The sequence below is a fragment of the Cervus elaphus genome, chromosome 12 (assembly GCF_910594005.1).
Source record: "Cervus elaphus chromosome 12, mCerEla1.1, whole genome shotgun sequence".
NCBI lineage: Eukaryota > Metazoa > Chordata > Mammalia > Artiodactyla > Cervidae > Cervus > Cervus elaphus.
Genome location: NC_057826.1, coordinates 55,090,088 through 55,378,445, shown reverse-complemented (window position 1 = coordinate 55,378,445; position 288,358 = coordinate 55,090,088). Strand labels below are relative to the sequence as shown.

The window sequence follows — 288,358 nt, the reverse complement described above, 5'->3', positions numbered from 1 at the left end:
AGAGACTACAGGTTCCATAATGCAGCTCGCCGTCTTCCAAAGAAAACGCCCATGTGTCCCAGCACACAACGCGCCTCACGTGCCTCCAAGAAACTTTTTTTCCTCTTGCCCCGCCGAAACCGAGCAAAGCATACTGGGGCTTGTAGTCCTTGCGCCTCCTTTCCCTAGGTCCTCCGCGACAATCCGTCAGGTCCCGCCTATTATCTGCTCCCCTGGACACTTAGGCTTCTCTAGCAGCAGTAGCAGTGGCCCATGTGAAGACCAGGAAGTTGATAACTCGCGAAGCTCGCTACTGAGAGACGGTGGCTCGGATGGGACAGTCGCCAGGGATGGCGGAACGTAAGGATGGAGCGGGTGTCCGGACTGCTCTCCTGGACGCTGAGCAGATTCCTGTGGCTCTCGGGTCTCTCTGAGCGGGGAGCTGCCCGGCAGCCCCGGATCATGGAAGAGAAAGCGCTAGAAGTTTATGGTAATTAATTTTGTCCAGGGCACCATTTGGTTGTGAACGTGGAGGCGGGGGTAACGAGGGCCTCACCTGAGGGTTTGGAGTGTAAACTCGGGTGTTTTGCTATATATCTCCTCGGCAAGAGTAGGAAGCTTTTTGTCCTGAGTCTTAAATCACGCGGGCATGTGGGTCTTCCTTAAGACGTAGGCTCTTGCTAAATCCCGAGCAAGCCGAGTCTGGGTTATTTCCCTTGTGTGCCCCATGTTCTAGTGGCCATCTCAAGACTTCTGGGCAGAGGCGTTTAACATGCTTGATTAGGAAGCAGAACTGGCCTAATTGCCGCACTTGAGCCTCCTTCCTTCTTATCCCTAACCCTGGACACACACTCCTCTTTCCACCATTGAGGATACTTGCCTGGCCCAAGGTCACAGCCAGTCTCTTCTGCAGAGGCAGTAGGCAAGAGGTCCCAGGAGCCCGGCCGTGAACTTAGAGTTCTTTAAGACACCCACGCGTGGAGTGCGAAAGAATACACATGTACATATAACACACATAGTTTTTATGTGTATATTGAACATAGAATATTCTCAGTTCAACCCCTGGAACCATCTTCATTGTACAGATGAGGAAACAGAGGTTTAGGGAGGTTAAACAACTACCCGGAGGCCACTCTGCCCATAAGGAAGCAGCAAAAACCAAAGCTCCTCTGTTTCCTAACTTGGTGCACTTTTCACCACTTCACGATTGCTTTATGACTTGCTTTTTTGCACTTATTAGTATTGTTTTTGAAACTACAAAGACTGGATCTAACTAATGCTTAGAGATTCTTGCTAACCCTAACCCAGGGTAAAAGTCTAACCACAAGAATGCAAATAATGCAGGTAAGGATTATAGACCAGTAGAAGAAGCCAGGGATGTTAAAGAACTTTGGCACTACTCTGGTTTACCTCTTGCTAGGTTAGGACTTAACCCTAGTCAGGTGACCGGTATGAGTGGAATGATTTCCCCAAAGCAGTCAGACAGATTCCTGTCCTGTCGGGTCTCCATCTCCAGCATCTAGGGCAACAGGGCACTGGGGCTACAACTTTGGAAGAGGGAGATTTCTTGTCCTCACGCTTACCTTGAAGGGGGCCTTTATACACAAAAATAGAATTTTTAAAAATTACGTGCAGTACAAGTACCTGTATGAGAGATCCAGGCAGAGAGGAAAGCGTGAGTAATCTCTGACTAGGGGATCTGGAAGGACTTTAAAGAGAAGGGGTCACTTGAATTGGGCCTTGAAACATTAGGATCTGGGCCTGTAAAGGGTACACGGCTTACTAAGCAGAGGGAAGAAGCAAGATTATAGAGGTAAGAAAATAACTTGTTTAGGGGATGGCAGGCAGGGCTACAGGATAGGGTTTGTGGTTAAAGGTGGAGGTGTGGTCAACATTATTTTACAGAGCAGGTTGGAATTGGATCCTGAAGGTTTAAACATAAATGAAAAATTTAATATCAGTGCAAAGCCAGTAGAAGAATTTTAGTCAAGGGAGTAATATGAGGAGAGCAACATTGCTTTCTTTCTAAAAAAAAATAATCCAGATCACTGGAACAGTAGAGAAGTTGAATAACGGGTGAGATTTAATTTCAGAGTCATTTAACATAGAAACAATATAATACAGCTTGTGTATGTGAGCCTTACAGGGAAAAAGGCCTTGGATGAGGGGGAACTACCTCCTTTTAAGAAAACTTGTTTCCCTGAGCCCCACGTTTCACAAGTCTTGCAAAGTTTCTTTTTCCTGCCTCCATTCTCAAATTCTGTTTCTAATCAAATGATAAGCTCAGGAGTTGCTGGGGAGAAAGTAGAGCTTGATTGATTTGTTTTTCCCAGCAGGATTTCTGATTATAAGAGTGCTGTAAATAGTAGAAGGAAACCTCAGGCCTGAGAGCATCAAGCTTGTCCTTTGTGAACTGCTGCCTTTTTCTACCTCACTATTTCTTATTCTCCTTTTTCATCTTCTTCTACAACCTCAGAGTAAGAAGGAAGCCTTTTCCTCTGCAGTGCCAACCTAGCCTCCCACATCTTTGATCTCATTCATTCCTGTTTATTTTACCAGCCTCCTTCTTAAAATTCAGTGTCCCTTCCTCTATTTGGATTGTAAAAATGTACTTGTTTCCCTTATCCTTGTCACTGTTCTAGCTTTTTTAAAACCCACTGCCTTTTGCCCTTTCCTTCTTCCCTTTCAAAGTCCTGGGATTATGTTTTCAGTTCTTTCTCACGTCCCCTTTTGCGAGCTGGCCTCTACCTTCACCTCTACTGAAAGTGCTTTCTTGCAGGTGACCTCCTGACTAATAAATCAGAGACCTGGTTTAGCTCTCATTAACCTGAAGTTTTCAGCAGCATTTGATGTTAATAACCATCCCCTCTTTCCTTCTTTACTGCTTTTTGCTTTGCTTCCTTCTGATCCCCAAATTAGGTGCTTCCTACAGATCTATCCTTGGGTCTCTTTCCTTTTACGTTTGTGGTTCTCCAACCTGGCTGCACATAAGAATAACCTGAGGGATTTTTTTTTAAGTCTCAGTGGCCAAGTCCTCCTATGAATCAGTTAAATCAGAATCCTGGGGAGGGCTCAGACACCAGATTTTGTTTTGTTTTGTTTGTTTTTGAAGCATTCCTAGTGATTCCCTTGTTTGGCAAAGGTTAAAAACCATGGTTATGCTCACTGTTGTTTGTGAATCCCATGTGTTCAGCAGCCACTCTAGCTTTGGTTCTCTTAAAACTTATGCTACAATTCAGTGTTGCTGGAATGTTCATTGGTTTGCCCCTTAAGCACCTCAAAATGATTACATGTGAGATTTTATCCACTTGTCTTAGTTCCCACCCAAATTTCTTCCTTTTTTTCTCTCTTCCTTTTTTTTTTTTTCTCATTCTATCTTGGTTCTTCCAGGCAGTTAGATTTACAATCTGAGTCATCTTCCTTTTCTCTCTTTCCTTGTCTTCTATGTCCAAACAATTGTCGGAGTCTGCCTTTGAAATTACTGCAATGTCTATCTTCTTTCTGTGACTATGGTCATGTCCCTGTTTTAGGCTTGGCTTTTTCATCCGGTATCCCTGGCTCTGCTCTTTAGTGTGAGTCTACCAACTGGTGAATGAGTTACCAGCTGACAGTGTAACGCTGGTTACACTGTAACAGGCCCTTGTTCAGAGCCTCTTGAATAGATATTCTATTGCCTGTAGCTGACTTTAAAAGACCCTTAATGGGCTGGCCTAAACTCTTAACTTCTTCACTTAATGCTGAGTTCCTGGCGAACTGAACTTGTTCGTTTGGAAATGCTCCAAAATGTTACACATTTTTAAAAATAATTCAGATTGCACTTCCATATCCTGAAACTAAATTATTTCTTCCTCTTGAGCTTGTGTAACACTTTTCTATTTGCATATTCTCTCTGCAGAATTAGATCCAAGAAACTGGACATGAGGTACTAATAATCCACGAAAATGATTTTCTCAAAAGGAAGTTTCTGTCAGAAATCTGGGGAGTGGCTGTAGTATTTGCTCAAACAAATAGAAGTCAGTGTTTGGATTAAGCCTGGCAAAATCAATTGTATTTAGAATATCCGTGTTTTAACATAAGACCTTGTTTCTGATGATTCTTTAGATTTGATTCGAACCATCCGGGACCCAGAGAAGCCCAATACTTTAGAAGAACTGGAAGTGGTAACGGAAAGTTGTGTGGAGGTTCAAGAGATAAATGAAGATGACTATTTGGTTATTATAAGGTTCACGCCAACAGTACCTCATTGCTCTTTGGCGACTCTTATTGGTAAGGTTTTAGATAAAGATATTTATACGTTGATAGTGAATTTTTCTAGCTGATACTGACCCACAGTAACAATTAGCATCATGGATCATACTTTATGGTTTACAAAATGTTTTCGGTAGTTCTCACAATCAACATATGAGTCAGTATTAGGTTTATTTTACAGATGAGGAACCTGAGGCTGAGGGAGTTTAAGGGCCTTGCTCAGCGTCATATAGCCAGGAAATGATGAAGTTGAGGCTCAACCCTAGGTCTCCTGACTTGAAGTGTGTTTTTTCTTTAGCTACACCATGCTGCTTCTCTACAATTAATGGAGGCTGGGTATGGGCCATCTTCTCTCCTCAGATCTGGAGATTGGAATGGGTCTTGTCAGACGAGCACTGTGCCCTCAGCATCTTCTCCTTTTAGGTGCTCTCTTGGCTTCTGTGTAGCATGGGCGGAGGTCCTGGTGGGAGGGTGTTTTTTCAGGTGCTTTTCTTTTTGAGAGGTTGCATTCCCAATACTTGAATTAGTTAGCAGTGAGATATACAGTCAATATCTTTGAATGTATATTTTGTGAAAAAAAGACGAAGTTTATTTCAAACCAAATCTTGATCAGTGGGGAACCAGTTAAATAATCAGTGATGGTGTTTATCAACAATGAAATACTATGAAGTTATCAAAAAAATGAAGAAACTCTCCATATACTAATATGGAAAGATCTCTATGACATACTGTTAGGAAATAAAAGCAAGTATAACATTCCTACATTTGTGTAAAAAAAAGGTAAAAATATATATTTACATTTGGTTGCATATCATAAAGAAGACATAAAAGAATAGCTGAGATGGGGTGGGCATTAGTGATGGTGAGAACTGGTCAGATAGGGGATAGGGTCGGTGGGAGACTTTATACCTTTTTGTTTTTTTAAGTTTTTGAACACTGAGACTGTATTATCTATTTGAAAATAGACAAATTTATAAAAAGGCTTGGAAAGGTAAATATTTTATTATTGTTCCCACTATTGTTGTGTGTTCTGTCTTTTCTCTTCTCACTTGTTGTACCTGGGATCCCTCAATTAGTGGTTTCCAGCATATGGGCCACATCTTGAGGGACTAGAAGGTCTGTGAATCTGTAGATGCTATTGTGGGTATAAAACTCCAACACTAGAAAAAGCATTGTTGAATGTGTATTTTTTTTGCCATTGGACAATTTCTGAATCAACAGATACCGGTAACAGATTTCAGAAAGTAATATTTATATTGTTTCTTAAATTATGAAACACAATTATAACAAATTTGTTGGTAATAATTTTGAAATTCCACAAGTGCATAAAGAAGAAAATCTCAAAAAGTTAGCATTTGAAAGTGTGCTCCAGGCTAAAATTCCAACTCTGTTAGTTCTTTCACTTTGTGGCTTTGGGCAAGTTACATAACCCTTCTGGGCCTATCTCCTTATCTGTAAAAATAGTGATAATGAGGGTAACTGGAATCTGGTAGACTACAGTCCATAGGGTCGCAAAGAGTCAGAACTGAAGTGACTTAGTGCACGCATGCACACGCGCATGCACACACACACTGAGTTGTAGGGGTTAAGTAATAGAAAGCATGAAATAGATGAGAAATGTTTTTTAGTTCTCCTTAAATATTATTCTTTAGTTATATGGTTATATAGGAACATGGTAATCACATTGATATATCAGTTTTGTAACCATACGGACTACTTCTAGCCTCCACAATTATAAATAAACTATAATGAAAAACTTTACACATAAATATTTTTATTTATCTCTAATTATTGGTTCAGGATAAATTCCTGTAAGTGGAATTATTGGGTCATACGGTCGAAATATTTTTAAGCCTCTGGGTAAACATTAGTAAGTCCTTATTAAATAGTTCATACTAGGAGTTCCCTGGCAGTCCAGGAAGTTAGGACTCTGCGCTCTCACTGAAGATGGCACGCTGCAGAGGGTTTGGAACCGTTTACCTCAGATTGGGACTTGAACCATGTGCCAGGACTCATGGCCAGAACCCACGGTCTTCCAGCTGAGATCACACTCCTGGTTTCAGGACCTAAAAAAAGCTCAGGTTCTTGATGTCTCATTGCAGAAAGAATTCATTAAGAGACAAAGTGATAGGTAAGAAGTGGATTTATTTAGAGAGAAACACACTCAACAGACAGAGTGTGGGCCATTTCAGAAAGCAAGAGCAGCTGTGGTAGAAACACTCCACAGACAACAGTGTGGGCCAATGCAGAGGGTAACTGTGGCCTTGAAATGTGGTGTGGCTAGTTTTTATGGGCTGGGTAATTTCATAGGCTAATGAGTGGGAGGATTACTCCAACTATTTTGGGGAAAGAGTGGAAATTTCTAGGAATTAGGCCACTGCCCACTTTTTGGTCATTTATATGTCAGCCTTGGAGCTGTCATGGCGCCTCTGGGTGTGTATCTTCAGTATACAGGGTCACGGGTCTAGTCGAAGTTGACTTGTCTGCCATCTTGGACCCATTTAATTCTAATTAATAAACTAATTGTGTGCTTGGGCTATGTCATTCTTTCAAAGGTTGTGCTCTGCCCGCTTCCCTCCTGTTTCAGGTTCTGTCCCTAGTCAGGGAACTAAGATCCCACAATCTGGGCTGTGTGGCCAAAAAAAGAAAAGAAAAGAAAATTCATTGTCTTTGACCTAAGAAGTAAGGAACTAGTTTCCTAGGAGAAGGTAGTAGCAGGTACAAAACACATAGGGTAAATTTATAATAATAAATCTTGAAAGAAACTATAGTATCTATTAATAAGGATATGATATAAAATAATCCAATTTCTTAATTTCTATTGAAAATGAATGTAATCAAGGAATTAAAGTATCTGTGTGAGAAGTGTATGAAAAAGCTTGAATGATAAGTTGAATTTTTATTATGATTGCAGTTATTTTAAAATAAATGTATGTGGATAAAGATTGAGAGAGCACATGAAATAAAAGTAACTGTAAAGATGTCAAGATTAGTTTATGGTTGATATTTCAGTTCTGTACACTTCTTGAAAAGAGTTTTGTCACTTTTTTGGCCCTTTTGATATGGGTTTCAGTTGAGACCCTTGGCTTTTTGGAGGGTTGCCTAGTAATGTATCATGGTAACTGTGTTCAAGCAACATGATTGGAAAACTCACAAAGAGAGTCATCTTTCTGTCTGATGCATTAGAAGGCTTTTCCTATGAGCAGGTAATACTGTTGCAAGAAAGAGTGGGTCTTGAGAGGATGGTCACATCCCAGGTCACATCTGAGTCCCTGGGACAGCCACCAAGTATGGGTTCTTAGCTTCATGCAGCAAAGAATTCAAGAGTGAGCAAGCCATTAATAAAGTGAAAGAAGGCTCATTCAAGGAGGAAACACACTCCATGGACAGAGTGTGGGCCACCTCCAGAATGCAAGAGAGGCACCAAGGGTGTAGGGGTAGTCAGTTTTTATAGATGTGGGTAATTTCATAGGCTCGTGAATGGGAGGAGTAGTCCAGCTATTTTGGGGGAACCGTTGAGGATTTCTGTGAATTGGGCCACCACCCACTACTTGACCTTTATGGTTGGCCTTGGAGCTGTCAGAATGCCTGTGGGTGTGTCATATAGCTTGCTGATGGGTTATAATGAGTCAATACTAAAGCTCAAGGTCTGGTGGAAATCAACTTGTCCACCATCTTGTATCTGTTTGGTTCTAATCAGTTTATGTCGCGTCCTCAGGCTAAGTCATTCTTTTAAAGGTTGTGCCTTGCCCTCTTCCTGTCTAGTACTAAACAGAGAAAGACACCTGAGTAAGAGTTCCACTCTGACTACTTAGGTTGTCTCCTACTCAGTTACCCTGGTATGTAATTCCAAAGACAAGGAAGATGCAAAGAGGGTGAGTAGGTATGATCTTGGGTGGCCTCAGTCTGCAGCAGCTTACAGTGGGGCTTCAGTTCCTGGTCAGAGATTGAAGCCAGTGAAAGCACTGAATTCTAGTCACTGAACCAGTGGTCAGTGACAAGGCCCAAAGCTTTGCAGAGAAGAATTCCCACAAAGACAGAAAGTAGTGAAACAAGTGAAGTGTTTATTAGGGAAAAAAGAATACAGTATGTGTGGACAGACACACGGGCAGACTCAGAGTCATGCCCTAGTGGTAGTTTGAATACTTTTATGGGGCATTTCTTCCAGGTTTCCTTTGACCAGTCATCTTGCTTGCCAGGTTCTGAGTCAATATTTGGTATGTCTCAGGGTCCTGTCATTTGTGCATGTACATCTTTTAACCAGGATGGATTCTAGCAAAGAGGCCTTTGAGTAGTTGCATCACTTACTGTGAGGTGATGCCCCCTCTCTTCTGACCTCCAAGGAGCCTTTCTGTCATATGTAGTCAGGGAAGTCTCCTTTAAGAATGAGGAATATGTGGTCTTTTATCTCTTAGCTTCCCTGATAACTCAGTTGGTAAAGAATCTGCCTGCAATGCAGGAGATCCCAGTTCGATTCCTGGGTCGGGAAGATACCCTGAAGAAGGGACAGGCTACCCACTCCGGTATTCTTGGGCTTTCCTTGTGACTCAGTTGGTAAAGAATTGCCTGCAGTGTGGGAGACCTGGGTTCGATCCCTGGGTTGGGAAGATCCCCTGGAGAAGGGAAAGGCTACCCACTCCAGTATTCTGGCCTGGAGAATTCCATGGACTATATAGTCCATGGGGTCGCAAAGAGTCATGGACAGGACTGAGTGACTTGACTTTCACTTTCTTATCACTTAACTGGGCAGAGCCCAGCCTCCTCCCCTCCATTGTCCTGCTATTTTTGTCTTGAGAGTTTCAGAACAAACTCCAGCTATTTGCTCCCAGGGCCCATCTGTCTCCTGCCTCAGGTTAGGGCAGAAAAACCACTTGATAATCTTTCACAAGAAGGCAGGAGATGAAGGCCATAGGATTTGGAATCTAAATCTAACTTCTAGCTCCTTCCACTTGTTAGCTATGTGATGTTGAACAAATCACTTATCTTAGTTCCTGACTGTAAAATGAAAATGATAAAACAGTAATAGCTAACATTTATTGGATACTTAATTATGTGTCAACTACTGTTTTAAGCATAAAAATATAGTTACTCCTTATATGTAATAACCTTATACTTAGTGGTGCTATTATAATACTTAATGAAAACAGATAATGAAACTGAAATTCAGAGAGGTTAAGTAACTTGCCTGGTGTCACATAGCTAGTGTATAATGGAGCCAGTTTTGAACCCAGAGTATCTATTTCAGTATTCTCTACTGCCTATCTTGAGAATTCTGATATTCAAGAAAGTGCTTTGTGAATTGTAAAACAGTTAATTGTTTTTGGGTAAAATACCTACCTGAAACCATTCATCTCAGATTGGGACTTGACTGAGACTCCAGCCCAGCCAAAATCCTGCCTGGGACTTGAAGCCACATGGCCAGAACTCTAACCTAACCAAAACCCAGTTTGGAACTAGAACCCAAGTGGCCAGGACTTGAACCCAGCCAAAATCCATGGTCTTCCAATTGAGATCACATACCTGGTTTCAATACCTAATGAAATGCAGGTTCTTGATGTCTCATCACAGAAAGAATTCAATAAGAGACAAAGTTATAGGTAGGAAATGGATTTATTTAGAGAGAAACATACTCCACAAACAGTGTGGGCCATCTCAGAAGGCAAGAGTGGCCTTGGGAGAAACATATGCCACAGACAAGAATGTGTGCTGTTGTGGAGGGTGAGTGTGGCCTTGAATCTGGTGTAGTTAGCTTTTATAGATAGGGTAAGATTGCTGGGAGAAATATCAATAACCTCAGGTAGGCAGATGACACCAGCTTAATGGCAGAAAGCAAAGAGGAACTAAAGAGCCTCTTGATGAAGGTGAAAGAGGAGAGCGAAAAACCTGCCTTAAAATTTAGCATTCAAAAAACTAAGATCATGGCATCCAGTCCCATCACTTCATGGCAAATAGATGAGGAAAAAATGGAAATAGTGACAGACTTTATTTTCTTGGGCTCCAAAATCATTGTGGATAGTGATTGTAGCCGTGAAATTAAAAGACACTTGCTCCCTTGGAAGAAAAGCTTTGACAAACCTAGACAGCATATTAAAAAGCAGAGATATCACTTTGCCAACAAAAGTCCGTATAGTCAAAGCTATGGTTTTTCCAATAGTCATGTGTAGATGTGAGAGCTGGACCATAAGGGAGGCTGAGCACCAAAGAAGTGATGCTTTCGATCTGTGGTGCTAGAGAAGTTGAGGGTCCTTTAACAAGGAGATCAAACCAGTCAACCCTAAAGGAAATCAACCCTGAATATTCATTGGAAGGACTGATGCTGATGCTGAAGCTGAAGCTCCAATACTTTGGCCATGTGACACAAAGAGTTGACTCATTGGAAAAGACCCTCATGCTGGGAAAGATTGAGGGCAGAAGGGAGTGACAGAGGATGAGATGGTTGGATGGCATCACTGACTCAATGGACATGAGTTTGAGCAAACTAAGGGAGATAGTGAAGGACAATGAAGCCTGCATGCTACAGTCCATGGGGTCCCAAAGAGTCAGATATGACTTAGCAATTGGACAACAGCAGCAACAAAAGTTTATGTTGTGTCCTTGGGCTGTATCATTCTTTCAGAGGTTGTGCCCTGCTACCTTCCCTCCTGTTCTAGTTACTAGAACATATGAGGATGCTCAAGTAACAGGGACACAAGGTAGGAGCAGAGTGAGGTGAACCCTCTAGACAAACTTTAAGGCAGATAGATACTCTAAAGGGAGACCCTTCTTAAGGAAATTATATATTTTCTTTAGAGTTCCCTAATATCTGTTATGGAATTACTATGTTGTAGGCTCTAAGGAAGACACAGGCTCATTGTAGCTCATCTAATCTTTTTTCCTTTCCTGGAATTTTTATAATGATTCTGTTAGAAAACCTGATGGTACTTAGAAAATCAAAAACAAATTAATTTAATACCTCCCCAAGATGATTTGGTGTTTTGTTATTGTTTATTTTTAGTTGACCCAAATATTAAGAAAATGTTCTTTATAACAAGCCCTTATATGTTATTTGAGAGAGGAAATAAATTGCTCCAAATAAAAACCTGCAAAGCCAGGAAACTAGAAATTCATTCTGATTCTTATTTTTAGAAAACTCACTACTGAAATACTTTCTCTTCATAAAAAGAGCAGTTTGATTTGTCTTCTCTGTCTAGGGGTTTGCATGTATGCATGCTAAGTCACTTCAGTTGTTTCCAACTCTGCGACCCTATGGACTGTAGCCCTCTTGGCTCCTCTGTCCATGGGATGCTCCAGGCAAGAAAACAGTAGTCGGTTGCCATGCCCTCCTTCAGGGGATCTTCCCGACCTAGGAATCAAACCCCAGTCTCTTACGTCTTCTGCATTGGCAGGTGCATTCTTTACCACTAGTTCCACCAGGGAAACCCATCTAGGGATGTAGATTTAGTTAAAATTGTATTCCTTATTTTGTGGTGGGGAAGAAGTGAAACATTGGCACTGAGGCTCTGTTCCAAGGTGACTTAATTTCTCTTAGAAGACTCAACTAGAAGAAAAAAAATTATTGAAATACAGCTTGGTATTGGGGCAATAAACTGAACTTCAGAGGAGTTTGTTTGGAGCAAACAACTGTATTTGTATCTTGCAGGCATAGAGGATTCTAAATTTGAGAGTGCTTTAAAAAGTGGCTCTTACTTAGTTTTAAGTTTTTGCGTGGCCTGACCTGTTATAAGCATTCCAAAGTTTAATGAATCAGTTGATCTTTGATTGAAGGCGAATTGATGTAGCAGAAAGGATCTGGATTTTGCAGTGGTTTGGGTTCTAATCCCAGCTCGGTCACTATACTAGCTTTTTGATCTTCAGCAAGTTAAATTGTGACCTTGGTTTCATAATTTGTAGAATGGGGTTGATAATAACCTGGCTCAGTGGATTATCATGAGGAATTTTTAAGGTTGTGCTTATATGTTAAAGATGCTAGCTAAAGGCACCAGCCTCAAAGGAGGCCTACAATGGATTGAGTCTAAGCTGTTTTCAGCTACTGTTTTGTATGGAGATGCCTACACATAGCTGCATCCTTTTTCAAAAACCAATAAGAGAAATAATTGATGCATTTTTTTTCCCCCTCCACAGGGCTGTGCTTAAGAGTAAAACTTCAGCAGTGTTTACCGTTTAAACATAAGGTAAGGAATGTATTTTTTGTTGTTGTTTTATAACAGCATTGTTGAGATTTGATGCACATATCATACAACCACTATTTAAAGTGTAGAATTTAATGGTTTTTGGTATATTCACAGAATTGTGCAGCCATCACTACCATTACTTTAGAACATTTTCATTATCCCAGTAAAAACCCCATATCAACTCATATCAATTAGCAGTCACTGCCCATTTTTCCCAAACCTTCTCCCATCCCTCGAAGTGGAATGTTAGTCACTCAGTCGTGTCTGACTCTTTGTGACCCCATGGACTGTAGCTCCCCAGTCTCCTCTGTCCATGGAATTCTCTAAGCAAGAATACTGGAGTGGATTGCCATTCCCTTCTCCAGGGCATCTTTCCGACCCAGGGGTTGAACTCGGGTCTCCTGCATTGCAGATTCTTTACCATCTGAGCTACCTGGGAAGCCTATTCCTAGGCAACCACTAATGTACTTTTGTCTGTATAGATCTGACTATTCTGGATGTTTCATTTAAATGGAATCATACAATTTGTGAGCATCAGGATCTTTTCCAATGAGTCAGTTCTTTGCATCAGGTGACCAAAGTATCAGAGCTTCAGCTTCAGCATCAGTCCTTCCAATGAATATTCAGAACTGTTCCTTTAGGATTGACTGGTTGGATCCCCTTTCATGCCAAGGGACTGTCAAGAGTCTTCTCCAGCACCACAGTTCAAAAGCATCAATTCTTCGGCGCTCAGCTTTCTTTATGGTCCAACTCTCACATCCATACATGACCACTGGAAAGACCATAGCTTTGACTAGACAGACATTTGTCAGTAAAGTAATGTCTGTGCTTTTTAATATGCTGTCTAGGTTTGTCATAACTTTTTTTCCAAGGAGCCGATGTCTTTTTAAGTTCACGGCTGCAGTCACCATCTGCAGTGATTTTGGAGCCCAAGAAAATAAAATCTGTGACTGTTTCCATTGTTTCTTCATCTGTTTGCCATGGAGTGATGGGACTGGATGCCATGATCTTAGTTTTTTGAATGTTGAATTTTCAGGCAGGTTTTTTGCTCTCCTGTTTCACCTTCATCAAGAGGCTCTTTAGTTCCTCTTCACTTTCTGCCATTAGGCTGGTGTCATCTGCTTATCTGAGGTTATTGATATTTCTCCCAGCAATCTTGATTCCGGCTTATGCTTCATCCAGCCTGGCATTTCACAAATTTCCTTAAATTACCAAAGTAAATGAGTATATGGGGTCTCCCAGGTAGCTCAGTTGTAAAGAATGCGCCTGCCAGTGCAGGAGATGTGGGTTTGATCCTTGGGTCAGGAAGAACTCCTGGAGAAGGAAATGGCAACCCACTCCAGCCTTCTTGCCTGGGAAGTCCCTTGGACAGAGGGGCCTGGTGGGCTATGACTCTACAGTCTATGGCGTCGTAAAAGTCAAACATAACTTAGTGACTAAACAGCAACACCAACAAATGAGTATAGATTGATTTTATATCACCTCCTTTGTTGTTCACAATAAGACTTACTGTTAATGACATTGACGGGATTTATATGGTGTTTTGTATTTTAAAGAAAACTGATCAAGATGGTCTCTAAGGTCTCTTATAGCCATAATAGGTTATGATTTTTCCCCATCACGAAAAACATTTGTCTCAGTAGTGAGTAAGTATATGAGAATTAGATCAGGTGCTCCAATGTTCCCTGAAGAGTAGACAAATCTTTATCATATAGCATGATTTAGTTACCACAATATTTGCAATAATTTTGTGGGTTTGTCTTAAAAACTCTGGTTCTTGGAGGTTAGCTCATTTGAGCAAGTGAGTGCAGCGGGACCCAGAGGGATAGCTTAACCAGTGGTGTACTTGAAAATAAATTTATCAAGATAATAGTAAATGAGAAAATGATGATACTGAGAACTATATATCATGAACCCATTTTTATAAAATATGCAATAAAAATAAATTTCCAGCCTTGGTGGGTATGTGTGTTGTGAAGAATTACGTGGGTATAGAGAAAAATATGGAAGAAAGTACGCAAGATTAAAGTGACTTTCTTTTGGGGTGGGGCAGGGAGTAAGTTTAGATACCGATTTGGGAGGAAAAGGCAGAGTACAGGGGAGAGATTTTGGAGCAAAACATGTATGAGATCTCATCTGTGTAAAATCGTAGGTTTGTGTTTATAAAAAAATAATGAGAATACCCCCTGTAGACTCTCCCCATGTGACCAAAAAAAAAAAATCCTTGTAACTTAAGCCTTCATTTTAGCAAAGAGTGTGAAGATGTGTCCCAAGTCTTTGATGTTGGAAACAGGACTGGACTTTCATCCCTAGGCTCTGGAGTTCATTGTATATTCCACCTCACTCATCTAAATGTTTTGCTTTCAATGTATTTTTTTCCTAGTTGGAAATCTACATTTCTGAAGGAACCCACTCAACAGAGGAAGATAGTAAGTAAATTTTGAACCATTATTAGAAAACAGCTTTATATAGTACTTTATCTTGGATATTAGGTTCTTCCACCAGCCAAGCATCTACTGGGTCATTTGCAAGAGTACAAAATCAGCTACTAGCTTTTCCTTGAGAAGAAAGTAATTTTTTCAGTGGAATGCTGGGTGAACTAGAATTAAGCCCTGTGGATATTGACTGGTTTAGTCCAGGGGCCACACATCTGTAAAGAATGTGCAGCTCTGGCAACCTTGACGTACAGACTGAGGAGAGCTTGCCTCTTTTCTTTGGTGGCAGGAGAGCGAGCTGTATGTTTGAAGCTGAATTCAAAGGTCCAGAGAATAAAGCGTTAGGGAATCTCGGGGTAGGGGTTGTCTTTGTGAGTTTGGATTAATGTATTATATTGAATTTTTTTTTTTTTTTTTTTTGGCCATATTCTGTGGCATGTGGGATCTTAGTTCCTCGACCAGGGGTCGAACTACAGCGCCCCCTGCAGTGCAAGCATGGAGTCTTCCTGGGTGAATGTATTAAAATGGGAGTAAAGAACCACCCCCCCCTTTTTTTTTTGAGAAGCTTTTTTTATATAAAGACTCTCTGGCCTACAGAGAGAAACAAGGTGGCAACCACTTAAAAACAGCAGAGATGGAATTCAGGAAAAGCAAAACTGAAATTACAGGAAATTTTTTTTTCTCTCTAAGTCTTCCTTTCAAAACTTACTAATATTTAGCCAATATCTGCATTAAAGTTTTCAAGGGGTTGAATTCTGTTTTAACAAACTAATAAAAATATTGTCTGTTGCTGTATATGGACAGAGTTATGCTAACTTGTGTGTGTGTGTTTTGTAGTCAACAAGCAGATAAATGACAAAGAGCGAGTGGCGGCTGCCATGGAGAACCCCAGCTTACGCGAAATCGTGGAACAGTGTGTCCTGGAACCTGACTGATAGCTGTTTTAGAGCCACTGAAGTATAATCATTTGATATATTTGTTTAAAGTCTTTGTAAAATGTAAAAAATTCATGTTTAATACATAGGTGATTTGTACCTCAGAGCATTTTTTTAAATGATGATTTCCAAGCAAGATTGAATTATAAGGTAGTACCTAGTTTGTTCAATGTCTTAACATTCTCAGGATTTGTAACCCTTAAATAATCAGACAAAGATATTTTCTAGTTACTGTGTGTAAGATGAGTTGCTATTTTTCTGATGCCCATTCTGATGCTTTTCATGTCAAAATATTTACTGTGCCCAAGTGTACTCAATTTAAACCATTACTCTGTAAAATAAATAAAACAGATGATTCTTGTACACACATTAGAATGTTTTTATTTAATTGTAAATTTTAGTGTAAACACTCAAAGATACTTCCAAACCTTTATTTTCTGATTATTATGTAGAATCAGAGATAGGAGAGCTAAAGCTTCCCTGGTGGTCTCGTGGTTAAGAATTCCTCTGCCAACACAGGGACACAGGTTCGATCCCTGGTCTGAGAAGATTCCACATGCCATGGACCAACTAAGCCAGTGTTCTGCAACTACTGAAGCCCACACTCTTAGAGCTAGTGCTCCATAACAGGAGAAGCCAGGGCAATGAGAAGCCTGCAGACTGCAGTGAAGAGTAGCCCCTGCTCGCGGCCACTCGAGAAAGCCCATGTGCAGCGATAAAGACCCAGCACAGCCATAAATGAATGAATGAATCAGTTAATATTTTAAAAATTTATTTCAAAAAAAAAAAAGAACCAAAAAGAGCCCTTAAGATCAGGCCTGGGCCCTGCTTTCCTTCAAGAAGAATTCTGGATACATTTATAAATAAGAAACAAATGGGAAGAGGGCCAGAACTGCTGGAGGTTTCAAGCCTGAAGCAAGCTCAAGTTAGCAAAGAGCTGATGCCATTTTTTTTTTAAATAACATTATTTGGCTTTTGTTTTTTAAGACTTTTTTTCTTAATGTGGACATGTTTAAAGTCTTTATTGAATTTGTTGCAGTATTGCTTCTGTGTTATGTTCTGGCTCTTCGGTTACAAAGCATGTGGGACCTTAGCCCGCTGACCAGTGAGCGAACCTGCACCCCCTGTGTTGGAAGCTGCTGCTGTTAAGTCGCTTCAGTCGTGTCTGACTCTGTGCAACCCCATGGACTGCAGCCTCCCAGGCTCCTCCGTCCATGGGATTTTCCAGGCAAGCATACTGGAGTGGGTTACCACTTCCTCCTCCAGAAGATCTTCCCGACCCAGGGATTGAAGCCTTGTCTCCTGCATCAGTGGGCAGAATCTTTACCACTGAGCCTCCAGGGAAGACGTCAAAGGATTAATGGGGGTGGGGGACAAAAATAAAACCAGTTCTGACACAACATCCTTTACAGAAATCCTGTTGAAACAATCTTGGCTTCTGCTGAGGCTCTGCACTGTGGGACGGTCACAGCAGAGCTTTATCCCCACGATGTTGAGATGATTAAAAGTTGCTGCTGTCAGAGAAACCACTGACATTGTGGCATCAGTGCACCAGATTTCTGGAAATTTCACTTGATTCTTGATCTTTTGCTGTGAAAGTTCTCACTGGCTCCTCTCTTTCTTCCAGATCTTTAAAAATCTGTCACCCAGCATACATAAATATTAGTAATATTGCTGATTTTTAGGCATTATTGTAATCACTTCTTTCTAAATTACAAAGCCAGAGACTTCCCTGTTGGTCCAGTGATTAAGACTCTGCACTTCCACTGCAAGGGGTGCAGGTTCAATTCCTGGTCAGGGAACTAGCTCCCACATGCCTCAGGGTACAGTCAAATAAATAAATAAATTACAAATCCACCAGGAAAGGTCCTTAGGACCAACGCTAAGTTTCCAGTTTCATGGTATTCTGGGATCCAAGGCAAGAGCTAATAGTACCTAGTGTATACCCTGTCCCATGTTCTGCCACCGCTTGCATACATGTGCACACAAACATGCTTCTTGACCAGCTGTCAGCTTCTGAAAGAAGTGACAAGCTTCTGAGTGGGCTCTGGGGCTCACGGACCAGAGTCAAATACATATTGATACCCAAGTACTGACCAAGTACTTGATGGTCTGGGAACCCCAGGAAGCCTTATCTAGGGCTTCCAGAGTAGGGCTCTTTCTGTCTTCTTTTAATGAGACCCTGATACATAAAACTGTCATTGTCAGTTTCAGGTGGCTGGGGCTGATTGAAATCAGACGTCCCTAGTGTATGCTCTCACCAATTCATGCGCTTACTCAGGGGTGCTCTCATCCGCAGATATTTAGTGAGCACTTTTTAAGTTTCAGGCACTGTCCTAAATGCTAAGGATTCAGAGATGGATCAGCCACTGTCTGTCCTCCTAGAGTTCGTACTATTGACTCCTGCCTTTGATCCCTCTCCCTTGCAGGCAGTGAGTGATGCCAACTGTCTTGTCTAGTGTCTGACCTTGTCCTAGCTAGGTAGATATGGAGGCTGGTCAACCAGAACCAAAGACAAGATCATCCCCCTAAGGAACTGCCTGACAAGGAAACCACTGATGATACAGCCAGAAGTGAGTCTCTGCTGCAGGCACCCCCATCCTGCTGCCCTGCTGCACTTCAAAGTGAGCTGTAACTCTCTGCTACTGTCAGAATGTGATCTTTTTTATCTGTGCTATTTTGCGTGACTCACTCCAACTACAGTGTCCGAGATGGGGTCTCTAGTGGTCCCAAGTCCCATGTCTAAGCCCTGGCTGCCAGGGAGGTGAGAGAATGGAGCACATGACCTGTATGAGGAGTCTGGCTATCTCCAGCAAGACTTGCATGGTAGGAATTGCCCAACTACATCAAGAAGATTAATTCAGTCCAATAACTAATGTCCACTTCAGTTCAGTTGCTCAGTCATGTCCAACTCTTTGCGACCCCATGAACTGCAGCACACCAGGCCTCCCTATCCATCACCAACTGCTGGAGTCTACCCAAACCCATTCCATTGAGTTGGTGATGCCATCCAACCATCCCATCCTCTGTTGTCCCCTTCTCCTCCTGCCCTCAAACCTTCCCAGCATGAGGGTCTTTGCAAATGAGTCAGCTCTTTGCATCAGGTAGCCAAAGTATTGGAGTTTCAAGTTCAACATCAGTCCTTCCAGTGAACACCCAGGACTAATCTGTTGGCTCTCCTTGCAGTCCAAGAGACTCTCAAGAGTCGTCTCCAACACCACAGTTCAAAAGCATCAATTATTCGGCACTCAGCTTTCTTTATAGTTCAACTCTCACATCCATACATGACCACTGGAAAAACCATAGCCTTGACTAGACGGACCTTTGTTCACAAAGTAATGTCTCTGCTTTTTAATATGTTGTCTATGTTGGTCATAACTTTCCTTCCAAGGAGTAAGCGTCTTTTAACTTCATGGCTGCAGTCACCATCTGCAGTGATTTTGGAGCCCAGAAAAATAAAGTCAGCCACTGTTTCCATTGTTTCCCCATCTATTTGCCATGAAGTGATGGGACCAGATGCCATGATCTTAGTTTTCTGAATGTTGAGCTTTAAGCCGAGTTTTTCACTCTCCTGTTTCACTTTCATCAAGAGGCTCTTTAGTTCTTCTTCACTTTCTGCCATAAGGGTGGTGTCATCTGCACATCTGAGGTTATTGATATTTCTCCCAGCAATCTTGATTCCAGCTTGTCCTTCCTCCAGCCCAGCATTTTTCATGATGTACTCTGCATATAACTTACAAAAGCAGGGTGACAACATACAGCCTTTATGTAGTCCTTTTCCTATTTGGAACCATGTTGTTGGAACATGTTGGAACATGTTGTTCCATGTCCAATTCTAAGTGTTGCTTCCTGACCAGCAAACAGGTTTCTCAAGGGGCAGGTCAGGTATTCTGGTATTTCCATCTCCTTCAGAATTTTCCACAGTTTACTGTGATCCACACAAAGGCTTTGGCATAGTCATTAAAGCAGAAATAGATGTTTTTCTGATTCAATGATCCAGCAGATGTTGGCAATTTGATCTCTGGTTCCTCTGCCTTTTCTAAAACCAGCTTGAACATCTGGTGTTGTACCCAGATTGCGGAATCCCACCAAACACCACAGGAGCCACGGATCGATGCAAAAGCAGTGAGGAACTTTATTACAAGCTCGAGCAGGGACTCTCTTCACACAATGGTGAAGGAGCCCCCCCGTGAAAGAGGCGAATCATTTTTATACTGTATAGCAGGGGAAGCGGGAAGGGAAGCTTAAGGGGATTGGTTAATTCTTCAACTAAGGGTGTCTTGTTAGCTACTGATTGGTGGGTTAGAGTAACGGGTGAGGGACTTTCCTGTCCTCCCCTGATTGGCTCGTTGAGTTTCTTTCTCTTTAAATTTTGTTTTCTCTCCTCGGGAGGGGGTTTTACTCAAAATGGCAGTGCTATCCTAAAATGGAGTCGTTTGGGTTTCACATTTCCCCCTCTTCTAGTTTCTAGGGAAGGCCCAACCATGGGTCTTCTACAGAGTCAACTATATCATCTGTGGAGACAGTCGAATATTGAGATCTGACTAACATTAGGTGGACAGTATTAAATCTATCTTTATAAGGGGGTCTGTAGGTGGAGACATGTCGGCTATGGGAGGAGTGTGTGGAGTAGGCCCAGTATCCCGACTTTGGTTCTGGGAGGGAGGTTTTGGGGTTACCACCTGGGAGGAAGGTTTCGGGGCTATCACCTGGTTTGGTCCCAAAGCTACCTTAGGGGTCAAGTAGAGTGGTCCCATCTTTAATTTAAGTTCAAATCGGACTCCATTGTCAAACCCAGTCTTATAAAGATGTAGGCCCCAGGCTCAGCGTACATCCCACCTGGTAAACTTTTTCCCTTTATCTGTGAACTTAATCTGTAATGGAAAACATTGTCCAGGTTTAGACGATATTCCCTGAGACCTGCATTTTGGGGTGTTCTGGGGTAATTCTATCTGAATGAGGTCATTGCCAGGATTGATGGGCCAAGGGACCGTTCCGAGGTTTCGCATCCCCAAGCGGCGCAATAAAAAAAGTCAACTCCCCCACATTTTTCAATTTGGTTCCGATCCCTTCCTCCCCCTGGGCAGACATAGACAGGCACTTGTTCTAAATACTGTGGGCCCTTACCCTCACAGTTACGGGTGAATAAGCCGTAGGAGCCATGAGCAAAAAAGTTGGTCAGTTGGCTGGGACCATGGAAGCCGTTATTGTCGGCCGCCAGGACGCACAAATCAAAGGTCAATATGGGCCACCATGTCCCTTTGGGGGCTACGTTGGAACTCGAATTAAGTATTTCTCCAGTCTCAGGATTGTAGACTATCCAGGTCATGTTAACCGGATGATGAGGATTGGCTGAGGCAATCCCCTGGAAGTCTGCCCAGAGTACAAAGTACCTTAAGAGGGAGATGCTTCTTTGGGGCGTTTCCAGAGTTTTAGCTTGAGTGGATTGTCCGGATGTTTGGAGACTCTCCATTGTGGCAGAACCTCGTGGAGGTCGGTGAAAGGATCAGCAGGCCTCACATGCGAGAAGTGGACCCATGTTGAAATACCATCTACCTTGAGGGCCGTTGGTGTGACTAGGATGACAGAGTAGGGTCCTTTCCAGCGTGGTTCGAGGGTGCCTGAGTGGTGTCTCCGCACATAGACCCAATCTCCTGGCTGAAAACGATGCGGTTCAGGCGGTGGCTTGGTGAGGTATATGGCTTCTAGCCGTTTCCAAATGTCCTTGTGCACCCGTTGGAGGAGTCGGAGGGAGGAAAATAGAGCATCAACAGGCAAGTCAGCTATTAAGTCAGTCTTTAAACTAGGTACAATAGGGGGAGGTCTCCCGAACATAATTTCAAAGGGGGTTAACCCGAACATGTAAGGTGAGTTCCGCACCCGGAACAAGGCAAAGGGGAGGAGCGCCACCCAGTCCCCGCCAGTCTCTAGGGTTAATTTGGTCAAGGTCTCTTTTAAAGTTCTGTTCATTCTTTCTACTTGCCCTGAACTCTGGGGTCGATAGGCACAATGTAATTTCCAATTTGTCCCCAGAACCGCCGCCAGTCCCTGACTTACCTTGGAGACAAAGGCGGGACCGTTATCGGAACCTACCTGTGCAGGGAATCCGAACCGCGGCAGGATCTCCTCTAAGAGTTTTTTTGTTACTACCTGGGCTGTCTCCTTTTTTGTTGGGTAGGCCTCTACCCATCCAGAAAAGGTATCTATGAAGACTAGCAGGTATCTATATCTGTATTTTCCCGGTTTTACCTCAGTAAAGTCTACTTCCCAGTAGGCTCCAGGGCGTGTTCCCCTTTCTCTGGCTCCTTTAGTTGCTCCTGAAGTCTTGGTTGGGTTTGTTAGCTGGCAAGCCTTACAGTCTGAAGCAATTTTTTCTATTTTCGCCCGGTAGTCTTTGATGACAATCTTTGCATTTCTGACAAGATCCTGCATTTTTTTCGCCCCTAAATGGGTTGCATTATGAATTTTCCAGAGCAGTTCTGTCCCCAGTTTTTCAGGTAGGATAGGCGCTGACTTAGCGTCTTTCCACCAACCATTTTTAAATTGTGTCATAGGTAAGGAGTTAATCCATTTTATATCTGCTTCACTGTATTCGGGGTTATCGGGTAGAGTCATGGTCCCTGGATCAGGGAGTCGAACTGCCAAAACCGGGGTAACAGATGCTAGAGCAGCTTCCTTGGCTGAAAGATCAGCCAGTCGATTGCCCCTTGCCACGGAGGAGTCGCCTCTTTGGTGGCCTGGGCAGTGGACTATGGCCAGTTTCTTGGGCAGCCAAAGGGCTTGTAGAAGCTCAAGAATTGTCTCTTTATTTTTTATAGTCTTTCCTTCGGCCGTCAGGAGTCCTCTCTCTCTATAGATGGCCCCGTGTATGTGCGCTGTGGCAAAGGCGTATCTGCTGTCTGTATAAACGGTCAGTTTTTTTTCTCTACCTCTTTTGAGTGCTTCAGTCAATGCTATAAGTTCGGCTTTTTGGGCCGAAGTCCCATGGGCCAAAGGGGCAGCCCATATGACTTCTGTTTCAGTGGTCACGGCCGCACCCGCATACCTTTGTCCATTTTGTACGAAGCTGCTCCCATCCGTGTACCAAGTCAGCTCAGCATCCGGAAGGGGGACGTCTTTCAGATCAGCTCGGATCCCACATACCTGAGCCAGGATGTCAGCACAGTCATGTAGTGGAGCGTCCAGGTCTGGATCCGGCAGGAGTGTGGCTGGGTTCAAAGTAGCTGGCGGCTGAAAAATGATCTTGGTAGGGTTTAGTAGTAGTCCCTGGTAATGGGTCAGTCTAGCGTTACTGATCCATCGATCTGGAGGTTGTCTCAATATACCCTCTATGGCATGTGGGGTTGTTATTTGCAGTTCTTGTCCCAGGGTTAATTTGCCAGCGTCTTTTACTAACAAGGCCACAGCAGCCACCATACGCAAGCAGGGGGGCCATCCACTAGCCACTGGGTCCAGTTTTTTTGAAAGATATGCCACTGGTCTTTTCCAAGGTCCCAGTTTCTGGAGTAACACGCCTTTGGCTACCCCTCTGTTCTCATCTACATAGAGAAGGAAGGGCTTAGTGACGTCAGGTAGACCTAGGGCAGGGGCTGACAGGAGGGCTGCCTTAATGTCCTGGAAGGCTTTATCCATTTCCTCTGTCCAGGCAAATGGTATAGTCTCTTTTGTTGCCTGGTATAGTGGTTTTGCCATTTCAGCAAAACCTGGGATCCATAATCTACAGAATCCAGCGGACCCCAGAAATTCTCTAATTCCGCGTTGACTCTGGGGCTTAGGGATCTTTAACACAGTCTCTTTTCTAGCTTTGGACAGCCACCGCTGTCCTTCTTTTAATATGTATCCTAGGTAATGAACCTCTTGTCTGCCAATTTGTGCTTTCTTTGCAGACGCCCGATATCCCAGCTCACCTAAAGTATACAGCAAGTCTCTGGTTGCCTCCAGACAGGTTTGTTGGGATTCTGCGGCCAACAAAAGGTCGTCCACATACTGTAGCAAGGTAACCTGTGGGTGTTGGATACGGTAGTCACCCAGGTCCTCATGTAATGCTTCGTCGAAGATAGTGGGCGAGTTCTTGAATCCTTGTGGTAGTCTCGTCCAAGTTAGTTGCCCATGAATGCCTTCCTCTGGATCTGACCATTCGAAGGCAAAAATATTCTGGCTTTTGGGTGCCAGGGGGAGGCTAAAAAAAGCATCTTTTAAGTCCAGTACCGTATACCACTGGTGTTTGGGGTTCAAAGAGCTCAAAAGAGTATAGGGGTTTGGTACTGTGGGATGGATGTCCATCACCCGTTGGTTAACTTGTCTTAAATCCTGCACTGGCCTGTAGTCATTGGACCCCGGCTTTCTGACTGGGAGAAGGGGGGTATTCCAGTTGGATTGGCATGGGCGTAAGATGCCCTGAGCCAACAGCCTGCGTATGTGAGGGCGAATACCCCTTTGTGCCTCTTGTGGCATCTGATATTGCTTGACTCTGACGGCCTCTGCTCCTGGTTTTAATTCAATATAGATTGGGGGCCGATGTTTGGCTAAGCCTGGACCTCCGGTTTCTGCCCAGGCTTGTGGGTATTCATTAAGCCACTGTTGCATATCAGCCTCAGGGGCTACTTCGGAAGGGCCTTGGTGTAATCTGTATTCATCTTCTATTTGCATGGTTAGAACTTGTACCGGCCTACCGGCCGGGTCAGTAACATTCACCCCCTCAGGTGAGAAATGGATCTGGGCTCCTATTTTGGTTAGCAAGTCTCGGCCAAGCAGTGGGTAGGGGCAGTCTGGTATGACCATGAAAGAGTGGGATACCCGGCCCGTACTCAGATCTAGGTTTCTTCGGGTAGTCCATGAATATTTTTTCATACCAGTGGCCCCCTGCACCCATGAAGTCTTTGAAGAGAGTTTTCCCCGTGGGTCAAGCAGGACAGAATGTTCGGCCCCAGTGTCCACTAAAAACTCAATTGGGGTCCCCTCCACTTTTAAGGTTACCCTGGGCTCGGGGAGGGGTTCCGGGCCCCGTCTCCCCTAGTCTCTCAGGTCCTCCAGAGCCAAAACGTTGGTTCCTTGTTTGAACTTTTTAGGGCAATCCTTAACCCAATGTCCTTCTTTTTTACAATATGCACACTGGTTCCGTCCTAACTTTGGTTTTCCCTGGAGGTTAGGTTTCGGCTTACCTTCTGCCAGTTGTTTCAATCTCTTCTCTCGTTCGTTCGGCTGGGCGCTGGTGGCGGCCAGGAGAATGCGAGCTATATTTCTGGTCTGCCGGTCGGCGGCTCTAGTCTGCTTCTCTTCAGGTGTCTCTCGGTTATTATAAACTTTCTCTGCTACTGCCATCAGATCTTGAATAGATTTTTCACCTAATCTATCTATCTTCTGTAACTTCTTCCTTATATCTGGGGCTGACTGATTAATAAAATGCATCATTAAGGCTGACCTAGTATTCTCCGCCTCAGGGTCCATGGGAGTGTACTGACGGAATGCGTCCATCAGTCTCTCCAGGAACGCCGCAGGACTCTCTTCTCTCCCTTGCTGTACATTACCTACCTTAGCCAAATTAGTGGGCCTGCGAGCGGCCGCTTTGAGACCCCCCAACAGAGTCTGGCGGTAGACCCGGAGCCGCTCCTTACCTTCCGCCGTGTTATAGTCCCACTGTGGCCTAGACAAAGGGAAGGAGGAGTCAATCGTCGCAGGGTTAGCCGTGGGTTGCCCATTATCTCCTGGCACCAGTTTCCGTGCCTCTAGCTGGATCCTTTCTCTTTCTTCTGTGGTGAATAATATCTGGAGTAGCTGCTGACAATCGTCCCACGTAGGTTGATGAGTAAACAGAACAGTTTCTAACAAATTAATAAGCTCTTTAGGTCTCTCTGAAAATGGGGCGTTCTGGGTCCTCCAATTGTATAAATCACTAGTAGAAAAGGGCCAATATTGAAGGGGCTGAACTCCATCAGCATCAGGGGGACCCAGAGCCCTGAGAGGAAGAACAGCTGCTGAAGAGGAGTCGGCAGGCCACCTGGGGGAGGCGGCCCTACGTTGTCGGGTGTTCGTTGCAGGTCCTCCCTCATTGGCTTCTGGAGAAGGTTGGGGAAGTGGGGGTTCGGGCTGAATAGGAGGGGGGAGAGAATATGGTGGAGGTGTGAGAAGGAGATCAAGAAGAGCCGAATCTTCCTGCAAAACAGGGGCAGAGGGGGCAGCCGGAGGCTTTTTCTTTTCTTCAGCCACTAGGATCTCCGTGGCTGCTTCTGCCTGTGGAGGTAAAAAGGGTTGGATCCAAAGGGGTGGGGTGACTATTACATCTTCCCAAACCAGGATATATGGGATCTGGTCTGGATGTCTGCTTCGAGGTCTGAGGATGATTTCTCGGACTCTCCGGACAGTCCTTAAGTCGAAAGTCCCTTCAGGAGGCCAGCCTACGTTAAAGCTGGGCCATTCAGCACTGCAAAAGATAACCATCCGAGATTTTTTAATTTCTGCACTCAGATTATGAGCTCGAGCTCTAACTTCTGTGAAATGGTCAGTTATTAAGGCAAGCGGAGAGCATCCAGATTGCGTCTGTCCCATCGTCAGTCAGTCACACAATGATCAAACAAGACGACACACCAGACAAATAACAGAGCGCACAATTCCGAGAACAAAAGGTACAGAGTATATCAGATGTATATATATATATATATATGACTACTGAGTGGGAGCTGGAAGAAGTCTCTTCCTGCTTCCTGCTAGAGACTCAATCGGTGCCTCCGCCTAGGTTTAAGTCCAGCTACAGAGCGGGGCCCCTTACAGGTACAGGTGCAGCTGCTGCTACTGCTTACCGGCCGTTTGTCCTCCGAAGCGCGGGTCCTGGAGAGTCTGGGGGATCCCGGACGAGCCCCCAAAATGTTGTACCCGGATCACGGAATCCCACCAAACACCACAGGAGCCGCGGGTCGATGCAAAAGCAGTGAGGAACTTTATTACAAGCTCGAGCAGGGACTCTCTTCACACAATGGCGAAGGAGTCCCCTGTGAAAGAGGTGAATCATTTTTATACTGTATAGCAGGGGAAGCGGGAAGGGAAGCTTAAGGGGATTGGTTAATTCTTCAACTAAGGGTGTCTTGTTAGCTACTGATTGGTGGGTTAGAGTAAGGGGGGAGGGACTTTCCTGTCCTCCCCTGATTGGCTCGTTGAGTTTCTTTCTCTTTAAATTTCGTTTTCTCTCCTCAGGAGGGGGTTTTACTCAAAATGGCGGTGCTATCCTAAAATGGAGTCGTTTGGGTTTCACATTTCACACTGGAAGTTCACGGTTCACGTATTGCTGAAGCCTGGCTTGTCCACTATATTAATATTATATCTAAGTGAATTTGTGCTTTATCCACCATAACAGCATCTACATTCAAGTGTAAAATAGAGGTCCATAAATTCACAAGATGAGTTATCCAGTCCCATCTCTGGCAAAGTCAACAAATTTTTTCAAAAAAGGGCCAGATAGTAAATTTTTAGGTGTTGCCTCTCTGTTGCAAGTATTCAACGCTGCTCTTCTAGCACAAAAGCAGCCAGGACTATGTAAATGAATGAATGTAGCTGTGTTCCAATAAATTTTATCTGTAGACACATTTGAAGTTCTTTTCATTTTCATGTCATGAAATATTCTTTTGATTTTTTTAACCATTTAAAAATATTTTTAAAAAATCAGCTGATTTCTCAACAGAAAGTCTACGAGCCAGAAAAGAATGGCATGGTATATTCCAAGTGATGAAAGGGAAGAACCTACAACCAAGAATACTCTACCCAGCAAGACTCTCGTTCAGATTTGATGGAGAAATCAAAAGCTTTCCAGACAAGCAAAAGTTAAGAGAATTCAGCACCACTAAGCCAGTTTTACAACAAATGCTAAAGGAACTTTTCTTTAGGCAGGAAACACAAGAAAAGGAAAAGATCTACAAAAATAAACCCTAAAAATAAAAAATCCCTAGCTTGTGTGTTGCGCAAAAGAAAGCATTGAACTGGATTTGGCCTGTGGGCCATTTGTCAACCCGTGATTTATAAGGATGACTCAATCTTTTTGGAAGGGCTCAGACGTTTTTAAGAATCTTATAAAACATATGGAATAGACCCTTTCCCTAGAGGGAAAAGGCACACACTGAAAACTCTGTAGATGGCTCCAGAGCTTTCAAGAATTTGCTAAGTAGTCAATAACCCTGGTCTCTAATTCATGCTTGCTGAGCCCTTGGGCTTCCCATTCCTTTAAGACCTCAGAGCCACAGCCAGTCATGACTGGGAGTCATTATCTACCTAGACTGTAACAACCAAGCTTTCTCAGCTCCACCTGAAGTGACTGCTATGTGACCTAAACTGCAGACGTCTCCAACAGGATACAATTAGCAGTAATTGGGGGGGGGGGGGGTGGGGGTACTCTCTGTTAGGAAGGGGAAGGATTGCTGTAACAGTGGCCTTACCTTCATGGCCCAGTTGGTGACCCTCCTGTGTTAAATACAACCACAGAAAACAAGCCAGTGAACTATAAGGAGTGAACCTCATCACTGACGCAGAACTGCTAGAAACACTATATTTTAAGTTGCAGGTGGGTGCTGAGTGTGTTATGTTACTGTTTTTTCTTAAATTTTTATTTGTTTATTTTGGCTCTACTGGGTCTTCGTTGCTGTGAGGGCTTTCCTCTAGTTGCAGAGAGCAGAGGTTACTCTCTAGTTGTCGTAAGTGGGCTTCTCGTTGCACTGGTTTCTCTTCTCTTCTCGAGAATGTGCTCTAGGGCACAGGCGTAATAGTATGGTGCAGCGGACTTACTTGCTCCGAGGCATGTAGAATCTTCCTGGATCAGGGATCAAACTGGTGTCTCCTGGGTTGGCAGGCAGATTCTTCACTGCTGAGCCACTAGGGAAGCCCTGTTATTTTATTTTTTACATCTAAATATATGGAATATTTTGTAAATAAAATTTTTAAAAACCCACTGGATCTCGCCTGGGCCAGTGGTTGCCTTCGATTCAGGTTGGGCGGCCTATAGAGGTGAACTCAGTCCTTGTGTGAACTTGTTTGGGAGAGATGAGCTAGGGGAAGGGGGAAGGTAGCAGCTACAGTTCTATGATGTTCTCTCTGAGGGTTATTAGTATCACCCAGACCTTTGATCCTCACAATGGAGGTGGATCAGGGCACAAACCCTGCTATCAACAAGATGTTCTAATCTTGAACTTAGCCACTGTGTGTCCTTGGCCAAGGAACCTAATCCCTGTCCTTTAGTTACCTCATGTATGAAATGAGGATGATAAAAGTACCTATTTCATAGGACTGTTATGAGGATTAAGAGGGAATGCTTGTAAGTGCTGAGCACAACGCCTGGAACACAGTAAATGCTTTATTGTTTGTTTTAGTCGCTAAGTCGTGTCCGACTCTTTGTGACCCCATGGCTCCTCTGTCTAGGGGATTTCCAGGCAAGAATACTGGACTGGGTTGCCGTTTCCTTCTCCAGGGGATCTTCCTGACCCAGGGATTGAACTCTCGTCCCTTGTTGTCTCCTGCATTGGCAGGTGGATTCTTTACCACGGAGCCACCAAGGAAGCCCAAATGCTTTATTAGTGTTTGTTAAATAAAAATAGATAGGAGGGGAAATTCCTGGCAGTCCACTGTTTAAAACTTGGCGCTTTCGCTGCCGTGGCCCGAATTCAATCCCTGGTTGGGGAACGAAGATTCCGCAAGCCGCTAAAAACAACAGCAACAAAAGCCTGAGGAGAGGGCCCCTTGGTTCTAAGTTCCTTGATTGAGACGCGAGTTCTCCTCCCTGGCTGGGTGCTATTACTTGAGAACCACCAGAGGGCAGCAGAGCAGAGGCTTCTAGGTTTCCAGCTGACGGTTCAACAGGACTTGAAGAGCCCTGATCGGCGGCCCTGGGTGTTCTCCGCCTTCACCGGGATCTGCCTAGGGGCCCCCTACAGCCCACTCGCTCTCTGACTGGGCTGCTCCATACTGCGGGCATGGCGGTCTGCGCCTTTGTTCTGACAAGGGTGATCATCACAGAAGTCTTCCTCGGATGTGGAATTACTTTGCCAAAGGTTATAAGTAATTTTGAGGCTTTTGACACACATTAGCTGCTGAGTTGCCTTTCTTGTACTAACTGACACCCATCAAGAATGGGAGTTTTGTGTCCCTGCCTTGCACTAATTAATACTGTCCTGGTTATTATTATTTTATTTTTATATTTTCCCTTGCTACTTATTTTTTATTGGAATATATTGATAGTTGATTAACAATGTTGCCTTAGTTTTTGCTGTAAAAATCTTTGTCCAACGTAGAGGATTTTAAAATGTGACGTTTTATTTGCATTTGTTTGCTAAGATTAAATGTTAAAAAGATTTCTATTGAGATTTTTAAGAAATCATCTGTTTATAGCTTTTAGTTTTCTAAGATGTTCATTTAAAAAATCTCTTTATACAATATGGATATGAGCAGTTTCTGTCACACATACAAGTGTTTCCCAGTTTTTTGGTTGCATGGACACATTTAACGATTATTTATTTTGTTTTTGAATAAATGATACCTTAAAGTGGTTCAAACATCAAAAAGCATTGAAAGATCAGTGAAAAGATCCCTTCCCAACAATCTGCCAAGTTCTCACCCTTTCCAATAGGTTTCATGGGTAATAATTTCTTCCTTTTTGATCCAGAGAATTTTTATGCCTGTAAAATCCCAGATATATCCCTTTGTACAAATGTTAGCATATATCATGCCAGATTCCATTGTTTTATAACTTCCTGTATTATTATTTTTTTACTGAATATATTTTGATGTATTCCCATAGCAATCTACAAAGAGCTTCCTCATGTTTTGTACAGTGTTATAGTGTTCTATGTATATATCATATTGTCTTTAACAAGCCTCCTATTGATGGACATTTAGGTTTTTCCACTATTTCGCTCTTACAAACACTGCTACAATGAACAACCTTATACATACCTTTTATTACACATGGACAAGTGGATCTCTAGGATAAATCTCTGAAAATAAGTTTGCTGGGTAAGGGATCTAAGTGTTTATAACTAAATGGATGCTGACCAATTGCCCTCAATAGAGATTGTGCTGATCTACATTCCTACCACCGATGTACTAATGTGCCTACGGCATCATCAAACTTTTAGATTTTTGTTAAACTAATATGTGAACACTTTTACCTCAGTGAAGTTTTAGTGAGTATTTCTCTCATTATGAGTGAGTTTGAGCATCTTTTTTATATGAGTAGAGACAGACATTTGTGTTTCCTTTTCTGTGAACTATTTTTGTTCATATCATTTGTCCATTTTGCTGATTAGTCTTTTCCTTAATGACTTGTAGGAAGTCTCTACATATTAGAGAGAAAGTAACCCTTTGTGATGTGTTACAAGCTTTTTTGTTTTAGTTTGCCACTTATTTTTTACTTCTCTCTCTTTTTAGTGCCATGAAGAGTTTTTCATATTTTTGCATACTTGCATTTATCAACCGTTAATTTTTGTATCCTGAATTTTTTGGTCATAATTAGGAAGGTCTTCTCTCCAAGGCTATAAAACATTTTTCCTATGGTTCTCTTTAATATTTTAACATTTCAACCTTTGAGCCATTTGGAATATATGCTGGTTTATAATCAGGAATAAAGCCAGCTCAGTTCTATTTTTGTCAACTCAGTTTTTATCCAGATGACTCATTATTGTCTTAATATTAGTTGTTGAATCTTATCCATGACCATTATTTTCAAATCTTATTTATGAATGATTACAGGGTTATTTTTTGTAATGACAAAGTACAACTTAATGTTTAACAATATGTAAAGTATAAAATAATTTATATTACATTCATTTAATGGAATCTCAGTGTTTTCAAGGCTCTTCAATTACATGTTAGAATTCTCAAGATAAATTAAGAAAAGCAAAATCAAAACAATAAATGCCAAGTGATCCCAATTAAAAGCAAGACTACTGTCTTGGCCAACAGGTACAAAAGAGTATCTGTCTTATAAAAACAGATGGAAGGAAATACATTAAAATTTAAGAGTAGTTATCTCTGCCTTCCAAAAAAGTTTATTTGGAATGAAGACGTTTCTTTTGAATAATATGACAACCCCTGACAAGTGCTACTGAAAACATATACATGCAAAAAAACCTTACAGCATACGTGTCCTTTGTAAAATCATCTTATTTACTTATTTTAAAAAATACTTATTTTTATTTTATTTCTTTGGCTGCACCGAGTCTTAGTTGCAGCATGCGAGGTTTTAGTTGCATCATGTGGAATCTGGTTCCCTGACCAGGGATAGAACCCAGGCCACCTACATTAGGAACACAGAGATTTAGCTACTGGACCGCCAGGGAAGTCCCTAACACCATTTTAAAAATACATATATTTAAAGGTGGTAGATAAATAAAATGTATTTTTCCCCTTGGGAAAATGTCCTTTGATTCTATCCAAACTCCTAAGACTTGTACTGTGGCACCCTGTTCACATTCTTAGATGTCAAGAATGTGTTTTCTATGTCCTTTCTTCTTAGATGTTTCCTTTCTCTCCCTCAGCTCAGGGGACAATGTTTTCTTGTTATTCCAGGCTCATCTTGGTCATAATGAAAGGATTTAGCTTTACCAAAGGCCTGGGTCTTTGGCATTTCCTATGATCATTTCTTTGATCATAGAAGCAATGTGGAAACATAGCAAAACCAAAAAGAAAGGTAAAAAAAATATAAAATGCAAAATGGAAACTAGAGGTCTCCTTTTCCACCCACTCCAGTGTTATTCCTCAATGAAAACCACTTTGAACAATTTTTAGTTTTAGTTGTTCTGCAAATTATCATAATAAATATTATGTTTTACTTTTTTTAGAATGTATTTATTTTTGGTTGTGGTGGGTCGTCGCTGCTGTGGTGGTGCAGGGGCTTCTCACTGCGGTGCTCCCCTTGTTGTGGAGCACCGGCTCTGGAGCACCGGCTCAGTAGTTGTGGTTCACAGGGCTGAGTTGCTCCGGGGCATATGGATCTTCCTGGACCAGGCATAGAACCTGTGTCCCCTGCTTGACAGGTGGATTTTTATCCACTGGACCACCAAGGAAGTCCTTTCTCCAGCTTTAAATTTCGAAAAATTTCAGACTTACAGAGAAGTTGCAAGAATTCACCCAGATCTTTCAATTGTTAATAGTTTTTTCTCACTCTACATATATACATACTCTTTTTGCTGAACCATTTGAGGAACAGTTATAGGCATGATGCCATTTCTCCCCAATATACTACAACATGCATGACTGAAGAGGAAGGACATTCTCCTCCATAACCACAATACAGTCCTCTCACTCAGAAAACACTGAATTGATTTGTTGTTCTTCAGTCACTCATTCATGTCCGATTCTTTGCGACCCCATGGACTACAGCATGCCAGGCTTCCCTGTCCTTCACTATCTTCCAGAACTTGCTCAGATTCATGTCCATTCAATCGGTGATACCATCCAACCATCTCATCCTCTCTTGCCCCCTGCTCTTCCTGCCTTCAGTCTTTCCAGGAGGAGATGACTATGTAATAAAATGTCCATATCCAAATTTCTGCAATTGTCCAATAATGTCCCTTTAACTTTTTAAAAATCCAGGATCCAATCACTCGTCACATATTGATCTGAGTTGCTGTGTATTCAGCTTATGTAATGTAGAATAGTCTGGGTTTTCTTTCATGACGCTGGTTTTTCAAAGAGCTATGCTGCTGTTTATAATAGCCAGGACATGGAAGCAACCTAGATGTGCATCAGCAGACAAATGGATAAGGAAGCTATGGTACATATACACAATGGAATATTACTCAGCCATTAAAAAGAATACATTTGAATCAGTTCTAATGAGATGGATGAAACTGGAGCCCATTATACAGAGTGAGGTAAGCCAGAAAGATAAACACCAATACAGTATACCAACTGTATAAAAAGATGGTAATGATAACCCTATATGCAAAACAGAAAAAGAGACGCAGATGTATAGAACAGACATGTGGACTCTGTGGGAGAAGGTGAAGGTGGGATGTTCTGAGAGACTAGCATTGAAACTAGTATACTATCAAGTGTGAAACAGATCGCCAGTCCAGGTTGGATGCATGAGACAAGTGCTCAGGGCTGGTGCACTGGGAAGACCCAGAGGGATGGGATGGGGAGGGAGGCGGGAGAGGGGATTGGGATGGGGAACACATGTACATCCATGGCTGATTCATGTCAATGTATGGCAAAAACCACTACAACACTGTAAAGTAATTAGCCTCCAACTAATAAAAATAAATGGAAAAAAAAAGGAATTAAAAAATAAAATAAAATAAAACCTTTGCCCATTTTTAAAAAAACAAAACAAACAAACAAAGAAAAACAAAGACGTGTGCTGTTTTGCAGAATGTTTCTCCATCTGATTTGTCTGATACTTTCCTCATGATTAGTTTCAGCTTCTATATTTTTGGAAGGAGTACTACATAGATGCTACACAGTACTATATAGATGCTACATAGACCTTTCTCAGTGCCACATATCAGTGGGCACATGAGGTCAGTTTGTCCTATTATTATTATTATTATTAGCTGTGTGGCATGTGGAATCCTAATCCCTTGACCAGGGATTGAACCCATGACCCCTGAGTTGGAGGCAAAGAGCCTTAACCACTGGAGCACCAGGGAACTCCTAGTGCTGTTATTATTGATGCTAAATGTGGACATTTTATTAAGGTGCTATCTGCCAGATTCCTGCATTGTCAAAGTACCTTTTCCCCTCTGTCATTAATGAGGAGTAATCTGTGGGGTGATACTTAGAAACCCTGTAAGCATCCTGTTTTCTAACAGTCTTTCACTCAATGGTTGTAATATCCAATGATGAATCCTGCTTTAATCACTCATTACATGTGGTGGTAAAGCACTGGCTTTTCTAATTCCATTATTTCTTCTACACTTATAAGTTGGCATTTTTCTATGAGAAATAGCTTTCCTTTCTTTCCTTCGCCTTGCTTTAATTTTTATTTTTAAATATCAGATTAGGGACTTCCCTGTTGGTCCAGTGGGCTTCCCTGGTAGCTCAGTTGGTAAAGAATCAGCCTGCAGTGCAGGAGACCCCGGTTCGATTCCTGGGTTGGGAAGATCCCAGGAGAAGGGAAAGGTTATCCACTTATTCTGGCCCAGAGAATTCCATGGACTGTATAGTCCATGGGGTTGCAAAGAGTTGGACAAGAATGGGCGACTTTCACTTTCACTTGTTGGTCCAGTGGCTAAGACTCCATGCTCCCAATATAGGGACACAGGTTCAATCCCTGGTAGGGAAGTAGATCATGTATGCTGCAACTAAAGATTCCACAGGCCACAACTAAGACCTGGCACAGCCAAATACATAAGTAAAATTAAAAAAAAAATAGGTTTATGGAATGTAAAATTACACATCAATAAAGTTGCTTTTTAAAAAGTTATCAGATTAGAACACATGCATAGCATATTCATGCTATGATATTCAGTATGCTATCATCTATTCCCATCATTATTTATTTCAACATCCAAATTATTCCAAATCTGGCCAGTAAGAGACTCTTCCATCTGGTTCCCTTTTTCTCCATACAGTAATTCCCATCCATTTTGGAGCACTTTCTTACTTTCCAGCACAAGATGTTCTAGGTTCATCTTGTCTTCTCCCTGCCCAGACCCCAGTATCAGTCATTTCCCTTAGGAGTCTTCCATTATAAACATCGTATAAACTACAGCAAATTCCCTTCCTTCTACCTTAACTCCCCTTGCCACTTCCCAAATTTGATAGGTATTTACTTTTTGTGTTGTCAAGATGTATACCATTACATTTTGATCTGCACTTATAGTTAAACTAATTCATTCTTTTTTTTTAAGCATTAATTTTCTTAAATTTTTTATTTTCTATTGGGGGATAGTAGATTAACAGTGTTGTGACAGTTTTAGGTGAACAGCGAAGGGACTCAGCCAGACTTATACATGTATCCATTCTCCCCCAAACTCTTCTCCCATCTAGCCTGCTACATAACATTGAGCAGATTTCCTCATGCTCCATGGTAGGTCCTTCTCGGCTATCCATTTTAAACATAGCAATGTGTCCATGTCCATCCCAGACTCCCCAAGTATCCTTTCCCCCCATCTCTCTTCCCCGACAACCATAAATTCGTTCTCCAAGTCTGTGAGTCTCTTTCTGTTTTGTAAGTAATAAACTATTTCCTTCTTTGCTTATAGGTTACTTCAAAATTTAAAACCAATAATATGTAATTATTTAAAACCAATAATATTGAAATAATATGTAAAACCAATAACATGTGTAATTCCTATTGGAAACAATTATGCATTCGATCTCACATTTTTGTGTAGATTTGAGTCTTTTAGCGGGGCTTGTTAAAGATTCCCATTCCTCAGCCCCATCCCCGGAGTTCTGAATCAATACACTTAAGGGGTCTGATGAATCTAAGACATTCTGAAGAAACAGGATTGGGTGCATAAAGAAGGAAATATAATCCTATATCACTGAAATTTGGCTACTTGATTGAGAAGTCTTGGTCAGCCCCTAAAGAATTAGGAATTATTTTCTTTCCAGCTGTATTCCATTTTTCTGGATCATACACATCCCAGGCTATAGCTTGGATCCCGTATCATGCTGTTTTTGGATACTTTAAACATTTCTACACTTTCTAGAGTAATTTTTTCACATCGGATACATGTAGTAAAATTTCTAAGCCATTTTGCAAGAATAGCTTCATTTTACTCTCATACTTAGTGGACAGTTTGGTTTGATAAGTGGGAAGTTTGCTGTTGTTCGGATTGATGTTCTTCTTGAGACAAGGTGTTTTTCATCCTCTGGATTCTTTTAGGATTTTAACCACTGCTGAAGCCCAGATCCCACTCCCAAGGGTCTGCTGTAATTGGTGTGGGGTGCAGCCTGAGTGTTAGGATTTTCAAACTCTCCTGGGGTGATTCTGATGTGCTTTCAGGGCTGAGAACTCCTTTAATGTAATGTGCCAGTAATTCACATTAACTGTACATCTCTCTGTCTGAGAGTAAGTGCTAGGCACTTGGGTACCCTTGGGAGACAATAGGAAACAAGACAGTTATGGTCCCTTACCTTGTGGCATTCACATTCTAGTAATTCAATTTAACAGACTTTGCTGGGTTGGGGATATCAGGAAGTGTATGGGTACAAATATGAACAAGGCGCTGTCCTTGCCCTTGAGGAGAAGAGAAGTGGACACTCATTACAAGTAAAATAGAGGAAAGGGAATGTCAATTGGCTAGAAACCAAGAGTGGTAGGGTTCACGGGAGGAGCCATCTAGAGGTGAGATCAGGGAAGTTTCCATGAAAGATATGATACATGAGAGGGCCCTTGAAGAATGGATAGGATTTTGTGGGATGGAATGAAGCAGTGATGATGGAAAGCCTTAAACAAAAACATGGAGGCAGGAACAGCCAATAAGCCAAGCTGGCAAGAGAGCAGATGTGCACTCTTGGGAAGAGGGAAGAGGATGTGTGTACGCAGTGAGAAAACGCAGGTCAGAGCCTTCAATGCCAGGGGAGGCATCTGGATCCATGCAGGAACTGAGGCTGAGTGCATAATTCTCAGCTGTTAATACCTGGACCTCCTCTTGACTTCATTCTGGAGTAGGCGTCCTTGCTGCCGCCACCCTCAAGGTCTCCCTTCCCTGCCACTGTTGCCTTGGTCCCATGTTCAGTGTTCAGTCGCTGCCCTCCGCGTCTGATGAAGTCACTCCACCCCAAGCACAAAATGCATTTCCAGATGGTACCTCCCTAGGCAATGCGTTTGGCGGGTATAGAGGAAAGAGCACCAAACAGAATCAGGAGGGGGCCTGGCTCTAATCCTAGCTCTGTCTCTTACCAGCTGTGTGACCTTGCGCAAGTCACTTCTCTTCTCTGAGCCTCAGTTTCCTCATCTGAAAAATGATCAGGCTGGATGGAATGATTGATAGTGACCCTTGCTGCTGCAGCATTTTTTGACTAGCTTTTGACTAGCACTTTTTGACTGCTGTGTGTCAATCCAAGAATGTTCACTTTGCCTTGGACAAGGACATTGCTGCCACAAAAGAGATATTAAGCATGAACTCGGAGGGGGAAGGGATGGCAAGGTGACATGTAGGTGCTTGGGCAACACAGCTGAGCCCAGCCTTGCATTCATCATAGTGCAGGGTCTGGCCATGTGAATAAAGACCCTTCCAGATGATTCCAGCCCCCAGCCATTCAAGTCACTCCCACCCACTCAAGTCTCCTTAGTTGAAACACCAGACATCCTAGAGCAGAGATAAGCCATATATACTGTGCATTGTCAGTGCTTCTAACCCTCAAAACATGAGTTGAACAAAACTGCTTCATGCCACAAGGCTGGGGTGGTTTGTTACACAGCAATAGATAACAGGAAATGGGGGAGGAGGTGTTTGAAGGGTGGTCTGAGGATGAAGGTTTCACCTTATGCTGGAGAAACTTTACTAGTGGGTATCCTCCTGAGTCCATTGACTTGGAGAGCCACCTCTGGTCTTGGATATTACTCAACTCAAGGTAGCCTGGTGCTCTTGGTAGTGATGGCTCAAAGCCTGTGCTGTCCTGGAAGGTTGTCAAGTTTATGGACAGGGAAGCCCGGGCATCTTTCTAGAGGCCGTCACAAATGCGGAGGTACCAGTCAGTTGGGGGGTGGGGGAGGGTTGGTTCATCTGTACATCTCAGCACCCCAGTATCTAGGAAGGCTAAACTAGAGACAGGGAGTTGCTCATGTGAGTAGAGCTCCTGTGTGTGTGTGTGTCTGTGTGTGTCTGTGTGTGTGTGTGTGTGTGTGTGTGTGCGCTCAGTCATTAAATAGTGTCAGGCTCTTTTCAACCCCATGGACTGTAGCTTGCCAGGCTCCTCTGTCCATGGGATTTCCCAGCAAGAATACTGGTGTGGGTTGCCATTTCCTCCTCCAGGGGATCTTCCCAACCCAGGGATCCAACCTGAGGCTCCTAAATCTCCCGCATTGGCAGGCGGGTTCTTTACTGCTGAGCCACTGGGGAAGCCCCAGAGAGATCCTCTAGGTGCATCTTATACACTCTGTCTCATTTCAGCCCCACAGTAGTTCTGTTAGATGCTGTAAGAAGGGGTGTTTGCCTACTTTGCTGATGAAGAACAAGGTCAGGGACTTCCCTGGCAGTCCAGTGGTTAAGACTTCCCACTTCCACTGCAGGGGGTGGGAGTTCCATCCCTGGTGGGTGAACCTGCATGGCCAAAAAAAAAAAAAAAAAAAGAAAGGAAAAGGAAAAGAACTACACATTAATTAAAAAAAAAAAAAAAAGAATAAGTTCAAGTGCCATGACCAAGACTGGGAATGGCAGAGCTTTGAACCAAATAAAAGACTGAATCTATAACTCTGTCCTCTGGGACTACCTTGAGGAGCTGCCTGGATGGCCTAGGAGCGAGGTTCTGGGAAGGGGCCTTCATTACTTTAAACAGCCTCTTGTCTTGAAATAAGACCACTGAACTTCATTTACATTTTGTTTCCATTTCCTTCCACCACCCCTTCCATTCTCATTCCTTTTTCCTCCCGGGATTTTCGGCAGGAGGAAGAGAGGAACACTCCACTCCCCGGTCTTTCACTCGGGAAGGCAGGAGGGTGATGCGGGGCTTCACTCACCAACGTGCCAGGCAGGGCTGCGGGCACTGAGGCCAGGCCGCTTCCAAGTGGGGGTGGGGGTGAGCGGACGGGGAGGTGAGGAGGGAAGTGTCCCCCCACCCCCATCACGGCCCCCAGCCCACTGTGAACCGTGGCTGGTAAGGTTTCCGCTCTGGCTGGGAGGAAGGAAGAGGTCTGCTCCCTGGTGGGACTTCTCTCACGGTGCGTGCGTGGAAGCGGTGGACAAGGAAATACCGCTTTCTGAGTGATCTCGCCAGGCTATATCGACTGTATCAGCTCATGTACACCAACTTCCAGGTTAGGAGGTTAGCTGACTTGTTCAAAGCCACAAAGCATGTAAGCGGAGGAGTCCGTGAAAACGCCAGGTCTTGCGACTGGCTCTCGCCCCCTCTCCGGGAACCTCGGCTTTTGGAGGTGCTGGATCCGACCTGGCCAGGAGGCTTGCAGCCCTCACCCCAGGGTGCCCCGAGGGGACTCCCGGCAGGGGGCGCTCAGAGCCGGGTCTCGGGGCTCCGGGCGCGCGTCCAGCCGGCGCCTGGGACGGGGCCCGCCGCTCCGCCTCCTCGGTGTCTCTGAGGGCGGGCGATCAGGGAGCGGAGCAGATCAGAGAGCAGCGCGCCCCGCCGGGCCCCCGGTGCCCACCGCGCTCCCACGGCCGCCGCCGCCGCGCAGCCTCCCGCCGTGAGTAGCGCCCGTCTGCGGGCTCCACGGGCGGGATGGGGTGATCGGTCCGGGGCTGGGCAGGAGGAGACAAATTGCTCCGGGGCGTTAGCCGCCTATTCCCTGTCGCCGCCCCCGCCCCCCCCCTCCCCCCCCGGGTATGGCCAGCCTTGGCCTTGGGCGCTCTGGCCGGTCCTCGACCTCCGGGACCTGACTGCTGGCCCCTAAGGCTGCCTGTGAAGTCTGGCCTTTTGACCAGAAAGATCGGGTGGGAGAGCGGGTAGACCGGGCGCCTGGGGGCGGGGGGGAGGGGGGGGCGGGGGAGATGGGAGAGAGACTTCCATCATGTTAGGACTCCTTGACGGGGGAGAGCACCCCAGATTTCCGGGAGGAGAGGGGATCTGGGCTTCTCAGCATCCTACACTTCACTTACCGCCTTCTCTTTGTGCGAGCAGCTGATGCGAGGAGGCTGCTCCATCCGTATCCAGTCAGCTTTCTCAGTGGCAGAAGGAAGCTGTGGTCCCCGACGTCTGGAGCCTGGGATGGGGCATGGTTAGGGTGGGCAGGGGGCCAGCCAGTAGGTCTGCAGCAGGTTGGGGTTTTGACCCCAGCGTATTGTCAGCAGTTGACCTGACTCCGGGCTAGGCATTGTGGATGGCTCATGGCATGTGTGGATCGGGCTGATCCTCACTGTAACTCTGCAAGGTGGAGGCTAGTCTTCTCACTTTGGGGAGGAGAGGGAGCCCAGAGGGGTGAGCAGGAGGCCATAGAGGTGGTAGGTTAGGAGGGCGCGCTGGAAGAGAGGATGCCTAACTGCTGCCTCACTGGCAGGTGGGAAGGTCCTAGGGGCAGGTGAAGAGAGCACATGCCCTTGTATTTGAGAATCCAGTGGGGGTGGCCCCTGGGTGGGGGGCAGCTGGAGGTTGCTGCTGTGTTTTCTGACATTGTGTTTCTCAACTGCTTTGTGTATGGCATTCCTTGGGAGAGTCCTGGAGACGGAGCGACGCTGGCACGTTGGCCTCTTCACTATTGCTTCCGGAGTCCTGTTCTTCCCCAAACCACCCATCTCCTGAGATGTGTTTTTAGCTTCTGAAGTGGTTCCATTCAGCAGCCTTGAGAGAGGCTTGAGCAGGGGCACAGGGGTGTGTGGATGTGAGTGGGTGTGGGACAAGTTTCCCACTGGCAGGAAGGAGACCTGAACTGACCCTGACCCACTCCCTGTTCAGTTCAGTTCAGTCGCTCAGTCATGTCTGACTCTTTGCGACCCCAAGGACTGCAGCACGCCAGGCTTCCCTGTCCATCACCAACTCCCGAAGCTTGCTCAAGCTCATGTCCATCGAGTCGGTGATGCCATCCAACCATCTCATCCTCTCTCGTCTCCTTCTCCTCCTGCCTTCAGTCTTTCCCAGCATCAGGGTCTTTTCCAATGAGTCAGTGCTTCACATCAGGTGGCCAAAGTATTGGAGTTTTAGCTTCAGCATCAGTCCTTCCAGTGAATATTCAGGACTGATTTCCTTTAGGATGGACTGGTTGGATCTCCTTGCAGTCCAAGGGACTCTCAAGTGTGCGCAGGAGTGTGTGGATGTGAGTGGGTGTGGGACAAGTTTCCTACTGGCAGGATGGAGACCTGAACTGACCCTGATACCCTCCCTGAGGGCTCCCCAGTTGTTAGATGTGGGAATGAGCAAGCAGGCTGCCCAGCAGAGCTGGACCTTCACCAGGAAGATAGGTTTCTCATGTCCATTAGGCAGGCGGCTGAGCTTCTCTGAGTCCAAGCTTCCTCATCAGAGATTGGGGTGTGTCACAGCCTCCAATGCGCAGAGGTGCGCTGTGATGTCGGACGCCCCTCCCCTCTGTTGACAGCTTCCTCAGAGCCTGATTGTGATGATTCTTCATGGGAGGGGGTGTAAGGGGACAATCGTGCTTCCATTTTACTTGCGCTGGGTGAGGATCTCTGAGAGTTCAGCAGGGTGGGCTGGGTCCCCTGTGGGAGGGGGAAGGTTGTAAGTAAGCTTAGTAAGGTTGAAATTTCCTTCTGAGATAATCCTTCAGCCTTGGAGGCCCTCTCCTAGGTTGTTCCTCAGGAGGCCACTGGCCTCCCAACCTTGGAGCCACTGTTGGAGGGTTGAGGTGCTGGTGACAAAAGCCAGGGGAAGAGCAGCTGGCATGGGCTGTGTGACTTTTAGCAAGTCCTTTCTCCTGTCTGGACCTCAGTTTCCTCTTCTTGCAAAACAAGTGGGTTTGACCAGACAGCAGTGGGTTTCAAACTCCTCCCACCCCCGAATTCTTCCACAGAACCCTCAAGTATAGTGTAGATAAAGTGGAACTTCTCTAACTTCCCTTCCTCATGCAAGTGGCTCCTGAGTGGAGACTAAAAGTCCTTGAGGTTCCTCAAGGTCCCTTTTTGTGAGGTTCTAGAAAGTCTGTGATATGCAGATGACATCACCCTTATGGCAGAAAGCAAAGAAGAACTAAAGAGCCTCTTGATGAAAGTGAAAGAGGAGAGTGAAAAAGTTGGCTTAAAGCTCAACATACAGAAAACTGAGATCGTGGCATCCGGTCCCATCACTTGATGGCAAATGGATGGGGACACAGTGGAAACAGTGGCAGACTTTATTTTGGGGGCTCCAAAATCACTGCAGATAGTGACTGCAACCATGAAATTAAAAGACGCTTGCTCTTTGGAAGAAAATCTATGACCAACCTAGACAGCATATTAAAAAGCAGAGACATTACTTTGTCAACAAAGGTCCGTCTAGTCAAGGCTATGGTTTTTCCAGTGGTCATGTATGGATGTGAGAGTCGGACTATAAAGAAAGCTGAGCACCAAAGAATTGATGTTTTTGAACTGTGGAGTTGGAGAAGACTCTTGAGAGTCCCTTGGACTGCAAGGAGATCCAACCAGTCCATCCTAAAGGAGATCAGTCCTGAGTGTTCATTGGAAGGACTGATGTTGAAGCTGAAACTCCAATACTTTGGCCACCTGATGTGAAGAGCTGACTCATTGGAAAAGACCCTGATGCTGGGAAAGATTGAAGGCAGGAGGAGACGGAGATGAGAGAGGACGAGACGGCTGGATGGCATCACCGACTCAATGGAGATGAGTTTGGGTAAACTCCAGGAGTTGGTGATGGACAGGGAAGCCTGGCGTGCTGCAGTCCATGGGGTCGCAAAGAGTCGGACACGACTGAGCGACTGAACTGAACTGAATTGAGGAAGTCTGTCTTAACTTTCAGAAATGTTGGAGTGCCTGGAGCCAGTGGCCTGGGCTTCTAGCCAAATGGTGTATCCGTGCCCTCTGCTGTGTGGTTTCATCTTTTGCGGGTCAGAAATGTCCCTGTGCTTCTGGGTCCTAGGTGGTGACTAATTCCACCTGAAAATGTCTCTCCTTTAGTGTCATGTCTCTAAACTGGTAATATGCAAATTCATCTTGGGGAGCAATGGTAGGAAGGGGCTTTAAGTTAATAGCTGTTTTTACCTGATGAGCTTTCTGAGCAGCAGTCTTGAGAAGGACAGCTGGGACACTGCATTTAAATCAAACATGTTGGAGTACGTGCTGTGTACCAGCTCCCACAAGGGGGTAGAGGTGAGAATGTCACAACTCTTGCCCTCATGAAGCTCCAATAGGCAGGAGGGAAGGAATTCATATTTGTTGGAACCATCCAGGGACTATTAAAACCACTTTAGGGAGGGGGGATCGGGATGGGGAATACTTGTAAATCCATGGCTGATTCATGTCAATGTATGACAAAAACCACTACAATATTGTAATTAGCCTCCAACTAATAAAAATAAATGAAAAAAAAGAGCACTTTACATATGTTATCTCATTTGTCCCATAAAGCAGATATTAGACTCATTTTTAATTATTTAAAATTTTTATTGCACACAAAATAAGGGTACGTATATACATCAAGAAACAGCATTGGCAGCACTCAAAAAACTCCTTGTGTCCCCTTCCAGGCACAATCTCTGACCCAGGCGTGACCACTATTCTAACTTCTAGCACCATGGTTTTGTTTTACCTAAAAGAGAATCACACCGTCTGTGGTCTTTTGTGTCTGTTTTCTTTCCTTCAACACTGTGTTTGTGAGTTTCATCCATATTGTTGCAGGCAACAGTAGTTTATTTATTCTTATTGTTATATAATAATTTCATTGTATGGGTATAACTCTATCCATTCTTCACTTGATAGCTATTTGGGTTGTTTGCAATTTTTAGATATTACTAATAGAGCAGCTGTGAATGTTCTAATGTGGACCATTTTGGAAACCATCTACATGCATTTCTCTTAAGGATGTCCATAGATACTGCCCAAGAGTTTTCCAAAGTAGTTGTCCTAGTGAATACTCTCCTAAGCAGTGTTTGAGAGTTCTCCAAATATTCACTAACACTAGGCATTGTCTGGACTCATTCTCTTTCTTTTCTTTTTTTAAAAAAATATTGATTTGGCTGTGTCGGGTCTTAGTTGTGGCACTCAAGATCTTTAGTTGTGGCATGCAGACTCTTAGTTGCAGCATATGGGATCTAGTTCCCTGATTAGGGATGGAACCCAGGTCCCCAGCATTGGGAGTGTAGAGTCTTAGCCACCGGACCACCAGGGAAGTCTCTAGACTCATTTTCTATGTAAGTAATTTGAAGCTCAGAAAAGTTGTACCGTGCTGTGTGTGCTAGTAGGCGGCAGAGCTGGGATTCAAACCCAGGCCTGTATGCCTGTGCAGTCTGTGCTTTCTCCCTTTGGGTTACACATTGACATAGATTATGATATGAACCAGACCATGGTAAACTCTAACCCTAAAAATCTGTAAAGAGGCCTCTGTGAGAATTTAAAGAGAAGAAGAATTTTTCATCTGTTTTGTAAGGAAAAGAGTCATGGAGGCTCATAGAGATGGTAACATTTGAGCCTGGCTTTGCAGGAAGGGAAGAGTTTTACTTGGAGGGCTCTCCAGGTGCCCTCCCCCCATCCATCCCTTCTGCCATGAAAAGGGCCCAACTTGAGCTGGGGTGTAGCAGGGGTGAAAGTTTTGGAGGACTGGGAAAAGTCTACTTGGGGCTATAGTAGAGGATTTGTGGGGGAGGGGCCTATGCCGAAATGGTGAGTTGGGGCCAAACTGGTGGGCCTAGTTTGAGCTTAGTTGGCTCCCAAGGCCCCCATTTCGGGTCACCCAGGATGTGAGCACAGGGCAGGGGCTCATGGTGGAGCTGGGGAGGCGGGACAGTTTCAAATCCAGCTCAGCTCCTGATAGCAAATGCAGCTGGCCTCTAGCCAAGGAGGATCTTGGCTGTTCTTGGGACCACTCTCAGGGTATCTGCCAACATAATTTTTTTGAAGTTTTCTGCTTTCATCTAGCTGTGGGAAATTAGTAGCTACTCCTACCTCCACCCCCAGGATCTGGCTCAAATGGTTTGTTTGGAAGTGTTTTTGCAGCAAAAAGAAGCTGAGAGATAGCAGTCCTGCCACCCTCTGCCTAGTCTTAGGAACCTTGCCAGGACGGGGGTGGGGGTGAGGGGAGCCGAGCTTTTGATCTGGTCAAGCCAAACTTGCCAGAATCCCAGTTCCTTTTCCTCAGAAGGGAACAGAATTGGTCTCAGTGGCTTTGGGAAGCAGAAACACAATAACCTGGGGATGAGTCAAACAACAACAAAACTGCTTATTTGCCCAGCAGTTTATGTCTTTATCACAGTGGATCCTCACCTGCATGTGTGAAGTAGGTGATACAGATGCTTTCACCCCAGGTTACAGAGAAGGGGGACTGAGTCCCAGACAGGGAGCCAGACTGCTATGGGTCTTGTGACTGATACACACTCAGACTAGCCGAGGACTGGGGATCCTGCTCCTTTCAAGATTCTTGGCAGGCCCTGGCTGAGCAGAGTGAAGACCAAGACATTAGGAGGCTCTGTGATGGACAGGCAGGAGGAGATTGGCAGGTGACCCTGAGAGTAAGATGTGGGAGCCAGGCCAGTTCCACCTGGAGGTCTTCAGGGATATGTGTGCCTCGGTGGAAGGGAGAGAGGCAGGTGGCATCTTGGTACCAGAACTCTGGTTTGTAGGGGACAGAGGAGAGACTGAAATATAGGTATCACCTGAGAGTTAGGACAGCTCCAGCCACTTGGCACTGATGAGACGTGCCCTTATGTAATGGTGCCTCCACCCAGCGTGGTGAAAACAGTATTTTGGGGCTCACAGGGCCTGGGCGTGGTTGGTATCTGGTTGGCAGAAAAAAAGCTGCCAGTGCCAGACAAAATGAACTCTGAGAGCCCTTTGCTAATGACTCTTGCTAATGACTCCCCAGGTAGCTGTTTTTAAAATTTATTCTTATTTTTATTGGAGTATAATTGCTTTACAATGTTGTGGTAGTTTCTACTGTACGGCAAAGTGAATCAACTATATGTATACATAAATCTCGTCTTTTTTGGATTTCCTTCTCATTTAGATCACCACAGAGCATTGAGTGGAGTTCCCTGTGCTATACAGTCGGTTTTCGTTAATTATTTATTTTACATATACTATCAATAATGTATATATGTCAATCCCAATCTCCCAATTAATCCCATCCCCCGCTTCCAGTTGGTATCCATGTATTTGTTGTCTACTTCTGTGCCTCTGTTTCTGCTTTGTAAATAAGATAGTCTACCATTTTTTTTCAGATTCCACACACATATATGTGTTAATAGACAAAATGTGTTTTTCTGACTTCCTTCACTCTGTATGACGGTCTCTGTGTCCATCTACATCTCTAAAAATGACCCAGTTCCATTTCTTCTTATGGCTGGGTAATATTCCATTGTGTATATGTATTCATGGGTAGCTGGTTTTATCTTTATGTTGTGCTTACTGTATCCTGGGCCCTGCCCTTAGGGTGCTATCCAGCGTGGCACGTGGCTGTCCCAGGACTAGCGGGCTCCCTGGGGCAGGAGGACCCCAGGGGAGGATGCAGACGGCCTCTTCTGTGGAGTGGTGATGCTCTGCGTGGCTCAGCGTTGTCCTGAGGTTCTCACTAAGGTGCACTGGACAGGCTGAGTTAGCGCCGCATTACAGACAAGGAAACAGGCCTCCCGCTGACAGGAGATGAAGTCACACAGCTAGTTGTGGGCAGAATTGCAGCTAGAACCTCAGGTTTCTGACTCCTGGTGCCTATTGTTATTTGTCACACCTCCTCCCCAATCTTTCCCTTAGGGCGATGAGTGAACTGCAAATCAGTTCAGACTTGAAATTGGGTGGCACAGCCCCTGAGGGAGTTGAGGTCATGATAATCCCTTACCTTTCTACTGCGGTTTGTAGTTTATAAAATAATATCCTGATTTGCAGTGGTTTTTACAGTATTAACCCCTTTTACAGATGAGGAAGTTAAGACTGTGCAGTTTAAATGACTTAGGCAAAAGTGGGACTTGAACCTGAAACTTTTTTTAAATTATTTTTTTAGCTTTATTGAATTATAATTGACATATAACATTCTAAGATATTTAAAATGTACATCATGGTGATCTGATACACTTATATATAGTGAGAGTATTCCCTTCATCTAGATAATTAACAAGTTTATCACCTCGCGCACATTTATCCTTTTTTTTTTTTTGGTGAGAAAATTTGTTTTCCTCTTTCAGGAAGTTTCACTTATTCTGACTCAAAACTGGGCTCTTTTTTTCCTACATCACAGATACCTCTTTTCTTAGTAGACCTGAATTTCGTGAGAACAAATTGCCCAATTTGCCCATGGCTCTGTTTTCTCTGAACATGTTCAGAGCAGATCTGTCTCCTTAACAAACTTGGATTAATATAAATCAAGTAAGAATCATACATCATTGATCACAGGTCCTGAGGAAAGGCTCGATCAAGCCTGTTCTTGAGGAATGAGGGCTGTGAGTTACCCTTTGATTTTTAGCCATTTACGTTGGGGCTTAGAGTCAGACTGGTACCAATGGACACATCTGTCCTAACCTCTGGATTTCTCCTGTTTCAGGGCTATACGCTCCAGGCCTCGATGAAGAGCCCAAACATGGAGACGTTCAAGCAGCAGAAGGTGGAGGACTTTTATGACATCGGGGAGGAGCTGGGGAGGTAAGTGGCTGTGAGAGTTGTACTGATCGGTAGATCTTATAGGTCACAGGCTTGTCACAGGGCTTGTGGAAATCTTTACAAACGATCCAGAGGGTGATTCCTTGTCCTGCGCACCTCTGCAAGTAATCTTCTCTCTGGATATAAAGACTTGCAGCAGAAGGGACTAGAATTATTGAGTTCCAAGTTTTCAGCATAACCCGACTGACAGTTATGGCGAATCTAAGTGACTCTTGTTTTATCTGTTGCTTTGCTCCCAAAGCCCTCCCCAGGCTCTGGCCTGAGATCTGACCCGTTGGTTCTTTTCTGAAACCCACTTGGGATTCTCCACGGCTCTCTGGGTTTTGTTCTGTAAACTCAGAGCCTGAATAGAAGGTGAAATCATCTTCCTGAAAAAAGCTTTGCATCGAGTGACAAGCCATGCAAGCCTGGTCGTGAAGCTTCGTCGGATCTGAGTTATTGGGTGCATTTTCAGGTTTGCTAAACCCACAAAACGGACAGGGATAAGCTCAGATCTGAAAGTAATTACTGTCTGGAGAGAAATGAAGATTTTCTGAAGCTCTTTCCTTGTCTCTCATTTATACAAAGCTAGTATCCGGGTGGTGTTTTAATGATTACAGAATACCAGTCTTGGAGTTTGGGTCTCTTAACAATTCATGAAATGGGAATAATTTTTACTCTTGTTTTTCATGAGGAAACTGTGTTCTAAAGAGTTTAAGAAAGTTGCTGGAAGTTGCTCAGCCAGCAAGGGGTATGGCCAAGGTCTGTCCAGTCCAGTCTGTACCTGCATACCCGTCATGTTCTCTGATGCACATGGTTCTTGCACACTCACATGTGCTCATAGTACACCCAGCCCCATCCCTCCACACACCCAGCAGAGTAAAAACCGGGGGGTTCAGGGCCTTCACTGAATCCGTGGTGTGAACAGGAGCCTTTCCCTTTAAAAAGCTCTTGTGTCAGGACTCATTCTTTGACTTCCTTTTATCTTTCTTTCTTTATTTTTTGTAAATATATGTATATATTTACTTCCTTTTATGTTAAGCATTAGGATCACATTGAATTTATGTTAGTGTTTTACCACAATTTAAAAAAAAAATTTGGCCATACCGTGTGGCCTTTGAGATCTTAGTTCCCCAACCAGGGATCAAACCCACACCCCCTGCAGTGGAAGCACAGAGTCTTAACCCCTGGACCACCAGGGAAGTCCACTACAGCTTTGAATATTACATCTTAATGTATTATACAGGTTTGCTCATGTCATTAAATATCTTAATGCAATTTTACATTCCCTTGTACATGCATGCCTCAATTATTCAGCCTTTTCCCCTACTTTAAAAAATAGGCAGTTTCCATTTTTAAAAATTTTCATTACTAAAGTTGCAATGAACATCTCTTAGCAGAAATTTCTGATCCTGTTTTTGATTGTTTCCTTAAGATGGATAACTAGAAACTGGGTCACTGGGTACTTTTATTTTTGAAGAAAAACTACAAAAAGGCTACCAGAGGAGCCTTAGTCAGGGAAGAATAGAAAGTGCAGTTACAGGAGTTCCCTGGTGGTCCAGTGGTTAGGACTTGGCACTTTCACTGTCGGGCCTGGGTTCAGCTCCTGGTAGGGGAACTAAGATCTAAGATCCAGCAAGACACGCGGCGTGGCCAAAAAAGAAAAAAGAAAGTGCACTTCAAGTTCAGGAAGTGCTTGTCCTGGCTGACTGCCTAGGTCAGGGAGCAAGTGTCTACAGAGACCCCCGAAGGGGAGATTCCTCAGCATTCTGTCTGAACCGCTGCCCCTGGCAGTCCAGAATCTGGGAAGGGCTGGGGAGAGGCTGAAGGGCGGTCACCTGGACTCTGCCTCTGAGTGGGAAGCGAGGTTCTCTTTGACTTGGGTGCTTCTCCTGACTTGTGATGTCAGGGAGAAAGTGACCCCTCAGCAACAGACCCTGGAAGGCCCTTCCAGTGTCTTCTTTTTTTTTTTTTTTTTCTTTTTTTTTTTTTCAGTGTCTTCTTAAATTTAATTTTCAAAACTTTTGGGCATGCCACAAGGCATGTAGGATCTTAGTTCCCTGAGCAGGGATCGAACCCTCACCCCCTATGTTGGAAACTGAAAGACTTAACCACTGGACCACGAGGGAAGTCACCTTGTTGTTCAGTCGCCCGGTTGTGTCCAACTCTTTGTAACCCTATGGACTGCAGCACACCAGGCTTCCCTGTCCTTCACCATCTCCTGGGAGTTGTTCAAATTCATGTCCATTGAGTCAGTGATGCCATCCAACCATCTCATCCTCTATTCCTTCTCCTCCTATCTTCAGTCTTTCCCAGCATCAGTGTCTTTTCCAGTCAGTTGGCTCTTCACATCAGGTGGCCCAAGTATTGGAGCTTCAGCTTCGGCATCAGTCCTTCCGATGAGTATTCAGAATTGATCTCCTTTAGGATTCACTGGTTTGATCTGCTTGCAGTCCAAGCAACTCTCAAGAATCTTCTCCAACACCACTATTTGAAAGCATCAGTTCTTCAGTACTCAGCCTTCTTTATGGTCCAACTCTCATATCCATACATGACTACTGGAAAGCCATGACTATACAGACCTTTATTGGCAAAGTGATGTCTCTGCTTTTTAATATGCAGACCTTTTAATGTGATGTCTCTGCATATTAAGCTGTCTAGGTTTGTCGTAAGTTTTCACCCCCCTACATTGGAAGCTCAAAGACTTAAACCACTGGACCACTGGGGGAGTCCTCTACAGTGGCTTTTGATTCGATGGCCTTGTGTTGGCCACATCCTGTGTGTGGGTGCTCCAGGTACAGAGATGAGCATGCCACAGGGAGTCTTTGGCCCTGGAGCTCCAGCCTGGCCGTGGCTGTGGGCACAACAAGGGCAGTGTTGACTGGGATTATCTCGGGTGGGCTGAGAACTGAGAAGTCAGGATGGGTTGTTGGTGTTGGGCTCTGAAGAAGGAAGTAGCAGCAGTTTCCTGTGGAATTCATCTATCATTCCTTCTTAGTTCTGTCTCTCCCCGACTCTGTACATCAGAGATATTAGAACTGGAAGAGACCTCATGTTTCTGGGCTACTACAACAGGGTGTGAAGGCCACATGTACCTCACAGCCTGGGGAGCCTTGGAGGACCACTGCCCCCTACCCGACACACAACCTGAAACTTTCCTTAGACGCTAGCTGGACACAGGGCAAGTGAAAGACAGCAGAGGCCTAAGGCATTTTTCATGGCTTGCTGTCCTAGGATTTGTGGTCTAGAGGTCAGGTGAGATGGAAGGCCTGTAGAGGTCTTTCTTCCAAGCCCCTCATCTGACCGTTGAGGAAACGAGGCTCAGAGAGAGGAAGGATGTTGCCTGGGGCCGTAAACAGGCTGGAACTAGAGCTGCTTAGAGGGGTAGCCCTATCTGTCTTTCTTCCCCTCTTCTTCACGGGCTCACTGTGTGCCAGGCATTGTCTGAAGCAGTGACGAAATAGCCATTCCTGTCCCCCAGTGGCTTATGTTCCGTTGGTGGAGGAAGACACTGAACACATGATGGAGGGGTTGCAAAAGGACACATTGCTCCAGAGTGCATGGTGGGCTGTGAAAGGACAGAGTGGGCCACACTGAGAATGGGGAGCATAGTTGGGACTGGGTGGTCAGGGGAGGCTGCTCTGAGGAAGTGGCAGAGGATAAGTGTGCAGGCAGGGAAAACAGCCTGGACACAGGCCCTGAGGTGGGGAGAGCCTGGGCCCTGAGTTTCTGGCCGGAGGCCTGTGTGGCCATGGAACATGAGCTGGGACCGGCAGTGCTAGCTGAGGTTGGATATGCAATTAGAGGCCAGTCTGCAAGCTTCCTGCCAACATGGACAGTTTGAGGTTTGTGTGCTTCCTAGCTGTGCAACCTTAGAACAACTTCCTTGATCTCTCTGACCCTGAGTTTTTTGGGTTTTGTTTTTTTTACCCATAAGATAGAAATAGTAACAGTAGCTACCTCATGAATATAGGGGTGAAATGGGATGCTGAGTCTGCAGGGTTCCTCACAGAGCTGAGTACTAGGTGTTGAATGAACACCTAGTAGGGCTTCTGCCTTTGAACTTAAACTGCCTTTAAGTTTGAATGTCAAGACGCCGTCTCCCACCTCTGGACCCCCTGGGAGGACAGTGGGGGTCTCCCAGGAGGAATAGTAGTAGGGGTTGTTCTTACATTTGGGAGGAGCAGTGTGTAAACCTTCTTCAGCTCTCTGCCCTTGCCTAGACTCAGGGCTGTTTCACTGATTTTTGTTGTTCAGTTGCTCAGTTGTGTCTGACTGTTTGTAACCTCATGGACTGCAGCATGCCAGGCCTCCCTGTCCTTCACCATCTCCTGGAGTTTGGCCAAGTTCATGTCCATTGCATCAGTGATGCCATCCAGCCATCTCATCTTCTGATGCCCTCATCTCCCTCTGCCCTCAATCTTTCCAATCATCAGGGACTTTTCCAATGAGTCGTCCATTTGCATCAGATGACCAAAAAATGGAGCTTCAGCTTCAGCTTCAGCATTAGTCCTTCCAGTGAATATTCAGGTTAGCTCCTCATTAAGTCCTTACTATGCAAAAATGAAAATGAGTGAGAGTTGCTTTTCATTTTTTACCTGTAATGACAGGTGGAGCTCATAATCATCATGTTGAATGAAGGAAGGCAGACCCAGAAGAGTCATACTATATCATCCCATTGGTGTCAAGTTCAAGACAGGAAGAATGAATCCCTGGTGCTAGAGATCAGAATAGTGGTTATTCTTGAGGGACTAGTGGCTGAAAGGGGACATGGGAGGGACTTCTGTGGGGAGGCTATTGTTGTGTTTCTTGATCCGGGTGCCTATTTCACTGATGTGTTCATTTCATGCATATAGTTAGGCCATATTTGTATATGTACATTTTCCCATATGTATATGTATCTGAACTGAAGCCTTGTTTTAACAAGGAATCTTTAACTGCACTCCCTGCCCTTGTCTGGCCCCTGAAGTGCATGTTTCTGATGTCTCTGGAAGGTTAGTCTGGGTGTATATCAGCCACGAAACCCATAGCTCTCTGGTACCCTGTCTGGAACTCAGTCCCCCTCGTCTGTAACCTGGGGTGAAAGCATCTGTATCACCTACTTCACACATGCAGGTGAGGATCCACTGTGATAAAGACATAAACTGCTGGGCAAATAAGAAGGATGACTATTGCTATTGTTGTTTGACTCATCCCCAGGTCATTGTGTTTCTGCTTCCCACAGCCACTGAGACCAATTCTGTTCCCTTCTGAGGAAAAGGAACTGGGATTCTGGCAAGTTTGGCTTGACCAGATCAGAAGCTCGGTTCCCCTTACCCCACTCCCATCCTGGCAAAGTTCCTGAGACTAGGCAGCGGTAGGCCCTTATCTTAAAAAGAAGACAACATCTGTGAGAAAAGCTGAAGAATCCAGCTTTGGATCTGGATCTGGCCTGAGAGTCCTGGGCATGGCTGGGGCCTGTCTGGCCCTGCACACCTCACTTGATTTTCTGGCTCACATTCTGGCACCAGCCTACTGGGGATGCTGGAGGTGGCTGGCTGTTTCTGGGAGCAGTTGGAGAAATGCTGGCCTGCAGTTTCCGGTCTCTCCCAGCCTGGGTAGCCACTGTAGGGTAGAGCGGGGCTCATGAAGAGAAACCCATCTAACTCCTCGTCAGATAGATGAGGCTAAGACTAGAAAGGGGAAGTGGCTTGTCCAAGGTCACATGGTGAACGGGTGATAGACTGTTAGGGTCCTTTAGTAGACCAGAACCTGGCGGTCCAGAGTAGACAATAAGAAAGCGAAAGATGGAAAGAGGCTAATAGTCCCTGGGTTACACAGCCAGCCTTTGCGCTCCAGGGAATCAGCCAGAAATAGAGAGATAGAGAGAGAGAGAAGGACACAGGGACCCAAGTCTCTGGTGGAGCAAGGGTGCTTTATTGAATTCTGTAAGAGTATATATACCATAATACAAGGTAGCCTCTTCAGATAAAGATCAAGAGACCAGACTTCACAAGTTACCAAGGAAACAAGGAGCAATAGAGGCCATAAGGCCAAAAGGCGATCCATATCAAAGTGAAGTGAAGTGAAGGGATTCAGTCGAGTCCGACTCTTTTGTGACGCCATGGACTGTAGACCAACAGGCTCCTCCGTCCATGGGATTTTCCAGGCAAGAGTACTGGAGTGGGTTGCCATTTCCTTCTCCAGAATATCAAAAGAGGGTCATAAATAATCCCTCTCACCAAATGGAAAAGCTAATGAAGGAAATCCTATGCAAGCATCCTATCTCTAAGATCTCAGTCCTGTGAGCGGCTTGCCTGCTCCTCTCACCCCTGACAGGGACTAATAAGGAACAGAGGGCTCAAGGGAGAGAGAAAACAGCACACAGGAATCCTCCTGTTAAACATTCCCTGACAATAGACGAGGGTGGAAACTGGTGATCTGACTCCTCTACAGCTCTGGCCACCACACTATAAGGACCCACAAAACACGAACTTATTTTTTCTTTAATTTGAATGCTTTTGGGAAGTGGGGGCATTATTTGGTAGGATAGTCTTTTTTGTTTGACCTTGGGGACAGGTAGCAGAGTCAGAAGGGAAGGTATTTGGGAAGGATTAATGTTCCCTGGGAAAGGGCGCTGCTGGACAGGGCCAGTGATGACTACTGTGTGTCTAGTGGTACAAGATAATTTAATGTAAGCAGCATAAAATGATCAGTGGTTTCTTCTTTTCTATGTTGATATTACTTTTCTTGCTTTATTGCACTGAGTTGGCCAAAAAGTTCTTTTGGGTTCTTCATAAGATGTTACAGAAAAACCCAGATGAGCTTTTTTGGCCAACCCAATATTACTGCATGAACATAAAATCATAAAATGTTACTGTTGAACTGAACCTCAACAAGAATTTAATCCAGATCTCCATTTTATAAACAAGGAAAGTGAGACCCAGAGAGGGGAGGTGATTTGTCCAAAGTCACAGAGCCAGAAATGCAGGAGGTGAAAGAAGATTTTCAGTCCCACTGTGCTAGTTTAAGTAAAACAGAGGAAAACGTCTGTATATGTACATAAATTCAACCTTTATCTACAGCCCTCACCTCTCTCAGGGCGCCTACCTGCTCAGTACCCCACTCATCCCATCATCCCCTCCCTGGCTCCCCTGGTGAAGAGAGCGGCCAGAGCCCTGATATGTACAGGAGGCTCATGTGTGCCAGGCATGCTGCCAGGCATTTAGCCTGCAGGGTCCCCTTTTATAGGGACAGGAGCCTTTGGCTACGTAAGGAGCCACTCCTCCGAAGCCTCATCCTTTGTCAACAGGCTGAGGAATTCCCTGGGAAAGCTGCGTGCTGGACTTGAGTCTCCTGATGAGATCCTCTATGGTTAAGATCACCCACCTCACATGCATCTTAGCTAGGGCATCTTCTTTTAGGAGACAAAGAAAAACCTCCAGGAAATACGTGGAGCTCAGGTATACCCAGGCTGGGTTCTCAAGCGCAATCTAGCTATAAAACTATAAAAAAAAAAAAAATTAGGTATTTGGATTTACCTGTCTCTGTCTTTGGGAAAAGGGTTTCCAAGATGAACTCAGAGGCAAAGGGGCTTTTATTATTTCCTCTTTTTTTTTTACAAAAGATTTCTTTTTCTTGATGTGTACTGTTTTTAAAAATCCTTATTGAATTTGTTACAATGCTGCTTCTTTGTTATGTTTTGGCTTTTTTGGCCACAACACCTGTGGGATCTTAGTTCCCTGACCAGGGATCGAAACTTCACCCCACTCATTGAAAGGTGAAGTCTTAAATTAACCATTGTACCCCTGGGGAAGTCCCTATTATATCTTTTCAAATTTAAAGAATTTATTGTAGAAGTGATGCATGGCATATGTCATAAAGTTGTGAAAAGTTAGAGTAAACCTCCATCTGCCCTCCCTCCACGTCTCACATCTGCAGGTAGACTTTGATGGTTATTGTCCTCTGTTGTCTTTCTGAACTTTAAGTAAGGCAAGTGTATATTGACCCGGATGGGGTCATACGACCAGAACAATCTACAACTTGCTTTTCTCAATGAAATACATTGAGTATCTTTTTATAACAGTGTATATAGATCTATGAGATTTATTTTGGGTGAAAGCTTTTTTTAAAAACAATAAAACATTTAAGGAGACTGGTTTAAGCCCATACAAAATTAGCAGCCTTAACCAGTAACTATTTTTATTTCTGGGTCTTACCTTCTAATCTGTCCCTGGCTATTTCTCACGCCCACACATCCTCTCCTCTCTTGTGTCTGCTTGAGGCCCAGAGTTAACATTCCCCCAAGTGCTAAGCTCCTGGGGGCGGGTTGCAGAGACCAAGGGGAGCCGGAGCAGCGCAGGCCCCGGGGTCCCAGAGAGGAGATTAGGCCTATCTGTCACGTGTTTGAACTGAGCTGTCAGCTCCGAAGGCCGGGCCACACCTGCTCTCCTATTCTGAGCGCCCCGACAGTACCGTGCGGAGGCCAGAAGGCCCCACATCTTCTGTGACGTCTCTCTGATCTCGGTCTTCCCTCACTCTTGGAGGGAAAATTAAACTTTTCCTTCAAGGTCAAGATCAGATGGTGTCTCAAATACTGTTTGATTCTACTTATACGAGATAGCTGTAAAAGTCAGATTCAAAGGATCAGAAAGTACTGTGCTACAGCATGAAGTATATATGCCGTGGTGCGCTTAGTCATGCGGTCGTGTCTGACTCTTTGCGATAAACATATTCTTTTCAGGTTCTTTCCACTGTAGGTTATTATAAGGTATTGAATCTAGCTCTCTGTGCTATGCAATAGGACCTTGTTGTTTATCTATGTTATATATAGTAGTGGATACATGTTGTTGTATTTAACCCTCATAGTACCTTGTAAGGTAGTTCCTATTCCCATTTGACAGATGAAGAAGTTCAGCCTCCAAAATGTTAGGTAATTGGCTCAAGAAATACAGACGAGCTACTTCATCAAGGAGAAGCCAAGTGGCAAATTCCACTTCATGCAGCACAGCAAATCTGAGAGGAAGTCAGAAATAAAAGCCAGAAATTTCTCTGGCTGGAGCCCTGTCTAAAGTCCTGGCATGGGGTTCTGGTGCCTCTGATCACACACATGCTTAGATTTCCTTCTGCTAGGAAAGTGAAAGAGACCAACCTAAGTTAAGAGTCTAATGCCCTCATGTCAGTTTCTGTGCCAAGTACTTCTCATCTTCCAGAACAATATGAACTGGATCACACTCCCACTTTACAGATGTGAAAACTGAGGCTCAGAGAACTTTTACAGTGGCAACTGGTCACTCATGCCAAAAAACTTTCTTAGAGCTCACACTGAGCGTGCTGTGTTGGGCCCAGGAAACTTTCAGCTTGGTTAGTGGCAAGGAAATCTTTTAGGCCATAACAAGCCAGTGGTTTCCAAAAGATGAGTGAGTGTGTGTGGATGAGTATGTGCACATCTGTACTGTAGGTCATTGTCATAGTCCAAAGATTCTCCCCAGATACCCATTGTGTGCTGGGCACTGTGATGGGTAGTGGAGACTTAGGGCTCAGTCCATGCCCCATAAGAGATTAGGGGGCACAGGGAAAAGCTAATGAAATGGGAGTTACCTGGTGGTCCAGTGGCTAACACTCCACATTGCCAATGCAGGGGGCTCAGATTCGATCCCTCGTCAGGGAACTAGATCCCATGTGCTGCAACTGAAAGATTCCACATGCTGCAACTAAAGATCCCATGGGCGTGCATGTGTGCTCGGTCACTTCAGTCATGCCTGACTCTGTGTGACCCTATGGACAGTGTCCCACCAGGCTCCTCTGTCCATGCGACTCTCCAGGCAAGAATACTAGAGTGGGTTGCCATCTTCTCCTCAAGGGGATCTTCCCAGCCCAGGGATTGAACCTGCATCTCATGCATCTCCTGCATTGCAGGCAGGTTCTTTACAGCTGAGCCACCCTGGAAGCCCAAAGATTCCACATGCCATAACTAAGACCTGGTGCAGCCAAATAAATAAATATTAAAAAAGAAATTAAAAAGCAAAACGAAAGGTTGGAACAGACTATGAGCTGTTCCCCAACAGGGAACCCAAGAGGGACCCCAACCTTGTGCCAAGTGTTCAGTGGAGGAAGCTGTCACCTTAAGTGGGGCGGCTCTGCATGGTCTCATTCTGGAGATGACGCGTAACCACCTCGAGGTCAGGGCTCTGCCAAGTACTGAGAGGCAGCAGGTCCAGGCTTGGGCAGGAAGGCACGTGGAGAGGGTTGAAGGGCTGCAGCTGCCAGGAGGATAGGCAACTGCAGGGGCCCTGGATGACAGGGGCCCTGGAGGAGAGGGAGGTGCCTTTATCACTCATTGTCAGGCAAACAAAGCACAAAGCCACTCAAACAAAGTGGCTGCACTGCTTGGGCTTCACTCAGAAGCCAGCACGTGGAGGGGTGCGCTCACTGAGCTGGTTTGCATGGGAAGCTGTGAGAGCTGGAGGGAGGTTCTGGGTGGAGATACTGAAGCCATCATATACCTGTCATCTACAGGATGTGCTTTCCTTTCTGCTTATTTATCGTCAGAATGTACATCTTGTGTTGCGTTGTTTTTTGACTCCACACTGATTTATAGATACCTTTCCATGTATCCAGAGTCCATATAGCCTAAAAATTTCTTTGTTTTGAAATAATTTCAACCCTGATAGAAACATTTGCAGAATAACAGAACTCCCATATATCCTTTATCCACACACCAGCTTTTAACATTTTGTTACCTCCTCTCTCGCCCTCTCCTTTCTCCCCCTACTCTCTACTCCTCATCCTGTTCCTTTCCCCTCATTCTCCTTCCTTCCTGCCTCCTTTCCTTCTTCCCTTCTTCCTTTTTGTCTGTCTACCTACCCGCCTGTTGTTTCTGAGCCATTTGAGAATTGAATGCAGGCATTATACCTCTTTACCTTTTATCCTTCATTATGCATCTCCAAAGGATATGGGCCTTCTCTTTCATGACCATATTACAGCTTTCAAGTTCAGAACATTTCACTCTAATATAATGTTTTTCTCTAAACAATCATCCTTGTTCCAATTTTGTCAGTTTTTCCATTTAGAGCAGTTTTTCTCCCTGTAGAATAAGATCCAGTGGCAATCATGTATTGCATCTCCTTGTCATATCACTGTAGCCGTCAGTTTTTCCATTTAGAGCAGTTTTTCTCCCTGTAGAATAAGATCCAGCGGCAATCATGTATTGCATCTCCTTGTCATATCACTGTAGCCTCTTTAATCTGGAACAGTTCCTCAGTTTTGCTTTGACTTTTATGACAAGATAATTTTGAAGAATACTGACCCTTTAGAACAAATAGATACAGCCCACATGTTTTCACTAACTTCATATTAATCTGCTATATAAACATTCCCCATTTACTTAACTCACCCTATTGTTTCTCATAACTAAAAATAAGTGTTTCTATGAATGTATTTGTTGAATTTCCTCTCTCTGCATCATTTCTGCCAAGCCCATTCCCAGGGGTACAATACCAGGTCAAAGGTTGTGACTGATTGATAGTGGTAAAAACTAGAAATACTGAACCTGTTTACTAGGTCACCAGCATATTTCCTTCTGGCTTTGCCAGTACTCTTTCATTGTTTCGGGATATTTTTGGTAGCTTAAGGGTTTTGTGAAGATACTTAATGTTTTCACTGTGGAGGAATTTAAAGTGGTTGAAGTCTTCTGTGCTTTTCCCTTCATGCCAGATCTTGTTCTCTTTGCTACTTTAACTTTTTTCATGGTGTTTCTATTTCATTTTCATAGATAATTTAATGTTCTGATAGCAACACAAGGTGGGCAAGGCAAATGTAATCATTCCTATTTTAAAAGTGACGAAAATAGGCCCCGTCAGGGCTAGAGACAGAAGTCTCCCCTGGAGGCCGATGGTGTTGCCTTCCTTCTCCCAGAAGTAGAGGGGATTCAAGGTGTTTGGGGGGCCCCAGAACTCCAGCAAAGGGTGTCTCTTCTTTGTCTCCACATTTATTTATTTGTTTACTTACTTATTTAGCTAGCTAGCTAACTAGCTGCACCAGGTCTTAGTTGCAGCATGTGGAATCTTTCAGTTGCACCATGTGGGATCAAGTTCCCTGAGCAGGGATCGAACCTGGGCCCCCTGCATTGGGAGCATGAAGTCTTAGCTGCTGGACCACCAGGGAAGTCCCTGTCTCTACTTTTAGAAGCCGGCTGCAATGATTCTGTAAGAAAGCTTTCTGAGAGTTGCTGTTGGGAGAGGCAGTGCTTGGGGAGAGGTGTGTTTTGAGGGCAAAGGAGAGAGTTTGGTTTCCCTGTACTCTCTGTTGCTGGGGAGATCAAGTTGAGGGGTAAGAGCCAAGGCCGGTGGTAGGAGTTAGGGCCTCAGATAACCATCAGGTCAGTAATGCCCCAGGGCTCTGGTAGTGCAGGTGAGAGGTCATGTGAGGGCCTCCCACAGATAAGTTGCAGCAGCCTTGGGAGTCTCTCTTGTGGAGATTCCTCCAGCCCCCAGAGCAGTCTTCAGCCAGGCGTTAGAGCCCAGCTGTACCCTGAAGGGTTCCTACCTTGTGTAGTCCAGGGGGTGAATGGCTAGGACAGCCCTACAGTCCAATCCAGTTTGCCACCTATTTTGAGGGGCCCTGATGCTAAGAATGGGTTTTACAGATGAGCAGTTCCAATAAATTTGTTGTTTGAATGCTAACATTGGACCCCAATTAAACAAAATGTTATCCACCCTCCCCACCAATTTTCATTCTTCTCATTGGAAGACCTATGTAGAAAACAAAACAAAATAGTATAAACTCAATTCTTACCATATTTTGAGCTTGATTAATTTAAATTTTACGGAAATTTCATTTTGTCCTTTGTTATATAATATCCTTGATTTTCACTCTTGGCCCTCAATGCCTAAAATATTTATAGTCAGGCCCCTTGTGGGAAAAGTATGTCTGCTCCTGACCTATTCCAGTGTTGCTTACTTTTTAAGCAGCAAAACTTTTAAAAAGTGGCTTCTTCTTCTGGGGTGGAGGACAGAATAGAAACACATCAAAGTGAAGGTGCAGTTACCAGAGAGGAGGAAGAAGAGGTGAACAGAGGTCCGCCTGCCTTCCTTCCCTGCCCTCTGTCTCACAGCCTGAGAGGAGCCTCCCAGAAGCCCGGTTTCAGAACCACTGTCCACATCCAGGAGTGCTGTTCTGTCCTGTCTGCAGGAGGTGCTGGGGCGGAAGCAGGGAAGAGAGCCCCGGGTACTGGGGACCGCGCATCCGCTCTAGAGCAGGTCCTGCTCTGCTCATGGGACATTACCTAATTTAATCCTCTTGCAGCCTTACAGGGCGGTAGGTGTTTCTCCCATTTTGCAGATGAGGAAACTGAAGGTTGGAGAACCTAACTAACCTGCCGAGGGAAGCGTCAGATCTGGGATTCAAACCCATGACTTCTGACTTCTGGTTCAGTGCTCTCTGTGAGGCACCAAGTTGCCTAGGGTTTTCTTTTTGCCTGTGACTCTCGGGTCCCCTGCAGAGAACAGGGGAGGAGGTGGATACTGTTGTTTCGCGCTTCTGCTGGTTTACAGTGGAATCTGCTGAGAGCCCAGTGGTCACTGCTTCATCCATGTCCATGGCTGGCCCTGCTTCCCCGCCCAACCCCATCCCCTGCTGCCAGCATCTAAGCCTCAAAACCGTATTCTTGAAACCTGAGGTGCTGGCCCCTGGTGGCCTGGCCACAGGGCCCAGAGGGTGATGAATTATGCTCCCCTCTCGGGGGTGAGGCTCATTTGTCAGCCTGGGCACAGGGCCTGCCAACTAAAGAGGAGAACTTGGCTGCTGAGGGTTTGCAGTCTGGTTCTAGGAGGAATTGCTCCTACCTGTTATTTGTTTATTTATTTTTATTTATTTGACTGCCCTGGGTTCTTAGTTGTGGCATGCAGCCTGTGGGATCTAATTTTCTGACCAGGGATCGAACCCAGGCCCTGTGCATTGGGAGCATGGAGTCTTAGCCACTGGACCACCAGGGAAGTCACTCCTACTGGTCTTTTGGAGGAGACAGGGCAGGGGCAAGAAGTGTGGCTGAGAGGCAGCGGAGGGCCCCAGTAGGAGGACAGGCTTGGAGCAGGAGGCTGATGAGCCCTAGCCCCCGGGCCCAGGTGTGAGCCTGGCTCTGCTGCTGTGGCCCGCTGGACCTCGGGCAGCTTCACTCTGCTGGGCTCCATTCTTTGTCCTGAGATGGTCCCTGTTTCACGGGGTTGTTTTCCAGCCTCCTGGGATCTTCTCTTTTACTGTCCAAATAAGAATAATGAGCATTCCATTCCAGGGCAACAGGAAATCCTGTTTCTGACCCAGCATTTCTGGGTTTCTCCAGGGAGTGCCCACACCCTCCTTGATGCCTCAGAACCTTGGACTCATGGACCTCTTCCTCCTTCAAGACAAACCAGCACTTCCTCTGTGACCCTCTCAGGCATGGACTCAGGTCCGTTTCCAAGGGCCTGCCTTGTCCCTGAGGCTGGTTGCCGGGTAAACCGAGTTTCATGGAAGGTGTGGGGGTAGTGAGAGGCATTTCTGCACAGAGAAGGAAACACCTTAAAAGAGGGGTAACAGTCACCTCTGCTCCTCTGACTCCTGACCTCTGCCACGGTGCTGGGGTCTTCCAGGACCTCAGCCCCAAATCTGCTACTGTCCTTTATACTTACCCCTTAAAAGAGACCCCCTATTCTTTCACATGTAGGAAGTTTAGATTCTTGTTACAACCTCTCCCTGAAAGGGCCCTGGGCATCTCTTTTCTAGAATCAAAGACCCTTTAAAGTTCTTCCCATACAAAAAACCATCTCTGACCAAACCCCTCCCCATGATGGAGTCTTTTGTCTTCCTTATTATGGATAACAGTTCTGAGCAGCTTTCAGAATGACACTTTTCCTGTTCCCTGGCAGAGATATAAGGGGCATATCCTGACATGTGGGAAGTACGCAGCAAATGGTTGCAGATATGGGCAGGATGATGCTAGAAGTCCAGTGGTCTTGTTTTGAAGAGCTCATAGGGAGGAGCTGGGTCAGGCAGCTTCTCCTCTGTTACATCATTTGATCATGAGCCTCCACGTTGGGGTAGGTGGGCAGGTGGGCAGGTCACTGTCCGCATTTTACAGAAAAGGAAACAGAGGCACAAAGACCCAGCCCCTCCTCTTGAGAGCAGGGAGGCCAGTTGGAGTGGAGGTAAGGCTGTGTGTGCACAGGGCCTTGTAAACACAGGTCTAGGTAGCAATCTTGAAAAGATTTTGTAAAGAGATTGTAGAACACACCTTTGGACTCAGCTAAGTCAGCAGTGTTTCCAGAGTTTGCGATTATGAACTTCTTTCTGATGTCTCAGCTGAGCCCTGATGAAAGAGCCTTCCTGGGGTCCACACATGTCTCTGAGATTTCAGCTCCCTGCTGGTCAGGAAGCATGCTGAGGCCCTGGCCAAGCCGGTTTGGCTCCACCCTCCCCTCCAACCCCAATGCCCCTGGTTCTCTGTGCTGTTACCTTCCAGGAGGGCCTGTGGTTGGACCATCTCCAGGGCAGCTGAACCACCCCCCTCCAATGCACAGTCAAAAATTTGTTTCTTGGGGGACTTCCTTGGAAGTCAGTGATTAAAACTCAGACTTCCAATGCAGGGGGTGTGGATTTGATCCCTGGTTGAGGAACTATGATCCCACATGCCGTGCAGTAGCATGCCCCCTCCACCACCCCCAACCCCCAAAGAAAATTTAAAAAAAAAATTGTCTCTCAGACTCCGAACTTAAACCTGGGTACAATCCCAGTTTTACTATTCACTGCCTGTGTGACCTTGGGCAAGTGGCTTTACCTCTCTGAGCCTTGGTTCTCTCATCTCTCAAGTAGAGAACATACCACCTGCCTTATCACCCAGAATTTGAACTTCGATCTCTCCTGACTCTAGAGGATTGAATGAGATTATGACTGAAGTATGTAGCACCATCATTGTCATCTTGGGCAGTACGTCTGAATCACAGAGGAGGTTTAAAACAAGCACACATGTGTACATGCCAGGGATTCAGATCTAGAAGGTCTGGGGTGGGGCTCTGTCAATCCATATTTCTTGAACTGTCCCAATTTGTGTAGACCATACACCTGGATCCAAGATCACTTCTTTCAACTTACTTACAAAACAGAAAAAGACTCACAGACTAGAAAACGAACTTATGGTGTCTGGAGGGGAAGGGATCGTTAGGGAGTTTGGGAAGGTCATGTACATGCTGCCATACCCAAAATGGATAACAAACAAGGACCTACTGTGTAGAACAGGGAACTCTGCTCAATGTTATGTGGCAGCCTGGATGAAAGAGGGGTTTGGGGAAGAATGGATTCGTCTATATAGATGGCTGAGTCCCTTCACTATTCACCTGAAACTATCACAACATTGTTAATTGTCTATGTGAAAAGTGAAAGTTAAAGTTGCTCAGTCGTGTCCAACTCTTTGCGACACCATGGACTAAACAGTCCATGGAATTTTCCAGGCCAGAATACTAGAGTGGGTAGCCATTTCCTTCTCCAGGGGATCTTCCCAACCCAGGGATCAAACCCAGGTCTCCCGCATTACAGGCAGATTCTTTATCAGCTGAACCACCAGGGAAGCCCATTAATTGGCTTTTTCCCAATACAAAATTAAAAGTTTAAAGTTTGAAGAAAATAAAAGATCATTTCTTTGAGAATGGTACTTGAGGAACATAGTAAGCTATGGAGATGACGGGGTAAAAAGCTCTGTCTGCCTGGACCAGTGGTATATCAGCTGAAAGCCAATTGAAGGACCCCTGTCTGAGGCTTGATATAGGTTGTGGAGGGAATGGAAGATGCAGTGGTTCCACAAGCTAATTCCCCTCTGGCTTCTAGGTTCACTTTCTGTTGCAGTGACCACCTTTTGGCATGCCTTCCCTGTGTCATCTGTATCTCACCCGTATATGGAGCCCTGCTTCACTTCCACCCATGCCCAAGTTCTGCTTCCTTCCAGAAACCTATCCTGACTGCTACAGGCATGTGGACAGCAGGCAAGGTTGGGTGCGCTTGTTCTATATTCCTACAGTATGTTATGGATTCTCTAGTTGCCATTATTTGCCTGTGAGTGTGCTTCCATCCTCTTTGGCACCACCCCTTAATCAAAAGCTACCGTAAGGCCACTTGCAGTCCAGTGAACTTTCTGATCATAGGCTCTGGAGGTCATTCTGTTTCATCTCGTAGTGTCTTACCCAGGGATAGGCATATAGTAGGTGCCCAGTAAATGTTCGAATGAGTTCTAGTTTCACCTGGCTCCCAGGGTCTCTATTCTGGTTTCGCACTGTGACATTAATCAAATTTCTCTTCTTCTCTAGCCCCCTAGTCCCATTTCCACCCCTCCTCAATTAGAAAATGCCATGTTTCTATGAAATACCCATTAAAACATCTCTTGGGTAGAAGGTGCTTTGATGGGCACAGGGAAGGGTGGAGGGGGAGTGAGTGCAAAGATATAGGTTATACTTTCTAGGAACTTATAGAGAGGTTGTGGAGGCACACAAACAAACAAAACAGCCTATGAGAATATCTTCCTTGGCAGCAATTCAAGAGCTGTCAGAACACAGTGCAGTGAGAAGAACTTGCAGACAATCCACATGATACTGATTCGGAACGTGGCTGCCTCCGTGGGCTGGGACAGCCAGGAAAGATTTCGGGAGGTGGGAGCTTAGTGAAGAATGGGTGGGATTTGAATAGGCTGAGCAGTGAGTGTGGACTCGAGCCACCCAGAATAGACAGGAAAATGAAAGTTGTGTTTGTGGAGGTGGGTCCCCCAGAAACTGGATGACAGGTTCTGATAGGGAAGCAGTGGGCAAGCCCAGAGTAACAAGCAGGGGATGGACAAAAGTCTAAGCTGACCATTAAAGTTTTACTAATCATTGGTATTGGTCACAGTGCGAGGAGATGGTGTTTGTCTCTAATGTGTTTAGTTTCCATTTTTGTCGCCACCTTAGTTTCCTCCTTGCAAGGTAAGAGCTTTGAGGCCAGTGTCTAAGCCACATCTTTCCTGTAGTTGTCTGATACAGAGTCAGGGATAAGTGGCTGAAAGATGAAACTGAAGGGTGTGGCTGACTTCGTCCATTACTGCCCCGTACATAATTGTTCTGAAGTAGAAAGTTTTCTGGAGGTTCATTCTGTATTCTGAGCCAGGCTGAGAGCCACCTTTAAACAGAGGGCAAGGTTTATCCTTCTTAGTGTTCCCACCACCTCTAGCCTAGAGCTGGATCCATAGCAGACACTCAACAAACACAGGGGCTGGTGTAACCATAGACTGTACTCAGCCAGCACTGAGCCCTCGAGGGCTTGAGTTTGTGTTTCCAAGCCCAGAAGAAGGTAGAAATGCAGCGGCATTATTTTCATCACAGCCCTGTTCATAGGACCTTCTTTGTTTTCTTGCCTGGGGGGGGCGGGGGAGGGGAATAGGGCAAGTGTGCAGAGCTGGTTGACATCCCAGCAGCTGTACAGAAAGCGCGTTTGTTCTCCCCTCTCGTGTGCTAGAGTCGCTGCACATTACAGCGTCCTCCTGCCCTGGTGTTAGCCTGTGGCTTCTGTCCTGCTGCTGCCTCTCCGGGAAGTGTCTGAGCCTGGTCCTGCGACCCCCAGCAGGGTATCTAGGCCCAGAGAGAGCAGATGCCAGCGTTTCCCCTTGGGAGCAGCAACCGATCTCAGCTGAGGAGCTGCTGTGGACGTTCCAAGTTGTGGTTGTTTCTTTCTCGGGACTGAGGATGAGAGAAACGCAAGGATCCATCTGTGACATCTGAGCCATCAGCCATGGTCTTAGAGCAAAGCACTGGATTCAAGCCCCACTTTAGCCACCGCTTTGCTGTTTGACTTTGGATGAGCTACTTACCCTCTCTGGGCCATGCAGCGTTTTGGTGGTGCAAGTGGAATGTGAATACAGATCTCCTTGCTCCCAGGACTTCCTCTTTCTGTTACTCCACAGAAACACTCCAAGCATTTGATATCACACTTTTGCTTTCGACTTCTTCCTGTTAGTGTCTGAGGTGTTCTTAAGAACAGGGACTTCCTTCAGAGGCCTGCTGTCAGCAATCTACCCCCAAACCATAGTTCTCCTACATTTCCTTCCTATAGTTAATTTCTTTTAAGCCTCAGACTTCTTTGAGGCTACCTGACAAGTCTCTATTTTTAAAGCATAGTTGATATATAATGTTGTGTTAGCTTTTCTGTACAGCAAAGTGATTCAGTTGTACACACACATGTGGTAGTGGTTTAGATATTTACTTGTGTCCAACTCTTTGCAACCCTGTGTAGTGTAGCCTGCCAGGCTCCTCTATGCATGGGGTTTTCTAGGCAATAATACTGGACTGGGTTGCCGTTTCCTTCTCTGGGTTCCCAAACCAGGGATCGAACCTGGATCTCCAGTATTGTAGGCAGTCCCCTGCATTGCAGGCGGGTTCTTTACCAACTGAGCCTCCAGGGAAGCCCGCCCCCACCCCCCATATATATATATGTATTCTTTTCCATTATGGTTTATTGAAAGTGAACGTTCTCAACTGTGTCTGACCCTTTGCAGCGCCGTGGGCTGTAGCCCGCCAGGCTCCACTGTCCATGGAATCCATGGTGGTTCAGACAGTAAAGAATCTGCCTGCAATGCAGGAGACCCGGGTTTTATCTCTGGGTTGGAATGATCCCCTGGAGAAAAGAATGGCTATCCACTCCAGTATTCTTGCCTGGAGAATTCCATTCTGTTGGACAATCTTTGTGATTTATTACAAGGCAAGGTATTGAATACAGTTCCCTGTGTTATACAGTAGGACCTGACCTTGTTGTTTAGTATGTCTCTTGATAACTGCTAAGAGATCCTTCCAGAAAATGTGGGCCAATGAAACTGCTTTGGTGAAACAAGTAATACCTTCCCAAGACTGGGCACCATAAAATGTTGTCATATGAACAGATGAATGAATGAATGAATTCCAGCAAATGGCAAGAGAATTGATGCTGCCATAGGATCACCTGAATCATCTTTGTAAGAGACCAGGTCAGTCCTGGGAAGACTCCCCTGTGAAAGACCATCTTAGAGCAGCACTGGCCCAATTTCCGGTCCTGATGAAATGGGTTCTGTCCCCCACTGCCACTGCAGCTCTTTCTCCATGTTGATGCATTTGATGAGACCGTGCAAAGAGAGCTGGTATAGGAGTGAAGGCATCCTGGGTTTGGTTCTAAAGCTGTAAGTGATTAGGCAAATCCTTTCCCTCCCCAGGGCATCTCAGTTTCCCCATCTCTAATGTTTAAGTGCCTTCCAGCACTAGCCTCCTGTGACTTTATGAGTAAGTGAGGCATCCTTGCTGGGTCAGAGGCCACCTGCTCAACAGGGAAGGAGTCACTCACCAAGTGCCATGGCCCTGGACACAGTAAAGCCTGTGGTGCCACTGAGGCTGCTGCTGCAGAGATTAGACAGGGACGCTTGGCATTGAGGCCGTACCCAGGACCTGTTTTAGCAACACAGCTAGTAAATATTGACTCTGTGGCACAAAAATGGAAAGCAGAGATGACAGTGTTAACTCACTCCAAGGGTAGAAGTTCAACAAGCACTGATAAGACAAGATGCATTTACACAATGTGTGGGTGTATCACTGACAAATAAGTTGTTTAGGGGTGGGGAGAGCCAACAACAGGAGGAGGGAGGTTTCGCGGCTGATTCACAGCTGCTGTCCCTGCTTACTCACGGTTCATTTTTAAATGAATGGATGCATACATTCTTGAAGCATACAGAAAAAAGACTGGAAGGAAATACATCAAAACATGCACTGTGACGTTCTCTAGAGATGGTGAAATTGCCAATAATTTGATTTTTTTTGGTATGCGTTTTTTTCCCTTCCTGTTTTTCACACTGTCCAGATGATCACATTGCTTTTATAATCAGAAAAAGACAGTGTCTTAGAGGAATAAAATGCCCTTCTTTGAAGAGTCAGAAGTCACTTTCAGAATCATCTAAGTACCTCAGATCTTTGTGTTTTGCCTGCTGGCTGTTGTATGGTAACGTAGCTGTCAAAAAACGAGAGAAGTCCATATGAGAGAAGTTTATCTTCAGAATAAACCCTGATCTAAGTGTGTTTACTTATTGATTGTACCCATGAAAGTGAAATGTGGTGGGAAAAAATTCCAATCACTTGAGAGAGCAGGATTTTTTTTTTTTCTGTGTCAACAAACACTTACTGCTCTGAGCACTTTCTGTTGGTCAGTCCTATACTCTGCAGTGACCAGGCCTGCCTTGGCCCAGATCTGGGCAGGTCTGAGAATAGGGCAGTCTGGTAAGTGGTTCCAGTCGTTCTTATAAGGTCGCAGGAGCCGGGTATGGAGGAGGGCCCAGGCCTTAGAATTTGGAGGGCACAGGTGGAGTGCCATTATGACAGTAATTATCACTGATTAAGCACCAACTCTACCCCAGGAACCGTCCGCATGTTATTACCAATCCTTACAAAACTTTGTGTGCTAGGCATTAGCTACCTCTTAGGGATGAGGAAAGCAGGGAGGTGAGAGGTGACACCCACAACTTCAGAGCAGACTTCCCTAGTGGTCCGGTGGTTAAGAACCTGCCTGCCAATGCAGGGAACATGGGTTTGATCCCTGGTCTGGGAAGATCCTACATGCTATGAGGGAACTAAGTCCATGAGCCACAACTACTGAGTCTGTGCTCTAGAGCCTGTGAGCCACAACTACTGAGTCCATGTGCTGCAACTACTGAAGCCTGTGCGCCCTAGAACCCGTGCTCTGCAATAAGAGAAGACACTGCAGTGAGAAGCCCACACACCACGGCTAGAGAGTAGCCTCCCTCCACTTGTTGCAACTGGAGAAGGCCCCCGTGCAGCAACAAAGACTCAGTGCAGCCAAAAATAAATAAATGAATAAACTTATTAAAAAACAAACAAACAAAAACTTCAGAGCCCAGCAGACTGTTTTCACACCCACATCTGCCTGGCTGTGAAGCATGTGCTCTTCCCACCCTGCCAGGCTGCCTCTCAAGCAGTTTAGGGTTTTACACTGGAGAACAGACACCTGCAAAGAGAGCCTGAACTAACAGCAAGGTGCATGCAGTCTCCATTCAGGACTGAGGGTCTTTGGAGGAGGAGGCAACCCCAAGTGGAGAGGATTAGCCAGTAACTACATGGAGCTTCCCTGGTGGCTCAGTCAGTAAAGAGTCTGCCTGCAATGCAGGAGACCTGGGTTCGACCCCTGGGTTGGGAAGATCCCCTGGAGAAGGAAATGGCAACCCACTCCCATATTCTTGCCTGGGAAATCTCATGGACAGAGGAGCCTGGTGGGCTGCAGTTCATGGGGCTGCAAGAGTTGGATAAGCCTGAGCAAGATTGAGTGACTAAACCTACCTAATAACTACATGTAGGATCCTGATGTGAGTCCTGTCCCCAGGTGTGGGTGCACCTGCCCTCCTCGCCCTGGGGCGAGCCAGTGGGGGCACTGGGGCCACAGGAACCATGGGACAGTTGAGCTTTTTTTGAGGGTCCTTCTGACCAGTCCAATGATCCCTTCATCCTCATCATTGCTTGTGTGATGGCAGAGGTCATTTGTTGGGGGAGGCAGTTAGAGTTGGGGGCTGCAGTATCAGAACCTCTGGGGGAGGAGAAACTGGTCTGTTGGCCTCCTTTGTCCCTGATTAATTAAAACAACCAGTAGAAGGGTATCGTGGGGGTTTGACTTTGTAGCTGGCTTGGTAGAGCTAATTTCTGAGTCTGAGCAATCAGTCTTTGGACTCAGAGAGGTCCTCAGAGTCCTTGGGACTGGCCAGAAGCCTCACTTCTTCACCCACCTCTCTTGGTAATCTCTCTACCTTCAAACTAACTGGAGAATGTTTTGTCTACCACCTTTACCCAGGAAGGCCTGCTTTCCGACAGTGAATCCCTCAGAGTTGGAGTTCATTGGTTAAAACTGTTTTCCACTTATTTTGGGCTCCTCAGGTGGCTCAGTGGTAAAGAATCCTCCTGCCACACGGGAGGCACAGGAGACATGTGTTCGATCCCTGGTGGAGATCTCCTGGAGGAGGAAATGGCAACTCGCTCCAGTATTCTTGTCTGGAAAACCCCATGGAGAGAGGAGACTGGCGGGCTACAGTTCATGGAGTGCAGATTCGGGCGCGACTGAGTTACTGAGTACACGCACACTCACACTTATTTTATTTTCTTAGGAGAAAGGATATGTGATTTTTGGGGGAGGGGCTGAATTGTGGTGGTATGCCGTGTTTTTAAAAAACTGGGTTTTCAGCCCAAGCAGCTGAGTTGAATGAAGGCTAGCAGCACCCGTAATAGAATGGCTTATTTTGTGGTTCTCCAGAGTTGTGGCTAGAATATATTTGGTTTCCTGGCAAAGCCATATAGGATTTTTAAATTTGATGGAGAAGGCTTCAGAGTTACCAAAATTGAAAGGAGCAGAGGCATCTGTATTCTCCTGGCTCAAGAGTCTGGGTTCCTCTGAGGCTCACACTAATGTGTCTGTTTTTTGTTTTGGGGGGGCATGCTGGGTCTTTGTTTCTGCATGTGGGCTTTCTCTGGTTGTGGTGGCTGGGGGCTCCTCTCTAGCTGCGGTGCACAGGCTTCTCATTGTGGTTTCTCTTGTTGCAGAGCATGGGCTCTAGGCACAGGGTCTTCAGTAGTCGTGGCCCATGGGCTCTGGAGCGCTGGCTCAGTAGTTGTGGCTAACAGGCTTAACCGCCTTGTGGCATGTGAATCTGCCTGAATCAGGGATCAAACCTGTGTCTGCACTGGCAGGAGGATTCTTAACTACTGGAACACCTGGGAAGTCCAGTGTCTGTTTTTTGACATAAAGTGATAATCGTAATAATCACCTTCATTTGTATAGGACTTTACAGTTTATGAAGCACATTCACATACATTATCTCATTCTATTCTTGTGGCTACATTTCTAGATAGGCAGGAGCAATTAACCCTATTTTACAGAAGAGAAAAAAGAGGCTCAGAGAGGTTCAGTGACCTGGTCGCACATCTAGGAAGAGGCAGCATCAGAAGTTGAGCCCAGGTTTTCTGACTCCAGAGCAGGAAAGGCAGGGAGATTTGCACCCAGTTTATGATGCGGACCTGTCACACTGCTGGAATGCAGGCTTTCTGGGCACAGGGAGATGTGAGCATCCCAAGACTGTCCTGGGCCCAGCAGAGCCCACCTCGCAGAAGATGGGACAGCCTTTGAGGTGCAGTTTGGGGTTTTGTATGGGCTGTGCCTCTGTGGCCTTCTGTGGCTGCTGTTTCTATTTGGTTTTTACAATTGCCTGTGAGGCAGCAGGGTGGGTGCATCCTGTGAGCCCCATTAGATGAGAAAATTGACATTTCAAGAGGTTGGGTGACTCACTCAATACCATTTATTCTTTATATACAAAACAAGGATGAATTGCATGCCTATGGGAGGCACATAGAGGGCTGAGATCATGGCTAGTGACTGGCGAGTGAGGAATATGGAGGTGAGGTAAGTGAGGGAGGTGAGTAAGGAGTAAGGTGAGTAAGAAGAGGGACCACAGCAGGTACTCAGTAACTCTCTGCTGAGTGAGGGCCCTGGAGGACAGCCCCCCGGTTGCTGATCTCTTTGTGTCCTACCCCAGCAGTAAGGACAGGGTAGGCTCAGGCCAGTGTTCCAGAAAAACGTTGTTATTCATCTAAAGAATGATGATAATTGCTCCCGTTTATCGTGCTCCTGTTGTGTAGCACATCATAGACCAGGCGTTTTACCTGTGCTATTTCGTATTTATTTGGCTGCCGTGGGTTTAGTTGGAGCACGTGGGAGGTCTTTGTTTCATCATGTGGTCTCTTTCGTTGGGGCACACAGGCTTCTTTAGTTGTGGCACTAGAGCTCAGCTGCCTTGGGGCATGTGGGATCTTAGGTCTCCGAGCAGGGATCATACCTGTTTCCCCTGCATTGGAAGGTGGATTCTTAACCACTGGACCACCAGGGATGTCCCTACCTGTGCTGTTTCTAACTGTCCTCGTTACCCCATTTTACAGATGAGAAAACTGAGGCTCAGAGAGTCCTAATCACTAGGTACCCCAAATCATCCTAGGATTAAAAGTCGGATCTGTTTGACGCCAAAGCTAGCGTCCTTCCCCTGAACTACTCTATGTCTCGATGCAAATGAGCTCTGAGAAACTTGCTGGAGAAGAAGTGTGCTTGTCTCTTTTGGGGAGCTCATGGATAACGAAAGAAGGTCAAGTGTGGAGGGACCTTAGGTGGGTGGACAGGGCCACAGCTCTGGATAGAGAGTCTTTAACAGGTGATGAGGCCTGCTGGTGGGAGCCCTGCCTGATGATCAAGCAGATGGGGTGAGCTGGGTGGGGCCTTGTATTCATGGCTCCTCCATCCTGCGGATTTGACATCCTCAGAAGCCAGGGGTTGCCTTGTCCCCCTCAGATACCCTCCCGGGAAAGTGCCACTAACACAGGTTTTGTGACCCCTGTTACACAAAGATGAGTGACATTTCCCAGGACTCCTGAAACCCCCAACCTGCTTCTCTGCCCCCCTTCCCTGCTGTATTAATTTCCTGGGGCTGCCATAATAAATCATCTCAAACTAGGTGATTAAATCAACAGACATATATTCTGTCACAGATGTGGAGACCGAAAGTCTGAAATCAAGGTATTGATAGAGTTCATTCTTTCTGGAGGCTCTGAGAGAGGCTGGGTTTCATGCCTCTCACCTAGACTTTGATTCCAGTTTTCCTTGGCATTCCCAGGTTGTAGCTGCGTCACTCCAGGCTCTGCCTTGGCCTTCACATCCTGTCCTCCATGTGAGTCTCTAAGTGTCCTCCTCTTCGGTCGAATCTCCCTCTGCCTCTTCCTTTCTTTCTGCGCTGGGTCTTCACTGCTGCGTGCGGGCTTTCTCGAGTTGGCAGAGAGCAGGGGCTGCTCTCTAGTTGTGGTGTGTGGGCTTCTCATTGTGGTGGGCTTCTCTTGTTGCGAAGTGTGGGCTCTAGAGAGTGGGGCCCACTAGTTGTGGCGTGCATGTGGGATCTTCCTGGACCAGGGATCAAACCTGTGTCCCCTGCATTGGCAGGCAGATTCTTAACCATCGGACCACCAGGGAAGTCCTGTTTTATTCTTATAAGGACAACTGTGACTGGATTTAGGGCCCTAACAGGTAATCCAGGGTGATCTCATCTCAAGATCCTTAAGTCCATGACATCCCCAGAGATCCCTTTTCCACATAGGTTACGTTCACAGGTTCTGGGGATTAGGACACAGACATATCTTTTTTTGAGGGGCCACTATTTTACCTACCACATCTGCCACCCCTTGTACCTCCTGGAGCTGCCTGAGACCTCTGAAGTCAGTGCGCTCACTGCAGGCTGGGCCCTGTGCCAATGCGGCCACCTCCCCTCCTCAAGGAGCCCCCTGAGCCTATGGTCAAGTGGGTCTTGGCCCCCCAGAGACCAGCAGTGGGATGGCTTGTAGAAGGAGCTCCCAGAGCCCTGGGGTAGCTACTTTGAACTTCAGAGCAGTAATTCCCACCTGGAACATGCTGTCCTTGTCCTGCATGGCACAGGCAGGAGAGAGGGTGTCCTTGGCCGGGCAGGGCCCGTGGGTCAGCCAGGCTGTCTGTCTCTGGCCAGACTGCAGCTGGCACGGGTCCCTGACCACACAGGGCCCTCTCCTGCCACCTCACCGCTCTGCAGAGACCTGCTCTGCTCTTCTGCCCACATCGCCCCCATCCTTCCCTGAGGATGCCTCCTTTCTCCATGCCCTTTTTCTTGTCTGCTGACTTATCTCTCCTCTCTCAAAGGTGGCACATCTTGTTTCTATTTAATGATATTGACTTTTCTGAGGGATCATATCTGTGTTTTCAGTTAGATGTCAGCTCCCCTGTGGTACCTTGCCCATAGTCTTTGGTAGACACCATTGGCTGCTCATCTGACATAGGAGAGTGTTTGGGGCTCCTGGACTTGGCCAGGACCTGAGTCTCCTTCAGAGACCCCAGAGCTGTTGGGATGCTCACACATGTGGAACCTGAAAGGGACCTTCGAGAATATCTAGTAATCCAACACGGGTTTTCCAGAAGAACAAATGAAAACCCAGGAATGGGTGATATGTTCCTTTTATTAAAAAAAAAAAATACTATTTTTTACTGTGTTGAGTCTTACCTGGGACAGGATCTTCATTGTGGTGGATGGGCCTCTCCCTTGTTGAGGCCCCCAAGTCCCCAGCTCCTAGTTGTGGTGTGCAGGCTTAGTTACCCCTCAGCTTATGGGAATCTTAGTTCCCCGACCAGGGATTGAACCTGTGTCCCCTGCATTGGAAAGTGGAATCTTAACCACTGGACCACCAGGGAAGTCCTGGTTGATTTGTTCCTAAATTACTGTGTGGCTTTGGATAAATCAGTCACTTCCTGGGTTCTCATTTCTTTGGAAACCAGGGTGTTGGGCTGTTAGATACTCTCAGAGCTCCCTTTCAGGCTGAACGTTGGGTGATTGCAGGAAGGTTCTCCCTGTGCTTGAGGGAGGGTTGGAGAAACCCACGCCTCCCCCTCCACCCCCAGCACCTTCCTGCCATTATCAGACAGGACCTTTCAGAGACCTGTGGGCTGTTGGGACAGTCACCCTGGTGGTTGGATGCTCTGGGCTGGGAGAAGGCCATCTGGGAGCCCTTGGTTAGAGGAAAATAGAGTCAATGAACACTTAACCCGAGTCACTGCAGCCCTGGGGAGGATGCAGGCGCCAAGCCTCCAGCTCAGAATCCTGGCTGGAAGGTGTTTCTTCTTTCTGGCCAAACTGCCAGCCACACCCAGAGAAGGTTGGGATTTGCTAAATGCGATGACTAATTCGTCCTGAGGCAGGAGATCCCTATCCATTCACTGTGGCATCATGATTTATTCATGTGAGGCTAGAACACCTACGGGGACTGGACCTTTGTTTCCTGTGGCTTCCATGTCACATGCAGCCAACTGTATTTTTCCAGAATGGATCATTTCTCAACTCTAGCTTGCTTTCCCAGTCAGTGCCAGGAAGCTTATAACTCTGGTCACTTAAGAGCCCCCTCCTTCCTGGGCCTGCAGTTTTTTGGAAAGAACACTTGGTTTTTGACCGCACTGCGAGGCATGTGGGATCTTAATTCCTTTCTGAAAAGTCGCTCAGTTATGTCCGACTCTTTGTGACCCCATGGACTGTACGTCCAGGCTCCTCCATCCTTGGAATTTTCTAGGCAAGAGTACTGGAGTGGGTTGCCATTTCCTTCTCCAGGGGATCTTCCCGACCCAGGGATCGAACCCAGGTCTCCCGCATTATGGATGGACCATAATGAATTTAACCAGTGCCATTAAGGTTGTGTGTCTTCCCTGATGGTTTAACAGGTAAAGAACCTGCCTGCAATACAAGAGATGCAGGTTCGATCTCTGGGTCAGGAAGATCCCCAGGAGGAGGGCATGGCAATCCACTCCAGTTATTCTTGCCAGGAAAATTGCATGGACAGAGGAGCCTGGCGGGCTGCGGTTCATGGGTTGCAAAGAGTTAGAGACGACTGAAGTGGCTGAGCACAGTACACCACACAGCTGTGAGGCTGTTGGGGCTTCCCTGCTGGCTCAGTGGTGAAGAATCCACGTGCAGTGCAGGAGATGCGTGTTTGAACCCTGGGCCAGAGAGATCCCCTAGAGAAGGAAATGGCAACCCACTCCAGCATTCTTGCCTAGGAAGTCCCATGGGGGCTCCAGTCTATGGGATCTCAAGAGTAGAACAGGACTTAGTGACTAAACCACCACCACCATCGAGGTTGTAACTTCAATGTTCATCCTTATATATATGTCTTCATACCTCATTTACTCACCTTCTATCTGCCAAGTATGATTCTAGACAGAGGATTTTGTAGTAAAAAAAGAAAAACTCTAGTGCCACACTCATACCAGTATGATCGTTAGGTAAATTCTAGAAAGTGGAATTGTTGGCAGATTGATTTATCACATATACTGAATGCATGTAATGCATGTAAACCATGTGAAATATTTTGTTGAATGTTTGTTAAGTCAGTGGCTGCCTGAAACTTCCTTCCCTCTCCTGTGGCACCTGGCCATATTATCAGTACCCTCTCCCTGGCCTCCCAGGGGTGAAAGGGCCATTTACTGAGACTTCAGGAGGGTCATGACAGCAGTGCTGGGTGGTGACAGTAACATGCGTTGCTGCCACTTTTCTTTCTTGTTTTTTGTAACTGAGGTATAGTCGATTTACAGTATTATATTAGTCTTAGGTTTATAATGTAGTGATTCAATGTTTTTTAGATTATACTCAATTTAAAGTTACTATGAAATATTGACTATATTCCCTGTACTGTACAATATGTTCTTATAGCTTATTTTTTTATACATAGTAATTTGTACCTCTTAATTCCCTTTTCCTATTTTATTTCTCCATCCTTCCCTCTCCTAAGTGGAAATCACTAGTTGGTTCTCTTGTCTATGTCTGTGAGTCTCTTTCTGTTTTGTTATATTCACCCATTTGTTTTATTTTTTAGATTCCACATGCAAGTGATAACATAAATATTTGTCTTTCTCTGTCTGACTTATTTCACTAAGCATAATACCCTCCAAGTCCATCCATGTTTTTGCAAATGGCAAATTCCTTTTTTTTTTTTTTTGTATTATTGAGGTATAGTTGATTTACAAGGTTATGTTAGTTTCTGGTGTATAGCAAAATGATTCAGTTATATATATGTAAGTATATAATTTTTTTTCAATTTTTTCTCCATTATAGATTGTTATAGGATATTGAATATATTTCCCTGTGCTATAAGGGTCTTCTTTTTTTTTTTTAGGCTCTTCTTGTTCATCTGTTTTATATATAGTAATTTGTTAATCCAGAACTCTTAATTTATCCCTTCCTTCTTCCCCTCTGGTAACCATAATTTGTTCTCTATGTCTAAGTCTGTTCCTGTTTTGTTAATAAGTTCTTTTGTATTATTTTTAAAAATTTCATATATAAGTGATATCATATGATACTTGTATTTCTCTATCTGACTTACTTCAATCAATATAATTAATTAATATAATACAATTAATATAAATTATGTGATATAATTAATTTAATAAATTATAATTAATTAAAAATAACCTCCAGGTCCACCTGTGTTGCTGCAAATGGCATTATTTCATTCTTTTTTATAGCTGAGTAATATTCCATTGTGTGTGTGTGTGTATATATGTATACATATATGTTTTTTTTATCTATTCATCTGTCCACAGACATACAGGTTGCTTCCACAAACTGGCTGTTACAAATAGTGTTGCTATGAACTTTGGGATACATGTATCTTTTTGAATTAGTGTTTTTGTTTTCATTGTATATATACCTAGGAGTAGAATTGCTGGATTGGTACCTCTGCTTTTAGTTTTCTGAGGACCCTCCAGTGGCTGCACCAGTTTATGTTCCCATCACCAGTATATGAGCATTATGTTTTCTCCACATCCTCATCAATGTTTGTTATTTATAGGCTTTTTGATGCCAGCCATTCTGACAGGTGTGAGATGACAACTCACTGTCGCTTTGATTTTCATTTCTCTGATGATTAGCAATGTTGAGCATTTTTTCATGTGCCTGTTGGCATCTGTATATCTTCTTTTGAAAAATGTCTATTCAGGTCTTTTGCCCATTTTTAATAGGGTTTTTTTTATATTGAGTTATACGAGCTGTTTATGTATTTTGGATATTAACTCCTTATCAGTCATCGTTTGCGAGTATTTTCTCCCATTCTGTAGGTTGTCTTTTTCATTTTGTTGCTGGTTTCCTTGCTGTGAAAAAGGCTGACACCTTTAAGTTCCTTGTGGGACAGTTTTGCCATGTGTCCTTCCAACTGTGTAAGGAAGTCAGAGTGGCTGGTTTGTACTTTATGGAAGGAACTGGGGCACAGACAGGTTATTGTTGTTCAGTCACTCAGTCATGTCTGACCTTTTGCGGCCCCATGGACTGCAGCAGGCCAGGCTTCCTTGTCCTTCACCATCTCCTGGAACTTGCTCAAACTCATGTCCATTGAGTCGTTGGTGCCATCCAACCATCTTGTCCTCTGCCGACCCCTTATCCTCCTGCCTTCAATCTTTCCCAGCATCAGGGTCTTTTCCAGTTAGTTGGTTCTTCGCATCAGGTGACCAAAACATTGGAGCTTCAGCATCAGTCCTTCCAGTGAATATTCAGGGTTGATTTCCTTAGGATTGACTGGTTTGATCTCACTGCTGTCCAAGGGAATTTCAGAGTCTTGAGTTAAAAATTATGCCCATAGGCATTCCTTAAAGATTGAAGGAACTTTCTGGTATAACAAGATAATTCTCTTGTGTGTTTATGCTGTGTGTATCATCAATAGTGTCTGATTCTTTGTGACTCCATGGATTGTAGCCTGCCAGGCTCCTCTGTCCATGGAATTTTTCAGGCAAGAATACTGCATTGGTTTGCCATTTCCTTCTCCAAGGGATCTTCCCAACCCAGGGATTGAACACGCATCTTCTGTGTCTCCCAAATTGGCAGGCGGATTCTTTACCGCTGAGCCACCTGGGAAATCCACAAATTCTTGTACCCAGGCCTCAACTGTGTCATGCTTAGAACCAGCCTCTATACCACTCGGAAAACACATTTGTCATCACTAACCATGCTGTATTTCAGATTTTCAGACCTAAGCACCAGTATGTCTTGAGCTTCAGAGATGTGTCTGTCTCACCGTGGGAGTGGTGGGTCACCCTGATGAAGTGTAAGACATTGCCCTGCCCTAAGAAGATTAATCTAGTTTGAGGGTGGGGAAAACAAACACAGGAAAGAAAAGGGTACAAAGAGATAATTATCCCCTTGTGTACTCAACTTTGGAAGCTGACACATTCAGATCCCTGAGGGTTGGCATGGTCAGGGAAGGCTTCTGGGAGGAGTTAGAACTTGAACTTAACCAGAGATAGGATTTGAGTAGGCAGAATGTATCTCCGAATAGGCAAACAGGAGAAGCCCTGAGGTGGGAATGAGTGTGTTGGGCTGATCCTGCTGGGAAGCCAGAGTATCCATACAAGGGCTTTGGGACCTGGCCAAGGTGCTCAGGCTCAATGGGAAGGGAAAACAGGTCTTGAGCAGAAGAGAATGTGATGACTTAAGTGTTTCAGGAAGAGGGGAATGTGTGGGGTGGACTGGGATTGTAGATAGAGGACTGTGAGCACGAATGCTGAGCAGGAGGTTGTGCTAAAAGTTGCTGCCGCTGTTTATGTCACTTCAGTGACGTCTGACTCTGTGTGACCCAATGGACTGCAGCCTACCAGGCTGCTCTGTCCATGGGATTCTTTAGGCAAGAGTACTACAGTGGGTTGCCATGCCCTCCTCCGGGGTATCTTCCCAACCCAGGGATCAAACCCGGCTGTCCTGCATTGCAGGCAGATTCTTTGCTGCTGAGCCACCAGGAAAGCCCAAGGGTAAGGTGCATTCATCTGTAAAAGTCTAGCTTTTACACCAAGGGTACTAAGGGCATTCATCTGTAAAAGTCTAGCTCTGCAGGGTGGTGGGCCTGAGGAGTCTAGTCCGTTTCATTCAGAACACATACACTGCAGTTCTACTGTGTGTCCATCATGTGCCTGGGGAGACAAAGATGGGTGATTGTGGGCTCTGTTGGAGGATCTCATGGTCTAGTGAGGAAGAGAAATATACAAAGAGAGAATTTCGATAAGACTCGCTGAATGTCTTAGGACAGAGGGGTGCACCAGAGATGGGAACAGAGGAGGGCCTTGTGTCCAGGACACAAAGAACATTTCAAAGGAAAGACCAGTAGTGACTAAATAATTTCTGGCTGACTTGCCTGTGCTTTGACAGAGAGGAAGTCTCACATTTGCAGACTGAGAAAAGGTTCCTGCCCTTTCTTCCGCATTGACTGTCAAGTTCTTGGTGATCCTGTAGCCCAGTGCATGTGCCATGGGAACTGCTGACCCCTGAGTTCACTCCTGGTTGGATAATCACAGTTCTCGATGAAAGCTTACAGTCTATCTAAGAAAGAAAAGGAAAATTTTATTCAAGTCAAATTGTGGGCTATAATCTAGGAAGAACACTCCAGAAAACTCCAAGAACTCTTCTGCCCATGAGGAATCAAAACACAGTTATGTAAGTTTTGTGAAACAGAGGGCATTACATTAAGTGACATATTATTGACAGTTGACACAATCCAGATCTATGTGTCATGTGGCCCCTTCTAAGGTCAAGAAGGAATGTTATCTTTTAAGGAGTTGTTGCTGGGAGAATGTTGCTTGTCATGGTTGAGTTGATATTTCTGCCTGTGAGGGAGGTTTGGTGATGTATAATGTGGATTCACAATGAGCAGCAGAGGGGGAGAGGGGGCAAAAGGGCAGAGAAAATTTTTTATGTTTAAATTTTCTTTGTCTTGCCATAACATGCGAACTTTGTTTCACATGGTGTTCTGCTCTACTGGTTGAGGGTATCCATGTGAGTATTTATTTTCTCTCTCCTGCTTTTCTACTGTTAAATCAACACAGGAAGTTTTAAAAAGGAAATATTCACTTAACTATTCATCATCCCAGCACATTTTTGCATCTGTATTCTCTACTACTTTTTGGCCACACAAGTATGTTTAACCAAAACGAGAATAGTTATCAAACTGTTCATACCATCTGTGCATGTTCCTGTAACATTATTTTATAAACATGTCCCACCTGATGCTCCTATTTATCATCTTGATGTTTATGTCATCTTCCATTGTCTGCGGAACAGCTAATTACCACCCATTTCCTTCGTGGAAGATTTTTAGTTTGTTTCCAGATTTTCCTTGTCTATGGAGCTGCACTCTTTCTTTTGAGGACTCTCCACTGGCTACATTCCCAAAGAACCCTGCACTCGGGTTCAGCTAATCTGATTTAAAATTCCAGATCTGTATCTCATTAGCTCTGTGGCTTTAGCTATCTGAGCCTCAACTTTCTGGTCTGTGATAATACTGATCATGCAGGGTGTTGAGATATGACCCAGGGCCAATAAAGGACCTTTCATGAAGGACCTGCACTTTCAGGCACAGCTGATATCACCCAGTAGAAGCGTGTATTTTATGGTTCTCTTTTTATCTCTCTCTATATAGAGAGAATTTGTAGACCGTACAATTCACTTATTTAGTATATGTGCTGCCAAAGTGAACACGCAATTCACTCATTTATAGTGTACAATTCAGTGGCTTTTACTATATTCCCAGAATTGTGCATCATCACCAGTTTAAGAACATTTCATTACCCTCAAAAAGAAACTTCATGCCCATTAACAAATTAATAGCCATTCCCCATTTTCCCCAATCCCTCCCAACACTAGGCAACCACTAATCTACAGATTTTGTCTCTATGTATTTGCCTATTCTGGTCGTCTTTTGTAAATGGAATTGTGCAATACGTGCTGTTTTATGACTGGCTTTTTTTTCTTTTCTTTGTTAGTGCAGCTTTTATTTCAGTAGACCAAACTCTTACTAAGTATGTATTTTATATGTTCTTTTCACTGGTTCAGGCATCATATAGACATAATGAAATAGTTCCTATTTGAAACTATTTGAGGGTCTCTTAGTTATATGAGGAAGATAGTTATCCAAAAGCAGCAATAAAATACTATGTGATAAGAACTGCAGCAGAGGCAGAACAACTTCTGATCGCTAGCTGAGGTCATCGGGCGCCCAGAGAGGCAGCCCATTGTCTTTGAAAGGAGGGCTGTATAGTTGGAGAAGTCCTGAGACTACAGGAAGAATAAAACTGAAATCCAGAGGCAGGAGACTTAAGCCCAAAACCTGAGAACACCAGAAAACTCCTGACTACATGGAACTTTAAGTAATAAGTGACTGTCCAAAAGCCTTCATACCTACACTGAAACCAACCACCACCCAAGAGCCAATAAGTTTTAGAGCAAGACATACCACGCAAATTCTCCAGCAACGCAGGAACATAGCCCTGAACATCAACATACAGGCTGCCCAAGGTCACACCTAACACATAGACCCATCTCAAAACTCATTACTGGGCACTCCATTGCTCTCCAAAGAGAAGAAATCAAGTTCCACGCACCAGAACACTGACGCAAGCTTCCCTAACCAGGAAACCTTGACAAGCCAATCGTCTAACCCCACCCACTGGGTAAATCCTCCACAATAAAAAGGAACCACAGACCTCCAGAATACAGAAAGCCCACTCCAGATACAGCAATCTAAACAAGATGAAAAGGCAAAGAAATACCCAACAGGTAAAGGAACATGAAAAATGCCCACCAAGTCAAACAAAAGAGGAGGAGATAGGGAATCTACCTGAAAAAGAATTTAGAATAATGATAATAAAAATGATCCAAAATCTTGAAAACAAAATGGAGTTACAGATAAATAGCCTGGAAACAAAGATTGAAAAGATACAAGAAATGTTTAATAAAGACCTAGAAGAAATAAAAAAGAGTCAATTAAAAATGAATAATGCAATGAATGAGATCAAAAACACTTTGGAGGGAACCAAGAGTAGAATAATGGAGGCAGAAGATAGGATAAGTGAGGTAGAAGATAAAATGGTGGAAATAAATGAAGCAGAGAGGAAAAAAGAAAAAAGAATCAAAAGAAATGAGGACAACCTCAGGGACCTCTGGGACACTGTGAAACGCCCCAACATTCGAATCATAGGAGTCCTAGAAGAAGAAGACAAAAAGAAAGGCCATGAGAAAATACTCGAGGAGATAATAGCTGAAAACTTCCCTAAAATGGGGAAGGAAATAGCCACCCAAGTCCAAGAAACCCAGAGAGTCCCAAACAGGATAAACCCAAGGCGAAACACCCCAAGACACATATTAATCAAATTAACAAAGATCAAACACAAAGAACAAATATTAAAAGCAGCAAGGGAAAAACAACAAATAACACACAAAGGGATTCCCATAAGGATAACAGCTGATCTATCAATAGAAACCCTCCAGGCCAGAAGGGAATGGCAGGATGTACTGAAAGTAATGAAAGAGAATAACCTACAACCTAGATTACTGTATCCAGCAAGGATCTCATTCAGATATGAAGGAGAATTTAAAAGCTTTACAGATAAACAAAAGCTGAGAGAATTCAGCACCACCAAACCAGCTCTTCAACAAATGCTAAAGGATCTTCTCTAGACAGGAAATGCAGAAAGGTTGTATAAATGTGAACCCAAAACAACAAAGTAAATGGCAACGGGACCACACCTATCAATAATTACCCTAAATGTAAATGGGCTGAATGCCCCAACCAAAAGACAAAGATTGGCTGAATGGATACAAAAACAAGACCCCTATATATGCTGTCTATAAGAGACCCACCTCAAAACAAGAGACACATACAGACTAAAAGTGAAGGGCTGGAAAAAAATATTTCATGCAAACGGAGACCGAAAGAAAGCAGGAGTCGCAATACTCATATCAGATAAAATAGACTTTCAAATAAAGGAAGTGAAAAGAGACAAAGAAGGACACTACATAATGATCAAAGGATCAATCGAAGAAGAAGATATAACAATTATAAATATATATGCACCCAACATAGGAGCAGCGCAATATGTACGGCAAACACTAACGAGTATGAAAGAGGAAATTAATAGTAACACAATAATAGTGGGAGACTTTAATACCCCACTCACAACCATGGATAGATCAACTAAACAGAAAATTAACAAGAAAACACAAACCTTAAATGACACAATGGACCAGCTAGACCTAATTGATATCTATAGGACATTTCACCCCAAAACAATCAACTTCACCTTTTTCTCAAGTGCACACGGAACCTTCTCCAGAATAGATCACATCCTGGGCCATAAATCTGGTCTTGGAAAATTCAAAAAAATTGAAATCATTCCAGTCATCTTTTCTGACCACAGTGCAGTAAGATTAGATCTCAATTACAGGAAAAAAATTGTTAAAAATTCAAACATATGGAGGCTAAATAACACGCTTCTGAATAACCAACAAATCATAGAAGAAATCAAAAAAGAAATCAAAATATGTATAGAAATGAATGAAAAGGAAAACACAACAACCCAAAACCTATGGGACACTGTAAAAGCAGTGCTAAGGGGAAGGTTCATAGCATTACAGGCTTACATCAAGAAACAAGAAAAAAACCAAATAAATAACCTAACTCTACACCTAAAGCAATTAGAGAAGGAAGAAATGAAGAACCCCAGGGTTAGCAGAAGGAAAGAAATCTTAAAAATCAGGGCAGAAATAAATGCAAAAGAAACTAAAGAGACCATAGCAAAAATCAACAAAGCTAAAAGCTGGTTTTTTGAAAAAATAAACAAAATTGACAAACCATTAGCAAGACTCATTAAGAAACAAAGAGAGAAGAACCAAATTAACAAAATTAGAAATGAAAATGGAGAGATCACAACAGACAACACTGAAATACAAAGGATCATAAGAGACTACTACCAGCAGCTCTATGCCAATAAAATGGACAACTTGGATGAAATGGACAAATTCTTAGAAAAGTATAACTTTCCAAAACTGAACCAGGAAGAAATAGAAGATCTTAATAGACCCATCACAAGCAAGGAAATCGAAACTGTAATCAAAAATCTTCCAGCAAACAAAAGCCCAGGACCAGATGGCTTCACAGCTGAATTCTACCAAAAATTTAGAGAAGAGCTAACACCTATCTTTCTCAAACTCTTCCAGAAAATTGCAGATGAAGGTAAGCTTCCAAACTCATTCTATGAGGCCACCATCACCCTAATTCCAAAACCAGACAAAGATGCCACAAAAAAAGAAAACTACAGGCCAATATCACTGATGAACATAGATGCAAAAATCCTTAACAAAATTCTAGCAAACAGAATCCAACAACGTATTAAAAAAATCATACACCATGACCAAGTGGGCTTTATCCCAGGAATGCAAGGATTCTTTAATATCCGCAAATCAATCAATGTAATACACCACATTAACAAATTGAAAGATAAAAACCATATGATTATCTCAATAGATGCAGAGAAAGCCTTTGACAAAATTCAACACTCATTTATGATTAAAACTCTCCAAAAAGCAGGAATAGAAGGAACATACCTTAACATAATAAAAGCTATATATGACAAACCCACAGCAAGCATTACCCTCAATGGTGAAAAATTGAAAGCATTTCCCCTGAAATCAGGAACAAGACAAGGGTGCCCACTCTCACCACTACTATTCAACATAGTGTTGGAAGTTTTGGCCACAGCAATCAGAGCAGAAAAAGAAGTAAAAGGAATCCAGATAGGAAAAGAAGAAGTGAAACTCTCACTGTTTGCAGATGACATGATCCTCTACATAGAAAACCCTAAAGACTCTACCAGAAAATTACTAGAGCTAATCAATGAATATAGTAAAGTTGCAGGATATAAAATTAACACATAGAAATCCCTTGCATTCCTATATACTAACAATGAAAAAACAGAAAGAGAAATTAAGGAAACAATACCATTCACCATTGCAACAAAAAGAATAAAATACTTAGGAGTATATCTACCTAAAGAAACAAAAGACCTATACATAGAAAACTATAAAACACTGATGAAAGAAATCAAAGAGGACACAAACAGATGGAGAAACATACCGTGTTCATAGATTGGAAGAATCAATATTGTCAAAATGGCTATTCTACCCAAAGCAATCTATAGATTCAATGCAATCCCTATCAAGCTACCAACGCTATTTTTCACAGAACTAGAACAAATAATTTCACAATTTGTATGGAAATACAAAAACCCTCAAATAGCCAAAGTAATCTTGAGAAAGAAGAATGGAACTGGAGGAATCAACCTGCCTGCCTTCAGACTCTACTACAAAGCCACAGTCATCAAGACAGTGTGGTACTGGCACAAAGACAGAAATATAGATCAATGGAACAGAATAGAAAGCCCAGAGATAAATCCACGAACCTATGGACACCTTATCTTTGACAAAGGAGGCAAGGATATACAGTGGAAAAAAGACAACCTCTTCAACAAGTGGTGCTGGGAAAACTGGTCAACCACTTGTAAAAGAATGAAACTAGAACACTTTCTAACACCATACACAAAAATAAACTCAAAATGGATTAAAGATCTAAATGTAAGACCAGAAACTATAAAACTCCTGGAGGAGAACATAGGCAAAACACTCTCCGACATAAATCACAGCAAGATCCTCTATGACCCACCTCCCAGAATATTGGAAATAAAAGCAAAACTAAACAAATGGGACCTAATGAAACTTAAAAGCTTTTGCACTACAAAGGAAACTATAAGTAAGGTGAAAAGACAGCCCTCAGATTGGGAGAAAATAATAGCAAATGAAGCAACAGACAAAGGATTAATCTCAAAAATATACAAGCAACTCCTGAAGCTCAATTCCAGAAAAATAAATGACCCAATCAAAAAATGGGCCAAAGAACTAAACAGACATTTCTCCAAAGAAGACATACAGATGGCTAACAAACACATGAAAAGATGCTCAACATCACTCATTATTAGAGAAATGCAAATCAAAACCACTATGAGGTACCATTACACGCCAGTCAGGATGGCTGCTATCCAAAAGTCTACAAGCAATAAATGCTGGAGAGGGTGTGGAGAAAAGGGAACCCTCTTACACTGTTGGTGGGAATGCAAACTAGTGCAGCCGCTATGGAAAACAGTGTGGAGATTTCTTAAAAAACTGGAAATAGAACTGCTATATGACCCAGCACTCCCACTTCTGGGCATACACACTGAGGAAACCAGATCTGAAAGAGACACGTGCACCCCAATGTTCATCGCAGCACTGTTTATAATAGCCAGGACATGGAAGCAACCTAGATGCCCATCAGCAGATGAATGGATAAGGAAGCTGTGGTACATATACACCATGGAATATTACTCAGCCATTAAAAAGAATTCATTTGAACCAGTCCTAATGAGATGGATGAAACTGGAGCCCCTTATACAGAGTGAAGTAAGCCAGAAAGATAAAGATCATTACAGCATACTAACACATATATATGGAATTTAGAAAGATGGTAATGATAACCCTATATGCAAAACATAAAAAGAGACACAGAAGTACAGAACAGACTTTTGAACTCTGTGGGAGAATGTGAGGGTGGGATATTTCAAAAGAACAGCATGTATACTATCTATGGTGAAACAGATCGCCAGCCCAGGTGGGATGCATGAGACAAGTGCTCCGGCCTGGTGCACTGGGAGGACCCAGAGGAATCGGGTGGAGAGGGAGGTGGGAGCGGGGATCGGGATGGGGAATACGTGTAGATCCATGGCTGATTCATGTCAATGTATGACAAAACCCACTGAAATGATGTGAAGTGATTAGCCTCCAACTAAAAAAAAAAAAAAGAACTGCAGCAGAAGTATAACCAAATGGAAGAAGAGCAAAGAGAAAGGAAGAAAACTGAATTTACCAATTTACCTTAGAACTCTGACATTATAAGGAACAAGTTTTTTATATATATATACACATATATAAACTCATTGGGAAAGACCCTGATGATGGGAAAAACTGAGTGCAAGAGGAGAAGGGGGCAACAGAGGATGAGATAGTTGGATGGCATCACTGACTCAGTGGACATGAGTTTGAGGAAACTTAGGGAAATAGTGATGGACAGAGAAGCCTGGGTTACTGCAGTTCATGGAGTCATAAAGAGTTGGACACGACTTAGTGACTCAACAACATCAACAATATGCATGCTGCTGCTGCTGCTGCTAAGTCGCTTCAGTCTTGTCCGACTCTGTGTGACCCCATAGATGGCAGCCCACCAGGCTCCCCCATCCCTGGGATTCCCCAGGTAAGAACACTGGAGTGGGTTGCCATTTCCTTCTCCAGTTCATGAAAGGGAAAAGAATAAGTGAAGCCGCTCAGTCGTGTCCGACTCTTAGCGACCCCATGGACTGCAGCCCACCAGGCTCCTCCGTCCATGGGATTTTCCAGGCAAGAGAACTGGAGTGGGTTGCCAGTGCCTTCTCCGAACAATATGCATACATGCATATATGTGTGTGTGTGTGTTGTGTGTGTGTGTGTGTGTGTGTGTGTATAGGCTTCCCTGGTGGCTCAGTGGTAAAGAAGCTGCCTGCCAATGCAGGAATGGCTGGCTTCTTTCACTTAGCATGTTTTCAAGGCTCCACATTGTAACATGTATCAACACTTCATTCCTTTGAGTTGCCAAATAATATTCCATTGTATGGATATAGGACCTTTTGTTTATTCATGCATCTGTTGATGGGTATTTAGGTTGTATGGTTCTTGATATGCAGTGCCAACTTTTTGTTGTTCAGTCACTAAGTCGTGTCCGACCCTGCTACCTTGTGGACTGTAGCATGCCAGGCTTCCCTGTCCTTCAGCATCTCCCAGAGTTGGCTCAAACTCATGTTCGTTGAGTTGGTTATACCATCCAACCATCTCATCCTCTGTCGCCCCCTTCTTCTCCTGCCTTCCATCTTTTCCAGCATCAGCATCTTTTCCAATGGGTCAGCTCTTTGTTTCAGATGGCCAAAGTATTGGAGCTTCAGCCTCAGCATGCAGTGTTAATTGGCATCTATCAAATACTGTTGCATGCTGCAAACTGTTGATGTGCCAAAAAATTGGTACCTTTTTCATCATAGCAGTCAAACTGTAGAAATTAGGTAACTACTGGGACAGCCATTGGAGAGCTGTCCCCATGAGTTATGAGGAATTCCGGGCCAAGTGAGCACACACCCTCTAGGAAGGTACCTTTGCCGTCTTTCCTAGAGCTTTCTTCAGGGCTGGGAGGTCAGAGGAGGCAACCCCTTCAGAAGGCAGAGAAGGCTTCCTGGAGGAAGGACCCTTCAAGGATAGAATGTCTGACTGCAGCTAGGAGGAGGTGGACATTTTGGGCAGGTGTGAGCAGGTTACTGGTTGCCATGATAGGAGAGTGGAGGCAAGATTTAGGGGGCCTGGAAACTGCAGGGGCCAGATTATAGGCTGAGGGGATCTTATACCTTCCATCATTTGGGGGGGTATATGAGAGGGTTGTGTGCTGACAAGCATGGTGAAGTGAGGATGGCCTGCCGCTGACTCGAAGCTTGCCTCCTTCCCTGTAGCTGGCAGAGGGTTTTCTGAGTGAGGTTCAAGCTTCCCTGCCTGTTCAGTGGCTTCCTGGAGCGGGGCTACCCACAGGTAGCCTGTGGGCGGGAGGGAAGAGCAGTCTCCACTTCCTTCTTGGCTCCCTGTGAGATGGATGTAATCTGGACTTGGCTTTCTCCTCTCCCAGCTGCCATGTAGGCGCCAAGGCTGAGCTGTCTGAAACATGAGGCAGGGTGGAGAGGGGTGAGAACAGGCTGCCTGTCAGGAGTCTTGTCTGGCCCTGGCTCTGTTACTGCTCAGGGCAGCGGCCTCAGTGTGGGCCATTCCCTTTGCTGGCCCCTGCTTTCCCCGTCTGTGAAGGCAGGGTGACGGTGATACGTTCCCTTTACTTCCACCATCCCATGAGTCCTGCAGAATTTTATTGTGTACTGGGGGGTCTCCAACAGCTTTCCTTGGTGGGCTCCGTCCTGCTTTGCAGGGGGTGGGTCGCGGCTTCTCTGGAGGGTCTTGATATAGCTGCGGGGACTGCACGTCTTTAGGTGCTGGGGGAGTGGGGAATGATGGTGCCAGGGACTGACAGATACTGTATAGACCAGGATGTAACAGGAGGAGGGAATGTTCTGGTGTCTTTCTGCCATCTGACCAGCCAGCCTGGAGGGCTGTGGCCTCTGATGGCAAGGGCCGATTCTCTGACTCTGGTCTGTTTGGGGTAAATCGGCAAAAGCTACATATGTCAGATTCGGTGGCGGCCCCTCTATGGCAGCAGAGGGGTCAGGGCTGGCCCAGGGAAGCTGGGGCCAAGAGGGGTGGGCAGGGACCACTCAGTGTGGGTTGATCCTGAAGCTGTCATGGGCATGAGGGGGTGCCAGGAGATGGCACGAGCAGAGAGATGCTGGGCAGGCTGGTCCTGCCTGCATGACTGACGTTTACGTGGGATGGATCTGGTTCTACTCCTGCATCCAGTGCTTCACTTCCCTCTTTTGTGGGCAAGATAGTTTCTTTTTTTTTTTTTCTCTTCCTGCCCCCACCTTGGCCATCTGTCTCCCAGTGATTTCTATTGGCTTCAAGCATGAGAGACTCTGGTCTAAGCCCATTCCCATTTTGGAAGGTTGTTCCCACCTTCTGGGTTGTTCCAGGCTTCCCTTTATCCATCTTCTCCAGCACCTGTGCATCTTTCCTGACCTACACGTGGTATTCCTGGACCAGCAGCTGGGATTTAAGGCAAGGGAAGATTATGTTTCTCTTCTTGTTTCCAATATCTGTGGTGACTGTATTTACTAACTCCCTGATCAAAACACATGGCCTCACACATAGAGCCTGAGTGTAGAACAAAATGTTCACTATTGCTGCTAGGCGGGATGATTTTCCATGAGCTGCCTGGATACCTGCCTTACTGATAGCCTCCTGGCTTCTGCAGTACCACAGGTAGGAAGATCCCTTAGGGGTAGGTATTGGACCTACTCAGAAGATGTGCTTGTCCCATTAAAGGCAAAAGCTTTCACCCTTGTTGTTGTTATTCAGTCACTAAGTCATGTCTGACTCTTTGTGACCCCATGGACTGTGGCATGCCAGGCTTCCCTGTTCTTCAATGTCTCCCAGAGTTTGCTCAAACTCATGTCCATTGAGTGGGTGATGCCATCCCACCATCTCCTCCTCTGTTGTCCCCTTCTCCTCTTGCCCTCAATGTTTCCTAACATTAGGGTCTTTTCCAATGAGTCAGCTCTTCGCATCAGGTCACCGAAGTATTGGAGCTTCAGTTTCATCATCAGTCCTTCCAGTGACTATTTAGGGTTAATTTCTTTTAGGGTTGACTGGTTGGATCTCCTTGCAGTCCAAGGGACTCTCAAGAGTCTTCTCCAGCACCACAGTTTGAAAGCGTCAGTTCTTTGGTGCTCAGCCTTCCTTATGGTCCAACTCTCACATCCATACATGACTACTGGAAAAGCTATAGCTTTGACTCTATGGACCTTTGTCAACAAAGTGATGTCTCTGCTTCTTAATATGCTGTCTAGGTTTGTCATAGCTTTCCTTCCAAGTAGCAAGTGTCTTTATTTCAAGGCTGCAGTCACCATCCACAGTGATTTTGGAGCCCAAGAAAGTAAAATCTGTCACTGTTTCAACTTTTCCCCCAACTATTTGCTATGAAATGATAGAACTGGATTCTATGATCTTAGATTTTTAAGTGTTGAGTTTTAAGCCGGCTTTTTCATTTGCACTAATCTTAAGTGCTGGCTTTGGGTCAGAGCAGGACAGCAGATAGACCAGCTGAGCAACTGCTTTGGGCTTAGTTTTCTGGCCTGGGGGCGGGGCTTTGCTAGTCACCTTCCTTACTTATGTAAGTTCTGGAGGATTAGGTAAGAGTGTTTTGAAGAGCTCATCTAAAAGGAGCTTTGGGAGGAGACCGACTTAATGTTTCAAATGAGGAAAGAAAGAGAAGCCATCACTAATTTGGGCCCTAAAGCCAGAAATCTGTGTCTGCAGGGAGGGAGGGTGCAAGTCCCAGAGTCATGGGATCCTTGGGTCATATCTCTGGCTGACTCAGGAGGCGGTTATGCATGTGCTCAGTGCATGTGTGTGTGTGTGTGTGTGTCCCAGGCCTGTGAGAAAGTCCATTGCCAAACCAGCCATCAGATTCTAGTGAGGTCTGGCAGATGTGGCATGCATATATGGCAATAACAGCTTGCAAAGTCTGTTTCCTGCTGAGGAGATCAAAATCCTCAATACTCTCCTGGTCTAAACAAAGCTGTCCCATCCAGGCAAAGGTATCAACATGAGGCAGGTCATGTTTGATGATGATGATTTTAAAAAAGAAAAGAACCCCCTATTGAATTAATGAATCTAGGCATTGATCATCAGAAGCTGTTAATATCACTGAGAGAGAGACAGCCAGACACAAGCTCCTGATGGAAGCACATAATATCACCTGGGGAGTTTTGCCAGAAACTCAAACTTGAATCTGATTTTGCATCTCCATCCAACTACAGATTTACAGGATATATAGGGGACAAGGAAATGGCAACCCACTCCAGTATTCCTGCCTGGAGAATCCTGTGGACAGAGGAGCCTGGTGGGCTGCTGTCCATGCTGTCCATAGAGTCGGACATGACTGAAGTGACTTAGTATGCATGCATAGGGGACAACAGAGCATGCTAAACAACACCATGGGGATGTAATCAGCAAACCCCAGACTATGGAAGGCTCTAAGTCAAAATATATCTAGTATAGTCAACAAATGGATTGTGAGAAAGAGAAGTGGGGCAGGGAGGAGCCTATAGATTAAAAGAGGTTTTAATCTTTTAAGGAATATTTTCGGGCTTCCCAGGCGGCACTAGTGGCAAAGAATCCACCTGCAATGCAGGAGATGTAAGAGATGTGGGCTTGATCCCTGGGTTGGGCAGATCCCCTGGAGGAGGAAATGGCGACCCACTCCAGTATTCTTGCCTGGAAAATTCCATGGACAGAGGAGCTGGTGGCCTACAGTCCATGAGGTCAAAAAGAGTCAGACATGACTGAGCGTCTGAGCACAGGGAACATTTTCAATCAATTACAATGTATGGACCTTGTATGGGTTTTGATTTGGTGAAACAAACTATAAACAAGTTGTATGACACAATAGGAGAAATATTGGCACCAACTAGATAGTAATGATATTAAAGAATTATTTTTTAAAGCATAATAAGTACTATGGTTATAGTTGTTTAAAAAGAGTGCTTATCTTTTAGACATACATACTGAAATAATTATAGATGAAATACTATGGTATCTTGGATCTGCTTCAGAAATACCCACTGGAGGGGGTCACTTAGTAGAAGTGTAGGTGAAATGAGATGGCTATGCATCAATAATTGTTGACGTTTTAAAAACATCTAACGAGATTTGACAAAAATTTTTATGGGACTGCTTGACCCCAAGTTGACTTACTGTGTGTCTGTCAGTCTCCATGTCATAGGCACTATTGAAATATTTGTAGACCAGATGAACTCCAGGCCAATGAAACACAAGACAGAATAAAACTATTTTCTGGGTTGGCATAAAGCAATGATAATTAATATCTATAGAGAATCTGCTGAGCATTGGATGCTGTTCTAAGCCCTTTGTAATAAAGCATTTAATCCAAACACAGCTCTGTAAAGTAGATACTATTATTGTGGAATTTTTTAGATTTACAGAAAAGTTGCAGAGATCATACAGAGAGTTTCTGTATACCCCTCACCCAATTTCCCCCAGTATTAACAACATCTTACATATCCACAACACATTTTTCAAAACCAACAAGCCAACATTCAGTTCAGTTCAGTCGCTCAGTCATGGTCGACTCTTTGCGACCCCATGGATTGCAGTACGCCTGGCTTCCCTGTCCGTCACCAGCTCTTGGAGCTTGCTCAAACTCATGTCCATCGAGTCGGTAATGCCATCCAACCATCTCATCCTTTGTCGTTCCCTTCTTCTGCCTTCAATCCAACATTAGTACATTACTATTAGCTGAGCTCCCAACTTTACATGGACTTCACCCATTTTCCCAGTAACGTCCTTTCTTCCATTCCAGGGTCCCACCTAGGACACCACATTGCGTTTTGTTGCTATGTCTCCTTCGTTTCCTCTGGTCTGTGACTGTTTCTCAGTGTTTCTTTGTTTTTCATGGGTTGGAGGAGTACTGATCAGATATTTGCAGAATGCTCCCTATTTTGGGTGCATTTCTCTGGTGTTTTTCTCAGGAGGTAATGGTTTGGGGAGAAGAACACCACAAGTGAAGTGTCTCTCATCACCTGATGGTAAGGGATACCTGATATCAATGTGACTTTCACTGGTGATTTAAAAAAATTTTTAAAATTTATTTATTTGGCTGTATCGGGTCTTAGTTGCTGCACACAAGGTCTTTGTTGCTTCATATGGGATCTTTCATTGTGGTGCATGGGCTCTAGTTGTAGCATGCAGGCTTAGTTGCCCACTTAGTTGCGAAAACATGTGGGATCTTAGTTCCTTGACCAGGAACCACATCCCTTCTACTGCAAGATGAATTCTTAACCATAGGACTACCAGGGAAGTCCCTCCACTGCTGATGTTAACCTTGATCACTTGGTGAACATGGTATCAGCCTGGTTTCTCCACTGGAAAGTTACTGTTTTTCCCTTTCCATATTAGAGGTGAGTCATTAAGTCCAGCTCGTACTCAAGGGAAGGGGAACTAAGCTCCCCTACTTGGAGGGAAAATAGCCACATACATTATTTGGGGCTCTTCTGCAAGACAGATTGGATAACGTCATTCTAAAGGTGAAGGAACTAAGACACAGTAGCAAACCCACTCACCCAAGGGATGAATCCCGCACGGGTACCACAAGCTGTGTCTGCTCAAGTTTGTAAATATCCCAGCTCCAAACTCGGCCAGTTTAGCCAAACACCTGACTTGCCTCTAAGAATCTTCTGACTTGGTTCTCACCTTACCTTGACATCCTTTTTTTTTAATTTTTATTTTATATTGAAGTATAATTGATTTATAATGGTGTGTTAGTTTCAGGTGTATAGCAAAGTGGTTCAGTTATACATGTATATGTATCTACTCTTTTTCAGATTCTTTCCCCCATAGGTTATTACAGAGTATTGAGTAGAGGTCCCTGTGCTATACAAAGGTGCTCGCTGATTACCTCTTTTATATATATTAGTGTGTATCTGTTAATCTTGACTTCCTAATTTATCCCTCCCCCACCTTCCCCCTTTGGTTATCACAAAGAGGGAAGTTTGTTTTCCAAGTTTTTATCACACAAAAAAGTTTGTTTTCCAAGTCTGTGAGTCTGTTTCTGTTTTGTATATAAGTTCATTCATATCATTTTTTTAGATCCCACATATAATTAATATCATGTGATATTTGTCTTTGTCTGACTTCACTTAGTATGGTAATTTCTAGGTTCATCCATGTTGCTGCAAATGGCATTATTTTATTTTTTATGGCTAATATTCCATTGTGTATATGTACCTCATCTCTTTTATTCATTCATCTGCTGAGGGACATTTAGGTTATTTCCACGCCTTGGCTATTATAAATAGTACTGTAGTGAACATTGTAACCCTGACATTCTTTTTTTCACCCTGACATTCTTAACCAGCATGAATCATGTAGTCCCATGGCCTAGATAAATGAAGGGAACATGGACTGTATCTGGCCCAGTGATTTTCAAGCTGTATCCCTGAGAACCCAGGTTCCCCAGAGCCACCACTGGGAAAGGCAGGAGAGAAGTTGAGCCTGTGGCTCCCCCACCCCTAGTGTTTCTATTTTCATCTCTGTTACACGTTGGGTTTTCCTAGTTAAGAAGTTTGAAGCCTATGGATCTCAGTCATCTCATTTAAAATAGAGGAACTAAGGCCTAGAGAGGATGGCTGATTTGTTCTTGATCACTCAACAGGCTAAACCCAGGTTGTTGAACTCCACCGGGGATCAGTAAGGAAGCAGGGGGATCCTGCTGGAAGCATTGGCTGCCCCAGAAGGACCTTATTTTGTAGTCTCTGAAGTGTGGCTAGGTCTCGGCTGAGGCAATGGCATTGCCTGGGATGCTGCACTATTACTAAACCTTTCCACGAATTCATTCATTTCACACCTTTTGGAGGTGATGCTCTTCTAAGTTTTAACTCACTCAGTCACTGAAGAGGGACGGAATCTGGATGTGTGACCTGGAGGAAGCAGAGAGGAGAGCCAGCAGGATTTGTCTCTACCTTCTGCCCCCAAATCTGGCAGCCTTTCTCCTGAGACGAGTTCCTCCCCGCTTCACTTGACTGCACCCACCCAGCCCTCCTCAGACTCCAAGCCTAGGTCCCATTCCTACTAAGTCCTGCTTTGGTGAGTTGGTAAAGGCCTTGGTCATAACCCTGCCCTACCACCTCCCCACCCCCAGCAATACACACATACACACACTCTCACACTCACCCACACATACAACCTCCCTCTGCTGCTAGTGTTACTAACTGATTATTCTCTGAATGACACCTCAGAAGTATGATGTGGTTACGGGGTAGGCGGAGGCCCCCTCAGCACTAACCAGATAGCTGTCTACAGTGTGTGTGTATGAGACTGATGGAGTGCATCTCATGCACAGCCCTTGTGTTCGTGTGGCTCTTTGCAGTTTACAATGTGTATTCACTTTCATCATCACCTTTGGGCCTCACATTGGCATGGATTACCCTCATTTAACAGAAGAGGAAGCTGAGTCTGGGAGAGCTTGCGACTTAGCCAAGCATGATAGCTGATTTGAGGGAGCTGGTTCAGATCCTGGGTCATCTGACTTCTGGGATCACACATCCCTGCAGTAGATGAGTGACTCCAGGGGTCCAGGATAGGGCCTCTGGGTGTGCAGGCTTATCTTAATGGTCTACAGTCACCTGTGACTGTCCTGGGTCGGGAACATCCCCTGGAGAAGGGATAGGCTGCCCTCTCCAGGATTCTTGGGCTTCCCTGGTGGCTCAGATGGTAAAGAATTCCCCTGCAATGTGGGAGACCTGGGTTTGATCCCTGGGTTGGGAAGATCCCTTGGAGGAGGGCATGGCAACCCATTCCAGTATTCTGGCCTGGAGACTCCCCATGGACAGAGGAGCCTGGCGGGCTACAGTCTGTGGGGTCGCATGGAGTCGGACACGAGTGAGTGACTAAGCCCAGCACAGCACCTGTGACTGAGGTAGAAAGGAGCACGACGGGGTCAGCTGATGACCTGTCTTTGGATGGAACAAATAGTAAGTAGAAACCTAGCTTGATTTCCCTCTCGTGGCCAAGTTCCCAGCAGACTCTGGTGATGTTTGAGGATGGGTCAAACTCGACCCTTCTTGACTTTGTAAGTGAACGAGATTCTGACTTTCTATCTCATCATCTCTCTCCAGGCCCCTGAGTCAGTTTTCCACCAGTTTCCCTCCACTCTTGACGAGGTGGTCAACATTTCGAGTAAGGCTCTGGAGCCAGTCCCTTTGGGTTCCAATTCTGGCTTTGCCCTTTCTGGCTGTGTGACTGGAACATTGCTTCTCCTCTGTGTGCTCCAGTCGCCTCATCTGTAAACAGGAGGCAGTATGGTGCCTTCCTTATAGGGTTGGTAAGAGTACTAAGCATGTTAAATACATTTTAGAATTGTGCCTAAAATATAGAAAGAAATACTCATCATTATTTTTGAAAATAGTGAAAAGTCTTAAAAAGCTAAAAATAGAGTTGCTCTTTATCCTGCAATCCCACTCTTGGGCATATATCCAAAGAAAACTCTGATTTCAAAAGATACATGCACCTCAGTGCTCACAGCAGCACTATTTGCAATAGCCAAGATACAGCAGCAGCCTAACTGTCCCTGTCCATTGCCAGATGAATGGATAAATAAGATGTGATACACACACACACACACACACACACACACACACACACACACATGGAATACTACTCAGCCATAAAAAACATGCCATTTGCAGCAATATGGATGGACCTAGAGATTATCATAAATGCAGTAAGTCAGAGAAAGATAAATATCATATATTGCTTATATGTGGAAACTTAAAAAATGAATACAAATGAACTTGTTTACAGGACAGAAACAGACTCACAGCCTTAGAAAACAAATTGATGGCTGACAAAATGGGGGGAGGGATAAACTAGCAGTTTAGGATTAAAATATACACACTGCTACATATAAAATAGATAACCATCAAGGACCTACTGTATAGCACAGGGAAGTATACTCAGCATCTTATAACCTATAACAGAAAAGAATCTCAAAAAGAACATTTATATATGAATCATTTTGCTGTACATTTGAAACCAGTACAACATTGTAAATTAACTATACTTCAATCAAAATATAGTGAAAAGTTTTTTCTAAGTAGACCTGGATATGACTACAAAATAATGAGTGATTGGTTATTGTTGTTTTTAAACAAACCAGAGAATCTTCTAAGGATCCTGTCAAGTCTGGAAAGAGCTCTGAAGCTCCTTCCTGAGAATTGTCTTCTGGACCAGACTGCAAACCGTACGAGATGGTCAGTCACACTGTGGTCTCACTCTATGAAACTTTGCTTAACTCTAATCCTTTGTTACGGAGAAGGCAATGGCACCCCACTCCAGTACTCTTGCCTGGAGAATCCCATGGACGGAGGAGCCTGGTGGGCTACAGTCCATGGGGTCGCAAAGAGTCAGACATGACTGAGCGACTTCACTTTCACTTTTCACTTTCACGCATTGGAGAAGGAAACGGCAACCCACTCCAGTGTTCTTGCCTGGAGAATTCCAGGGACGGGGGAGCCTGGTGGGCTGCAGTCCATGGGGTCGCACAGAGTCGGACACGACTGAAGTGACCTAGCAGCAGCAGTCCTTTGTTAAATGGAATTTGTGTGTGTGTGACTTCTTCTTTTAATATGTATATTTAAAATGTATCTTATTTTTGGCTGCCCGGGCTCTTCGTTGCTGCGTGCTGGCTCTCTCTGCTGATGGCAGCCAGAGCCAGTCTCTAGTTGCAGTGTGCGGGCTTCTCATTGTGGTGGCGTCTCTGGTTGTGGCACAGGGGCCCTAGGGAACCCGGGCTTCAGTAGTTGCAGTGTGCAGGCTTAGCTGCCCCCCCAGCATGTGGGATCTTATTTCCCAGACCAGGGATTGAACCCGTGTTCCCCGCAATGGCAGGTGAATTCTTAACCACTAGAACACCAGGAAAGTCCCTGCATGACCTTTTCAATTGGAAGATTAAAAGAAAACAAGATGACATCAGGAATCTAGCTTGTATTTAGACGTAGGATCCCGGTTTCTCACACCCACAGTTCAGTTTCCAGGCCTGTGCAGTGAGAGAGAAGATCAGATCAGTTCAGTTTAGTTCAGTTGCTCAGTCATGTCTGACTCTGCGACACCATGGACTGCAGCATGCCAGGCCTCCCTGTCCATCACCAACTCCTGGAGTTTACTCAAACTCATGTCCATTGAGTTGGTGATGCCATCCAACCATCTCATCCTCTGTCTTCCCCTTCTCCTCCAGCCTTCAATCTTTCCCAGCATCAGGGTCTTTTCCAATGAGTCAGTTCTTCACATCAGGTCGCCGAAGTATTGGAGTTTCAGTTTCAACATCAGTCCTTCCAGTGAATATTCAGGACTGATTTCCTTTAGGATGGACTGGTTGGATCTCCTTGCAGTCCAAGAGTCTGCAAGGACTCTCAAGAGTCTTCTCCAACACCGCAGTTCAAAAGCATCAATTCTTTGGTTCTCAGTTTTCTTTATAGTCCAACTCTTACATCCATACATGACTAATGGAAAAACCATAACCTTGACTACATGGACCTTTGTTGGCAAAGTAATGTCTCTGCTTTTTAATCTGCTGTCTAGGTTGGTCATAACTTTTCTTCCAAGGAGTAAGCATCTTTTAACTTCATGGCTGCGTTCTGCTAAATCTGCTAGTTGATCATCCATTCAAAAATGTTTGCTAACCATTATGTACAGATCACTGTGGTAGAGGCTCTGGAAGACACAATGATAAACCAGAGACCTTTAAGGCCTTTAAAGACCTGTTAATCTTCAAAAGCATATTTGGTTAAAGCATGAATACAGGATATTGTTCATTTTTAGGGAAGATCAATCTGATTCATGTTCCCAACAAGAAGGCCCCGATCAAAAACAAATTTCTGATGAACTCTGTTATTAAACATTTAAAATATCAGATTGCCCTTTTTTCTATGCACTGCGGTTAATCCGTATTGAGCTGCAACATTTCCACCAGTTGTGGATCCTCAGTGGCCCGTTGGAGTGGAGTATATGCCACTTTCTCTCCTGAGCTTGGCTCTTCTTCTGTAATGAAAGTGAAAGTGAAGTCCCTCAGTCGTGTCCCACTCTTTGTGACCCTGTGCACTGTAGCCTACCACCATCCTCTGTCCATGGGATTTTCCAGGCAAGAGTACTGGAGTGGTTTGTCATTTCCTTCTCCAGAGGATCTTCCCAACTCAGGGATCGAACCCAGGTCTCTCACATTGTAGGCAGACGCTTTACCGTCTGAGCCTCCAGGGAAGTCCTCTGTAATAGGAGTCAGTAATACCAGTCCCCAAAGGCCTCCTGGGGATTTGGTGAGTTTTAAATAAGAGAACGCACATAAAACCACTTTGTAAATCATAATCTTACTGTTCAAGAGTTACTTACTGTTCACAGAAGGAGTCATTCAACATATTTTTATTCATTTGTACCTGCTCATTATACTGCCTTTCCCAAGATAGGAAAACAGTCCTATAGGTCCAGATTTCCAGCAAGAAGGACCAAAACCCAAGAGGATTTGAAGGGCATTTGGGGTACTCAGGATTCCATTAAGTAGTAGATTGAGAGTTTATTGTAGTATTTACTAAATCAGCACTTCTCAAACTTTAGTACATGCATGAATCACCTGGGAGTCATGTTCACATACAGATTCTGAATCAGTAGTGCTGGGGTAGGGTCTGAGATTCTGCCCTTCTGCCAGACTCCCAGGTAAAATCAATGCTGCTGGTCCAAGGACCACACTTGGAGGAACAAGGTTCTCGGGGGTACAAGGTTCATAATCAACAGAGGAGAGAAGGTGCAACCCCGGGCCCCAGGAGGTAGATCTCCAGGAAGTCTGTGTTGGGAACTGTGGCTGCAACTCTGTGTCCCCACTTCCTTTCCATCCCCTCCCAGAAGAGGCTGTTATCTTCCTGAGCTGTGCATTTGCTCTGAATGTTGGAGGGAGAAAATGTGCCTTGTGAGTACTTGGGAAAAGGAGGAGGAAGGAAGATTATCCCATCATGTATAGTAACTGTTCTTGTAGGTGACACCCTGTGTTTCTCCCTGGCGGGAAGGTGATCTAGAGATAGCACAGTGAACCAGTTCCTGCCTCCAGCATCTGATGGGGCAGCACAGCAGAATCCAGTGTAGACCAGAACTTTTTTTGGGGGGGGATATACCAGTGGAGGTCGCTGAAGAGTGTTGACTTAGGTGTTTCAAAGAAGGAAAGAACTGAGGGGTAAGCAATCAGAGGGTGCTCCCACCACCCTCCCACTTTTTTTTGCCAGCTTGCTAGCACTGGCAAAGCACTTGCTAGCGCTTTGCCATCATGCTGCCTGCTAGCAGCCTCAAAACTTCCCCTGCAGGGTCTGTCTTGTTCTGCATCTAAGTACCTCAGTTCTCCTCAGCCCAACATTATCCCTTCTTCTTCTATTACATCAAAATTCCCTCTTTTTTCCCCCCCAGCGTAGCTGAATTCTGTCAGTTGCTGGGAAAGCAATCTAATCCAACTAGTTCATATTAAGATATTTTGTTGTTGTTTTAGTCACTAAGTCATGTCTGACTCTTTTGCAACCCCATGGACTGTAGCCTACCAGGCTCCTCTGTCCATGGGATTCTCCAGGCAAAAATACTGGAGTGGATTGCCATTTCCTTCTCCAGGGGATCTTCCCAGCCCAGGGATCGAACCTGTGTCTTCTACATTGCAGACAGACTCTTTACCACTGAGACACCTGGGAAACCCCTGTATTAAGGCATACATGACTGCTAATCCAACTAACTGTGAATTACTTGAGTTTTGATGAGCTATGATACACATGGATTTCTCGCCACTTCTCCCCCTGCAGGTCGACAGAGCCAAAGCCCTAAGGAGACCTGAGGCCTTGTAGAGGTCTCTTTTGCTATAGATGGTGATACCTCAGGAGTCTTCAGTATGAGGACAAAATCTAGGTATACCTGGGACAGATGTATTTGTTCAGGAGGAAAGCTTTCTCTTCCTCCCCTGCAGGCCACCAGTAAAAGCAGGAGGCTGTGATATAAAGGAAAGTTTGCTGTAGTGGTGTAACTTTCACACTGAGTCCTATGGTGCATTCTTAGGGGCTGTCACGCATGTGTGTGTGTGTGTGTGTGTGTGTAGTGACCAAGAAGTGCTTTGTGCTGCTCCCCTTTGATCTGTCTTGTATTTTAAACTTCTGTGTGAAATTTATTTGAAAAAAAGTGAACTTAAATCTGAGAAGGCTTATAAGCGATTGCCTCAGGTAAGCAGAGCTGAAATGGGGCAGGGGGCTACTGATTCCACTCTAGGGCTTTCTGTGCAATTTCATCTGTTTATCCATGTTCGTGTGTAGTCCTTTCATTCATATTTTTAAAAATGAATACTGAGAGGAAAACGAGCTTTGCTACTAGAAAAAGTTTGGAACTCCTTGCCAAGTAGAAAGACAGAATGGGTGTTGGGAGGCCTGGGGTCTCTGGCTGCTATGCTGTAAGCTTCTCTGTGACCCTGGGCAAGCTCTGTGTATTTCCTCAACTGTGAAAAGTGTCCTTCCTCTCCCCTGTTTGACCGTGAGATTCTGTGAGTAACAGCTGTTGGCAGCTGTGGGGGCAGGACTGTTCCTCCCAGACCCCGCAGTGCCCTGGAAAGGCCTGGGTCTGACACCCAGCCTATGGGTTGACTTGACCCTCAGCCCCAGCCTGGCAGATGATTTATGGGCTGGAGAGGAAGGGAAATTTTGACCAAATTGCTCTGTGCTTTACTTACCTCAGGGATCCATGGGGAGAGTTCTTACAGAATAAAGAGTGATTGGGCAGGTTTCCAGCAGAGTGGATGGGCAGCGCTCCTGAGCTGAATTTAGTGTATGTACGGATGTGAGAGTTGGATCCTAAAGAAGGGTGAGTGCCAAAGAATTGATGCTTCTGACCTGTGGTGTTGGAGAAGACTCTTGAGAGTCCCTTGGACTGCAAGGAGATCAACCCAGTCAATCCTAAAGGAAATCAACCCTGACTATTCATTGGAAGGACTGATGCTGAAGCTGAGGCACCAATACTTTGGCCACCTGATACAAAGAACTGACTCATCTGAAAAGACCCTGATGTTAGGAAAGATTGAGGGCAGGAGAAGAAGGGGACGACAGAGGCTACAATGGTTGGATGCCATCACTGACTCAATGGACATGAGTGTGAGCGAACTCTGGGAGATGGTGAAGGACAGGGAAGCCTGGCATGCTGCAATCAGTCCATGAGTTAGCAAAGAATCAGATACAACTTAGCGACCGAACAACAACAAAAGTGCTTACTATGTACTGTTTGAGGGCTTGGGTTTCCTGGGAGTAAAGAGAAGTTCCATAGGACAGCTGTGCCTTTAAAGAGTCCGAGAGAGAAGACACACCGAATGTTTAGTTTAGAAAAAGGTTTGAGGGGGAGTACCTTCTGCAAATACTTGCTGGTTCTCAAATGAATGAGGAACTGCATCTCGCTCATCTCTGTGTTCCCAGTGCCTGCACGCAAGACTCCAGTAGTCAACTCATACTTACTGAGCACTTCGAGATGCCGAAAGCACAGCAGTGAGCAAGACAGAACCATCCCTGTGTTTCAGGCATTTTCAACCCTGGGGGCAAGTGTGGGGTGGTGGGAGTTCAGGGGAGTAGGTAGAATAACCCAGCGTGGTAAGTGATGGACGTCCGTGATGGCCGATGAGTCGTGCACGCAGAGACACCTGTTGTTATGGTCAGGGCAACCTCAGCTGCTCCCGGCTGGGCTTCCTGGCGCTTTCCCTGGGTCCATTCTGGGGGTGGGCCCACCTAGAAGAGACTTAGGGACCTAGGCAGAGACCCTTCTCTGCCTAGGTGTGTGGACCCTTCTCTGTGCATACATGAGCCTCATCATCCAGACCCAGCCTTTGGCAGGAGACTCCGAAGCATGTCTGTCCTAGAGTGAACAGCGGGCTGGCAGGAGGGCTGAGGGACACCGTCCATCTCCTGGCTGTCCTGGGGCGTGCTGTGTTGAGACACTCTGCCCTAAGGGGGCGCTGGGACCTGCCCGCTCTCAAGATTAAAGAGGAATGTGCCTGTCTCACCAGTCCAGGCCCCATGTGGGAACCCTGGATGCTCTGTTGTCTGTGTCTCTGAGCAAGGAGGTGATTTCTGGGATACCGTGGAGCAGGAAGGGGCAGCCTGCGGCCAGGGTGAAAACATCTGCTCTGAATCTTGATACCTATTGTCTGATTTATTCCTCCTTTACCTTTCAGAAACTGTTTACCAAGCACCAAGGATATGCCAGGTTTATTCTGTTTTCACATTTCTCTAATTAAAATTTCTCAACCGTCCTGCAAGTGAGTGTATTATTTTCATTTGACAGGTGAGGAAACTGAAGCCTGGTGAGCTAAAACTAAACTCATTTTTGTCAGTGTTGACCATGTACCAGATGCTGCTCTGGGCATTTGCAGGTAGCCGTGCATTTAATCCGCATCACAGCCTCTGAGGTGGTTGTCATCCCCGTGTGCTGAGGTGGGAGCAGAGGCACAGAAAAGCCAAGAAACCCCCCAAGTTTCCAGAGCCTGCTAGAAACAGAGCTGGCTTAGGATTATCCTGGCGTCCTTCCCAGATCTGAGCCCCCCAGCTCTCAGAGCCCTCCAGCGTGGGCGACGACAAGGATACCCTGCAGCAGCTGGTGAGGCAGGCCTGACTGGTGGGCTTCTAGAGGGAAGCGGCCAAGTTAGATGCCTGGATCTGTTCTAGGTTGCAGTTTGGGTAGAAAAACAGATCATGTTGGAGGTGACACATACCTTCCTGATGACATCTTGACAATTATGCTTGAAATTAGGTGCCAAATCCTGTAATGACTTAGAGGAACTGTGAAGGATTGGCAGCCTCCAGGGCACCTGGTAGCTCCTAACTGGGGTTGGTGATGACAGTGGTTGGAGGAGGGTGGCCTAAGCTGTGACTTGGAGCCGCTTGCCCAACAGAGGCTTCAGCTTCTGCAGGGAAGACGGGGCTGGGTGGAGGAGAGTTTGGACAGAAATCTGCTTCTAAGAGGACTTGGACCTGTTCTCTCTACCTGGTCCCGCTCTCCAGGGTTGTGGGCATAGGGAGGATAGTGAGTGAACTGAGAGTCGCTGGCATGTCCAACTCTTTGTGACCCCATGAACTATACAGTCCATGGAATTCTCCAGGCCAGAATACTGGAGTGGGTAGCCTTTCCCTTCTCCAGGGGATCTTCACAACTCAGGGATCAAACCCAGGTCTCCTGCATTTCAGGCGGATTCTTTACCAGCTGGGCCACAAGGGAAGCCCAAGAATACTTGAGTGGGTAGCCTATCCCTTCTCCAGGGGATCTTCCCGACCCAGGAATCGAACTGGGGTCTCTTGCATTGCAGGCAGAATCTTTACCAACTGAGTTATGATGTGGATCTAAAGTCAAATCCATTTGAGGGCAGGGATGAGGAGATAAGCCCCTGTGAGCATGGGGCCCAAAGGGCATGGGAGTTGGCATCATTTTCTTCCTATGGGAAATGCCTTCTGCTCTGAAGTTGATCAAATTGGCCATTGGGATGGACTGCGTAAATGGCTGTACGGGTAGTCCTGCCCGGGACAAGCCCCTTTAACAGGCTGGGGCCCCCTTTAGCCAACTGTGAAATAGGCGGGTTCTGCTTCTGCAGGAGTGCTCGACAGCTCCCTATCTCTCTCCATGCCACAGTGATGGCAACAGGACCACTTATAATTAGTTCCTCCTGCCCATGTATGGTAACAACTTGAGGCAACCTACAGCACGAGGCACACAGAATTTGAAAATAAAGGTGGAGATCAAAAGACACACGACCTCCAGAAGATTATGATTTATCAATTCTGTGGCAAAGCTTGGATATCTCATTTCTACCAAGCTCTCCTTGATTCTGTTCCACCCTCAAGTGTGAGAACCACTGGTGCAAAGGAAAGAGGAAGGAAACACACCCAAGATCTGGGTCATTATCGTTGACCATTATCACTGACCACCAAGGCAACAAAAGGGAAATAAGATAGATTATGTCATTTTCATTATCTGAAATGAGGAAGGCTATAGGTTTTCAGGGTAGACAGACATGTTCATGGTACTAATTTCTGAAAGAAAGCCACTGCCTGCTGCATCCTGTTCCAAAGGACGCTAAACAACATAATGGATAATTGGGGGGCAGGGGAGATGCTTTGCATCCCTTAAGGGGGTTTGTTGTGCTGGTCACCCCGGGAGCTGCAGTCTATCCTGGGGATACCAGGCCCACTCTGTAGCAGAACCTGCTCACATTCTGATGCCGTCCTTTCCTGAAATCAGCCAGTAGAAGGGTCATCACCAGGAGGAAGAGTGGGGTGACTCTGAGTAAAGGGCCATGTGTGGGGGATGAGGGATTGTCTCTGTGGTGAGTTTGAAGGTATTGCCTGAATTGAATGCCTGTGTGACCGAAGGGGCACAGGGCACTCCCCTTGAGTGTACCCTTAAGTCACGGCTTAGTAACAGCCAGAGGAGACGTAAGGAAAAAACTGATTAACACTGTCTGACACTACAAAAGGCCTAAAGTTCCTTTTGGCCAATACAATCAGGGCAGATGTTTGAAACATACAAGACAAAGGGTTCAGGTCACAAATATATAAAGAGCTTTTATAAACAATAAGAAAAAGGCAAACACCCCAGTGGAAAAATAAGCGAGGACACATGTATAAGGCAGCTCAGATTACCAACAAGCACAGGGAAAAGATGTTCATTCTTACTAGTAATCAACTACAAGTTAATAATAAATTTAATTCAAGTTAAGATAATCAGATGTCATCCTTCAAATAGGAAAATGGTAAAGCTGAAAAACACAGTGAACAGGTTCAAGGGGTTATTTAGGACTGTTAGGAGTATTATTGAGACAATCTTCCTGGGAGAAAATTTGTCAAGTATCATAAACCTTAAAAATGTAAATAACTTTTGACCAGGGGTTCTACCTGGAACTTACCTTCAGAAAAGATAATCAGGGATGTACACAAAGATTTATATATAGTAGTATCTATAACAGTCTTAATTATAATAAAAATTAGAAGTAACATAAATGTCCAGGGACTTCCCTGGTGGTCCAGTGGTTAAGACATTGGAAGTGGCCTTCCAATGCAGGGGGCACGGGTTCTCTCCCTGGATAGGGAACTAAGATCCCACATGCCATGTGGTGTGCCAAGAAAAGGATACTATAAATATCCAAAATTAAGAATTTGCTTTAAAAATTATGGTTTATTTGTAAGGTGGCGTATTATTTAAAATCAGGGGTGAAACAATTTTCAGTAATGTGAGTAATATTCATGATCTATTGTTAAGCAGAAAAATTTTAAAAAGCAGTTTCCAAAATAGTACATACGGCATCATCCCAGTCCCATTAAAAAAATGAACAAACAAAAAACTCTGTAGTAGGTGCTGAAAAAAATCTAAGAGAGCAGACATCAAAATGATAACAATGGTTATCTCAGGAAGCTTCCTCTTTGTGCTTTTTAAAAATAATGAGCATGCTCCTTTTGTAATAAACAACTATCAAGAATGTGTTCTTTTCCTAGTGAGTCTGCTGGTGAGGTTCAGTGAAAAAAGAAAAAGTCAAAGTCCTCCAAAAAGCCAAGTCCAAGTTAAACTGAGCTTAATTAATTTCAGGCCTTGGGCCTGTGGGCTCCTGTTCATTTGACAACACCATCAAAACATGCTTAGACTTAAAAATAGATTCCAAAATGCAGTCATAGCTCAGCCTGACTTGGCTCTGCTCAACAATTCCTTCCGTTTTGTGCTTTAGGAATTTTTTCTGTGTGCCCCCCAGCCCCCAAATAAAGAGCCAGAGGAAGGAAGTTAGTCTGAGGGACAAGGAGCTGAATGAGCTAAGCTGTGCAGGCAGCTGCCACTGGCCAGCACAGGCAGACACCTGTACTTGATGGAGAGGGGCCATTTGTAGGTCAGGGTTTAGCTCCCTGGAAACTTCTGGTTCCTGATACTTAATCCAAAGTGTGTTCCTTATTGTTGATCCTGAGTTTGGTTTGGTCAGAGTAACTTCTTTTTTTTTTTTTTTTAATATTTATTTATGTGCTTATTTTGGCTGCACCAGGTCCTAGTTGTGGCATGCAGTATCTTTAGTGAACTCTTAGTTGCAGCATGTGGGCTCTAATTCCCTGACCAGGGATCAAACCTGGGTCCCCTGTGTTGGGAGCTTGGAGTTCTAACCACTGGACCATAGAAAAGTCCCAGAGTAATCCTTAAAAGAATAGATAATAATTTTGAGAATTATCTCTTTAGTGTTTTCTATTTCTCCTTTTTTTCCCTCACTCTTTCCTTGCAGTTTGGAATTGCTTTGGGATCATCAAAGAGCATGCTTCCATGCTATTGAGTAGACTTCTCAAATCATGTTCCCTGGAACCCTTGGGGTTCCAGAAAGCCCCTTTTGGCATCATGTGGTTGGGCTCTGAGCAGGCAGCCTGTGAGTTGTTGTTTAGTTGCTAAGTTGTGTCTCTTTGCAACCTCTTGCACTGCAGCACTCTAGGCTTTCCTGTCCTTCACTGTCTCCCAGAGTTTGTTCAGATTCATGTCTATTGAGTCGGTGATGCTATCTAACCACCTCATCCTCTGCCACCCTCTTCTCCTTTGGCCTTCAATCTTTCCCAGCATAAGGGCCTTTTCCAGTGGGTCGGTTCTTTGCATTAGGTAGCCAAAGTATTGGAGCTTCAGCTTTAGCATCAGTCCTCCCCATGAATATTCAGAATTGATTTCCTTTAGGATTGACTGGTTTGATCTTCTTGCAGTCCAAGGGACTCTCAAGAGTCTTCTCCACCACAATTCAAAGGCATCAGTTCTTCGATGCTCAGCCTTCTTTATGGTCCATCTCTTAGCATCTCTACCCAAAAAGAAGCCCTGCTTTTTGTATGTTTTACATAGTGAGCTTCTTTGCACAATTTGTTGGAGAGAGGGCCCCACACCTCAAATAAATTTTAAAACCATCATCATGAGACTAGAAAGTTAGGGGCAACATGGTCAGGGAAGGGAAACGGGCTCACAGACAGTGGTTTGGCTCACATGCTGGGAGCAAAGGCCGTTGAGCAGTTCTGGGCACTCTTGTGTTTGCAGGTCTTCTGCTGATGTTTCTGTCTGCTGCAGCTCCACGTGCCACGTGGCTGGGCTGCTGATCCCACGGGTCTCTCGCTCCTTGCTTGCACACCTAGTTCCTGACATGCTGCCCCCCTGGTTTTTGGTAAACTTTTGCTCCTTCTTCTCATCTCTTTGGCCTGGAATCTTGACTTGCCATGTGTTCCCCCTTCTGGCAACCTTATATTTCTTCACCCTTTTTTTTGGCTTCCTGAATATCTGATCCCTTGTTTACCCTAACCTCAGATGACTATATCCTGAAGTGTTTTCTGCCTTCCTGGATCCTGGCACCACCCAGGGACCCTGCCTTTCAGCTGCCCCAGTTTTCCCCCACGCTATCTTATTAAGCTGGGATCTGAGGATGGGGTTCACGGGTGCTAAAGCAGGCTCAAGGCTGGGACTGGAAAATGGAGACCATGATCCAGATGTGTCAATCCACTGGATGGAAGGAGTAATTCACATTCACAGAGAGAGATCGTTTCCTTAGTGCTTTCACATATTTGTCTCATTTCTTTCTCATTATAACATGGTGAGATTGGGATATTCTTTTTGGGGGTGTATAAATATAAATTTGCTAAATGAGAGAGGAGACTAACTTCTTGCTATAGAATTTCAATTAACTGATGTAAATCTTTCACCCTTAAAAATACCACAACTCCACACTACTGTATATAAAATAGACAACCAACAGGCACCCACTGTATAGCACAGGGAACTCTACTCAGCGGTCTGCAATGACCTAAATGAGAAAAGAATCTTAAAAAGAGTGGTGATGGTTTAGTCTCTAAGTCATGTCCAACTCTTGTGACCCCATGACTGTAGCCTTCCTGGCTCCTCTGTCCATGGGGATTCTCCAGGCAAGAATACTGGAAGTGGGTTGCCATTTCCTTCTCTAGGGGATCTTCCTGACCCAGGAATCAAACCCAGGTCTCCTACATTGCAGGCAGATTCACAAAGAGTGGATACATGCATATATATATAACTGATTCACTCTGCTGTATAGCAAAAACTAATGCAACATTGTTAATCAACTATAGTTCAATAATATATACATATATGTATGTATGTATATTATAAAAGAAAGAATACTACAACTCCCTCATCTTAAGTGTGGGCAGCACACAGTGACTTCATTCCAAAGAGTAGAGTGTCAGAGAGCAGGGGTAACTTTACAGTGGAGAAAACCTGCAAATAAGACCTCAGCCAGGTGGTCAAGGTTAACACAACGGTAATAAGTTATATTGATAGTGTGTGTCTTAGTATGACATGAGCATAGTCCTTCACCTCTGTGGTCTCCTTTCAAAATCCCTTAAGGTTTTAAGATCCCCAAATCCTAATTATGAGGAAACTCAATCAAACTGAGAAACTTCCTACAGAATGCCTTACTCAAAATTTGAAGGCATCAAAAACAAGGAAAGTCAAAGAAGCTGTCACAGCCAAGAGAAGCCTAAGGGGACAATGATGACTAAATGTAATAGCCTCAGTGGGATCCAGATTGTTTTCCTTTGTGTGAATTCCTAGGCACCGAGCCACCTTTTCATATCTCTTTGGGGCCTGCAGAATTCATTCCTCTGGAGTTCTGTTTTCTCAATTAAAATTTGTGTATAATCCAAAATCTCAATGCAAAAGCTCACTTTGCATTTGATAATATTTATTTCAACTATTACTTATCTTGGTGTCACAGAGCGCTGTCAGACCTCCATGGTCCCAGTGGGGGAAGGTTTCTCACTCAGGTCAAGGCATCGGATAACTCCAAATCACAGACTGTCCACGTGCTGCTAGTTTCCTCTCTTCAGGAGGGCCAAGGATGCCCTTGGCTAAGACCCCATCCTGGGGCTACATCTGCCCCAGAATCCACAGCTGGCCCCCATGCACATGTTTAGGGCTTGGCAGGGACACTGCAGCCTGGGCAGAGACTGCAGATGAAAGGTGAGATTGGAATATCCTTGTGTCTGTGTTACACACAAGGAAACTGAGGGTCAGAGTCACATGATTTACTAAGAGTAATAGAGCTAGAAATAGAACCTCGGTCTACTGACTGTAAATCCTGGAGTTACGTCTAGGAGACCAGAAACAGATTTTTCGCTAAGGTGATGGGAGGAATATCTTTGTTCATGGGCGTGGCTGAGTGGAGACAGATGTGTTGAAAAGGATGGTGTGTTTGTGTGCGTTGTGTGTGTATAGGGTGGTGGGGGAGGGGGCAGGGTAAGAGGCCAGGTCAGTCAAGTTTGGCCAGGCAGAGGAGTGGGGAGGGGGCTGGTGACACCATCCCCAGACAGGCTCTTGCCCTGGGATCAGGGAGTGGGTCCTATGGGATTGGGCCGATCTGGTTCCTGTGGACTGTAGATTTGAGCTCCTCCTGCTCACGCCTTTGACACATGCTGGCTGAAGGTTCCATTCTCCCTCTTCCCGGGCTGCACCTGGGGTGGCCTTGACTGGAAACTTCTAAGCACTGTCCTGCCCTGTGGTACTACACACCTGCAGGGTAATTCCAGAGTAGATGTGGCTCATTGTTCTCCAGTGTTGGAAGAGGAACTGCAGTGATTGCTTGGGGGGAAGCAGGAGGAGGAACCTGGGCCCCACAACCTTCTGACCTGGAGCACTTCCCACCTGATGCCTCTCACCTCCCGTGACATCTCTCCCTGGTCTCTATTCTGTGCAGCTCTGCCTCATCTCCACCTTGATCAATTGGGGACTTTGGGGCGAGTTATTAGATTCCTGGACATTTTGGACTGTCTGAGAGAGAAAATGAGTTAGACCCACTCTATCAATAAACCTTAAAAATGCCTTTGGCAGTCATCCCTGGGGAGTTGTAAGAACAAGTCTAGTTGGCCATAGCCAACCTTGTGGGAGTGGGTGGACAGTGGGAGTGATCTGTCTTAATTCTGGCTCTGAGAGGTGCATTGTCTTCTGAGAATTCAAAACCAGTGATAAAAATTGAATAAAACTTATTCTACTTTTTTTTTTTAATGATTTTCTTTTCAAAAGTAATTGATTTATTTTTGACAGTGGGAATGGTCTGTCTCAATTCTGGCCATGAGAGGTGCATTGTCTTTTGAGAATTCAAAACCAATGATAAAAATTGAATAAAACTTATTCTACTTTAAAAAATGATTTTCTTTTCAAAAGTAATTGATTTATTTTTGGCTTTGTTGCTGCACAAGGGCTTTATTTAGTTGTGGCAAGCAGGGGCTACTCTCTGGCTGTGGTGAATGGGCTTCTTACTGCAGTGGCTTCTCTTGTTGCAGAGCATGGCTCTAGAGTCGGGCTTCAGTAGTTACAGCTCATGAGCTCAGTAGTTGTGGTGCAAGGGCTTAGTTGTACTGCGGCATGTGGGATCTTCCTGGACCAGGGATCAAACTGGTGTCCCCTGCATTGGCAGGTGGATTCTAAACCACTGCACCACCAGGGAAGTCCCCAGTTTACTTTTTTTAAAAAAATCTGTTTATTTACTTGACTGTATTGAGTGTTAGTTGAGGTACGTGGTGTCTTTGTTGAGTCACGCGGGATCTTTCATTGCAGCGCATAGGTTCTCAAGAGGGCTCCATGGGGCTCTACGAGAGCTCAATGGCATGTGGGATCTTAATTCCCTGAGCAGGGATCAAACCTAAGTCCCCTTCATTGCAAGGCAGATTCTTAACCACTGGACCACCCAGGAAGTCTCCCCAAATCAGTCTACTATTTATTATCACCATGCATTGGCAATTGTTAGTAATATCAATGATAAAATTCTCCTCTCTTCTGGGGTGGGACCCTTCCTTTCTGCTTGGTGCATCACTGCTGGCTAGTTACCTGGAGAGTCTCACTGAAGCTGGAGTTGGTTGACATGACTTTATGTCCTAGTCCCTCTATCAGGATCTGCTACCTGGTCCAACTTGCAAGTTACTTAACCTTCCTAAGCCTCTGTTTTCTGATCTGTAAAATGGAGCTAAGAATGATGTTAGCAAACATTTAAGAGAGGATAAAAGTGAAATTAGCATGAAGAGAGAGAAGCTGGATGTAAATATTGTGATGTCCACATTGCTATACAAAATCTATCCCAGGTGTGAGATTTGGCTCACACCCAGATTACTCTTGGGCGGTAAAGAATTCAGGAGCAGTTGAGCCAGGCTCTTCCCTGAAACTTAGGAGTTGGTTTTGAAAAATATTTTTTATTTATTTTATTTTGGCTCTACTGGGTCTTTCTTGAGGTGCATGGGCTTCTCTAGTTCTGGCACAGGCTTAGCTGCCCCATGGCATGTGGGATCTTAGTTCCCCAACCAGGGATCAGACTTACATCCCTCAGTGTTTTGAAAAATAATTTAGTTTATTTGTTTATATTTATTTTTGGCTGTTCTGGGTCTTTGTTGCTGTGTGGGCTACTCTCTAGTTGTAATGTACAGGCTTCTTATTGTGGTGGCTTCTTTTGTTGCGGAGCACTGGCTCTTGGGCGAACAGGCTTCAGTAGTTGCAGTACATGAGCTCAGTAGTTGCAGTTTTTGAGCTCTAGAGCATAGGCTCAATAATTGTGGCTCACAGGCTTAGTTGCTCTGCGGCATGTAGGATCTTCCTGGATCAGGGATCAAACCTGTGTCTCCTGCATTACAGGTGGATTCTTTACCACTGAGCCACCAGCGAAGCCCCTGGAAGGCAGATTCTTAACCACTGCACCACCAGGAAAGTCCCAAACCATTTTTGAGTTCTGAGAAGCAGTTCCAGGTTTACTCCTCATCATCTGATTCCTGGACAGACAACAGGAGACCCTAATGGGGTGCCCCCCCACCCTCCCCAGGCCCTGCCAAGTCCTGTCTGTGACACTAATCTTCACACAGCCTCATTTGTCCTCCAGGGACACTGAATAAGTGAGGAGCTGGGTCCTCTGAGAAGAGGAGCATGTTCCTGATGTAATTGTAGGAGAGCTGCTGGCAGGAACAGGGAAACTAGTTTCTATGTCTTGTGGATTTACTGTCCTTCACAAGATCCTCCTACGTGACTTTTGCAAGTCAGCCTCAGGCACAGTGTTCCACCCACCCCTGCCTCCTGCCTTTCTACTGGTTGGATGGTTTAGTCCTTTCTGGGGAGTTACCTCATGATTTTCCCTGTGAGGTGGACAGGCTGGGTTTTCTCATCCTCATTTGACAAGGGAGGACCTTGAGGCCGAGGGAGGTGAACAGGCTCCCGAGGCTCATGACCAATTAGCAGGTGGGATCTGACCAGAACCCAAGACCCCAGACAGCAGCCCAGAGATGGAATTTGGAGAGTGAAGGGAAAATTTCGTTTCTGTTCAGAGTTGTAGTGGACTCTCGGGAACTTTCTTTCTTTTTAGCTGTGCCACATGGCTTGTGGGAACCTGGGGATTGAACCCAGGTCATGGCAGTGACAACACCAAGTCCTAACCACTGGACTGTCAGGGAATTCCCCTCAGAAGCTTTCTGACAGGTGGCAGGTGAAGGAAAATGGACTGAAAAGGCAGCTCCTTATCCAAGCCCATGAAGCTTTGGGGGCAGGTCGGGGTCAGAAGTTGGACCTCCTGACTACCCGCCCTTTGCTGCATTAGAGTTAGGAACTGACTGTTGCAGGGACAGACACATGCGTGCTTTGCGTATGTGCATCAGTGTTTCAGTATTCCCATGATTTTTAAATCTGTACTGACAGTTACTTCCCTTACTATTGGCGGCTCCCCTCTGCTCCCTCCTAGGCTGATAGCCTGGGTGGCTCTGTCTTAACCTAGAGGGGCTTTCCCTGTCTAGGGAAAGTAGCATAGCTGAGCAACTTCTGCGCCCCTGGGCCTGAATTTCTGGCTTCAAAGCCTTCCTGATGGACAGAAAAAGGCCCATAACTATCACTGCTTCCACCTGCCCGTGGGTCTGCAGGTGCCTTCTGATGGGCATGACAGAGCCATCTCAGGTCTGGCTTTTGTGCCTCTACTGTGGGTACAGGGACCAGGGGGTGTCCCACAGCAAATTTCCATTCCTGTTACTCCCCAGAGCCCAGGGTCATCTTCTGTCTTGATTTGCAAATCAATCAAAACCTGTCCTGATGAAAGAGACAACACTCCCCATCTCCCTTTTCTCTCCTCTCTCCCTCCTTCTTATGGTCAGATCAAAGATCTAAGGGAGAGGGTAATATATCAATACTGAGAAGGACAAGGAATAATATGAGTTACAGTGGTGTACTTTTTTTCATATGGAAAAACGGAGATAATCAGAGGACTGTTGTAAGCTGGTGTTTCTCAGCCCTGGCTACACATTGGGGTCACCCAAAAAGTTGATTTATTTATGTTCAGCTGCACTGGGTCTTTGTTGCTTTGTGCAGGCTTTCTCTAGTTGTGGCAAGTAGAGGGCTGCTCTTCATTGCAGTGTTTTGGCTTTTTATTGTGGTGGTGTTTCTTGTTGCAGAGCACAGTCTCTAGGTGCGTGGGTTTCAGTAGTTACAACTCGAAGGCTCTAGAGTACAGGCTAAGTAAGTGTGATGCATGGGCTTAGTTGTTCTGCTGCATATGGGATCTTCCTGGACCAGGAATTGAACCTGTGTCCCCTGATTTGGAAGGTCGATTCTTATCCACTGCGCCACCAGGAAAGTCTCAGAATGTTTTTAAAAAATATCCTGATTGCCAGTCCGAGGAAATCAGAAGCTCTGGTGGTGGGATCCAGGCAGCCGTAACTTTAAGATTTCCCCAGTGATTCTGGTGTGCCACCAGGGTTGAGAACCACTGCTCTAAGGATGAATAGAGTTGGTGAATTATTTAAAATGAAGATAAACCCCAAACTGACTGTGCACTGGGATCAGGGAGAGTAGGTTGGGGTGGGGACCTGTGTTAAAATTGCACTGATGCCCTGGCCACACATTGAAGTCCATGTAAATCAGCGACTTACTTCTGCCTTCACATGAGCAACAAACTAATAGCAGTAACACTAGTCATCGTTTATTAGATTTATCTGCAGGCCAAAATGAAGTGTTTTTTTTTTAATTTTAAAAAATATTTATTTATTTACTTGACTGTGCTGGGTCTTAGTGGCAGCATGTGGGATCTTTTAGTTGTGGCCTGTGGAATCTAGTTCCCTGACCAAGGATCGAACCTGAGCCTCCTGCATTGGGAGCGTGGAGTATAAGCCACTGGAGCGTCAGGGAAGTCCCCCCTGACGTGACCTATTTCCAGTCCTCACAGTTCCTTGGCAGAGAATCACAGTTCCCATTTTACAGATGAGGAAACTGATGCACAGAGAAGGTGGCCACCAGCCCCAGGTGACAGTGTATGTCTCCTGAGACCGGGCCTGTCTGACCTGGAAGCCTGCTCCTCCTGCCCAGGGCTGGCCTAGTGGAGCACATACTCCACACGTTCCAGCACCTGCCCGAGGAGAGAGGAGACCAGCGAGTGGCCCCTGCTCCCTTTGAGGCTCCCCGGGCAGGCTGAGCGGAGGACCCTTGTCTCGCAAAGAGACGCAAGATGAGTGGCATTGGCTGGTATTTGGCTCTGTGTTAGTCACCTGCTCTCAGAATACCTCCTTTTGGCGGGAGGAGGACGCCTGCTCCTGTTAGGCCTGACCCCCAGTCACCTCTCGTTGCCTCAGCTGCTCTCACAGAGAGAACACTCAAAAGCAAACACTCATTTGCTTTTTGAGAGTTAGAGGAATTTTTCAGGCATGTGATACAGAAAAATGCGTCTGTTTCCCCCTAAGAAGAAGGGAAAGCTTTTTTGTCAAGGTGATCTGAAATATTTAGCTCTGCTTTATAAAAATCCTCTGCCTCCACCTCTGTGCTCCATAAGCTTAAACAAATAGTTTAAAGTCCTTACACTTTGGCTTTCCCATCCCTCAGGGCTGCTGATGCCAGACTCCTTGAGGTGTCAGGGAGGAGAGGAGCGTGGCCGTCCTGACTTGGAGACGCACAGCTGCCTGGGACTCGAGGCTTTGTTCAGTGTTTGCTGGCACCCGCTAAGAGGCCTGATGTCCCAAGGCCCAGAGTTGCTCTCAGGTACCAGAGATCTCGCTGCACGTGTTCCCTCTGACTTTGGGAGGTCTGATTTAACCCCACCTGCATCAGGCCCTCATGTGTAGACAGCCCAGAATCGGTATATGGGGCATAAATAGCTGAAACTTTAGAGTTAGCAGACAGTGTGATATATACATGGCTCCACAAAGCCTTCCCAGCCCAGCCACCGGGGCCCTCTCCCTCCCCAGAGTTCCATCTATACCTGATGTCTGAGTCTTTGGTCCCTGCCCCTTGCTGTGCAGGCAGAGCCTGGCACAGAGTACATGCTCAGGTAGCCCTGGGTAAAGGGGGATGAGGGGATGGAGGGATGTGTGAACAGGTGTGTGGTGACATCTCTACGATGGTTGCCACAGAATGGCATCTCTTATTCCTCACTTGCTCTACTTGAGGGTCTGTTTTTTTTGATCACTTGGGTTTATTTTGAAGGCTGTCTCACTGAGGATTATTCTAGTAACGGAGTGATTCAGATGTGCTACTAGTTTCTGAGGCTGAGGCAAACACAGTAAGTCCCCTACATACGAACCTTCAAGTTGCAAACTTTCAAAGATGCAAACGTGCGTCCCATCAGTGTCAGGTGTGAGTGAAACTGCAGTTTGCCCTCCATCTCCTATTGCTGACGATCCTTCAGCTCCACCATCTCCCACCTCCTCTCTCTCCTCCAGTCAGGAACTCTTCTTGCTTGTTCCCTCGATGCCAGCCCCTGTGTACCAGCGGTTGTACTGCACTGCTGCACTTTTCTAGGGACTACACTGTAAGACTAAAACTGTTTTCTTTATTTGTTATGTTTTTTACGTATTATTTGTGTGAAAGTTATTATAAACCTATTACAGTACAGTACTATATAGCTGACTGTGTTAGTCAGATACCTAGGCTAACTTTGTTGGACTTATAGACAAAATGGGTTTACGAACACACTTTTGAAATGGAACTCATTCTTATGTAGGGGACTTACTGTATCCAGAGCACTTCTTTGTGTGTAACTCTTACCCCAGCGCCCCTAAGAGAGTATATCCAAAGTGGTGGTTATGGTTTTTGTCTCAAGCAGTAGGTATTGTGGGTGTCAGGAAAACCTGGGACACTGGTGGAAGGGGAGTGGGAGGATCCCCAGGAGGGTGGCCATTAGGTAGTCTCCAAAGACTGAGAGTGGCCCCCAGTTATTGCCTTAACATCACCCCCAGTGATGGTGAAGGCCGCTGCCCTTCCCTCTGTGTGTGTGTGTAGGGGGCTGCCTTTAGAGCATTCAGGGAGGCTGGCCTGGGGCTACCTGCCACTTTGGCAGGTTTCTGCATACAGGTGGTCTAGTATTCCCATCTTTTTAAGAATTTTCCAGTTTGTTGTGATCCACATAGTCAAAGACTTAGGTGTAGTCAATGAAGCAGTAGTAGATGTTTTTCTGGAATTCTCTTGGTTTTTCTATGATCCAGCGGATACTGACAATTTAATCTCTGGTTCCTCTGCCTTTTCTAAATCCAGCTTGTACATCTGGAAGTTCTTGGTTCACGTACTGCTAAAGCCTAGCTTGAAGGATTTTGAGCATTACCTTGCTAGCATGTGAAATGAGCACAACTGTACGGTAGTTTGAACATTCTTTGGTGTTTCCTTTCTTTGAGATCAGAATGAAAACGGACCTTCTCCAGTCATGTGGCCACTGCTGAGTTTTTCCAAGTTTGCACCATTTCATGGATGCTGTCTAGGTCCCTGGAGTGAAGGATTCAGGCTCGGCCCTGAAGGACACTAAGCATAGTCTTGACTCCTTCAACCGTCTTAGCAGTTTGTGAACACTGGGCAGGGTCCTCAGCTCTTTGGCCTGGCTTTGCAATTAACTCTGTGATGACCTTGGGTGAGTCACTTGATGTCTCCTGTGCCTCAGTTTTCTAATATTTTACAATTCTCTGGTGCTATCTGGGCTCCCCTGGTAATTCAGCTGGTAAAGAATCCACCTGCAATGCAGGAGACCCTGGTTTGATTCCTGGGTTGGGAAGATCCACTGGTGAAGGAATAGGCTACCCACTCCAGTATTCTTGGGCATGCCTGGTGGCTCAGCTGGTAAAGAATCCGCCTGCAATGCAGGAAACCTGGATTTGATCCCTGGGTTGATAAGATACCCTGGAGAAGAGAATGGCTACCCATTCCAGTATTCTGGCCTGGAAAATCCCATGGACTATCTGTCTTCTAATCATGAGAAACACCCACCGAGGTTACTAACAATGTTAGGCTGCCTCCACCCCATCCCCACTTCCACCGGGATCCCCTCAGCCTCGCTGGCATAGCCTCTGGCCTTGTCTTTAAGTGCTTTAGCCTGGTGTTTGCTCTGTCTTCTTATTCTCCAAGCCACTACCTGGCTTGTGTCAGGTAATTGAAGTTTGATTTGTTGGGAAGGGTTGGAAACCAAGGTGCGAACATGAGACTAGAGAGGTGGTTTGTCTCCTTACAGTTCTAAATAGATGAGTTTGTCCTTGCTTCCAGATAAGGAAGGCCCAAACAGATGATTGTTACTATTAGTAAATTGACTGTGCTGACCATTTTTACTATTCATTCATTCCCTACCTTGCGGCTTGTAGGATCTTAGTTCCTTGACCAGGGATCAAATCTGTACCCCCTGTGGTGGAAGTTCAGAGTCTTAACCACTGGACCACCAGGGAAGTCCTGCTTTTCCTTTAAAATCTTTCCATTAAGTAGTATAAACCTCTGGACCTTGTGGTTTCATCTGGTGAATACAAGACAGAGGTTCTAGCTGAAGCTGTGTCATCTGGATCAAACCAGTAGCCTTTCAGGGCCTCAGTGTTCCCATCTGTACACTGGGAATGACAACACTGCCATTCCTTCCTAGTACAAAGTAAAGGATTCATAGGAACAGAAGGGGAGCCCAGAACTTGCTCTGTCTCCGTCTCCGGATGATGGCCAGGTGGGGATCCTGGCTGATGACGTGACTTGTCCTGCCCTGGAAGAAGGAGTTGCTGTGGCCGGGGGGTGGCGGCCAGGTCACTTCTCCCAGGACTGCAGTGATGTCCTCATTGTGTGTGTCTGTGTCCCCGCAGCGGCCAGTTCGCCATCGTGAAGAAGTGCCGGGAGAAGAGCACGGGGCTGGAGTACGCGGCCAAGTTCATCAAGAAGCGGCAGAGCCGGGCCAGCCGGCGGGGCGTGTGCCTGGAGGAGATCCAGCGGGAGGTGAGCATCCTGCGGCGGGTGCTGCACCCCAACGTCATCACGCTGCACGACGTCTTCGAGAACCGCACCGACGTGGTGCTCATCCTCGAGCTGTGAGTGGGAGCCTGGGACCCTGCGGGCCGCAGGCGTGGGGAGGGGGGCCCTCCAGCCACAGGCCCCAGAGGGAGCAGCAACCAGCCGGCCAGAAGCTCGACCCGGAGGAGATGAAGTCAGTAGGGGACGGTTACCCTGAGTTACCCGCTCCTCCTCCGGAACCCAGGCAGCAGAGACTGAGGGCCAGGGTCTAGGTCTGGCTTTCATTGGACCCTGGGGATCAAAGGGAAGAAGTGGCCAGCGCTGGGGTCCTTTCCTGGCTGGTGAGCACGTTAGAGGGTGGACGGGGCGGGGGGTGGGGGGGGGGGGGGGTGTGGTAGAGCAGGAGGGCCATGAAAGAGAGTCTGTTTTTCAAAGAAGAGAAGAACAAGCACCCTCCCAGCTCTGTGAAGCCCTTCCCCAGCCCTTTCCCTGAAAACCCCGGGGGCCTTTGTACTGTGTCTGATGCCTTTGTTATTATTGTGCATGCGTGCATAGTCGCTCAGTTGTGTCAGACTCTTTGCAACCCCATGAACTGTGGCCCGCCAGGCTCCTCTGTCCATGGGATTTTCCAGGCAAGAATACTGGTTATTGTAGCGACAATTATTTAGAGAGCTCTGCTGTAAGCCAAGGTCCTTTGTGCTAGTTATCCTGTTCAATTTTCAAAGAAGCTGTGTTGAGGGAAGTGTTCTACTTACCCCGAGAGGACTTTGTATTCACTTTGCCGAGAATGTCTCGTATCTCATTTAATCCTCATAACAATCCTATCACACGGAGACTCTTATTATCTCCATGTTACAGACAAGAACACTGAAGTCCAGGTCACTTATTAGATCCTACAGCCAGGAAGTAGTGGCACCAGGGCTGGGGCCACACTGCTTGTGTGTGTGAGGTGGGATGGCCTTGGGCTGGGCCTACTGGGGAAACCTTCATTCCAAGTCTGGAAGACTTTGGATGGGTGATATACCAAGACTCCGGGGTTTGGTCGGGCACCTGATGTCCCTCCTGGAAACAATTCCATGGACTGGGGGTGTGGGGCTCTGGCGGACCATAGAGTTTGAGCTGGACAGTGGCACAAGTGGCGATGGCTGTGTCCAGTCAAGCAGCGAGACCCCGTGTTGGGAGTGTTCTGAGCCTCATAGGCGTGAGGCATCTGCCAGTGAGCAGAGGAGTAGTGGCATTTGTCTCAGCAGCCCCTGACTTTGTGACCTGGGGCAAGTCACCTCACCCCTCTGAGATTCAGCTCTCATCTGTAAAGCTGGCAGCCATCCTTAACCCACCTGCAGGTTGGGTGTCCCACCTGACTTTGGAGACCATTCTAATTTGAGAACATACTCTGGTGTTGCCAGGCTATAGATTTATGTAGCAGATGGGTATTTGCATACTCTTGCATTGGATTCTTAAATTATCCAACTCAACATTCCAGTGCATAGAATCACCCATGCTTTGCCCTCCTCTAACTTCCAAAGTCCTCCATGTTTCTCCCAGGGGCCTCTCAGCCAGTTGGACTAGTCATTGTGTTGTAGCCACGTGTTCCGGGAAACAAACTCACTCAGAAGGACAGTGCAGATAGTGGAGTGCAGTTTATTACACCGGCAGGCCCAAGGCAGAGTCTCCTCTTAGTCAAGGACCCCGACCAGTTTTTGTGAAAACCTTATATACCCTAAGTGTACTTGCTCAAACCTACCTCCCCAACTTCCTTGAAATTAGTCTTGACAAGGTAAAAGAGAGAAACAATCAAAGTTAACCCATGATTCATGTGTCACAAGACTAGATAAACAGTGGACATTTATCAATAGGACTGTGGTCATATCCCGATAAACATAATGGAATTTACGACTTTGTTCTGTTACAGAGATAATTAGCATATTCTTTTAGGCAACGGAGAGTCTAAGTACAAGTCCTGAGGCTCTTTTATCCAGGGGTCTGGTTTCCCATTGGTATGCCACTTCTATAGACACTGGGCACAAAGTTCAGAGACCATTGGGAGAGTGACCATGTGTGTAGCCTAATGTTCACAGCCTGGCCTAAGATGGAGTCCAGCTCTGTCTGTTTCCTCCTTCAATTGTACACGCCTGCCTGGCTCAGACAAGCCTGGGGGGTTCCTACAGGTGCAGCCAGCGATGTGGATGGCCCGAGGTGTGACGTGTCCCAAGGCTAAGGGTCAGCAGATGGCATGCTGGTTCCCAGGCAGAGAGTGACAAGCCCACCTTTGCTGGGAAAGCCAGGCCATTTCTTTAAGTCTATTGCCCCCCAAAAACCTTATAGCAACTAAAAAAGAAATTATATTCAGAAGCCAACCACCCAAACACAGCCATTTATGTTTCCCTGTGGTTCCTCTCAGTCTTTATCTATTTGTGTGCAATCTTTGTCCTTGTACAGTTTCCTGCTCTACTCCCCCTCCCGCACTAAGTTCATATAATGTCATGAAAAGCTTTTTTCCTCTTCACTGATTATATCATGTTTCATTGAATTATATACATATATCTCCTTGTTGTAGGACATTTGATTTTTCAGTTTCTAACCATTAGATTTTATTGCCATAAAGCAACTTCTTCCCATATTTTCCCATTTTCTTCTGAATTAATTTTTTTTAGATAAATTCTCAGGAATGGAGTGACCAAGCTGACATTTTCACCAAGGACAGTCTTGGTTAACGAGTACCACCTGCAACATGGGAATATCCCATCTCGCTGCAGCCTTGCCAACCCTGGGGAATTTGTTTTAAAGCAGGATCCATTATTTATTGTCTTTCTCTCTCTATATATATTGTGTACATATATATATATATTGTGTGTATATATATTTTTTGGGGTGAGGGAGCCATGCTGTACTTCATATTGGATCTTAGTTCCCAGACCAGGGATCCAACCCATGCCCCCTGTGGTGGAAGTGTGGCGTCCTAACCACTGGACAGCTAGGGAATCCCCAAGTCCTTTATAGTTACAATGATGTTTGGGGATTGTTTGCTGTTTTGGTCACTTTAATTGGCATTTCTGTGTTTTCTGGGGAAGTTGTCTGTTACTGTCTCTTTGTAGAAGCCTAGGAGTTGGGATCTAGGATGTTCTTGAGTTGTCACTGTTTCTCCAAGCAGGTCATGGTCATTTCTCCAACCATGGCTAGCAAGCAATCACGTGCCCTCTTCTTGTGAGCCATCACCGCCTATAACATCCCTTGTCATACTAGGACTCCTGTGGTCTGCTTGAGCTGCTCTGTTCGTGAAGTTCTGTCTGTTCATAGTTTCTCTACCTCCTCCTTAACTCTCAAGCTGTCTCACTGTCTCAGGGTGCCAATCTGTGGTGCTAGGGATTGCTAAGACAGTGTCTCAGCCTTGTGTGAGCAGGGTCTGAGAGAAGGACCTTCCAGGAGAGAAGGGCTTTTCATGGGCTTTAAAAATATATTTACTTATTTATTTGGCTGCATCAGGTCTTTGTTGCGGCACTTGGGATCTTCATTGTGGCATGCGGGATCTCTCATTGCGTTGCATGGACTCTCTGGATGTGGCTCACAGGCTTTAATTGCTCCACCGCATGTGAAATCTTAGTTCCCTGACCAGGGATCGAACCTGCATTGCAAGGCGGATTCTTTAACACTGGACCACCAGGGAAGTCCCTTTCCATGTGCTTCTGTGTGTGACCTTGTTCACCACTGTTGAGCTGCTCAGGAACCTTCGGCCTTCTGGTCCTCACTGTGCCCTACCAGGTTCATGGGTTTGCCTGATACTTAAACACGGGTGTCAGAGCCCATCTGTTGATGTTTGCAGATTTTGTGGATACAGTTACCTCTCAGCACTGTTGTCTGGTGCAGGGCTTCCTCCTGCTTCCTGCTGAAATGGCCAGTGCTCAGAGGGCATCCCAGCCCTGATTTAAGTCCCCTTCAGCTGTTGTTACCCCGTCCATGATGGCCAGTGCTGCAGCCACCTCTCCTAGGACTGATGAAAGCAGGGGTGGAAAGGATTTAGCTATCAGTATAAATTAGCTTCCCCTGGAGGAGGGCATGGCAACCCACTTCAGTATTCTTGGCTGGAGAATCCCATGGACAGAGGAGCCTGGAGGGCTACAGTCCATGGGGTCACAAAGAGTTGGACACAACTGAGTGACTTAGCATAGTACAGCACATAAGTTGACTTCTGTAGGGTGTAAAGAATATTTTCAAACTCTGAAGAAATTAACTCATGTCACATGTGGAGCTGGCTTTGAAAAATGTAGGTCTGCTCTGGAAGGTTTGGGCAGCCCTCCTGTCCCAGGCTCCTGACCCCTCTGGGGCCCCCTTGACTCCAGGCTGGTGGAAAGTGATACCTCAGTGGGTGCACTGAGTCCTGGGGACTGGGAGCAGAGCAGAGTCCAGGCTGTTAGGTTTTCTTTTCCTCTCTAAGTTAAATTGTTTAGGGATGTGAGAGAAGAGAAGCTTGGGTGGAGCGGGGTGACTCCAGGGCCGAGGCCTTGGAGCTGAGAAACTCTGGGGAGAAACTACATTGTGAGGGTAGCAGTTGGGTTGAAACAAAACCCAGGATTCTTTTTTTTTTTTTCCCAATTATTTTTATTAGTTGGAGGCTAATTACTTTGCAACATTGCAGTGGGTTTTGTCATACATTGACATGTATCAGCCATGGAGTTACATGTACTCCCCATCCCGATCCCCCCTCCCCCCTCCCTCCCCACCCGATTCCCCAGGGTCCTCCCAGTGCACCTGGCCCGAGCACCTGTCTCATGCATCCCACCTGGGCTGGTGGTCTGTTTCACCATAGATAATATACATGCTGTTCTTTCAAAACATCCCACCCTCGCCTTCTCCCACAGAGTCCAAAAGTCCATTCTGTATATCTGTGTCTCTTTTTCTGTTTTTCATATAGGGTTATCATTACCATCTTTCTAAATTCCATATATATGTGTTAGTATGCTGTAATGATCTTTATCTTTCTGGCTTACTTCACTCTGTATAATGGGCTCCGGTTTCATCCATCTCATTAGAACTGATTCAAATGAATTCTTTTTAACGGCTGAGTAATATTCCATGGTGTATATGTACCACAGCTTCCTTATCCATTCGTCTGCTGATGGGCATCTAGGTTGCTTCCATGTCCTGGCTATTATAAATAGTGCTGCGATGAACATTGGGGTGCACGTGTCTCTTTCAGATCTGGTTTCCTCAGTGTGGATGCCCAAGAGTGGTATTGCTGGGTCATACGGCAGTTCTATTTCCAGTTTTTTAAGAAATCTCCACACTGTTTTCCATAGTGGCTGTACTAGTTTGCATTCCCACCAACAGTGTAAGAGGGTTCCCTTTTCTCCACACCCTCTCCAGCATTTATTGCTTGCAGATTTTGGATAGCAGCCATCCTGACTGGCATGTAATGGTACCTCATTGTGGTTTTGATTTGCATTTCTCTGATAATGAGTGATGTTGAGCATCTTTTCATGTATTTGTTAGCCATCTGTATGTCTTCTTTGGAAAAATGTCTGTTTAGTTCTTTGGCCCATTTTTTGATTGGGTCATTTATTTTTCTGGAATTGAGCTTCAGGAGTTGCTTGTATATTTTTGAGATTAATCCTTTGTCTGTTGCTTCATTTGCTATTATTTTCTCCCAATCTGAGGGCTGTCTTTTCACCTTACTTATAGTTTCCTTTGTAGTGCAAAAGCTTTTAAGTTTCATTAGGTCCCATTTGTTTAGTTTTGCTTTTATTTCCAATATTCTGGGAGGTGGGTCATAGAGGATCCTGCTGTGATTCATGTCAGAGAGTGTTTTGCCTATGTTCTCCTCCAGGAGTTTTATAGTTTCTGGTCTTACATTTAGATCTTTAATCCATTTTGAGTTTATTTTTGTGTATGGTGTTAGAAAGTGTTCTAGTTTCATTCTTTTACAAGTGGTTGACCAGTTTTCCCAGCACCACTTGTTGAAGAGGTTGTCTTTTTTCCATTATATATCCTTGCCTCCTTTGTCAAAGATAAGGTGTCCATAGGTTTGTGGATTTATCTCTGGGCTTTCTATTCTGTTCCATTGGTCTATATTTCTGTCTTTGTGCCAGTACCACACTGTCTTGATGACTGTGGCTTTGTAGTAGAGTCTGAAGTCAGGCAGGTTGATTCCTCCAGTTCCATTCTTCTTTCTCAAGATTACTTTGGCTATTCGAGGTTTTTTGTATTTCCATACAAATTGTGAAATTATTTGTTCTAGTTCTGTGAAAAATAGCGTTGGTAGCTTGATAGGGATTGCATTGAATCTATAGATTGCTTTGGGTAGAATAGCCATTTTGACAATACTGATTCTTCCAATGCATGAACACGGTATGTTTCTCCATCTGTTTGTGTCCTCTTTGATTTCTTTCATCAGTAAAACCCAGGCTTCTTGATACCCTTGAGAAGACATGCCTGAGAGCTGATGCACGTGTTCCCAGCCTGGGTGTCAGGGCTGGGACCGTCACCCCAGCAGGCTCATCAGCCTCCCACTTTCCAACTCTCCAGGGGCAATTCTCAGGGCCACCATAGCTGTTCCTCTCTTCATCCAAAGGAGAGCATGTCTGTCCGGGTCTCTTGACCGGATCACACTTTCAGGTAGAGCAGCTGATTACTGAACCCCCACCCCAAGTCCTCACCCAGCCAGGGCCTTACATCAGTAACTTTGGGTGACAGGACACATCTCCATTATCATGATATTCTTTTACCTTTATGCATCATTCAGTTTAAGGTAGGAAGGGCAGTATATGCCCGAGGTCACAGCCTCCCACAACCCAGCAAGGCTGCAAGTATGAGAACAAAGGTTGGGCTGGGTCCTGTGTGTTCCCAGGGGACACTGTGGATTGGAAAATTTGCCAAGGACTCCAACAGGTCTCTTGCAAATGCCAAGGTTTCACTTCTCTATGATATAGAATATTCTGTGCCATGTTAGTGTTTTCTTTTAAGTTTTATTTCATTTTATTTTTTGGCCACACCTTGAAGCTTGTGGGAATGGAACCCATGCCCCTGCATTGGCAACGCAGAGTCTTAACCACTGGACTGCCAGTGAAGTCTTGCTGTGTTGCTATTTTAAATGTCTTCTTTCCTTTGTTCTTTTATTCATCCACCTTCTCTTGAATGTCTTTCTTGCACACAGTGCTGTGAGAGCAAAAGGTAATGTAGCCGGGGAGAGAGCCAGCCAGACGCTGGCAGCCCAGGGTGAGAGGGCACTCATGCAGCTGGACGGGGATGTCAGGGGACAGCCCAGGGCATGGGGTGACTTTGAGTTTTCCTTTTCTCAACAACAGTGATTTTATAACAAGATGCTTAAGCTAAGATTTAGTTTCAATTTTTCAAGTTGTATTACTTTGTAGGTGTTGCTGTGTATTCCCTATTGTATCATGGCATGTCCAGTTGTTCTGTTTCTCATGATGCTAAGATTGATGAGTGGATCCATGTATGGATATTTTTAAAGAAAGGAAAAAAGATTTTGAGGCTCTTTAATTAGGATGGACTAGGTGACAGGGCGTGAATGATTCCCAAAATGGACAGAAGCCATTAAAAGATCATCTGAGGTCTCTTAAGGTATAGTGGTTGAGAGTCATTCTGCTTGGGTTTGAATCTTGATTCTCCCACTTACTGACTGTTTGACCTTGGACAAGTGACTTAACCTCTCTGAGCCTGTCTCTTCAACTGTGAGATAGCAAAATAATAATCCTTTAGCTCACAGGGTGTTGTGATGATTAAATGAGATAATGTGCAAAAAAGTATACATAATGCTCCAAGTATTCAATGACTATCAATTACCATTATTATGTTGCTATTATTACAAAAATACAGGTCCTGAGGCCTTGCTGCTAGAGAATCTAATTTGGTAGGGTCTGTGGTAGGACCTGAAAATGTGCATGTTCAACAAGTTTTCCAGGTGATCCTGAGTTCCTGGATCCCCTGGCCCTGATCCCTTCCTGAGATCTTTTCCTTGGGTGAGCATTGACTATGTCCCAGTTCCTGAGATGTGCCGGCTAGATACTTCAGCATGTGTCAGAGGCCAAACACACCCAGTAGGACTGCCAGATTTAGCAAATAAAAATCTCCCATTTTGTCTGGCAACCCTAAATCCCGAATTCAGGTAAAACTGTAAACTAGTCTTTACAAGGGAGATTCTTTTTGCTCTGTTGGTTTCTCTTCCTGCCACATCAACTATAACATACTGGAAAGTGGAGTGTGAGGACAAAAGCAGTATTTTAGAGTTTTGAAAGATGAATATAAAGGATGGATCTCAATGGTTAAGGTAGGGATATGCCTTTGAAGAGGTCATGCCTTCTATAAAGTCACAGAAAGGGGCTTTGTGAACAATCATGGTCAGTCTGCCCATTTTGCAGGTGAGGAAACTGAGGCCTGCCTAGAGGAGGCAGGGCAGGGAGTTGTCCAAAGCCAGTAGCAGGGCTGGACTGGAAACTAAGTCTCCATTTTCTGGCCTAGCATATGTTCCTCTTTGTTATCCCACATAGCACTTGTTTCTGTCCTCGGTCACCTCAGTCATATGGCGGGAGAGCACCCAGGGTAACCAGGGACCTGAGCCTCGAGTGTTAGCAGAGGCCTTTTTGCTGTCACCTGAGGGTTCCACCTCTTGTGATCCAAAGGGAACACAGCAAATAGAAGTAGTAGCAAAGTCAGTCTCTGTGCTGGCTGGACTGAGCCCGAGAGGTGGATGAGGGGCTTCTGCCCTGCAGAGTGCCTGGGGGCAGGGGCGGGGGCAGGGGCTTGGGCTTCTGGCACATGGAACTGACTGGGCCCGGGCCCTCCCTACCAGTGTCTTGCAGAGTGTCCGGAGGAGAGCTCTTCGACTTCCTGGCCCAGAAGGAATCCCTGAGTGAGGAGGAGGCCACCAGCTTCATTAAGCAGATCCTGGAAGGGGTGAACTACCTTCATGCCAAGAAAATCGCTCACTTTGATCTCAAGGTCAGTGACGGGGGGAAGGGAAAAGAGTCAGTTCAGGAAGAATGGACCCAGTCTCTCCAAATGTCATTGCCAGCAGGGGTCAGCACTCACTTGACCTTCCTCCCTCATCTTACAGTTGAAGACTCTGAGCTCCTGGAAAAGAAATGATGGCCCAGGAGTGTCCCTGTCCTGAGTTTCATTCCACAGATCAGGTTTCATTCATGTAGGGGCTGATGGCAAGAAGCTTCTGAATCAGACTACAGGTACCTTATCTCTTTCAGGGGGCACTTGGGGTGTAATTTTTAAATAAGTGAGCCAAGGACAGGAAATGTGAAACAAAACCCATTTCACAAGACTGAACTTTTCAGTAACCAAGAGCTCATTCCCGAGCCACAGAGCTAGATGCCTTCAGATGAGTACTGCTGAGGTTGCCTGGCGTTCTGAACCCAGCACAGCGACCAGCATCCCTTGACCAGAGGTTGGAAATCTTAGAGCCCAGTGACCACTGGCTGCATTCCCCTACCCCACCCCTTCCTGTAGCCGTGAAACTGCTTCCAGAGGCCACTGATCATTGGTGGTCACTGGCGTTCAGGGTTGAGAAAGTCCATGGTGACCACATAGAACTTCACAAAGCAAGAGTGTGGTCAGAGTCAAAGGATTGGTTCCCATAGTAGCTGAGCTCAGGTTCATAGACTGTTGAGCCTTTACAGACAGGTGAAGCATAAAGATCCTCCAAACTGTGATCAGGGGGACCCACTTACCAGGGAGGAGACCCACTCATTTTGCTGTGCAGAAATTCCTGTGGTGTCTCAACCACTATGCTGAGTGCCTGGGTGTTGCTACAGGTACAAAAGCAACTCAGGACTTCTCTGAGCTTAGCTCCTCTTTTCCAGGAACTTCTGTAGGAATCAGAAAAGAGAGATCAATAACTCTAAGTGCTGTGATAGGGGGAAGTACATGGGAGCTGGGCATCTAAATAAGAAAGCATCTAAATCAGACTGTGGTGTCTAAGAGGACTTCTTGGAAGAGGTGGTGTTTGAGTTGAATTTTGAAGGATATCAGGCATCATCAGAGGGGAAGGGCCTTCTAAGGAAGAGAGGTCAGCAGATACATGGTCCTGAAATAGCATTCAGGGTAGTTCAGGCAAAGGTTGAATGTGCTGAATGGAGAACCTGGGGGAGAGCAGGAGGCAGACTCAGGGTATGGGAGCTAAGCCAAGGAATTTGAACTTTACTCTTAGAGATACGGGACCAGGTGAGCAGGGAGGTGAAGAGAGCAGATGTGTATTTCAGAAAGATCCCTCTGAATGGGAGCACAGATAGAATGGGGACAGTAATCTGGGTGAGATGTGGCAAGTGCCAAATTAATTTGAGGAGGGATGGATTCAAGATCTTTTACGGTTGCTCTGAAGATTGATTAGGTACCTAGTTAGATGTGGGAGATGAGGGGGAAGGGAAGGCAGAGTCCAGGAAGACGCCCAAGCACTGGCTTGGGGTCCGGCGCAGAGAGGGTTTGGCGTGCCTAGGGTCTCACTGGCTGCACCAGGGCATGGGCTCACATCCCACACATGGATTCCAGCCCAGTTCCTTCTCTGCCCTGTGGGGTGACCTGCTGTGAGCCTCCCCTCCTTAGTCTAATTGTCGCAGTATCTTGAATTCCTCCAACAGAAGCTATCTTGCAGAGTCTCGCTCGGGTGTCACAAAGTACAAATCAGGGTCATCAAGGAGTCTGTGGCCTGGGCTGGCCTTTGGACCTCAGGATGATAATACACCAAGCAGGAAATGGGCTACCTGGATTCACCTGTGACTTCTTCCTGATAATGCTGTGGATAGTTGACTTATTTTCTGTGTCTTTTCTGGCTCCAGGAGGTCCAGATTGGGTTCTTGAACACAAATGATAATACTTAGCTGTCAGAGTTGTAGAAATGAGACAGAAGCAGGATTAAGTGCTGGATACTAGATAGATGCTCTGTAATAGTAGCTGGTACTGTTATTTCCCTTCCCGTAACAGAGGAAAAGAAAACACGGCTCTTGTTTTGGGCCCTGCTAGAGTAGGAAAACAGAGCCTGCTGCTGCTGCTGCTGCTGCTGCTGCTAAGTCTCTTCAGTCGTGTCCGACTCTGTGTGACCCCATGGACTGCAGCCTACCAGGCTCCTCCGTCCATGGGGTTTTCCAGGCAAGAGTACTGGAGTGGGGTGCCACTGCCTTCTCCGACAAAGCCTGCTAGTGCAGTTCAAAGTTGCCCAGCAGAGAGCTGAGCGTGGTTGTTAGGTGGGGTTGCTGGTGGGGGATTCTTGTCTGGCTCCTGGGCTCAATCTGGACATTTTCCACAACCTGGAGACAGTCTGGGTTTTTCCTGGATGCTAGGGTGAAGATGCTGGTAACCCCGACCCTGCCTCGTATCCTTAGCATTGTGTGGACTCTGAGCCTTCTGACTCCCCTCCCATGGGTCCCTTGGCCCAGGCCCAGCTGGGCAACTTCAGAAGTGATGAGTAGCTGGAACTCAGTGGGATTACCTCATGATTGACTAGACTTCCCGGAGCCAGAATGTGAGTACGTGTTCCCCTTGGCTGGAACTTCCTGCCGCTGGGGGGACTCGTGCAGGAGTTCCAGCTGGTGGCTTAGAGGGGACTTCCTGATTCCATGTTGTTTCTCACCATATACGATTCATTTTATATGAACACATTTCTCTTGCTGATTTTCCTTCTCCATGAGGGTTCTTGGCCTCCCCCTCCTCTTGTATTCTGTTACTTCTTGCCAGTTGAGTCAGGCTAGCTTGGCCGCCCCGTGAATTCAGTCACCATGTTATCTCCACGCCCTTACTCATGAGCTATTCTCCATGGTCACCTTCCAGCTGGAAGGAACAGGTGATGGAGGAGGGTCAGCTCTCTGGCTGGCCTTTGGAATAGGAATGACCTCTCCTCCCATGTCAGCCATTGTGTTAGTGCCAGGGAGGATGAGACTCTATTCCTGCTTATGATATACTCCCAGTCTTGTGGCAGAGAGCAGATAAATGGAAAGATTGATGTACAGTAAACAGTCTTGGTGAAAAGAGATCATGGCATGTTATTGCCTGCATATCTGTGATGCATCCTTGTCACCCATAGGACAAATGAACCTATCAAATGAGCCCCGGTTCTGGCCTCATTCCCCTTTCCCCACTCCAAAACACGAGCCCCAGGCACCAAGATGACAGATAAATGCCCTGTCTCCGCTCCCCTGCGCTGTTCATGCTGTGCACATCCAGGAAGCTACTAGTCTTCCTTTTCTCTGCCTGTGGACTTCCTGCTCGTCCTCCAGGTCCAACAGTAATGCCGTTTCCTCTGCGAAGCCTTTCCCATGCCTTGCCACCTCCCAGAGCGTAACCAAGAGCTAGCCTGCTTCCTTGCTTCTCTTTCCCCTTGTACAGACTTCTGCTGGGAGCATTTATTCCTGTAATGACTTTCTGCTCTTGTCTCTAGTGCAGTGCCTGACACGTGAGTTACTCAGTGTTGGATGAATGAGTGAATGAAGGAATGAATGCTTTAATAAGACAGATGCACACATGGATAGCACCTGGAAAAGGCAGAAGAGGTTGTGGGCAGTTTTCAATTCCATGACATGACATATATTGAGGGACTGTTTGTATTATTCTTTAAGGGCAGGGTGACAAACATCAATAAGATATGGCACCTGCCTTACAAGAACCCACCCTCTACGGGCAGATGGCCGCAGTGAGACTGGTGGCGAGGCCATCTGGAATAAAAACTAACCACAATTCTCACCAAGAGACACTCACTTCCAAGGGGTAAGCTCTCTGCCTACGCAGAATGAACACCACCTTGACGTGTGTTATAAACCCACCGTGGACAGGCCTGCTGGCCTGAGTAGGTAGAGGGGTGCAGGTGAATGATGTTGCCCTGGACGTGACACTGGGCTGACTGCCCTCATCCTTGGTAGCACCCAAGGTACCATCTGGAGGATGGATACCAGAAAATGTGGCTCAACACCACCCAGGAACCTCACCTTGGTATGTGACCCCATACCAATAAAGGCCTTGCAGAGGGCGTTTCTGTGTGGTTTTCTGTGTATTTTGGATTTGGGAGTTTCCCCTCTGAGTATGGGTGTGTCTCCCCCATTCCTCCCCATAGCCAACCTCAGAATTCAGAAATGGATGGTGGTTCTCAGATCTGATGTGTATTTTAAGCAATGAGAACACACCATGAGAACTGAATGAAATTGTATATGAACCAGGAACCCAGAGCTGTGAAGGGACTTTTTGATTTACATAAACAGTGTTAGGAGGAGTGAATTCCTGAGCAACATACCCCAACAATCTAAATTCCTCTATGCCCTGATCATCCTTTGAGCTGTCTTTATGTTCATGATGTGTTGGTTCTGTTCATCAAGCTTTCATAAGAATGATACTATGCGTGTGTGCGTGCGAAGTTACTTTGGTCACGTCCGACTCTTTGCAATCCTATGGACTATAGCCCACCACGCTCCTCTGTCCTTTGGATTCTCCAGCAAGAATACTGGAGTGGGTGCTGTTTCCTTCTCCAGGGACTCCTCCCAACTCAGGGCCCAAACCCATGTCTCTTAAGTCTCCTACATTGGCAGGAGGGTTCTTTACCACTAGTGCCACCTGGGAAGCTAGTGGTACTAGCTTAGTAGAACTTATTTATTAGAATTTCACCAATGTGCTTTTATTTTTATTTATTGATTTTGGCCATGTTGTATGGCTTGCGGGATCTTAGTTCCCTGACCAGAGGTTGAACCTGGGCCCCTATAGTGAAAGCGGCAAGTCCTAACCACTGGATCACTGGGGAATTCCCACTAATAATGCTTTTAATGTGCATGATACTTTCTAGAGGACAGCACGCTTACACATCTCTCCTCTCATTTGATTCTCGTGGCTACCCACTGAGGTAAAAGGTGTTTTTACTTTTTATACATAAAGCACTTGAGATTAAAAGAGGTTAAATTACTTGTCCAAGACCACACAGGTATTAAATGACAGGGCTAGTACTTGAACTTCTGGAGAAGAGAATGGCAACCCACTCCAGTATTCTTGCCTGGAGGATTCCATGGACAGAGGAGCATGGTGGGCTACAGTCTATGGGGTCGCAGAGTCGGGGACATGACTGAGTGATTAACACACAGTACTTGAACTTAGCCAGTGAGGAGACACTAACAAAGCTGAGTGTCACCAGCTTTTGTTTCACCAGATTCTAACAGGGCAAATTTTGTACTCGCTTGCATCATGCCTTTTACATGTAGTTAATCCAAAGGTCTATGCTGTGCCATAAGTTTGTCCTTTGCACAGTTAAGTTTTCTTCTGTTTACATTGTTTTTTCTTTCTAATAGATTATTCCTCATACTTAAAAAATCAATCTGTGCTCTATTAATTGCTATAAAATGTGCATGCATTTGAAAGTAGATCTTATAAGAGTAAAATGATTTCCATACTAAAACCTTGGAGCATAAAACAGAGGTGAGACTTGGCAGTTTTTTAAACAATTTTTTGTATTTATTTGTTTTTGACTGTGCTGGGTCTTTGTTGCTATGCATGGGCTTTCTCTAGCTGCAGCGAGCAGGGTCTACTCTCTAGTTGTGGTGCATGAGCTGCTTCTCATTGCAGTGGCTTCTCTTGTTGTGGAGCACAGGCTCTCGGCACGTGGACTTCAGTAGTTGCAACTTGTGGGCTCATTAGTTGTGGTGCATAGTTACTCTGCAGCCTTTGGGGTCTTGCCAGACCAGGAATTGAATCTCTGTCCCCCGCATTGGCAGGCAGATGTGCAACCACTGGACCACCAGGGAAGTCCAAGACTTGACGGTTTTGACTGTCAAGATAGGTTAGGGTGAGATTGAAAAGGTTTAGGGCAGACCAAGAAGTTGGTATAGGCAGTCACAGCCGTGGAAGACTTTCCTGTCAATTTTTTTTTATTATTATTATGAAAACATTTCAAAGCATTTGAAGAAACTAAGAATACAACTGGCACCATTATGCCTTCCTCCTCCATTCAACATTTGGCCACATTTGCTTTATCTCTTTCTTTAAAACAGAAAAATATATTTTTATATTTGTATTTATATAAAAGCATCATTGGGCTTTCCTGGTGGCTCAGTGGGTACAGAAGCCACCTGCAATGTGGGAGACCCAGGTTTGATCCCTGGGTTGGGAAGATCCCCTGGAGAAGGAAATGGCAACCCACTCCAGTATTCTTGCCTGGAGAATCCCCATGGACAGAGGAGCCTGGCGGACTACAGTCCATGGGGTCATAAAGAGTCAGAGATGACTGAAAGACTAAGCACAGAGCAAAAGCATTATATATACATATATGTGTGTCTAAAATATCTTTAATAAAAATTTAAAAATAAATAGTAAAATATATGTAATTTAAAAAATTATGGTATCATTTGAAAGAAAATTCTAGCTATATTGACCCTTTACTCTAAATACTTCAATAAGCATCTCTCAAGATTAAATTCAGTCTCTTACCAACCCATAATGCTGTTATCACACTTAAAAAAATTAACAGTAATTTGTGGAAGACCTTTAATTGGTAGAGAAACATTATTCTATTTCTGATTTAGAAAGCAAATTCTCCTGGCAGAGGAGAGAGAGTAAATAGGAGAGAGTGAGCCAGTTGGAGGTAATGATAAGAATGTGGGAAAGAGGTGAACCAAAGATCTTCAGTAAGCCTCTTTTAAATGAAACTGATGGTTGTTTATGATCTTATAAAAAGTAATAAGTCATAGAAAATACAGAAACATACAAAGAAGTTACCTACAGACTCCCTACTCCAAAATAATCACTATTAACTTTTTGGTGTATCTTCTCCAGCTTTTTATGAACAGTGTGTGTGTGTATGTGCGTGAGAACTGTACAACCTTTACAATCTTCTCTCCTGCTTTTTTCACTCCATATTCAACTCAAGCAGCACACGTTTGCTCTGTAATGATTTATTTTGCTATTGAGGCTTCTATGTAAGTCTCTCCTGATTTCCTTAACCATTGTGTGTATTCTGAGGGTGGACCTTGTTTCCTGGTCCGCATACCCAAAGCGTGGTTTGTGTCCCAGCCTCAGCGTGTGCCCCCATGAACTCTTCATCTCATGAAGCCCCAGGTATCAGCCTGGGAGCCTGGACCCTTAGGAATGCATGTTGGCTGCTTCATCAACTACTATGAGGCCACCCTAGAGTGATCTGAGGAGAAGTGAAGTGAGGACACTGAGCTCCGAAATGATTGAGGAAGGAAACAAAATGTGGCAAAAAATCAACTATGGAGAGCCATTATTGAAAGAGTTGAAATTTGATGGTAAATGGGGAGCATTAAACCAACCAACTGCTTCTTATAAGATACAGCAAGAGGCCACATGGGAAGCAGAAAGAGAAGGGGATTGTGGGTAGAGCCTGCATTTGAGTCTCAGCGCTGCTAGGGGATATTGGGCAGGTCATGGACTGACCTTTCCTGGCCTTGAAAGTGGAGACAATATTGCCCCTCACTTCCTCACCTGGGAGAGGAGTGAGGGGCCAGGGAGAAGTCAGTATTTCTGAAAGGGTCCTGCAAACTCCAAGACTCATTACAAGTGATGGCTGTGAATTTTAACTAGCCTCCCTATGAAGCCATGTTTCTCCCTATTCCTCTCTTTCCTCCAAAGGGATTCATAAAAGGAGGTGGGCACAGAGACACCCAAGAGGGGAATGAATAAGGTGGTGTGTTCCAGCCAGTAGGCTGAGCAGATTCCCAGGGAGGGCAGGACACTGGGTGTGAAGTTGGTCTGACTTGGAGTAAATACCATGATCCCTGTTTTACAGATGAGGACACTAAGAGAAAAATGCAGTGCCCTCCTCCTCTTTGGTCCTTATTACCTCTGTCATCACTGTTAGTTGCTCAGAGACCCCTGCTACTGCCGGGTGCCCATCGTCCTCCTCTCTGGGTCCCTGCCCAGGCCTGATCTCCACTGAAGTATCATGTGTTCAAATAGTACCTTTTAGGTTCCATTCACATCTCCACCATCAGCCCTCCCTCTGAGCTGATCTCACTAGGAGTGAAAGAATCTGATTCTGGAAGTGGTGAAGGGTGGTGCAGACAGCAGCTATCTTGGCGCTAAAATCCCTGAGTGAAAACCTAGCAGCACCACTTGGTAGTCGTGTGGCCTTGAAGCAGTTACTTAACTTCTCTGATCCTCGGTTTCCTCACCTGGGAAACTGGTGAGGAATTTAGTAATTTAGGAATGAGTAAAATTTAGGAATTAGTAAAACAGTAATTTAGTCTATTCAGATTCTGTGCAGTGGTTTTCTGGTAATAGCTGGACTCCAGTAAACAAATACATGTACGCACACACTAGATTACTATAAATTCTACTGATATAAAGGTTTATAATATAATTTACAAGTATAAAATATATAACACTTTATTTTGTTAACTTCACAAAATAAATTGATTCTCACAGAACACTTAGTTAGTTGTATCTGTAGCCAACCTATGGATGCAGTAGACAGATGAGTGTAGTTTCCAACAGGATTGTTGGTTGGTATTTTTGTTTATGTTAGTAAGTAAAGTGAAAGTGAAGCAATGAATACTGCTTGTGCATTGGAACTTCACAACTTCAGTGATGTGAGTGGCTTCTTTTCTGAATTGGATAATAATTTCTGAATACTAAAAAATATTTCCTCAGTTTTCTCTGGTAGCACAAAATAATAGCTAGAGACACAGCACACATAAGTTTAATCTCTGTTATTAAGTGATCTTTAGCACTTCCTAAGTCTAGAATCAAGAATTCAAGTCCTGATTTGTATTGTCTGCCAGTTTCTGTGGTGTAAATATACCTGCTGTGGCCAATTTCAAGGTACCAATATTGCTGACACTGACTAGAACTGGGAAGAGGGGTGCAGTAACATACCATGATGTAGTAACATGCCATGATCTCTATTCAGAGAGAAAAGGCATTAAATAACTTCAAGAACATAAAAGATAAAAAAATATAGTAGAAATTAGAAGCAATAAGTTGTAAGTGTTTTAAATATAATTTAATTAAACATATTTCCATAATTTAATTTTTAGTATTAAAACAATATTCTTACGTGGCTCAGTTTAACACCTGGCTCACAGATTCCTGCAATTTAGCAGCAGTCTCTCATGAGCCAGTAGGCACCAGCTTTAGCCTACCCTAAGCTCTCTGAGACCCTGGAGGTGAAAGCATTTTGTAAACAGGACAGTGCTATATGCAGGCTGATTGTTGTGGTAACGGCAGTGGTGTAACAGTAATGGTGCAGCCAGCATTTATTAAGGGCTGTAGTAAACATGCAGGCTCATCTCTGAGTGCTCTGCTTGTGTTTATCTACTCCTTTAATCCACACGACAGACCCTATGAGAAAGGTTCCATGGTCATGGCCATTGTATAGAAAGGGGAGGTTCCTCAAGGGCTCTTAGGGTCTCCTGAGAACCCAGTACCATGTTAATATTTCTGTTTTGTGGATGAGGGGCCAAGTGGTGAGTCAATTGCCAAGGTCACACAGCTAGCCTGGGGCAGAAGTGGAGTTCAAACCCAATTCTGTCTAAGAGAGGCCTTCTCTAGTGTTGGTTCCCCAAACACTGAGCACCCTGATTTTGCCTTCCTTGCAGAACTTGCTTTAGAAAACCAATTCTGGAGCCTCACTCCCAGTGAGTTGATTTAATTGGTTTGGTCTTTTTTAACACAGTCTCCAGTAGATTCCAGTGGGTAACTAGCTCAGATGGGGCCCCCAAAGCACAGCTTGGGGCTCAGAATGTCTGAATTGAGACCCAGGTTCTTCCCTGGCTAGATGGAGGCACTGGGCATTCATAGCTGGGTGGCCTTGAGGATCTAATAAGGTGATGTGTGGGAAGAACTCATGGCAAATGCTAGTTGTCATGTGGCACAGACCACAGAACCAGAGGTCAAATTGCCAACACCCGCCGGATCATTGAAAAAGCAAAGGAATTCCAAAAAACATCTACTTGTGTTTCATTGACTGTGCTAAAGCCTTTGTGTGGATCACAACAAGCTGTGGAAAATTCTTAAAGAGAAGGAAATGCCAGACCACCTTACCTGCCTCCTGAGAAACCTGTATTCAGGACAAGAAGCAATAGTTAGAACCAGACATGGAATAAAGGACTGGTTCCAAATTGGGAAAGGAGTACATCAAGTCTGTATATTGTCACCCTGCTTATTTAACTTATATGCAGAGTACATCATGTGAAATACTAGGTTGGATGAAGCACAAGCCAGAATCAAGATTGCTGGGAGAAATATCAATAACCTCAGATATGCAGATGATACCACCCTAATGGCAGAAAGTGAAGAGAAAGGAAAGAGTCTTTTGATGAAGGTGAAAGGGGAGAGTGAAAAAACTGGCTTAAAACTCAACATTCAAAAAACTAAGATCATGGCATCTGGTCCCATCACTTCATGGCAAATAAGTGGAGAAAAAGTGGAAACAGTGACAGATTTCATTTTCTTGGGCTCCAAAGTCACTGCGGACGATGACTGCAGCCATGAAATGAAAAGACACTTGCACCTTGGAAGAAAAGCTATGACAAACCTAGACAGCATATTGAAAAGCAGGACATCACTTTGCTGACAAAGCTCTGTATAGTCAAAATTATGGTTTTTCCAATAGTCATGTACAGATGTGAGAGTTGGACCATAAATAAGGCTGAGGCCTGAAGAATTGATGCTTTCAAACTGTGGTGCTGGAGAAGACTCTTGAGAGTCCCTTGAACAGCAAGGAGATCAAGCCAGTCAGTCCTAAAGGGAATCAACCCTGAATGTTCACTGGAAGGACAAATGATGAAGCTGAGCTCCAATTCTTTGACCACGTGATGCAAAGAGCTGACTTTGGAAAAGACCCTGATGCTGGGAAAGGCTGGGGGCAAGAGGAGAAGCGGGCGACAGAGGATGAGATTGTTGGATGGCATCACCAACTCAAAGGACATGAGCGAGCAAACTCTAGGAGATAGTGAAAGACAGGGAAGCCTGGTGTGCCGCAGTCTGTGGGGTCACAAAGAGTAAGACACGACTTAGTGACTGAACAACAACAGCAACAGGCCACTTTATGTGTCTTGTTTGATCCTGTTAGTAACCCTCTTGAGGTAGGTTTTCAGTTAATCCTAATTCACAAGTGAGAAGTCTGAGGCTGATAGAGCTTCACTAACACTTATTTGCCCAGTGTTAGACTGCTGGTAAATGGCAAAACTGGCATTCAAAGCCATGTTCTAAGTCTCTATCTATGTTGATTCCCTAAAAACAGGTTGTGCAAGAGATGTGCATGTGACTGCATTGGTTCATTCATACCTGCATCCCATCGGCCATTCCTGAGCACCTACTACATGGCAGCCACTCTTGGGTAGAGCAATGGAAAAGAGAGACGAAGCCCCCGTCCTCCCTGTGGGGCCACGGATACTGGCGAGGGGAAATATAAGAGGCAATTGTAGTGCAGTTGGTTCTCTGCCAGAGGCATGTCCACATACCATGCAGGCCCTTGGGTCTAGTTGTTGGGTCTGCAACAACTAGCTGTGTATGTTGATGGGGGTGGGAGGGTGGGGGTCGTCACAGGAGAGGTTCCAGCAGGGAAGTGGTGGAGCTGGGTGATGAGCAGAGGGGAAGAAACTTGTCAGAAAGGCATTCTTGCAGAGTGAATTGCAGGTTGGGGTAAGGGTGATGAAAATCAGCCGGGATGTAGCACAGTGTATGCAGGCCAGAGGTGGGAGGGCCTTGAATGCCAGATGAAGACAGACTCGGGCCTGGGGCGCACTGGAGCCTGGTGGGGAGGGGCTATCTGTGGTCTCATCTGCAGTGTGCCATGGAGTGATGGGACTGGATGCCATGATCTTAGTTTTTTGAATGTTGAATTTTCAGGCAGGTTTTTTGCTCTCCTGTTTCACCTTCATCAAGAGGCTCTTTAGTTCCTCTTCACTTTCTGCCATTAGGCTGGTGTCATCTGCTTATCTGAGGTTATTGATATTTCTCCCAGCAATCTTGATTCCAGCTTATGCTTTATCCAGCCTGGCATTTCACAAATTTCCCTAAATTACCAAAGTAAATGAGTATATGGGGTCTCCCAGGTATGTCAGTGGTAAAGAATGTGCCTGCCAATGCAGGAGATGTGGGTTTGATCCTTGGGTCAGGAAGAACTCCTGGAGAAGGAAATGGCAACCCACTCCAGCCTTCTTGCCTGGGAAGTCCCTTGGACAGAGGGGCCTGGTGGGCTATGACTCTACAGTCTATGGCGTCGTAAAAGTCAAACATAACTTAGTGACTAAACAGCAACACCAACAAATGAATATAGATTGATTTTGTATCACCTCCTTTGTTGTTCACAATAAGACTTACTGTTAATGACATTGATGGGATTTATATGGTGTTTTGTATTTTAAAGAAAACTGATCAAGATGGTCTCTAAGGTCTCTTATAGCCATAATAGGTTATGATTTTTCCCCATCACGAAAAACATTTGTCTCAGTAGTGAATAAGTATATGAGAATTAGATCAGGTGCTCCAATGTTCCCTGAAGAGTAGACAAATCTTTATCATATAGCATGATTTAGTTACCACAATATTTGCAATAATTTTGTGGGTTTGTCTTAAAAACTCTGGTTCTTGGAGGTTAGATCATTTGAGCAAGTGAGTGCAGCGGGACCCAGAGGGATAGCTTAACCAGTGGTGTACTTGAAAATAAATTTATCAAGATAATAGTAAATGAGAAAGTGATGATACTGAAAACTATATATCGTGAACCCATTTTTATAAAATATGCAATAAAAATAAATTTCCAGCCTTGGTGGGTATGTGTGTTGTGAAAAATTACATGGGTATAGAGAAAAATATGGAAGAAAGTACACAAGATTAAAGTGACTTTCTTTTGGGGTGGGGCAGGGAGTAAGTTTAGATACCGATTTGGGAGGAAAAGGCAGAGTACCAGGGAGAGATTTTGGAGCAAAACATATATGAGATCTCATCTGTGTAAAATCGTAGGTTTGTGTTTATAAAAAAATAATGAGAATACCCCCTGTAGACTTTCCTCATGTGACCAAAAAAAAAGAAAAAATCCTTGTAACTTAAGCCTTCATTTTAGCAAAGAGTGTGAAGATGTGTCCCAAGTCTTTGATGTTGGAAACAGGATTGGACTTTCATCTCTAGGCTCTGGAGTTCATTGTATATTCCACCTCACTCATCTAAATGTTTTGCTTTCAATGTATTTTTTTCCTAGTTGGAAATCTACATTTCTGAAGGAACCCACTCAACAGAGGAAGAGAGTAAGTGAATTTTGAACCATTATTAGAAAACAGCTTTATATAGTACTTTATCTTGGATATTAGGTTCTTCCACCAGCCAAGCATCTACTGGGTCATTTGCAAGAGTACAAAATCAGCTACTAGCTTTTCCTTAAGAAGAAAGTAATTTTTTCAGTGGAATGCTGGGTGAACTAGAATTAAGCCCTGTGGATATTGACTGGTTTAGTCACATCTGTAAAGAATGTGCCACACATCTGTAAAGAATGTGCAGCTCTGGCAACCTTGACGTACAGACTCTGAGGAGAGCTTGCCTCTTTTCTTTGGTGGCAGGAGAGCGAGCTGTATGTTTGAAGCTGAATTCAAAGTTCCAGAGAATAAAGCGTTAGGGAATGTCGGGGTAGGGGTTGTCCTTGTGAGTTTGGATTAATGTATTATATTGAATGTTTTTTTTTTGGGGGGGGGCCATATTCTGCGGCATGTGGGATCTTAGTTCCCCGACCAGGGGTCGAACTACAGCGCCTCCTGCAGTGCAAGCATGGAGTCTTCCTGGGTAAATGTATTAAAATGGGAGTAAAGAACACCCCCCCCCCTTTTTTTTTTGAGAAGCTTTTTCATATAAAGACTCTCTGGCCTACAGAGAGAAACAAGGTGGCAATTACTTAAAAACAGCAGAGATGGAATTCAGGAAAAGCAAAACTGAAATTACAGGAAATTTTTTCTCTTTAAGTCTTCCTTTCAAAACTTACAAATATTTAGCCAACATCTGCATTAAGTTTTCAAGGAGTTGAATTCTATTTTAACAAACTAATAAAAATATTGTCTGTTGCTGTATATTGACAGAGTTATGCTAACTTGTGTGTGTGTGTTTTGTAGTCAACAAGCAGATAAATGACAAAGAGCGAGTGGCGGCTGCCATGGAGAACCCCAGCTTACGGGAAATCGTGGAACAGTGTGTCCTGGAACCTGACTGATAGCTGTTTTAGAGCCACTGAAGTATAATCATTTGATATATTTGTTTAAAGTCTTTGTAAAATGTAAAAAATTCATGTTTAATACATAGGTGATTTGTACCTCAGAGCATTTTGTTAAATGATGATTTCCAAGCAAGATTGAATTATAAGGTAGTACCTAGTTTGTTCAATGTCTAACATTCTCAGGATTTGTAACCCTTAAATAATCAGACAAAGATATTTTCTAGTTACTGTGTGTAAGATGAGATGCTATTTTTCTGATGCCCATTCTGATGCTTTTCATGTCAAAATATTTACTGTGCCCAAGTGTACTCAATTTAAACCATTACTCTGTAAAATAAATAAAACAGATGATTCTTGTACACACATTAGAATGTTTTTATTTAATTGTAAATTTCAGTGTAAACACTCAAAGATACTTCCAAACCTTTATTTTCTGATTATTATGTAGAATCAGAGATAGGAGAGCTAAAGCTTCCCTGGTGGTCTCGTGGTTAAGAATTCCTCTGCCAACACAGGGACACAGGTTCGATCCCTGGTCTGGGAAGATTCCACATGCCATGGACCAACTAAGCCAGTGTTCTGCAACTACTGAAGCCCACACTCTTCGAGCTAGTGCTCCATAACAGGAGAAGCCAGGGCAATGAGAAGCCTGCACCCTGCAGTGAAGAGTAGCCCCTGCTCGCGGCCACTCGAGAAAGCCCATGTGCAGCGATAAAGACCCAGCACAGCCATGAATGAATGAATGAATGAATGAGTCAGTTAATATTTTAAACATTTATTTCAAAAAAAAAAAGAACCAAAAAGAGCCCTTAAGATCAGGCCTGGGCCCTGCTTTCCTTCAAGAAGAATTCTGGATACATTTATAAATAAGAAACAAATGGGAAGAGGGCCAGAACTGCTGGAGGTTTCAAGCCTGAAGCAAGCTCAAGTTAGCAAAGAGCTGATGCCATTTTTTTTTTAAATAACATTATTTGGCTTTTGTTTTTTAAGACTTTTTTTTCTTAATGTGGACATGTTTAAAGTCTTTATTGAATTTGTTGCAGTATTGCTTCTGTGTTATGTTCTGGCTCTTCGGTTACAAAGCATGTGGGACCTTAGCCCGCTGACCAGTGAGCGAACCTGCACCCCCTGTGTTGGAAGCTGCTGCTGTTAAGTCGCTTCAGTCGTGTCTGACTCTGTGCGACCCCATGGACTGCAGCCTCCCAGGCTCCTCCATGCATGGGATTTTCCAGGCAAGAGTACTGGAGTGGGGTGCCATTGCTTTCTCCATGTATTGGAAGACAAAGTCTTAACCCATGGACCACCAGGGAAGTCCCAAGTTTGTAGTTTTGACTATTAGATGTGACTAGATACTTCAGTGCCATGAGATTGCATGGTTAAAAGTGATAGGACGGCATACTCAGACAGAAGTCATATGTCTGTCCCAGTCTTCACCATGGGCAGAGAAAGATCAGGCCTTCTCAACAAAGTTTCAAAGGATTGTTGTTGTTTAGTCTCCAAGTTGTGTCCAACTCTTTTGCAACCCCATGGACTGTAGCTCACCAGGCTCCTCTGTCCATGGGATTTTCCAGGCAAGCATACTGGAGTGGGTTACCACTTCCTCCTCCAGAAGATCTTCCCGACCCAGGGATTGAAGCCTTGTCTCCTGCATCAGTGGGCAGAATCTTTACCACTGAGCCTCCAGGGAAGACGTCAAAGGATTAATGGGGGTGGGGGACAAAAATAAAACCAGTTCTGACACAACATCCTTTACAGAAATCCTGTTGAAACAATCTTGGCTTCTGCTGAGGCTCTGCACTGTGGGACGGTCACAGCAGAGCTTTATCCCCACGATGTTGAGATGATTAAAAGTTGCTGCTGTCAGAGAAACCACTGACATTGTGGCATCAGTGCACCAGATTTCTGGAAATTTCACTGTCGATTCTTGATCTTTTGCTGTGAAAGTTCTCACTGGCTCCTCTCTTTCTTCCAGATCTTTAAAAATCTGTCACCCAGCATACATAAATATTAGTAATATTGCTGATTTTTAGTCATTATTGTAATCACTTCTTTCTAAATTACAAAGCCAGAGACTTCCCTGTTGGTCCAGTGATTAAGACTCTGCACTTCCACTGCAAGGGGTGCAGGTTCAATTCCTGGTCAGGGAACTAGCTCCCACATGCCTCAGGGTATGGTCAAATAAATAAATAAATTACAAATCCACCAGGAAAGGTCCTTAGGACCAACGCTAAGTTTCCAGTTTCATGGTATTCTGGGATCCAAGGCAAGAGCTAACAGTACCTAGTGTATACCCTGTCCCATATTCTGCCACCGCTTGCATACATGTGCACACAAACATGCTTCTTGACCAGCTGTCAGCTTCTGAAAGAAGTGACAAGCTTCTGAGTGGGCTCTGGGGCTCACGGACCAGAGTCAAATACATATTGATACCCAAGTACTGACCAAGTACTTGATGGTCTGGGAACCCCAGGAAGCCTTATCTAGGGCTTCCAGAGTAGGGCTCTTTCTGTCTTCTTTTAATGAGACCCTGATACATAAAACTGTCATTGTCAGTTTCAGGTGGCTGGGGCTGATTGAAATCAGACGTCCCTAGTGTATGCTCTCACCAATTCATGCGCTTACTCAGGGGTGCTCTCATCCGCAGATATTTAGTGAGCACTTTTTAAGTTTCAGGCACTGTCCTAAATGCTAAGGATTCAGAGATGGATCAGCCACTGTCTGTCCTCCTAGAGTTCGTACTATTGACTCCTGCCTTTGATCCCTGTCCCTTGCAGGCAGTGAGTGATGCCAACTGTCTTGTCTAGTGTCTGACCTTGTCCTAGCTAGGTAGATATGGAGGCTGGTCAACCAGAACCAAAGACAAGATCATCCCCCTAAGGAACTGCCTGACAAGGAAACCACTGATGATACAGCCAGAAGTGAGTCTCTGCTGCAGGCACCCCCATCCTGCTGCCCTGCTGCACTTCAAAGTGAGCTGTAACTCTCTGCTACTGTCAGAATGTGATCTTTTTTATCTGTGCTATTTTGCATGACTCACTCCAACTACAGTGTCCGAGATAGGGTCTCTAGTGGTCCCAAGTCCCATGTCTAAGCCCTGGCCTCCAGGGAGGTGAGAGAATGGAGCACATGACCTGTATGAGGAGTCTGGCTATCTCCAGCAAGACTTGCATGGTAGGAATTGCCCAACTACATCAAGAAGATTAATTCAGTCCAATAACTAATGTCCACTTCAGTTCAGTTGCTCAGTCATGTCCAACTCTTTGCGACCCCATGAACTGCACCACACCAGGCCTCCCTATCCATCACCAACTGCTGGAGTCTACCCAAACCCATTCCATTGAGTTGGTGATGCCATCCAACCATCCCATCCTCTGTTGTCCCCTTCTCCTCCTGCCCTCAAACCTTCCCAGCATGAGGGTCTTTGCAAATGAGTCAGCTCTTTGCATCAGATAGCCAAAGTATTGGAGTTTCAAGTTCAACATCAGTCCTTCCAGTGAACACCCAGGACTAATCTGTTGGCTCTCCTTGCAGTCCAAGAGACTCTCAAGAGTCTTCTCCAACACCACAGTTCAAAAGCATCAATTATTCGGCACTCAGCTTTCTTTATAGTTCAACTCTCACATCCATACATGACCACTGGAAAAACCATAGCCTTGACTAGACGGACCTTTGTTCACAAAGTAATGTCTCTGCTTTTTAATATGTTGTCTATGTTGGTCATAACTTTCCTTCCAAGGAGTAAGCGTCTTTTAACTTCATGGCTGCAGTCACCATCTGCAGTGATTTTGGAGCCCAGAAAAATAAAGTCAGCCACTGTTTCCATTGTTTCCCCATCTATTTGCCATGAAGTGATGGGACCAGATGCCATGATCTTAGTTTTCTGAATGTTGAGCTTTAAGCCGAGTTTTTCACTCTCCTGTTTCACTTTCATCAAGAGGCTCTTTAGTTCTTCTTCACTTTCTGCCATAAGGGTGGTGTCATCTGCACATCTGAGGTTATTGATATTTCTCCCAGCAATCTTGATTCCAGCTTGTGCTTCTTCCAGCCCAGCATTTTTCATGATGTACTCTGCATATAACTTACAAAAGCAGGGTGACAACATACAGCCTTTATGTAGTCCTTTTCCTATTTGGAACCATGTTGTTGGAACATGTTGGAACATGTTGTTCCATGTCCAATTCTAAGTGTTGCTTCCTGACTAGCAAACAGGTTTCTCAAGGGGCAGGTCAGGTATTCTGGTATTTCCATCTCCTTCAGAATTTTCCACAGTTTATTGTGATCCACACAAAGGCTTTGGCATAGTCATTAAAGCAGAAATAGATGTTTTTCTGAAACTCTCTTGCTTTTTCAATGATCCAGCAGATGTTGGCAATTTGATCTCTGGTTCCTCTGCCTTTTCTAAAACCAGCTTGAACATCTGGTGTTGTACCCGGATCGCAGAATCCCACCAAACACCACAGGAGCCGCGGATCGATGCAAAAGCAGTGAGGAACTTTATTACAAGCTCGAGCAGGGACTCTCTTCACACAATGGCGAAGGAGTCCCCCCGTGAAAGAGGCGAATCATTTTTATACTGTATAGCAGGGGAAACGGGAAGGGAAGCTTAAGGGGATTGGTTAATTCTTCAACTAAGGGTGTCTTGTTAGCTACTGATTGGTGGGTTAGAGTAAGGGGGGAGGGACTTTCCTGTCCTCCCCTGATTGGCTCGTTGAGTTTCTTTCTCTTTAAATTTCGTTTTCTCTCCTCAGGAGGGGGTTTCACTCAAGATGGCAGTGCTATCCTAAAATGGAGTCGTTTGGGTTTCACATTTCCCCCTCTTCTAGTTTCTAGGGAAGGCCCAATCATGGGTCTTCTACAGAGTCAACTATATCATTAGGTGGACAGTATTAAATCTATCTTTATAAGGGGGTCTGTAGGTGGAGACATGTCAGCTATGGGAGGAGTGTGTGGAGTAGGCCCAGTATCCCGACTTTGGTTCTGGGAGGGAGGTTTTGGGGTTACCACCTGGGAGGAAGGTTTTGGGGCTATCACCTGGTTTGGTCCCAAAGCTACCTTGGGGGTCAAGTAGAGCGGTCCCATCTTTAATTTAAGTTCAAATCGGACTCCATTGTCAAACCCAGTCTTATAAAGATGTAGGCCCCAGGCTCGGCCTACATCCCACCTGGTAAACTTTTTCCCTTTATCTGTGAACTTAATCTGTAATGGAAAACATTGTCCAGGTTTAGGCGATATTCCCTGAGACCTGCATTTTGGGGTATTCTGGGGTAATTCTATCTGAATGAGGTCATTGCCAGGATTGATGGGCCAAGGGACCGTTCCGAGGTTTCGCATCCCCAAGCGGCGCAATAAAAAAAGTCAACTCCCCCACATTTTTCAATTTGGTTCCAATCCCTTCCTCCCCCTGGGCAGACATAGACAGGCACTTGTTCTAAATACTGTGGGCCCTTACCCTCACAGTTACGGGTGAATAAGCCGTAGGAGCCATGAGCAAAAAAGTTGGTCAGTTGGCTGGGACCATGGAAGCCGTTATTGTCGGCCGCCAGGACGCACAAATCAAAGGTCAGTATGGGCCACCATGTCCTGTTGGGGGCTACGTTGGAACTCGAATTAAGTATTTCTCCAGTCTCAGGTTTGTAGACTATCCAGGTCATGTTAACCGGATGATGAGGATTGGCTGAGACAACCCCCTGGAAGGCTGCCCAGAGTACAAAGTACCTTAAGAGGGAGATGCTTCTTTGGGGCGTTTCCAGAGTTTTAGCTTGAGTGGATTGTCCAGATGTTTGGAGACTCTCCATTGTGGCAGAACCTCGTGGAGGTCGGTGAAAGGATCAGCAGGCCTCACATTCGAGAAGTGGACCCATGTTGAAATACCATCTACCTTGAGGGCCGTTGGTGTGACTAGGATGACAGAGTAGGGTCCTTTCCAGCATGGTTCGAGGGTGCCTGAGTGGTGTCTCTGCACACAGACCCAATCTCCTGGCCGAAAACGATGTGGTTCAGGCAGTGGCTTGGTGAGGTATAAGGCTTCTAGCCGTTTCCAAATGTCCTTGTGCACTCATTGGAGGAGTCGGAGAGAGGAAAACAGAGCATCAACAGGCAAGTCGGCTACTAAATCAGCCTTTAAACTAGGTACAATAGGGGGAGGTCTCCCGAACATAATTTCAAAGGGGGTTAACCCGAACATGTAAGGTGAGTTCCGCACCCGGAACAAGGCAAAGGGGAGGAGCGCCACCCAGTCCCCGCCAGTCTCTAGGGTTAATTTGGTCAAGGTCTCTTTTAAAGTTCTGTTCATTCTTTCTACTTGCCCTGAACTCTGGGGTCGATAGGCACAATGTAATTTCCAATTTGTCCCCAGAACCGCCGCCAGTCCCTGACTTACCTTGGAGACAAAGGCGGGACCGTTATCGGAACCTACCTGTGCAGGGAATCCGAACCGCGGCAGGATCTCCTCTAAGAGTTTTTTTTGTTACTACCTGGGCTGTCTCCTTTTTTGCTGGGCAGGCCTCTACCCATCCAGAAAAGGTATCTATGAAGACTAGCAGGTATCTATATCCTTATTGTCCCGGTTTTACCTCAGTAAAGTCTACTTTTCAGTAGGCACCAGGGCGTGTTCCCCTTTCTCTGGCTCCTTTAGTTGCTCCTGAAGTCTTGGTTGGGTTTGTTAGCAGGCAAGCCTTACAGTCTGAGGCAATGTTTTCTATTTTCGCCCCGTAGTCTTTGACAACAATCGTTGCAGTTCCGATGAGATCCTGCATTTTTTTTCGCGTTGGTCACAGCCGCAACCGCATACCTTTGTCCATTTTGTACGAAGCTGCTCCCATCCGTGTACCAAGTCAGTTCAGCATCCGGAACGGTGACGTCTTTCAGATCAGCTCAGATCCCACATACCTGAGCCAGGATGTCAGCACAGTCACGTAGTGGAGCGTCCAGGTCTGGATCCGGCAGGAGTGAGGCTGGGTTCAAAGTAGATGGCGGCTGAAAAATGATCTTGGTAGGGTTTAGTAGTAGTCCCTGGTAATGGGTCAGTCTAGCGTTACTGATCCATCAATCTGGAGGCTGTCTCAATATACCCTCTATGGCATGTGGGGTTGTTATTTGCAGTTCTTGTCCCAGGGTTAATTTGCCAGCGTCTTTTACTAACAAGGCCACAGCAGCCACCATACGCAAGCAGGGGGGCCATCCACTAGCCACAAAGATATGCCACTGGTCTTTTCCAAACTCCAGTTTCTGGAGTAACACACCTTTGGCTACCCCTCTGTTCTCATCTACATAGAGAAGGAAGGGCTTAGTGATGTCAGGTAGACCTAGGGCAGGGGCTGACAAGAGGGCTGCCTTAATGTCCTGGAAGGCTTTATCCATTTCCTCTGTCCAGGCAAATGGTATAGTCTCTTTTGTTGCCTGGTATAGTGGTTTTGCCATTTCAGCAAAACCTGGGATCCATAATCTACAGAATCCAGCGGACCCCAGAAATTCTCTAATTCCGCGTTGACTCTGGGGCTTAGGGATCTTTAACACAGTCTCTTTTCTAGCTTTGGACAGCCACCGCTGTCCTTCTTTTAATATGTATCCCAGGTAATGAACCTCTTGTCTGCCAATTTGTGCTTTCTTTGTGGAGGCCCGATATCCCAGCTCACCTGAAGTATACAGCAAGTCTCTGGTTGCCTCCAGACAGGTTTGTTGGGATTCTGTGGCCAACAAAAGGTCGTCCACGTACTGTAGCAAGGTAACCCATGGGTGTTGGATACGGTAGTCACCCAGGTCCTCAGGTAATGCTTCGTCGAAGATCGTGGGCGAGTTCTTGAATCCTTGTGGTAGTCTCGTCCAAGTTAGTTGCCCATGAATGCAACTAATGCAGTGGGTAGGGGCAGTCTGGTATGACCATGAAAGAGTGGGATACCCAGCCCGTGCTCAGATCTAGGTTTCTTCGGGTAGTCCATGAATATTTTTTCATACCAGTGGCCCCCTGCACCCATGAAGTCTTTGAAGAGAGTTTTCCCCGTGGGTCAAGCAGGACAGAATGTTCGGCCCCAGTGTCCACTAAAAACTCAATTGGGGTCCCCTCCACTTTTAAGGTTACCCTGGGCTCGGGGAGGGGTTCTGGGCCCCGTCTCCCCTAGTCTCTCAGGTCCTCCAGAGCCAAACCGTTGGTTCCTTGTTTGAACTTTTTAGGGCAATCCTTAACCCAATGTCCTTCTTTTTTACAATATGCACACTGGTTCCATCCTAACTTTGGTTTTCCCTGGGGGTTAGGTTTCGGCTTACCTTCTGCCAGTTGTTTCAATCTCTTCTCTCGTTCGTTCGGCTGGGCGCTGGTGGCGGCCAGGAGAATGCGAGCCATATTTCTGGTCTGCCAGTCGGCGGCTCTAGTCTGCTTCTCTTCAGGTGTCTCTTGGTCATCATAACCTTTCTCTGCTACTGCCATCAGATCTTGAATAGATTTTTCACCTAATCTATCTATCTTCTGTAACTTCTTCCTTATATCTGGGGCTGACTGATTAATAAAATGCATCATTAAGGCTGACCTAGTATCCTCCGCCTCAGGGTCCATGGGAGTGTACTGACGGAATGCGTCCATCAGTCTCTCCAGGAACGCCGCAGGACTCTCTTCTCTCCCTTGCTGTACATTACCTACCTTAGCCAAATTAGTGGGCCTGCGAGCGGCCGCTTTGAGACCCCCCAACAGAGTCTGGCGGTAGACCCGGAGCCGCTCCTTACCTTCCGCCGTGTTATAGTCCCACTGTGGCCTAGACAAAGGGAAGGAGGAGTCAATCGTCGCAGGGTTAGCCTGGGTTGCCCATTATCTCCTGGCACCAGTTTCCGCGCCTCTAGCTGGATCCTTTCTCTTTCTTCTCTGGTGAATAATATCTGGAGTAGCTGCTGACAATCGTCCCACATAGGTTGATGAGTAAACAGAACAGTTTCTAACAAATTAATAAGCTCTTTAGGTCTCTCTGAAAATGGGGCGTTCTGGGTCCTCCAATTGTATACATCACTAGTAGAAAAGGGCCAATATTGAAGGGGCTGAACTCCATCAGCATCAGGGGGACCCAGAGCCCTGAGAGGAAGAATAGCTGCTGAAGTAGAGTCGGCAGGCCCCCCAGGGGAGGCGGCCCTACGATTTCGGGTGTTCATTGCAGGTCCTCCCCCAGCCACTTCTGGAGAAGGTTGGGGAAGTGGAGGTTCGGGCTGAATAGGAGGGGGGAGAGAATATGGTGGAGGTGTGATAAGGAGATCAAGAAGAGTCTAATCCTCCTGCAGAACAGGGGCAGAGGGGGCAGCCAGAGGCTCTTCCTTTTCTTCAGCCACTTAGATCTCCGTGACATCTTCCTGTGGAGGTAAAAAGGGTTGGATCCAAAGGGGTGGGCTGACTATTAGATCTTCCCAAATCAGGATATATGGGACCTGGTCGGGACGTATGCTTCGAGGTCTGAGGATGATTTCTCGGACTCTCCGGACAGTCCTTAAGTCGAACGTCCCTTCAGGAGGCCAGCCTACGTTAAAGCTGGGCCATTCAGTCCTGCAGAAGAAAATCATCTGAGATTTTGTAATTTCTAGATTCACGTTATGAGCTAGAGCTCTAACTTCTTTGAAATGCTTAGTTATTAAGGTCAGCGGAGAGCATCTAGATTGGGTCTTTCCCATCGTCAGTCAGTCACACAATGAACAAACAAGACGACACACCAGACAAATAACAGAGCGCACAATTCCGAAAACAAAAGGTACAGAGTATATCAGATGTATATCAGATATATATATATATAGGACTACTGAGTGGGAGCTGGAAGACGTCTCTTCCTGCTCCCTGCTGGAGACCGTATCGGCGCGTCCGCCTAGGTTTAAGTCCAGCTACAGAGCGGGGCCCCTTACAGGTACAGATGCAGCTGCTGCTACTGCTTACCGGCCGTTTGTCCTCCGAAGCGCGGGTCCTGGAGAGTCTGGGGGATCCCGGACCAGCCCCCAAAATGTTGTACCCGGATCGTGGAATCCCACCAAACACCACAGGAGCCGCGGATCGATGCAAAAGCAGTGAGGAACTTTATTACAAGCTCGAGCAGGGACTCTCTTCACACAATGGCGAAGGAGTCCCCTGTGAAAGAGGTGAATCATTTTTATACTGTATAGCAGGGGAAGCGGGAAGGGAAGCTTAAGGGGATTGGTTAATTCTTCAACTAAGGGTGTCTTGTTAGCTACTGATTGGTGGGTTAGAGTAAGGGGGGAGGGACTTTCCTGTCCTCCCCTGATTGGCTCGTTGAGTTTCTTTCTCTTTAAATTTCGTTTTCTCTCCTCAGGAGGGGGTTTTACTCAAAATGGCGGTGCTATCCTAAAATGGAGTCGTTTGGGTTTCACATTTCACACTGGAAGTTCACGGTTCACGTATTGCTGAAGCCTGGCTTGTCCACTATATTAATATTATATCTAAGTGAATTTGTGCTTTATCCACCATAACAGCATCTACATTCAAGTGAAAAATAGAGGTCCATAAATTCATGAGTTATCCAGTCCCATCTCTGGCAAAGTCAACAAATTTTTTCAGAAAAGGGCCAGATAGTAAATTTTTACGTGTTGCCTCTCTGTTGCAAGTATTCAACTCTGCTCTTCTAGCACATAAGCAGCCAGGAGTATGTAAATGAATGAATGTAGCTGTGTTCCAATAAATTTTATCTGTAGACACATTTGAAGTTCTTTTCATTTTCATGTCATGAAATATTCTTTTGATTTTTTTAACCATTTAAAAATATTTTTAAAAAATCAGCTGATTTCTCAACAGAAAGTCTACGAGCCAGAAAAGAATGGCATGATATATTCCAAGTGATGAAAGGGAAGAACCTACAACCAAGAATACTCTACCCAGCAAGACTCTCGTTCAGATTTGATGGAGAAATCAAAAGCTTTCCAGACAAGCAAAAGTTAAGAGAATTCAGCACCACTAAGCCAGTTTTACAACAAATGCTAAAGGAACTTTTCTTTAGGCAGGAAACACAAGAAAAGGAAAAGATCTACAAAAATAAACCCTAAAAATAAAAAATCCCTAGCTTGTGTGTTGCGCAAAAGCAAGCATTGAACTGGATTTGGCCTGTGGGCCATTTGTCAACCCGTGATCTATAAGGATGACTCAGTCTTTTTGGAAGGGCTCAGACGTTTTTAAAAAGCTTATAAAACATATGGAATAGACCCTTTCCCTAGAGGGAAAAGGCACACACTGAAAACTCTGTAGATGGCTCCAGAGCTTTCAAGAATTTGCTAAGTAGTCAATAACCCTGGTCTCTAATTCATGCTTGCTGAGCCCTTGGGCTTCCCATTCCTTTAAGACCTCAGAGCCACAGCCAGTCATGACTGGGAGTCATTATCTACCTAGACTGTAACAACCAAGCTTTCTCAGCTCCACCTGAAGTGACTGCTATGTGACCCAAACTGCAGACATCTCCAACAGGATACAATTATCAGTAATTGGGGTGGGGGGGTACTCTCTGTTAGGAAGGGGAAGGATTGCTGTAACAGTGGCCTTACCTTCATGGCCCAGTTGGTGACCCTCCTGTGTTAAATACAACCACAGAAAACAAGCCAGTGAACTATAAGGAGTGAACCTCATCACTGACGCAGAACTGCTAGAAACACTATATTTTAAGTTGCAGGTGGGTGCTGAGTGTGTTATGTTACTGTGTTTTCTTAAATTTTTATTTGTTTATTTTGGCTCTACTGGGTCTTCGTTGCTGTGAGGGCTTTCCTCTAGTTGCAGAGAGCAGAGGTTACTCTCTAGCTGTCGTAAGTGGGCTTCTCGTTGCACTGGTTTCTCTTCTCTTCTCGATAGTGTGCCCTAGGGCACAGGCTTAATAGTATGGTGCAGCGGACTTACTTGCTCCGAGGCATGTAGAATCTTCCTGGATCAGGGATCAAACTGGTGTCTCCTGGGTTGGCAGGCAGATTCTTCACTGCTGAGCCACTAGGGAAGCCCTGTTATTTTATTTTTTACATCTAAATATATGGAATATTTTGTAAATAAAATTTTTAAAAACCCACTGGATCTCGCCTGGGCCAGTGGTTGTCTTCGATTCAGGTTGGGCGGCCTATAGAGGTGAACTCAGTCCTTGTGTGAACTTGTTTGGGAGAGATGAGCTAGGGGAAGGGGGAAGGTAGCAGCTACAGTGTGTTCTATGATATTCTCTCTGAGGGTTATTAGTATCACCCAGACCTTTGATCCTCACAATGGAGGTGGATCAGGGCACAAACCCTGCTATCAACAAGATGTTCTAATCTTGAACTTAGCCACTGTGTGTCCTTGGCCAAGTAACCTAATCCCTGTCCTTTAGTTACCTCATGTATGAAATGAGGATGATAAAAGTACCTATTTCATAGGACTGTTACGAGGATTAAGAGGGAATGCTTGTAAGTGCTGAGCACAACGCCTGGAACACAGTAAATGCTTTATTGTTTGTTTTAGTCGCTAAGTCGTGTCCGACTCTTTGTGACCCCATGGCTCCTCTGTCTAGGGGATTTCCAGGCAAGAATACTGGACTGGGTTGCCGTTTCCTTCTCCAGGGGATCTTCCTGACCCAGGGATTGAACTCTCGTCCCTTGTTGTCTCCTGCATTGGCAGGTGGATTCTTTACCACGGAGCCACCAAGGAAGCCCAAATGCTTTATTAGTGTTTGTTAAATAAAAATAGATAAGAGGGGAAATTCCTGGCAGTCCAGTGTTTAAAACTTGGCGCTTTCGCTGCCGTGGCCCGAATTCAATCCCTGGTTGGGGAACGAAGATTCCGCAAGCCGCTAAGAACAACAGCAACAAAAGCCTGAGGAGAGGGCCCCTTGGTTCTAAGTTCCTTGATTGAGACGCGAGTTTTCCTCCCTGGCTGGGTGCTATTACTTGAGAACCACCAGAGGGCAGCAGAGCAGAGGCTTCTAGGTTTCCAGCTGATGATTCAACAGGACTTGAAGAGCCCTGATCGGCGGCCCTGGGTGTTCTCCGCCTTCACCGGGATCTGCCTAGGGGCCCCCTACAGCCCACTCGCTCTCTGACTGGGCTGCTCCATACTGCGGGCATGGCGGTCTGCGCCTTTGTTCTGACAAGGGTGATCATCACAGAAGTCTTCCTCGGATGTGGAATTACTTTGCCAAAGGTTATAAGTAATTTTGAGGCTTTTGACACACATTAGCTGCTGAGTTGCCTTTCTTGTACTAACTGACACCCATCAAGAATGGGAGTTTTGTGTCCCTGCCTTGCACTAATTAATACTGTCCTGGTTATTATTATTTTATTTTTATATTTTCCCTTGCTACTTATTTTTTATTGGAATATATTGATAGTTGATTAACAATGTTGCCTTAGTTTTTGCTGTAAAAATCTTTGTCCAACGTAGAGGATTTTAAAATGTGACGTTTTATTTGCATTTGTTTGCTAAGATTAAATGTTAAAAAGATTTCTATTGAGATTTTTAAGAAATCATCTGTTTATAGCTTTTAGTTTTCTAAGATGTTCATTTAAAAAATCTCTTTATACAATATGGATATGAGCAGTTTCTGTCACACATACAAGTGTTTCCCAGTTTTTTGGTTGCATGGACACATTTAACGATTATTTATTTTGTTTTTGAATAAATGATACCTTAAAGTGGTTCAAACATCAAAAAGCATTGAAAGATCAGTGAAAAGATCCCTTCCCAACAATCTGCCAAGTTCTCACCCTTTCCAATAGGTTTCATGGGTAATAATTTCTTCCTTTTTGATCCAGAGAATTTTTATGCCTGTAAAATCCCATATATATCCCTTTGTACAAATGTTAGCATATATCATGCCAGATTCCATTGTTTTATAACTTCCTGTATTATTATTTTTTTACTGAATATATTTTGATGTATTCCCATAGCAATCTACAAAGAGCTTCCTCATGTTTTGTACAGTGTTATAGTGTTCTATGTATATATCATATTTTCTTTAGCAAGCCTCCTATTGATGGACATTTAGGTTTTTCCACTATTTCGCTCTTACAAACACTGCTACAATGAACAACCTTATACATACCTTTTATTACACATGGACAAGTGGATCTCTAGGATAAATCTCTGAAAATAAGTTTGCTGGGTAAAGGGTCTAAGTGTTTATAACTAAATGGATGCTGACCAATTGCCCTCAATAGAGACTGTGCTGATCTACATTCCTACCACCGATGTACTAATGTGCCTACGGCATCATCAAACTTTTAGATTTTTGTTAAACTAATATGTGAACACTTTTACCTCAGTGAAGTTTTAGTGAGTATTTCTCTCACTATGAGTGAGTTTGAGCATCTTTTTTATATGAGTAGAGACAGACATTTGTGTTTCCTTTTCTGTGAACTATTTTTGTTCATATCATTTGTCCATTTTGCTGATTAGTCTTTTCCTTAATGACTTGTAGGAAGTCTCTACATATTAGAGAGAAAGTAACCCTTTGTGATGTGTTGCAAGCTTTTTTGTTTTAGTTTGCCACTTATTTTTTACTTCTCTCTCTTTTTAGTGCCATGAAGAGTTTTTCATATTTTTGCATACTTGCATTTATCAACCGTTAATTTTTTGTATCCTGAATTTTTTGGTCATAATTAGGAAGGTCTTCTCTCCAAGGCTATAAAACATTTTTCCTATGGTTCTCTTTAATATTTTAACATTTCAACCTTTGAGCCATTTGGAATATATGCTGGTTTATAATCAGGAATAAAGCCAGCTCAGGTTTTTTTTTGTCAACTCAGTTTTTATCCAGATGGCTCATTATTGTCTTAATATTAGTTGTTGAATCTTATCCATGACCATTATTTTCAAATCTTATTTATGAATGATTACAGGGTTATTTTTTGTAATGACAAAGTACAACTTAATGTTTAACAATATGTAAAGTATAAAATAATTTATATTACATTCATTTAATGGAATCTCAGTGTTTTCAAGGCTCTTCAATTACATGTTAGAATTCTCAAGATAAATTAAGAAAAGCAAAATCAAAACAATAAATGCCAAGTGATCCCAATTAAAAGCAAGACTACTGTCTTGGCCAACAGGTACAAAAGAGTATCTGTCTTATAAAAACAGATGGAAGGAAATGCATTAAAATTTAAGAGTAGTTATCTCTGCCTTCCAAAAAAGTTTATTTGGAATGAAGACGTTTCTTTTGAATAATATGACAACCCCTGACAAGTGCTACTGAAAACATATACATGCAAAAAAAACCTTACAGCATACATGTCCTTTGTAAAATCATCTTATTTACTTATTTTAAAAAATACTTATTTTTATTTTATTTCTTTGGCTGCACCGAGTCTTAGTTGCAGCATGCGAGGTTTTAGTTGCATCATGTGGAATCTGGTTCCCTGACCAGGGATAGAACCCAGGCCACCTACATTAGGAACACAGAGATTTAGCTACTAGACCGCCAGGGAAGTCCCTAACACCATTTTAAAAATACATATATTTAAAGGTGGGAGATAAATAAAATGTATTTTTCCCCTTGGGAAAATGTCCTTTGATTCTATCCAAACTCCTAAGACTTGTACTGTGGCACCCTGTTCACATTCTTAGATGTCAAGAATGTGTTTTCTATTTCCTTTCCTCTTAGATGTTTCCTTTCTCTCCCTCAGCTCAGGGGACAATGTTTTCTTGTTATTCCAGGCTCACCTTGGTCATAATGAAAGGATTTAGCTTTACCAAAGGCCTCGGTCTTTGGCATTTCCTATGATCATTTCTTTGATCATAGAAGCAATGTAGAAACATAGCAAAACCAAAAAGAAAGGTAAAAAAAATATAAAATGCAAAATGGAAACTAGAGGTCTCCTTTTCCACCCACTCCAGTGTTATTCCTCAATGAAAACCACTTTGAACAATTTTTAGTTTTAGTTGTTCTGCGAATTATCATAATAAATATTATGTTTTACTTTTTTTAGAATGTATTTATTTTTGGTTGTGGTGGGTCGTCGCTGCTGTGGTGGTGCAGGGGCTTCTCACTGCGGTGCTCCCCTTGTTGTGGAGCACCGGCTCTGGAGCACCGGCTCAGTAGTTGTGGTTCACAGGGCTGAGTTGCTCCGGGGCATATGGATCTTCCTGGACCAGGCATAGAACCTGTGTCCCCTGCTTGACAGGTGGATTTTTATCCACTGGACCACCAAGGAAGTCCTTTCTCCAGCTTTAAATTTCGAAAAATCTCAGACTTACAGAGAAGTTGCAAGAATTCATCCAGATCTTTCAATTGTTAATAGTTTTTTCTCACTCTACATATATACATACTCTTTTTGCTGAACCATTTGAGGAACAGTTATAGGCATGATGCCATTTCTCCCCAACATACTACAACATGCATGACTGAAGAGGAAGGACATTCTCCTCCATAACCACAATACAGTCCTCTCACTCAGAAAACACTGAATTGATTTGTTGTTCTTCAGTCACTCATTCATGTCCGATTCTTTGCGACCCCATGGACTACAGCATGCCAGGCTTCCCTGTCCTTCACTATCTTCCAGAACTTGCTCAGATTCATGTCCATTCAATCGGTGATACCATCCAACCATCTCATCCTCTCTTGCCCCCTGCTCTTCCTGCCTTCAGTCTTTCCAGGAGGAGATGACTATGTAATAAAATGTCCATATACAAATTTCTGCAATTGTCCAATAATGTCCCTCTAACTTTTTAAAAATCCAGGATCCAATCACTCGTCACATATTGATCTGAGTTGCTGTGTATTCAGCTTATGTAATGTAGAATAGTCTGGGTTTTCTTTCATGACGCTGGTTTTTCAAAGAGCTGTGCTGCTGTTTATAATAGCCAGGACATGGAAGCAACCTAGATGTGCATCAGCAGACAAATGGATAAGGAAGCTATGGTACATATACACAATGGAATATTACTCAGCCATTAAAAAGAATACATTTGAATCAGTTCTAATGAGATGGATGAAACTGGAGCCCATTATACAGAGTGAGGTAAGCCAGAAAGATAAACACCAATACAGTATACCAACTGTATAAAAAGATGGTAATGATAACCCTATATGCAAAACAGAAAAAGAGACGCAGATGTATAGAACAGACATGTGGACTCTGTGGGAGAAGGTGAAGGTGGGATGTTCTGAGAGAATAGCATTGAAACTAGTATACTATCAAGTGTGAAACAGATCGCCAGCCCAGGTTGGATGCATGAGACAAGTGCTCAGGGCTGGTGCACTGGGAAGACCCAGAGGGATGGGATGGGGAGGGAGGCGGGAGAGGGGATTGGGATGGGGAACACATGTACATCCATGGCTGATTCATGTCAATGTATGGCAAAAACCACTACAACAGTGTAAAGTAATTAGCCTCCAACTAATAAAAATAAATGAAAAAAAAAAGGAATTAAAAAATAAAATAAAATAAAACCTTTGCCCATTTTTAAAAAAACAAAACAAACAAACAAAGAAAAACAAAGAAGTGTGCTGTTTTGCAGAATGTTTCTCCATCTGATTTGTCTGATACTTTCCTCATGATTAGTTTCAGCTTCTATATTTTTGGAAGGAGTACTACATAGATGCTACACAGTACTATATAGATGCTACATAGACCTTTCTCAGTGCCACATATCAGTGGGCACATGAGGTCAGTTTGTCCTATTATTATTATTATTATTAGCTGTGTGGCATGTGGAATCCTAATCCCTTGACCAGGGATTGAACCCATGACCCCTGAGTTGGAGGCAAAGAGCCTTAACCACTGGAGCACCAGGGAACTCCTAGTGCTGTTATTATTGATGCTAAATGTGGACATTTTATTAAGGTGCTATCTGCCAGATTCCTGCATTGTCAAAGTACCTTTTCCCCTCTGTCATTAATGAGGAGTAATCTGTGGGGTGATACTTAGAAACGCTGTAAGCATCCTGTTTTCTAACAATCTTTCACTCAATGGTTGTAATATCCAATGATGAATCCTGCTTTAATCACTCATTACATGTGGTGGTAAAGCACTGGCTTTTCTAATTCCATTATTTCTTCTACACTTATAAGTTGGCATTTTTCTATGAGAAATAGCTTTCCTTTCTTTCCTTAGCCTTGCTTTAATTTTTATTTTTAAATATCAGATTAGGGACTTCCCTGTTGGTCCAGTGGGCTTCCCTGGTAGCTCAGTTGGTAAAGAATCAGCCTGCAATGCAGGAGACCCCGGTTCGATTCCTGGGTTGGGAAGATCCCCTGGAGAAGGTAAAGGTTATCCACTTATTCTGGCCCAGAGAATTCCATGGACTGTATAGTCCATGAGGTTGCAAAGAGATGGACAAGAATGGGCGACTTTCACTTTCACTTGTTGGTACAGTGGCTAAGACTCCATGCTCCCAATATAGGGACACAGGTTCAATCCCTGGTAGGGAAGTAGATCATGTATGCTGCAACTAAAGATTCCACAGGCCACAACTAAGACCTGGCACAGCCAAATACATAAGTAAAATTTTTTAAAAAATGGGTTTTTGGAATGTAAAATTACACATCAATAAAGTTGCTTTTTAAAAAGTTATCAGATTAGAACACATGCATAGCATATTCATGCTATGATATTCAGTATGCTATCATCTATTCCCATCATTATTTATTTCAACACCCAAATTATTCCAAATCTGGCCAGTAAGAGACTCTTCCATCTGGTTCCCTTTTTCTCCATACAGTAATTCCCATCCATTTTGGAGCACTTTCTTACTTTCCAGCACAAGATATTCTAGGTTCATCTTGTCTTCTCCCTGCCCAGACTCCAGTATCAGTCATTTCCCTTAGGAGTCTTCCATTATAAACATCATATAAACTACAGCAAATTCCCTTCCTTCTACCTTAACTCCCCTTGCCACTTCCCAAATTTGATAGGTATTTACTTTTTGTGTTGTCAAGATGTATACCATTACATTTTGATCTGCACTTATAGTTAAACTAATTCATTCTTTTTTTTTAAGCATTAATTTTCTTAAATTTTTTATTTTCTATTGGGGGATAGTAGATTAACAGTGTTGTGACAGTTTTAGGTGAACAGCAAAGGGACTCAGCCAGATGTATACATGTATCCATTCTCCCCCAAACTCTTCTCCCATCTAGCCTGCTACATAACATTGAGCAGATTTCCTCATGCTCCATGGTAGGTCCTTCTCGGCTATCCATTTTAAACATAGCAATGTGTCCATGTCCATCCCAGACTCCCCAAGTATCCTTTCCCCCCATCTCTCTTCCCCGGCAACCATAAATTCGTTCTCCAAGTCTGTGAGTCTCTTTCTGTTTTGTAAGTAATAAACTATTTCCTTCTTTGCTTATAGGTTACTTCAAAATTTAAAATCAATAATATGTAATTATTTAAAACCAATAATATTGAAATAATATGTAAAACCAATAACATATGTAATTCCTATCGGAAACAATTATGCATTCGATCTCACATTTTTGTGTAGATTTGAGTCTTTTAGAGGGGCTTGTTAAAGATTCCCATTCCTCAGCCCCATCCCCGGAGTTCTGAATCAATACAGTTAAGGGGTCTGATGAATCTAAAACATTCTGAAGAAACAGGATTGGGTGCATAAAGAAGGAAATATAATCCTATATCACTGAAATTTGGCTACTTGATTGAGAAGTCTTGGTCAGCCCCTAAAGAATTAGGAATTATTTTCTTTCCAGCTGTATTCCATTTTTCTGGATCATACACAGCCCAGGCTATAGCTTGGATCCCATATCACGCTGTTTTTGGATACTTTAAACATTTCTACACTTTCTAGAGTAATTTTTTCACATCGGATACATGTAGTAAAATTTCTAAGCCATTTTGCAAGAATAGCTTCATTTTACTCTCATACTTAGTGGACAGTTTGGTTTGATAAGTGGGAAGTTTGCTGTTGTTCGGATTGATGTTCTTCTTGAAACAAGGTGTTTTTCATCCTCTGGATTCTTTTAGGATTTTTTTCTTTATTATTAGGGTTTTGAAATTTCATTTTGATGTGCCTTGGTATAGATATTCTTTTAGTCTGAAGATTTTTGTTGTTTGTTGTTCAGTCGCTAAGCCAAGTCTGATGCTAGGAGTTAGGAGTTAGATCTCTTTTAAGTATTCCTTTGGATATATGATAATTATCACGGTTGGGTTTTCTTGTCACCGTCTCTTCCAGAAGACTTAAAAGATCAACAAGAGAGGATGGAATATCTTTTTAAAACTCTGGATTCTTAATCTCTAGCACCGTGCCTGGCACAAGTCACAGTGGCCAATAAATGCTTGTTGAATGTGTGATTGTGCAATATTCTGAGCAATAAAGTCTTAAATTAGGAGATAACTTGCCCCATGGTTCATATAGTACACTGGTTAACAAACTAAGAAGCCTTTGACAGATTGAACAAAGATAGCGAGATTGTAAAGCTACAGCAGATTCCTTCTAGATCAGACTGCCTTTTCCCTAAGCCTGGGTTTTGTTGTTGTTTAGGCACTCAGTCGTGTCGGACTCTTTTGCGACCCCATGGACTGTAGTCCACGAGGCTCCTCTGTCCATGGGATTTCCAGGCAAGAATACTGGATTGGGTTGCCATTTCCTTCTTCCGTGGATCTTCTTGACCCAGGGATTGAACCTGCATCTCCTACACTAGCAGGTGTATTCTTCTATCACTGAGCCCCGAGGAAAGCCCATTTATTTCTTTAGCCAAAGATAATTTTCTTATTCTTCTTTTTTAAAACGATTTCTCCCTTTTAATTTTATCTCTTCTCTTCTAATACTAATTTTAGACCAATATTGACTTCTTAGGTCTATTTCTGAATATTTCTCCATATTTCCTGTTTTGTTCTGTTTTTGGAGACTTCTTTATTTTCCAGTTTATAAACTGTGTAAGTGGGTTGTGTGTGTTGTTGGTCTAGCTTTCCTGTTGGGGCCTGGGTATGAGGCATGCAAGTCGGGGACACACTACCAAAAACTAGAGTTTTGCTCCAAGTATAATGTATGATTGGGTATTTTACCTCTAGATGACGTTGTCTTTCTTTTCCTGACCTCTGTCCCTCAGAGAGCGCGAGAGTTGCCTCTGCTCTGCTTCTCATGAGGGCCCCACTGCCCTCACTAGGCTGTTTCCCTAGGCGGGTTCTTCCTCACAGAGACATTCTCACTCATTATCCCAAATCCAAAGCTGTATCCTCCAGCAAGTGCTAGGTGGAACAATAGGGAGAGGAACCAACAGTCTTGCTGTGTCTGATGGGATACTGCTTGATTTATCCTGCTCACTCCTGCCCCCACCTCTACCACTTTTGCCCTTCCTAAAGTTAATGCAGAGCTTGGAGTTTTAGGGTGTGGCATACTTGGGGCTCTGGAGTCAGACGACCTGGATTCAAATCCCTTCTCTGTGGCAAGTCAACCATGTGAATCTTACTGTCTGATCTGTAAAATGGGGATTATAATATATACAGGCATCCATGCAGTAAGTGCTCAGTTATTCTTAGTGCCCGAGAAAACTATGAACTCTGATATGCTGAACGGTAATTTTATCTGCTTTTTTCCTGTCCATCTGATCCCACCTATTTTCTTTTTAGATTTTTTACCAAAGTAGCAAATGTACATTATTTTAAAGAACAAACACTTTGTAAGCTTTATAACTGGAAATCAGCACCCCTTGCTCCCTCCTGCCCCTCTCTCAAGCATCATTCCCTAGAAGCCACCAGTTGCAACCCTTGAAAGTTTTTTCATTATTCACCACCAAGTTTCCAAGAAACATTATTATAATGTCTTTCACTATTATTCAGTTTTACTTATCTATTGACTTCATCCTGTGAAACAGGGGTTAGTGCTCATACTTCTTTTCCCCACACTGCATTCCACTCTCCACTGAGATAAGATGCATGTTTATTCCCATTATTATGACTTGTAAATATTATTCCATAGCTTGAAGTTGAGCTCTAGTGTCTTGGGATGAACATTTCTTTACTTATACACCCTTCTGCTTCTTTCTAGGATTAGTAATCATTTTGTAATTTATTCATTAATATTTTTTTTCTATTTTTTGGCCACACAGCATGAAGGATCGAACCTGTGCCCCCTGCAGTGGAAGCACACAGACTTAACCACTGGACCATAGTTCCTGTGAAAGTGAAAGTCGCTCAGTCGTGTCCGACTCTGCGACCCTGTGGACTATACAGTCCATGGAATTCTCCAGGCCAGAATCCTGGAGTGGGTAGCCTTTCCCTTCTCCAGGCGATCTTCCCAACACAGGGATTGAACCCAGGTCTCCCGCACTGCAGGTGGATTCTTTACCAGCTGAGCCATAAGGAAAGCCCAAGAATACTGGAGTGGGTAGCCTATCCCTTCTCCAGTGGATCTTCCCAACCCAGGATTCAAACCGGGGTCTCCTGCATTGCAGGCAGATTCTTTACCAACTGAGATATGAGGGAAGCCCTGATCAGGGATCAAACCCTTGTTCACTAGTTCCCTGACCAGGGATCAAACCCTTGTCCCCTGCAGTGGAAGCATGGAGTGCTAACCACTACATCACCAGGGAATTCCAGGAAATTTTAAAACATATTTACTTGTTTAACTGCACCAGGTTGTAGTTGCGGCATGTAGGATCTAGTTCCCTGATTAGGGATCAAACGTGGGTTCCCTGTATTGAGAGTACAGAGTCTTAGCCACTGACCCACCAGGGAAGTCCCCAGAAAATGCTTTTAAAATGAATGTGAAAAAAAATAATAAAATGAATGTGGCTGGAATTGAACTGAGCCTTGGATAAATGAAGGGGAAAGGAAAAAAGTAATTCAGAGACTGTGGCAGGAACAATATGGCTGGAGAGATACGGCACAAATGACAGACTGACTTGAAAGAGGAAACCATCTGGTTTTGTTGGTTTTTTTTTTTTCTTTCTTTCTTCTTGGCTATACTGTACAGCATTCGGGATCTTAGTTCTCAGTTCCCTGACCAGGGATCCAACCCGCACCCCCTGCAGCAGAAGTGTGGAGGTTTAACCACTGGACCACCAGGGAAGTCCTAGTAACCAGCTGTTTGGGGAAGGAAGTGGACATTTGTGTTTTCTCAAATATTTTGTCTGGTCTGGAGAGAAAGGTTTAATTATTCCCATTTTACAGATGAGGCAGCTGAGGCTCAGAGAGGGGAAGTGACCTGCCCAGAAAGTGGCTGAATAGAAATATAATTAGACCTGTCTAATTCCTGAGCCTAGAGAAGATGATGGAATCCATAGCCCTAGAGGTGGGCATAGTTTGGGATCCCTGGTCAAGCACCCAATGTCCATGTCACCAACCTCTTGCCTAAACAGAAGGAGACAGCATGTGCCTCGATCCTGATTCCACAGTGTGACGCCTGTGCTGGCTCAGGAGGGAGTCGAGGCAGGAAATGGCAGGTGGTTTCACGCCCCCAGCCCTTGATACACACAGCTACTCCCAGCTAATGTGCTGTCCTTCCCTCACCTACCTCCTACTCTCCTGGTCCTCTTCTTTCAAGTTTGAATCAAGCCCCTCCTATCCTCAGGCCCCTCAGAATGCCTGCTGGAGTTGACTTGACACTTGACGGGGCATTAAACCTCTCCCTCCTCTACCAGCACCTGGCCCCAAGGGGTGCCCTTGAATGTCTGCAGAGTGAATGGGTGTGCGCATGTGCCTGGGGAATCCCTGTCCTCCAGGCTTCCAGAGAAAGGCAAAGCGTCTGATGCCCCAGCCCTGTTCTGTCTCTCCTCCCCTGCCCTGCTCTGTCCCACTGATGAGGTCAAGGCCTTGCTAAGTCCAGCCAGCCTAGAGGTCAAAGCAGCCACCTCTGTCTGCAGAAGCCAGTGGGCCTCCCGAGCAGGGCAGCCAAGTCTGCCCCATCCCCTGACCCTGCCGGGCTGGGTGTGGGAGAGCAGAGGGCGCAGGGCGCAGGGCAGGGTGGGCAGGGCCGGCAGGGCTGAGGAACCAGGCCACGGGGCCACCTTTGAGAGGAGGAGGCTACCTGCCTGCCGTCTACCCAGGGGGCAAGCCAGCTGGGCAGGAACCCCCTGTGCCCTCTCCTGAGCTGCCGTGAGAGCAGAAGAAAGCAGTCAGCTCTGGACCCACTGCATGCCTGCAGTCCAGTCTTCACTGGACACTTGCTTAGAGTCAGGCTGGGAGTGGGTGGGTTGTAAAGATGAGTAAGATCCGTCTCCTCCTCTAGTGGGGCTCACAGCAGACATTTAAGGGACACTAAAATATAGTAATACTCACTGAGCACTTAAGCGCCAGACACTGATCTAAGTGCACAGATAACCCATAACTAATGGGATGGTCACAACAATGCATGGGGATAATGAGACACAAAGAGATTGAGAAGGTTGCCTGGGGGGTTTTCCTGGCCATCCAGTGGTTAAAACTCTGTGCTTCCGCTGCGGAGGCCATGGGTTCCATCCCTGGTTGGGGGACTAAGCTTCTGCATGCCGCGTGACATGGCCAAAAAAATCAGACGAAGATTGTCCAGGACCACACAGTAGGTTGCGTGTTGGGAGCCACAGTAGGCATCTGGCAATGGGGTCCCTGCATTTAGCCCTCACACCACGTCTTCTATGCCAACCCCAGTGCTGGCTACCCCAGCCCACACACGCAGCATCTAAACCCTGGTCGTGCCTCCTCATCAGCAGGTTGATAGGCTCCATAAACTTGCTGTTGTTTAGTTACTAAGTTGTGTCCAATTCTTTTGTGACCCCAGGGACTCTAGTCTGCCAATCTTCCCAACCCAGGGGTCAAACCTGTGTCCCTTGCATCTCCTGCACTGGCAGGCAGATTCTTTACCACTCAGCCACCTGGGAATTTGCCCCTCTGTAAACGTTCCAGGCACCAACGTGTGTTTTAGGTCCTTTAGGGTATCACTGCTTTTGTTGCCCTTTACCATCCCCCATGATTACATCTGTCCTGTGGGCTTGTCTTCTCACCCTGTGGAAGCTTCAGGCTCCCAGGACTCACCGGTCTCACAGGCCCGTGGAGGGTTTTGCACAACACAAGTGCTCAGGTGTGGCTGTGGTTTGGTGGGCTGATGGAGGGTGCTTTCTTTTCCCTGGGTCTCTGGGACATGAACAAAGTCATGCTCAGCCTGGACACTGGAACCACCTGGGGAGTTTTAACCACTGCTGAAGCCCAGATCCCACTCCCAAGGGTCTGCTGTAATTGGTGTGGGGTGCTGCCTGAGTGTTAGGATTTTCAAACTCTCCTGGGGTGATTCTGATGTGCTTTCAGGGCTGAGAACTCCTTTAATGTAATGTGCCAGTAATTCACATTAACTGTACATCTCTCTGTCTGAGAGTAAGTGCTAGGCACTTGGGTACCCTTGGGAGACAATAGGAAACAAGACAGTTATGGTCCCTTACCTTGTGGCATTCACATTCTAGTAATTCAATTTAACAGACTTTGCTGGGTTGGGGATATCAGGAAGTGTATGGGTACAAATATGAACAAGGCGCTGTCCTTGCCCTTGAGGAGAAGAGAAGTGGACACTCATTACAAGTAAAATAGAGGAAAGGGAATGTCAATTGGCTAGAAACCAAGAGTGGTAGGGTTCACGGGAGGAGCCATCTAGAGGTGAGATCAGGGAAGTTTCCATGAAAGATATGATACATGAGAGGGCCCTTGAAGAATGGATAGGATTTTGTGGGATGGAATGAAGCAGTGATGATGGAAAGCCTTAAACAAAAACATGGAGGCAGGAACAGCCAATAAGCCAAGCTGGCAAGAGAGCAGACGTGCACACACAAGAGGGAAGAGGATGTGTGTACGCAGTGAGAAAACGCAGGTCAGAGCCTTCAATTCCAGGGGAGGCATCTGGATCCATGCAGGAGCTGAGGCTGAGTGCATAATTCTCAGCTGTTAACACCTGGACCTCCTCTTGACTTCATTCTGGAGTAGGCGTCCTTGCTGCCGCCACCCTCAGGGTCTCCCCTCCCCTGCCACTGTTGCCTTGGTCCCATGTTCAGTGTTCAGTCGCTGCCCTCCGCGTCTGATGAAGTCACTCCACCCCAAGCACAAAACGCATTTCCAGATGGTACCTCCCTAGGCAATGCGTTTGGCAGGTAGAGAGGAAAGAGCACCAAACAGAATCAGGAGGGGGCCTGGCTCTAATCCTAGTTCTGTCTCTTACCAGCTGTGTGACCTTGCGCAAGTCACTTCTCTTCTCTGAGCCTCAGTTTCCTCATCTGAAAAATGATCAGGCTGGATGGAATGATTGATAGTGACCCTTGCTGCTGCAGCATTTTTTGACTAGCTTTTGACTAGCACTTTTTGACTGCTGTGTGTCAATCCAAGAATGTTCACTTTGCCTTGGACAAGGACATTGCTGCCACAAAAGAGATATTAAGCATGAACTCGGAGGGGGAAGGGATGGCAAGGTGACATGTAGGTGCTTGGGCAACACAGCTGAGCCCAGCCTTGCATTCATCATAGTGCAGGGTCTGGCCATGTGAATAAAGACCCTTCCAGATGATTCCAGCCCCCAGCCATTCAAGTCACTCCCACCCACTCAAGTCTCCTTAGTTGAAACACCAGACATCCTAGAGCAGAGATAAGCCATATATACTGTGCATTGTCAGTGCTTCTAACCCTCAAAACATGAGTTGAACAAAACTGCTTCATGCCACAAGGCTGGGGTGGTTTGTTACACAGCAATAGATAACAGGAAATGGGGGAGGAGGTGTTTGAAGGGTGGTCTGAGGATGAAGGTTTCACCTTATGCTGGAGAAACTTTACTAGTGGGTATCCTCCTGAGTCCATTGACTTGGAGAGCCACCTCTGGTCTTGGATATTACTCAACTCAAGGTAGCCTGGTGCTCTTGGGAGTGATGGCTCAAAGCCTGTGCTGTCCTGGAAGGTTGTCAAGTTTATGGACAGGGAAGCCCGGGCATCTTTCTAGAGGCCGTCACAAATGCGGAGGTACCAGTCAGCTGGGGGGTGGGGGAGGGTTGGTTCATCTGTACATCTCAGCACCCCAGTATCTAGGAAGGCTAAACTGGAGACAGGGAGTTGCTCATGTGAGTAGAGCTCCTGTGTGTGTGTGTGTATGTGTGTGTGTGTGTGTGTGTGTGTGTGCGCTCAGTCATTAAATAGTGTCAGGCTCTTTTCAACCCCATGGACTGTAGCTTGCCAGGCTCCTCTGTCCATGGGATTTCCCAGCAAGAATACTGGTGTGGGTTGCCATTTCCTCCTCCAGGGGATCTTCCCAACCCAGGGATCCAACCTGAGGCTCCTAAATCTCCCGCATTGGCAGGCGGGTTCTTTACTGCTGAGCCACTGGGGAAGCCCCAGAGAGATCCTCTAGGTGCATCTTATACACTCTGTCTCATTTCAGCCCCACAGTAGTTCTGTTAGATGCTGTAAGAAGGGGTGTTTGCCTACTTTGCTGATGAAGAACAAGGTCAGGGACTTCCCTGGCAGTCCAGTGGTTAAGACTTCCCACTTCCACTGCAGGGGGTGGGAGTTCCATCCCTGGTGGGTGAACCTGCATGGCCAAAAAAAAAAAAAAAGAAAGGAAAAGGAAAAGAACTACACATTAATTAAAAAAAAAAAAAAAAAGAATAAGTTCAAGTGCCATGACCAAGACTGGGAATGGCAGAGCTTTGAACCAAATGAAAGACTGAATCTATGACTCCGTCCTCTGGGACTACCTTGAGGAGCCGCCTGGAAGGCCTAGGAGCGAGGTTCTGGGAAGGGGCCTTCATTACTTTAAACAGCCTCTTGTCTTGAAATAAGACCACTGAACTTCATTTACATTTTGTTTCCATTTCCTTCCACCACCCCTTCCATTCTCATTCCTTTTTCCTCCCGGGATTTTCGGCAGGAGGAAGAGAGGAACACTCCACTCCCCGGTCTTTCACTCGGGAAGGCAGGAGGGTGATGCGGGGCTTCACTCACCAACGTGCCAGGCAGGGCTGCGGGCACTGAGGCCAGGCCGCTTCCAAGTGGGGGTGGGGGTGAGCGGACGGGGAGGTGAGGAGGGAAGTGTCCCCCCACCCCCATCACGGCCCCCAGCCCACTGTGAACCGTGGCTGGTAAGGTTTCCGCTCTGGCTGGGAGGAAGGAAGAGGTCTGCTCCCTGGTGGGACTTCTCTCACGGTGCGTGCGTGGAAGCGGTGGACAAGGAAATACCGCTTTCTGAGTGATCTCGCCAGGCTATATCGACTGTATCAGCTCATGTACACCAACTTCCAGGTTAGGAGGTTAGCTGACTTGTTCAAAGCCACAAAGCATGTAAGCGGAGGAGTCCGTGAAAACGCCAGGTCTTGCGACTGGCTCTCGCCCCCTCTCCGGGAACCTCGGCTTTTGGAGGTGCTGGATCCGACCTGGCCAGGAGGCTTGCAGCCCTCACCCCAGGGTGCCCCGAGGGGACTCCCGGCAGGGGGCGCTCAGAGCCGGGTCTCGGGGCTCCGGGCGCGCGTCCAGCCGGCGCCTGGGACGGGGCCCGCCGCTCCGCCTCGGTGTCTCTGAGGGCGGGCGATCAGGGAGCGGAGCAGATCAGAGAGCAGCGCGCCCCGCCGGGCCCCCGGTGCCCACCGCGCTCCCACGGCCGCCGCCGCGCAGCCTCCCGCCGTGAGTAGCGCCCGTCTGCGAGCTCCACGGGCGGGATGGGGTGATCGGTCCGGGGCTGGGCAGGAGGAGACAAATTGCTCCGGGGCGTTAGCCGCCTATTCCCTGTCGCCGCCCCCGCCCCCCCCCCCCCTCCCCCCGGGTATGGCCAGCCTTGGCCTTGGGCGCTCTGGCCGGTCCTCGACCTCCGGGACCTGACTGCTGGGCCCCTAAGGCCGCCTGTGAAGTCTGGCCTTTTGACCAGAAAGATCGGGTGGGAGAGGGGGCAGACCCGGCGCCTCGGCGGGGAGGGGGGGTGGGGGCGGGGGTGGGAGATGGGAGAGAGACTTCCATCATGTTAGGACTCCTTGACGGGGGAGAGCACCCCAGATTTCCGGGAGGAGAGGGGATCTGGGCTTCTCAGCATCCTACACTTCACTTACCGCCTTCTCTTTGTGCGAGCAGCTGATGCGAGGAGGCTGCTCCATCCGTATCCAGTCAGCTTTCTCAGTGGCAGAAGGAAGCTGTGGTCCCCGACGTCTGGAGCCTGGGATGGGGCATGGTTAGGGTGGGCAGGGGGCCAGCCAGTAGGTCTGCAGCAGGTTGGGGTTTTGACCCCAGCGTATTGTCAGCAGTTGACCTGACTCCGGGCTAGGCATTGTGGATGGCTCATGGCATGTGTGGATCGGGCTGATCCTCACTGTAACTCTGCAAGGTGGAGGCTAGTCTTCTCACTTTGGGGAGGAGAGGGAGCCCAGAGGGGTGAGCAGGAGGCCATAGAGGTGGTAGGTTAGGAGGGCGCGCTGGAAGAGAGGATGCCTAACTGCTGCCTCACTGGCAGGTGGGAAGGTCCTAGGGGCAGGTGAAGAGAGCACATGCCCTTGTATTTGAGAATCCAGTGGGGGTGGCCCCTGGGTGGGGGGCAGCTGGAGGTTGCTGCTGTGTTTTCTGACATTGTGTTTCTCAACTGCTTTGTGTATGGCATTCCTTGGGAGAGTCCTGGAGACGGAGCGACGCTGGCACGTTGGCCTCTTCACTATTGCTTCCGGAGTCCTGTTCTTCCCCAAACCACCCATCTCCTGAGATGTGTTTTTAGCTTCTGAAGTGGTTCCATTCAGCAGCCTTGAGAGAGGCTTGAGCAGGGGCACAGGGGTGTGTGGATGTGAGTGGGTGTGGGACAAGTTTCCCACTGGCAGGAAGGAGACCTGAACTGACCCTGACCCACTCCCTGTTCAGTTCAGTTCAGTCGCTCAGTCATGTCTGACTCTTTGCGACCCCAAGGACTGCAGCACGCCAGGCTTCCCTGTCCATCACCAACTCCCGAAGCTTGCTCAAGCTCATGTCCATCGAGTCGGTGATGCCATCCAACCATCTCATCCTCTCTCGTCTCCTTCTCCTCCTGCCTTCAATCTTTCTCAGCATCAGGGTCTTTTCCAATGAGTCAGTGCTTCACATCAGGTGGCCAAAGTATTGGAGTTTTAGCTTCAGCATCAGTCCTTCCAATGAATATTCAGGACTGATTTCCTTTAGGATGGACTGGTTGGATCTCCTTGCAGTCCAAGGGACTCTCAAGTGTGCGCAGGAGTGTGTGGATGTGAGTGGGTGTGGGACAAGTTTCCCACTGGCAGGATGGAGACCTGAACTGACCCTGATACCCTCCCTGAGGGCTCCCCAGTTGTTAGATGTGGGAATGAGCAAGCAGGCTGCCCAGCAGAGCTGGACCTTCACCAGGAAGATAGGTTTCTCATGTCCCCTTAGGCAGGCAGCTGAGCTTCTCTGAGTCCAAGCTTCCTCATCAGAGATTGGGGTGTGTCACAGCCTCCAATGCGCGGAGGTGCGCTGTGATGTCGGACGCCCCTCCCCTCTGTTGACAGCTTCCTCAGAGCCTGATTGTGATGATTCTTCATGGGAGGGGGTGTAAGGGGACAATCGTGCTCCCATTTTACTTGCGCTGGGTGAGGATCTCTGAGAGTTCAGCAGGGTGGGCTTGGTCCCCTGCGGGAGGGGGAAGGTTGTAAGTAAGCTTAGTAAGGTTGAAATTTCCTTCTGAGATAATCCTTCAGCCTTGGAGGCCCTCTCCTAGGTTGTTCCTCAGGAGGCCACTGGCCTCCCAACCTTGGAGCCACTGTTGGAGGGTTGAGGTGCTGGTGACAAAAGCCAGGGGAAGAGCAGCTGGCATGGGCTGTGTGACTTTTAGCAAGTCCTTTCTCCTGTCTGGACCTCAGTTTCCTCTTCTTGCAAAACAAGTGGGTTTGACCAGACAGCAGTGGGTTTCAAACTCCTCCCACCCCCGAATTCTTACACAGAACCCTCAAGTATAGTGTAGATAAAGTGGAACTTCTCTAACTTCCCTTCCTCATGCAAGTGGCTCCTGAGTGGAGACTAAAAGTCCTCGAGGTTCCTCGAGGTCCCTTTTTGTGAGGTTCTAGAACGTCTGTGATATGCAGATGACATCACCCTTATGGCAGAAAGCAAAGAAGAACTAAAGAGCCTCTTGATGAAAGTGAAAGAGGAGAGTGAAAAAGTTGGCTTAAAGCTCAACATACAGAAAACTGAGATCGTGGCATCCGGTCCCATCACTTGATGGCAAATGGATGGGGACACAGTGGAAACAGTGGCAGACTTTATTTTGGGGGCTCCAAAATCACTGCAGATAGTGACTGCAACCATGAAATTAAAAGACGCTTGCTCTTTGGAAGAAAATCTATGACCAACCTAGACAGCATATTAAAAAGCAGAGACATTACTTTGTCAACAAAGGTCCGTCTAGTCAAGGCTATGGTTTTTCCAGTGGTCATGTATGGATGTGAGAGTCGGACTATAAAGAAAGCTGAGCACCAAAGAATTGATGTTTTTGAACTGTGGAGTTGGAGAAGACTCTTGAGAGTCCCTTGGACTGCAAGGAGATCCAACCAGTCCATCCTAAAGGAGATCAGTCCTGAGTGTTCATTGGAAGGACTGATGTTGAAGCTGAAACTCCAATACTTTGGCCACCTGATGTGAAGAGCTGACTCATTGGAAAAGACCCTGATGCTGGGAAAGATTGAAGGCGGGAGGAGAAGGAGATGAGAGAGGACGAGAAGGCTGGATGGCATCACCGACTCAATGGAGATGAGTTTGGGTAAACTCCAGGAGTTGGTGATGGACAGGGAAGCCTGGCGTGCTGCAGTCCATGGGGTCGCAAAGAGTCGGACACGACTGAGCGACTGAACTGAACTGAATTGAGGAAGTCTGTCTTAACTTTCAGAAATGTTGGAATGCCTGGAGCCAGTGGCCTGGGCTTCTAGCCAAATGGTGTATCCGTGCCCTCTGCTGTGTGGTTTCATCTTTTGCGGGTCAGAAATGTCCCTGTGCTTCTGGGTCCTAGGTGGTGACTAATTCCACCTGAAAATGTCTCTCCTTTAGTGTCATGTCTCTAAACTGGTAATATGCAAATTCATCTTGGGGAGCAATGGTAGGAAGGGGCTTTAAGTTAATAGCTGTTTTAACCTGATGAGCTTTCTGAGCAGCAGTCTTGAGAAGGACAGCTGGGACACTGCATTTAAATCAAACATGTTGGAGTACCTGCTGTGTACCAGCTCCCACAAGGGGGTAGAGGTGAGAATGTCACAACTCTTGCCCTCATGAAGCTCCAATAGGCAGGAGGGAAGGAATTCATATTTGTTGGAACCATCCAGGGACTATTAAAACCACTTTAGGGAGGGGGGATCGGGATGGGGAATACTTGTAAATCCATGGCTGATTCATGTCAATGTATGACAAAAACCACTACAATATTGTAAAGTAATTAGCCTCCAACTAATAAAAATAAATGAAAAAAAAAAGCACTTTGCATATGTTATCTCATTTGTCCCATAAAGCAGATATTAGACTCATTTTTAATTATTTAAAATTTTTATTGCACACAAAATAAGGGTACGTATATACATCAAGAAACAGCATTGGCAGCACTCAAAAAACTCCTTGTGTCCCCTTCCAGGCACAATCTCTGACCCAGGCGTGACCACTATTCTAACTTCTAGCACCATGGTTTTGTTTTACCTAAAAGAGAATCACACAGTCTGTAGTCTTTTGTGTCTGTTTTCTTTCCTTCAACACTATGTTTGTGAGTTTCATCCATATTGTTGCAGGCAATAGTAGTTTATTTATTCTTATTGTTATATAATAATTTCATTGTATGGGTATATCTCTATCCATTCTTCACTTGATAGCTATTTGGGTTGTTTGCAATTTTTAGATATTACTAATAGAGCAGCTGTGAATGTTCTAATGTGGACCATTTTGGAAACCATCTACATGCATTTCTCTTAAGGATGTCCATAGATACTGCCCAAGAGTTTTACAAAGTAGTTGTCCTAGGGAATCCTCTCCTAAGCAATGTTTGAGAGTTCTCCAAATATTCACTAACACTAGGCATTGTCTGGACTCATTCTCTTTCTTTTCTTTTTTTAAAAAAATATTGATTTGGCTGTGTCGGGTCTTAGTTGTGGCACTCAAGATCTTTAGTTGTGGCATGTAGACTCTTAGTTGCAGCATATGGGATCTAGTTCCCTGATTAGGGATGGAACCCAGGCCCCCAGCATTGGGAGTGTAGAGTCTTAGCCACCGGACCGCCAGGGAAGTCTCTAGACTCATTTTCTATGTAAGTAATTTGAAGCTCAGAAAAGTTGTACCGTGCTGTGTGTGCTAGTAGGCGGCAGAGCTGGGATTCAAACCCAGGCCTGTATGCCTGTGCAGTCTGTGCTTTCTCCCTTTGGGTTACACATTGACATAGATTATGATATGAACCAGACCATGGTAAACTCTAACCCTAAAAATCTGTAAAGAGGCCTCTGTGAGAATTTAAAGAGAAGAAGAATTTTTCATCTGTTTTGTAAGGAAAAGAGTCATGGAGGCTCATAGAGATGGTAACATTTGAGCCTGGCTTTGCAGGAAGGGAAGAGTTTTACTTGGAGGGCTCTCCAGGTGCCCTCCCCCCATCCATCCCTTCTGCCATGAAAAGGGCCCAACTTGAGCTGGGGTGTAGCAGGGGTGAAAGTTTTGGAGGACTGGGAAAAGTCTACTTGGGGCTATAGTAGAGGATTTGTGGGGGAGGGGCCTATGCCGAAATGGTGAGTTGGGGCCAAACTGGTGGGCCTAGTTTGAGCTTAGTTGGCTCCCAAGGCCCCCATTTCGGGTCACCCAGGATGTGAGCACAGGGCAGGGGCTCCTGGTGGAGCTGGGCAGGCGGGACAGTTTCAAATCCAGCTCAGCTCCTGATAGCAAATGCAGCTGGCCTCTAGCCAAGGAGGATCTTAGCTGTTCTTGGGACCACTCTCAGGGTATCTGCCAACATAATTTTTTTGAAGTTTTCTGCTTTCATCTAGCTGTGGGCAATTAGTAGCCACTCCTACCTCCACCCCCAGGATCCGGCTCAAATGGTTTGTTTGGAAGTGTTTTTGCAGCAAAAAGAAGCTGAGAGATAGCAGTCCTGCCACCCTCTGCCTAGTCTTAGGAACCTTGCCAGGACGGGGGTGGGGGTGAGGGGAGCCGAGCTTTTGATCTGGTCAAGCCAAACTTGCCAGAATCCCAGTTCCTTTTCCTCAGAAGGGAACAGAATTGGTCTCAGTGGCTTTGGGAAGCAGAAACACAATAACCTGGGGATGAGTCAAACAACAATAGAAATAGTCATCCTTCTTATTTGCCCAGCAGTTTATGTCTTTATCACAGTGGATCCTCACCTGCATGTGTGAAGTAGGTGATACAGATGCTTTCACCCCAGGTTACAGAGAAGGGGGACTGAGTCCCAGACAGGGAGCCAGACTGCTATGGGTCTTGTGACTGATACACACTCAGACTAGCCGAGGACTGGGGATCCTGCTCCTTTCAGGATTCTGTACTTGGCAGGCCCTGGCTGAGCAGAGTGAAGACCAAGACATTAGGAGGCTCTGTGATGGACAGGCAGGAGGAGATTGGCAGGTGACCCTGAGAGTAAGACGTGGGAGCCAGGCCAGTTCCACCTGGAGGTCTTCAGGGATATGTGTGCCTCGGTGGAAGGGAGAGAGGCAGGTGGCATCTTGGTACCAGAACTCTGGTTTGTAGGGGACAGAGGAAAGAGGCTGAAATATAGGTATCACCTGAGAGTTAGGACAACTCCAGCCACTTGGCACTGATGAGACGTGCCCTTATGTAATGGTGCCTCCACCCAGCGTGGTGAAAACAGTATTTTGGGGCTCACAGGGCCTGGGCGTGGTTGGTATCTGGTTGGCAGAAAAAAAGCTGCCAGTGCCAGACAAAATGAACTCTGAGAGCCCTTTGCTAATGACTCTTGCTAATGACTCCCCAGGTAGCTGTTTTTAAAATTTATTCTTATTTTTATTGGAGTATAATTGCTTTACAATGTTGTGGTAGTTTCTACTGTACGGCAAAGTGAATCAACTATATGTATACATAAATCTCGTCTTTTTTGGATTTCCTTCTCATTTAGATCACCACAGAGCATTGAGTGGAGTTCCCTGTGCTATACAGTCGGTTTTCGTTAATTATTTATTTTACATAAACTATCAATAATGTATATATGTCAATCCCAATCTCCCAATTAATCCCATCCCCCGCTTCCAGTTGGTATCCATGTATTTGTTGTCTACTTCTGTGCCTCTGTTTCTGCTTTGTAAATAAGATAGTCTACCATTTTTTTTCAGATTCCACACACATATATGTGTTAATAGACAAAATGTGTTTTTCTGACTTCCTTCACTCTGTATGACGGTCTCTGTGTCCATCTACATCTCTAAAAATGACCCAGTTCCATTTCTTCTTATGGCTGGGTAATATTCCATTGTGTATATGTATTCATGGGTAGCTGGTTTTATCTTTATGTTGTGCTTACTGTATCCTGGGCCCTGCCCTTAGGGTGCTATCCAGCGTGGCACGTGGCTGTCCCAGGACTAGTGGGCTCCCTGGGGCAGGAGGACCCCAGGGGAGGATGCAGACGGCCTCTTCTGTGGAGTGGTGATGCTCTGCGTGGCTCAGCGTTGTCCTGAGGTTCTCACTAAGGTGCACTGGACAGGCCGAGTTAGCGCCGCATTACAGACAAGGAAACAGGCCTCCCGCTGACAGGAGATGAAGTCACACAGCTAGTTGTGGGCAGAATTGCAGCTAGAACCTCAGGTTTCTGACTCCTGGTGCCTATTGTTATTTGTCACACCTCCTCCCCAATCTTTCCCTTAGGGCGATGAGTGAACTGCAAATCAGTTCAGACTTGAAATTGGGTGGCACAGCCCCTGAGGGAGTTGAGGTCATGATAATCCCTTACCTTTCTACTGCGGTTTGTAGTTTATAAAATAATATCCTGATTTGCAGTGGTTTTTACAGTATTAACCCCTTTTGCAGATGAGGAAGTTAAGACTGTGCAGTTTAAATGACTTAGGCAAAAGTGGGACTTGAACCTGAAACTTTTTTTAAATTATTTTTTTAGCTTTATTGAATTATAATTGACATATAACATTCTAAGATATTTAAAATGTACATCATGGTGATCTGATACACTTATATATAGTGAAAGTATTCCCCTCGTCTAGATAATTAACAAGTTTATCACCTCATGCACATTTATCCTTTTTTTTTTTTTGGTAAGAACATTTGTTTTCCTCTTTCAGGAAGTTTCACTTATTCTGACTCAAAACTGGGCTCTTTTTTTCCTGCATCACAGATGCCTCTTTTCTTAGTAGACCTGAATTTCGTGAGAACAAATTGCCCAATTTGCCCATGGCTCTGTTTTCTCTGAACATGTTCAGAGCAGATCTGTCTCCTTAACAAACTTGGATTAATATAAATCAAGTAAGAATCATACATCATTGATCACAGGTCCTGAGGAAAGGCTCGATCAAGCCTGTTCTTGAGGAATGAGGGCTGTGAGTTACCCTTTGATTTTTAGCCATTTACGTTGGGGCCTAGAGTCAGACTGGTACCAATGGACACATCTGTCCTAACCTCTGGATTTCTCCTGTTTCAGGGCTGTACGCTCCAGGCCTCGATGAAGAGCCCAAACATGGAGACGTTCAAGCAGCAGAAGGTGGAGGACTTTTATGACATCGGGGAGGAGCTGGGGAGGTAAGTGGCTGTGAGAGTTGTACTGATCGGTAGATCTTACAGGTCACAGGCTTGTCACAAGGCTTGTGGAAATCTTTACAAACGATCCAGAGGGTGATTCCTTGTCCTGCGCACCTCTGCAAGTAATCTTCTCTCTGGATATAAAGACTTGCAGCAGAAGGGACTAGAATTATTGAGTTCCATGTTTTCAGTATAACCCGACTGACAGTTATGGCGAATCTAAATGACTCTTGTTTTATCTGTTGCTTTGCTCCCAAAGCCCTCCCCAGGCTCTGGCCTGAGATCTGACTCGTTGGTTCTTTTCTGAAACCCACTTGGGATTCTCCATGGCTCTCGGGTTTTGTTCTGTAAACTCAGAGCCTGAATAGAAGGTGAAATCATCTTCCTGAAAAAAGCTTTGCATCGAGTGACAAGCCATGCAAGCCTGGTCGTGAAGCTTCGTCGGATCTGAGTTATTGGGTGCATTTTCAGGTTTGCTAAACCCACAAAACGGACAGGGATAAGCTCAGATCTGAAAGTAATTACTGTCTGGAGAGAAATGAAGATTTTCTGAAGCTCTTTCCTTGTCTCTCATTTATACAAAGCTAGTATCCGGGTGGTGTTTTAATGATTACAGAATACCAGTCTTGGAGTTTGGGTCTCTTAACAATTCATGAAATGGGAATAATTTTTACTCTTGTTTTTCATGAGGAAACTGTGTTCTAAAGAGTTTAAGAAAGTTGCTGGAAGTTGCTCAGCCAGCAAGGGGTATGGCCAAGGTCTGTCCAGTCCAGTCTGTACCTGCATACCCGTCATGTTCTCTGATGCACATGGTTCTTGCACACTCACATGTGCTCATAGTACACCCAGCCCCATCCCTCCACACACCCAGCAGAGTAAAAACCGGGGGGTTCAGGGACTTCACTGAATCCGTGGTGTGAACAGGAGCCTTTCCCTTTAAAGAGCTCTTGTGTCAGGACTCATTGTTTTACTTCCTTTTATCTTTCTTTCTTTATTTTTTGCAAATATATGTATATATTTACTTCCTTTTATTTTAAGCATTAGGATCACATTGAATTTATGTTAGTGTTTTACCACAATTTAAAAAAAAATTTTGGCCATACCGTGTGGCCTTTGAGATCTTAGTTCCCCAGCCAGGGATCAAACCCACACCCCCTGCAGTGGAAGCACAGAGTCTTAACCCCTGGACCACCAGGGAAGTCCACTACAGCTTTGAATATTACATCTTAATGTATTATACAGGTTTGCTCATGTCATTAAATATCTTAATGCAATTTTACATTCCCTTGTACATGCATGCCTCAATTATTCAGCCTTTTCCCCTACTTTAAAAAATAGGCAGTTTCCATTTTTAAAAATTTTCATTACTAAAGTTGCAATGAACATCTCTTAGCAGAAATTTCTGATCCTGTTTTTGATTGTTTCCTTAAGATGGATAACTAGAAGCTGGGTCACTGGGTACTTTTATTTTTGAAGAAAAACTACAAAAAGACTACCAGAGGAGCCTTAGTCAGGGAAGAATAGAAAGTGCAGTTACAGGAGTTCCCTGGTGGTCCAGTGGTTAGGACTTGGCACTTTCACTGTCGGGCCTGGGTTCAGCTCCTGGTAGGGGAACTAAGATCTAAGATCCAGCAAGACACGCGGCGTGGCCAAAAAAGAAAAAAGAAAGTGCGCTTCAAGTTCAGGAAGTGCTTGTCCTGGCTGACTGCCTAGGTCAGGGAGCAAGTGTCTACAGAGACCCCCGAAGGGGAGATTCCTCAGCATTCTGTCTGAACCGCTGCCCCTGGCAGTCCAGAACCTGGGAAGGGCTGGGGAGAGGCTGAAGGGCAGTCACCTGGACTCTGCCTCTGAGTGGGAAGCGAGGTTCTCTTTGACTTGGGTGCTTCTCCTGACTTGTGATGTCAGGGAGAAAGTGACCCCTCAGCAACAGACCCTGGAAGGCCCTTCCAGTGTCTTCTTAAATTTAATTTTCAAAACTTTTGGGCATGCCACAAGGCATGTAGGATCTTAGTTCCCTGAGCAGGGATCGAACCCTCACCCCCTATGTTGGAAACTGAAAGACTTAACCACTGGACCACGAGGGAAGTCACCTTATTGTTCAGTCGCCCGGTTGTGTCCAATTCTTTGTAACCCTATGGACTGCAGCACACCAGGCTTCCCTGTCCTTCACCATCTCCTGGGAGTTGTTCAAATTCATGTCCATTGAGTCAGTGATGCCATCCAACCATCTCATCCTCTATTCCTTCTCCTCCTATCTTCAGTCTTTCCCAGCATCAGTGTCTTTTCCAGTCAGTTGGCTCTTCACATCAGGTGGCCCAAGTATTGGAGCTTCAGCTTCAGCATCAGTCCTTCCAATGAGTATTCAGAATTGATCTCCTTTAGGATTCACTGGTTTGATCTGCTTGCAGTCCAAGCAACTCTCAAGAATCTTCTCCAACACCACTATTTGAAAGCATCAGTTCTTCAGTACTCAGCCTTCTTTATGGTCCAACTCTCATATCCATACATGACTACTGGAAAGCTATGACTATACAGACCTTTATTGGCAAAGTGATGTCTCTGCTTTTTAATATGCAGACCTTTTAATGTGATGTCTCTGCATATTCAGCTGTCTAGGTTTGTCATAAGTTTTCACCCCCCTACAATGGAAGCTCAAAGACTTAAACCACTGGGCCACTGGGGGAGTCCTCCACAGTGGCTTTTGATTCGATGGCCTTGTGTTGGCCACATCCTGTGTGTGGGTGCTCCAGGTACAGAGATGAGCATGCCACAGGGAGTCTTTGGCCCTGGAGCTCCAGCCTGGCCGTGGCTGTGGGCACAACAAGGGCAGTGTTGACTGGGATTATCTCGGTTGGGCTGAGAACTGAGAAGTCAGGATGGGTTGTTGATGTTGGGCTCTGAAGAAGGAAGTAGCAGCAGTTTCCTGTGGAATTCATCTATCATTCCTTCTTAGTTCTGTCTCTCCCTGACTCTGTACATCAGAGATATTAGAACTGGAAGAGACCTCATGTTTCTGGGCTACTACAACAGGGTGTGAAGGCCACATGTACCTCACGGCCTGGGGAGCCTTGGAGGACCACTGCCCCCTACCCGACACACAACCTGAAACTTTCCTTAGACGCTAGCTGGACACAGGGCAAGTGAAAGACAGCAGAGGCCTAAGGCATTTTGCATGGCTTGCTGTCCTAGGATTTGTGGTCTAGAGGTCAGGTGAGATGGAAGGCCTGTAGAGGTCTTTCTTCCAAGCCCCTCATCTGACCGTTGAGGAAACGAGGCTCAGAGAGAGGAAAGGATGTTGCCTGAGGCCGTAAACAGGCTGGAACTAGAGCTGCTAAGAGGGGTAGCCCTATCTGTCTTTCTTCCCCTCTTCTTCACGGGCTCACTGTGTGCCAGGCATTGTCTGAAGCAGTGACGAAATAGCCATTCCTGTCCCCCAGTGGCTTATGTTCCGTTGGTGGAGGAAGACACTGAACACATGATGGAGGGGTTGCAAAAGGACACATCGCTCCAGAGTGCATGGTGGGCTGTGAAAGGACAGAGTGGGCCACACTGAGAATGGGGAGCATAGTTGGGACTGGGTGGTCAGGGGAGGCTGCTCTGAGGAAGTGGCAGAGGATAAGTGTGCAGGCAGGGAAAACAGCCTGGACACAGGCCCTGAGGTGGGGAGAGCCTGGGCCCTGAGTTTCTGGCCGGAGGCCTGTGTGGCCATGGAACATGAGCTGGGACCGGCAGTGCTAGCTGAGGTTGGATATGCAATTAGAGGCCAGTCTGCAAGCTTCCTGCCAACATGGACAGTTTGAGGTTTGTGTGCTTCCTAGCTGTGCAACCTTAGAACAACTTCCTTGATCTCTCTGACCCTGAGTTTTTTGGGTTTTGTTTTTTTTACCCATAAGATAGAAATAGTAACAGTAGCTACCTCATGAATATAGGGGTGAAATGGGATGCTGAGTCTGCAGGGTTCCTCACAGAGCTGGGTACTAGGTGTTGAATGAACACCTAGTAGGGCTTCTGCCTTTGAACTTAAACTGCCTTTAAGTTTGAATGTCAAGATGCCGTCTCCCACCTCTGGACCCCCTGGGAGGACAGTGGGGGTCTCCCAGGAGGAATAGCAGTAGGGGTTGTTCTTACATTTGGGAGGAACAGTGTGTAAACCTTCTTCAGCTCTCTGCCCTTGCCTAGACTCAGGGCTGTTTCACTGATTTTTGTTGTTCAGTTGCTCAGTTGTGTCTGACTGTTTGCAACCTCATGGACTGCAGCATGCCAGGCCTCCCTGTCCTTCACCATCTCCTGGAGTTTGGCCAAGTTCATGTCCATTGCATCAGTGATGCCATCCAGCCATCTCATCTTCTGATGCCCTCATCTCCCTCTGCCCTCAATCTTTCCAAAAATCAGGGACTTTTCCAATGAGTCATCCATTTGCATCAGATGACCAAAAATTGGAGCTTCAGCTTCAGCATTAGTCCTTTCAGTGAATATTCAGGTTAGCTCCTCATTAAGTCCTTACCATGCAAAAATGAAAATGAGTGAGAGTTGCTTTTCATTTTTTACCTGTAATGACAGGTGGAGCTCACAGTCACCATGTTGAATGAAGGAAGGCAGACCCAGAAGAGTCATACTATATCATCCCATTGGTGTCAAGTTCAAGACAGGAAGAATGAATCCCTGGTGCTAGAGATCAGAATAGTGGTTATTCTTGAGGGACCAGTGGCTGAAAGGGGACATGGGAGGGACTTCTGTGGGGAGGCTATTGTTGTGTTTCTTGATCCCGGTGCCTATTTCACTGATGTGTTCATTTCATGCATATAGTTAGGCCATACTTGTATATGTACATTTTCCCATATGTATATGTATCTGAACTGAAGCCTTGTTTTAACAAGGAATCTTTAACTGCACTCCCTGCCCTTGTCTGGCCCCTGAAGTGCATGTTTCTGATGCCTCTGGAAGGTTAGTCTGGGTGTATATCAGCCACGAAACCCATAGCTCTCTGGTACCCTGTCTGGAACTCAGTCCCCCTCATCTGTAACCTGGGGTGAAAGCATCTGTATCACCTACTTCACACATGCAGGTGAGGATCCACTGTGATAAAGACATAAACTGCTGGGCAAATAAGAAGGATGACTATTTCTATTGTTGTTTGACTCATCCCCAGGTCATTGTGTTTCTGCTTCCCACAGCCACTGAGACCAATTCTGTTCCCTTCTGAGGAAAAGGAACTGGGATTCTGGCAAGTTTGGCTTGGCCAGATCAAAAGCTCGGTTCCCCTTACCCCACTCCCATCCTGGCAAAGTTCCTGAGACTAGGCAGCGGTATGCCCTTATCTTAAAAAGAAGACAACATCTGTGAGAAAAGCTGAAGAATCCAGCTTTGGATCTGGATCTGGCCTGAGAGTCCTGGGCATGGCTGGGGCCTGTCTGGCCCTGCACACCTCACTTGATTTTCTGGCTCACATTCTGGCACCAGCCTACTGGGGATGCTGGAGGTGGCTGGCTGTTTCTGGGAGCAGTTGGAGAAATGCTGGCCTGCAGTTTCCGGTCTCTCCCAGCCTGGGTAGCCACTGTAGGGTAGAGCGGGGCTCATGAAGAGAAACCCATCTAACTCCTCGTCAGATAGATGAGGCTAAGACTAGAAAGGGGAAGTGGCTTGTCCAAGGTCACATGGTGAACGGGTGATAGACTGTTAGGGTCCTTTAGTAGACCAGAACCTGGCGGTCCAGAGTAGACAATAAGAAAGCGAAAGATGGAAAGAGGCTAATAGTCCCTGGGTTACACAGCCAGCCTTTGCGCTCCAGGGAATCAGCCAGAAATAGAGAGATAGAGAGAGAGAGAAGGACACAGGGACCCAAGTCTCTGGTGGAGCAAGGGTGCTTTATTGAATTCTGTAAGAGTATATATACCATAATACAAGGTAGCCTCTTCAGATAAAGATCAAGAGACCAGACTTCACAAGTTACCAAGGAAACAAGGAGCAATAGAGGCCATAAGGCCAAAAGGCGATCCATATCAAAGTGAAGTGAAGTGAAGGGATTCAGTCGAGTCCGACTCTTTTGTGACGCCATGGACTGTAGACCAACAGGCTCCTCCGTCCATGGGATTTTCCAGGCAAGAGTACTGGAGTGGGTTGCCATTTCCTTCTCCAGAATATCAAAAGAGGGTCATAAATAATCCCTCTCACCAAATGGAAAAGCTAATGAAGGAAATCCTATGCAAGCATCCTATCTCTAAGATCTCAGTCCTGTGAGCGGCTTGCCTGCTCCTCTCACCCCTGACAGGGACTAATAAGGAACAGAGGGCTCAAGGGAGAGAGAAAACAGCACACAGGAATCCTCCTGTTAAACATTCCCTGACAATAGACGAGGGTGGAAACTGGTGATCTGACTCCTCTACAGCTCTGGCCACCACACTATAAGGACCCACAAAACACAGACTTATTTTTTCTTTAATTTGAATGCTTTTGGGAAGGGGGGGCATTATTTGGTAGGATAGTCTTTTTTGTTTGACCTTGGGGACAGGTAGCAGAGTCAGAAGGGAAGGTATTTGGGAAGGATTAATGTTCCCTGGGAAAGGGCACTGGTGGACAGGGCCAGTGATGACTACTGTGTGTCTAGTGGTACAAGATAATTTAATGTAAGCAGCATAAAATGATCAATGGTTTCTTCTTTTCTATGTTGATATTACTTTTCTTGCTTTATTGCACTGAGTTGGCCAAAAAGTTCTTTTGGGTTCTTCATAAGATGTTACAGAAAAACCCAAATGAGCTTTTTTGGCCAACCCAATATTACTGCATGAACATAAAATCATAAAATGTTACTGTTGAACTGAACCTCAACAAGAATTTAATCCAGATCTCCATTTTATAAACAAGGAAAGTGAGACCCAGAGAGGGGAGGTGATTTGTCCAAAGTCACAGAGCCAGAAATGCAGGAGGTGAAAGAAGATTTTCAGTCCCACTGTGCTAGTTTAAGTAAAACAGAGGAAAACGTCTGTATATGTACATAAAATCAACCTTTATATACAGCCCTCACCTCTCTCAGGGCGCCTACCTGCCCAGTACCCCACTCATCCCATCATCCCCTCCCTGGCTCCCCTGGTGAAGAGAGCGGCCAGAGCCCTGATATATACAGGAGGCTCATGTGTGCCAGGCATGCTGCCAGGCATTTAGCCTGCAGGGTCCCCTTTTATAGGGACAGGAGCCTTTGGCTACGTAAGGAGCCACTCCTCCGAAGCCTCATCCTTTGTCAACAGGCTGAGGAATTCCCTGGGAAAGCTGCGTGCTGGACTTGAGTCTCCTGATGAGATCCTCTATGGTTAAGATCACCCACCTCACATGCATCTTAGCTAGGGCATCTTCTTTTAGGAGAGAAAGAAAAACCTCCAGGAAATACGTAGAGCTCAGGTATATCCAGGCTGGGTTCTCAAGCACAATCTAGCTATAAAACTATAAAAAAAAAAAAATTAGGTATTTGGATTTACCTGTCTCTGTCTTTGGGAAAAGGGTTTCCAAGATGAACTCAGAGGCAAAGGGGCTTTTATTATTTCCTCTTTTTTTTTTTACAAAAGATTTCTTTTTCTTGATGTGTACTGTTTTTAAAAATCCTTATTGAATTTGTTACAATGCTGCTTCTTTGTTACGTTTTGGTTTTTTTGGCCACAACGCCTGTGGGATCTTAGTTCCCTGACCAGGGATGGAAATTTCACCCCACTCATTGAAAGGTGAAGTCTTAAATTAACCATTGGACCCCTGGGGAAGTCCCTATTATATCTTTTCAAATTTAAAGAATTTATTGTAGAAGTGATGCATGGCATATGTCATAAAGTTGTGAAAAGTTAGAGTAAACCTCCATCTGCCCTCCCTCCACGTCTCACATCTGCAGGTAGACTTTGATGGTTATTGTCCTCTGTTGTCTTTCTGAACTTTAAGTAAGGCAAGTGTATATTGACCCGGATGGGGTCATACGACCAGAACAATCTACAACTTGCTTTTCTCAATGAAATACATTGAGTATCTTTTTATAACAGTGTATATAGATCTATGAGATTTATTTTGGGTGAAAGCTTTTTTAAAAAACAATAAAACATTTAAGGAGACTGGTTTAAGCCCATACAAAATTAGCAGCCTTAACCAGTAACTATTTTTATTTCTGGGTCTTACCTTCTAATCTGTCCCTGGCTATTTCTCACGCCCACACATCCTCTCCTCTCTTGTGTCTGCTTGAGGCCCAGAGTTAACATTCCCCCAAGTGCTAAGCTCCTGGGGGCGGGTTGCGGAGACCCAGGGGAGCTGGAGCAGCTCAGGCCCCGGGGTCCCAGAGAGGAGATTAGGCCTATCTGTCACGTGTTTGAACTGAGCTGTCAGCTCCGAAGGCCGGGCCACACCTGCTCTCCTATTCTGAGCGCCCCGACAGTACCGTGCGGAGGCCAGAAGGCCCCACATCTTCTGTGACGTCTCTCTGCTCTTGGCCTTCCCTCCCTCTTGGAGGGAAAATTAAACTTTTCCTTCAAGGTCAAGATCAGATGGTGTCTCAAATACTGTTTGATTCTACTTATACGAGATACCTGTAAAAGTCAGATTCAAAGGATCAGAAAGTACTGTGCTACAGCATGAAGTATATATGCCGTGGTGCGCTTAGTCGTGCGGTCGTGTCTGACTCTTTGCGATAAACATATTCTTTTTCAGGTTCTTTCCACTGTAGGTTATTATAAGGTATTGAATCTAGCTCTCTGTGCTATGCAATAGGACCTTGTTGTTTATCTATGTTATATATAGTAGTGGATACATGTTGTTGTATTTAACCCTCATAGCACCTTGTAAGGTAGTTCCTATTCCCATTTGACAGATGAAGAAGTTCGGCCTCTGAAATGTTAGGTAATTGGCTCAAGAAATACAGACGAGCTACTTCATCAAGGAGAAGCCAAGTGGCAAATTCCACTTCATGCAGCACAGCAAATCTGAGAGAAAGTCAGAAATAAAAGCCAGAAATTTCTCTGGCTGGAGCCCTGTCTAAAGTCCTGGCATGGGGTTCTGGTGCCTCTGATCACACACATGCTTAGATTTCCTTCTGCTAGGAAAGTGAAAGAGACCAACCTAAGTTAAGAGTCTAATGCCCTCATGTCAGTTTCTGTGCCAAGTACTTCTCATCTTCCAGAACAATATGAACTGGATCACACTCCCACTTTACAGATGTGAAAACTGAGGCTCAGAGAACTTTTACAGTGGCAACTGGTCACTCATGCCAAAAAACTTTCTTACTGCTCACACTGAGCATGCTGTGTTGGGCCCAGGAAACTTTCAGCTTGGTTAGTGGCAAGGAAATCTTTTAGGCCATAACAAGCCAGTGGTTTCCAAAAGATGAGTGAGTGTGTGTGGATGAGTATGTGCACATCTGTACTGTAGGTCATTGTCATAGTCCAAAGATTCTCCCCAGATACCCATTGTGTGCTGGGCACTGTGATGGGTAGTGGAGACAGGGCTCAGTCCATGCCCCATAAGAAATTAGGGGGCACAGGGAAAAGCTAATGAAATGGGAGTTACCTGGTGGTCCAGTGGCTAACACTCCACATTGCCAATGCAGGGGGCTCAGATTCGATCCCTCGTCAGGGAACTAGATCCCATGTGCTGCAACTGAAAGATTCCACATGCTGCAACTAAAGATCCCATGGGCGTGCATGTGTGCTCGGTCACTTCAGTCATGCCTGACTCTGTGTGACCCTATGGACAGTGTCCCACCAGGCTCCTCTGTCCATGCAACTCTCCAGGCAAGAATACTAGAGTGGGTTGCCATCTTCTCCTCAAGGGGATCTTCCCAGCCCAGGGATTGAACCTGCATCTCATGCATCTCCTGCATTGCAGGCAGGTTCTTTACAGCTGAGCCACCCTGGAAGCCCAAAGATTCCACATGCCATAACTAAGACCTGGTGCAGCCAAATAAATAAATATTAAAAAAGAAATTAAAAAGCAGAACGAAAGGTTGGAACAGACTATGAGCTGTTCCCCAACAGGGAACCCAAGAGGGACCCCAACCTTGTGCCAAGTGTTCAGTGGAGGAAGCTGTCACCTTAAGTGGGGCGGCTCTGCATGGTCTCATTCTGGAGATGACGCGTAACCACCTCGAGGTCAGGGCTCTGCCAAGTACTGAGAGGCAGCAGGTCCAGGCTTGGGCAGGAAGGCACGTGGAGAGGGTTGAAGGGCTGCGGCTGCCAGGAGGATAGGCAACTGCAGGGGCCCTGGATGACAGGGGCCCTGGAGGAGAGGGAGGTGCCTTTATCACTCATTGTCAGGCAAACAAAGCACAAAGCCACTCAAACAAAGTGGCTGCACTGCTTGGGCTTCACTCAGAAGCCAGCACGTGGAGGGGTGCGCTCACTGAGCTGGTTTGCATGGGAAGCTGTGAGAGCTGGAGGGAGGTTCTGGGTGGAGATACTGAAGCCATCATATACCTGTCATCTACAGGGTGTGCTTTCCTTTCTGCTTATTTATCGTCAGAATGTACATCTTGTGTTGCGTTGTTTTTTGACTCCACACTGATTTATAGATACCTTTCCATGTACCCAGAGTCCATATAGCCTAAAAATTTCTTTGTTTTGAAATAATTTCAACCCTGATAGAAACATTTGCAGAATAACAGAACTCCCATATATCCTTTATCCACACACCAGCTTTTAACATTTTGTTACCTCCTCTCTCGCCCTTTCCTTTCTCCCCCTACTCTCTACTCCTCATCCTGTTCCTTTCCCCTCATTCTCCTTCCTTCCTGCCTCCTTTCCTTCTTCCCTTCTTCCTTTTTGTCTGTCTACCTACCCGCCTGTTGTTTCTGAGCCATTTGAGAATTGAATGCAGGCATTATACCTCTTTACCTTTTATCCTTCATTATGCATCTCCAAAGGATATGGGCCTTCTCTTTCATGACCATATTACAGCTTTCAAGTTCAGAACATTTCACTCCAATATAATGTTTTTCTCTAAACAATCATCCTTGTTCCAATTTTGTCAGTTTTTCCATTTAGAGCAGTTTTTCTCCCTGTAGAATAAGATCCAGTGGCAATCATGTATTGCATCTCCTTGTCATATCACTGTAGCCGTCAGTTTTTCCATTTAGAGCAGTTTTTCTCCCTGTAGAATAAGATCCAGCGGCAATCATGTATTGCATCTCCTTGTCATATCACTGTAGCCTCTTTAATCTGGAACAGTTCCTCAGTTTTGCTTTGACTTTTATGACAAGATAATTTTGAAGAATACTGACCCTTTAGAACAAATAGATACAGTCCACATGTTTTCACTAACTTCATATTAATCTGCTATATAAACATTCCCCATTTACTTAACTCACCCTATTGTTTCTCATAACTAAAAATAAGTGTTTCTATGAATGTATTTGTTGAATTTCCTCTCTCTGCATTATTTCTGCCAAGCCCATTCCCAGGGGTACAATACCAGGTCAAAGGTTGTGACTGATTGATAGTGGTAAAAACTAGAAATACTGAACCTGTTTACTAGGTCACCAGCATATTTCCTTCTGGCTTTGCCAGTACTCTTTCATTCTTTCGGGGTATTTTTGGTAGCTTAAGGGTTTTGTGAAGATACTTAATGTTTTCACTGTGGAGGAATTTAAAGTGGTTGAAGTCTTCTGTGCTTTTCCCTTCATGCCAGATCTTGTTCTCTTTGCTACTTTAACTTTTTTCATGGTGTTTCTATTTCATTTTCATAGATAATTTAATGTTCTGATAGCAACACAAGGTGGGCAAGGCAAATGTAATCATTCCTATTTTAAAAGTGACGAAAATAGGCCCCGTCAGGGCTAGAGACAGAAGTCTCCCCTGGAGGCCGATGGTGTTGCCTTCCTTCTCCCAGAAGTAGAGGGGATTCAAGGTGTTTGGGGGGCCCCAGAACTCCAGCAAAGGGTGTCTCTTCTTTGTCTCCACATTTATTTATTTGTTTACTTACTTATTTAGCTAGCTAGCTAACTAGCTGCACCAGGTCTTAGTTGCAGCATGTGGAATCTTTCAGTTGCACCATGTGGGATCAAGTTCCCTGAGCAGGGATCGAACCTGGGCCCCCTGCATTGGGAGCATGAAGTCTTAGCTGCTGGACCACCAGGGAAGTCCCTGTCTCTACTTTTAGAAGCCGGCTGCAATGATTCTATAAGAAAGCTTTCTGAGAGTTGCTGTTGGGAGAGGCAGTGCTTGGGGAGAGGTGTGTTTTGAGGGCAAAGGAGAGAGTTTGGTTTCCCTGTACTCTCTGTTGCTGGGGAGATCAAGTTGAGGGGTAAGAGCCAAGGCCGGTGGTAGGAGTTAGGGCCTCAGATAACCATCAGGTCAGTAATGCCCCAGGGCTCTGGTAGTGCAGGTGAGAGGTCATGTGAGGGCCTCCCACAGAGAAGTTGCAGCAGCCTTGGGAGTCTCTCTTGTGGACATTCCTCCAGCCCCCAGAGCAGTCTTCAGCCAGGCGTTAGAGCCCAGCTGTACCCTGAAGGGTTCCTACCTTGTGTAGTCCAGGGGGTGAATGGCTAGGACAGCCCTACAGTCCAATCCAGTTTGCCACCTATTTTGAGGGGCCCTGATGCTAAGAATGGGTTTTACAGATGAGCAGTTCCAATAAATTTGTTGTTTGAATGCTAACATTGGACCCCAATTAAACAAAATGTTATCCACCCTCCCCACCAATTTTCATTCTTCTCATTGGAAGACCTATGTAGAAAACAAAACAAAATAGTATAAACTCAATTCTTACCATATTTTGAGCTTGATTAATTTAAATTTTATGGAAATTTCATTTTGTCCTTTGTTATATAATATCCTTGATTTTCACTCTTGGCCCTCAATGCCTAAAATATTTATAGTCAGGCCCCTTGTGGGAAAAGTATGTCTGCTCCTGACCTATTCCAGTGTTGCTTACTTTTTAAGCAGCAAAACTTTTAAAAAGTGGCTTCTTCTGGGGTGGAGGACAGAATAGAAACACATCAAAGTGAAGGTGCAGTTACCGGAGAGGAGGAAGAAGAGGTGAACAGAGGTCCGCCTGCCTTCCTTCCCTGCCCTCTGTCTCACAGCCTGAGAGGAGCCTCCCAGAAGCCCGGTTTCAGAACCACTGTCCACATCCAGCAGTGCTGTTCTGTCCTGTCTGCAGGAGGTGCTGGGGCGGAAGAAGGGAAGAGAGCTCAGGGTACTGGGGACCGCGCATCCGCTCTAGGGCAGGTCCTGCTCTGCTCATGGGACATTACCTAATTTAATCCTCTTGCAGCCCTACAGGGCGGTAGGTGTTTCTCCCATTTTGCAGATGAGGAAACTGAAGGTTGGAGAACCTAACTAACCTGCCGAAGGAAGCGTCAGATCTGGGATTCAAACCCATGACTTCTGACTTCTGGTTCAGTGCTCTCTGTGAGGCACCAAGTTGCCTAGGGTTTTCTTTTTGCCTGTGACTCTCGGGTCCCCTGCAGAGAACAGGGGAGGAGGTGGATACTGTTGTTTCGCGCTTCTGCTGGTTTACAGTGGAATCTGCTGAGAGCCCAGTGCTCACTGCTTCATCCATGTCCATGGCTGGCCCTGCTTCCCCGCCCAACCCCATCCCCTGCTGCCAGCATCTAAGCCTCAAAACCGTATTCTTGAAACCTGAGGTGCTGGCCCCTGGTGGCCTGGCCACAGGGCCCAGAGGGTGATGAATTATCCTCCCCTCTCGGGGGTGAGGCTCATTTGTCAGCCTGGGCACAGGGCCTGCCAACTAAAGAGGAGAACTTGGCTGCTGAGGGTTTGCAGTCTGGTTCTAGGAGGAATTGCTCCTACCTGTTATTTGTTTATTTATTTTTATTTATTTGGCTGCCCTGGGTTCTTAGTTGTGGCATGCAGCCTGTGGGATCTAATTTTCTGACCAGGGATCGAACCCAGGCCCTGTGCATTGGGAGCATGGAGTCTTAGCCACTGGACCACCAGGGAAGTCACTCCTACTGGTCTTTTGGAGGAGACAGGGCAGGGGCAAGAAGTGTGGCTGAGAGGCAGCGGAGGGCCCCAGTAGGAGGACAGGCTTGGAGCAGGAGGCTGACGAGCCCTAGCCCCCGGGCCCAGGTGTGAGCCTGGCTCTGCTGCTGTGGCCCGCTGGACCTCGGGCAGCTTCACTCTGCTGGGCTCCATTCTTTATCCTGAGATGGTCCCTGTTTCACGGGGTTGTTTTCCAGCCTCCTGGGATCTTCTCTTTTACTGTCCAAATAAGAATAATGAGCATTCCAGGGCAACAGGAAATCCTGTTCCTGACCCAGCATTTCTGGGTTTCTCCAGGGAGTGCCCACACCCTCCTTGATGCCTCAGAACCTTGGACTCATGGACCTCTTCCTCCTTCAAGACAAACCAGCACTTCCTCTGTGACCCTCTCAGGCATGGACTCAGGTCCGTTTCCAAGGGCCTGCCTTGTCCCTGAGGCTGGTTGCCGGGTAAACCGAGTTTCATGGAAGGTGTGGGGGTTGTGAGAGGCATTTCTGCACACAGAAGGAAACACCTTAAAAGAGGGGTAACAGTCACCTCTGCTCCTCTGACTCCTGACCTCTGCCACGGTGCTGGGGTCTTCCAGGACCTCAGCCCCAAATCTGCTACTGTCCTTTATACTTACCCCTTAAAAGAGACCCCCTATTCTTTCACATGTAGGAAGTTTAGATTCTTGTTACAACCTCTCCCTGAAAGGGCCCTGGGCATCTCTTTTCTAGAATCAAAGACCCTTTAAAGTTCTTCCCATACAAAAAACCATCTCTGACCAAACCCCTCCCCATGATGGAGTCTTTTGTCTTCCTTATTATGGATAACAGTTCTGAGCAGCTTTCAGAATGACACTTTTCCTGTTCCCTGGCAGAGATATAAGGGGCATATCCTGACATGTGGGAAGTACGCAGCAAATGGTTGCAGATATGGGCAGGATGATGCTAGAAGCCCAGTGGTCTTGTTTTGAAGAGCTCATAGGGAGGAGCTGGGTCAGGCAGCTTCTCCTCTGTTACATCATTTGATCATGAGCCTCCACGTTGGGGTAGGTGGGCAGGTGGGCAGGTCACTGTCCGCATTTTACAGAAAAGGAAACAGAGGCACAAAGACCCAGCCCCTCCTCTTGAGAGCAGGGAGGCCAGTTGGAGTGGAGGTAAGGCTGTGTGTGCACAGGGCCTTGTAAACACAGGTCTAGGTAGCAATCTTGAAAAGATTTTGTAAAGAGATTGTAGAACACACCTTTGGACTCAGCTAAGTCAGCAGTGTTTCCAGAGTTTGCGATTATGAACTTCTTTCTGATGTCTCAGCTGAGCCCTGATGAAAGAGCCTTCCTGGGGTCCACACATGTCTCTGAGATTTCAGCTCCCTGCTGTCAGGAAGCATGCTGAGGCCCTGGCCAAGCCGGTTTGGCTCCACCCTCCCCTCCAACCCCAATGCCCCTGGTTCTCTGTGCTGTTACCTTCCAGGAGGGCCTGTGGTTGGACCATCTCCAGGGCAGCTGAACCACCCCCCTCCAATGCACAGTCAAAAATTTGTTTCTTGGGGGACTTCCTTGGAAGTCAGTGATTAAAACTCGGACTTCCAATGCAGGGGGTGTGGATTTGATCCCTGGTTGAGGAACTATGATCCCACATGCCGTGCAGTAGCATGCCCCCTCCACCACCCCCAACCCCCAAAGAAAATTTAAAAAAAAGAATTGTCTCTCAGACTCCGAAGTTAAACCTGGGTACAAGTCCCAGTTTTACTATTCACTGCCTGTGTGACCTTGGGCAAGTGGCTTTACCTCTCTGAGCCTTGGTTCTCTCATCTCTCAAGTAGAGAACATACCACCTGCCTTATCACCCAGAATTTGAACTTCGATCTCTCCTGACTCTAGAGGATTGAATGAGATTATGACTGAAGTATGTAGCACCATCATTGTCATCTTGGGCAGTACGTCTGAATCACAGAGGAGGTTTAAAACAAGCACACATGTGTACATGCCAGGGATTCAGATCTAGAAGGTCTGGGGTGGGGCTCTGTCAATCCATATTTCTTGAAGTGTCCCAATTTGTGTAGACCGTACACCTGGATCCAAGATCACTTCTTTCAACTTACTTACAAAACAGAAAAAGACTCACAGACTAGAAAACGAACTTATGGTGTCTGGAGGGGAAGGGATCGTTAGGGAGTTTGGGAAGGTCATGTACATGCTGCCATACCCAAAATGGATAACAAACAAGGACCTACTGTGTAGAACAGGGAACTCTGCTCAATGTTATGTGGCAGCCTGGATGAAAGAGGGGTTTGGGGAAGAATGGATTCGTCTATATAGATGGCTGAGTCCCTTTACTATTCACCTGAAACTATCACAACATTGTTAATTGGCTATGTGAAAAGTGAAAGTTAAAGTTGCTCAGTCGTGTCCAACTCTTTGCGACACCATGGACTAAACAGTCCATGGAATTTTCCAGGCCAGAATACTAGAGTGGGTAGCCATTTCCTTCTCCAGGGGATCTTCCCAACCCAGGGATCAAACCCAGGTCTCCCGCATTACAGGCAGATTCTTTATCAGCTGAACCACCAGGGAAGCCCATTAATTGGCTTTTTCCCAATACAAAATTAAAAGTTTAAAGTTTGAAGAAAATAAAAGATCATTTCTTTGAGAATGGTACTTGAGGAACATAGTAAGCTATGGAGATGACTGGGTAAAAAGCTCTGTCTGCCTGGGCCAGTGGTATATCAGCTGAAAGCCAATTGAAGGACCCCTGTCTGAGGCTTGATATAGGTTGTGGAGGGAATGGAAGATGCAGTGGTTCCACAAGCTAATTCCCCTCTGGCTTCTAGGTTCACTTTCTGTTGCAGTGACCACCTTTTGGCATGCCTTCCCTGTGTCATCTGTATCTCACCCGTATATGGAGCCCTGCTCCACTTCCACCCATGCCCAAGTTCTGCTTCCTTCCAGAAACCTATCCTGACTGCTACAGGCATGTGGACAGCAGGCAAGGTTGGGTGCGCTTGTTCTATATTCCTACAGTATGTTATGGATTCTCTAGTTGCCATTATTTGCCTGTGAGTGTGCTTCCATCCTCTTTGGCACCACCCCTTAACCAAAAGCTACCGTAAGGCCACTTGCAGTCCAGTGAACTTTCTGATCATAGGCTCTGGAGGTCATTCTGTTTCATCTCGTAGTGTCTTACCCAGGGATAGGCATATAGTAGGTGCCCAATAAATGTTCGAATGAGTTCTAGTTTCACCTGGCTCCCAGGGTCTCTATTCTGGTTTCGCACTGTGACATTAATCAAATTTCTCTTCTTCTCTAGCCCCCTAGTCCCATTTCCACCCCTCCTCAACTAGAAAATGCCATGTTTCTATGAAATACCCATTAAAACATCTCTTGGGTAGAAGGTGCTTTGATGGGCATAGGGAAGGGTGGAGGGGGAGTGAGTGCAAAGATATAGGTTATACTTTCTAGGAACTTATAGAGAGGTTGTGGAGGCACACAAACAAACAAAACAGCCCATGAGAATATCTTCCTTGGCAGCAATTCAAGAGCTGTCAGAACACAGTGCAGTGAAAAGAACTTGCAGACAATCCACATGATACTGATTCGGAACGTGGCTGCCTCCGTGGGCTGGAACAGCCAGGAAAGATTTCAGGAGGTGGGAGCTTAGTGAAGAGTGGGTGGGATTTCAATAGGCTGAGCAGTGAGTGTGGACTCGAGCCACCCAGAATAGACAGGAAAATGAAAGTTGTGTTTGTGGAGGTGGGTATAGGGAAGCAGTGGGCAAGCCCAGAGTAACAAGCAGGGGATGGACAAAAGTCTAAGCTGACCATTAAAGTTTTACTAGTCATTGGTATTGGTCACAGTGCGAGGAGATGGTGTTTGTCTCTAATGTGTTTAGTTTCCATTTTTGTCGCCACCTTAGTTTCCTCCTTGCAAGGTAAGAGCTTTGAGGCCAGTGTCTAAGCCACATCTTTCCTGTAGTTGTCTGATACAGAGTCAGGGATAAGTGGCTGAAAGATGAAACTGAAGGGTGTGGCTGACTTCGTCCATTACTGCCCCGTACATAATTGTTCTGAAGTAGAAAGTTTTCTGGAGGTTCATTCTGTATTCTGAGCCAGGCTGAGAGCCACCTTTAAACAGAGGGCAAGGTTTATCCTTCTTAGTGTTCCCACCACCTCTAGCCTAGAGCTGGATCCATAGCAGACACTCAACAAACACAGGGGCTGGTGTAACCATAGACTGTACTCAGCCAGCACTGAGCCCTTGAGGGCTTGAGTTTGTGTTTCCAAGCCCAGAAGAAGGTAGAAATGCAGCGGCATTATTTTCATCACAGCCCTGTTCATAGGACCTTCTTTGTTTTCTTGCCTGGGGGGGGCGGGGGAGGGGAATAGGGCAAGTGTGCAGAGCTGGTTGACATCCCAGCAGCTGTACAGAAAGCGCGTTTGTTCTCCCTTCTCGTGTGCTAGAGTCGCTGCACATTACAGCGTCCTCCTGCACTGGTGTTAGCCTGTGGCTTCTGTCCTGCTCCTGCCTCTCCGGGAAGTGTCTGAGCCTGGTCCTGCGACCCCCAGCAGGGTATCTAGGCCCAGAGAGAGCAGATGCCAGCGTTTCCCCTTGGGAGCAGCAACCGATCTCAGCTGAGGAGCTGCTGTGGACGTTCCAAGTTGTGCTTGTTTCTTTCTTGGGACTGAGGATGAGAGAAATGCAAAGATCCATCTGTGACATCTGAGCCATCAGCCATGGACTTAGAGCAAAGCACTGGATTCAAGCCCCACTTTACCCACCATTTGCTGTTTGACTTTGGATGAGCTACTTACCCTTTCTGGGCCATGCAGCGTTTTGGTGGTACAAGTGGAATGTGAATACAGATCTCCTTGCTCCCAGGACTTCCTCTTTCTGTTACTCCACAGAAACACTCCAAGCATTTGATATCACACTTTTGCTTTCGACTTCTTCCTGTTAGTGTCTGAGGTGCTCTTAAGAACAGGGACTTCCTTCAGAGGCCTGCTGTCAGCAATCTACCCCCAAACCATAGTTCTCCTACATTTCCTTCCTATAGTTAATTTCTTTTAAGCCTCAGACTTCTTTGAGGCTACCTGACAAGTCTCTATTTTTAAAGCATAGTTGATATATAATGTTGTGTTAGCTTTTCTGTACAGCAAAGTGATTCAGTTGTACACACACATGTGGTAGTGGTTTAGATATTTACTTGTGTCCAACTCTTTGCAACCCTGTGTAGTGTAGCCTGCCAGGCTCCTCTATTGCATGGGATTTTCTAGGCAAGAATACTGGACTGGGTTGCCGTTTCCTTCTCTGGGTTCCCAAACCAGGGATCGAACCTGGATCTCCAGTATTGTAGGCAGTCCCCTGCATTGCAGGCGGGTTCTTTTTTTTTTTTATTTTTATTTTTTATTTGTTTATTTATTTATTTTTTATTATTATTATTTTTTTTTCCAGTGGGTTTTGTCACACTTTGACATGAATCAGCCATGGATCTACATGTATTCCCAATCCCGATCCCCCCTCCCACCTCCCTCTCCACCCGATTCCTCTGGGTCTTCCCAGTGCACCAGGCCGGAGCACTTGTCTCATGCATCCCACCTGGGCTGGTGATCTGTTTCACCATAGATAGTATACATGCTGTTCTTTTGAAATATCCCACCCTCACATTCTACCACAAAGTTCAAAAGTCTGTTCTGTATTTCTGTGTCTCTTTTTCTGTTTTGCATATAGGGTTATCGTTATCACCTTTCTAAATTCCATATATATGTGTTAGTATGCTGTAATGTTCTTTATCTTTCTGGCTTACTTCACTCTGTATAATGGGCTCCAGCTTCATCCATCTCATTAGGACTGGTTCAAATGAATTCTTTTTAATGGCTGAGTAATATTCCATGGTGTATATGTACCACAGCTTCCTTATCCATTCATCTGCTGATGGGCATCTAGGTTGCTTCCATGTCCTGGCTATTATAAACAGTGCTGCGATGAACACTGGGGTGCACGTGTCTCTTTCAGATCTGGTTTCCTCAGTGTGTATGCCCAGAAGTGGTATTGCTGGGTCATATGGCAGTTCTATTTCCAGTTTTTTAAGAAATCTCCACACTGTTTTCCATAGCGGCTGTACTAGTTTGCATTCCCACCAACAGTGTAAGAGGGTTCCCTTTTCTCCACACCCTCTCCAGCATTTATTGCTTGTAGACTTTTGGATAGCAGCCATCCTGACTGGCGTGTAATGGTACCTCATTGTGGTTTTGATTTGCATTTCTCTAATAATGAGTGATGTTGAGCATCTTTTCATGTGTTTGTTAGCCATCTGTATGTCTTCTTTGGAGAAATGTCTGTTTAGTTCTTTGGCCCATTTTTTGATTGGGTCATTTATTTTTCTGGAATTGAGCTTCAGGAGTTGCTTGTATATTTTTGAGATTAATCCTTTGTCTGTTTCTTCATTTGCTATTATTTTGCAGGTGGGTTCTTTACCAACTGAGCCTCCAGGGAAGCCCGCCCCCACCCCCCATATATATATATATGTATTCTTTTCCATTATGGTTTATTGAAAGTGAACGTTCTCAACTGTGTCTGACCCTTTGCAGCACCATGGGCTGTAGCCCGCCAGGCTCCGCTGTCCATGGAATCCATGGTGGTTCAGACAGTAAAGAATCTGCCTGCAATGCAGGAGACCTGGGTTTTATCTCTGGGTTGGAAAGATCCCCTGGAGAAAAGAATGGCTATCCACTCCAGTATTCTTGTCTGGAGAATTCCATTCTGTTGGACAATCTTTGTGATTTATTACAAGGCAAGGTATTGAATATAGTTCCCCGTGTTATACAGTAGGACCTGACCTTGTTGTTTAGTATGTCTCTTGATAACTGCTAAGAGATCCTTCCAGAAAATGTGGGCCAATGAAACTGCTTTGGTGAAACAAGTAATACCTTCTCAAAACTGGGCACCATAAAATGTTGTCATATGAATAGATGAATGAATGAATGAATTGCAGCAAATGGCAAGAGAATTGATGCTGCCATAGGATCACCTGAATCATCTTTGTAAGAGACCAGGTCAGTCCTGGGAAGACTCCTCTGTGAAACAGACCATCATAGAGCAGCACTGGCCCAATTTCTGGTCCTGATGAAATGGGTTCTGTCCCCCACTGCCACTGCAGCTCTTTCTCCATGTTGATGCATTTGATGAGACCGTGCAAAGAGAGCTGGTATAGGAGTGAAGGCATCCTGGGTTTGGTTCTAAAGCTGTAAGTGATTAGGCAAATCCTTTCCCTCCCCAGGGCATCTCAGTTTCCCCATCTCTAATGTTTAAGTGCCTTCTAGCACTAGCCTCCTGTGACTTTATGAGTAAGTGAGGCATCCTTGCTGGGTCAGAGGCCACCTGCTCAACAGGGAAGGAGTCACTCACCAAGTGCCATGGCCCTGGACACAGTAAAGCCTGTGGTGCCACTGAGGCTGCTGCTGCAGAGATTAGACAGGGACGCTTGGCATTGAGGCCGTACCCAGGGCCTGTTTTAGCAACACAGCTAGTAAATATTGACTCTGTGGCACAAAAATGGAAAGCAGAGATGACAGTGTTAACTCACTCCAAGGGTAGAAGTTCAACAAGCACTGATAAGACAAGATGCATTTACACAATGTGTGGGTGTATCACTGACAAATAAGTTGTTTAGGGGTGGGGAGAGCCAACAACAGGAGGAGGGAGGTTTCGCGGCTGATTCACAGCTGCTGTTCCTGCTTACTCACGGTTCATTTTTAAATGAATGGATGCATACATTCTTGAAGCATACAGAAAAAAGACTGGAAGGAAATACATCAAAACATTCACTGTGACATTCTCTAGAGATGGTGAAATTGCCAATAATTTGATTTTTTTTGGTATGTGTTTTTTTCCCTTCCTGTTTTTCACACTGTCCAATGATCACATTGCTTTTATAATCAGAAAAAGACAGTGTCTTAGAGGAATAAAATGCCCTTCTTTGAAGAGTCAGAAGTCACTTTCAGAATCATCTAAGTACCTCAGATCTTTGTGTTTTGCCTGCTGGGTGTTGTAAGGTAACGTAGCTATCAAAAAATGAGAGAAGTCCATATGAGACAAGTTTATCTTCAGAATAAACCCTGATCTAAGTGTGTTTACTTATTGATTGTACCCATGAAAGTGGAATGTGGTGGGAAAAAATTCCAATCACTTGAGAGAGCAGGATTTTTTTTTTTTTTTTCTGTGTCAACAAACACTTACTGCTCTGAGCGCTTTCTGTTGGCCAGTCCTATACCCTGCAGTGACCAGGCCTGCCTTGGCCCAGATCTGGGCAGGTCTGAGAATAGGGCAGTCTGGTAAGTGGTTCCAGTGGTTCTTATAAGGTCGCAGGAGCCGGGTATGGAGGAGGGCCCAGGCCTTAGAATTTGGAGGGCACAGGTGGAGTGCCATTATGACAGTAATTATCACTGATTAAGCACCAACTCTACCCCAGGAACCGTCCGCATGTTATTACCAATCCTTACAAAACTTTGTGTGCTGGGCATTAGCTACCTCTTGGGGATGAGGAAAGCAGGGAGGTGAGAGGTGACACCCACAACTTCAGAGCAGACTTCCCTAGTGGTCCAGTGGTTAAGAACCTGCTTGCCAATGCGGGGAACATAGGTGTGATCCCTGGTCTGGGAAGATCCTACATGCTATGAGGGAACTAAGTCCATGAGCCACAACTGCTGAGTCTGTGCTCTAGAGCCTGTGAGCCACAACTACTGAGTCCATGTGCTGCAACTACTGAAGCCTGTGCGCCCTAGAACCCGTGCTCTGCAATAAGAGAAGACACTGCAGTGAGAAGCACACACACCATGGCTAGAAAGTAGCCTCCCTCCACTTGTTGCAACTGGAGAAGGCCCCCGTGCAGCAACAAAGACTCAGTGCAGCCAAAAATAAATAAATAAATAAATAAAATTATTAAAAAACAAACAAACAAAAACTGCAGAGCCCAGCAGACTGTTTTCACACCCACATCTGCCTGGCTGCGAAGCATGTGCTCTTCCCACCCTGCCAGGCTGCCTCTCAAGCAGTTTAGGGTTTTACACTGGAGAACAGACACCTGCAAAGAGAGCCTAAGCTAACAGCAAGGTGGGTGCATGCAGTCTCCATTCAGGACTGAGGGTCTTTGGAGGAGGAGGCAACCCCAAGTGGAGAGGATTAGCCAGTAACTACATGGAGCTTCCCTGGTGGCTCAGTCAGTAAAGAGTCTGCCTGCAATGCAGGAGACCTGGGTTCGACCCCTGGGTTGGGAAGATCCCCTGGAGAAGGAAATGGCAACCCACTCCCATATTCTTGCCTGGGAAATCTCATGGACAGAGGAGCCTGGTGGGCTGCAGTTCATGGGGCTGCAAGAGTCGGATAAGCCTGAGCAAGATTGAGTGACTAAACCTACCTAATAACTACATGTAGGATCCTGATGTGAGTCCTGTCCCCAGGTGTGGGTGCACCTGCCCTCCTCGCACTGGGGCGAGCCAGTGGGGGCACTGGGGCCACAGGAACCATGGGACAGTTGAGCCTTCTTTGAGGGTCCTTCTGTCCAGTCCAATGATCCCTTCATCCTCATCATTGCTTGTGTGATGGCAGAGGTCATTTGTTGGGGGAGGCAGTTAGAGTTGGGGGCTGCAGTATCAGAACCTCTTGGGGAGGAGAAACTGGTCTGTTGGCCTCCTTTGTCCCTGATTAATTAAAACAACCAGTAGAAGGGTATCGTGGGGGTTTGACTTTGTAGCTGGCTTGGTAGAGCTAATTTCTGAGTCTGAGCAATCAGTCTTTGGACTCAGAGAGGTCCTCAGAGTCCTTGGGACTGGCCAGAAGCCTCACTTCTTCACCCACCTCTCTTGGTAATCTCTCTACCTTCAAACTAACTGGAGAATGTTTTGTCTACCACCTTTACCCAGGAAGGCCTGCTTTCCGACAGTGAATCCCTCAGAGTTGGAGTTCATTGGTTAAAATTGTTTTCCACTTATTTTGGGCTCCTCAGGTGGCTCAGTGGTAAAGAATCCTCCTGCCACACGTGAGGCACAGGAGACATGGGTTCGATCCCTGGTGGAGATCTCCTGGAGGAGGAAATGGCAACCCACTCCAGTATTCTTGTCTGGAAAACCCCATGGAGAGAGGAGACTGGCGGGCTACAGTTCATGGAGTGCAGATTCGGGCGCGACTGAGTTACTGAGTACACGCGCACTCACACCACTTATTTTATTTTCTTAGGAGAAAGGATATGTGATTTTTGGGGGAGGGGCTGAATTGTGGTGGTATGCCGTGTTTTTAAAAAACTGGGTTTTCAGCCCAAGCAGCTGAGTTGAATGAAGCCTAGCAGCACCCGTAATAGAATGGCTTATTTTGTGGTTCTCCAGAGTTGTGGCTAGAATATATTTGGTTTCCTGGGATAGCCATATAGGATTTTTAAATTTGATGGAGAAGGCTTCAGAGTTACCAAAATTGAAAGGAGCAGAGGCATCTGTATTCTCCTGGCTCAAGAGTCTGGGTTCCTCGGAGGCTCACACCAATGTGTCTGTTTTTTGTTTTGTTTTGCGGGGGCATGCTGGGTCTTTGTTTCTGCATGTGGGCTTTCTCTGGTTGTGGTGGCTGGGGGCTCCTCTCTAGCTGCGGTGCACAGGCTTCTCATTGTGGTTTCTCTTGTTGCAGAGCATGGGCTCTAGGCACAGGGTCTTCAGTAGTCGTGGCCCATGGGCTCTGGAGCGCTGGCTCAGTAGTTGTGGCTAACAGGCTTAACCGCCTTGTGGCATGTGAATCTGCCTGAATCAGGGATCAAACCTGTGTCTGCACTGGCAGGAGGATTCTTAACTACTGGAACACCTGGGAAGTCGAGTGTCTGTTTTTTGACATAAAGTGATAATCGTAATAATCACCTTCATTTGTATAGGACTTTACAGTTTATGAAGCACATTCACATACATTATCTCATTCTATTCTTGTGGCTACATTTCTAGATAGGCAGGAGCAATTAACCCTATTTTACAGAAGAGAAAAAAGAGGCTCAGAGAGGTTCAGTGACCTGGTCGCACATCTAGGAAGAGGCAGCATCAGAAGTTGAGCCCAGGTTTTCTGACTCCAGAGCAGGAAAGGCAGGGAGATTTGCACCCAGTTTATGATGCGGACCTGTCACGCTGCTGGAATGCAGGCTTTCTGGGCACAGGGAGATGTGAGCATCCCAAGACTGTCCTGGGCCCAGCAGAGCCCACCTCGCAGAAGATGGGACAGCCTTTGAGGTGCAGTTTGGGGTTTTGTATGGGCTGTGCCTCTGTGGCCTTCTGTGGCTGCTGTTTCTATTTGGTTTTTACAATTGCCTGTGAGGCAGCAGGGTGGGTAGGTGCTGTGAGTCCCATTAGATGAGAAAATTGACATTTCAAGAGGTTGGGTGACTCACTCAATACCATTTATTCCTTATATACAAAACAAACATGAATTGCATGCCTATGGGAGGCACATAGAGGGCTGAGATCATGGCTAGTGACTGGCGAGTGAGGAATATGGAGGTGAGGTAAGTGAGGGAGGTGAGTAAGGAGTAAGGTGAGTAAGAAGAGGGACCACAGCAGGTACTCAGTAACTCTCGGCTGAGTGAGGGCCCTGGAGGACAGCCCCCCGGTTTTGGATCTCTTTGTGTCCTACCCCAGCAGTAAGGACAGGGTAGGCTCAGGCCAGTGTTCCAGAAAAACGTTGTTATTCATCTAAAGAATGATGATAATTGCTCCCGTTTATCGTGCTCCTGTTGTGTAGCACATCATAGACCAGGCGTTTTACCTGTGCTATTTCGTATTTATTTGGCTGCCGTGGGTCTTAGTTGGAGCACGTGGGAGGTCTTTGTTTCATCATGTGGTCTCTTTCGTTGGGGCACACAGGCTTCTTTAGTTGTGGCACTAGAGCTCAGCTGCCCTGGGGCATGTGGGATCTTAGGTCTCCGAGCAGGGATCATACCTGTTTCCCCTGCATTGGAAGGTGGATTCTTAACCACTGGACCACCAGGGATGTCCCTACCTGTGCTGTTTCTAACTATCCTCGTTACTCCATTTTACAGATGAGAAAACTGAGGCTTAGAGAGTCCTAATCACTAGGTACCTCAAATCATCCTAGGATTAAAAGTCAGATCTGTTTGATGCCAAAGCTAGCGTCCTTCCTCCTGAACTACTCTATGTCTCGATGCAAATGAGCTCTGAGAAACTTGCTGGAGAAGAAGTGTGCTTGTCTCTTTTGGGGAGCTCATGGATAACGAAAGAAGGTCAAGTGTGGAGGGACCTTAGGTGGGTGGACAGGGCCACAGCTCTGGATAGAGAGTCTTTAACAGGTGATGAGGCCTGCTGGTGGGAGCCCTGCCTGATGATCAAGCAGATGGGGTGAGCTGGGTGGGGCCTTGTATTCATGGCTCCTCCATCCTGCGGATTTGACATCCTCAGAAGCCAGGGGTTGCCTTGTCCCCCTCAGATACCCTCCCGGGAAAGTGCCACTAACACAGGTTTTGTGACCCCTGTTACACAAAGATGAGTGACATTTCCCAGGACTCCTGAAACCCCCAACCTGCTTCTCTGCCCCCCTTCCCTGCTGTATTAATTTCCTGGGGCTGCCATAATAAATCATCTCAAACTAGGTGATTAAATCAACAGACATAAATTCTGTCACAGATGTGGAGACCGAAACTCTGAAATCAAGGTATTGATAGAGTTCATTCTTTCTGGAGGCTCTGAGAGAGGCTGGGTTTCATGCCTCTCACCTAGACTTTGATTCCAGTTTTCCTTGGCATTCCCAGGTTGTAGCTGCGTCACTCCAGGCTCTGCCTTGGCCTTCACACCCCCTTCTCCATGTGAGTCTCTAAGTGTCCTCCTCTTCGGTCGAATCTCCCTCTGCCTCTTCCTTTCTTTCTGCGCTGGGTCTTCACTGCTGCGTGCGGGCTTTCTCGAGTTGGCAGAGAGCAGGGGCCACTCTCTAGTTTTGGTGTGTGGGCTTCTCATTGTGGTGGGCTTCTCTTGTTGAGAAGTGTGGGCTCTAGAGAGTGGGGCCCACTAGTTGTGGTGTGCATGTGGGATCTTCCTGGACCAGGGATCAAACCTGTGTCCCCTGCATTGGCAGGCAGATTCTTAACCATCGGACCACCAGGGAAGTCCTGTTTTATTCTTATAAGGACAACTGTGACTGGATTTAGGGCCCTAACAGGTAATCCAGGGTGATCTCATCTCAAGATCCTTAAGTCCACGACATCCCCAGAGACCCCTTTTCCACATAGGTTACGTTCACAGGTTCTGGGGATTAGGACACAGACATATCTTTTTTTGAGGGGCCACTATTTTACCTACCACATCTGCCACCCCTTGTACCTCCTGGAGCTGCCTGAGACCTCTGAAGTCAGTGCGCTCACTGCAGGCTGGGCCCTGTGCCAATGCGGCCACCTCCCCTCCTCAAGGAGTCCCCTGAGCCTATGGTCAAATGGGTCTTGGCCCCCCAGAGACCAGCAGTGGGATGGCTTGTAGAAGGAGCTCCCAGAGCCCTGGGGTAGCTACTTTGAACTTCAGAGCAGTAATTCCCACCTGGAACATGCTGTCCTTGTCCTGCATGGCACAGGCAGGAGAGAGGGTGTCCTTGGCCGGGCAGGGCCCGTGGGTCAGCCAGGCTGTCTGTCTCTGGCCAGACTGCAGCTGGCACGGGTCCCTGACCACACAGGGCCCTCTCCTGCCACCTCACCGCTCTGCAGAGACCTGCTCTGCTCTTCTGCCCACATCGCCCCCATCCTTCCCTGAGGATGCCTCCTTTCTCCATGCCCTTTTTCTTGTCTGCTGACTTATCTCTCCTCTCTCAAAGGTGGCACATCTTGTTTCTATTTAATGATATTGACTTTTCTGAGGGATCATGTTTTCAGTTAGAGGGATCTGTGTTTTCAGTTAGATGTCAGCTCCCCTGTGGTACCTCGCCCATAGTCTTTGGTAGACACCATTGGCTGCTCATCTGGCATAGGAGAGTGTTTGGGCTCCTGGACTTGGCCAGGACCTGAGTCTCCTTCAGAGACCCCAGAGCTGTTGGGATGCTCACACATGTGGAACCTGAAAGGGACCTTCGAGAATATCTAGTAATCCAACACGGGTTTTCCAGAAGAACAAATGAAAACCCAGGAATGGGTGATATGTTCCTTTTATTAAAAAAAAAAAATACTATTTTTTACTGTGTTGAGTCTTACCTGGGACAGGATCTTCATTGTGGTGGATGGGCCTCTCCCTTGTTGAGGCCCCCAAGTCCCCAGCTCCTAGTTGTGGTGTGCAGGCTTAGTTACCCCTCAGCTTATGGGAATCTTAGTTCCCCGACCAGGGATTGAACCTGTGTCCCCTGCATTGGAAAGTTGAATCTTAACCACTGGACCACCAGGGAAGTCCTGGTTGATTTGTTCCTAAATTACTGTGTGGCTTTGGATAAATCAGTCACTTCCTGGGTTCTCATTTCTTTGGAAACCAGGGTGTTGGGCTGTTAGATACTCTCAGAGCTCCCTTTCAGGCTGAACGTTGGGTGATTGCAGGAAGGTTCTCCCTGTGCTTGAGGGAGGGTTGGAGAAACCCACGCCTCCCCCTCCACCCCCAGCACCTTCCTGCCATTATCAGACAGGACCTTTCAGAGACCTGTGGGCTGTTGGGACAGTCACCCTGGTGGTTGGATGCTCTGGGCTGGGAGAAGGCCATCTGGGAGCCCTTGGTTAGAGGAAAATAGAGTCAATGAACACTTAACCCGAGTCACTGCAGCCCTGGGGAGGATGCAGGCGCCAAGCCTCCAGCTCAGAAACCTGGCTGGAAGGTGTTTCTTCTTTCTGGCTAAACTGCCAGCCACACCCAGAGAAGGTTGGGATTTGCTAAATGCGATGACTAATTCGTCCTGAGGCAGGAGATCCCTATCCATTCACTGTGGCATCATGATTTATTCATGTGAGGCTAGAACACCTACGGGGACTGGACCTTTGTTTCCTGTGGCTTCCATGTCACAGGCAGCCAACTGTATTTTTCCAGAATGGATCATTTCTCAACTCTAGCTTGCTTTCCCAGTCAGTGCCAGGAAGCTTATAACTCTGGTCACTTAAGAGCCCCCTCCTTCCTGGGTCTGCAGTTTTTTGGAAAGAACACTTGGTTTTTGACCGCACTGCGAGGCATGTGGGATCTTAATTCCTTTCTGAAAAGTCGCTCAGTTATGTCCGACTCTTTGCGACCCCATGGACTGTACGTCCAGGCTCCTCCATCCTTGGAATTTTCTAGGCAAGAGTACTGGAGTGGGTTGCCATTTCCTTCTCCAGGGGATCTTCCCGACCCGGGGATCGAACCTGGGTCTCCCACATTGCGGGCAGACGCTTTACCGTCTGAGCCACCAGGGAATCCCATTAATTAACTCCTCTACCAGGATTCAAACCCGTGCCCCCCTGCAGTGGAAGTGCAGAGTCTTAACCACTGAACCGCCAGGAACGTCCCAGGAAGACATTCTTTTCTGGGCCTCAGTTCCTTTCCTGGCAGTGCAGGTGCTGGGCTAGCTGCTACCTTAAGACCTTCCAGCCCTTAGGTTCTTTACTTTTAAAACCTCACCCCTTCCCCAGCAAACCCTTCTATTTTCTTAAGGGATTTGCTTCTATAGAGCTGTTGCGAGGAAATCAGACACATCTTAGCTGCTGGGAAGACTTTTGCCTGGTTTCACCTTTCTGCCTGTTTACTAAGTCTTAAAGGCACCTAGGGTCCTTTAGGCTGCCAGTTTCTGCCTTTCAAGATCACACTAGATTCAGGGAATTCCCCGGCGGTCCAGTGAAGACTGCCTTCCAGTGCAAGAGCTGCGGGTTCCATCCCTGCTTGGGGAGATAAGGTCCCACATGCCTCCAGGCCAAAAAAGCCAAAACATAAACAAAAGCAATATTGTAACAAGTTCAATAAAGAAGAATAATAAAAAAAAAAACAAAGCCACACAGATTCACTTGATGTCTAAAGTCTACAAGGTCTCAGCCCTGAAGCAGAGTGAAGGCAGACTCATCCCACTTCGTTTTCCCTCGGAATGAAGGGAAGGACCTGTCTCACTCCTCAAGACGTTTGCACTGTCACTGTGACTGCTTCCTGCTCTCGGGCTGTGGAACCGAGTCCCTGCTCAAGGACTTGGTTGCCACCTTGTGGATCGTCTAGGGGCGGGGGTGGCAGGGGCCTCAGGGCTGATGGGATCTAAAAATGGTTTTGCTTCCATGCTTTCTTTATGTATGTCATTAGGATGACACTGGAGTTATAGTTTATACCCTGTTTTCACCAATTACATTACACTGTAAACATTGCTCTCTGTCCTTTCCTCGGGGAGTGTATTTGTTGGCCGTGTGACATTACAGATAGAATTTCTAACCATGATCAGGTTAACTTTTATAGTTGCAAAAGCAAACTAGTCAATTAAAAAAAAAATCAAATAGTGCACTGAAACGTTTCCTCCCTCATCCTCCTGAATCTCTCTAGCCCCAGTCCTCAGAAAGGACCATTGTTAAGTTTCCATGTATCCTTCTGGACATTGTCTATGCGTATACAACCATACATATGCACATTCTGGTGTTTGTTTTTTTTTTTTAATGTAGATTGGCTCAGACTGTACATGTAGATGGGATCAGAATGCTGTTTTGCAATTTGTTTTTATTCTTGTGCATTTTCACAGATCTGTGTGTGTGTATGTGTGTGTGATGTTCTATTTAACAGTTGCATAGACCATCTATTATGGATGGACCATAATGAATTTAACCAGTGCCATTAAGGTTGTGTGTCTTCCCTGATGGTTTAACAGGTAAAGAACCTGCCTGCAATACAAGAGATGCAGGTTCGATCTCTGGGTCAGGAAGATCCCCAGGAGGAGGGCATGGCAATCCACTCCAGTTATTCTTGCCAGGAAAATTGCATGGACAGAGGAGCCTGGCGGGCTGCGGTTCATGGGTTGCAAAGAGTTAGAGACGACTGAAGTGGCTGAGCACAGTACACCACACAGCTGTGAGGCTGTTGGGGCTTCCCTGCTGGCTCAGTGGTGAAGAATCCACGTGCAGTGCAGGAGATGCGTGTTTGAACCCTGGGCCAGAGAGATCCCCTAGAGAAGGAAATGGCAACCCACTCCAGCATTCTTGCCTAGGAAGTCCCATGGGGGCTCCAGTCTATGGGATCTCAAGAGTAGAACAGGACTTAGTGACTAAACCACCACCATCGAGGTTGTAACTTCAATGTTCATCCTTATATATATGTCTTCATACCTCATTTACTCACCTTCTATCTGCCAAGTATGATTCTAGACAGAGGATTTTGTAGTAAAAAAAGAAAAACTCTAGTGCCACACTCATACCAGTATGATCGTTAGGTAAATTCTAGAAAGTGGAATTGTTGGCAGATTGATTTATCACATATACTGAATGCATGTAATGCATGTAAACCATGTGAAATATTTTGTTGAATGTTTGTTAAGTCAGTGGCTGTCTGAAACTTCCTTCCCTCTCCTGTGGCACCTGGCCACATTATCAGTACCCTCTCCCTGGCCTCCCAGGGGTGAAAGGGCCATTTACTGAGACTTCAGGAGGGTCACGACAGCAGTGCTGGGTGGTGACAGTAACATGCGTTGCTGCCACTTTTCTTTCTTGTTTTTTGTAACTGAGGTATAGTCGATTTACAGTATTATATTAGTCTTAGGTTTATAATGTAGTGATTCAATGTTTTTTAGATTATACTCAATTTAAAGTTACTATGAAATATTGACTATATTCACTGTACTATACAATATGTTCTTATGGCTTATTTTTTTATACATAGTAATTTGTACCTCTTAATTCCCTTTTCCTATTTTATTTCTCCATCCTTCCCTCTCCTAAGTGGAAATCACTAGTTGGTTCTCTTGTCTATGTCTGTGAGTCTCTTTCTGTTTTGTTATATTCACCCATTTGTTTTATTTTTTAGATTCCACATGCAAGTGATAACATAAATATTTGTCTTTCTCTGTCTGACTTATTTCACTAAGCATAATACCCTCCAAGTCCATCCCTGTTTTTGCAAATGGCAAATTCCTTTTTTTTTTTTGTATTATTGAGGTATAGTTGATTTACAAGGTTATGTTAGTTTCTGGTGTATAGCAAAATGATTCAGTTATATATATGTAAGTATATAATTTTTTTTCAATTTTTTCTCCATTATAGTTTGTTATAGGATATTGAATATATTTCCCTGTGCTATAAGGGTCTTCTTTTTTTTTTTAGGCTCTTCTTGTTCATCTGTTTTATATATAGTAATTTGTTAATCCAGAACTCTTAATTTATCCCTTCCTTCTTCCCCTCTGGTAACCATAATTTGTTCTCTATGTCTAAGTCTGTTCCTGTTTTGTTAATAAGTTCTTTTGTATTATTTTTAAAAATTTCATATATAAGTGATATCATATGATACTTGTATTTCTCTATCTGGCTTCAATCAATATAATTAATTAATATAATACAATTAATATAAATTATGTGATATAATTAATTTAATAAATTATAATTAGTTAAAAATAATCTCTAGGTCCACCTGTGTTGCTGCAAATGGCATTATTTCATTCTTTTTTATAGCTGAGTAATATTCCATTGTGTGTGTGTGTGTATATATGTATACATATATATATTCTTTATCTATTCATCTGTCTACAGACATACAGGTTGCTTCCACAAACTGGCTGTTACAAATAGTGTTGCTATGAACTTTGGGATACGTGCATCTTTTTGAATTAGTGTTTTTGTTTTCATTGTATATATACCTAGGAGTAGAATTGCTGGATTGGTACCTCTGCTTTTAGTTTTCTGAGGACCCTCCAGTGGCTGCACCAGTTTATGATCCCATCACTAGTATATGAGCATTATGTTTTCTCCACATCCTCATCAATGTTTGTTATTTATAGACTTTTTGATGCTAGCCATTCTGACAGGTGTGAGATGATAATTCACTGTCACTTTGATTTTCATTTCTCTGATGATTAGCAATGTTGAGCATTTTTTCATGTGCCTGTTGGCATCTGTATATCTTCTTTTGAAAAATGTCTATTCAGGTCTTTTGCCCATTTTTAATAGGGTTTTTTTATATTGAGTTATATGAGCTGTTTATGTATTTTGGATATTAACTCCTTATCAGTCATCATTTGCAAGTATTTTCTCCCGTTCCGTTGGTTGTCTTTTTCATTTTGTTGCTGGTTTCCTTGCTGTGAAAAAGGCTGACACCTTTAAGTTCCTTGTGGGACAGTTTTTGCCATGTGTCCTTCCAACTGTGTAAGGAAGTCAGAGTGGCTGGTTTGTACTTTATGGAAGGAACTGGGGCACAGACAGGTTATTGTTGTTCAGTCACTCAGTCATTTCTGACCTTTTGCGGCCCCATGGACTGCAGCACGCCAGGCTTCCTTGTCCTTCACCATCTCCCGGAACTTGCTCAAACTCATGTCCATTGAGTCGTTGGTGCCATCCAACCATCTCGTCCTCTGCCGACCCCTTATCCTCCTGCCTTCAATCTTTCCCAGCATCAGGGTCTTTTCCAGTTAGTTGGTTCCTCGCATCAGGTGACCAAAACATTGGAGCTTCAGCTTCAGCATCAGTCCTTCCAATGAATATTCAGGGTTGATTTCCTTAGGATTGACTGGTTTGATCTCACTGCTGTCCAAGGGACTTTCAAGAGTCTTGAGTTAAAAACTATGCCCATAGGCATTCCTTAAAGATTGAAGGAACTTTCTGGTATAACAAGATAATTCTCTTGTGTGTTTATGCTGTGTGTATCATCAATAGTGTCTGACTCTTTGTGACTCCGTGGATTGTAGCCTGCCAGGCTCCTCTGTCCATGGAATTTTTCAGGCAAGAATACTGCATTGGTTTGCCATTTCCTTCTCCAAGGGATCTTCCCAACCCAGGGATCGAATACGCATCTTCTGTGTCTCCCAAATTGGCAGGCGGATTCTTTACCACTGAGCCACCTGGGAAATCCACAAATTCTTGTACCCAGGCCTCAACTGTGTCATGCTTAGAACCAGCCTCTATACCACTCGGAAAACACATTTGTCATCACTAACCATGCTGTATTTCAGATTTTCAGACCTAAGCACCAGTATGTCTTGAGCTTCAGAGATGTGTCTGTCTCACCGTGGGAGTGGTGGGTCACCCTGATGAAGTGTAAGACATTGCCCTGCCCTAAGAAGATTAATCTAGTTTGAGGGTGGGGAAAACAAACACAGGAAAGAAAAGGGTATAAAGAGATAATTATCCCCTTGTGTACTCAACTTTGGAAGCTGACACATTCAGATCCCTGAGGGTTGGCATGATCAGGGAAGGCTTGTGGGAGGAGTTAGAACTTGAACTTAACCAGAGATAGGATTTGAGTAGGCAGAATGTATCTCCGAATAGGCAAACAGGAGAAGCCCTGAGGTGGGAATGAGTGTGTTGGGCTGATCCTGCTGGGAAGCCAGAGTATCCATACAAGGGCTTTGGGACCTGGCCAAGGTGCTCAGGCTCAATGGGAAGGGAAAACAGGTCTTGAGCAGAAGAGAATGTGATGACTTAAGTGTTTCAGGAAGAGGGGAATGTGTGGGGTGGACTGGGATTGTAGATAGAGGACTGTGAGCACGAATGCTGAGCAGGAGGTTGTGCTAAAAGTTGCTGCCGCTGTTTATGTCACTTCAGTGACGTCTGACTCTGTGTGACCCAATGGACTGCAGCCTACCAGGCTGCTCTGTCCATGGGATTCTTTAGGCAAGAGTACTACAGTGGGTTGCCATGCCCTCCTCCGGGGTATCTTCCCAACCCAGGGATCAAACCCGGCTGTCCTGCATTGCAGGCAGATTCTTTGCTGCTGAGCCACCAGGAAAGCCCAAGGGTAAGGTGCATTCATCTGTAAAAGTCTAGCTCTTACACCAAGGGTGCTAAGGGTATTCATCTGTAAAAGTCTAGCTCTGCAGGGTGGTGGGCCTGAGGAGTCTAGTCCGTTTCATTCAGAACACATACACTGCAGTTCTACTGTGTGTCCATCATGTGCCTGGGGAGACAAAGATGGGTGATTGTGGGCTCTGTTGGAGGATCTCATGGTCTAGTGAGGAAGAGAAATATACAAAGAGAGAATTTCGATAAGACTCGCTGAATGTCTTAGGACAGAGGGGTGCACCAGAGATGGGAACAGAGGAGGGCCTTGTGTCCAGGACACAAAGAACATTTCAAAGGAAAGACCAGTAGTGACTAAATAATTTCTGGCTGACTTGCCTGTGCTTTGACAGAGAGGAAGTCTCACATTTGCAGAGTGAGAAAAGGTTCCTGCCCTTTCTTCCGCATTGACTGTCAAGTTCTTGGTGATCCTGTAGCCCAGTGCATGTGCCATGGGAACTGCTGACCCCTGAGTTCACTCCTGGTTGGATAATCACAGTTCTCGATGAAAGCTTACAGTCTATCTAAGAAAGAAAAGGAGAATTTTATTCAAGTCAAATTGTGGGCTATAATCTAGGAAGAACACTCTAGAAAACTCCAAGAACTCTTCTGCCCATGAGGAATCAAAACACAGTTATGTAAGTTTTGTGAAACAGGGGGCATTACATTAAGTGCCATATTATTGACAGTTGACACAATCCAGATCTATGTGTCATGTGGCCCCTTCTAAGATCAAGAAGGAATGTTATCTTTTAAGGAGTTGTTGCTGGGAGAATGTTGCTTGTCATGGTTGAGTTGATATTTCTGCCTGTGAGGGAGGTTTGGTGATGTATAATGTGGATTCACAATGAGCAGCAGAGGGGGAGAGGGGGCAAAAGGGCAGAGAAAATTTTTTATGTTTAAATTTTCTTTGTCTTGCCATAACATATGAACTTTGTTTCACATGGTGTTCTGCTCTACTGGTTGAGGGTATCCATGTGAGTATTTATTTTCTCTCTCCTGCTTTTCTACTGTTAAATCAACACAGGAAGTTTTAAAAAGGAAATATTCACTTAACTATTCATCATCCCAGCACATTTTTGCATCTGTATTCTCTACTACTTTTTGGCCACACAAGTATGTTTAACCAAAACGAGAATAGTTATCAAACTGTTCATACCATCTGTGCATGTTCCTGTAACATTATTTTATAAACATGTCCCACCTGATGCTCCTATTTATCATCTTGATGTTTATGTCATCTTCCATTGCCTCCGGAACAGCTAATTACCACCCATTTCCTTCGTGGAAGATTTTTAGATTGTTTCCAGATTTTCCTTGTCTACGGAGCTGTACTCTTTCTTTTGAGGTCTCTCCACTGACTACATTCCCAAAGAACCCTGCCCTCCGGTTCAGATAATCTGATTTAAAATTCCAGATCTGTATCTCATTAGCTCTGTGGCTTTAGCTATCTGAGCCTCAACTTTCTGGTCTGTGATAATACTGATCATGCAGGGTGTTGAGATATGACCCAGGGCCAATAAAGGACCTTTCATGAAGGACCTGCACTTTCAGGCACAGCTGATATCACCCAGTAGAAGCGTGTATTTTATGGTTCTCTTTTTATCTCTCTCTATATAGAGAGAATTCGTAGACCGTACAATTCACTTATTTAGTATATGTGCTGCCAAAGTGAACCAACAATTCACTCATTTATAGTGTACAATTCAGTGGCTTTTACTATATTCCCAGAATTGTGCATCATCACCACCATCAATTTAAGAACATTTCATTACCCTCAAAAACAAACTTCATGCCCATTAACAAATTAATAGTCATTCCCCATTTTTCCGAATCCCTCCGAACACTAGGCAACCACTAATCTACAGATTTTGTCTCTATGTATTTGCCTATTCTGGTCATTTTTTGTAAATGGAATTGTGCAATACGTGCTGTTTTATGACTGGCTTTTTTTTCTTTTCTTTGTTAGTGCAGCTTTTATTTCAGTAGACCAACAAGCTCTTACTAAGTATGTATTTTATATGTTCTTTTCACTGGTTCAGGCATCATATAGACATAATGAAATAGTTCCTATTTGAAACTATTTGAGGGTCTCTTAGTTATATGAGGAAGATAGTTATCCAAAAGCAGCAATAAAATACTATGTGATAAGAACTGCAGCAGAAGTATAACCAAATGGAAGAAGAGCAAAGAGAAAGGAAGAAAACTGAATTTACCAATTTACCTTAGAACTCTGACATTATAAGGAACAAGTTTTATATATATATATACACATATATAAACTCATTGGAAAAGACCCTGATGATGGGAAAAATTGAGTGCAAGAGGAGAAGGGGGCAACAGAGGATGAGATAGTTGGATGGCATCACTGACTCAGTGGACATGAGTTTGAGGAAACTTAGGGAGATAGTGATGGACAGAGAAGCCTGGCATGCTGCAGTTCATGGAGTCATAAAGAGTTGGACACGACTTAGTGACTCAACAACATCAACAGTATGCATTCTGCTGCTGCTGCTGCTAAGCCGCTTCAGTCTTGTCCGACTCTGTGTGACCCCATAGATGGCAGCCCACCAAGCTCCCCCATCCCTGGGATTCCCCAGGTAAGAACACTGGAGTGGGTTGCCATTTTCTTCTCCAGTTCATGAAAGGGAAAAAAATAAGTGAAGCCACTCAGTCGTGTCTGACTCTTAGCAACCCCATGGACTGCAGCCCACCAGGCTCCTCCGTCCATGGGATTTTCCAGGCAAGAGAACTGGAGTGGGTTGCCAGTGCCTTCTCCGAACAATATGCATACATGCATATATGTGTGTGTGTGTGTGTGTGTGTGTGTGTGTGTGTGTATAGGCTTCCCTGGTGGCTCAGTGGTAAAGAAGCTGCCTGCCAATGCAGGAATGGCTGGCTTCCTTCACTTAGCATATTTTCAAGGCTCCACATTGTAACATGTATCAACACTTCATTCCTTTGAGTTGCCAAATAATATTCCAATGTATGGATATGGGACCTTTTGTTTATTCATGCATCTGTTGATGGGTATTTAGGTTGTATGGTTCTTGATATGCAGTGCCAACTTTTTGTTGTTCAGTCACTAAGTCGTGTCCGACCCTGCTACCTTGTGGACTGTAGCATGCCAGGCTTCCCTGTCCTTCAGCATCTCCCAGAGTTGGCTCAAACTCATGTTCGTTGACTTGGTTATACCATCCAACCATCTCATCCTCTGTCGCCCCCTTCTTCTCCTGCCTTCCATCTTTTCCAGCATCAGCATCTTTTCCAATGGGTCAGCTCTTTGTTTCAGATGGCCAAAGTATTGGAGCTTCAGCCTCAGCATGCAGTGTTAATTGGCATCTATCAAATACTGTTGCATGCTGCAAACTGTTGATGTGCCAAAAAATTGGTACCTTTTTCATCATAGCAGTCAAACTGTAGAAATTAGGTAACTACTGGGACAGCCATTGGAGAGCTGTCCCCATGAGTTATGAGGAATTCCGGGCCAAGTGAGCACACACCCTCTAGGAAGGTACCTTTGCCGTCTTTCCTAGAGCTTTCTTCAGGGCTGGGAGGTCAGAGGAGGCAACCCCTTCAGAAGGCAGAGAAGGCTTCCTGGAGGAAGGACCCTTCAAGGATAGAATGTCTGACTGGAGCTAGGAGGAGGTGGACATTTTGGGCAGGTGTGAGCAGGTTACTGGTTGCCATGATAGGAGAGTGGAGGCAAGATTTAGGGGGCCTGGAAACTGCAGGGGCCAGATTATAGGCTGAGGGGATCTTATACCTTCCATCATTTGGGGGGGTATATGAGAGGGTTGTGTGCTGACAAGCATGGTGAAGTGAGGATGGCCTGCCGCTGACTCGAAGCTTGCCTCCTTCCCTGTAGCTGGCAGAGGGTTTTCTGAGTGAGGTTCAAGCTTCCCTGCCTGTTCAGTGGCTTCCTGGAGCGGGGCTACCCACAGGTAGCCTGTGGGCGGGAGGGAAGAGCAGTCTCCACTTCCTTCTTGGCTCCCTGTGAGATGGATGTAATCTGGACTTGGCTTTCTCCTCTCCCAGCTGCCATGTAGGCGCCAAGGCTGAGCTGTCTGAAACATGAGGCAGGGTGGAGGGGGGTGAGAACAGGCTGCCTGTCAGGAGTCTTGTCTGGCCCTGGCTCTGTTACTGCGCAGGGCAGCGGCCTCAGTGTGGGCCATTCCCTTTGCTGGCCCCTGCTTTCCCCGTCTGTGAAGGCAGGGTGACGGTGATACGTTCCCTTTACTTCCACCGTCCCATGAGTCCTGCAGAATTTTATTGTGTACTGGGGGGTCTCCAACAGCTTTCCTTGGTGGGCTCCGTCCTGCTTTGCAGGGGGTGGGTCGCGGCTTCTCTGGAGGGTCTTGACATAGCTGCGGGGACTGCACGTCTTTAGGTGCTGGGGGAGTGGGGAATGATGGTTCCAGGGACTGACAGATACTGTATAGACCAGGATGTAACAGGAGGAGGGAATGTTCTGGTGTCTTTCTGCCACCTGACCAGCCAGCCTGGAGGGCTGTGGCCTCTGATGGCAAGGGCCGATTCTCTGACTCTGGTCTGTTTGGGGTAAATCGGCAAAAGCTACATATGTCAGATTCGGTGGCGGCCCCTCTATGGCAGCAGAGGGGTCAGGGCTGGCCCAGGGAAGCTGGGGCCAAGTGTGGTGGGCAGGGACCACTCAGTGTGGGTTGATCCTGAAGCTGTCATGGGCATGAGGGGCTGCCAGGAGATGGCACGAGCAGAGAGATGCTGGGCAGGCTGGTCCTGCCTGCATGACTGACGTTTACGTGGGATGGATCTGGTTCTACTCCTGCATCCAGTGCTTCACTTCCCTCTTTTGTGGGCAAGATAGTTTCTTTTTTTTTTTTTCTCTTCCTGCCCCCACCTTGGCCATCTGTCTCCCAGTGTTTTCTATTGGCTTCGAGCATGAGAGACTCTGGTCTAAGCCCATTCCCATTTTGGAAGGTTGTTCCCACCTTCTGGGTTGTTCCAGGCTTCCCTTTATCCATCTTCTCCAGCACCTGCGCATCTTTCCTGACCTACACGTGGTATTCCTGGACCAGCAGCTGGGATTTAAGGCAAGGGAAGATTATGTTTCTCTTCTTGTTTCCAATATCTGTGGTGACTGTATTTACTAACTCCCTGATCAAAACACATGGCCTCACACATAGAGCCTGAGTGTAGAACAAAATGTTCACTATTGCTGCTAGGCGGGATGATTTTCCATGAGCTGCCTGGATACCTGCCTTACTGATAGCCTCCTGGCTTCTGCAGCACCACAGGTAGGAAGATCCCTTAGGGGTAGGTATTGGACCTACTCAGAAGATGTGCTTGTCCCATTAAAGGCAAAAGCTTTCACCCTTGTTGTTATTATTCAGTCACTAAGTCATGTCTGACTCTTTGTGACCCCATGGACTGTGGCATGCCAGGCTTCCCTGTTCTTCACTGTCTCCCAGAGTTTGCTCAAACTCATGTCCTTTGAGTGGGTGATGCCATCCAACCCTCTCCTCCTCTGTTGTCCCCTTCCCCTCTTGCCCTCAATGTTTCCTAACATTAGGGTCTTTTCCAGTGAGTCAGCTCTTCGCATCAGGTCGCCGAAGTATTGGAGCTTCAGTTTCATCATCAGTCCTTCCAGTGACTATTCAGGGTTGATTTCCTTTAGGGTTGACTGGTTGGATCTCCTTGCAGTCCAAGGGACTCTCAAGAGTCTTCTCCAGCACCACAGTTTGAAAGCATCAGTTCTTTGGTGCTCAGCCTTCCTTATGGTCCAACTCTCACATCCATACATGACTACTGGAAAAGCTATAGCTTTGACTCTATGGACCTTTGTCAACAAAGTGATGTCTCTGCTTCTTAATATGCTGTCTAGGTTTGTCATAGCTTTCCTTCCAAGGAGCAAGTGTCTTTGTTTCAAGGCTGCAGTCACCATCCACAGTGATTTTGGAGCCCAAGAAAGTAAAATCTGTCACTGTTTCAACTTTTCCCCCAACTATTTGCTATGAAATGATAGAACTGGATTCTATGATCTTAGATTTTTAAGTGTTGAGTTTTAAGCCGGCTTTTTCATTTGCACTAATCTTAAGTGCTGGCTTTGGGTCAGAGCAAGACAGCAGATAGACCAGCTGAGCAACTGCTTTGGGCTTAGTTTTCTGGCCTGGGGGCGGGGCTTTGCTAGTCACCTTCCTTACTTGTGTAAGTACCGGAGGATTAGGTAAGAGTGTTTTGAAGAGCTCATCTAAAAGGAGCTTTGAGAGGAGACCGACTTAATGTTTCAAATGAGGAAAGAAAGAAGCCGTCTCTAATTTGGGCCCTAAAGCTAGAAATCTGTGTCTGCTGGGAGGGAGGGTGCAAGTCCCAGAGTCATGGGATCCTTGGGTCCTATCTCTGGCTGACTCAGGAAGGGGTTGTGCATGTGCTCAGTGCATTTGTGTGTGTGTGTGTGTGTGTGTGTGTGTGTGTCCCAGGCCTGTGAGAAAGTCCATTGCCAAACCAGCCAGCAGATTCTAGTGAGGTCTGGCAGATGTGGCATGCATATGTGGCAATAGCAGCTTGTAAAGTCTGTTTCCTGCTGAGGAGATCAAAATCCTCAATACTCTCCTGGTCTAAACAAAGCTGTCCCATCCAGGCAAAGGTATCAGCATGAGGCAGGTCATGTTTGATGATGATGATTTTAAAAAAGAGAAGAACCCCCTATTGAATTAATGAATCTAGGCATTGATCATCAGAAGCTGTTAATATCACTGAGAGGAGGCAGCCAGATAGCCATATTATGTGCTTCCAACCTCCTGATGGAAGCACATAGTATCACCTGGGGAGTTTTGCCAGAAACTCAAACTTGAATCTGATTTAGCATCTCCATCCAACTACAGATTTACAGGATATATAGGGGACAAGGAAATGGCAACCCACTCCAGTATTCTTGCCTGGAGAATCCTGTGGACAGAGGAGCCTGGTGGGCTGCTGTCCATGGGGTCACATAGAGTCGGACATGACTGAAGTGACTTAGCATGCATGCATAGGGGACAACAGAGCATGCTAAACAACACCATGGGGATGTAATCAGCAAACCCCAGACTATGGAAGGCTCTAAGTCAAAATATCTCTAGTATAGTCAACAAATGGATTGTGAGAAAGAGAAGTGGGGCAGGGAGGAACCTATAGATTAAAAGAAGTTTTAATCTTTTAAGGAATATTTTCGGGCTTCCCAGGCGGCACTAGTGGCAAAGAATCCACCTGCAATGCAGGAGATGTAAGAGATGTGGGCTTGATCCCTGGGTTGGGCAGATCCCCTGGAGGAGGAAATGGCGACCCACTCCAGTATTCTTGCCTGGAAAATTCCATGGACAGAGGAGCTGGTGGCCTACAGTCCATGAGGTCAAAAAGAGTCAGACATGACTGAGCGTCTGAGCACAGGGAACATTTTCAATCAATTACAATGTATGGACCTTGTATGGATTTTGATTTGGTGAAACAAACTATAAACAAGTTTTATGACACAATAGGAGAAATATTGGCACCAACTAGATAGTAATGATATTAAAGAATTATTTTTTAAAGCATAATAAGTACTATGGTTATAGTTGTTTAAAAAGAGTGCTTATCTTTTAGACATACATACTGAAATATTTATAGATGAAATACTATGGTATTTTGGATCTGCTTCAGAAGTACCCACTGGAGGGGGTCACTTAGTAGAAGTGTAGATGAAATGAGATGGCTATGCATCAATAATTGTTAAAGTTTAAAAAACATCTAATGAGATTTGACGAAAATTTTTATGGGACTGCTTGACCCCAAGTTGACTTACTGTGTGTCTGTCAGTCTCCATGTCATAGGCACTATTGAAATATTTGTAAACCAGATGAACTCCAGGCCAATGAAACACCAGACAGAATAAAACTATTTTCTGGGTTGGCATAAAGCAATGATAATTAATATCTATAGAGAATCTGCTGAGCATTGGATGCTGTTCTGAGCCCTTTGTAATAAAGCATTTAATCCAAACACAGCTCTGTAAAGTAGATACTATTATTGTGGAATTTTTTAGATTTACAGAAAAGTTGCAGAGATCATACAGAGAATTTCTGTATACCCCTCACCCAATTTCCCCCAGTATTAACAACATCTTACATATCCACAACACATTTTTCAAAACCAACAAGCGAACATTCAGTTCAGTTCAGTCGCTCAGTCATGGTCGACTCTTTGCGACCCCATGGATTGCAGTACGCCCGGCTTCCCTGTCCATCACCAGGAGCTTGCTCAAACTCATGTCCGTCGAGTCGGTAATGCCATCCAACCATCTCATCCTTTGTTGTTCCCTTCTTCTGCCTTCAATCCAACATTAGTACATTACTATTAGCTGAGCTCCCAACTTTACATGGACTTCACCCATTTTCCCAGTAACGTCCTTTCTTCCATTTCAGGGTCCCACCTAGGACACCACATTGCGTTTAGTTGTTATGTCTCCTTCGTTTCCTCTGGTCTGTGACTGTTTCTCAGTGTTTCTTTGTTTTTCATGGGTTGGAGGAGTACTGGTCAGATATTTGCAGAATGCTCCCTCTTTTGGGTGCATTTCTCTGGTGTTTTTCTCAGGAGGTAATGGTTTGGGAAGAAGAATACCACAAAATGAAGTGTCTCTCATCACCTGATAGTAAGGGATACCTGATATCAATGTGACTTTCACTGGTGATTTAAAAAAATGTTTTTAATTTATTTATTTGCTGTATCGGGTCTTAGTTGCTGCACACAAGGTCTTTGTTGCTTCATATGTGATCTTTCATTGTGGTGCACGGGCTCTAGTTGTAGCATGCAGGCTTAGTTGCCCACTTAGTTGCCAAAACATGTGGGATCTTAGTTCCTTGACCAGGAACCACATCCCTTCTACTGCAAGATGAATTCTTAACCATAGGACTACCAGGGAAGTCCCTCCACTGGTGATGTTAACCTTGATCACTTGGTGAACATGGTATCAGCCTGGTTTCTCCACTGGAAAGTTACTGTTTTTCCCTTTCCATATTAGAGGTGAGTCATTAAGTCCAGCTCATACTCAAGGGAAGGGGAACGAAGCTCCCCTACTTGGAGGGAAAATAGCCACATGCATTATTTGGGGCTCTTCTGCAAGACAGATTGGATAACTTCATTCTAAAGGTGAAGGAACTAAGACACAGTAGCAAACCCACTCACCCAAGGGATGAATCCCGCATGAATCCACAAGCTGTGTCTGCTCAACTTTGTGAATATCCCAGCTCCAAACTCGGCCAGTTTAGCCTAACACCTGACTTGCCTCTAAGAATCTTCTGACTTGGTTCTCACCTTACCTTGACATCCTTTTTTTAAAAATTTTTATTTTATATTGAAGTATAATTGATTTATAATGGTGTGTTAGTTTCAGGTGTATAGCAAAGTGGTTCAGTTATACATGTATATGTATCTACTCTTTTTCAGATTCTTTCCCCCATAGGTTATTACAGAGTATTGAGTAGAGGTCCCTGTGCTATACAAAGGTGCTCGCTGATTACCTCTTTTATATATATTAGTGTGTATCTGTTAATCTTGACTTCCTAATTTATCCCTCCCCCACCTTCCCCCTTTGGTTATCACAAAGAGGGAAGTTTGTTTTCCAAGTTTTTATCACACAAAAAAGTTTGTTTTCCAAGTCTGTGAGTCTGTTTCTGTTTTGTATATAAGTTCATTCATATCATTTTTTTAGATCCCACATATAATTAATATCATTTGATATTTGTCTTTGTCTGACTTCACTTAGTATGGTAATTTCTAGGTTCATCCATGTTGCTGCAAATGGCATTATTTTATTTTTTATGGCTAATATTCCATTGTGTATATGTACCACATCTCTTTTATTCATTCATCTGCTGAGGGACATTTAGGTTATTTCCATACCTTGGCTATTATAAATAGTACTGTAGTGAACATTGTAACCCTGACATTCTTTTTTTCGCCCTGACATTCTTAACCAGCATGAATCATGTAGTCCCATGGCCTAGATAAATGAAGGGAACATGGACTGTATCTGGCCCAGTGATTTTCAAGCTGTATCCCTGAGAACCCAGGTTCCCCAGAGCCACCACTGGGAAAGGCAGGAGAGAAGTTGAGCCTGTGGCTCCCCCACCCCTAGTGTTTCTATTTTCGTCTCTGTTACACGTTGGGTTTTCCTAGTTAAGAAGTTTGAAGCCTATGGATCTCAGTCATCTCATTTAAAATAGAGGAACTAAGGCCTAGAGAGGATGGCTGATTTGTTCTTGATCACTCAACAGGCTAAACCCAGGTTGTTGAACTCCACCGGGGATCAGTAAGGAAGCAGGGGGATCCTGCTGGAAGCATTGGCTGCCCCAGAAGGACCTTATTTTGCAGTCTCTGAAGTGTGGCTAGGTCTCTGCTGGGGCAATGGCATTGCCTGGAATGCTGCACTATTACTAAACCTTTCCACGAATTCATTCATTTCACACCTTTTGGAGGTGATGCTCTTCTAAGTTTTAACTCACTCAGTCACTGAAGAGGGACGGAATCTGGATGTGTGATCTGGAGGAAGCAGAGAGGAGAGCCAGCAGGATTTGTCTCTACCTTCTGCCCCCAAATCTGGCAGCCTTTCTCCTGAGACGAGTTCCTCCCCGCTTCACTTCACTGCACCCACCCAGCCCTCCTCAGACTCCAAGCCTAGGTCCCATTCCTACTAAGTCCTGCTTTGGTGAGTTGGTAAAGGCCTTGGTCATAACCCTGCCCTACCTCCTCCTCACCCCCAGCAAGACACACATACACACACTGTCACACTCACACACACATACAACCTCCCTCTGCTGCTAGTGTTACTAACTGATTATTCTCTGAATGACACCTCAGAAGTATGATGTGGTTACGGGGTAGGCGGAGGCCCCCTCAGCACTAACCAGATAGCTGTCTACAGTGTGTGTGTATGAGACTGATGGAGCACATCTCATGCACAGCCCTTGTGTTCGTGTGGCTCTTTGCAGTTTACAATGTGTATTCACTTTCATCATCACCTTTGGGCCTCACATTGGCATGGATTACCCTCATTTAACAGGAGAGGAAGCTGAGTCTGGGAGAGCTTGCAACTTAGCCAAGCATGATAGCTGATTTGAGGGAGCTGGTTCTGATCCTGGGTCATCTGACTTCTGGGATCACACATCCCTGCAGTAGATGAGTGACTCCAGGGGTCCAGGATAGGGCCTCTGGGTGTGCAGGCTTATCTTAAAGGTCTACAGTCACCTGTGACTGTCCTGGGTCGGGAAGATCCCCTGGAGAAGGGATAGGCTGCCCACTCCAGGATTCTTGGGCTTCCCTGGTGGCTCAAATGGTAAAGAATTCCCCTGCAATGTGGGAGACCTGGGTTTGATCCCTGGGTTGGGAAGATCCCTTGGAGGAGGGCATGGCAACCCATTCCAGTATTCTGGCCTGGAGACTCCCCATGGGCAGAGGAGCCTGGCGGGCTACAGTCCGCGGGGTCGCATGGAGTCGGACACGAGTGAGTGACTAAGCCCAGCACAGCACCTGTGACTGAGGTAGAAAGGAGCACGACGGGGTCAGCTGATGACCTGTCTTTGGATGGAACAAATAGTAAGTAGAAACCTAGCTTGATTTCCCTCTCGTGGCCAAGTTCCCAGCAGACTCTGGTGATGTTTGAGGATGGGTCAAACTCGACCCTTCTTGACTTTGTAAGTGAACGAGATTCTGACTTTCTATCTCATCATCTCTCTCCAGGCCCCAGAGTCAGTTTTCCACCAGTTTCCCTCCACTCTTGACGAGGTGGTCAACATTTCGAGTAAGGCTCTGGAGCCAGTCCCTTTGGGTTCCAATTCTGGCTTTGCCCCTTTCTGGCTGTGTGACTGGAACATTGCTTCTCCTCTGTGTGCTCCAGTCGCCTCATCTGTAAACAGGAGGCAGTATGGTGCCTTCCTTATAGGGTTGGTAAGAGTACTAAGCATGTTAAATACATTTTAGAATTGTGCCTAAAATATAGAAAGAAATACTCATCATTATTTTTGAAAATAGTGAAAAGTCTTTAAAAGCTAAAAATAGAGTTGCTGTATTATCCTGCAATCCCACTCTTGGGCATATATCCAAAGAAAACTCTGATTTCAAAAGATACACGCACCTCAGTGCTCACAGCAGCACTATTTACAATAGCCAAGATATGGCAGCAGCCTAACTGTCCACTGCCAGATGAATGGATAAATAAGATGTGATACACACACACACACACACACACACACAGAGACACACATGGAATACTACTCAGCCATAAAAAACATGCCATTTGCAGCAATATGGATGGACCTAGAGATTATCATAAATGCAGTAAGTCAGAGAAAGACAAATATCATATATTGCTTATATGTGGAAACTTAAAAAATGAATACAAATGAACTTGTTTACAGGACAGAAACAGACTCACAGCCTTAGAAAACAAATTGATGGCTGACAAAATGGGGGGATGGATAAACTAGGAGTTTAGGATTAAAATATACACACTGCTACATATAAAATAGATAACCATCAAGGACCTACTGTATAGCACAGGGAAGTATACTCAGCATCTTATAACCTATAACGGAAAAGAATCTCAAAAAGAACATTTATATATGAATCATTTTGCTGTACATTTGAAACCAGTGCAACATTGTAAATTAACTATACTTCAATCAAAATAGAGTGAAAAGTTTTTTCTAAGTAGACCTGGATATGACTACAAAATAATGAGTGATTGGTTGTTGTTGTTTTTAAACAAACCAGAGAATCTTCTAAGGATCCTGTCAAGTCTGGAAAGAGCTCTGAAACTCCTTCCTGAGAATTGTCTTCTGGACCAGACTGCAAACCGTACGAGACAGTCAGTCACACTGTGGTCTCACTCTATGAAACTTTGGTTAACTCTAATCCTTTGTTACGGAGAAGGCAATGGCACCCCACTCCAGTACTCTTGCCTGGAGAATCCCATGGACGGAGGAGCCTGGTGGGCTACAGTCCATGGGGTCGCAAAGAGTCAGACATGACTGAGCGACTTCACTTTCACTTTTCACTTTCACGCATTGGAGAAGGAAATGGCAACCCACTCCAGTGTTCTTGCCTAGAGAATTCCAGGGACGGGGGAGCCTGGTGGGCTGCAGTCCATGGGGTCGCACAGAGTCGGACACGACTGAAGTGACCTAGCAGCAGCAGTCCTTTGTTAAATGGAATTTGTGTGTGTGTGACTTCTTCTTTTAATATGTATATTTAAAATGTATCTTATTTTTGGCTGCCCGGGCTCTTCGTTGCTGCGTGCTGGCTCTCTCTGCTGATGGCAGCCAGAGCCAGTCTCTAGTTGCAGTGTGCAGGCTTCTCATTGTGGTGGCGTCTCTAGTTGTGGCACAGGGGCTCTAGGGAACCCGGGCTTCAGTAGTTGCAGTGTGCGGGCTTCTCATTGTGGTGGCGTCTCTGGTTGTGGCACAGGGGCCCTAGGGAACCCGGGCTTCAGTAGTTGCAGTGTGCAGGCTTAGCTGCCCCCCCAGCATGTGGGATCTTAGTTCCCAGACCAGGGATTGAACCCGTGTTCCCCGCATTGGCAGGTGAATTCTTAACCACTAGAACACCAGGAAAGTCCCTGCATGACCTTTTCAATTGGAAGATTAAAAGAAAACAAGATGACATCAGGAATCTAGCTTGTATTTAGACGTAGGATCCCGGTTTCTCACACCCACAGTTCAGTTTCCAGGCCTGTCCAGTGAGAGAGAAGATCAGATCAGTTCAGTTTAGTTCAGTTGCTCAGTCATGTCTGACTCTGCGACACCATGGACTGCAGCATGCCAGGCCTCCCTGTCCATCACCAACTCCTGGAGTTTACTCAAACTCATGTCCATTGAGTTGGTGATGCCATCCAACCATCTCATCCTCTGTCTTCCCCTTCTCCTCCAGCCTTCAATCTTTCCCAGCATCAGGGTCTTTTCCAATGAGTCAGTTCTTCACATCAGGTCGCCGAAGTATTGGAGTTTCAGTTTCAACATCAGTCCTTCCAGTGAATATTCAGGACTGGTTTCCTTTAGGATGGACTGGTTGGATCTCCTTGCAGTCCAAGAGTCTGCAAGGACTCTCAAGAGTCTTCTCCAACACCGCAGTTCAAAAGCATCAATTCTTTGGTTCTCAGTTTTCTTTATAGTCCAACTCTTACATCCATACATGACTAATGGAAAAACCATAACCTTGACTACATGGACCTTTGTTGGCAAAGTAATGTCTCTGCTTTTTAATCTGCTGTCTAGGTTGGTCATAACTTTTCTTCCAAGGAGTAAGCATCTTTTAACTTCATGGCTGCGTTCTGCTAAATCTGCTAGTTGATCATCCATTCAAAAATGTTTGCTAACCATTATGTACAGATCACTGTGGTAGAGGCTCTGGAAGACACAATGATAAACCAGAGACCTTTAAGGCCTTTAAAGACCTGTTAATCTTCAAAAGCATATTTGGTTAAAGCATGAATACAGGATATTGTTCATTTTTAGGGAAGATCAATCTGATTCATGTTCCCAACAAGAAGGCCCCAATCAAAAACAAATTTCTGATGAACTCTGTTATTAAACATTTAAAATATCAGATTGCCCTTTTTTCTATGCACTGCGGTTAATCCGTATTGAGCTGCAGCATTTCCACCAGTTGTGGATCCTCAGTGGCACGTTGGAGTGGAGTATATGCCACTTTCTCCCAGGACCCTGAGCTTGGCTCTTCTTCTGTAATGAAAGCGAAAGTGAAGTCCCTCAGTCGTGTCCCACTCTTTGTGACCCTGTAGACTGTAGCCTACCACAATCCTCTGTCCATGGGATTTTCCAGGCAAGAGTACTGGAGTGGTTTATCATTTCCTTCTCCAGAGGATCTTCCCAACCCAGGAATCGAACCCAGGTGTCCCACCTTGTAGGCAGATGCTTTACCATCTGAGCCTCCAGGGAAGTCCTCTGTAATAGGAGTCAGTAATACCCGTCCCCAAAGGCCTCCTGGGGATTTGGTGAGTTTTAAAGAAGAGAACGCACATAAAACCACTTTGTAAATCATAATCCTACTGTTCAAGAGTTACTTACTGTTCACAGAAGGAGTCATTCAACATATTTTTATTCATTTGCATCTGCTCATTATACTGCCTTTCCCAAGGTAGGAAAACAGTCCTATAGGTCCAGATTTCCAGCAAGAAGGACCAGAACCAAAGAGGATTTGAAGGGCATTTGGGGTACCCAGGATTCCATTAAGTAGTAGATTGAGAGTTTATTGTAGTATTTACTAAATCAGCACTTCTCAAACTTTAGTACATGCATGAATCACCTGGGAGTCATGTTCACATACAGATTCTGAATCAGTAGTGCTGGGGTAGGGTCTGAGATTCTGCCCTTTTGCCAGACTCCCAGGCAAAATCAATGCTGCTGGTCCAAGGACCACACTTGGAGGAACAAGGTTCTCGGGGGTACAAGGTTCATAATCAACAGAAGAGAGAAGGTGCAACCCCGGGCCCCAGGAGGTAGATCTCCAGGAAGTCTGTGTTGGGAACTGTGGCTGCAACTCTGTGTCCCCACTTCCTTTCCATCCCCTCCCAGAAGAGGCTGTTATCTTCCTGAGCTGTGCATTTGCTCTGAATGTTGGAGGGAGAAAATGTGCCTTGTGAGTACTTGGGAAAAGGAGGAGGAAGGAAGATTATCCCATCATGTATAGTAACTGTTCTTGTAGGTGACACCCTGTGTTTCTCCCTGGTGAGAAGGTGATCTAGAGATAGCACAGTGAACCAGTTCCTGCCTCCAGCATCTGATGGGGCAGCACAGCAGAATCCAGTGTAGACCAGAACTTTTTTTGGGGGGGGATGTACCAGTGGAGGTAGCTGAAGAGTGTTGACTTAGGTGTTTCAAAGAAGGAAAGAACTGAGGGGTAAGCAATCAGAGGGTGCTCCCACCACCCTCCCACTTTTTTTTGCCAGCTTGCTGGCACTGGCAAAGCACTTGCTAGCACTTTGCCATCATGCTGCCTGCTAGCAGCCTCAAAACTTCCCCTGCAGGGTCTGTCTTGTTCTGCATCTAAGTACCTCAGTTCTCCTCAGCCCAACATTATCCCTTCTTCTTCTATTACATCAAAATTCCCTCTTTTTTCCCCCCCAGCGTAGCTGAATTCTGTCAGTTGCTGGGAAAGCAATCTAATCCAACTAGTTCATATTAAGATATTTTGTTGTTGTTTTAGTCACTAAGTCATGTCTGACTCTTTTGCAACCCCATGGACTGTAGCCTACCAGGCTCCTCTGTCCATGGGATTCTCCAGGCAAAAATACTGGAGTGGATTGCCATTTCCTTCTCCAGGGGATCTTCCCAGCCCAGGGATCGAACCTGTGTCTTCTACATTGCAGACAGTCTCTTTACCACTGAGACACCTGGGAAACCCCTGTATTAAGGCATACATGACTGCTAATCCAACTAACTGTGAATTACTTGAGTTTTGATGAGCTATGATACACATGGATTTCTCGCCACTTCTCCCCCTGCAGGTCGACAGAGCCAAAGCCCTAAGGAGACCTGAGGCCTTGTAGAGGTCTCTTTTGCTATAGATGGTGATACCTCAGGAGTCTTCAGTATGAGGACAAAATCTAGGTATACCTGGGACAGATGTGTTTGTTCAGGAGGAAAGCTTTCTCTTCCTCCCCTGCAGGCCACCAGTAAAAGCAGGAGGCTGTGATATAAAGGGAAGTTTGCTGTAGTGGTGTAACTTTCACAGTGAGTCCTATGGTGCATTCTTAGGGGCTGTCACGCATGTGTGTGTGTGTGTGTCTGTGTGTGTGTGTGTGTGTGTAGTGACCAAGAAGTGCTTTGTGCTGCTCCCCTTTGATCTGTCTTGTATTTTAAACTTCTGTGTGAAATTTATTTGAAAAAAAGTGAACTTAAATCTGAGAAGGCATATAAGCAATTGCCTCAGGCAAGCAGAGCTGAAATGGGGCAGGGGGCTACTGATTCCACTCTAGGGCTTTCTGTGCAATTTCATCTATTTATCCATGTTCGTGTGTAGTCCTTTGATTCAGATTTTTAAAAATGAATACTGAGAGGAAAACGAGCTTTGCTGCTAGAAAAAGTTTGGAACTCCTTGCCAAGTAGAAAGACAGAATAGGTTTTGGGAGACCTGGGGTCTCTGGCTGCTATGCTGTAAGCTTCTCTGTGACCCTGGGCAAGCTCTGAGTATTTCCTCAGCTGTGAAAAGTGTCCTTCCTCTCCCCTGTTTGACCGTGAGATTCTGTGAGTAACAGCTGTTGGCAGCTGTGGGGGCAGGACTGTTCCTCCCAGACCCCGCTGTGCCCTGGAAAGGCCTGGGTCTGACACCCAGCCTGTGGGTTGACTTGACCCCCAGCCCCAGCCTGGCAGATGACTTATGGGCTGGAGAGGAAGGGAAATTTTGACCAAATTGCTCTGTGCTTTCCTTACCTCAGGGATCCATGGGGAGAGTTCTTACAGAACAAAGAGTGATTGGGCAGGTTTCCAGCAGAGTAGACGGGCAGCGCTCCTGAGCTGAATTTAGTGTATGTACGGATGTGAGAGTTGGATCCTAAAGAAGGGTGAGTGCCAAAGAATTGATGCTTTTGACCTGTGGTGTTGGAGAAGACTCTTGAGAGTCCCTTGGACTGCAAGGAGATCAACCCAGTCAATTCTAAAGGAAATCAACCCTGACTATTCATTGGAAGGACTGATGCTGAAGCTGAAGCACCAATACTTTGGCCACCTGATGCGAAGAACTGACTCATCTGAAAAGACCCTGATGTTAGGAAAGATTGAGGGCAGGAGAAGAAGGGGACGACAGAGGCTACGATGGTTGGATGCCATCACTGACTCAATGGACATGAGTGTGAGCAAACTCTGGGAGATGGTGAAGGACAGGGAAGCCTGGCATGCTGCAAGCAGTCCATGAGTTAGCAAAGAATCAGATACAACTTAGCGACCGAACAACAACAACAAAAGTGCTTACTATGTACTGTTTGAGGGCTTGGGTTTCCTGGGAGTAAAGAGAAGTTCCATAGGACAGCTGTGCCTTTAAAGAGTCCGAGAGAGAAGACACACCGAATGTTCAGTTTAGAAAAAGGTTTGAGGGGGAGTGCCTTCTGCAAATACTTGCTGGTTCTCAAATGAATGAGGAACTGCATCTCGCTCATCTCTGTGTTCCCAGTGCCTGCACGCAAGACTCCAGTAGTCAACTCATACTTACTGAGCACTTCGAGATGCCGAGAGCACAGCAGTGAGCAACACAGAACCATCCCCGTGTTTCAGGCATTTTCAACCCTGGGGGCAAGTGTGGGGTGGTGGGAATTCAGGGGAGTAGACAGAATAACCCAGCGCGGTAAGTGATGGACGTCCGTGATGGCCGATGAGTCGTGCACACAGAGACACCTGTCGTTATGGTCAGGACAACCTCAGCTGCTCCCGGCTGGGCTTCCTGGCGCTTTCCCTGGGTCCATTCTGGGGGTGGGCCCACCTAGAAGAGACTTAGGGAACTAGGCATAGACCCTTCTCTGTGTGTGGACCCTTCTCTGTGCATACACGAGCCTCATCATCCAGACCCAGCCTCTGGCAGGAGACCCCGTAGCATGTCTGTCCTAGAGTGAACAGCGGGCTGGCAGGAGGGCTGAGGGACACCGTCCATCTCCTGGCTGTCCTGGGGCGTGCTGTGTTGAGACACTCTGCCCTAAGGGGCCGCTGGGACCTGCCCGCTCTCAAGATTAAAGAGGAATGTGCCTGTCTCACTAGTCCAGGCCCCATGTGGGAACCCTGGATGCTCTGTGGGTCTGTGTCTCTGAGCAAGGAGGTGATTTCTGGGATACTGTGGAGCAGGAAGGGGCAGCCTGCGGCCAGGGTGAAAACATCTGTTCTGAACCTTGATACCTATTGTCTGATTTATTCCTCCTTCACCTTTCAGAAACTGTTTATCAAGCACCAAGGATATGCCAGGTTTATGCTGTTTTCACTTTTCTCTAATTAAAATTTCTCAACCGTCCTGCAAGTGAGTGTATTAATTTCATTTGACAGGTGAGGAAACTGAAGCCTGGCGAGCTAAAACTAAACTCATTTTTGTCAGTGTTGACCATGTACCAGATGCTGCTCTGGGCATTTGCAGGTAGCCGTGCATTTAATCCGCATCACAGCCTCTGAGGTGGTTGTCATCCCCGTGTGCTGAGGTGGGAGCAGAGGCACAGAAAAGCCAAGAAACCCGCCAAGTTTCCAGAGCCTGCTAGAAACAGAGCTGGCTTAGGATTATCCTGGCGTCCTTCCCAGATCTGAGCCCCCCAGCTCTCAGAGCCCTCCAGCGTGGGTGACGACAAGGATACCCTGCAGCAGCTGGTGAGGCAGGCCTGACTGGTTGGCTTCTAGAGGGAAGCGGCCAGGATAGACACCTGGATCTGTTCTAGGTTGCAGTTTGGGTAGAAAAACAGATCATGTTGGAGGTGACACATACCTTCCTGATGACGTCTTGACAATTGTGCTTGAAATTAGGTGCCAAATCCTGTAATGACTTAGAGGAACTGCGAAGGATTGGCAGCCTCCAGGGCACCTGGTAGCTGCTAACTGGGGTTGGTGATGACAGTGGTTGGAGGAGGGTGGCCTAAGCTGTGACTTGGAGCCGCTTGCCCAACAGAGGCTTCAGCTTCTGCAGGGAAGATGGGGCTGGGTGGAGGAGAGTTTGGACAGAAATCTGCTTCTAAGAGGACTTGGACCTGTTCTCTCTACCTGGTCCCGCTCTCCAGGGTTGTGGGCATAGGGAGGATAGTGAGTGAACTGAGAGTCGCTGGCATGTCCAACTCTTTGTGACCCCATGGACTATACAGCCCATGGAATTCTCCAGGCCAGAATACTGGAGTGGGTAGCCTTTCCCTTCTCCAGGGGATCTTCACAACTCAGGGATCGAACCCAGGTCTCCTGCATTTCAGGCGGATTCTTTACCAGCTGGGCCACAAGGGAAGCCCAAGAATACTTGAGTGGGTAGCCTATCCCTTCTCCAGCGGATCTTCCCGACCCAGGAATCGAACTGGGGTCTCCTGCATTGCAGGCAGATTCTTTACCAACTATGATGAGTTATGATGTGGATCTAAAGTCAAATCCATTTGAGGGCAGGGATGAGGAGATAAGCCCCCTGTGAGCATGGGGCCCAAAGGGCATGGGAGTTGGCATCATTTTCTTCCTATGGGAAATGCCTTCTGCTCTGAAGTTGATCAAATTGGCCATTGGGATGGACTGCGTAAATGGCTGTACGGGTAGTCCTGCCCGGGACAAGCCCCTTTAACAGGCTGGGGCCCCCTTTAGCCAACTGTGAAATAGGAGGGTTCTGCTTCTGCAGGAGTGCTCGACAGCTCCCTATCTCTCTCCATGCCACAGTGATGGCAACAGGACCACTTATAATTAGTTCCTCCTGCCCATGTATGGTAACAACTTGAGGCAACCTACAGCACGAGGCACACAGAATTTGAAAATAAAGGTGGAGATCAAAAGACACACGACCTCCAGAAGATTATGATTTATCAATTCTGTGGCAAAGCTTGGATATCTCATTTCTACCAAGCTCTCCTTGATTCTGTTCCACCCTCAAGTGTGAGAACCACTGGTGCAAAGGAAAGAGGAAGGAAACACACCCAAGATCTGGGTCATTATCGTTGACCATTATCACTGACCACCAAGGCAACAAAAGGGAAATAAGATAGATTATGTCATTTTCATTATCTGAAATGAGGAAGGCTATAGGTTTTCAGGGTAGACAGACATGTTCATGGTACTAATTTCTGAAAGAAAGCCACTGCCTGCTGCATCCTGTTCCAAAGGACGCTAAACAACATAATGGATAATTGGGGGGCAGGGGAGATGCTTTGCATCCCTTAAGGGGGGTTTGTTGTGCTGGTCACCCCGGGAGCTGCAGTCTATCCTGGGGATACCAGGCCCACTCTGTAGCAGAACCTGCTCACATTCTGATGCCGTCCTTTCCTGAAATCAGCCAGTAGAAGGGTCATTACCAGGAGGAAGAGTGGGGTGACTCTGAGTAAAGGGCCATGTGTGGGGGATGAGGGATTGCCTCTGTGGTGAGTTTAAAGGTATTGCCTGAATTGAATGCCTGTGTGACCGAAGGGGCACAGGGCACTCCCCTTGAGTGTACCCTTAAGTCACGGCTTAGTAACAGCCAGAGGAGACGTAAGGAAAAAACTGATTAACACTGTCTGACACTACAAAAGGCCTAAAGTTCCTTTTGGCCAATACAATCAGGGCAGATGTTTGAAACATACAAGACAAAGGGTTCAGGTCACAAATATGTAAAGAGCTTTTATAAACGATAAGAAAAAGGCAAACACCCCAGTGGAAAAATAAATGAGGAGGCATGTATAAGGCAGTTCAGATTACCAACAAGCATAGGGAAAAGATGTTCATTCTTACTAGTAATCAACTACAAGTTAATAATAAATTTAATTCAAGTTAAGATAATCAGATATCATCCTTCAAATAGGAAAATGGTAAAGCTGAAAAACACAGTGAACAAGTTCAAGGGGTTATTTAGGACTGTTAGGAGTATTATTGAGACAATCTTCCTGGGAGATAATTTGTCAAGTATCATAAACCTTAGAAATGTAAATAACTTTTGACCAAGGGTTCTACCTGGAACTTACCTTCAGAAAAGATAATCAGGGATGTACACAAAGATTTATATATACTAGTATCTATAACAGTCTTAATTATAATAAAAATTAGAAGTAACATAAATGTCCAGGGACTTCCCTGGTGGTCCAGTGGTTAAGACATTGGAAGTGGCCTTCCAATGCAGGGGGCATGGGTTCTCTCCCTGGATAGGGAACTAAGATCCCACATGCCATGTGGTGTGCCAAGAAAAGGATACTATAAATATCCAAAATTAAGAATTTGCTTTAAAAATTATGGTTTATTTGTAAAGTGACATATTATTTAAAATCAGGAGTGAAACAATTTTCAGTAATGTGAGTAATATTCATGATCTATTGTTAAGCAGAAAAGTTTTAAAAAGCAGTTTCCAAAATAGTACATACGGCATCATCCCAGTCCCATTAAAAAAATGAACAAACAAAAAAGACTATAGTATGTGCTGAAAAAAATCTAAGAGAGCAGATACCAAAATGATAACAATGGTTATCTCAGGAAGCTTCCTCTTTGTGCTTTTTAAAAATAATGAGCATGCTCCTTTTGTAATAACTATCAAGAATGTGTTCTTTTCCTAGTGAGTCTGCTGGTGAGGTGCTCTGAGTGCACAGAGGGCTGGCTGTGAGTGACAAGTCCTTCACTCACTGCCTGTTGCCTCAGTTTAGCTCTTCTTTTCTGCAAGTAGGCAGAATACCTACTTCATGCTCAGTGTTCAGCAGACCCCATCGGATGAGTAAGACAGTTCTTACTCCCCAGGTTCCGATGGGCTGGTTGCTGATTAAGGTGAATGCCTTGGTCATTTGTCATGGAAGTATCTCTGCCATGTGATGTGTTCAGCATTTTGCTGGATATGAAGATGGTACTGGGGCATCTTGCTGAGTGCCTGAGAGCTGTTCTTTTTTTTTTTTTAAAAAAAAAAAAACATTTTGACTGTGCTGGGCCTCTGTTGCAATGCACAGGCCCTTCATTGCTGCGTGTGGGCTTTCTCTAGCTGCAGCAAGCAGGGTCTACTTTCTAGTTGCAGGGGCTTCTCTTGTTTTGGAACACAGGCTCTAAGACACATGGCTTCAGTAGCTGCAGGATCCCCGGGGAGTGTGGACCATGGGGATGTGTAGAGTTCACAGCAGAGGGGTTGGGAACAGAACTCTTGACACTAGAGGGGTCTGGCAAGTTGGGAGGGAGCCATTATAGAAGATATGAGGGACGACCCTGTCCCTACATGGTAATAACAGAACCTCGACCTGACTGGATCTTTCCGTCTTTCTGTTTTAGTCCCTTTCTTGCTCTGCTAAAGATCACATCCCTTATGGTCCAGCCTCCTGGGCTTTGCTCAGGCTGTGAAGGCCAACTGGCTGGTGTTTCTGGGATCAAGTGAGCTGACCTGTCCTGCTGAAGGTCTTTTTATTAATCAAACGTACATCTGATTGTCAGGAACTCGGGTGGTGAGAGGGGAACCCTACCCAAGTGAACATTGTTGCTGCTGGCCACTTGTCCTCTTCCACCACCCCCACAAAGAGGAGAGGAAAGGGCAAGCTCAGCTTCCTGATGGACTTCCTTGAGAAAGTGGCCACTTGACGGGGAGGAAGTGAAGAAGTAACGTGTTGACTCAGGGCATTCCCAGAATAAAGCATTTGTGTTTCACTCCAGCTGTGGCCAGCTGATTCCTTTTTGCCTGTCTGAATTCAGCTTCCTCTGCCTGTTGGGCTGCACCTTATAGGCCTGCAAGCCCTGTACTTGCCCAGCTTCAAGACCAAAGAAAGAGCCTGGAGTCAGCAACAGAGACATCCGTGGCTTAATGGATGGGGTGGGATGAATCTTACATGGCTGAAACGAGGTCCTGGAGCAACATCTCCACATGTACAACAGATAGCGGGCAGGACAGGGCAGCAGTCTTCACTCCTGGTGGGAGCTGGAGGGTTACCAGTTATAGAGGGAATTGATGTCAGTTTGGCTCATCAGTTACCAGGGAAACCAGCAGTGGCGCATGCCCCTCACTGTTCCTTTCATCAGCTCTCATGGTGGAGATGTTCTGATTTAAAGATTAGAACAATCACAAGCTGAGACTAGGGGCAACTATGTAGGCATTCACTGATTAGGCTCTAAGATTAAGAGAGAAATTCAGTCAGGAGAGTCGGGTGTAGGTGAGGCAGGGACTGGGAGCAGGGGATGTACGGAGAGCAAGAGAAGAGCCATCTTGAGTGGCCTGATCATATGTTATCAACCTGGTTCACATCCCACCTGCTCCTTAAGACTTCCCCTCACTCCCCTTGGCCAGTACTTCCTCCCTCTGCTGAACTGCTGCGGGGCTTACTGTTGCCCATGCACTTGACCTGTGGCAGCTATTTCTAGACACCCATGCCATATTTCTTTTTCCATGAGCATTTGTCTGATCTCTCCAGTTGACTATGAGTCCTTCAAGTTGTGCGGGTATGTCTGGTCTGTAGCATTTGGGACACTGATCCATACATGAGGACTGGAGGAGTAAATTAGTAAATAGATGGATTGGTGAATGGACAGTTAGGTAGATGGGTGGACGGGTAGTTAGGTGACTAGACGGGCAGGTGGGTGGATGGTGGGTGATGGGTGGTACCCTCCATGGCTAACACTTCAAGCCATAGTAGCCTATGTCATGTCTGTGTCTAGAATATAGACTCCAGACTAAGGGAAATGCCAGAGGACACTGAGCTATATTTTCAGTGAAAAAAGAAAAAGCCAAAGTCCTCCAAAAAGCCAAGTCCAAGTTAAACTGAGCTTAATTAATTTCAGGCCTTGGGCCTGTGGGCTCCTGTTCATTTGACAATAGCATCAAAACGTGCTTAGACTTAAAAATAGATTCCAAAATGCAGTCATAGCTCAGCCTGACTTGGCTCTGCTCAACAATTCCTTCCGTTTTGTGCTTTAGGAATTTTTTCTGTGTGCCCCCCAGCCCCCAAATAAAGAGCCAGAGGAAGGAAGTTAGTCTGAGGGACAAGGAGCTGAATGAGCTAAGCTGTGCAGGCAGCTGCCACTGGCCAGCACAGGCAGACACCTGTGACTTGATGGAGAGGGGCCATTTGTAGGTCAGGGTTTAGCTCCCTGGAAACTTCTGGTTCCTGATACTTAATCCAAAGTGTGTTCCTTATTGTTGATCCTGAGTTTGGTTTGGTCAGAGTAAATTTTTTTTTTTAATATTTATTTATGTGCTTATTTTGGCTGCACCAGGTCCTAGTTGTGGCATGCAGTATCTTTAGTGAACTCTTAGTTGCAGCATGTGGGCTCTAATTCCCTGACCAGGGATCAAACCTGGGTCCCCTGCATTGGGAGCTTGGGGTTCTAACCACTGGACCATAGAAACGTCCCAGAGCAACTCCTTAAAAGAATAGATAATAATTTTGAGAATTATCTCTTTAGTGTTTTCTATTTCTCCTTTTTTTCCCTCACTCTTTCCTTGCAGTTTGGAATTGCTTTGGGATCATCAAAGAGCATGCTTCCATGCTATTGAGTAGACTTCTCAAATCTTGTTCCCTGGAACCCTTGGGGTTCCAGAAAGCCCCTTTGGGCATCATGTGGTTGGGCTCTGAGCAGGCAGCCTGTGAGTTGCTGTTGTTTAGTTGCTAAGTTGTGTCTCTTTACAACCTCTTGCACTGCAGCACTCTAGGCTTTCCTGTCCTTCACTGTCTCCCAGAGTTTGTTCAGATTCATGTCTATTGAGTCGGTGATGCTATCTAACCATCTCATCCTCTGCCACCCTCTTCTCCTTTGGCCTTCGATCTTTCCCAGCACAAGGGCCTTTTCCAGTGAGTCTGTTCTTTGCATTAGGTGGCCAAAGTATTGGAGCTTCACCTTCAGCTTCAGCATCAGTCCTCCCCATGAATATTCAGAATTGATTTCCTTTAGGATTGACTGGTTTGATCGTCTTGCAGTCCAAGGGACTCTCAAGAGTCTTCTCCACCACAATTCAAAGGCATCACTTCTTCGATGCTCAGCCTTCTTTATGGTCCATCTCTTAGCATCTCTACCCAAAAAGAAGCCCTGCTTTTTGTATGTTTTACATAGTGAGCTTCTTTGCACAATTTGTTGGAGAGAGGGCTCCACACCTCAAATAAATTTTAAAACCATCATCATGAGACTAGAAAGTTAGGGGCAACATGGTCAGGGAAGGGAAACGGGCTCACAGACAGTGGTTTGGCTCACATGCTGGGAGCAAAGGCCGTTGAGCAGTTCTGGGCACTCTTGTGTTTGCAGGTCTTCTGCTGATGTTTCTGTCTGCTGCAGCTCCACGTGCCACGTGGCTGGGCTGCTGATCCCACGGGTCTCTCGCTCCTTGCTTGCACACCTAGTTCCTGACATGCTGCCCCCCTGGTTTTTGGTAAACTTTTGCTCCTTCTTCTCATCTCTTTGGCCTGGAATCTTGACTTGCCATGTGTTCCCCCTTCTGGCAACCTTATATTTCTTCACCCTTTTTTTTGGCTTCCTGAATATCTGATCCCTTGTTTACCCTAACCTCAGATGACTATATCCTGAAGTGTTTTCTGCCTTCCTGGATCCTGGCACCACCCAGGGACCCTGCCTTTCAGCTGCCCCAGTTTTCCCCCACGCTATCTTATTAAGCTGGCATCTGAGGATGGGGTTCACGGGTGCTAAAGCAGGCTCAAGGCTGGGACTGGAAAATGGAGACCATGATCCAGATGTGTCAATCCACTGGATGGAAGGAGTAATTCACATTCACAGAGAGAGATCGTTTCCTTAGTGCTTTCACATATTTGTCTCATTTCTTTCTCATTATAACATGGTGAGATTGGGATATTCTTTTGGGGGGTGGATAAGTATACATTTGCTAAATGAGAGAGGAGACTAACTTCTTGCTATAGAATTTCAATTAACTGATGTAAATCTTTCACCCTTAAAAATACCACAACTCCACACTACTGTATATAAAATAGACAACCAACAGGCACCCACTGTATAGCACAGGGAACTCTACTCAGCGGTCTGCAATGACCTAAATGAGAAAAGAATCTTAAAAAGAGTGGTGATGGTTTAGTCTCTAAGTCATGTCCGACTCTTGTGACCCCATGACTGTAGCCTTCCTGGCTCCTCTGTCCATGGGATTCTCCAGGCAAGAATACTGGAGTGGGTTGCCATTTCCTTCTCTTGGGGATCTTCCTGACCCAGGAATCAAACCCAGGTCTCCTGCATTGCAGGCAGATTCAGAAAGAGTGGATACATGCATATATATAACTGATTCACTCTGCTGTATAGCAAAAACTAATGCAACATTGTTAATCAACTATAGTTCAATAATATATACATATATGTATGTATGTATATTATAAAAGAAAGAATACTACAACTCCCTCTTCTTAAGTGTGGGCAGCACACAGTGACTTCATTCCAAAGAGTAGAGTGTCAGAGAGCAGGGGTAACTTTACAGTGGAGAAAACCTGCAAATCAGAGCTCAGCCAGGTGGTCAAGGTTAACATCAACAGTAATAAGTTATATTGATAGTGTGTGTCTTAGTATGACATGAGCATAGTCCTTCACCTCTGTGGTCTCCTTTCAAAATCCCTTAAGGTTTTAAGATCCCCAAATCCTAATTATGAGGAAACTCAATCAAACTGAGAAACTTCCTACAGAATGCCTTACTCAAAATTTGAAGGCATCAAAAACAAGGAAAGTCAAAGAAGCTGTCACAGCCAAGAGAAGCCTAAGGGGACAATGATGACTAAATGTAATAGCCTCAGTGGGATCCAGATTGTTTTCCTTTGTGTGAATTCCTAGGCACCAAGCCACCTTTTCATACCTCTTTGGGGCCTGCAGAATTCATTCCTCTGGAGTTCTGTTTTCTCAATTAAAATTTGTGTATAATCCAAAATCTCAATGCAAAAGCTCACTTTGCATTTGATAATATTTATTTCAACTATTACTTATCTTTGTGTCACAGAGGGCTGTCAGACCTCCATGGTCCCAGTGGGGGAAGGATTCTCACTCAGGTCAAGGCATCAGATAACTCCAAATCACAGACTGTCCACGTGCTGCTAGTTTCCTCTCTTCAGGAGGGCCAAGGATGCCCTTGGCCAAGACCCCATCCTGGGGCTACATCTGCCCCAGAATCCACAGCTGGCCCCCATGCACATGTTCAGGGCTTGGCAGGGACACTGCAGCCTGGGCAGAGACTGCAGATGAAAGGTGAGATTGGAATATTCTTGTGTCTGGGTTACACACAAGGAAACTGAGGGTCAGAGTCACATGATTTACTAAGAGTAATAGAGCTAGAAATAGAACCTCAGTCTACTGACTGTAAATCCTGGAGTTAAGTCTATGAGACCAGAAACAGATTTTTTGCTAAGGTGATGGGAGGAATATCTTTGTTCATGGGCGTGGCTGAGTGGAGACAGATGTGTTGAAAAGGATGGTGTGTTTGTGTGCGTTGTGTGTGTATGTGTGTGTATAGGGTGGTGGCGGGGGGGCAGGGTAAGAGGCCAGGTCAGTCAAGTTTGGCCAGGCAGAGGAGTGGGGAGGGGGCTGGTGACACCATCCCCAGACAGGCTCTTGCCCTGGGATCAGGGAGTGGGTCCTATGGGATTGGGCCGATCTGGTTCCTGTGGACTGTAGATTTGAGCTCCTCCTGCTCACGCCTTTGACACATGCTGGCTGAAGGTTCCATTCCCCCTCTTCCTGGGCTGCACCTGGGGTGGCCTTGACTGGAAACTTCTAAGCACTGTCCTGCCCTGTGGTACTACACACCTGCAGGGTAATTTCAGAGTAGTTGTGGCTCATTGTTCTCCAGTGTGGGAAGAGGAACTGCAGTGATTGCTTGGGGGGAAGCAGGAGGAGGAACCTGGGCCCCACAACCCTCTGACCTGGAGCACTTCCCACTTGATGCCTCCCACCTCCCGTGACATCTCTCCCTGCTCTCTATTCTGTGCAGCTCTGCCTCATCTCCACCTTGATCAACTGGGGACTTTGGGGCAAGTTAGTAGATTCGTGGACATTTTGGACTGTCTGAGAGAGAAAATGAGTTAGACCCACTCTATCAATAAACCTTAAAAATGCCTTTGGCAGTCATCCCTGGGGAGTTGTAAGAACAAGTCTAGTTGGCCATAGCCAACCTTGTGGGAGTGGGTGGACCGAGGGAGTGATCTGTCTTAATTCTGGCTCTGAGAGGTGCATTGTCTTCTGAGAATTCAAAACCAGTGATAAAAATTGAATAAAACTTATTCTACTTTTTGTTTTTAATGATTTTCTTTTCAAAAGTAATTGATTTATTTTTGACAGTGGGAGTGGTCTGTCTCAATTCTGGCCATGAGAGGTGCATTGTCTTTTGAGAATTCAAAACCAATGATAAAAATTGAATAAAACTTATTCTACTTTAAAAAAAATTATTTTCTTTTCAAAAGTAATTGATTTATTTTTGGCTTTGTTGCTGCACGAGGGCTTTATTTAGTTGTGGCAAGCAGGGGCTACTCTCTGGCTGTGGTGAATGGGCTTCTTACTGCAGTGGCTTCTCTTCTTGCAGAGCATGGCTCTAGAGTCAGGCTTCAGTAGTTACAGCTCATGAGCTCAGTAGTTGTGGTGCAAGGGCTTAGTTGCTCTGTGGCATGTGGGATCTTCCTGGACCAGGGATCAAACTGGTGTCCCCTGCATTGGCAGGTGGATTCTGAACCACTGCACCACCAGGGAAGTCCCCAGTCTACTTTTTTTTTTTTTAAATCTGTTTATTTACTTGACTGTATTTAGTCTTAGTTGAGGCATGTGGTGTCTTTGTTGAGTCATGTGGGATCTTTCATTGCAGTGCATAAGTTCTCAAGAGGGCTCCATGGGGCTCCACCAGAGCTCAATGGCATGTGGGATCTTAATTCCCTGAGCAGGGATCAAACCTAAGTCCCCTTCATTACAAGGCAGATTTTTAACCACTGGACCGCCAAGGAAGTCTCCCAAATCAGTCTACTATTTATTATCACCATGCATTGGCAATTGTTAGTAATATCAATGATAAAATTCTCCTCTCTTCTGGGCTGGGACCCTTCCTTTCTGCTTGGTGCATCACTGCTGGCTAGTTACCTGGAGAGTCTCACTGAAGCTGGAGTTGGTTGACATGACTTTATGTCCTAGTCCCTCTATCAGGATCTGCTACCTGGTCCAACTTGCAAGTTACTTAACCTTCCTAAGCCTCTGTTTTCTGATCTGTAAAATGGAGCTAAGAATGATGTTAGCAAACATTTAAGAGAGGATAAAAGTGAAATTGGCATGAAGAGAGAGAAGCTGGATGTAAATGTTGTGATGTCCACATTGCTATACAAAATCTATCCCAGGTGTGAGATTTGGCTCACACCCAGATTACTCTTGGGTGGTAAAGAATTCAGGAGCAGTTGAGCCAGGCTCTTCCCTGAAACTTAGGAGCTGGTTTTGAAAAATATTTTTAATTTATTTTATTTTGGCTCTACTGGGTCGTTCTCGAGGTGCATGGGCTTCTCTAGTTCTGGCACAGGCTTAGCTGCCCCATGGCATGTGGGATCTTAGTTCCCCAACCAGGGATCAGACCTACGTCCCTCAATTTTTTGAAAAATAATTTAATTTATTTATTTATATTTATTTTTGGCTGTTCTGGGTCTTTGTTGCTGTGTGGGCTACTCTCTAGTTGTAATGTACAGGCTTCTTATTGTGGTGGCTTCTTTTGTTGCGGAGCACTGGCTCTTGGGCGAACAGGCTTCAGTAGTTGCAGTACATGAGCTCAGTGGTTGCAGTTTTTGAGCTCTAGAGCATAGGCTCAATAATTGTGGCTCACAGGCTTAGTTGCTCTGCGGCATGTAGGATCTTCCTGGATCAGGAATCAAACCCGTGTCTCCTGCATTGGCAGGTGGATTCTTTACGCTGAGCCACCAGCGAAGCCCCTGGAAGGCAGATTCTTAACCACTGCACCACCAGGAAAGTCCCAAACCATTTTTGAGTTCTGAGAAGCAGTTCCAGGTTTACTCCTCATCATCTGATTCCTGGACAGACAACAGGAGACTCTAATGGGGTGCCCCCCACCCTCCCCAGGCCCTGCCAAGTCCTGTCTGTGACACTAGTCTTCACACAGCCTCATTTGTCCTCCAGGGACACTGAATAAGTGAGGAGCTGGGTCCTCTGTCTGAGAAGAGGAGCATGTTCCTGATATAATTGCAGGAGAGCTGCTGGCAGGAGCAGGGAAACTAGTTTCTATGTCTCGTGGATTTACTGTCCTTCACGAGACCCTCCTAACGTGACTTTTGCAAGTCAGCCTCAGGCACAGTGTTCCACCCACCCCTGCCTCCTGCCTTTTTACTAATTGGATGGTTTAGTCCTTTCTGGGGAGTTACCTCATGATTTTCCCTGTGAGGTGGACAGGCTGGGTTTTCTCATCCTCATTTGACAAGGGAGGACCTTGAGGCCGAGGGAGGTGAACAGGCTCCCGAGGCTCATGACCAATTAGCAGGTGGGATCTGACCAGAACCCAAGACCCCAGACAGCAGCCCAGAGACGGAATTTGGAAAGTGAAGGGAAAATTTCGTTTCTGTTCAGAGTTGTAGTGGACTCTCGGGAACTTTCTTTCCTTTTAGCTGTGCCACATGGCTTGTGGGAACCTGGGGATTGAACCCAGGTCATGGCAGTGACAACACCAAGTCCTAACCACTGGACTGTCAGGGAATTCCCCTCAGAAGCTTTCTGACAGGTGGCAGGTGAAGGAAAATGGACCGAAAAGGCAGCTCCTTATCCAAGCCCATGAAGCTTTGGGGGCAGGTCGGGGTCAGAAGTTGGACCTCCTGACTACCCGCCCTTTGCTGCATTAGAGTTAGGAACTGACTGTTGCAGGGACAGACATATGCGTGCTTTGCGTATGTGCATCAGTGTTTCAGTATTCCCATGATTTTTAAATCTGTATTGACAGTTACTTCCCTTACTATTGGCGGCTCCCCTCTGCTCCCTCCTAGGCTGATAGCCTGGGTGGCTCTGTCTTATCCTAGAGGGGCTTTCCTTGTCTACCCCTGGTCCTGTAGCATAGCTGAGCAACTTCTGTGCCCCTGGGCCTGAATTTCTGGCTTCAGAGCCTTCCTGATGGACAGAAAAAGGCCCATAACTATCACTGCTTCCACCTGCCCGTGGGTCTGCAGGTGCCTTCTGATGGGCATGACAGAGCCATCTCAGGTCTGGCTTTTGTGCCTCTATTGTGGGTACAGGGACCAGGGGGTGTCCCACAGCAAATATCCATTCCTGTTACTCCCCAGAGTCGAGGGTCATCTTCTGTCTTGATTTGCAAATCAATCAAAACCTGTTCTGATGAAAGAGACAACACTCCCCATCTCCCTTTTCTCTCCTCTCTCCCTCCTTCTCATGGTCAGATCAAAGATCTAAGGGAGAGGGTAATATATCAATACTGAGAAGGACAAGGAATAATATGAGTTGCAGTGGTGTACTTTTTTTCATATGGAAAAACAGAGATAATCAGAGGACTGTTGTAAGCTGGTGTTTCTCAGCCCTGGCTACACATCGGGGTCACCCAGAAAGTTGATTTATTTATGTTCAGCTGCACTGGGTCTTTGTTGCTTTATGCAGGCTTTCTCTAGTTGTGGCAAGTAGAGGGCTGCTCTTCATTGCAGTGTTTTGGCTTTTTATTGTGGCGGTGTTTCTTGTTGCGGAGCACAGACTCTAGGTGCAGGTTTCAGTAGTTACAACTCGAAGGCTCTAGAGTACAGGCTAAGTAAGTGTGATGCATGGGCTTAGTTGTTCTGCTACATATGGGATCTTCCTGGACCAGGAATCGAACCTGTGTCCCCTGATTTGGAAGGTCGATTCTTATCCACTGCGCCACCAGGAAAGTCCCTGAATGTTTTTTAACAAATATCCTGATTGCCAGTCCGAGGAAATCAGAACCTCTGGAGGTGGGATCCAGGCAGCCGTAACTTTAAGATTTCCCCAGTGATTCTGGTGTGCCACCAGGGTTGAGAACCACTGCTCTAAGGATGAATAGAGCTGGTGAATTGTTTAAAATGAAGATAAACCCCAAATTGACTGTGCACTGGGATCATCGGAGAGTAGGTTGGGGTGGGGACGTGTGTTAAAATTGCACTGATGCCGTGGCCACACATTGAAGTCCATGTAAATCAGCGACTTACTTCTGCCTTCACATGAGCAACAAACTAATAGCAGTAACACTAGTCACTGTTTATTAGATTTATCTGCAGGCCAAAATGAAGTGTTTTTTTTTTAATTTAAAAAAATATTTATTTATTTACTTGACTGTGCTGGGTCTTAGTGGCAGCATGTGGGATCTTTTAGTTGTGGCCTGTGGAATCTAGTTCCCTGACCAAGGATCGAACCTGAGCCTCCTGCATTGGGAGCGTGGAGTCTAAGCCACTGGAGCGTCAGGGAAGTCCCCCTTGACGTGACCTATTTCCAGTCCTCACAGTTCCTTGGCAGAGAATCACAGTTCCCATTTTACAGATGAGGAAACTGATGCACAGAGAAGGTGGCCACTGGCCCCAGGTGACAGTGTATGTCTCCTGAGACCAGGCCTGTCTGACCTGGAAGCCTGCTCCTCCTGCCCAGGGCTGGCCTAGTGGAGCACATACTCCACACGTTCCAGCACCTGCCCGAGGAGAGAGGAGACCAGCGAGTGGCCCCTGCTCCCTTTGAGGCTCCCCGGGCAGGCTGAGCGGAGGACCCTTGTCTCGCAAAGAGACGCAAGATGAGTGGCATTGGCTGGTATTTGGCTCTGTGTTAGTCACCTGCTCTCAGAATACCTCCTTTTGGCGGGAGGAGGACGCCTGCTCCTGTTAGGCCTGACCCCCAGTCACCTCTCGTTGCCTCAGCTGCTCTCACAGAGAGAACACTCAAAAGCAAACACTCATTTGCTTTTTGAGAGTTAGAGGAATTTTTCAGGCATGTGATACAGAAAAATGCCTCCGTTTCCCCCTAAGGAGAAGGGAAAGCTTTTTTGTCAAGGTGATCTGAAATATTTAGCTCTGCTTTATAAAAATCCTCTGCCTCCACCTCTGTGCTCCATAAGCTTAAACAAATAGTTTAAAGTCCTTACACTTTGGCTTTCCCATCCCTCAGGGCTGCTGATGCCAGACTCCTTGAGGTGTCAGGGAGGAGAGGAGCGTGGCCGTCCTGACTTGGAGACGCACAGCTGCCTGGGACTCGAGGCTTTGTTCAGTGTTTGCTGGCACCCGCTAAGAGGCCTGATGTCCCAAGGCCCAGAGTTGCTCTCAGGTACCAGAGATCTCGCTGCACGTGTTCCCTCTGACTTTGGGAGGCCTGATTTAACCCCACCTGCATCAGGTGTAGAGGGTCCAGAATCTGTATAAGAGGCATAAATAGCTGAAACTTTAGAGTTAGCAGACAGTGTGATATATACATGGCTCCACAAAGCCTTCCCAGCCCAGCCACCGGGGCCCTCTCCCTCCCCAGAGTTCCATCTATACCTGATGTCTGAGTCTTTGGTCCCTGCCCCTTGCTGTGCAGGCAGAGCCTGGCACAGAGTACATGCTCAGGTAGCCCTGGGTAAAGGGGGATGAGGGGATGGAGGGATGTGTGAACAGGTGTGTGGTGACATCTCTACGATGGTTGCCACAGAATGGCATCTCTTATTCCTCACTTGCTCTACTTGAGGGTCTGTTTTTTTGATCACTTGGGTTCATTTTGAAGGCTGTCTCACTGAGGATTATTCTAGTAATGGAGTGATTCAGATGTGCTACTAGTTTCTGAGGCTGAGGCAAACACAGTAAGTCCCCTACATACGAACCTTCAAGTTGCAAACTTTCAAAGATGCAAACGTGCGTCCCATCAGTGTCAGGTGTGAGTGAAACTGCAGTTTGCCCTCCATCTCCTATTGCTGACGATCCTTCAGCTCCACCATCTCCCACCTCCTCTCTCTCCTCCAGTCAGGAACTCTTCTTGCTTGTTCCCTCGATGCCAGCCCCTGTGTACCAGCGGTTGTACTGCACTGCTGCACTTTTCTAGGGACTATACTGTAAGACTAAAACTGTTTTCTTTATTTGTTATGTTTTTTATGTATTATTTGTGTGAAAGTTATTATAAACCTATTACATTACAGTACTATATAGCTGACTGTGTTAGTCAGATACCTAGGCTAACTTTGTTGGACTTACAGACAAAATGGGTTTACGAGCACACTTTTGAAATGGAACTCGTTCTTATGTAGGGGACTTACTGTATCCAGAGCACTTCTTTGTGTGTAACTTTTACCCCAGCGCCCCTAAGAGAGTACATCCAAAGTGGTGGTTATGGTTTTTGTCTCAAGCAGTAGGTATTGTGGGTGTCAGGAAAACCTGGGACACTGGTGGAAGGGGAGTGGGAGGATCCCCAGGAGGGTGGCCATTAGGTAGTCTCCAAAGACTGAGAGTGGCCCCCAGTTATTGCCTTAACATCACCCCCAGTGATGGTGAAGGCCGCTGCCCTTCCCTCTGTGTGTGTGTGTAGGGGGCTGCCTTTAGAGCATTCAGGGAGGCTGGCCTGGGGCTACCTGCCACTTTGGCAGGTTTCTGCATACAGGTTTCTCAGGAGGCAGGTAAGGTGGTATAGTATTCCCATCTCTTTAAGAATTTTCCAGCTTGTTGTGATCCACATAGTCAAAGACTTAGGTGTAGTCAATGAAGCAGAAGTAGATGTTTTTCTGGAATTCTCTTGGTTTTTTATGATCCAGTGGATATTGACAATTTAATCTCTGGTTCCTCTGCCTTTTCTAAATCCAGCTTGTATATCTGGAAGTTCTTGGTTCACGTACTGCTAAGGCCTAGCTTGAAGGATTTTGAGCATTACCTTGCTAGCATGTGAAATGAGCACAATTGTACGGTAGTTTGAACATTCTTTGGCATTTCCTTTCTTTGAGATCAGAATGAAAACTGACTTTCTCCAGTCCTGTGGCCACTGCTGAGTTTTCCAAGTTTGCACAATTTCATGGATGCTGTCTAGGTCCCTGGAGTGAAGGATTCAGGCTCAGCCCTGAAGGGCACTAAACATAGTCTTGACTCCTTCAAATGTCTTAGCAGTTTGTGAACACTGGGCAGGGTCCTCAGCTCTTTGGCCTGGCTTTGCCATTAACTCTGTGATGACCTTGGGTGAGTCACTTGATGTCTCCTGTGCCTCAGTTTCCTAATATTTTACAATTCTCTGGTGCTATCTGGGCTCCCCTGGTAATTCAGCTGGTAAAGAATCCACCTGCAATGCAGGAGACCCTGGTTTGATTCCTGGGTTGGGAAGATCCACTGGAGAAGGGATAGGCTACCCACTCCAGTATTCTTGGGCATGCCTGGTGGCTCAGTTGGTAAAGAATTTGCCTGCAATGCAGGAAATCTGGATTTGACCCTGGGTTGATAAGATCCCCTGGAGAAGAGAATGGCTAGCCACTCCAGTATTCTGGCCTAGAAAATCCCATGGACTATCTGTCTTCTAATCATGAGAAACACCCACCGAGGTTACTAACAATGTTAGGCTGCCTCCACCCCATCCCCACTTCCACCGGGATCCCCTCAGCCTCGCTGGCATAGCCTCTGGCCTTGTCTTTAAGTGCTTTAGCCTGGTGTTTGCTCTGTCTTCTTATTCTCCAAGCCACTACCCGGCTTGTGTCAGGTAATTGAAGTTTGATTTGTTGGGAAGGGTTGGAAACCAAGGTGCGAACATGAGACTAGAGAGGTGGTTTGTCTCCTTACAGTTCTAAATAGATGAGTTTGTCCTTGCTTCCAGATAAGGGAGGCCCAAACAGATGATTGTTACTATTAGTAAATTGTGCTGACCATTTTTACTATTCATTCATTCCCTACCTTGCGGCTTGTAGGATCTTAGTTCCTTGACCAGGGATCAAATCTGTACCCCCTGTGGTGGAAGTTCAGAGTCTTAACCACTGGACCACCAGGGAAGTCCTGCTTTTCCTTTAAAATCTTTCCATTAAGTAGTATAAACCTCTGGACCTTGTGGTTTCATCTGGTGAATCCAAGACAGAGGTTCTAGCTGAAGCTGTGTCATCTGGATCAAACCAGTAGCCTTTCAGGGCCTCAGTGTTCCCATCTGTACACTGGGAATGACAACACTGCCATTCCTTCCTAGTACAAAGTAAAGGATTCATAGGAACAGAAGGGGAGCCCAGAACTTGTTCTGTCTCCGTCTCCGGATGATGGCCAGGTGGGGATCCTGGCTGATGACGTGACTTGTCCTGCCCTGGAAGAAGGAGTTGCTGTGGCCGGGGGGTGGCGGCCAGGTCACTTCTCCCAGGACTGCAGTGATGTCCTCATTGTGTGTGTCTGTGTCCCCGCAGCGGCCAGTTCGCCATCGTGAAGAAGTGCCGGGAGAAGAGCACGGGGCTGGAGTACGCGGCCAAGTTCATCAAGAAGCGGCAGAGCCGGGCTAGCCGGTGGGGCGTGTGCCTGGAGGAGATCCAGCGGGAGGTGAGCATCCTGCGGCGGGTGCTGCACCCCAACGTCATCACGCTGCACGACGTCTTCGAGAACCGCACCGACGTGGTGCTCATCCTCGAGCTGTGAGTGGGAGCCTGGGACCCTGCGGGCCGCAGGCGTGGGGAGGGGGGCCCTCCAGCCACAGGCCCCAGAGGGAGCAGCAACCAGCCGGCCAGAAGCTCGACCCGGAGGAGATGAAGTCAGTAGGGGACGGTTACCCTCAGTTACCCGCTCCTCCTCCGGAACCCAGGCAGCAGAGACTGAGGGCCAGGGTCTAGGTCTGGCTTTCATTGGACCCTGGGGATCAAAGGGAAGAAGTGGCCAGCGCTGGGGTCCTTTCCTGGCTGGTGAGCACGTTAGAGGGTGGACGGGGGGAGCAGGAGGGCCATGAAAGAGAGTCTGTTTTTCAAAGAAGAGAACAAGCACCCTCCCAGCTCTGTGAAGCCCTTCCCCAGCCCTTTCCCTGAAAACCCCTGCCTTTGTACTGTGTCTGATACCTTTGTTATTATTGTGCATGCGTGCATAGTCGCTCAGTTGTGTCAGACTCTTTGCAACCCCATGAACTGTGGCCCGCCAGGCTCCTCTGTCCATGGGATTCTCCAGGCAAGAATACTGGTTATTGTAGCAACAATTATTTAGAGAGCTCTGCTGTAAGCCGAGGTGTGCTAGTTATCTTGTTCAATTTTCAAAGAAGCTGTGTTGAGGGAAGTGTTCTACCCTGAGAGGACTTTGTATTCACTTTGCCGAGAATGTCTCTTATCTCATTTAATCCTCATAACAATCCTATCACACGGAGACTCTTATTATCTCCATGTTACAGACAAGAACACTGAAGTCCAGGTCACTTATTAGATCCTACAGCCAGGAAGTAGTGGCACCAGGGCTGGGGCCACACTGCTTGTGTGTGTGAGGTGGGATGGCCTTGGGCTGGGCCTGCTGGGGAAACCTTCATTCCAAGTCTGGAAGACTTTGGATGGGTGATATACCAAGACTCCAGGGTTTGGTCGGGCACCTGATGTCCCTCCTGGAGACAATTCCATGGACTGGGGGTGTGGGGCTCTGGCGGACCATAGAGTTTGAGCTGGACAGTGGCACAAGTGGCGATGGCTGTGTCCAGTCAAGCAGCAAGACCCCATGTTGGGAGTGTTCTGAGCCTCATAGGCGTGAGGCATCTGCCAGTGAGCAGAGGAGTAGTGGCATTTGTCTCAGCAGCCCCTGACTTTGTGACCTGGGGCAAGTCACCTCACCCCTCTGAGCTTCAGCTCTCATCTGTAAAGCTGGCAGCCATCCTTAACCCACCTGCAGGTTGGGTGGGCCACCTGACTTTGGAGACCATTCTAATTTGAGAACATACTCTGGTGTTGCCAGGCTATAGATTTATGTAGCAGATGGGCATTTGCATACTCTTGCATTGGATTCTTAAATTATCCAACTCAACATTCCAGTGCATAGAATCACCCATGCTTTGCCCTCCTCTAACTTCCAAAGTCCTCCATGTTTCTCCCAGGGGCCTCTCAGCCAGTTGGACTAGTCATTGTGTTGTAGCCACATGTTCCGGGAAACAAACTCACTCAGAAGGACAGTGCAGATAGTGGAGTGCAGTTTATTACACCGGCAGGCCCAAGGCAGAGTCTCCTCTTAGTCAAGGACCCCGACCAGTTTTTGTGAAAACCTTATATACCCTAAGTGTACTTGCTCAAACCTACCTCCCCAACTTCCTTGAAACTAGTCTTGACAAGGTAAAAGAGAGAAACAATCAAAGTTAACCCATGATTCATGTGTCACAAGACTAGATAAACAGTGGACATTTATCAATAGGACTGTGGTCATATCCCGATAAACATAATGGAATTTACGACTTTGTTCTGTTACAGAGATAATTAGCATATTCTTTTAGGCAACGGAGAGTCTAAGTACAAGTCCTGAGGCTCTTTTATCCAGGGGTCTGGTTTCCCATTGGTATGCCACTTCTATAGACACTGGGCACAAAGTTCAGAGACCATTGGGAGAGTGACCATGTGTGTAGCCTAATGTTCACAGCCTGGCCTAAGATGGAGTCCAGCTCTGTCTGTTTCCTCCTTCAATTGTACACGCCTGCCTGGCTCAGACAAGCCTGGGGGGTTCCTACAGGTGCAGCCAGCAATGTGGATGGCCCGAGGTGTTACGTGTCCCAAGGCTAAGGGTCAGCAGATGGCATGCTGGTTCCCAGCAGAGAGTGACAAGCCCACCTTTGCTGGGAAAGCCAGGCCATTTCTTTAAGTCTATTGCCCCCCAAAAACCTTATAGCAACTAAAAAAGAAATTATATTCAGAAGCCAACCACCCAAACACAGCCATTTATGTTTCCCTGTGGTTCCTCTCAGTCTTTATCTATTTGTGTGCAATCTTTGTCCTTGTACAGTTTCCTGCTCTACTCCCCCTCCCGCACTAAGTTCACATAATGTCATGAAAAGCTTTTTTCCTCTTCACTGATTATATCATGTTTCATTGAATTATATACATATATCTCCTTGTTGTAGGACATTTGATTTTTCAGTTTCTAACCATTAGATTTTATTGCCATAAAGCAACTTCTTCCCATATTTTCCCATTTTCTTCTGAATTAATTTTTTTTAGATAAATTCTCAGGAATGGAGTGACCAAGCTGACATTTTCACCAAGGACAGTCTTGGTTAACGAGTACCACCTGCAACATGGAAATATCCCATCTCGCTGCAGCCTTGCCAACCCTGGGGAATTTGTTTTAAAGCAGGATCCATTATTTATTGTCTTTCTCTCTATATATATATTGTGTACATATATATATATATTGTGTGTATATATATTTTTTGGGGTGAGGGAGCCATGCTGTACTTCATATTGGATCTTAGTTCCCAGACCAGGGATCCAACCCATGCGCCCTGTGGTGGAAGTGTGGCGTCCTAACCACTGGACAGCTAGGGAATCCCTAAGTCCTTTATAGTTACAATGATGTTTGGGGATTGTTTGCTGTTTTGGTCACTTTAATTGGCATTTCTGTGTTTTCTGGGGAAGTTGTCTGTTACTGTCTCTTTGTAGAAGCCTAGGAGTTGGGATCTAGGATGTTCTTGAGTTGTCGCTGTTTCTCCAAGCAGGTCATGGTCATTTCTCCAACCATGGCTAGCAAGCAATCACGTGCCCTCTTCTTGTGAGCCATCACCGCCTATAACATCCCTTGTCATACTAGGACTCCTGTGGTCTGCTTGAGCTGCTCTGTTCGTGAAGTTCTGTCTGTTCATAGTTTCTCTACCTCCTCCTTAACTCTCAAGCTGTCTCACTGTCTCAGGGTGCCAATCTGTGGTGCTAGGGATTGCTAAGACAGTGTCTCAGCCTTGTGTGAGCAGGGTCTGAGAGAAGGACCTTCCAGGAGAGAAGGGCTTTTCATGGGCTTTAAAAATATATTTACTTATTTATTTAGCTGCATCAGGTCTTTGTTGCGGCACTTGGGATCTTCATTGTGGCATGCGGGATCTCTCATTGCGTTGCATGGACTCTCTGGATGTGGCTCACAGGCTTTAATTGCTCCACCGCATGTGAAATCTTAGTTCCCTGACCAGGGATCGAACCTGCATTGCAAGGCGGATTCTTTAACACTGGACCACCAGGGAAGTCCCTTTCCATGTGCTTCTGTGTGTGACCTTGTTCACCACTGTTGAGCTGCTCAGGAACCTTCGGCCTTCTGGTCCTCACTGTGCCCTACCAGGTTCATGGGTTTGCCTGATACTTAAACACGGGTGTCAGAGCCCATCTGTTGATGTTTGCAGATTTTGTGGATACAGTTACCTCTCAGCACTGTTGTCTGGTGCAGGGCTTCCTCCTGCTTCCTGCTGAAATGGCCAGTGCTCAGAGGGCATCCCAGCCCTGATTTAAGTCCCCTTCAGCTGTTATTACCCCATCCATGATGGCCAGTGCTGCAGCCACCTCTCCTAGGACTGATGAAAGCAGGGGTGGAAAGGATTTAGCTATCAGTATAAATTAGCTTCCCCTGAAGGAGGGCATGGCAACCCACTTCAGTATTCTTGGCTGGAGAATCCCATGGACAGAGGAGCCTGGCGGGCTACAGTCCATGGGGTCACAAAGAGTTGGACACAACTGAGTGACTTAGCATAGTACAGCACATAAGTTGACTTCTGTAGGGTGTAAAGAATATTTTCAAACTCTGAAGAAATTAACTCATGTCACATGTGGAGCTGGCTTTGAAAAATGTAGGTCTGCTCTGGAAGGTTTGGGCAGCCCTCCTGTCCCAGGCTCCTGACCCCTCTGGGGCCCCCTTGACTCCAGGCTGGTGGAAAGTGATACCTCAGTGGGTGCACTGAGTCCTGGGGACTGGGAGCAGAGCAGAGTCCAGGCTGTTAGGTTTTCTTTTCCTCTCTAAGTTAAATTGTTTAGGGATGTGAGAGAAGAGAAGCTTGGGTGGAGCGGGGTGACTCCAGGGCCGAGGCCTTGGAGCTGAGAAACTCTGGGGAGAAACTACATTGTGAGGGTAGCAGTTGGGTTGAAACAAAACCCAGGCTTCTTTTTTTTTTTTTTTCCAATTATTTTTATTAGTTGGAGGCTAATTACTTTGCAACATTGCAGTGGGTTTTGTCATACATTGACATGTATCAGCCATGGAGTTACATGTACTCCCCATCCCGATTCCCCGTCCCCCCTCCCTCCCCACCCGATTCCCCAGGGTCCTCCCAGTGCACCTGGCCCGAGCACCTGTCTCATGCATCCCACCTGGGCTGGTGGTCTGTTTCACCATAGATAATATACATGCTGTTCTTTCGAAACATCCCACCCTCGCCTTCTCCCACAGAGTTCAAAAGTCCATTCTGTATATCTGTGTCTCTTTTTCTGTTTTTCATATAGGGTTATCATTACCATCTTTCTGAATTCCATATATATGTGTTAGTATGCTGTAATGATCTTTATCTTTCTGGCTTACTTCACTCTGTATAATGGGCTCCAGTTTTATCCATCTCATTAGAACTGATTCAAATGAATTCTTTTTAATGGCTGAGTAATATTCCATGGTGTATATGTACCACAGCTTCCTTATCCATTCGTCTGCTGATGGGCATCTAGGTTGCTTCCATGTCCTGGCTATTATAAATAGTGCTGCGATGAACATTGGGGTGCACGTGTCTCTTTCAGATCTGGTTTCCTCGGTGTGGATGCCCAAGAGTGGTATTGCTGGGTCATATAGCAGTTCTATTTCCAGTTTTTTAAGAAATCTCCACACTGTTTTCCATAGCGGCTGCACTAGTTTGCATTCCCACCAACAGTGTAAGAGGGTTCCCTTTTCTCCACACCCTCTCCAGCATTTATTGCTTGTAGACTTTTGGATAGCAGCCATCCTGACTGGCATGTAATGGTACCTCATTGTGGTTTTGATTTGCATTTCTCTGACAATGAGTGATGTGGAGCATCTTTTCATGTGTTTGTTAGCCATCTGTATGTCTTCTTTGGAGAAATGTCTGTTTAGTTCTTTGGCCCATTTTTTGATTGGGTCATTTATTTTTCTGGAATTGAGCTTCAGGAGTTGCTTGTATATTTTTGAGATTAATCCTTTGTCTGTTGCTTCATTTGCTATTATTTTCTCCCAATCTGAGGGCTGTCTTTTCACCTTACTTATAGTTTCCCTTGTAGTGCAAAAGCTTTTAAGTTTCATTAGGTCCCATTTGTTTATTTTTGCTTTTATTTCCAATATTCTGGGAGGTGGGTCATAGAGGATCCTGCTGTGATTTATGTCAGAGAGTGTTTTGCCTGTGTTCTCCTCCAGGAGTTTTATAGTTTCTGGTCTTACATTTAGATCTTTAATCCATTTTGAGTTTATTTTTGTGTATGGTGTTAGAAAGTGTTCTAGTTTCATTCTTTTACAAGTGGTTGACCAGTTTTCCCAGCACCACTTGTTGAAGAGGTTGTCTTTTTTCCATTGTATATCCTTGCCTCCTTTGTCAAAGATAAGGTGTCCATAGGTTCGTGGATTTATCTCTGGGCTTTCTATTCTGTTCCATTGGTCTATATTTCTGTCTTTCTGCCAGTACCACACTGTCTTGATGACTGTGGCTTTGTAGTAGAGTCTGAAGTCAGGCAGGTTGATTCCTCCAGTTCCATTCTTCTTTCTCAAGATTACTTTGGCTATTCGAGGGTTTTTGAATTTCCATACAAATTGTGAAATTATTTGTTCTAGTTCTGTGAAAAATAGCGTTGGTAGCTTGACAGGGATTGCATTGAATCTATAGATTGCTTTGGGTAGAATAGCCATTTTGACAATATTGATTCTTCCAATGCATGAACACGGTATGTTTCTCCATCTGTTTGTGTCCTCTTTGATTTCTTTCATCAGTAAAACCCAGGCTTCTTGATACCCTTGAGAAGACATGCCTGAGAGCTGATGCACGTGTTCCCAGCCTGGGTGTCAGGGCTGGGACCGTCACCCCAGCAGGCTCATCAGCCTCCCACTTTCCAACTCTCCAGGGGCAATTCTCAGGGCCACCATAGCTGTTCCTCTCTTCATCCAAAGGAGAGCATGTCTGTCCGGGTCTCTTGACCGGATCACACTTTCAGGTAGAGCAGCTGATTACTGAACCCCCACCCCAAGTCCTCACCCAGCCAGGGCCTTACATCAGTAACTTTGGGTGACAGAACACATCTCCATTATCATGATATTCTTTTACCTTTATGCATCATTCAGTTTAAGGTAGGAAGGGCAGTATATGCCCGAGGTCACAGCCTCCCACAACCCAGCAAGGCTGCAAGTATGAGAACAAAGGTTGGGCTGGGTCCTGTGTGTTCCCAGGGGACACTGTGGATTGGAAAATTTGCCAAGGACTCCAACAGGTCTCTTGCAAATGCCAAGGTTTCACTTCTCTATGATATAGAATATTCTGTGCCATGTTAGTGTTTTCTTTTAAGTTTTATTTTATTTTTTGGCCACACCTTGAAGCTTGTGGGAATGGAACCCATGCCCCTGCATTGGCAACGCAGAGTCTTAACCACTGGACTGCCAGTGAAGTCTTGCTGTGTTGCTATTTTAAATGTCTTCTTTCCTTTGTTCTTTTATTCATCCACCTTCTCTTGAATGTCTTTCTCGCACACAGTGCTGTGAGAGCAAAAGGTAATGTAGCCAGGGAGAGAACCAGCCAGACGCTGGCAGCCCAGGGTGATTGAGGGCACTCATGCAGCTGGACGGGGATGTCAGGGGACAGCCCAGGGCTTGGGGGTGACTTTGAGTTTTCCTTTTCTCAACAACAGTGATTTTATAACAAGATGCTTAAGCTAAGATTTAGTTTCAATTTTTCAAGTTGTATTACATTGTAGGTGTTGCTGTGTATTCCCTATTGTATCATGGCATGTCCAGTTGTTCTGTTTCTCATGATGCTAAGATTGATGAGTGGATCCATGTATGGATATTTTTAAAGAAAGGAAAAAAGATTTTGAGGCTCTTTAATTAGGATGGACTAGGTGACAGGGCGTGAATGATTCCCAAAATGGACAGAAGCCATTAAAAGATCATCTGAGGTCTATTAAGGTATAGTGGTTGAGAGTCATTCTGCTTGGGTTTGAATCTTGATTCTACCACTTACTGACTGTTTGACCTTGGACAAGTGACTTAACCTCTCTGAGCCTGTCTCTTCAACTGTGAGATAGCAAAATAATAATCCTTTAGCTCACAGGGTGTTGTGATGATTAAATGAGATAATGTGCAAAAAGTATACATAATGCTCCAAGTATTCAATGACTATCAATTACCATTATTATGTTGCTATTATTACAAAAATACAGGTCCTGAGGCCTTGCTGCTGGAGAATCTAATTTGGTAGGGTCTGTGGTAGGACCTGAAAATGTGCATGTTCAACAAGTTTTCCAGGTGATCCTGAGTTCCTGGATCCCCTGGCCCTGATCCCTTCCTGAGATCTTTTCCTTGGGTGAGCATTGACTATGTCCCAGTTCCTGAGATGTGCCGGCTAGATACTTCAGCATGTGTCAAAGGCCAAACACGCCCAGTAGGACTGCCAGATTTAGCAAATAAAAATCTCCCATTTCATCTGGCAACCCTAAATCCCGAATTCAGGTAAAACTGTAAACTAGTCTTTACAAGGGAGATTCTTTTTGCTCTGTTGGTTTCTCTTCCTGCCACATCAACTATAACATACTGGAAAGTGGAGTGTGAGGACAAAAGCAGAATTTTAGAGTTTTGAAAGATGAATATAAAGGATGGATCTCAATGGTTAAGGTAGGGATATGCCTTTGAAGAGGTCATGCCTTCTATAAAGTCACAGAAAGGGGCTTTGTGAACAATCATGGTCAGTCTGCCCATTTTGCAGGTGAGGAAACTGAGGCCTGCCTAGAGGAGGCGGGGCAGGGAGTTGTCCAAAGCCAGTAGCAGGGCTGGACTGGAAACTAAGTCTCCATTTTCTGGCCCAGCATATGTTCCTCTTTGTTATCCCACATAGCACTTGTTTCTGTCCTTGGTCACCTCAGTCATATGGCGGGAGAGCACCCAGGGTAACCAGGGACCTGAGCCTTGAGTGTTAGCAGAGGCCCTTTTGCTGTCACCTGAGGGTTCCACCTCTTGTGATCCAAAGGGAACACAGCAAATAGAAGTAGTAGCAAAGTCAGTCTCTGTGCTGGCTGGACTGAGCCAGAGAGGTGGGTGAGGGGCTTCTGCCCTGCAGAGTGCCTGGGGGCAGGGGCGGGGGCAGGGGCTTGGGCTTCTGGCACATGAGACTGACTGGGGCTGGGCCCTCCCTACCAGTGTCTTGCAGAGTGTCCGGAGGAGAGCTCTTCGACTTCCTGGCCCAGAAGGAATCCCTGAGTGAGGAGGAGGCCACCAGCTTCATTAAGCAGATCCTGGAAGGGGTGAACTACCTTCATGCCAAGAAAATCGCTCACTTTGATCTCAAGGTCAGTGACGGGGTGGGGGAGGGAAAAGAGTCAGTTCAGGAAGAATGGACCCAGTCTCTCCAAATGTCATTGCCAGGAGGGGTCAGCACTCACTTGACCTTCCTCCCTCATCTTACAGTTGAAGACTCTGAGCTCCTGGAAAAGAAATGATGGCCCAGGAGTGTCCCTGTCCTGAGTTTCATTCCACAGATCAGGTTTCATTCATGTAGGGGCTGATGGCAAGAAGCTTCTGAATCAGACTACAGGTACCTTATCTCTTTCAGGGGGCACTTGGGGTGTAATTTTTAAATAAGTGAGCCACGGACAGGAATGTGAAACAAAACCCATTTCACAAGACTGAACTTTTCAGTAACCAAGAGCTCATTCCCGAGCCACAGAGCTAGATGCCTTCAGATGAGTACTGCTGAGGTTGCCTGGCGTTCTGAACCCAGCACAGCGACCAGCATCCCTTGACCAGAGGTTGGAAATCTTAGAGCCCAGTGACCACTGCCTGCATTCCCCCACCCTACCCCTTCCTGTAGCCATGAAACTGCTTCCAGAGGCCACTGATCATTGGTGGTCACTGGCGTTCGGGGTTGAGAAAGTCCATGGTGACCACATAGAACTTCACAAAGCAAGAGTGTGGTCAGAGTCAAAGGATTGGTTCCCATAGTAGCTGAGCTCAGGTTCATAGACTGTTGAGCCTTTACAGACAGGTGAAGCATAAAGATCCTCCAACCTGTGATCAGGGGGACCCACTTACCAGGGAGGAGACCCACTCATTTTGCTGTGCAGAAATTCCTGTGGTGTCTCAACCACTATGCTGAGTGCCTGGGTGTTGCTACAGGTACAAAAGCAACTCAGGACTTCTCTGAGCTTAGTTCCTCTTTTCCAGGAACTTCTGCAGGAATCAGAAAAGAGAGATCAATAACTCTAAGTGCTGTGATAGGGGGAAGTACATGGGAGCTGGGCGTCTAAATAAGAAAGCATCTAAATCAGACTGTGGTGTCTAAGAGGACTTCTTGGAAGAGGTGGTATTTGAGTTGAATTTTGAAGGATATCAGGCATCATCAGAGGGGAAGGGCCTTCTAAGGAAGAGAGGTCAGCAGATACATGGTCCTGAAATAGCATTCAGGGTAGTTCAGGCAAAGGTTGAATGTGCTGAATGGAGAACCTGGGGGAGAGCAGGAGGCAGACTCAGGGTATGGGAGCTAAGCCAAGGAATTTGAACTTTACTCTTAGAGATACGGGACCAGGTGAGCAGGGAGGTGAAGAGAGCAGATGTGTATTTCAGAATGATCCCTCTGAATGGGAGCACAGATAGAATGGGGACAGTAATCTGGGTGAGATGTGGCAAGTGCCAAATTAATTTGAGGAGGGATGGATTCAAGATCTTTTACGGTTGCTCTGAAGGTTGATTAGGTACCTAGTTAGATGTGGGAGATGAGGGGGAAGGGAAGGCAGAGTCCAGGAAGACGCCCAAGCACTGGCTTGGGGTCCGGCGCAGAGAGGGTTTGGCGTGCCTAGGGTCTCACTGGCTGCACCAGGGCATGGGCTCACATCCCACACATGGATTCCAGCCCAGTTCCTTCTCTGCCCTGTGGGGTGACCTGCTGTGAGCCTCCCCTCCTTAGTCTAATTGTCGCAGTATCTTGAATTCCTCCAACAGAAGCTATCTTGCAGAGTCTCGCTCGGGTGTCACAAAGTACAAATCAGGGTCATCAAGGAGTCTGTGGCCTGGGCTGGCCTTTGGACCTCAGGATGATAATACACCAAGCAGGAAATGGGCTACCTGGATTCACCTGTGACTTCTTCCTGATAATGCTGTGGATAGTTGACTTATTTTCTGTGTCTTTTCTGGCTCCAGGAGGTCCAGATTGGGTTCTTGAACACAAATGATAATACTTAGCTGTCAGAGTTGTAGAAATGAGACAGAAGCAGGATTAAGTGCTGGACACTAGATAGATGCTCTGTAGTAGTAGCTGGTACTGTTATTTCCCTTCCCGTAACAGAGGAAAAGAAAACACGGCTCTTGTTTTGGGCCCTGCTAGAGTAGGAAAACAGAGCCTGCTGCTGCTGCTGCTGCTGCTGCTAAGTCTCTTCAGTCGTGTCCGACTCTGTGTGACCCCATGGACTGCAGCCTACCAGGCTCCTCCGTCCATGGGGTTTTCCAGGCAAGAGTACTGGAGTGGGGTGCCACTGCCTTCTCCGACAAAGCCTGCTAGTGCAGTTCAAAGTTGCCCAGCAGAGAGCTGAGCGTGGTTGTTAGGTGGGGTTGCTGGTGGGGGATTCTTGTCTGGCTCCTGGGCTCAATCTGGACGTTTTCCACAACCTGGAGACGGTCTGGGTTTCTCCTGGATGCTAGGGTGAAGATGCTGGTAACCCCCACCCTGCCTCGTATCCTTAGCATTGTGTGGACTCTGAGCCTTCTGACTCCCCTCCCATGGGTCCCTTGGCCCAGGCCCAGCTGGGCAACTTCAGAAGTGATGAGTAGCTGGAACTCAGTGGGATTACCTCATGATTGACTAGACTTCCCGGAGCCAGAATGTGAGTACGTGTTCCCCTTGGCTGGAACTTCCTGCCGCTGGGGGGACTCGTGCAGGAGTTCCAGCTGGTGGCTTAGAGGGGACTTCCTGATTCCATGTTGTTTCTCACCATATACGATTCATTTTATATGAACACATTTCTCTTGCTGATTTTCCTTCTCCATGAGGGTTCTTGGCCTTCCCCTCCTCTTGTATTCTGTTACTTCTTGCCAAGTGAGTCAGGCTAGCTTGGCCGCCCCGTGAATTCAGTCACCATGTTATCTCCACGCCCTTACTCATGAGCTATTCTCCATGCTCACCTTCCAGCTGGAAGGAACAGGTGATGGAGGATGGTCAGCTCTCTGGCTGGCCTTTGGAATAGGAATGACCTCTCCTCCCATGTCAGCCATTGTGTTAGTGCCAGGGAGGATGAGACTCTATTCCTGCTTATGATATACTCCCAGTCTTGTGGCAGAGAGCTGATGAATGAAAAGATTGATGTACAGTAAACAGTCTTGGTGAAAAGAGATCATGGCATGTTATTGCCTGCATATCTGTGATGCATCCTTGTCACCCATAGGACAAATGAACCTATCAAATGAGCCCCGGTTCTGGCCTCATTCCCCTTTCCCCACTCCAAAACACGAGCCCCAGGCACCAAGATGACAGATAAATGCCCTGTCTCCGCTCCCCTGCACTGTTCATGCTGTGCACATCCAGGAAGCTACTAGTCTTCCTTTTCTCTGCCTGTGGACTTCCTGCTCATCCTCCAGGTCCAACAGTAATGCCATTTCCTCTGCGAAGCCTTTCCCACGCCTTGCCACCTCCCAGAGCGTAACGAAGAGCTAGCCTGCTTCCTTGCTTCTCTTTCCCCTTGTACAGACTTCTGCTGGGAGCATTTATTCCTGTAATGACTTTCTGCTCTTGTCTCTAGTGCAGTGCCTGACACGTGAGTTACTCAGTGTTGGATGAATGAGTGAATGAAGGAATGAATGCTTTAATAAGACAGATGCACACATGGATAGCACCTGGAAAAGGCAGAAGAGGTTGTGGGCAGTTTTCAATTCCATGACATGACATATATTGAGGGACTGTTGTATTATTCTTTAAGGGCAGGGTGACAAACATCAATAAGATATGGCACCTGCCTTACAAGAACCCACCCTCTACGGGGACATGGCCACAGTGAGACTGGTGGCGAGGCCATCTCGAATAAAAGCTAACCACAATTCTCACCAAGAGACACTCACTTCCAAGGGGTAAGCTCTCTGCCTACGCAGAATGAACACCACCTTGACGTGTGTTATAAACCCACCGTGGACAGGCCTGCTGGCCTGAGTAGGTAGAGGGGTGCAGGTGGATGATGTTGCCCTGGACGTGACACTGGGCTGACTGCCCTCATCCTTGGTAGCACCCAAGGTACCATCTGGAGGATGGATACCAGAAAATGTGGCTCAACACCACCCAGGAACCTCACCTTGGTATGTGACCCCATACCAATAAAGGCCTTGCAGAGGGCGTTTCTGTGTGGTTTTCTGTGTATTTTGGATTTGGGAGTTTCCCCTCTGAGTATGGGTGTGTCTCCCCCATTCCTCCCCATAGCCAACCTCAGAATTCAGAAATGGCTGGTGGTTCTCAGATCTGATGTGTATTTTAAGCAATGAGAACACACCATGAGAACTGAATGAAATTGTATATGAACCAGGAACCCAGAGCTGTGAAGGGACTTTTTGATTTACATAAACAGTATTAGGAGGAGTGAATTCCTGAGCAACATACCCCAACAATCTAAATTCCTCTATGCCCTGATCATCCTTTGAGCTGTCTTTATGTTCATGATGTGTTGGTTCTGTTCATCAAGCTTTCATAAGAATGATACTATGCGTGTGTGCGTGCGAAGTTACTTTGGTCACGTCCCACTCTTTGCAACCCCATGGACTATAGCCCACCACGCTCCTCTGTCCTTGGGATTCTCCAGCAAGAATACTGGAGTGGGTGCTGTTTCCTTCTCCAGGGACTCCTCCCAACTCAGGGCCCAAACCCATGTCTCTTAAGTCTCCTACATTGGCAGGAGGGTTCTTTACCACTAGTGCCACCTGGGAAGCTAGTGATACTAGCTTAGTAGAACTTATTTATTAGAATTTCACCAATGTGCTTTTATTTTTATTTATTGATTTTGGCCATGTTGTATGGCTTGCGGGATCTTAGTTCCCTGACCAGAGGTTGAACCTGGGCCCCTATAGTGAAAGCGGCAAGTCCTAACCACTGGACCACTGGGGAATTCCCACTAATAATGCTTTTAATGTGCATGATACTTTCTAGAGGACAGCACGCTTACACATCTCTCCTCTCATTTGATTCTCGTGGCTACCCACTGAGGTAAAAGGTGTTTTTACTTTTTATACATAAAGCACTTGAGATTAAAAGAGGTTAAATTACTTGTCCAAGACCACACAGGTATTAAATGACAGGGCTAGTACTTGAACTTCTGGAGAAGAGAATGGCAACCCACTCCAGTATTCTTGCCTGGAGGATTCCATGGACAGAGGAGCATGGTGGGCTACAGTCTATGGGGTTGCAGAGTCGGGGACATGACTGAGTGATTAACACATAGTACTTGAACTTAGCCAGTGAGGAGGCACTAACAAAGCTGAGTGTCACCAGCTTTTGTTTCACCAGATTCTAACAGGGCAAATTTTGTACTTGCCTGCATCATGCCTTTTACACGTAGTTAATCCAAAGGTCTATGCTGTGCCATAAGTTTATCTTTTGCACAGTTAAGTTTTCATCTGTTTACATTGGTTTTTCTTTCTAATAGATTATTCCTCATACTTAAAAAATCAATCTGTGCTCTATTAATTGCTATAAAATGTGCATGCATTTGAAAGTAGATCTTATAAGAGTAAAATGATTTCCATACTAAAACCTTGGAGCATAAAACAGAGGTGAGACTTGGCAGTTTTTTAAACAATTTGTTGTATTTATTTATTTTTGACTGTGCTGGGTCTTTGTTGCTATGCATGGGCTTTCTCTAGCTGCAGCTAGCAGGGTCTACTCTCTAGTTGTGGTGCATGAGCTGCTTCTCATTGCAGTGGCTTCTCTTGTTGTGGAGCACAGGCTCTCGGCACGTGGACTTCAGTAGTTGCAACTTGTGGGCTCATTAGTTGTGGTGCATAGTTACTCTGCAGCCTGTGGGGTCTTGCCAGACCAGGGATCAAATCTGTGTCCCCCGCTTTGGCAGGCAGATGCTCAACCACTGGACCACCAGGGAAGTCCAAGACTTGACGGTTTTGACTGTCAAGGTAGATTAGGGTGAGATTGAAAAGGTTTAGGGCAGACCAAGAAGTTGGTATAGGCAGTCACAGCCGTGGAAGACTTTCCTGTCAATTTTTTTTTATTATTATTATGAAAACATTTCAAAGCATTTGAAGAAACTAAGAATACAACGGGCACCATTATGTCTTCCTCCTCTATTCAACATTTGGCCACATTTGCTTTACCTCTTTCTTTAAAACAGAAAAATATATTTTTATATTTGTATTTATATAAAAGCATCATTGGGCTTTCCTGGTGGCTCAGTGGGTAAAGAATCCACCTGCAATGTGGGAGACCCAGGTTTGATCCCTGGGTTGGGAAGATCCCCTGGAGAAGGAAATGGCAACCCACTCCAGTATTCTTGCCTGGAGAATCCCCATGGACAGAGGAGCCTGGCAGACTACAGTCCATGGGGTCATAAAGAGTCAGACATGACTGAAAGACTAAGCACAGAGCAAAAGCATTATATATACATATATGTGTGTCTAAAATATCTTTAATAAAAATTTAAAAATAAATAGTAAAATATATGTAATTTAAAAAATTATGGTATAATCTGAAAGAAAATTCTAGCTATATTGACCCTTTACCCTAAATACTTCAATAAGCATCTCTCAAGATTAAATTCAGTCTCTTACCAACCCATAATGCTGTTATCACACTTAAAAAAATTAACAGTAATTTGTGGAAGACCTTTAATTGGTAGAGAAACATTATTCTATTTCTGATTTAGAAAGCAAATTCTCCTGGCAGAGGAGAGAGAGTAAATAGGAGAGAGTGAGCCAGTTGGAGGTAATGATAAGAATGTGGGAAAGAGGTGAACCAAAGATCTTCAGTAAGCCTCTTTTAAATGAAACTGATGGTTGTTTATGCTCTTATAAAAAGTAATAAGTCATAGAAAATACAGAAACATACAAAGAAGTTACCTACAGACTCCCTACTCCAAAATAATCACTATTAACTTTTTGGTGTATCTTCCCCAGCTTTTTATGAACAGTGTGTGTGTGTATGTGCGTGAGAACTGTACAACCTTTACAATCTTCTCTCCTGCTTTTTTCACTCTATATTCAACTCAAGCAGCACACGTTTGCTCTGTAATGATTTATTTTGCTATTGAGGCTTCTATGTAAGTCTCTCCTGATTTCCTTAATCACTGGGTGTGTTCCAAGTGTGGACCTTGTTTCCTGGTCCGCATACCCAAAGCGTGGTTTGTGTCCCAGCCTCAGCGTGTGCCCCCATGAGCTCTTCATCTCATGAAGCCCCAGGTATCAGCCTGGGAGCCTGGACCCTTAGGAATGCATGTTGGCTGCTTCATCAACTACTATGAGGCCACCCTAGAGTGATCTGAGGAGAAGTGAAGTGAGGACACTGAGCTCCGAAATGATTGAGGAAGGAAACAAAATGTGGCAAAAAATCAACTATGGAGAGCCATTATTGAAAGAGTTGAAATTTGATGGTAAATGGGGAGCATTAAACCAACCAACTGCTTCTTATAAGATACAGCAAGAGGCCACATGGGAAGCAGAAAGAGAAGGGGATTGTGGGTAGAGCCTGCATTTGAGTCTCAGTGCTGCTAGGGGATATTGGGCAGGTCATGGACTGACCTTTCCTGGCCTTGAAAGTGGAGACAATATTGCCCCTCACTTCCTCACCTGGGAGAGGAGTGAGGGGCCAGGGAGAAGTCAGTATTTCTGAAAGGGTCCTGCAAACTCCAAGACTCATTACAAGTGATGGCTGTGAATTTTAACTAGCCTCCCTATGAGGCCTTGTTTCTCCCTATTCCTCTCTTTCCTCCAAAGGGATTCATAAAAGGAGGTGGGCATAGAGACACCCAAGAGGGGAATGAATAAGGTGGTGTGTTCCAGCCAGTAGGCTGAGCAGATTCCCAGGGCGGGCAGGACACTGGGTGTGAAGTTGGTCTGACTTGGAGTAAATACCATGATCCCTGTTTTACAGATGAGGACACTAAGAGAAAAATGCAGTGCCCTCCTCCTCTTTGGTCCTTACTACCTCTGTCATCACTGTTAGTTGCTCAGAGACCCCTGCTACTGCCGGGTGCCCATCGTCCTCCTCTCTGGGTCCCTGCCCAGGCCTGATCTCCACTGAAGTATCATGTGTTCAAATAGTACCTTTTAGGTTCCATTCACATCTCCACTATCAGCCCTCCCTCTGAGCTGATCTCACTAGGAGTGAAAGAATCTGATTCTGGAAGTGGTGAAGGGTGGTGCAGACAGCAGGTATCTTGGCGCTAAAATCCCTGAGTGAAAACCTAGCAGCACCACTTGGTAGTCGTGTGGCCTTGAAGCAGTTACTTAACTTCTCTGATCCTCGGTTTCCTCACCTGGGAAACTGGTGAGGAATTTAGTAATTTAGGAATGAGTAAAATTTAGGAATTAGCAAAACAGTAATTTAGTCTATTCAGATTCTGTGCAGTGGTTTTCTGGTAATAGCTGGACTCCAGTAAACAAATACATGTACACACACACTAGATTACTATAAATTCTACTGATATAAAGGTTTATAATATAATTTACAAGTATAAAATATATAACACTTTATTTTGTTAACTTCACAAAATAATTTGATTCCCACAGAACACTTAGTTAGTTGTATCTGTAGCCAACCTATGGATGCAGTAGACAGATGAGTGTAGTTTCCAACAGGATTGTTGGTTGGTATTTTTGTTTATGTTAGTAAGTAAAGTGAAAGTGAAGCAATGAATACTGCTTGTGCATTGGAACTTCACAACTTCAGTGATGTGAGTGGCTTCTTTTCTGAATTGGATAATAATTTCTGAATATTGAAAAATATTTCCTCAGTTTTCTCTGGTAGCACAAAATAATAGCTAGAGACACAGCACACATAAGTTTAATCTCTGTTATTAAGTGATCTTTAGCACTTCCTAAGTCTAGAATCAAGAATTCAAGTCCTGATTTGTATTGTCTGCCAGTTTCTGTGGTGTAAATATACCTGCTGTGGCCAATTTCAAGGTACCAATATTGCTGACATTGACTAGAACTGGGAAGAGGGGTGCAGTAACATACCATGATGTTAACATGCCATGATCTCTATTCAGAGAGAAAAGGCATTAAATAACTTCAAGAACATAAAAGATAATAAAATATAGTAGAAATTAGAAGCAATAAGTTGTGTTTTAAATATAATTTAATTAAACATATTTCCATAATTTAATTTTTAGTATTAAAACAATATTCTTACGTGGCTCAGTTTAACACCTGGCTCACAGATTCCTGCAATTTAGCAGCAGTCTCTCATGAGCCAGTAGGCACCAGCTTTAGCCTACCCTAAGCTCTCTGAGACCCTGGAGGTGAAAGCATTTTGTAAACAGGACAGTGCTATATGCAGGCTGATTGTTGTGGTAACGGCAGTGGTGTAACAGTAATGGTGCAGCCAGCATTTATTAAGGGCTGTAGTAAACATGCAGGCTCATCTCTGAGTGCTCTGCTTGTGTTTATCTACTCCTTTAATCCACACGACAGACCCTATGAGAAAGGTTCCATGGTCATGGCCATTGTATAGAAAGGGGAGGTTCCTCAAGGGCTCTTAGGGTCTCCTGAGAACCCAGTACCATGTTAATATTTCTGTTTTGTGGATGAGGGGTCAAGTGGTGAGTCAATTGCCAAGGTCACACAGCTAGCCTGGGGCAGAAGTGGAGTTCAAACCCAATTCTGTCTAAGAGAGGCCTTCTCTAGTGTTGGTTCCCCAAACACTGAGCACCCTGATTTTGCCTTCCTTGCAGAACTTGCTTTAGAAAACCAATTCTGGAGCCTCACTCCCAGTGAGTTGATTTAATTGGTTTGGTCTTTTTTAACACAGTCTCCAGTAGATTCCAGTGGGTAACTAGCTCAGATGGGGCCCCCAAAGCACAGCTTGGGGCTCAGAATGTCTGAATTGAGACCCAGGTTCTTCCCTGGCTAGATGGAGGCACTGGGCATTCATAGCTGGGTGGCCTTGAGGATCTAATAAGGTGATGTGTGGGAAGAACTCATGGCAAATGCTAGTTCTCATGTGGCACAGACCACAGAACCAGAGGTCAAATTGCCAACACCCGCTGGATCATTGAAAAAGCAAAGGAATTCCAAAAAACATCTACTTGTGTTTCATTGACTGTGCTAAAGCCTTTGTGTGGATCACAACAAGCTGTGGAAAATTCTTAAAGAGAAGGAAATGCCAGACCACCTTATCTGCCTCCTGAGAAACCTGTATTCAGGACAAGAAGCAATAGTTAGAACCAGACATGGAACCAAGGACTGGTTCCAAATTGGGAAAGGAGTACATCAAGGCTGTATATTGTCACCCTGCTTATTTAACTTATATGCAGAGTACATCATGTGAAATACTAGGTTGGATGAAGCACAAGCCAGAATCAAGATTGCTGGGAGAAATATTAATAACCTCAGATATGCAGATGATACCACCCTAATGGCAGAAAGTGAAGAGAAACGAAAGAGCCTCTTGATGAAGGTGAAAGAGGAGAGTGAAAAAACTGGCTTAAAACTCAACATTCAAAAAACTAAGATCATGGCATCTGGTCCCATCACTTCATGGCAAATAGATGGAGAAAAAGTGGAAACAGTGACAGATTTCATTTTCTTGGGCTCCAAAGTCACTGCGGACGATGACTGCAGCCATGAAATGAAAAGACACTTGCACCTTGGAAGAAAAGCTATGACAAACCTAGACAGCATATTGAAAAGCAGGACATCACTTTGCTGACAAAGCTCTGTATAGTCAAAATTATGGTTTTTCCAATAGTCATGTACAGATGTGAGAGTTGGACCATAAATAAGGCTGAGGCCTGAAGAATTGATGCTTTCAAACTGTGGTGCTGGAGAAGACTCTTGAGAGTCCCTTGAACAGCAAGGAGATCAAGCCAGTCAATCCTAAAGGAAATCAACCCTGAATGTTCACTGGAAGGACAAATGATGAAGCTGAGCTCCAATTCTTTGACCACGTGATGCGAAGAGCTGACTTTGGAAAAGACCCTGATGCTGGGAAAGGCTGGGGGCAAGAGGAGAAGTGGGCGACAGAGGATGAGATGGTTGGATGGCATCACCAACTCAAAGGACATGAGTGAGCAAACTCCAGGAGACAGTGAAAGACAGGGAAGCCTGGTGTGCCGCAGTCTGTGGGGTCACAAAGAGTAAGACATGACTTAGTGACTGAACAACAACAGCAACAGGCCACTTTATGTGTCTTGTTTGATCCTGTTAGTAACCCTCTTGAGGTAGGTTTTCAGTTAATCCTAATTCACAAGTGAGAAGTCTGAGGCTGATAGAGCTTCAGTAACTTGCCCAGTGTTAGACTGCTGGTAAATGGCAAAACTGGCATTCAAAGCCATGTTCTAAGTCTCTATCTATGTTGATTCCCTAAAAACAGGTTGTGCAAGAGATGTGCATGTGACTGCATTGGTTCATTCATACCTGCATCCCATCGGCCATTCCTGAGCACCTACTACATGGCAGCCACTCTTGGGTAGAGCAATGGAAAAGAGAGACGAAGCCCCCGTCCTCCCTGTGGGGCCACGGATACTGGCGAGGGGAAATATAAGAGGCAATTGTAGTGCAGTTGGTTCTCTGCCAGAGGCATGTCCACATACCGTGCAGGCCCTTGGGTCTAGTTGTTGGGTCTGCAACAACTAGCTGTGTATGTTGATGGGGGTGGGAGGGTGGGGGTTGTCACAGGAGAGGTTCCAGCAGGGAAGTGGTGGAGCTGGGTGAAGAGCAGAGGGGAAGAAACTTGTCAGAAAGGCATTCTTGCAGAGTGAATTGCAGGTTGGGGTAAGGGTGATGAAAATCAGCCGGGATGTAGCACAGTGTATGCAGGCCAGAGGTGGGAGGGCCTTGAATGCCAGATGAAGACAGACTCGGGCCTGGGGCGCACTGGAGCCTGGTGGGGAGGGGCTATCTGTGGTCTCATCTGCAGTGTGCCATGGAGTGATGGGACTGGATGCCATGATCTTAGTTTTTTGAATGTTGAATTTTAAGGCAGGATTTTTGCTCTCCTGTTTCACCTTCATCAAGAGGCTCTTTAGTTCTTCTTCACTTTCTGCCGTTAGGCTGGTGTCATCTGCTTATCTGAGGTTATTGATATTTCTCCCAGCAATCTTGATTCCAGCTTATGCTTTATCCAGCCTGGCATTTCACAAATTTCCCTAAATTACCAAAGTAAATGAGTATATGGGGTCTCCCAGGTATGTCAGTGGTAAAGAATGTGCCTGCCAATGCAGGAGATGTGGGTTTGATCCTTGGGTCAGGAAGAACTCCTGGAGAAGGAAATGGCAACCCACTCCAGCCTTCTTGCCTGGGAAGTCCCTTGGACAGAGGGGCCTGGTGGGCTATGACTCTACAGTCTATGGCGTCGTAAAAGTCAAACATAACTTAGTGACTAAACAGCAACACCAACAAATGAATATAGATTGATTTTGTATCACCTCCTTTGTTGTTCACAATAAGACTTACTGTTAATGACATTGATGGGATTTATATGGTGTTTTGTATTTTAAAGAAAACTGATCAAGATGGTCTCTAAGGTCTCTTATAGCCATAATAGGTTATGATTTTTCCCCATCATGAAAAACATTTGTCTCAGTAGTGAATAAGTATATGAGAATTAGATCAGGTGCTCCAATGTTCCCTGAAGAGTAGACAAATCTTTATCATATAGCATGATTTAGTTACCACAATATTTGCAATAATTTTGTGGGTTTGTCTTAAAAACTCTGGTTCTTGGAGGTTAGCTCATTTGAGCAAGTGAGTGCAGCGGGACCCAGAGGGATAGCTTAACCAGTGGTGTACTTGAAAATAAATTTATCAAGATAATAGTAAATGAGAAAATGATGATACTGAGAACTATATATCGTGAACCCATTTTTATAAAATATGCAATAAAAATAAATTTCCAGCCTTGGTGGGTATGTGTGTTGTGAAAAATTACATGGGTATAGAGAAAAATATGGAAGAAAGTACACAAGATTAAAGTGACTTTCTTTTGGGGTGGGGCAGGGAGTAAGTTTAGATACCAATTTGGGAGGAAAAGGCAGAGTACAGGGGAGATATTTTGGAGCAAAACATATATGAGATCTCATCTGTTTAAAATCGTAGGTTTGTGTTTATAAAAAAATAATGAGAATACCCCCTGTAGACTTTCCTCATGTGACCAAAAAAAAGAAAAAATCCTTGTAACTTAAGCCTTCATTTTAGCAAAGAGTGTGAAGATGTGTCCCAAGTCTTTGATGTTGGAAACAGGATTGGACTTTCATCTCTAGGCTCTGGAGTTCATTGTATATTCCACCTCACTCATCTAAATGTTTTGCTTTCAATGTATTTTTTTCCTAGTTGGAAATCTACATTTCTGAAGGAACCCACTCAACAGAGGAAGAGAGTAAGTGAATTTTGAACCATTATTAGAAAACAGCTTTATATAGTACTTTATCTTGGATATTAGGTTCTTCCACCAGCCAAGCATCTACTGGGTCATTTGCAAGAGTACAAAATCAGCTACTAGCTTTTCCTTGAGAAGAAAGTAATTTTTTCAGTGGAATGCTGGGTGAACTAGAATTAAGCCCTGTGGATATTGACTGGTTTAGTCCAGGGGCCACACATCTGTAAAGAATGTGCAGCTCTGGCAACCTTGACGTACAGACTCTGAGGAGAGCTTGCCTCTTTTCTTTGGTGGCAGGAGAGAGAGCTGTATGTTTGAAGCTGAATTCAAAGGTCCAGAGAATAAAGCGTTAGGGAATGTCGGGGTAGGGGTTGTCTTTGTGAGTTTGGATTAATGTATTATATTGAATTTTTTTTTTTTTTTTTTTTTTGGCCATGTTCTGTGGCATGTGGGATCTTAGTTCCCCGACCAGGGGTCGAACTACAGCGCCCCCTGCAGTGCAAGCATGGAGTCTTCCTGGGTAAATGTATTAAAATGGGAGTAAAGAACACCTCCCCCCCCCTTTTTTTTTTGAGAAGCTTTTTTATATAAAGACTCTCTGGCCTACAGAGAGAAACAAGGTGGCAATCACTTAAAAACAGCAGAGATGGAATTCAGGAAAAGCAAAACTGAAATTACAGGAAATTTTTTCTCTTTAAGTCTTCCTTTCAAAACTTACAAATATTTAGCCAACATCTGCATTAAGTTTTCAAGGAGTTGAATTCTGTTTTAACAAACTAATAAAAATATTGTCTGCTGCTGTATATTGACAGAGTTATGCTAACTTGTGTGTGTGTGTTTTGTAGTCAACAAGCAGATAAATGACAAAGAGCGAGTGGCGGCTGCCATGGAGAACCCCAGCTTACGGGAAATCGTGGAACAGTGTGTCCTGGAACCTGACTGATAGCTGTTTTAGAGCCACTGAAGTATAATCATTTGATATATTTGTTTAAAGTCTTTGTAAAATGTAAAAAATTCATGTTTAATACATAGGTGATTTGTACCTCAGAGCATTTTGTTAAATGATGATTTCCAAGCAAGATTGAATTATAAGGTAGTACCTAGTTTGTTCAATGTCTAACATTCTCAGGATTTGTAACCCTTAAATAATCAGACAAAGATATTTTCTAGTTACTGTGTGTAAGATGAGATGCTATTTTTCTGATGCCCATTCTGATGCTTTTCATGTCAAAATATTTACTGTGCCCAAGTGTACTCAATTTAAACCATTACTCTGTAAAATAAATAAAACAGATGATTCTTGTACACACATTAGAATGTTTTTATTTAATTGTAAATTTCAGTGTAAACACTCAAAGATACTTCCAAACCTTTATTTTCTGATTATTATGTAGAATCAGAGATAGGAGAGCTAAGGCTTCCCTGGTGGTCTCGTGGTTAAGAATTCCTCTGCCAACACAGGGACACAGGTTCGATCCCTGGTCTGGGAAGATTCCACATGCCATGGACCAACTAAGCCAGTGTTCTGCAACTACTGAAGCCCACACTCTTCGAGCTAGTGCTCCATAACAGGAGAAGCCAGGGCAATGAGAAGCCTGCACCCTGCAATGAAGAGTAGCCCCTGCTCGCGGCCACTCGAGAAAGCCCATGTGCAGCGATAAAGACCCAGCACAGCCATGAATGAATGAATGAATGAATGAGTCAGTTAATATTTTAAACATTTATTTCAAAAAAAAAAAAGAACCAAAAAGAGCCCTTAAGATCAGGCCTGGGCCCTGCTTTCCTTCAAGAAGAATTCTGGATACATTTATAAATAAGAAACAAATGGGAAGAGGGCCAGAACTGCTGGAGGTTTCAAGCCTGAAGCAAGCTCAAGTTAGCAAAGAGCTGATGCCATTTTTTTTTTAAATAACATTATTTGGCTTTTGTTTTTTAAGACTTTTTTTTCTTAATGTGGACATGTTTAAAGTCTTTATTGAATTTGTTGCAGTATTGCTTCTGTGTTATGTTCTGGCTCTTCGGTTACAAAGCATGTGGGACCTTAGCCCGCTGACCAGTGAGCGAACCTGCACCCCCTGTGTTGGAAGCTGCTGCTGTTAAGTCGCTTCAGTCGTGTCTGACTCTGTGCGACCCCATGGACTGCAGCCTCCCAGGCTCCTCCATGCATGGGATTTTCCAGGCAAGAGTACTGGAGTGGGGTACCATTGCTTTCTCCATGTATTGGAAGACAAAGTCTTAACCCATGGACCACCAGGGAAGTCCCAAGTTTGTAGTTTTGACTATTAGATGTGACTAGATACTTCAGTGCCATGAGATTGCATGGTTAAAAGTGATAGGATGGCATACTGAGACAGAAGTCATATGTCTGTCCCAGTCTTCACCATGGGCAGAGAAAGATCAGGCCTTGTCAACAAAGTTTCAAAGGATTGTTGTTGTTTAGTCTCCAAGTTGTGTCCAACTCTTTTGCAACCCCATGGACTGTAGCTCACCAGGCTCCTCTGTCCATGGGATTTTCCAGGCAAGCATACTGGAGTGGGTTACCACTTCCTCCTCCAGAAGATCTTCCCGACCCAGGGATTGAAGCCTTGTCTCCTGCATCAGTGGGCAGAATCTTTACCACTGAGCCTCCAGGGAAGACGTCAAAGGATTAATGGGGGTGGGGGACAAAAATAAAACCAGTTCTGACACAACATCCTTTACAGAAATCCTGTTGAAACAATCTTGGCTTCTGCTGAGGCTCTGCACTGTGGGACGGTCACAGCAGAGCTTTATCCCCACGATGTTGAGATGATTAAAAGTTGCTGCTGTCAGAGAAACCACTGACATTGTGGCATCAGTGCACCAGATTTCTGGAAATTTCACTGTCGATTCTTGATCTTTTGCTGTGAAAGTTCTCACTGGCTCCTCTCTTTCTTCCAGATCTTTAAAAATCTGTCACCCAGCATACATAAATATTAGTAATATTGCTGATTTTTAGGCATTATTGTAATCACTTCTTTCTAAATTACAAAGCCAGAGACTTCCCTGTTGGTCCAGTGATTAAGACTCTGCACTTCCACTGCAAGGGGTGCAGGTTCAATTCCTGGTCAGGGAACTAGCTCCCACATGCCTCAGGGTATGGTCAAATAAATAAATAAATTACAAATCCACCAGGAAAGGTCCTTAGGACCAACGCTAAGTTTCCAGTTTCATGGTATTCTGGGATCCAAGGCAAGAGCTAACAGTACCTAGTGTATACCCTGTCCCATATTCTGCCACCGCTTGCATACATGTGCACACAAACATGCTTCTTGACCAGCTGTCAGCTTCTGAAAGAAGTGACAAGCTTCTGAGTGGGCTCTGGGGCTCACGGACCAGAGTCAAATACATATTGATACCCAAGTACTGACCAAGTATTTGATGGTCTGGGAACCCCAGGAAGCCTTATCTAGGGCTTCCAGAGTAGGGCTCTTTCTGTCTTCTTCTAATGAGACCCTGATACATAAAACTCTCATTGTCAGTTTCAGGTGGCTGGGGCTGATTGAAATCAGACGTCCCTAGTGTATGCTCTCACCAATTCATGCGCTTACTCAGGGGTGCTCTCATCCGCAGATATTTAGTGAGCACTTTTTAAGTTTCAGGCACTGTCCTAAATGCTAAGGATTCAGAGATGGATCAGCCACTGTCTGTCCTCCTAGAGTTCGTACTATTGACTCCTGCCTTTGATCCCTGTCCCTTGCAGGCAGTGAGTGATGCCAACTGTCTTGTCTAGTGTCTGACCTTGTCCTAGCTAGGTAGGTATGGAGGCTGGTCAACCAGAACCAAAGACAAGATCATCCCCCTAAGGAACTGCCTGACAAGGAAACCACTGATGATACAGCCAGAAGTGAGTCTCTGCTGCAGGCACCCCCATCCTGCTGCCCTGCTGCACTTCAAAGTGAGCTGTAACTCTCTGCTACTGTCAGAATGTGATCTTTTTTATCTGTGCTATTTTGCGTGACTCACTCCAACTACAGTGTCCGAGATGGGGTCTCTAGTGGTCCCAAGTCCCATGTCTAAGCCCTGGCTGCCAGGGAGGTGAGAGAATGGAGCATATGACCTGTATGAGGAGTCTGGCTATCTCCAGCAAGACTTGCATGGTAGGAATTGCCCAACTACATCAAGAAGATTAATTCAGTCCAATAACTAATGTCCACTTCAGTTCAGTCGCTCAGTTGTGTCCAACTCTTTGCGACCCCATGAACTGCAGCACACCAGGCCTCCCTATCCATCACCAACTGCTGGAGTCTACCCAAACCCATTCCATTGAGTTGGTGATGCCATCCAACCATCTCATCCTCTGTCGTCCCCTTCTCCTCCTGCCCTCAAACCTTCCCAGCATGAGGGTCTTTGCAAATGAGTCAGCTCTTTGCATCAGATAGCCAAAGTATTGGAGTTTCAAGTTCAACATCAGTCCTTCCAATGAACACCCAGGACTAATCTGTTGGCTCTCCTTGCAGTCCAAGAGACTCTCAAGAGTCGTCTCCAACACCACAGTTCAAAAGCATCAATTATTCGGCACTCAGCTTTCTTTATAGTTCAACTCTCACATCCATACATGACCACTGGAAAAACCATAGCCTTGACTAGACGGACCTTTGTTCACAAAGTAATGTCTCTGCTTTTTAATATGTTGTCTATGTTGGTCATAACTTTCCTTCCAAGGAGTAAGCGTCTTTTAACTTCATGGCTGCAGTCACCATCTGCAGTGATTTTGGAGCCCAGAAAAATAAAGTCAGCCACTGTTTCCATTGTTTCCCCATCTATTTGCCATGAAGTGATGGGACCAGATGCCATGATCTTAGTTTTCTGAATGTTGAGCTTTAAGCCGAGTTTTTCACTCTCCTGTTTCACTTTCATCAAGAGGCTCTTTAGTTCTTCTTCACTTTCTGCCATAAGGGTGGTGTCATCTGCACATCTGAGGTTATTGATATTTCTCCCAGCAATCTTGATTCCAGCTTGTGCTTCTTCCAGCCCAGCATTTTTCATGATGTACTCTGCATATAACTTAAAAAAGCAGGGTGACAACATACAGCCTTTATGTAGTCCTTTTCCTATTTGGAACCATGTTGTTGGAACATGTTGGAACATGTTGTTCCATGTCCAATTCTAAGTGTTGCTTCCTGACCAGCAAACAGGTTTCTCAAAGGGGCAGGTCAGGTAGTCTGGTATTTCCATCTCCTTCAGAATTTTCCACAGTTTATTGTGATCCACACAAAGGCTTTGGCATAGTCATTAAAGCAGAAATAGATGTTTTTCTGAAACTCTCTTGCTTTTTCAATGATCCAGCAGATGTTGGCAATTTGATCTCTGGTTCCTCTGCCTTTTCTAAAACCAGCTTGAACATCTGGTGGTGTACCCAGATCGCAGAATCCCACCAAACACCACAGGAGCCACGGATCGATGCAAAAGCAGTGAGGAACTTTATTACAAGCTCGAGCAGGGACTCTCTTCACACAATGGCGAAGGAGTCCCCCCGTGAAAGAGGCGAATCATTTTTATACTGTATAGCAGGGGAAGCGGGAAGGGAAGCTTAAGGGGATTGGTTAATTCTTCAACTAAGGGTGTCTTGTTAGCTACTGATTGGTGGGTTAGAGTAAGGGGGGAGGGACTTTCCTGTCCTCCCCTGATTGGCTCGTTGAATTTCTTTCTCTTTAAATTTCGTTTTCTCTCCTCGAGAGGGGGTTTCACTCAAAATGGCAGTGCTATCCTAAAATGGAGTCGTTTGGGTTTCACATTTCCCCCTCTTCTAGTTTCTAGGGAAGGCCCAATCATGGGTCTTCTACAGAGTCAACTATATCATCTGTGGAGACAGTCGAATATTGAGATCTGACTAACATTAGGTGGACAGTATTAAATCTATCTTTATAAGGGGGTCTGTAGGTGGAGACATGTCAGCTATGGGAGGAGTGTGTGGAGTAGGCCCAGTATCCCGACTTTGGTTCTGGGAGGGAGGTTTTGGGGTTACCACCTGGGAGGAAAGTTTTGGGGCTATCACCTGGTTTGGTCCCAAAGCTACCTTGGGGGTCAAGTAGAGCGGTCCCATCTTTAATTTAAGTTCAAATCGGACTCCATTGTCAAACCCAGTCTTATAAAGATGTAGGCCCCAGGCTCGGCCTACATCCCACCTGGTAAACTTTTTCCCTTTATCTGTGAACTTAATCTGTAATGGAAAACATTGTCCAGGTTTAGGCGATATTCCCTGAGACCTGCATTTTGGGGTATTCTGGTGTAATTCTATCTGAATGAGGTCATTGCCAGGATTGATGGGCCAAGGGACCGTTCCCGAGGTTTCGCATCCCCAAGCGGCGCAATAAAAAAGTCAACTCCCCCACATTTTTCAATTTGGTTCCAATCCCTTCCTCCCCCTGGGCAGACATAGACAGGCACTTGTTCTAAATACTGTGGGCCCTTACCCTCACAGTTATGGGTGAATAAGCCGTAGGAGCCATGAGCAAAAAAGTTGGTCAGTTGGCTGGGACCATGGAAGCCGTTATTGTCGGCCGCCAGGACGCACAAATCAAAGGTCAGTATGGGCCACCATGTCCCTTTGGGGGCTACGTTGGAACTCGAATTAAGTATTTCTCCAGTCTCAGGGTTGTAGACTATCCAGGTCATGTTAACCGGATGATGAGGATTGGCTGAGGCAACCCCCTGGAAGGCTGCCCAGAGTACAAAGTACCTTAAGAGGGAGATGCTTCTTTGGGGCGTTTCCAGAGTTTTAGCTTGAGTGGATTGTCCAGATGTTTGGAGACTCTCCATTGTGGCAGAACCTCGTGGAGGTCGGTGAAAGGATCAGCAGGCCTCACATGCGAGAAGTGGACCCATGTTGAAATACCATCTACCTTGAGGGCCGTTGGTGTGACTAGGATGACAGAGTAGGGTCCTTTCCAGCGTGGTTCGAGGGTGCCTGAGTGGTGTCTCTGCACATAGACCCAATCTCCTGGCCGAAAACGATGCGGTTCAGGCGGTGGCTTGGTGAGGTATAGGGCTTCTAGCCGTTTCCAAATGTCCTTGTGCACCCGTTGGAGGAGTCGGAGAGGGGAAAACAGAGCATCAACAGGCAAGTCGGCTACTAAATCAACCTTTAAACTAGGTACAATAGGGGGAGGTCTCCCGAACATAATTTCAAAGGGGGTTAACCCGAACATGTAAGGTGAGTTCCGCACCCAGAACAAGGCAAAGGGGAGGAGCGCCACCCAGTCCCCGCCAGTCTCTAGGGTTAATTTGGTCAAGGTCTCTTTTAAAGTTCTGTTCATTCTTTCTACTTGCCCTGAACTCTGGGGTCGATAGGCACAATGTAATTTCCAATTTGTCCCCAGAACCGCCGCCAGTCCCTGACTTACCTTGGAGACAAAGGCGGGACCGTTATCGGAACCTACCTGTGCAGGGAATCCGAACCGCGGCAGGATCTCCTCTAAGAGTTTTTTTGTTACTACCTGGGCTGTCTCCTTTTTTGCTGGGCAGGCCTCTACCCATCCAGAAAAGGTATCTATGAAGACTAGCAGGTATCTATATCCTTATTGTCCCGGTTTTACCTCAGTAAAGTCTACTTTTCAGTAGGCTCCAGGGCGTGTTCCCCTTTCTCTGGCTCCTTTAGTTGCTCCTGAAGTCTTGGTTGGGTTTGTTAGCAGGCAAGCCTTACAGTCTGAGGCAATGTTTTCTATTTTCGCCCCATAGTCTTTGACAACAATCGTTGCAGTTCTGATGAGATCCTGCATTTTTTTTCGCGTTGGTCACAGCCGCAACCGCATACCTTTGTCCAGTTTGTACGAAGCTGCTCCCATCCGTGTACCAAGTCAGTTCAGCATCCGGAACGGTGACGTCTTTCAGATCAGCTCGGATCCCACATACCTGAGCCAGGATGTCAGCACAGTCACGTAGTGGAGCGTCCAGGTCTGGATCCGGCAGGAGTGAGGCTGGGTTCAAAGTAGATGGCGGCTGAAAAATGATCTTGGTAGGGTTTAGTAGTAGTCCCTGGTAATGGGTCAGTCTAGCGTTACTGATCCATCAATCTGAAGGCTGTCTCAATATACCCTCTATGGCATGTGGGGTTGTTATTTGCAGTTCTTGTCCCAGGGTTAATTTGCCAGCGTCTTTTACTAACAAGGCCACAGCAGCCACCATACGCAAGCAGGGGGCCATCCACTAGCCACAAAGATATGCCACTGGTCTTTTCCAAACTCCAGTTTCTGGAGTAACACGCCTTTGGCTACCCCTCTGTTCTCATCTACATAGAGAAGGAAGGGCTTAGTGATGTCAGGTAGACCTAGGGCAGGGGCTGACAAGAGGGCTGCCTTAATGTCCTGGAAGGCTTTATCCATTTCCTCTGTCCAGGCAAATGGTATAGTCTCTTTTGTTGCCTGGTATAGTGGTTTTGCCATTTCAGCAAAACCTGGGATCCATAATCTACAGAATCCAGCGGACCCCAGAAATTCTCTAATTCCGCGTTGACTCTGGGGCTTAGGGATCTTTAACACAGTCTCTTTTCTAGCTTTGGACAGCCACCGCTGTCCTTCTTTTAATATGTATCCCAGGTAATGAACCTCTTGTCTGCCAATTTGTGCTTTCTTTGTGGAGGCCCGATATCCCAGCTCACCTGAAGTATACAGCAAGTCTCTGGTTGCCTCCAGACAGGTTTGTTGGGATTCTGTGGCCAACAAAAGGTCGTCCACGTACTGTAGCAAGGTAACCCGTGGGTGTTGGATACGGTAGTCACCCAGATCCTCATGTAATGCTTCGTCGAAGATCGTGGGCGAGTTCTTGAATCCTTGTGGTAGTCTCGTCCAAGTTAGTTGCCCATGAATGCAACTAATGCAGTGGGTAGGGGCAGTCTGGTATGACCATGAAAGAGTGGGATACCCAGCCCGTGCTCAGATCTAGGTTTCTTCGGGTAGTCCATGAATATTTTTTCATACCAGTGGCCCCCTGCACCCATGAAGTCTTTGAAGAGAGTTTTCCCCGTGGGTCAAGCAGGACAGAATGTTCGGCCCCAGTGTCCACTAAAAAGTCAATTGGGGTCCCCTCCACTTTTAAGGTTACCCTGGGCTCGGGGAGGGGTTCCGGGCCCCATCTCCCCTAGTCTCTCAGGTCCTCCAGAGCCAAACCGTTGGTTCCCTGTTTGAACTTTTTAGGGCAATCCTTAACCCAATGTCCTTCTTTTTTACAATATGCACACTGGTTCCGTCCTAACTTTGGTTTTCCCTGGGGGTTAGGTTTCGGCTTACCTTCTGCCAGTTGTTTCAATCTCTTCTCTCGTTCGTTCGGCTGGGCGCTGGTGGCGGCCAGGAGAATGCGAGCCATATTTCTGGTCTGCCGGTCGGCGGCTCTAGTCTGCTTCTCTTCAGGTGTCTCTCGGTTATTATAAACTTTCTCTGCTACTGCCATCAGATCTTGAATAGATTTTTCACCTAATCTATCTATCTTCTGTAACTTCTTCCTTATATCTGGGGCTGACTGATTAATAAAATGCATCATTAAGGCTGACCTAGTATCCTCCGCCTCAGGGTCCATGGGAGTGTACTGACGGAATGCGTCCATCAGTCTCTCCAGGAACGCCGCAGGACTCTCTTCTCTCCCTTGCTGTACATTACCTACCTTAGCCAAATTAGTGGGCCTGCGAGCGGCCGCTTTGAGACCCCCCCAACAGAGCCTGGCGGTAGACCCGGAGCCGCTCCTTACCTTCCGCCGTGTTATAGTCCCACTGTGGCCTAGACAAAGGGAAGGAGGAGTCAATCGTCGCAGGGTTAGCCTGGGTTGCCCATTATCTCCTGGCACCAGCTTCCACGCCTCTAGCTGGATCCTTTCTCTTTCTTCTGTGGTGAATAATATCTGGAGTAGCTGCTGACAATCGTCCCACGTAGGTTGATGAGTAAACAGAACAGTTTCTAACAAATTAATAAGCTCTTTAGGTCTCTCTGAAAATGGGGCGTTCTGGGTCCTCCAATTGTATAAATCACTAGTAGAAAAGGGCCAATATTGAAGGGGCTGATCTCCATCAGCATCAGGGGGACCCAGAGCCCTGAGAGGAAGAATAGCTGCTGAAGTAGAGTCGGCAGGCCCCCCGGGGGAGGAGGCCCTACGATTTCGGGTGTTCATTGCAGGTCCTCCCCCAGCCGCTTCTGGAGAAGGTTGGGGAAGTAGGGGTTCGGGCTGAATAGGAGGGGGGAGAGAATATGGTGGAGGTGTGATAAGGAGATCAAGAAGAGTCTAATCTTCCTGCAAAACAGGGGCAGAGGGGGCAGCCGGAGGCTCTTCCTTTTCTTCAACCACTAGGATCTCCACGAATTCTTCTACCTGTGGAGGTAAAAAGGGTTGGATCCAAAGGGGTGGGGTGACTATTACATCTTCCCAAGCCAGGATATATGGGATCTGGTCGGGATATATGCTTCGAGGTCTGAGGATGATTTCTCGGACTCTCCGGACAGTCCTTAAGTTGAAAGTCCCATCAGGAGGCCAGCCTACGTTAAAGCTGGGCCATTCAGTCCTGCAGAAGAAAATCATCCGAGATTTTTTAATTTCTACACTCAGCTTATGAGCTCGAGCTCTAACTTCTGTGAAATGCTTAGTCATTAAGGTCAGCGGAGAGCATCCAGATTGCGTCTGTCCCATCGTCGGTCAGTCACACAACGAACAAACAAGACGACACACCAGACAAATAACAGAGCGTGCAATTCCGAGAACAAAAGGTACAGAGTATAACAGATGTATATCAGATATATATATGTATGCATATATATATATATAGGACTACTGAGTGGGAGCTGGAAGACGTCTCTTCCTGCTCCCTGCTGGAGACCGTATCGGCGCGTCCGCCTAGGTTTAAGTCCAGCTACAGAGCGGGGCCCCTTACAGGTACAGATGCAGCTGCTGCTACTGCTTACCGGCCGTTTGTCCTCCGAAGCGCGGGTCCTGGAGAGTCTGGGGGATCCCGGACGAGCCCCCAAAATGTTGTACCCGGATCACGGAATCCCACCAAACACCACAGGAGCCGCGGGTCGATGCAAAAGCAGTGAGGAACTTTATTACAAGCTCGAGCAGGGACTCTCTTCACACAATGGCAAAGGAGTCCCCTGTGAAAGAGGTGAATCATTTTTATACTGTATAGCAGGGGAAGCGGGAAGGGAAGCTTAAGGGGATTGGTTAATTCTTCAACTAAGGGTGTCTTGTTAGCTACTGATTGGTGGGTTAGAGTAAGGGGGGAGGGACTTTCCTGTCCTCCCCTGATTGGCTCGTTGAGTTTCTTTCTCTTTAAATTTCGTTTTCTCTCCTCGGGAGGGGGTTTCACTCAAAATGGCAGTGCTATCCTAAAATGGAGTCGTTTGGGTTTCACATTTCACACTGGAAGTTCACGGTTCATGTATTGCTGAAGCCTGGCTTGTCCACTATATTAATATTATATCTAAGTGAATTTGTGCTTTATCCACCATAACAGCATCTACATTCAAGTGAAAAATAGAGGTCCATAAATTCACAAGATGAGTTATCCAGTCCCATCTCTGGCAAAGTCAGCAAATTTTTTCAGAAAAGGGCCAGATAGTAAATTTTTAGGTGTTGCCTCTCTGTTGCAAGTATTCAACGCTGCTCTTCTAGCACAAAAGCAGCCAGGACTATGTAAATGAATGAATGTAGCTGTGTTCCAATAAATTTTATCTGTAGACACATTTGAAGTTCTTTTCATTTTCATGTCATGAAATATTCTTTTGATTTTTTTAACCATTTAAAAATATTTTTAAAAAATCAGCTGATTTCTCAACAGAAAGTCTACGAGCCAGAAAAGAATGGCATGGTATATTCCAAGTGATGAAAGGGAAGAATCCACAACCAAGAATACTCTACCCAGCAAGACTCTAGTTCAGATCTGATGGAGAAATCAAAAGCTTTCCAGACAAGCAAAAGTTAAGAGAATTCAGCACCACTAAGCCAGTTTTACAACAAATGCTAAGGGAACTTTTCTTTAGGCAGGAAACACAAGAAAAGGAAAAGATCTACAAAAATAAACCCTAAAAATAAAAAATCCCTAGCTTGTGTGTTGCGCAAAAGAAAGCATTGAACTAGATTTGGCCTGTGGGCCATTTGTCAACCCGTGATCTATAAGGATGACTCAATCTTTTTGGAAGGGCTCAGACGTTTTTAAGAATCTTATAAAACATATGGAATAGACCCTTTCCCTAGAGGGAAAAGGCACACATTGAAAACTCTGTAGATGGCTCCAGAGCTTTCAAGAATTTGCTAAGTAGTCAATAACCCTGGTCTCTAATTCATGCTTGCTGAGCCCTTGGGCTTCCCATTCCTTTAAGACCTCAGAGCCACAGCCAGTCATGACTGGGAGTCACTATCTACCTAGACTGTAACAACCAAGCTTTCTCAGCTCCACCTGAAGTGACTGCTATGTGACCTAAACTGCAGACGTCTCCAACAGGATACAATTAGCAGTAATTGGGGGGGGTGGGGGGTGGGGGGACTCTCTGTTAGGAAGGGGAAGGATTGCTGTAACAGTGGCCTTACCTTCATGGCCCAGTTGGTGACCCTCCTGTGTTAAATACAACCACAGAAAACAAGCCAGTGAACTATAAGGAGTGAACCTCATCACTGACGCAGAACTGCTAGAAACACTATATTTTAAGTTGCAGGTGGGTGCTGAGTGTGTTATGTTACTGTGTTTTCTTAAATTTTTATTTGTTTATTTTGGCTCTGCTGGGTCTTCGTTGCTGTGAGGGCTTTCCTCTAGTTGCAGAGAGCAGAGGTTACTCTCTAGCTGTCGTAAGTGGGCTTCTCGTTGCACTGGTTTCTCTTCTCTTCTCGATAGTGTGCCCTAGGGCACAGGCTTAATAGTATGGTGCAGCGGACTTACTTGCTCCGAGGCATGTAGAATCTTCCTGGATCAGGGATCAAACTGGTGTCTCCTGGGTTGGCAGGCAGATTCTTCACTGCTGAGCCACTAGGGAAGCCCTGTTATTTTATTTTTTACATCTAAATATATGGAATATTTTGTAAATAAAATTTTTAAAAACCCACTGGATCTCGCCTGGGCCAGTGGTTGTCTTCGATTCAGGTTGGGCGGCCTATAGAGGTGAACTCAGTCCTTGTGTGAACTTGTTTGGGAGAGATGAGCTAGGGGAAGGGGGAAGGTAGCAGCTACAGTGTGTTCTATGATGTTCTCTCTGAGGGTTATTAGCATCACCCAGACCTTTGATCCTCACAATGGAGGTGGATCAGGGCACAAACCCTGCTATCAACAAGATGTTCTAATCTTGAACTTAGCCACTGTGTGTCCTTGGCCAAGTAACCTAATCCCTGTCCTTTAGTTACCTCATGTATGAAATGAGGATGATAAAAGTACCTATTTCATAGGACTGTTACGAGGATTAAGAGGGAATGCTTGTAAGTGCTGAGCACAACGCCTGGAACACAGTAAATGCTTTATTGTTTGTTTTAGTCGCTAAGTCGTGTCCGACTCTTTGTGACCCCATGGCTCCTCTGTCTAGGGGATTTCCAGGCAAGAATACTGGACTGGGT

General features: G+C 45.5%; 4 protein-coding genes and 1 pseudogene across 6 annotated transcripts; 3 read left to right on the top strand and 2 right to left on the bottom strand.

The window, feature by feature from the left end:
• The first annotated feature begins 147 nt into the window (after nucleotides 1-147).
• On the top strand, nucleotides 148-16,137 carry CIAO2A (cytosolic iron-sulfur assembly component 2A). Its single transcript, XM_043919063.1, has 5 exons — nucleotides 148-469; nucleotides 4,081-4,245; nucleotides 12,349-12,398; nucleotides 14,782-14,827; nucleotides 15,671-16,137. Exons 1-5 carry the CDS (start codon nucleotides 346-348, stop codon nucleotides 15,766-15,768), a joined length of 483 nt encoding a protein of 160 aa, XP_043774998.1. The 5' UTR covers nucleotides 148-345; the 3' UTR covers nucleotides 15,769-16,137.
• Nucleotides 16,138-21,162: 5,025 nt separating this feature from the next.
• LOC122705648 lies at nucleotides 21,163-28,193 on the bottom strand. The gene is given in 4 exon segments (XM_043921073.1): nucleotides 21,163-22,289; nucleotides 22,356-23,769; nucleotides 24,373-25,998; nucleotides 28,188-28,193. Coding segments are annotated over 4 exon segments (4,173 nt in total).
• Nucleotides 28,194-39,640: 11,447 nt separating this feature from the next.
• Nucleotides 39,641-144,567, top strand: LOC122705540 (death-associated protein kinase 2-like). 3 transcript variants are annotated; one of them, XR_006344128.1, is made up of 7 exons: nucleotides 39,641-39,673; nucleotides 47,998-48,095; nucleotides 120,921-121,142; nucleotides 129,879-130,017; nucleotides 130,133-130,259; nucleotides 143,210-143,255; nucleotides 144,108-144,194. XR_006344128.1 is itself a non-coding variant. In XM_043920975.1 (6 exons), exons 1-6 carry the CDS (start codon nucleotides 39,656-39,658, stop codon nucleotides 144,203-144,205), a joined length of 621 nt encoding a protein of 206 aa, XP_043776910.1. In that variant the 5' UTR covers nucleotides 39,641-39,655; the 3' UTR covers nucleotides 144,206-144,567. The 3 variants fall into 3 exon arrangements, 2 of the variants coding, with proteins under 2 accessions (XP_043776910.1, XP_043776911.1); XM_043920975.1 differs by lacking the exon at nucleotides 130,133-130,259 and having other exon boundaries at nucleotides 144,108-144,567; XM_043920976.1 differs by lacking the exons at nucleotides 39,641-39,673; nucleotides 130,133-130,259 and adding an exon at nucleotides 39,937-40,057 and having other exon boundaries at nucleotides 144,108-144,567.
• A 5,357-nt stretch (nucleotides 144,568-149,924) lies between these two features.
• On the bottom strand, nucleotides 149,925-153,340 carry LOC122705647 (annotated as a pseudogene).
• A 743-nt stretch (nucleotides 153,341-154,083) lies between these two features.
• LOC122705646 (death-associated protein kinase 2-like) lies at nucleotides 154,084-276,127 on the top strand. Its single transcript, XM_043921072.1, has 7 exons — nucleotides 154,084-154,234; nucleotides 172,608-172,708; nucleotides 180,678-180,775; nucleotides 252,549-252,770; nucleotides 261,461-261,599; nucleotides 274,777-274,822; nucleotides 275,668-276,127. The coding sequence occupies exons 1-7, from the start codon at nucleotides 154,084-154,086 to the stop codon at nucleotides 275,763-275,765; spliced, it is 855 nt and encodes a 284-aa protein (XP_043777007.1). The 3' UTR covers nucleotides 275,766-276,127.
• The last annotated feature ends 12,231 nt before the right edge of the window (nucleotides 276,128-288,358 follow it).

Bases quoted from the DNA above. Each gene is read 5' to 3' on its own strand.
- LOC122705540 (XM_043920975.1), top strand. The intron at 48,096-120,920 runs GTAAGTGGCTGT...GTGTCCCCGCAG, and splicing joins ATCGGGGAGGAGCTGGGGAG to CGGCCAGTTCGCCATCGTGA. The intron at 143,256-144,107 runs GTAAGTGAATTT...TGTGTTTTGTAG, and splicing joins CCACTCAACAGAGGAAGAGA to TCAACAAGCAGATAAATGAC.
- CIAO2A (XM_043919063.1), top strand. From the start codon at position 346: ATGGAGCGGGTGTCCGGACTGCTCTCCTGGACGCTGAGCAGATTCCTG. The intron at 4,246-12,348 runs GTAAGGTTTTAG...CCCCCTCCACAG, and splicing joins CTCTTTGGCGACTCTTATTG to GGCTGTGCTTAAGAGTAAAA. The intron at 14,828-15,670 runs GTAAGTAAATTT...TGTGTTTTGTAG, and splicing joins CCACTCAACAGAGGAAGATA to TCAACAAGCAGATAAATGAC.
- LOC122705646 (XM_043921072.1), top strand. From the start codon at position 154,084: ATGCAGCTGCTGCTACTGCTTACCGGCCGTTTGTCCTCCGAAGCGCGG. The intron at 180,776-252,548 runs GTAAGTGGCTGT...GTGTCCCCGCAG, and splicing joins ATCGGGGAGGAGCTGGGGAG to CGGCCAGTTCGCCATCGTGA. The intron at 252,771-261,460 runs GTGAGTGGGAGC...AGTGTCTTGCAG, and splicing joins GTGGTGCTCATCCTCGAGCT to AGTGTCCGGAGGAGAGCTCT.